This window comes from Homo sapiens, chromosome 15, assembly GCF_000001405.40.
Source record: "Homo sapiens chromosome 15, GRCh38.p14 Primary Assembly".
Classification (NCBI taxonomy): Eukaryota; Metazoa; Chordata; class Mammalia; order Primates; family Hominidae; genus Homo; species Homo sapiens.
In genome coordinates, this window is record NC_000015.10 from 57,570,398 (window position 1) to 57,858,755 (window position 288,358).

A 288,358-nucleotide genomic window follows, 5' to 3' on the forward strand; every position below is an offset into this window, starting at 1 on the left:
GAGTGCCAAGCACAATGCATGAAAAACACCCACAACAATGCATGTGCCCAGCCCCCACTTATCCCTGGGAAATGTGTCCCAAGACCCCCAGTGGTGGCCTGAAACCTCGGATAGTACCTGCTGTAGTTTGGAGGTTTGACCATGCCAAACCTCATGTTGAAATTTGATCCCCAATGCTGGAGGTGGAGCCTATGGGAGATGTTTGGGTCATGGGGACAGATTACCCATGTACAGATTAATGCCCTTTCTTGGGGGTGAGTGAGTTCTTACACTATTAGTTCCTAATTGAACTGGTTGTGAAAAACAGCCTGGCACCTCCCCTCCTCTCTCTTGATTCCTCTTTCGCTGTGTGATCTCTGCACATGCTGGCTCCCCTTCACCTTCTGTCATGAGTGGAAGCAGCCTGAGGCCCTCAGCAGAAGCAGATGCTGGTGCCATGCTTGTACAGCCTACAGAACCGTGAGCCAAACAGGCTTATTTTATTCATAAATTAACCAACCTGAGGTATTACATTATGGCAACACAAAATGAACCAAGAGAGTACCAAACCCTATATATACAACATTTTCTTTCCTATACATACAAACCTGTGATAAAGTTTAATTTATAAATCAGACACAGTAAGAGATCAACAACAATAATAAAATGGAACAATTATAACAATATGCCAGGATCACTACTCTTGTGCTTTGGGACCATTGCTAAGTAAAATAAGGGTTCCCTGAACACTAGCACTGAGATGTTGCAATAGTTAAATTGATAATGGAGATGGCTACTAGGTGACTAACGAGCAGGTAGCATATAGAGCTGGACAAAGGCATGATTCATATCCTGGGCTGGATGAAGTAGGACAGCTTGAGATTTCATCACGCTACTGAGAATGGCATGCAATTTAAAAATTATGAGTTGTTTATTTCTGGAATTTTTCACTTAATATTTTTGAGCCGTGGTTGACCACAGGTAACAGAAACTGTGGAAACTGTGGATAAGGGGGCACTACTGTAATTATGAAGCTTCAGACCATCAGAGACAAAGATAAGGCCCTAAAATCTGTAGGGGGAGGCAAGGCAAGATCAGGAATCAGGATGGCATCAGACTTCTCAAGAAAAGCAACATTAGATGCCAAAACCCGTGCAGCAATGCCTTCCAAATTCTAAGAGAGAATTACTTCTCTATCCCTAGAATCCTGTACATGTCCAAACTATCAATCAAGACAGTTTCAGAAATACAATGTCTTGAAATCCTTAATTCCTATTTACCCTTGGGTATATTCCTCCAAAATGAGGGAATTATCCAAAAAAAAGGACAGCATGAGATAAAGGAAGCAGGTAACGCATCCCAGGAGATAATGCCCAGAGGACACCCTGGATGATGGCAAGCGAAGCCCCAGGATGGCACCATGGGGCTGCCTGGAGCCCCACCAGTCCAGGCTGGAGCAGGAGTTTAGAGAGCTCTTCCGGGAAGTGGAGGTGGAGGCTGTCTCCAGAAAAAAAATGCTGTTGACATATGACCGGATGAGTTTGGTCATGTGACACACTGTCACTTTTGAAGGAAAGCTAGTGATGACTTAGTGATAAGTATTAATACATAAAAAGCTAAATAAGTGGAGAAAAGGTGATAGTTGTTAGCTTCAGGAAAAACAAAAAGTTGTATACGAAAGAAAATATTACTATAAAATGCACTTCATGGCCTGTGACTGATGATCACGCGGTCATAGAGCATAAGCCGTGATTATTGATTTAAACAAAATTACGATATAGCTGTATTTGAAGAATGAGGGGGCATGTGGGAGGAAGATTTAAGAGACCAAAACCTCAGTTTCCACATGGAGAGTCACTAGATGGGATCTAAAATTTAAACAAAATCCAGATATGGCCATATAAGTGTGTAATTGAAATATATGATGATAAATACCAGAAGAAATAGCTTAAAGAGTTAAAAGTGGCTGTGACTACGCAATGGGGATCAAGGGGCAAGAGGGTGCTAATTTTCATTATAAACTTGTAGAACCACTGGACTTTTAAAACCATGTGTGTGTATAATTTTGTCTTCTTTTCATTAAATGTTGCAAAATCAGCATTTGAACCCAATTCTGGTCTGAATCCAAACCTTATTCTATTATCTCAATTTTGCCTCTCAAAATAATTGCTTAACATTTATTTGCCTTTAGATTTTAATTTTTTTGAGTCAATTTCTGATGTGTGCTGTTGACTCAATAATCTACAAACTCCACATGTGTATGGTCCGTGCTTATTTTGCTGACCATTGGATTCCCAGTGTCCAGTGGAGCATCTGGAAACAGTTAGGCTCTCAAAAAACATTTGTTTGTCATTAGGTCCATTTTCTGAGTCTCTAAATTTCAATTCTTGAATATCCACATCCCTCTTAAAGACTGTTTCTGGGCCAGGTGTGGCGGCTCACACCTGTAACCCCAGCACTTTGGGAGGCCAAGGGAGGCAGATCGCTTGAGCTCAGGAGTTTGAGACCAGCCTGGGCAACATGGTGAAACCCCATCTCTTCAAAGCATACAAAAATTAGTCAGGTGTGGTGATGTGTGCCTGTAGTCCCAGCTACTTGGGAGTCTGAGGCAGAAGGATCATCTGAGCCTGAGGTGGTTGAGGCTGCAGTGAGCCGTGATTGAGCCACTGCACTCCTGCCTGGGCGACAGAGTGAGACCCCATCTCAAAACAAACAAACAAAAACACAACAAAAAAAGACTGTTTCTGTGCTGCACTCAGATGTGAACACCGTAATAGATGCATATGCAGAAGTGAATTGCAGTTGTATGATCCCCTTAGAGCATTCAGGATCTGAATGATGGGAGCTCGCTGCTTAAGACCTTTTGATTTCCCTGAAAAAGATGCCATTCCGGGGCTGTTTTGTCTGCACCATGCAGGCTGCAATTCCCTTGCTGGCTGGCTCCTCTTGGTGAGGTTCTCCTGCAGGCAGTCTGGTCTAGAATTGAATTACACTAGATGTTATCTTATACTTTAACTAAGTGGCTGAAGCGTCCTTTCTTTGCTTCCTCCTTCACTCCTTTTCTCCTTTCATCTTGTCCTTCCTTCAGTCAACACATTTGAGCACCTACTACTTCGTAGGCACAGGGAAGGAGATGTGTGGGGAGAAACCTGAGAAAATAAAAGGTGATTAATATTGTCCTTACCCACAACTAAGTGAGGAAGCTGGCTATCCAATCAGCTTTCCAATGAAAGCGAGGACAGAAGGAAGTAGGAGCTTAACGGTGAAGCCTGGGATGCAGTAACAGGGGTGGGAATGCAGAAGGAGCATGTGTTCCAACTGGGGATCAGAGAAGACTTGATGGGCAGCTTGGGACTCACAGGAAGAGAGCCAGGGCTCTGAATGTGGAGTAGACAGGACAGAGGCCCACAGAGGCCTTAGGTCCTCCATGGCAGGACCCCAGTAAACTTGTAATACGACTGAACAAAATCCTCAGAAATGCTGATGGGATGTGGGGACAAACTGGGGTGGCCCTACTGCCATCTAGAAGAGGAAGCAGAAATAAGGCCGCAGGCTTCTGCTCAACTGGAGCCCACTCCTGGGCCTCTGAGTGAGGCCCAGCTGTTAGGGTCAATTGGCTGCAATCATCCAAAACTCACTGAGATGACCTCAAGTGGCAGAAAGAACTTGTTCTATGGTTGGAGGGATGTCTCACAGAGCCCACGAACAGGGAATTTGAATCAGGGATGGGGACATTGCAGGAACCCTGCAAGTTCTTTCTCCCCATTGCTTCCTCTGCTTCCCCTGCCTGTGTCAGGTTCTTCCTCTGAATCCCAGTCTGCATGGTAGAAAATAGCCTCTGAGTTTGTACGTGGATAGAGCAGCTAGACAGGGACTTGGGGAAGGGATAAGATATACCTAGTTTGAGTGCCAAGTTCTGGAAGGTCGGAGGGGAGGCCCCAGTGGGAAACACATGCTTCTTATGGAGCCAGAATTCATCTAATTGAGTTGGAGTTTGCGAAACCCCTTCTCTGCAAAAAAATACAAAAGTTAGCTAGGTGTGATGCTATATGCCTGTAGTCCCAGCTACTTGGGAGGCTGAGGCAAGAGAATCCCCTGAGCCCAGGGAGGTTGAGGCTGCAGTGAGTCGTGATTGAGCCACTGAACTCCATCCTGGGCAACAGAGCGAGTAGCCCTGAAGTCTGTCATCTTGGCCCTGATGTCTTCTTTGAGCGAGTTTATCTTGTGCTATGATGTTCCCGTGAACTCCAGGCCACATCAATAGGCCCCTCCACCTTGGGTGGGGGGCTGGCCTGGGTAAGCTTTAAGGATATCTTCAGAGAAGTCATTTACTTGTGTTGGAACAAAAATAGTTCTTGCATAGCAGCAGGGACAGAACTGACTTGGAGGTCGGAACAGGGTCCCAGTTCCCCCTTGGGGGTCCCAATTCCAGTTCCTCTTCTTATTAGCTTTGTAACCACTACCACCCTGCAGCTATTGAGTGCTCACATTGTAGCCAGTACACATTGAAATGACCTGAGTGTAAAATACACGATGAATTTTGAAGATTTAGTACAAGAAAATGTAAAATATCTCATTACTATTTTACTAGTAACATAATATTAATGTTAAATGATAATATTTCAATATATTGGGTTAAATAAAATATATGAGTAAAATCAAGTTTACCTGTTTCCTTTTATTGTCAATAAATATGGCTATTAGAAAGATTAAAATTACAAAAATGGCTCACGTTCTTTTGGTTTTCCCCTCTAGACTCTAAACCTAACAGATTGCCTTTATTGAAAAGAACAAAATCACACAGTCTTGGCACAACTTTAGAAATTTGGGGAAAGATGCGTATGAAATCTCAATATCTTAGCCTCTGTTTAATGTTAATTACCACATTGTCCTTCAGGGATGCAAATCCTGGCCCAACCTATAGCTGCCCCTCCCTCTGCTCTGCCTGCTGGCAAGACGGCCCAGGCCATGGGGGACAAGATGAGGACAATGATTCCTGACACAAGGCTCTATGCACCCTTTGGGCCTGGTGATGTTCTCATGGGGACCTGCAGGCCATTCCGCTACTCTGAAAAGCTTGACGGAAAGAAAATGTACAGCTTCCCAAGCACTGCTGCCTTGGCTGATGGGATCATTGCTTCTTGGCTTGGGGCCAACAGCAATCCAGCCAGGCAAGGTTGGTGGTCTCAGCTCGTTAGAAGCTCTAATTGGCAATTGTTAATCTCCTTGATTAATAGAAATGTTGAAAACAAATTAATTACTCATTAAAATGTAATTGGATAGACAAAAACTTTCCAAATGTGCTATTCATAGCGAGTGTGACTGAAAGATGTCCTTGGCAATGGAGAGTTTGGGAACCACTGACAGAAGCAATTGTATTCGTCAGGGTCCTGGTTCTTGCATGTTCCGTCTCCACATTTGGTTGGTAGGTGATGGAGTTCCCCTTCACTTTCCTCCAGGGATGTGTCCTCGACATGTCCATCCCCTTGAAATTCATAGAATTTTGAGATTTGGAAGACTTCCATCATGTCGCCACTGGGGATGATGAGCAACCTGTCATGGCTGTCACAGCCCTGTGACCAAACCCCTCGCCCTTTGTTCAGCCCCACTTCCTCCTCAGCTTGGAAGGCACCATGCTTCAAACTATCCCATCTCTGAGAACTCACAGTCAGAGCGGCAACCACTAATTCCTCAGGTTATGTGCAGCTCTGCAAGCCATTGCTCCACTCTCAGAACCAGTTCTTTACCCTTCCTGAGACTACAGGTGCCTGGGCCCCTCCTGGTGCATTAACATATCACCCTCCACTCAAGCCGCTGGCTCCAGCTCCCACGCTCAGGGAGGCAACATTGACTTTATGAGAGCATCTACCTTATTGGAAGGATGTGATAGAATATATATGTATATATGTACATAGACATGTGTAACATAAAATGAGAGAATGTGGACAAAGCTTTCTATAGTGTCTGGTCTGTAGATGCTCTCAGCAACTGTTAACTCTTGTTGCTTATTACTGACTTGTTCTTTTCATGTGCTGTTTTCCCCTCAACCATTGAGACTGCTCAGAGAAAGTAAGAAAATCAGACTGATTGGCTCCGCTACAAAGTCATGATACTTACTCCCCTGCCGGACTCCCCATGGTCTGGCAATCACTGTGTGTGTGTGTGTGTGTGTGTGTGTGTAAAAGTTTTATCCACAAATATGTGTATCGCTATAATTCACGTACCATACAATTCACCCATTTAAAGTGTACAAACCAATGGTTTTTAGAATATTTACAGAATTGTGCAACCATTACCACAATCAATTTTAGAACATATTCATGATTCTAAAAAGAAATTCCATACTCTTTAGGAGTCCTTCCAGACCTGGGCAATCACTAATATACTTTTTTTTTCCTCTTTGGATGTGCCTATTACAGACATTTCATACAAACGAAACCATGCAAGATATAGTCTTTGTGACTGGCTTTTCTTCAGTTAGCATAATGTTTTCAAGGTTCACCCATCTTGTAGAATGTATCAGTACTCAATTCCCTTTCATGACTAAATAACATGCTGTTTGTGAACATACTACATACTGCTTCTTCATTTATAAGTTGATGGGCATTTGGGTTGTTTGCTCTTTTTGACCGTTGTGAATAATGCTGCTATGAGAATTTGTGTACAAATTTCTGAGTGGACTTATATATATATATCTTTGGTATGTATCTTTTGGATATATACTTGACAGTAAAATTGTTGGACCTATGTTAAGTCTATATGTAACCATCTGAGGAACTGCTAGACTGTTTTCCAAAGTGATCAGTCAGTTTTCCATTCCCACCAGCGCAAATGAGGGTTCTGATTTCTCCATATCTCACCAACACTTGTTATTATCTTTCTAATTATAGCCACTCATGTATGTGAAGTAGTGTCTTATTGTAATTTTGATTTGCATATCCCTGATGGCTAATAATGTTGATCGGCTTGGCAATCATTTTATTCATCATTTTCTTATTATCTCTTGGATTCCTATTGTGATTATTACAAACCTTTTCCAGACTCCAGAAGGTCCCAATCCCTCCTATCCTCTTATCTCCAGAAATTACATCTCCCCTGCTATTCTGAAACATCTTCATGAATTCATTGATTATTCAACAAATATTTATGGAGTCTTTATGGCACATTTTCATGCCTGGGTTATAAACTGGATAGGTCATGTTCTTTACCGTCACCCCTCATTCGTTCATAGTTGGTGGTGCCACTTACAGTCTTGTCTTATTGGACTTTTCTGCTTAAAATGTTTCAGTGGCTTCCTAGCGCTTTCAGGATAAAATGTAATGGCAAAATTCATGGCAACCATAAGAACTATGAGTGTGGGGCTAGCCCAACCCCGTCCATGCCATCCTGTCTGTCTCACATTCTCTACTACCCTCTTAGGTCCACAAACACATAATTCTTTCATGCAACCCTGCCTTTCTTCCCCACTGCCCCGCTCCCACCTGCAAGCTTCTCCAGGGCAATGGTGAGTCTTATGCATCCTTGTATTTCCTACAACCCTGGGACAATACTGGGCACATTGAAAGTACTCAATAACTGGATGTCCATTGAGTTAGTAAACGAAGAGATGGCCAAGTAAATAAATGAAGGAAGGAAGGAAGGAAGCTATGCAATTCTGCAAAGTAGTGCAATTTATTTCCCTGACTCCTTCTCCTGTTCCTCTTCCTGAAATAGAATAATCAGATCTTCCCTAATAGGCCAGCGAGAAAGGCTACAACTTTTTAGTTGGCTGAAGTTAGGGTCTATTCTGACCCTCATTTCAAACTGTCCAAACAGAATGATATGCCGAGCCAGCTGAACCGAGGAGGTTTCATCTTAGCCAGGTATTTATGACAAATGCTACTACTCTAAGTAAAGTTTTAACGCAAGACATGTGTGTATCTATTTGTACTCTGTAGGATCTTAAGCAAAATATCATAACATTTAATATAAAATGCCCACAATCTGAATATAATCATGTTAAACAGTAAGATTGTGGAGGCTTCATTGAAATTTGCGAGGAAGGCTGGAGAGTTAGAAGTGTCTAGTCACAGGGTGCCTTCCCCTTTCACCCTCATGTAGGCAGGACAAAGGTCTCTCTCCACTCCAGATGGGAAAATGTTTCTCTTCTGGATAGTTTTGTTGAGGAAGGGAATGGAGGAAGTGGAAGTGGGCTTGCAGTGGGGTATCCGGCCCCATAGGAGACAGGATACAGGCGGTCAGGCTCTCTAGCCCCCTCAAATGCAGGCTGCTTTCTGTTTTCAGAAGTATATGTGGTGGCCCATATGATAAAACAGTGATAAATGCATTGTCCTGAAATCTAAACGGGAGAGGGAGGAAACGCCTGGCATTTATGATATGTCTGTCTGCTTATTCACTGAGAACATTGTTTGGGGAGGATAATAAACACCATGGAGTGAGTGTTTTCAGAGATCTTTGTGAAGATAATGTCTGATGAAGGGCTAAGACACGATGCTCTGAAACAGGACACAAGCTCAAGGCTGGGGTTGAGCCTGCCCTCAGGTCTTCCCCTCAACTTCCCTCCCTCCCATGTCAGGACCTTCCCAGCTGTCCATAGTCAGGGGATCACACCCCCAGCCTACACTCCCTGGGGGATTGGCCTCATTTCTTCCCCCCTGCCCCTACACTGTTAAGGGCCCATGGCTCCCCCAGGATGCCCACTCATGGTCACAGCTGCCCACGGCTTCTTCCTCCCTGACTCCTCCTCCCCTTCCAGATCTTCCCTAATAAGCCAGTGAGAAAAGGCTACAGGAGACAGCCTCTCTGCTCCTCTTCTTAATTAAGTACTTACCATGTGCCAGATGTCTAACTTATATCATTCATTTAATTCTAACCACCTTAAAAGACAGTGAAAATGACAATTTCCCCTATCTTACAGATGGAGAAACTGAGGCTCAGGGAAGGAAATTGAGTACTCTCATAATGAGTAGCCGTGGGATTTGAACCCATAGTCTGATGCAGAGACCTCATCGATTCAGTATATTCTATTTCCTTCTTGCTACTTTTCAGATGTAGAAGTCTGGTGCAACAGAGATGCATAAGGCAGTCTTATCCTTGAGGACTTCTTGGTTACACAAAAAGTAGTGAAATGCTGGGAGAGGCACAACAGCAGTGATGGGAGGGGAAGGCGTCTGGGCATGGCGGAGGGAGGAGATGAGCAAAGACTCTGCAGTGGATGCTGCGACGTGCCACCCACATCCTCCTCACCCAGCTGCAGGGAGTGATGGAGGATGCCGATGGCCCACAGGAATTGCCCTCGACTGGAGTAAGCTGCCTCCCCAATCTTAGGTCCCTTCCTCAGGGCAAGCCTGAATCCAGGGACTGGTTAACAGGTAGGTACAAAGGCTCAGCTCCCTTCTCCACACTGAGGACAAATCTGAAGAGCCATCCTGCTCCAGAGCTCCCTATGGAACTGGCTGAGGCCTCTGGTGTGGCTGCATCACAGTTCAGCTCCTCCCTCTACCAGTCCTGCCATCCTCACTCCAGGACAGGGAGTCTCCTAAGAGTACTCCCCAAAAACCCTACTGCACACAAGTCCCCACCTCAGAGTCTGTGTTCCAGGGAACACAAGCAAAGACAGGCATGGAGACACATAGCACATTCTGGAAAGTCGAAATCGTCCCAGTTACTAGAGTGTAGGATGTAGGTTGGGTGCAGGTGGCTTCTCCTGTCTTTCGATCTAAACATCCAAGAGGGGAGCTGTATCTAGTTTTCTTGGGAACCTAACCTGCAACTCTGCCCAGTGGCAGAGGCTTGACCTATAATAAGAGTAAACTGCTTAAGATTTGGAGGAAATAACAGTCAATAACTTGAATAAAGAACAACAAAGAAATGTTTGGGAATCACATTGTTTAACAATGCTTTGGGAATGTCAAAGCTAAAAGGTAGCTTTGGAGAGCATCTGCTCCAAAGCTCTCAGTTATTATGGGGGAGTGTAAAGCCCCAGAGGGGTGATAACTTCAGGTCAACACAGATATGCCAGAGCCCAGGCTCCCTGGCCTGCATTTGATGCTCTTTCCACCACGCTGTATGTCATACAGGCCGAGAACTGTAAACCTAAGCCCTCGATGGTCTTATCCACCTTTGTTCTCCTGCAGTGGCTTGTCCCTAGGAACACAAATCTGCTCTTGAAGGAGGCTGCCACTCAGCTTCCCAGAAATGCTCCAACAACTCTTCTCAAGGCCAAGCACCCAGTGAGCTTGCGTTGCCAGCACCAGGCATGTCAAGGTTCAGTGTTGTTCCAGAACCCTCTGTGTGTCCTCTCTCTTCCCACCAGATCAGATCCAGCTGCTTCCCTCCAATCGAGATGAAGATAAATGCGGAAGCCACAGAAGTCACTCTCAGGGCAGCTCACCCTCTTTCTGCACCCGTTCAGAGTTAATGCGGCCATAGGCTGGGGAAAATTGCTTCTCCTAATCCCACTCCTGGGTTAGTTGGGCCCCTCCTTTCTCTGAATAGAGGGTCACCAGGTAAGCCGATGTCCATTTGAGACATTTGGTATGACAAATGACAGTCCTTAGCCTCAGTACTTTAATCTCTGATAAATGGCTGACTCCAGACCCATCCCTCCGATGGAGGCTGCACCGCCCCCCTTTGGCCATGAGGTCTAAAATGGAGACTTTGTCCTTCCATCTGGCTCTCTAGCCTGACAATGATTAACCCAGCTAATCAGTCTCCGTATGAACGAACTTTTCTTTCCAGATAAGGCATATTCCTGAAAGGCTGCTTTAAGCAGTATCTGTCCCCACCTGGGCTTGCATTTTGCTGGCCTCCTATGGGCTCTATTAGGGCAGATATTCCATGGGGTTGGGAGGGCCCTGTGGTCAGTTAAGTTGGAAAAACCCTGAATAGTTATTCTTCTTTTGAAGACGCTCCATGCACACTAGGGCAGTGTGTACTGTCTTAAACCTGCCTGCTTTTGTTTAACCTAGATTTTACCAATTTTATTTGACTACAGATTTAAAAAAAAATAAATGGAATGTCTTTTAACCTCCTTGAAGGGACTTAACCTCACCTCTTTTTAAGTCCAGTTTCTCTTCTCTGTCCTGGTCCTCATACCTGGGCTTTCTGTCTGGGCCACTCTTCTGGAGTCACTGTTCCGCATGTGTCCCCAGCATCCCTTCTTCATATCAGGGTCTGGTCTTGCTTTTGTATCTTTGCTGGCTGCTCTGATCTGGGGTGACCAACCATTCTGGTTTGCCTGGGACCAATGGGGCTTCCTTAGATAGAGGACTCAGTGCTAAAACCGAAAATCCAGGCAAACTGGACCGTGTTGGTCATCCTATCCTGAACCTTTTGCTCTGTGCCTGAAGTCCCGCAGCTCCCTGGTAGCCCACCCTGGTGTCTCTTCTGGCTCTGTTGCAGGTCTCAGCCCACCTATCAGAATTTGCAGCTGTTTAATCTTAAACTCCCTGTTCCTGATTGATGGTTGGGACTGTGACTGGGAGTTGCTTAAATAGCTCCCTCCCGTTTCTCAGCTAAACTCAATTTCACCATCAGCCCCCGCAGCTGGGGTAGATCTTGAAGTTCCCTTCCTGCCCCTCTGAGCAGACCCTGGTCCTGTCCCATCTGCTCTGATGGGAGTAATCATAACACCAGGGTATCTTCCCTGCCTGACAGGGACAATGGGAGCTGAGTGGCTATCAGAAGAGGTCACGGTGAAGTGATGCTGACTGAGAGGGTGCTGATGGGGTGTTTTTGTGGGAAGGCAGAGACAGAGCATGTATCCAGGAGACAGAAGCACTCAGCATCCCAGTCCCTCCTTCCACTCCTGCTCTGAGGTTGCAGTGAAGCAGGGTTTGGGGATTGGCACCCAGCATGATGACTGTGTGTCTCTGGATGTACATGTGTCTGCTCTGATTAATGAGTAGCCTCTGACATCAAGCACTCACTCCCATTAGAGGAGGGTGATGGGGACATGAGAATGAATGACTGCAATAAAGTGTTAAGGTGTGTCACTACACAAGTGATGGAGTGATTAAGTCGTCCCTTGTTTTTACTGCTGTAGGTATTTTTCCACATTCCTCCCTCTTTCTCCAAGTCTTTCTGTTCCCTTGCTCCAGGGCCTTTTATGCAGGTCCAAATAGGCAGTTCCTTTTGTTTTTAGGAACCCCAACTTACTGAGAGATTAGTGACATTTATTCTTGAAGAGGAAAGTCTGAGATGACCTGCTGTTGAGTGAGGGAGGCATAAATAGTCAGATTAGAGGGAAGTTTGGACCAGAAGTAGATGTATTTTTCAGGTCCAGTGAGTAATGGAGCCCATACCACCCCCTATGCAGAGGTGTTGGGATCTTGGATGGACTGATCTGAACATGCTGCAGTACTGGGGATGTGGCAAAAGAACACTCACTCATTCATCCAGGAATGAATTACTGCATGTCCCGTGCCAGGCACTGACTGTTGCAGATGTTGGTATTAGAGTAATCAACAAAATACACTAAACCCCTGCCTCATCAAACTTGGGTCTCACTTAGAGGATGGAAACACAAACAAATGCCCGGGATTTGGGCTTTTATCTGAAGAGCTGTGAAGCCACTGGAGGCTTTGGGCAGAGCAGTGTGGGTTAACCTCAGTGTTGTGAATGGACTTTGGGGGTCAAGAGCAGAAGCAGTTGAACCAGTTAGGACTGCAAGGATCTAGGGGAGAGGTGATGGTGGCTTAAGCCCCTTTAATTGAAAGGGCTTAGATTCTGGATATATTCTGAAGGTGAAACCAATCGATAGCATGTAGGGTATGAGAGTAAGAGGAGGAAGCAAGAGTGATTCCAGGGATTTGGGGCTGAGCTACTAGAAGAAAGGAGTCCCCATCAACTGAGCTGGGGAAGGCTAAGGGCAGGAACAGGTTTTTTTGTGTGTGTGGGGGTGGATTTTGCACAAAAATGACAGAGCCCCACATATCCAGGACAGGAAATCCACGAGCCCCTATGATTTTGTGTGAATTAGAAATGGCATCCCTTTCTCTAGTGAGCATAGCCCCAAGCTGGGGGTATTACAGGACCAGCAGGTTCATATACCTGCTGTGGAGTAACAGACAAATATGCTGAGACAGCAGGGTTTGCAACAGAGAAAAAGTTTAATCATCACAATGCTGAGTGAGGAGATAGGAAGAGACCCTCAAATCCACCTCTCTGAGGAGTTCTGGGCTGGGGCTTTTAAGGGGATCATGGAGGGCGAGTGGCTGGAAAATTGGGGTCATTGATTGGTTGGGGTAAAGGAGATGAAATCATCAGGACATGGAAACTACATTCTTTGGTGAGTCCACTTTCATGGGGTCCTTCAGAGCAGCTGATGTCCATAGTTTCACTGGTATGCAGGACCTGAAGAATATCTCAAATGGAAAACTTGAGGTTTGATAATACTCATGTTGTTATCTAGAGAGCAGTGAGGTGGAACTATAATCTTGGACCAGGATCTACATGACTTTGAGGCCATAGGCACCAAACAACCATGAGGAAGCAGGTCAGACAGCGAGCTGCTCTTATGATGGATGCTGAGTGTGCTGCAAGCTTGGCTCATTTACATTTCTTCCCCTCCCTTCTTCCCGGATTAGTTTTATGGAGTTTTTAGGGACGGTGTCAGTGGCACAGTTTGTCAGGTGGAACATTAGTTCTTTTAGCCAGAAGTCTTTGTGTTGTGAACAACCTTCACAGCCACAAGCAGAAACCCTGCCTGAAGCCACTACTGGCATATCAGAAAGACCCCTGTCAGCTGGAGTGGGGCCAGATAGCAACTTAGGACAGAGTAAATTGAACTTAGAGGAAAATGGTTCATATTCTATGTTTTATGGTAAAGTTTATACTTGTCACAGGAGCTATAATGGAAACCTGTTTACATGAGTTCATTGGAGGCCTAAAGGCAGAAAAATAATGTTAGGGAGTACTATCGTTCTTCTTAGGATTAAAAAATAAATACTGTTCTGTTTCAAAGTTTTATGATTCTCTTCTTACATGCTAAGAATAGATTGGTTGTCTATATTAATCTGTCTTAAAGCAAATCAAATAGAGGAAAAGAAGGGCTTTATTCTTTTCTAAATGTCTTATATTAACACTGGCATGGAACACTCAATATTTTTGCTTTGAAGAAATTGTTCCAGACTTAAAAAAGTATTCTGTCATCTTTCATACTCAGCATTACCAAAAAAATGAGCAGGCAATTCCTAGTTTTCTTTAGAAGGGTCTTCAGTTTTGTTGAGGGCTATGACTTACTAGAGTCATATAGTTTATATTTTATGATCTCCTTCAAGCCTCACAACAACCCTAGGAGGTGCTGCTGTTATCCCCCATTTCACAAGTGAGAAGATTCAGACTTGGAGAATGAAAATGACTTGCCCAAGACTCCTCAGCCTGAATGTAAATGCGTGTTAGTTTAGCTCCAAAGCCCATGCTGTCTATTAAACAGTGTTCTTCAGACGGACTCCTCTGATTTGACAGCTAGAATCCCACAATCCCAAGGCCCCAGACCTCTGGAATTTGAAGGGAATAAATATATCTACTCTATGCCCCTTTCCCCACATGAGCTTGAGTCCTTTCTAGTCATCCTTGATGAGTTGTCTTCACCAGCAGTCTCAGACCTGGGCCCAGTACAAATGCTGGATGATGGCATAATAAAAAAATTGGGGAGCTTATTAGAATATAGCTTCCTGGGTGTCATCCCAGATCCATGAAATCAGAATGACTGTGGGTTGGGACCCAGGGTGCAGTGTTAGCGAGTCCCCAGGCAGCTTTGGTGTGCAGTCTGGCTTGGTGACCACTGGCAGAGCCACATTCCAGGGATAGGGAATTCCCTGCCTATGTGTGAGGTATCCCTGCCCATCATTTCCACCCTTCCCAATTTCTTTCCTTTATCCCTTCCCTTGGCTAGCTCTGGCTATTAAAGTTGTTCCTCACATTGTGGTTGAACTCCATCTCTCTGCAGCTTTTGCTTACTGGCCCCTGTCCTACACTTTGGGTTACACAGAAGGTCTAATCTCTCTGCCACAGTGAGTGACATTCAAGAAGGGAAGTCATTTAACATGTCTGCCAGCCTTTTCTTCTCTAGGGACAATATTCCCAGTTCTATCACTTGCATCTCCCATCATTCTTATACTCTCTGGGTCATGTTCTTCTGAAATCATTTGGGTGTTCCCTTTTCCTTCAAACCACAGCACCCAGACCTGAAGGCCACATTCTGGCATGCTTCGGCCAGCACCACAGAGTAGCTGCCTTCCTCTGAATCCCATATGAAATCAGATGAGATTTTCTAGGGCACAGAAGGGTGGGCTTCTGTGGAGCTACTGGCCATGCTGAGTTCCATAGGCATCTGTAGCACATGCTGCTGCTGAGCCGGGTCTGCCAAGTCCTGTCTTGTGCTCTTCTTGACCTTGGACTCAAGGTTAGGATCACAAATTTATTCCCGCCAGATTTCATCTTGTCAGATTCTGCTCCTGGCTCCAGCCTATTTGTTTTTTGGATCCTATCTCTTCCATCAGTAGATGAGTGTTCTCTCCCCTGATTCTTTGTCTGTATCCACATTGTTTTGTACCAGACTCTGTGGGCCATTCAGTGGTTTATTGTTATCATTGTCCCAGAGATTTTACTCTAAGCGGTGACATATTACATACCCACTGGTATCTACATTTATTTATTTATTGAGACAGGGCCTAACTCTGTTGCCCAGGCTGGAGTGCCATGTCATAATAATGGCTCACTGCAGCCTCAACCTCCTGGGCTCAAGCAATCCTCCCACCTTAGCCTCCTGAGTAGCTGGGACCACGGGTGCCTGTCACCATGCAAGACTAATTTTTTTATTTTTTGTAGAAACAGAGGTCTCACTATGTTGCCCAGGCTGGTTTGAACTCCTGGGCTCAAGTAATTAACCAGCCTCAACCCCTCAAAGTGCTGGGATTACACGTGAACCACTGCACTTGGCCAGTATCTACCTTTATATCTTGATTTGTTTACAGAAATAATATATAGCTATAGTGGACACAGTTGATACCCATGCATATCTCCTCAGCCACATTTCACCTGCTCTGTGTGTCCATTCCCTAGCTTTTGCATCCTTGGATGCTAATGGTCTGTGCCTGTGACTTTCAGAGGATTTTCCAAGGATATTCAGGTTCCTTGCCCCTGTGGAGTGCTGCAAATGCCGGAGAGTTCATGTACATTCCCCACCCTCCATCCCCATACCCAGGTAACCTTTAGCCAGTGACTGACTAGTATAGAGTACAAATGCCCTAGTTCTTTTGTCTTGAGGCAGAAGTAGCTGTGAGGTGCAATTTATACTTCAGAGCTGCCCATGGATCAGGCTGAATTTGAAACTTTACCTAAGGTTGCATCCTTGCTTGTTTCTTCCCCTCCCTGGGTCTCCCACTCCCTTCCTGGTTTCTCCTGGGAGCACCTCCCTAATGATCACCTACATAGGAGTCCTTGGCTCAGAATCTACTTCCGGGAGAGGGTGACCTAAAATGACAGTCATTGCATAAATAGACATATCAGATGTTCTGCTTGAATACGCACACAAAGCATTTCAGGACTTTTTATTTTTAAAAAAAAGAGCAAAAAAGAATTTCCCTTTTATAGATTGTCTATTTTTTTTTTGGTATAGATTTAAATACAGTTACTACTCATATTTTAATTTGTCCAAATGACAATTACTGACCGGTCACTAACTTTTGGGGTAAATTACTCAAGGAAGTACATGGGCTACAAAAAGAGATGCTTCTTGCCCCGTGCTTCTCAGGAAGGCCCCTAATTCTTTTCACGTGTCTCATCTGACTGATTCCTTCCTTTTTGTTATTACTGTTTTTTTGACATTGGGTGGAGTCTACTTCCTCTTAAAGACAGTCATCAGAGTATCTTCCTGAGAAAAGAAATACGTAAGGTTTCTGCCTTTGTATCAACATGTTTTCTCCAAGCTCACAGTAGTAGCTACTTGGAAAAGTAAGAGTGCTGCCTTCTTCTAGGTTTTGAGGTTTGTCTCACTGTGTTTAATCTCAGACTTGGGTGAAGTCCCAAGGCTGAGAAAGAAATCACTCATCCTTTATTTCATTCATTTTCTTAGCTGATTCCCCATCCCTCAGGATCTGTAGAGGTATTTGTCGACTATTCACTGGGGTGGCCTACAAAAATCCTCCAGCTTTTGGTTGGTCATGAAGTTCTGTGGATTTTCTGCCTTTTGAATCCATCCCCTCCTTTCTATTCCACTGCCACCGACTGCCCTAGTGCAGAGCCTCTTTACGTCATGGCCACACTTCCAGTGCACTCCAAAGTACTTGCCTTCCAGGCTCTGTCTGCCATCCTTACTCCTTTCTTTGCTGCCTGCCATCTTTCTTCATACAAATCTGATCATATCACTGCACTAATTGCAAAACTTTAAGAGCTCATAATCTGCTATTAAGTCTCAATTTTATTCAAGTCCATTTGCAATCTAACCCCACCCTACTTGTCTCTGGCCATTCCCTCCTGCCCTGAAGTTCAAGCAGAACTGGCTAACATGCATTTCCCACATCCCCCGACCCACTATTTCTTCCAGCTCCTCTGTCTGGAATGCGCTTACCTTTTCCTCCTCATTCTTCGTGTCCAACAACTCCTATGCCACCTTCCCAGGGAAGCCTTCACTGTTCTCTGCCCAAGCAGCTTCCCTCCTGCCTACCATAAGTGCTCTGGACACACCTCAAATCTGGCCCCTATCCCAGTAGAGGAGGTGAATTGTCAAGTATGCAGATGTTGGAGCCATCTTGCCTGGGGTTGAAGCTTAGCTTAACCACTTACTAGTGCTGGAACCAAGGGCAAGTTACTTAACCTCCCTGCCGCTCCATTTTCTCATCTGCAAAGTAAGGGACATAATACTACTTTCCTCACTGAGTTGCTGCGACAGTTAAATGTGTTGATGCATTTTAAGCTTTGTGAACTCAGTAAGTGCCATATAAAAGTGTTAGCTGTCATTTTATTTGCTAAGTGCACATCTCTCTTCCTGGTTTGATTGTGAACTCCTAGAAGACAGGGGCTGTCTTACTCACCTCAGTCCCCAGTGCTCAGTACACAGTAGGTGCTTGGTACATATTTGTTCCATGAATTGGCTTATTATTACTCTGCCAGTTGCCTGTTGGTTCACTGGGTTAACTGGCGAGACAACAGAATGATTTCCAATGAGCTTGTATTCCCCAGGGTGGATCAGCAAGTGGTTCCAGCCCTTGTGTCTAGACAGGCCTATAACTGCTGTGTATCTGGATGACTTGGCTGGGGTTTTGGGTTCCTTTCAGCCTGCCTTTCTTATCTCTAGGCCCCATTCCCTGTTTCTCGGACAACCTGTGAATATGGGGTGTTTCTTGTTCTACTTTATCCAAAGGGGCTTTGTAATGTATTACCCTTGTCCTTGGTTGGAAATGTGTCCTTTTTCTATTGTGAAAGTTTGGTCTGTTTGGCATGCAGAATGGGAGAATATGCCAGGACTTCGGGATGCTGTCGCAGCTGAATGGGAGAGAAAGAAAGAGAAGCTTCAGAGATATAAGAGTGAAGAGGGCATGAAATATCAGGAGGGCCAGAATTGCTTGGGTTCATCTACTGTGTGCTCTTGTCCAGTGATTTAACTCTTGATCATTTGTGCAAGAAATAATGAGTCATTGCTGCTCAGGACTTTGCTGGAGAAAAGGGTCCTATCATAAGCCTCTCAACTAAAGATGCCAATGGAATTTGGAAAGAGTTTAGCAGAAAGCAACAAAGACAATTCAGAAGCAGAGACCTAGAGGATATGAAAGATAATTCTAGGAACTGGGATGGGAGAAGGAGGTAAAATTCAGTAACTGATTACAAGAAAATGAAGGGTGCTTATACAGACATCTGGAATTTTCTACACACCTGTGCTTTAGCAGAGAAATTCAGGACTGCTCTTAGGCCTATGTGGCTATTTCTGTGGATAGAAAAGGATGACAGCTAAGACAGTTTTGTCATAGCTCCCGTTCTCTCCAGCCCAAACACTAGCAACCCCTTCATCACCAATGCTCAGAGGGTCTGGAGTAGATGAGTCATGTTGCAAGGGAATGTGGAGAACTTCTACACCAGACCCTTATCCCTGTTCCCCTCCCATTGGCCCTCTTCCCCACTCTCAGTTCTGTAGACTCCAGAGGACTGCTGACTGGGCAGAAGTTCTCAGCTTTTGATTCCTCTTTTGAAAAGAGTCCATCTTTTTTTAAAAATCATCTTCTCTCAGAAATATTAATGGAAACCAGTGACTGTGACTTCATTTTTTACTTTTTCCTCTCCACTCTAGATCCACTTTTCCATTGATTTCAGTCCTACTTGTCTTCCCATTTTCCTTCTTTCCCACTTTCTGGGCTCCCCACTCTCCTCTCTCTTGCAGTTCCTTATGACCTCAGATTCCTAGTGCTGGCCTATTAGGGAGGAGCTGTGGCATAAGCCAGGGCCTGGCATCTGCCTGGACACACCACCCACAGCCCTTGGCGATTGTCAGCCAGCTTTGGGGAAATGGCCTGGCTGGGACAACCCTGGGGCTCTTGTTGCTTCAGCTGCCAAATTGCTTGGAGTCCCTGGCCCACCCTAGGAGCTGGGTTGGCAAGGATCTTAGTTTCTGTTTTTCATGACCATGAGTGAGTTGAAATCTTACTCTGTAATAACATTTCTTCATTCTTTCCACATTTACTTGCACTACCACACGTCAATTACCTGCTCTAGATATTGGACAGGCAGAGATGTAAACAAGATCCAGCTTCTACACAGAGCTCACAAGCTAGTGAGCTGTCTGCTGCTTTTGTAAAGAAATATAACACCGTGTGAATAGGATGTTAACAATATGAAAAAGACTTGGGTAGATTAGAGGGCTTCGTGGAAGTGGAATGGGAAGGAACCTGTCATGAACAATTTTCTTTTTGGAAGGGATAGGTGGATGGGAGGATGCAGAGAGGAGTGTAGCAGAAAAGCAGAAGGACTTGGGTTAGAAGACTAGATGTGTAGTCTCAGCTGTTCACCAATTAACCTAATGTCTCTGGCCTCAGTTTCCTCATTTGCAAAACAGGGGCGATAACTGTAGCCCACCTTGTGGGGCATTGTGAGAATTGGTTGAGAAAATGCATATAAAGCACTTAGGACACAAGCACAGCTACTGTGAGGATGACGATGAGGATGGTGAAGAACAGGCTGTGCAACTTTGGGAAAGTCACTTGTATACACCGGCCTCAGTTTCCTCATCTACAAAAGGAGTGAGTTCCACAGGATCATCTGTAATTCTGTTTAGCAACATTTTTTTTTCAGCATCTTCCCTGTTGGTGCCATTGGGCATTCAGAGAGGGTCAAGGCCTGGCCTCTGCCCTCCAGAAGGACAGGGTACAGGCACACACATAGATAACTCTAACAGAAGACAGGGTCCCGCGGAGCTGCTAAGTTCCTGAGCATGCGTGTTTGGGGAAGGGGTTTCTGGAGAGCTCCGTGGGGAGGCAGTGCTTGACCTGGGCTTTGAAGACAGAGATTGTGTCTTTCCCTGCTGAAAAACACTTTGTCCTCAAGATAAAGGCCAAATTTCCAGCTAAGCACACAGGTTCCTCATGATGTCCTCAGCTCCCTTCCGCTGCTTCTCCACTGTTTTCCCACTGCACTGTGATACTTCCAATTCTTGAAACATATTTTATACCTTCCCTTGCTTTCCTTCCATCTTTGTGCATGCTAGTTCTTTTGACCTGGGACTCCCTCCTCCCTCTGTTAGGGGACAGCAGAGGGGACAAGCAAGGCACTAGGGTCGGACTGGGGGATTCATATCCTACCTTTGCCACTGAGAGGCCAGTGGGTCGCCTGCTGTGTTGCTCAATCCCTAGGTGAGTCAGCGTCTTCATCTGCAAAATGGGGATACAAGGTAACAACAGTGACTCCCTCAAAGGGCAATGGTGAGGATTAAATGAGGTAACACACGCAAAGTGCTCGCCAGGCAGGCCCACAGTAATCATTGAATAAATATGGGCAGTGTGGCCCACTCCTACTTGCATTTCAGGTCTTAGCTTAGTCATCACCTCCTCTGAGGTTGGCTGTGTGCTCCCTTAGTACATGGTATCTCCTCTTCTACCACAGCCCGGCACCTGTCATCCCCACCACACTGCAAACTCTCCGAGGCCAACAGCCAGTCGACTGGGTTGGCTGCTGGTGGGGACGCATAATAGGCATTCAGGAAATACTGAATGAATGACATGGGGTGAGGGTCCCAGTGATACGAGGGCGTGCAGAGGCTGTAGGGGGCAGTCCGGGGTGGGGGTAGGTCGTGAGACTGAATGGGCAGGTGGATCTCAACTCTGCGGGGGACAGAGAGAGCATGGGCGTCCAGGCTGTCCAGGGCTCCTTCTTGCCCTGGGACTGACCCTGGGAGGGCGCAGCGCCCTGGGAGAGGATGGTGCTCAACTTTAACCGGGTCGGCGCCCTCGGGAGAAAATGCAGCCTGACGGGTCGGGTGAGCGCGCTCGGCCCCGCCCCGGCCCGGCCCGGCCCCGCCCCCGGCCCCACCCCCGGGCCTTCGCGGTGCAGCTGAGGCTGCAAGTAGCCGGCGCCGTCCCGCGTCGCCCCCGCGCAGGGCGGGCCCCGCACGCTTATTCTGCCCGGGAGGAACGCCGGCGTCCAGCCCGCTACCGACCGCCGCTGCGGGATGCTGCGCTCCACGTCCACGGTCACCCTGCTCTCGGGCGGCGCCGCCAGGACGCCCGGGGCGCCCAGCAGGAGGGTGAGTAGCGGGGGCGGGAGCCGCCGCCGTCCCGTTCCCCCATCCCGGCCGCCCCCTCTAGAGGGGACTAGGGATGGGAAAGCTCGGGAGCCAGCACCTGGCCCCGACGCCCCACCCTGGGCTCAACTCCCCGGTCCTGTGCCGGCTCTGGCAGTGACCCTCCCGCTTGAGGTTTCAGGGGGCCCACCAGCTGGTAGGAGAGGGCTTAGGGGACTTTATGGAATTCCCAGAGATTTCCTCTCCTTCCTGCCTTTCTGTCAAGCCGAGTTTATTGGCGGCACCAGTTTAAAAATGAAGGAAGACATTTGTGCAGTGTCCCTACCTTGAGACTCAAAAGTAATGAATGTATTTAAAACTCAAACTTTCCTTCTTCCATTAATTAAAAGAAAGATGGGGTCACTTGTGTCCACTAGTGATAGGGTATCCACTAGTGATAGGGTAATTCTGGAGTGGGGTTAGCCAAGGTGGGCAAACCAGAACAGCAGCCGGCCGCCCAGGAGCCCGACTGTGTGGGACTCCGGTTTATGTAAACCACTTTCTTCTGTCTGATTTAAATATTAGCACAGTGACAACAATGGCAGCACTGAAAGCTTGGGACAGCATCTCCAGGGAAGGTTTCCCTTTGGAAGTGCTGTTTCTTTTTGATCTTTGTGGCATCTTTTCCCATCTCTCCAGATGCTCTGTAAAAGAAATGCTCCATCTTTCTAACACGGTCAGCACCTTAGAGCCACAGCCAGGGGCTTGGCTTGTGGCTTTTTAGTTCTTCCATTTATCATGATGTTCAATACTTATCATTTGGTACCTCTTTGCTCTGATTGAGACTTCTGTAATCGTGTTTCCTCAAGATTTAAACAGGTGGTTAAGTCCAAAGCAAAACCCCCACTGGTTCTGTCTGCGTGCAGGCTTGGACCTGCTTATTTGCTTTTACATGCCTTAAGCGAGTGATGGTGGTCACCTTATAAGCTGTCTTTCTTAGCTCTAGAAGAAAGGTGTGTTACTCTTGGGCATGGGCCAACTGATGGATTCTGGGGTGTGTGTGTGCGTGCACTCACCAGACACTTAGGTTGTGTACACAGGCGCACACACACACACACACACACACACACCCCAGAATCCATCAGTTGGCTCATGCCCAAGGTTGACAGAACTCCAGTTGTCCAATCATTAGCATCATAGAGTAAGATCTACATTGGGTCCAAGGGGGTTTCCAACCACAGTCCTGGCCTTACTCTAAGTTGGGTGTTTGTATTTTTCTATGGAAATCTTTCTCAATTTGAACACAATTGCAACTGAGAAAGAATGAAGTCACTGAAAAGCTAACCCTGAGCCCTGAGAGGATCATATGTGTGACCAGACTGCATGAATTGCATGAAATTCTCTGTAACTTCCCTTCCAGAGGTGGGGATTAGTTGGGGTACCTAACCTAATACGGTGGGTTGATACAAATGTGACTAGTATACAAATAACATTTCTGAAGATTTTGGGTCAAACGTTTCCTTTGGAATATTTATTTAATTATAGGTGCTTTGCTGTCGGACACATTGTGACACTCTTGAAAAGACTTTGCCTTTTGAATAAGATGGCAGACGTATTTTGGACTGGAGAACTCAGGGCTCGGGATCAGGCCATTCAGGGCTGTCCTGGGTACACTGGTACTTGTTTCTGGAAGGAAGGTATCTAAAGGGTCTAGGGTTCTGCCCATCTTTATGGTTTCTAGCTCTGCTCATGATTTGCAGATGTTACAAGTACTATCTGTGTGTGTGCTGGGGATTGTGTGTGTGGTGGGAAGCTGTGAGATGTTGATTAATTGATTTATTGAACATTCATAAACCTTTCTCTGTGTGGTAAAGGGCTGGCATTGGGGTCCGCCCTACCTGTAGAGGCAGACATTTTCCCAAACTAACATCAAACAAAGTGGTGATGGTTATAGTGGGGTGAAGAGTTTACAAAGTTCTGTAGAAGCTAAAATAAAGGTTCTTCCTGAGGCATCAGGGGAAGGCCTCTCACTAAAGGTATGTTTTTTTGAGATGGAGTCTCACTTTGTCATCCAGGCTGGAGTGCCATGGCACGATCTCGGCTCACTGCAGCCTCCACCTCCCAGGTTCAAGCAGTCCTCCTGCCTCAGCCTTCCGAGTAGCTGGGACTACAGGCGCACACCACCATGCTTGGCTAATTTTTGTATTTTTAGTGGAGACAGGGTTTTGTCATCTTGGCCAGCCTGGTCTTGAACTCCTGACCTCAAGTGATACAACTGCCTCGGCCTCCCAAAGTGCTGGGATTATAGGCATGAGCCACCCAGCCCCGCCTACTGGTGATGTTTGAGTTTAATCTTGCAGGATGAGTAGAATTTGTAGGGGAATTGACATTATTGGGATACTGAAAGGAGGAAATAACCATCTCAATGGAATACTTGGCATATATAATCATGTACTGCATAACCACATTTTGGTCAACAGTAGCCAGGATATATGACGGTGGTTGGAATGGTAGGCTATCTCATATCGCCTAGGTGTGTGGTAGGCTATACCATCTAGGTTTGTGTAAGTGCACTCTATGATGATTACGCAACGACAAAAATCATCAAATGATGCATTTCTCAGAGTGCATCTCCACGGTTAAGTGACACATGACTACTTTATCATGATGGCAAATTGGACCTGCTTTGGGACAAAATACCTATTGTTTAGAAAAGCAGGAACGGGATGTCCTGAAAGTAAAATTGTAGACCAAATAATCATTGGAAGTGTACCTTTCATTGAAAGTTGTTCAGCAAATACTGTATTGTTCTGTTATTCCTCTCTGATGATGGACAAGTGATGGTCTTGAACATGTTATCCATTAAAATTGTATTTCTGGTTCATCCAAAGAGCTCATCAAATTGGGTACTGCAGGGGAAACCAGCCTATGTGGGTCCAGATATTCAAGCCAACCAGAAGTGGTGGTGACAGCTGACACTGAGCAGGGACTCCTGCGAGCCAGCTGCCAAGGGTTATGTGGCTGGCTGGACTGCCACCAGTTAGCCTTTGTTCAATGGCTGCCACCTGCAATTTGTATTTCCTTCTTATCTGAAATCACCTCTCAAGGAAAAAAAAACCAACAGGTGGAGAGAGTAATTTCTGTCAGCTGATAAACAAAGCTCTGAAAGGCATTTATGGATGCCAACCAGCAGAAGTTGTGAAATTAAAAAAACTTCCTTCAAACCAGTTGTGCACTAAAAATAGTTTTATCTATGGCAACAGCAGGAAGACAAATTGACTGGAGAATAACCACAGCCAGAAGATGACCTTGGGGAATGGGGGGAAACGATTTTAAAAATATTGACCTTGCTTCATGCTTTTGAAAGGAATTTTATAAATGCCAGTTAGTCTTGCTAAATGGGCCTTTGAAATGGAAGGTTGGTTGTGTGGCTGGGTCGTGTGCTTTGCGGGGAAGGCATGTGTTGCTTTATGGCTTCCCCACAAAGCACACAACCGGGTCACACAACTGACCTTTCGGCACAATACTTACTGCCGAGTATTTTTGGCTAAGCTGTTCTGATCCTGGGCTGTGGAATGATAGATCTGTCAAGGATCTTCTCCAGCACCTTGCTCTCTTGATAATAAAAGACTGTTGGCTGGTGTTGCTGCTATCGTGACCCGTCACTGGCACAGAGAAAAAACAAAACCCAACAAGGTCACAGGATAGGACTATCTCCTAGCCTGCCCTTGCTGATATTTCTTTCTATTTGGCAAAGGCTTCCTCTGTTAAACACTGGAATGGGCCTGCTAGTCATTGTTCCTTGGCTAATGTGTCCCTCTCCCATGTCCCATTGCTGCCTGACTGGGCTAAGTTGTGAGGGTTTGGAACCAAGGCGTCCTCTGGGCTAAGGGCAGGGCTTAAACCTGTGCCGGTCAAAAATGATGGTTGTAGGCTCAGAAAAAGAGGTGCCCAGCTCTATGCTTTTGATCTTTCACATTGCCTTGTTTGATAGAGGATGAACAGACCTGAATTCTGGAGACTCGTAAGGAAACTTGATTTCCCCTAGACATTTATGGAGATCCCATGGCTTTTCTACAAAGGATATGGAATGTGATTTTGACCCATTTGTCTCTGGGGGCACTGATGGAGTGCTGCGTATGAGGTCCCTGTTGTAGTTTACCTATGCTGTGCATCCATATCTGAACAAGAGACCTGGAGGCTGGTGTCACTAAGCCCTGGTCACTGGGGAAGGCTTTGAAGTCAATTAGCCTCAAATGTTCTTGTCTAATTGAGTTCAAGGAGCTGTGGGCCCAGGGCTGACTAACTAGAGACCATGTTAAATATTTCAACCCAAGATACTTCTCAGCACTCATCATGCCTTATGGTCTTACGGAATTCCAGTACTTCTCCAGCACACAGAAGAGCAATACAGTGGTGTTTACCTCTTTCCCTCTTTGGTGAGTGATAGTTCCTAAGTGTCAACCACACTCCTGGCTCTTTTTCACTCTTAAAGGCCGGGGTGATCTTTCTAAAATGCTAAATCTAGTCTCCTGACTCGTCTGCTTCAAGAGCCTCCTCAGTACTGCCAGGAAAAAGTTCACACTCCTTAGTGTAGCATCCAGGCCCTCTGGTTTGGCCCGTGCCTGTGCTGTTTCCCCTCCCTATATGTGGTCTTCTCAGATATTCCAAATCGTTTGCCATTTCCCCGAGCTTTCGATGCCGTTCCTTGCCTCTTTGCTTTTCTTCATGTTTCTCCTCTGATGAGTGTTGTCTCCTCTAGGAAGCCTGCCCTGAAACCTCAACCCTCCTTCTCGTGTTCCCCTAGAGGCCTGTGCATGCCACCATTACTTGCGTCACCTGTGATTACCTACTGGAAGACAGGGCTTAGGAACCACCCCTCCCCAGGCCTGGTGGAATAGGCAGTTAAAAACAGAAATCTCACCAGGTCCTACGTAGAGGAGCCACAGTTAACATTGAATTGGCAAATGGAAAAACAGGAAGAGAAGCCTTGGGTTAAATCCATCCCATCACTTCTGACCCACCTGGGCAGGAAACGGGTGACAAATACATGGGAATGCTGGCCCAGGTGAGGAGGTTGACAGTTCTGGGAAGTCCTCCAAATATTCGAGTTGCCTCATCCTGCTGCACAGTTGGAGCTTCATCCCTTTGGTTCAGTCAGTGGTTCTCAACCAGTTATACACAGAATCACTGGGAGGCTTAAAATAGCCATGTCGAGGCCTCATCCCAAACCAATTAAATGGGAACATCTTAAAGTACAGAAAAGCATGAGTATTTTTTAGGAAGCTTCCCAGGCGATTCTAATGTGCAGCAAGGCTAACAATATTTCTTTAAGCATTACTCCCTTCTATAGCTTTCTTGGAAATGCAGACACTCCTGGGACAGTGTTGCAGAAAGGTCCCTTGAGCCTTGTGGGATGAAGGGCAGGGTGGTGATGGGGCAGGGAGGGGGAGTCCTCGCACTCCAAGTCACACTGGCATCTTTGTGTGCCTTCATCCACCTGTGTTTTCTCTCTGGATCTTGGCGTTTGGGGCACATTGTGTGCCTAGTACAGAACACAGCCACAGAAAGCAGGAATGTTTTGTATGCCTCTGAGCTAAGAATGGTTTTCACAGGGGCCTGCAAAACCTAAATATTTACTGTCTGGCTCTCTACAGAAAAAGTTCGCCCCACCCTGATGTAGATAATTGGGCTGCAAGTTCAGGGCCACAGCAGAGCCAAGAGGTCTAATCTAGATGGGGCATACACTGTTCCGCATGCAGCCTGCTGCAGGCTCCTGGGATTTGATCCTTGTGCTGAGCAGAGAGTGTGGGGTCTGTTCCCCCTAGCCACACTTACAAGGGCCCCACCTTTTATCATTAAGGGGAGCTGGGCAGGGACCCACAGTCACAAAGTGGAACAGGCCTGAGAGAAATGTAAATGCACTTGGCTAATTTCCTTAGGGAAATCCATCTTTGTAAACTGGCAAACCCCTGTCACCTCCCTGAATCATCTTCTCCACTCCCTTTTTATTTGAGATAGATATTTTTCCCCTGGGTGAGCCAAGGTGCCTGAAGTTGAGAGCATGATGTTACTGGATCCGCAGAGTACCCCGTAGGTGAGACCCAGGCCCTCATCTCCACAAAAGGGTCAGAAACAAGGCCTGAGGGGACCCATGTAGCTCCCCAGGGGCCCTGAGTTGCCAAAAAGGGTTTTGTTGTGCTTTTTCTTGTGGAGGAAACCTGAATGCTACCTGTCCCTCCCTTGCTATCCTTCCCAGGGGGGTTGGTTTCAAGAAAGTGCAAGGCACTCCAGGGAGTTTCAGGTATATTCTTACTTTGTTTTAGTTCAACCTAGAAAAAACTACAAAACCCAACACTGAGCGAGCGCCCATCATGTGTTGATACTATGCTAAGCACCGTAGGGGCTATATTAAGTGGTGACGGTACAAAGCTTACTTGATCACTCCCCCTATGTTTTCCCTTCCGTCCATTGTGTGGTGCATGGAACACTGGAGGCACTGAAAAATGACCAGTTGGATTATTGAAATGAACTCAGATTTGAATGTTAGTCTCTTCCTCCAAAGATTTGAATGACTCCTCATTGTCTTCTGACTAGAGCCAGTGCTTCTCTATCATGCATTTGTAGATTGATAGTTCAGCCCCTATCTGTTTGTCCATTTGCCTGTCCTACCCAGGCTTAGGCTGCAGGTTCTTATTCTTGGAACTTGCCGACATCTGTGTGTTTGGCACAGACTAGAACGCCTTGCCTGATAGCTGTCTGCTGTTGTTATGATGGTGGGTTCTCCAAACCTCACTGACCTGTAAAGTCCTTTCTGTCCTTCTATACCCAGCTTAAATTGTATCCCGAGGGTCCTTCCTGAGGGACTTTCCCATATATTCCCACCTCCCATTAAGATTAGTGTTCTTCTTCCTATATTCCCATGATAATAAAGAATGTTTACAGAGTGCTTAATGCGTGCCAGAAATTGTCCTAAGCTCTTTACACACATTAGCTAATTTAATCCTCACAACATTCCTAAGAGGGTATAGTATTGTTAGTTCTTTTTACAACTAGGGTAATGGAAGCACTGAAGACTAAGTGGCTTTCCAAAGGTCTCAAAGCTAGTAGGTGTCAGAACCAATACTGGAAGCCAGGAAGTACATTTCCACTATGATTTAACCACAAAGCTATCCTGTCTCTCTACACCTTGTATTGGTTATTCCAAGTGTTCTTGATTGCCTTGTTTGGGTATATTTCTAGATTATGTACTCCTTGGAGGCCAGCATTTTTTTTTTTTTTTGCCATCGTCGTACCCTCATAGTCCCTAAAAATATTTCACAAGTAATAGGTGCTCAGTAACTGAGTAATAAAGTATGCTGAGTCCAGCTTCCTGCTTTGATCTCCTGGAAGGAACCCTTGCCCCCAGGGACAGCTGGTTCGGTAGCAGTGGTGTTCAGGGTAGGATGCAGTTCTTCGCATTGTGCATAACACAAGCCCTGAACCAGCTGCTTTGGGAACCCCTGGGAATAAAGTGCCCTACCTGCCTTTCAGGCACTGCCAAGCCTGGGGCATCTCTGGAGATTGTGTATCCGAGTTTCAGGAGACCATGGAGATCAGCCTCGTAAAATGCTCGGAGGTAAGGAATGCTGCCTTGATGTTACTCGGGGAGATTTTCCCATGGGGAGATTGCGGAAGGTGAATGAATGGAGGGAGGTAGACTGTACTCGGACAACTTTATGGGTGGTTCAGGGGTTACTGTCCTTAGTGCTTCTGTTAGGGATTCAGAGTACCTTTTAGACCTTTAGAATGTCCCCCTTGCTGCTCCTGAAGCAGTCCTGTGGAAGGATTAGTCTCTTTCTGGATCTGTCTCTTCCCGACATATTTTCTCCCAGTCTTTGTTATTACTATAACTACTATTATTATTTTAATCAAAACCTTACATATCTTAACATCGTTGCCACCAACACAGAAATCTGTTTCCTTAAGAATATCTTCCGCCTACATCTACACAAGTTATCAGGGTATATTTAAAAAATTAAAATGGGATTATTCTTAATGTTTTGTTCTGCAACTTTCTTTCTTCCCCATGGCCATACATTTGGCTATCTTGTAAGGAAGATGTGTGATTCTGTTCTAAGCTGGGTTTAAATTGCTCCTGAACAGCCAGTCCATCAGTGGGTCAGTGTTTATTAAAGAAAAACTAGCTTTGCTCCTTAATGTTTTGATCAAAGCACCTCTGTTGACAAGAGTAAACTTCAGACAGGGTGCTGCAGTAGCCTCAAGCGCCTGCTGCAACTGCCAAATGTCTTTGAGGTCATATGTTTTATTTTACAAGTTCATTTTATTTTATGCATTCTGTTTACCTTGTGGCTTTGTATACCTCAGGGTATTGCTCAGTGTGAGAGCTTCATATAAGGGTTGCCCAGCTCATCATAGGAAGTGTGTTGAGGAATATAGATGGGCAGATGAAGAATGGGCTCAAGCCAGGGGAGGGACCATCTAACTTTTGAGTGATTGGACCCATGGGACCCCCTTTCTGAAAATTATGACCATTAAGGATTACCCCTCTAAAATAATCAACCAACCGAAAGTCATCACTTACAGTGTTAATGTCTCTGATTCATTGACCAAATTGTTATTTTCATGGAAACAGGACTGTGAGGCTAAGCAGGTCTGTTTCATTTTGAAGCATATAGGATGATGATAATATCTAGATAATAGTAAAAATATCTGGCTGGGTGCAGTGGCTCATGCCTGAAATCCCAACACATTTGGAGGCTGAGACAGGATTGCTTGAGCCCAGGTGTCTAAGACCCATGTGGGCAACATAGTAAGACTCTGTGTCTACAAAAAATAAAAAATTAGCCAGGCATGGTGATGCATGCCTGTGGTCCCAGCTATTTAGGGGCCTGAGGTCGGAGAATCACTTGAGCCCAGGAGATTGAGGCTGCAGTGCTATGATTACACCACTGCACTCCAGCCTGGGCGACAGAGCAAGACCCAGTCTCAAAATAAATAAATAATCAAATAAAAATAAAAATATCTAATATTCATAGAGGCTTACTATGTGACACTCTCCCTTTATCCCATTTTACCCTTGAGATTCAGAGAGATTAAGTAACTTTCCCGTAGACACACAGCTAGTAGATGTTGGAGCCTGTGTATGTGTGTATGTGTGATAGGCATATATGTACGTGTGTGCACACTTGTGTGTGTGTGTGTGTGTGTGTGTGATGTGGTGCAGGAGAAAAGGACTTCCTTTTCCCTGCAGAATTATGCATGGACTAGACCCAGCCTAATAGGAGATTGTTGAGCACCACAGGTTTGGATTGTCTCTGTGGTCTGAGTTACACTTTGATGCTTGTGCAAATGTCAGACTGGTTTCAACCAGTCTGAGGGGCCTGGAGCCAGAGAGTTGCCTTTCTCTGGAGGGACTCAAGATTCCCTACTCAAGATCAGTGTTGTTGCCCACCAGGAAAGAGAGCTACCTGGTAGTATGGCTTGGTTTCTTTTTGGCCAACATGACTGACGGTGAGCTTTGAAGGTTGCTTGTAAAGTTGGCCCCACAAGAGGCAATGATAGCCCTGGGGGTCAGGCCACATCTGATTCCGGGGTCCCTGGGGGATGATGCTTGCCAAGAGGAGGATGAGGATGGAGAGGGATCTTGAAACCAAGTCATGTGATTTAAAGAACTGGGGTTGTTTCGTCCAGAAGAAAGGAAGTTCAAGGGACAGGAGGACTGCCTAGAAAAAGGGGAATTAGTTTGCAGTCCGAGGACAACCCTGGGTCCATTAGGTAGAAATTCTGGTGTAAGCTCAGATCAGCAAGTTAGAGGTGCCTGGTAGCAAAATGCAATGCCTTGGAGGGTGGCAATGGTGTACGTGGAAGTGCTAACATGGGTCCCAAACCTGGGCTCCCTAACCTGTTCATGGAAAATGAACAGGTTGGTGCCACCTGTCAGGTACATTTTTGGGTGTTGGGTTTCTTCAAAGGTGGGCAGGTTGAACTCAAGAGATTTTTGACATTCCCTCTAGCCCTGGGCTTCTAGGCTGCAGGGTGGTTTTGCTAAGAGGCCACCCTGTGGACCAGTGCAGATCTGTGAACCTGCCAACCAGACTGGGACGGGGGTGGAGAGGATTTGTTTGCTAGGGCTGCCATGAAAACTACCACAACGCCATTGGCTTAAACAACAGAAATTTCTTGTCTCACAGTTCTGGAGGTTAGTGGCCCAAAATTAAGGTGTTGGCAAGGTTGGTTTCTTCTGAGGTCTGTGAAGGAACTCTCTGTTCCAGGCCCTTCTCCTTGGCTGTTGATGGGTCGTCTTAATGTTTATATGATGATCGCCCTGTATGTGTGTCTCTCCCCAAATTTCCCACTCTTATAAGGACACCAGTCATTTTGATTTAGGGCCACACTTATGATCTCATTTTTACTTGATTACCTCTGTAAAGACCCTTTCTTCAAATAAGGTCACATTCTGAGATGCCAGGAAGGCGGTCAGGACTTCAATGGATGAATTTTAGAGGGATGCAATTCAACCCATATTAGGGAGCCAACAGCACTCCCGCGAACTGAGCCCACATGGCATTTCAGGCATGTGATGGGGACCATGAGTATAAGAGCTAAGAAAGTAAGCCCCGGAGACTGCCTGGGTTCAAATCTCAGCTCTGTCATTTCCCAGCCATGTAACCCTTCAGAGGCTTAGCTTCCTCATCTGAAAAATGGGGCAGGTAAGAGAATCTCTTACCATAGGTTTGTGGTGAGGCTTAAATGAATAAATACCTGTAAAACACTTAGAAGATGCCTATACATGGTTAGCTATTACTATTATTACTGTTATTGTCCCCTCGTACTACAGATTATAGTAGTCCATTTTTCCCTCTGTTGAGTAGGAAAATGACTTTGCCCCTAAGTCACCCTTCGTCAACAGAATATGATAAATCACACAAATTGTAGCTTCTCTCACTGAGTGGTATAATGCTTTTTTATTTTTAACAGAAATGGTGCAATTTAGACTTTAAAAAATCATTTAGGAACCTTTATCCGATATTTCAGTGAAATTTTTTGGCAGCCTTTAATAAACTGACGTGAGAATCTCAGTGACTAGTGACAAATATTCATGGTGACATAGCTAATTAAGGAGTCAGATGTCTTACCAAAACTCATAAGCATTATATTTTCTTCTCCTAAGCCTTTCCAGCTAACTGTCTTACTTTTAGTCTGTATCCAACAAGCAGGGACAGCTTTTTTTTTTAAATTGTAGCAATGTACTTGTGAGATTTACCATTTTGACCCTTTTTAAGTGTATAGTTCAGTGGCATTAAGTGCATCCACACTGTTGTGCAACTGGCACCACCATCTATCTCGAGGATTTTTTTCATCTTCCCAAGCTGGGATTCCATGCCCATTAAATACTAACTTTCCCTGTATCCTTACCCCCTGGTCACCACAGTTCCACTTTCTGTCTCTATGATTTTGATTACTCCTGGTACCTCATCTAAGTAGAATCATACAGTATTTGTCTTTTTGCCACTGGCTTATTTCACTTAGCATAGTGTCTTCAAGGTTTATCCATGTTGTAGCATGTGTCAGAATTTCCTTCCTTTTTAATATTGGGTAATATTCCATTGTATGTATAAATAATATTTTGTTTATCCATTCATCTGTCAATGGACATTTGGGTTGCTTCCACCTTTTGGCTATTGTGGATAATGCTGCTATGAACATGGGTATATGGACTTTTTTGAAAAAAAGTTGTGATTAAACATGTACATGTATATTGTAGAAAAATTAAATATATAGGCAAGTAGAAAGCACCCTCCCTTCCCAATAGAGATATCCACTGTGTATATTTTGGCTTCTTTCCCTGTAACTATATTTTTGCCTATACTTGTGAAATGAGATCATTCTATACATATTCTTATGGAAACTGAGCCATTGGTAAAGAAATGTTTGAAATAGATCAAGTGATTTGGTAGTTTCCTTCCTTGAGCCCCAGGGTGGTGGGTGCCTGTGCTGTACCAGGCTGGCCTGGTACTGTGAAGGTAAGGCTGGCCTTATCTCCTCTATGGCTCCTGTATGATCAGGACAGTGTTCCCCAATGGAAGTAGGGGAAATGGGCTGTGAGAAGCCCAAGGTCATCTGGCTCTTTCTGCCCCAAATGCTGACTCCTAACTGGCCTCTCCTTTCCCTCTCTTCTAGGCAAATGTTTGCAGACTACGGCTGACCGTACCTCCTGAGAGTCCAGTTCCTGAGCAATGTGAAAAGAAGATTGAGAGAAAAGAGCAGGTAAGGTATCTCCGAGGCAAAGCCCCAACAAGTTCCAGCCTCTATACCCTTAACCCACTCTCCCATCTCCTAACCAGGCCATTCCCAGAGGCTGGGTGTCTGCACCTCTGTTGAGGAGAAGGCCCTCTCAACCTTCCCACCTCATCTCCCGTCTTCCCAGAAGACAGAGAGCTCTCCCTAGCCGGCTCTGCCACCGACGTGCCCTGCTCTTGTTTCTTGGTGAACACTATGGCTTTGTGTTACCTTGAAGCTGCAGGGACACTGGTCTTAGTGACAGGTGCTGTGGCGGGGAACGTGGGTTTTCCTGAAACAGCCCAATCCAGTTGCTTCAAAGGGCCTATTGTGAGCAGCTGGCGGGGCTGGAACCTTTCTCAGCAGCTTGGAGCAGCAGCCGGGGGCTCTGCTCCCGCAGAAGAGAGGAAAGGCTGGCAGGCAGGCTGGTGCAGGGAAAGGGCACTTTCTTGGCTGGGGGTAGGAGGCATTCGGCAAACATTTTTGTGACAGCTCCTGTGCTAAGTGCTGAGGCCGTGAAGATAAGTATGTCCTTGCCTTGGGGGAATTTGCAGTTTTCTGGGTGAGACGATGATGTGATATTTCAGGTGTTAAGATCCAGCCCTATATGACGGAATCTGGGAACACAGAGAAGGGAATAACTGACTGCTTGGGAGGTGACAGTGAAGTTGGAGGCTTGAAGGATAAAGAGGAGGTCCTGCTGACCTCTAGGCCTGTGGTCCTGGCCGACCCATTTTACTCATTCATAATTATGGGGCACCTACTGTATTCCAGGCACTGTTGTATACAGTGGGAATATAGTAGGGAACAAAGCAGTAAACCAAATCTGTCATCCATGGAACTTATATTCTAGTGGGACAAGAATGGAAGTAAACAAAATAATTAAGTACATTTTATAGAGGTTAGGAGGTGGTAAGTGCTGATGGAGACAAAGTAAAAGAAGGGGTAGGGGTGCCAGGAAGTAGGCAGTACTTTTTCTTGAGCATGTATTTTATATGATTATAAAGTAAAACAAAATAAAATGATATAAATTTCATAAATGGAGTCATAACATAGTGACCTCTTGAAATACAAGCTTGCTTTAGAGTTAACCACTAATGTGGTCAACTATAAAAAAGAAAGCTTCTCATCGATGGCTAAGTGTTTGATAATGTCCCTAAGTTTACCATAGGTCTCTGTCTCTCCTTGCCCTCTCCTCCCCACTTTCTACCAAGGACAGAGAGCTGCCTGTGCTGATGCAAATGATGAATGCCAGGGAAAGGAAGTAGGGAGAAAAGCAAATGAAGTTCTGACTAGAGAAAGGTGAGGAGTAAAATTGCTGATCTGCCTAAAAAGAGTGGATGAGTTCCACTAAAAAGATCCAGAAAAACAGCTAGTTCTGGGTTGCAGAAGGGAAAAGATGAGGGGGATATGGGACCTCTGGAAAATAAGGTTTCACTCAGAGATGAATGGGGTCCTAGTAAAGGACCTAGCAGCCAGTTTGAATGGGCTTTCACTGGCCAAAATGGGAACAGCTGGAGCATCAAAAAGAATAATGACAGTCATGGCTTATAACACATCGAATATTAAAAAAAATCCATACGTTTGTAGTGATAATTGGAGAAGGGGAGTAGAGGCACGAGATCAGAGGATAAAATAGGGAAGGCTCCCTTTTTTTTATAGAACACTAGCTAATAAGTTTAGAAAATCTTTGTTTTGTAACCTCCAGGTATACTCATCAATAGATGCAAAAATAAGTTGGTGAAAGATTATTGTAGGATATTCTCAAAGTATCACCCCAGCGGATTACTGATTCTAAAGGGACAGTACCTTCACAGTGGAGTAGGCAGGCAGCCAGCATTTCAACCAAGTGATCCAACCTAACTTCACCAATAGTGGAACGAGCTGATGTTACATGACTTCTGAGGTGATTCACCTAAGAGGTGCACATCACATATGTAATATTCATGCCAAACTTGTTTAACTGAATCTAATAATAAGGAAACAGAAAACCAAAATGTGGGACATTCTGCAAAACAATTGGCCTGAATCCTTCAATAAATTCAATGTTATTTTTAAAAAAGATGAGAATTTGTTGCAGATAAGAGACTAAAGAGACATAACATTAAATGTAATGAGTGAACCTGGATTAGATGGTGGCAAAAAAAATTATATAAAAGATAGAGCACATGGACGCAGGAAGGGGAACGTCACACTCTGGGGGACTATTGTGGGATGGGGGGAGGGGGGAGGGATAGCATTAGGAGATATACCTAATGCTAAATGACGAATTAATGGGTGCAGCGCACCAGCATGGCACATGTATACATATGTAACTAACCTGCACATTGTGCACATGTACCCTAAAACTTAAAGTATAATAATAATAAAATAAAATAAAAGATATACTGGGATGACTATACAATTTTGTATATGAACTATATATTACATATTATTGAATAAATGTTAATTTTCTTGTGATGATGGTACTATGGTTATGTAGTTGAGTGGCTCTTTCAGCTTCTGTGTAGCTTTGAACATTCTCCACAGACAAAGTTTGGGAGTAAAAGTCCTAAGCAGAGAGTGGAAGTGGTCAGGCTTCAGCTGCTACACCCCTGCTGATGAGCAGGATTGAGTGGGGCCATCTGTCACTAGGGAGTGTCCCCTTCTGTCCTCACTGCTCCTCTCCCTGCCTGTCCCTTTTAGAGCTAATGGCTTGGTCCAAGACATGGGTCTGGGCTGTGTCCAGGTGCTCAGAGCTGCTTAGAACACTTTTTGAAGAAGTGGCCTAAGCTGGAGTGAGGGACAGGACAAGGGCCTGGTGGCAGTACCTGTTGGTACAGACGGTAGAGGAATTGGGGAATATAGTCTTTTGGAGTTAGACCCAAGCTTCATGCCTTGGGAGATGTTCGTGAAAGGTTTCTGAGTGCCAAAACTGGGGTGGTAGGGGCTGGAGGACCCTGGAGGGTCTGTAACCACTGAAGAAGAATCAAGTAATCCCAAGGAAGGAGCCTCGTGTGTTTAGCTGTGTCAACTGGAGTCAACAAATTGTGTGTCAGTTTGCCTATTTGGCTTGAATAGTGCTTTTCAAACTTGTCAATAGGACCCTCTTTTTTAAAAAAAAATCAGAATGTTTTACTGAGCCCTCATATGCAAACCAAGCAAAAGTGGTACTAACGGGGGCCCAAGTCCTCCCAGTCTCCCTTTACCCCTCAGCCCCCAGACACCCTCCTGTGGTTGCTTGAGAACTCCAAGGCCCTGAGGAGCACAGGACAGGCACTGCTGGGATAGCATATGCACCAGGATACTTCTTACACCAGGTGGACCAGGCGTGCAGTCTAAGTGCCTATGTGTGGCACATTGGTGACTCACTGCAGAAGAACTGGGGTAGAGGGGAGGAGGGTGGGGCTGTTGTTTCCCTAGGGATGAAGTCCTTGGGTGGTGGCAGCCCTTGAAGTTTCTAGGGGTAACTGGGAGGCTGCTCTGAGTGATTTCGTCACCATGTCCTGGCCAGGTTCCTGGCATGAGTCACTGAGGGCCAGGGCCATGCACTGTCGGGGAGACTCTGTAGGGGCCACTTCCTTGGATGTGGTTTCAACATGGCTTCCCCTCCTTGGAACCCATGGAATTGCAAGAGGCCAAAACTCTGGATGACCCTCCCTGGTCACGTAACTTTGGTTCCTTTGAAGGGGCTTCTTCTGTGTGCAAAGGCCAGGGGATTGGAGCTGGCTCAGATATGTGAGTAGAAAGTTGTAAATGGCCCGATTGACTTCTGTTGCAGTGAGACTTCTCAAGGATTTCCAGGGCCCTGTTAGAGCCGCACATGATGAGGGCAGCCTGGGCCTTCCTTAGTCTTTCACACTGTTCTGGGAGGTGTTTAATATTGCGGGGATGCCACGATGCCATGGGACAGCTGGCCATGCATAGAGGCTGCTGCCAGTTGGGCCATTCTTCCGTTTGCTGTTCTCCAGTTATTGGAGAAAGGAATTGCTCCCAATGTGGGTGTGTTGTGGATGGCGTATTTTGCCCATTTCCACAAAGGTGTGTTTGGAGGCTGCTGGATGCAATTACAACAGAGTCAGCACCTTCTTATGGAGTCAAGGGTTTGTGGGGTGTATTTGGAGGTTTCCTATCCCTAAGGCAGATGCCCTGGCTGCCTGTTCCTTTTAGTCCTTCAGGAGACATCAACTGCCCCGACACTGCTTTATGCTGACCACAGATGAGCTCCCAAATGCACAGCTTCCTCATCTTTAAAGTAGACACAACAATGCCTGGTTTCAAATTGTAAATAAGCTAATATATGCAAAATGCCCACCACAGTGTCCGGTTTATAATATGGATTAAAGAGGTAATGACTAAACACTGAATCTCTTCCCTTTGAATGCCAAAGCCAGTGGCCCTGGGTCTTTGTTTTTACCCCCTTAGACCTTCTGGAGTTATTCTCCTGCCTGAAGCTGCCTGTCTTTATTTTCCAAACACATAGCATCTCTTCCTTCCTCATAACCCTTGCTGAGGCCCTAGCCATGCTTGGAGTCCCTTCACTGCCATGTCTCAGTTTATCTAAGTCTTCCCTGTCCTTGAAGGCTCAGCTAAAGGCCCACTTCCTTTCTGATAACTTCCCAGACTTCTATGTGCTGGGGTGGTCACTCTTCCCTTAACCTACAGGACACCCAGGCTGCCCCTTTCACTTGGCACCTAGCCACGTGCTGCTAAGAACTCCACATAGGTATAGATATATATTTTTGCAAAATTTGTATATAACATGTATGTAGGCACATACACACACACAGAGAAATGAGGTTGAGTCTTTTTATTCTCTCTTCCCAAAGCCTAGGTGGCTGCCTTGCACATAGTAGGTGCTTAATGAATGCTTATTGATTATGATGATTGAGTTTTATATTAGCTTCCTAGGGCTGCCACAGCAAAGCATGAAAAACGAGATGGCTTCAATAACCGAAAGTATTCTGTCACGGTTCTGGAGTTCATATGTCTGGGATCAAGGTGCTGGTGGTGCCTCCTCTGAAGGCTCCAGGGGGAGAATTTTTCTTTGCCGCTTCCAGCTGCTGGTAGCTCTTGGTAATCCTTGCCTTGTGGCAGCATCGCTCTGATTTTCACATGGCATTTTCATGTGTCTGTGTCCAGATTTTCCCCTTTTTATAGGGACACCAATAGGGCCCAGTCTGATGGCTTTCTCTTAACTTGACCTGCTCTCCATATAATTCCTAGGTACTGGAGGTTAGGACTCCAGCATATCTTTTTGGGGGACACTCTTCAACCCATAACAGGTTCTTTGAGGAAATCACCTTGAATTATAGTAACAACTCAGATGAATTAGCTGTGGGCTTTTATTTGAATATTGAACATTAAAAATCATTAATAATATGGGAGGGAGGATGCTGATTAGTTTGTGGGCACAAATTACATGTTGAGAAATTGATAAATGTAGAATATAATGTTTATAAACAGGCTGAACATTCAAATTAAAATTGGTAATAGTTTTGAAATTAAGTACCTGTTGTTTTCAAAGAACTCTCTGAATTTATGTATCCATATTCTTATCCATAGTCATGTGCAACAGATTCCTATGTGTATATGCAGGGACACACACACACAGACAGAACCCACACCAGCTATTGCAGACTTAGCATATTGAATCAGGGCCTCACTGCACAGTTGAATTTTAGGGCATCTGATCTGAGTTGATTCTGCGTCTTTATGATGGTAAAGTCCTTTGCAAATAGATAAAATAGCTTGAGGCAGATACCGTTTTAAATAGCTATTAACATCCCAGCTTTGGAGGTGTCCTTCAGTGACCTGTTGTTTTTAAAGAAGCTGTTTTCTCTCTAGATCTTTGAGAATGCTGAGTGAGAGAGAGAGCAGATGCGTGGGTATGGATGTAGAGTTGGGAACTTTCATAACCCAATAAAATGTTGAAAAGGAGGAAGTCCTTGCCAGTAGGTTTTATAGTCCTCTTTCCTTTAAAAGCCTTGGATGAATAAGCCTGCTGAGTTCTCGTCCTTGGCGTGACTGTTTATACAACCTCGCGGGCTGTTGCCAAGTGAGCGAGTGTGCTGCCATGATTCAGAGCTTCAGGTGGGGGCCGGGCTGCCCTTTGTGACAGCACACCAGGGACTCTGCGTGCCCCTCAGAGATAACAGCCCCTGGAGGATGGGGAGAGACCTAGAGTTTGAGTCCCGGCTTCCTCATGAACCCCTGTGGTGGTTGGGCCAGTCAGGTCATCTCTAGGGGTCTTTGCTGCTTCTTCTAGCAAATAGAAATGTTAGTCTAGAGCCAGTGTTTTTCCAAACATTCCTTTATTCACGTTGATAAATGTGGAAGTTCTATTGGTAAAGCAGTCAAGGTGCAGCGGGTGGAGCTGAAATAAGATCAGGGCTATGTTGGCTGCCTCCATCAGGCCCCCAACTCTTCACCCTACAACCTTGTCAGACACGGAGGAGGAGCTGGGAATAGTGTCTGAAAACCCACTGGACTATACAACTCTTTTCCATTTTTCTAACCTTCTGAGACTTTGTGATTCACTACCCATGAAGAGAAACCAAGGCCACTTTGGGGGTGAATATTTCGCTGTCAGAGCCACTTTGACAACTGTAATGAGAACAGCAAAAAGACCAAGAAGAAGGTGGACGGACAGACAGACTCATTCAGATAGACATGTAGAGTTGAGTAGGAACCCATATACTCAAAAATGTAAAGAAACCACACCACCAATACTAGAAACTCCCAGTATCTACTAGTATGCTATTAGCACACTAGGTGTTTTGTGTGTTTTATTCTGTGTATTCTTTAGACTGCCCACTGAAATTGGTGGTATGATCCCCATTTTAGTGTTAAGGACCCTGAAGCTCTTTAAAGTACAGAAAATAACTTTCTTAGGGGCACACAGCTAGTAGATAGTGGATTTGCAATTCCAACTCAGGTCTGTGACGGGCCATGTTGCCATGGGAACATTGACTTGCGTGCCTTCTCCTATCAGAGAAACTCTGTTTAGGATATTTACATTTTATCAGTCAAGGTTACCGAAGGTGTGTACTATACCCCTGGGTTCCAGAAAAGCAGTTCCTGATTTTTTTTTCTCCCGTGTATTCTTCCCTTTTCCGCGGGGGTTATTAGGCCTAAGCAACTATTGTCTGCGTTGAAGCTGTGTACTAGCTGCACACTAGTCTGCATGGAAGCTGTGCACTAGCGGTACGCTAGCACTCCTATCAGGCTGCTATCATTACAAATGCCACTCTCTTTGGGACTTCTGCTTGGCTAGAAGCTTTCCTTTTCCTTCTCATCTTAAGCTTTGAAAATGATCTTTTCTCCTGAGTTTACTTAGGAAATGGGCACTATTCAGTCTGTGAGACTGTCAGAAATAACTAAATTAGTTTTATTTTTTAGAAACAGGGTCTCACTATGTCATCCAGGCTGGAAAGCAGTGGCTATTCCCAGGTGCAATCATAGCACACGATTGCCTTGAACACCTGGGCTCAAGTATTCCTCCTGTCTCAGCCTCTCAAGTAGCTGGGACTACAGGCATACACCACTGCGCCTGGCCAAGTATTTTGATAAGCCAGAGGTTTCAGTTTTTCTGAGAATATTTATTTCCCAGGCTGTGGAAAGGCCCTTTGGGCTCAGAGGTAATGTTCATTTTTGTCCAAGAAAGCAAAACAGTGTTAAGTATGAGTAATGACCTGGGCCAAATAATTTGCTGAGATAGATACACAGGTTGTACAAGCCAGAGCACATTCCCGAAGTGCCAGCCTCTGCCTGCAAGATGGGCAGGGAACCCAGTGGCTCTGTGCTCAGCAGTCCCAGGTTAGCTGCTGCCCTCTGGCTGGAGAAAAGAGGTCTGAAGTAAGAAGTTTTGGAAATAACTTGGCTTCCAGTCTGGAAGTCACACGAGTCACATTATGGCCCTTCTCAACCATATTGGCAGCCAGGATGTGTGACCAGCTGCCCCTCCTGGCTGGTGGGGCGGGGGACTGGCTGTGTTAGTCTGCTATTGTCAGTTTGATGCATGTTGAGCTGCATTTCTGCTCTTATTTCCCCTAAGAATGCTGATTGACCAAGGGATTTTCTTTTTTTGCACAGATTAATCCTCAGTGTCAAGGATGACTGTATACTCCAAATATTCCATCTTTCTTTTTCCCTTCAAAATGTATTTATGGAGCATCTATTTATGCTGGGTACCAGAGATAGAGCAGTGAATAAGGCAGATGTTGTCCCTGGCTTTTTGGAGCTTGTTGCATTGTAGGATCCTATCTTCTCATTTAAGATTTGGACAATATCATTGGCCTTGTTAACGCAGACTCTTCAATGGCCAGTAAATCCCTTAGGAGAGGAATTTAGGCTGAGTTAGTTTTCTGTAGCTGCTCTTTCTTTCTAAGGCACTGGCTGCCAGATGTATCTTTAGGGAGGTCAGCCATAGTATGGGGCCTGTAGGTAGAATTTATGCTGTGAGTACTCACAGGAAACAGCTTAATCCAGAGATTCTGCGTATGTGTTGGGAGTATGGAATGCCCTTTCAGTTAATTTTCCTTCTTTCCTACTTTCTTTTTATTCTACACTTTAATTAAGCCTTTTATTTTCTTTTTTTTTCCGAGACGGAGTCTCGCTCTGTCGCCCAGGCTGGAGTGCAATGGTGCGATCTCGGCTCACTGCAAGCTCCACCTCCCGGGTTCACACCATTCTCCTGCCTCAGCCTCCCAAGTAGCTGGGACTACAGGCGCCTGCCACCACGCCTGGCTAATTTTTTTGTATTTTTATTAGAGATGGGGTTTCACCGTGTTAGCCAGGATGGTCTCCATCTCCTGACCTTGTGATCCACCTGCCTCGGCCTCCCAAAGTGCTGGGATTACAGGCATGAGCCACCATTCCTGGCCAGGCCTTTTATTTTCAAGCAAATTCTGTCTAGTATTGTTTCATGCCCAGGAGGCTTTTAATAGAGTACATTTTTTAAAATTTGTTTTTTTAGTACCAAGTAGCATTATAAAGAGGCTTTTGATTTTTAATTTAAATTTAATTTAATTTAATTTTCTTGAGATAGGGTCTTTCTCTGTCGCCCAGGCTGGAGTATAGTAGTATGATCACAGCTTACTGTAGCCTCAACCTCCTGGGCTCAAGCAATCTTCCCACCTTAGCCTCCCAAGAAGCTGGGACTACAGGCACACACCACCACATCAAGCTAATTTTTGCATTTTTTGCAGAGATGGATTTTTACCATGTTGCCCAGGCTGGTCTCAAATGCTTGGACTCAAGCAATCTGCCTGCCTTGGCCTCCCAAAGTGCTGGGATTATAAGCATGAGACACCGTGCCTGGCCATAAGGAGGTTTTAAAAAACTTAATTTTGGAGAGTTTCAAACATACAAAATGAGACTGGATCATGTAATGAGTCATTGATCCTCTCTCCAGCACCAGCAACCTCAATACATGGCCAATCCTGCCTCATCTACATCCACGCTGTATAAGGAAATAAATATACATCATCTGTATCTCAGCATGTTTCTCTAAAAGAGACTGTTTCTTAATATCATCATAATGCTCTTCTGCCTAAAAATCAATACTTTTCTTATTGGGAGGTATTTTAAAGGATACAAGAGGAGAGAAATTTAGCCACAAACATCTTGCTCAACATATCAGCTTTTTTCTTTTTTTCCCCGTGTTCAGTTTTTGACCAAAAGCATACTGATATTTTATAAAAATGATAGCCATCTATGCTCCTAGCAGCTTTTCTGGGTATACATGTTGTGACCGGGGTAAACATTAACTGTCTGTTCCTCCATCTAAGAAGAATAACAGGTATTCACTTCATTTGGACCATATTTATGTACCCTGAGTAATTCCCAGACCTCTCCCAACTTCTAAAGTTCCCTATTCATTCAGCAAGTATTTATTGAGAGACTCATTGCACGTCAGTCACTGTTAGATCTGGGAATTACGGTGGAAAAGAAGACAAAGTAGGCCCTGGACTTGCTGCAATTTACAGTTGATAGGGAAGCAGGGCTTCCCCACACAAGGATACTGACATACACCAACAGTCGCTGGGCTGCAGCTGTGGTGAGTGTCGTGGGGAAGTGCTGTGAGAGTGAACCGAGAAGACCTCAGGGGTCTGAAGGGTCAGGAAAGGCGTTCTTGATTCTTGAGGAAGTGACATTTCAGCCCAGCAGTGCAGATCGAGGGAACAGCATGTGTGACTACCTTGAAACAAGAAGGAGGCTGGCTCCTAAAGGAACAGAAGGGAGGCAGTGAGGCAGGTGTGGGGTTGGGGATGGGCAGGGGAAGTGGAAAGAGCCCCCCATCCTGGGCCTGCCTCTTCCAAATGGCCCTGGGACCTGAGAGCAGGCTCTTGGGTTCCTACGGCTGGAGACCCTGGGATGCTACATGGAGACGTGAGTTCCAGTTGTTCTCCTGACTGTAGCATTGTAGTGAAAAAAGAACTCCAATTTGGAAAGACATAGGCAGGCACTTGCAGGCTGTTACCCTGGAAGAAGAGAAGTCATACTATTTACACAGTAGGGTCATTGTGAGGATTAAAGAAAATATATATTTTATTATATATTATATGTAATAAAATCACCTGACAACAAATTTCTTCCCCCTCCTCTTTCTTCAGTAACTTTCTTCTTCACTTTTCCTGTCAGGGACCATCAGCTCCTTGGGCTGCCTCAGGAGTCCTCTCCCCTGGTGTGGCTGGTGCTGATGGCCCTGCTCCCCAGCGGGTAGAGTCCTGGGGCCGTGCCCTTCCTGGGGGCGTTTTATTTAGACCCTGACATTTACACAAATGTTCAATTCAAACATAATGCTTTTTTCTTTTTGCCAAAAAACATTCAAAGTCTACAAAAGAACATAAAGGAAAAAGTGAAATCTCATTTTCCTGAGGAAACTGTCGTTAGAGAGCTGGATTGCATCCTTCTAGATGTTTTACATACACAAACACACAGTCTTCAAACAAAAAATGAAAATTTGAAATTTATGATTTTTCACTCAGTGTATCTTGATCTCTTTCTGTGTGTACAACTTTGAGACCTGGGCCACTCGGGAGTGTTCCACAGACTTCATTGTTCCTGGCATTGCTTGTGTTTTCCCTGCTCCGTGGCGGCTTCATCTCCCTGCTTGGGCCAGGGGCAGGATCCTCTGTGTCCGGCCACCTGAGTTTTCCTGCAAGCCAGTCCACCTCTGAAAGCCTTTGCTTTGCAGAAATGCATTTCACCAAAGCCTTGTGTTGTCATTGGCTTGTTTTTTAGGAACTGGGTGGAGTCTGTGACTGAAAGATCTTGCTTTTGTTTCCTGGTATTTGGGGAGTTTCATTAGAGCTTTTCCTCTTCCTGGTTATATGTCCAGTAAATTGGGGATAAGTTAATGCCAGCTCTTGACTCTGCTGCAAGCCATTTAACAGCTCAGTTACCCAAACTTAAGCACAAATGTAAGGATAGCATCAGTGCCTTTGGGGCCCAGCTGTAAGGGACTCAGGGGGAAGCATTTACCAGAAACAAGTACAAGGAATCACAGCTTCTTGCATCCCATCTCTTCCCAAGTGTGGGAAGAAGGGCAAGAAGCAATGGTTGTAGTATTTTCTTACTTTTTAAAAAGATTACATTGAAACGAAGCAAAACAAAACAAAAAACAAGCAATATAGAAAGGTATAAAGAACAAGGCAAAAGTCACCCTGATCTCTAGCGCCCCTACCCCATCCATGGTTCCTTCCTTAGAGACCTGTAAGTTTAATCATCATCACATAGTTTTCTAGACCTTTCTTTGATTTTGCAAACTTTGAATGAATGGGATCATAAAGTACTTAAAGTACATAAAGAACTTACTGTTCTGCCACAATGAATGATTTTCAAATGCAAATTAAAGTTTTGTGTGTTAAAAAATGCTTTGTGGGCCAGGCAAGGTGGCTCATGCTTGTAATCCCAGCACTTTGGGAGGCCAAAGCAGGCAGATCACTTGAGGTCAGGAATTTGAGACCAGATGGTGAAACCTTGTCTGTACTAAAAATACAAAAATTGGCTGGGCGCAGTGGCTCACGCCTGTGATCCCAGCACTTTGGGGGGCCGAGGTGGGCGGATCACAAGGTCAAGAGCTCGAGACCATCCTGGCCAACATGATGAAACCCCGTCTCTACTGAAAATACAAAAATTAGTTGGGCGTGGTGGCGCGCTTCTAGTCCCAGCTACTCAGGAGGCTGAGGTAGGAGAATTGGTTGAACCCAGGAGGCGGAGGTTGCAGTGAGCCAAGATTGCGCCGCTGCTCTCCAACCTGGCGAGAGAGTGAGACTCTGTCTCAAAAACAAACAAACAAAATACAAAAATGAGCCCATGTGGTGGTATACACTTGTAATTCCAGCTGACTTGGAAGACTGAGGCAGGAGAATCACTTGAACCAGGGAGGTGGAGGTTGCAGTGAGCCACGATCACGCCACTACACTGCAGCCTGGGTGACAGAGTGAGACTCCATCTAAAAAAAAAAGTGCTTTTTTTTTTTTTTTTTTTTTTTTTGTGAATACATGGCAAGAATCTCTGTGTAAAGGCAGTTGAAAAGTTAGCAGGACAGCAGAATTACCTTTATGGAATTTGGGTTTCTGTGCTGTGGGATTGTCGAGGTACCTGGGTCAGCCCTAGGGAAAACTGAGAGAAGGTCAGTTTGTCTGAAGTCTCAGTCCTTGATCTTGGATTTTTTCTTACTTCTGTCCCTTCCATGTTGTGGAGGCACCTACTCTGTCCCCCTGCATCTAAACATAGCCTGCAGTATGGGGAGGTGCTTAATGTCAGACAGAATCACAGAGCCAGGCTTGAATGTAGGTGTGTGTCCATAAGCAAGTTGCCTAACGTCTCTGAACTTCAGTTTTCTCAGCTATGAAGTGGAAAGGACAGAAAGGACAATTGCTGTGTCATAGAGTGGTTGTGAACATTAAATGTGATTAGGAATATTTCTAGCCTATAGTAGGTTTTCAACAAATCTTAATTTCCCCCTTTCCTGCTTGTTAAGCCTTCATTCTATAAAGGCGTGTTAAGGCTTGGACATGTTACTGTTTCTCAAGGGTATTTGCATTTCAACAATGACCAAAACTTTAACTGAAGGAATTAAGAACCAGCCAACAGGACTGGGAGGATCCTTTTGGGCTGAAGTCACACCACCTCTTCCTGGCTTTTCAGAAATATTTCATGAATGGTCACAACAGGTTATGTACTAACACTACCCCCTTTTCTTAGAACTTGGCCCCAGGACCAGCCCTACCCTCAGAGGACAGTTTGGCTGCTAGATGACTGCCAGCCTCAACCTTGTGCATTGTATTTAGTGATGAGGTTGAAGTCATATGGAGAAGCTGGGATAAGGGGAAAGACAGCATTATTAAGAGCATGAGGTTTCAAATGCTTGCTCTTCTTACTAGGACAACGCAAGTCCGTCTGGTATCTTTGTGGGAATTACTCTTAGGTGAGTGGACAGGCCCTTATATACATTAGCAAACGGTGCTCTTCCTCCGGGGTAAAAGCAGCCCAAGCCTATGCCAAATCACCTTGGTGAACAGAGACTAGATGGGATTTTTGCTCCCTCCATCTCCACTGCCAGGCAATGAGTGCTGGGCACAATTTGCATAATCATACACAGTGGGCCCGTTATTACAACTGTGCATGAGGCCTAAAGAGTCATTATTCTTTTTTTCTTTTCCTACTTTCTTTTAGCTTCTTGACCTGAGCAATGGAGAACCTACCAGGAAACTTCCTCAGGGTGTTGTTTATGGTGTGGTGCGAAGATCAGATCAAAATCAGCAGAAAGAAATGGTGGTGTATGGGTGGTCCACCAGTCAGCTGAAAGAAGAGATGAACTACATCAAAGATGTGAGCCATTTAAGAGTTTTTGCCCCCCACCTGTATTCTTTTTGTAGCATGCAAGAGAATGGAGTTGGAAGCATTGAAGTGAATGTAATAAGGCATTTTGAAAGAATTCTTAGTGTTATCATTTTGGCTGGAAATGTTTCTGTGTATCTTCATGGTAATGTTAAAGTACAGATGTAAATCTGCAAGGAAGGAAAGGTTGAGCTTCTGCTGGATGGATGTTACTAGGTAAGTATACTCAGGAGAGCAGATGGCTTCCTCCTTCCGTGTAGGGTTTGGAGGCTCTTGAGTGGTTTTTCTTTATTGCACTTACCAGTCCCACATTCATCCCTGGCAAGAGGAATAGGAAGACTGTGGGTGATTCAGATCAATCAGTTGGGTTGAAACAAATGCTAGGAAGTCAACCACAATAGACTTTGTCCAACCAAGCCAATCAATGCCATTTCCTTGTATTTAGTAGTTTATTTCCTATCTTTTAAGTTACATGTTCTTTTGAGAAAATTTGGGAAATATAAACATGTATGAAGAAGAAAATAAAATCACTCATAATCTCACTATTCATCCAGAGCAATTGTTAACATTTTGGAGTATTTTCTTCTTCTCTCTCTCTCCATTTCTTTTCATTCCATCCTGTGTTCCCCTAGATTGACTGATTCCCCTCTTGACCAAACCACCCAGCTTATATGGAAGAGGAGATGGCCTGCTCTGACACTGATGGGCTCACATTACAGACCAGTGGCTTAGAAAGTGCTTGTAAGAGGCAGTGTAGGGGCAGGGAGTCAACCTAGGCCTGTGAGCTCACAGACCTTGCTTCGAGCTCCAGCTCTGTGTCTGGCCCAGCAAGTCACTTTTGCTCTGTGCAGGCTTCAGTCCTCATGTTGAGATTGTGGGGGTTGGCTGGGCTTTGATACCTAAGGTTAAAAACACAGCTTTGTGAGCCCCATTTTATTTTGTGGGTTTTCAGATAAGATGCAAACTCATGATGTCTTCGCTTTTGTGTGAGTTTTTAAAAGGAACATTTCTTGTTGAATTTAAAAAATAATAAATGCTTAGCAGAAAATATGAGGAAAAGCCAGCAAAATTAGCACGCATATACATAATGTATATGACAGCCACCAACCTTAAACTCCTAGTTATCCCACCTTTCAAACATAATTTTAAAAATTTATTTTATTGTATATTTTCGAGACAGCGTCTCACTCTGTCATCCAGGCTGGAGTGCAGTGGCACAATCACAGCTCACTGTGGCGACACAATCACAGCTTATTGCAGCTTCTACTTCCCCACCCTCAAGTGATCCTCCTGCCTCAGCTTCCCAAGCAGCTGGGACTGCAGGTGCGCACCGCTACACCCAGATAATTTTTTGTAGAGACCCAGACTGGTCTCAAACTCCTGGACTTAAGTGAACCTCCCACCTCAGTTTCCCAAAGTTCTGGGATTACAGGTGTAAATCACTGTGCCCGGCCTCCAGACATAATTTTTAACCATTCAGAATATTCAATTCCTGAATTTCCTGTTAAGAATAGCTCAGACATTTTAATTTTCTTGTATTTTTTTCTCAAGGAAATACATAGACCTTCCTCACTTAAATGCTCCGGAGGTATGGCTCCTCCCTTAGTAACCTTCTAAACAGAGTCCAGAGTCCCACATTGCCCAAGACAAAGGCAGGAGGAGATGTTGGCTAATCCTGAGCTGTGGATGACATGTACCAAAGACATGTGCCAAAGACCTGGAATTACCACCCTCCACTGTGATCCGCAACTTAAAACTAACTTTCAGGTCCCTCCTGCCATAGGTGGCTTCAGTTCCATCCCTGGCCTGGTCATTGCAGTATTTGCCTTTGGGAGGGACATGCAGCTCAAGATTCCACCCACTCACCACTGGGAGCAGCACAAGAGCCAGCTCAGGGCCACACATGAAAGCCGTTCTGCCTGCCTAGAATGAAAAGTTGTACCTTTAACCTCATTTTCCCAAAATGTTTGTACTTCATGGCAAGAAAGTAGACTCTATTTTTAGAATTCATGTGGGGAAGTCTGGGGGTCTTGACTCTCCCTTCCCCCAAATCTCCACCAATATCCAGTAACCCCTAATAAACATGCTGTCTATTTTAAAACAATGTGCTTCAAAATTAAGCCTTCCAATACTATGTCCTAAACACTTACATTCTAACCAAACTGCTATCTTTAGGCCCTTCCTAAAACAGAAATTCTGGAGTGTGCTGGAGAAAACTCCCTTGAGACTTCCTGCCCTATTTGAGGGTTCCTGAGTACTTTCCCCATCCTAGGGATACCAGAAGAAGGGAGGAGACAGGGACTGTTTGTAAGGTCTTTTGTTGTGTTTTGAAAGTTTTTAAGGTCCTGCTAGCCCTCTGAAAGTAGTACTGTAGAGAAACTTGAACAGCGTTTGTGTAAACAAGTGTTTTTGGGATCACTTGAACTTTTGTTATATTTACTGCCTTGCGTGTTATTGGTGATTACTGAGGAACTGACTTTCAAATTTATGGGCTCCCCAGGGTTCATATTTTACTTCCTTCCATTCCAGATATTTGATTGCTCTTTGGCAGTCAGGGCCGATAGAGGGAAAATTAGAGGTTGCTTTTTGGTTTCTTTGGTCCTCTTAGCCATGAGTCTGTTAAAACACATTCTACTTGTAAAAACATGTGATGGGAAAAGGGCAAAACTTTGCCCAACTGTCATTTGAGGGTGATAGGTGAATTTCAACAAACCATTTTTTCTTCAGAGTTTATTTGGCTAATTAATATTTATTATGATAGTTACATGTAATTATATATAATTTTATGTAATTAATATATATTAGCATATATTTGATATATTCTATATTAATATATGCCTATATATTTTATTATGTATATAAAATATATACATAATAAAATTATATATATATAAATTATTTGGATAATTCCTAACTAGTTTCTAACTAGTTGTTGGGGGTGACCTTCTCCCTTAATTTCCTGTCTTGTTCTTAAGTTTATTTTTATGTGGGGTCCTTCTTTCTTTTTCTTTTTTTTTTTTTTTTGTTTTTTGAGATGGAGTCTTGCTCTGTCACCCAGGCTGGAGTGCAGTGGCATGATCTCGGCTCACTGCAAGCTCCGCCTGCCGGATTCACGTAATTCTTCTGCCTCAGCCTCCCGAGTAGCTGGGACTACAGGTGCCCACCACCACACCCCCCAACTAATTTTTGTATTTTTAGTAGAGACGGGGTTTCACCATGTCAGCCAGGGTGGTCTCGATCTCCTGACCTTGTGATCCGCCTGCCTCGGCCTCCCAAAGTGCTGGGATTACAGGCTTGAGCCACCGCACCTGGCCGGGGTCCTTCTTTCTTTAGAGTTTCTTAAAAGTTTTAGAAATCTTGTATGAAAATGTTATGGCTTGATCTCTAACTAGTATCTTTGTGGGCTACAGGTGAGAGCCACTTTGGAAAAGGTGAGAAAGCGAATGTATGGAGACTATGATGAGATGAGACAGAAGATTCGACAGCTCACCCAGGAACTATCAGTAAGTCATTATCTCAGTTGCTTGGAGATAGGGAGGCATGGCAGGCTCAGAGTGGTCCCTCAGTGGCTAGTGCCTAAAGATATTAGAGTATCTAGTGTTCTTTATCAATAGAATTACATTTTAAATAAACTGAGAAAATTTTATCACAGAATGAAATTTATTACCTAAAGGGAAATTTTTATGGTAAGAATAATCGTATTCATATTCAAAGCATTCTCACCAAAGTCAGGAGCAAAACAAGGAAGCCAGCTATCACTATTATTATTTAACATTGTTCTTCACATACTGGCCAAACAAGAGAAATAAACATATAGGTTTAAACATGGCATAGGTAGATGTAAAACTATCACTGTTTACAAACTATATGATTGTATACCTGGAAAGCTCAAGTGAACATGAAATGATGAAAGAAAAACTACTACAAACAAGTAAAGAATTTGTTATTTGTAGCAGGGTATAAAATTTTATACACACACACACAGAGGATATAAAATTAATATATAATATACAAAGAGGTTTCAATATACAAAAAATTCCCAAAATATCATCAACAGAAAAATACTACATACCTAGGAGTCAACTATAATAAGTGGAAAGAAACACCATGTGCTTAGAAAGGAAGATTCAGCATCATAAGATCCACATTACTGTACCATTTTAATATGACCCAATAAAAAGACCAACAGGTTTTGTTTTTTATAAGTGGAGTAGGTGATTCTAAGGTTTATATAGAAAATAAATAAAAAGATTGGGAAAATAATGGGAAAAAAGAGCAACGAGAGGGAGTAGCCTTATTAAATGTTAAAAGAAAGTGAAAAAGCCTCAGAGATTGAAACAGTATCATAGTGGCACATAAATAGACAAACATCAATAAAAAGTACTCCAGAAATGTACCCCTGTATATGATAAATGTAGCATCTCAAAAAAGGAAGGAAAATGGACTAGTCAATATGTGCTATTGGGAAAACTTATGTGCTGTTGGAAGTCTTATACCTGGCTAAATTCCTAAAGTATCAAAGATTTAAATGTGAAAAATAAAACCCAAAAGTGCCAGAAGAAAAATATGTGTGAATTCATTTATACCCTTGAGGTAAGGGAATGCCTTTTCTTATTATGATATAAAATCCCAAAACCATGAAAAGAAAGGCTGATAACTTTGACAACTTTGAAATGAGAAACTCCTGCTGGTAAAAATGTCAAAGTCAAATGACCGGGAAAAATTATTTGTCCTTCGTATCACACATAATAGGCTCATTTTCTGAATATTGAAAGATCCCCCACGAATCAAGAAGAAAAAAGCTACAACTCATAAAAATAGGTGAAAGATTTGTAACAGGTAATGTATACTAAAGGAAAGATGGAGAGAGCTCTTTTGTGTATGACAGGATGCTCTGCCTCACCTCATCGTAAGATAAATGCGGGTTAAAACCATCCCATGATATAATTTTTATCTATTAGACCCGCCAAAGTGCAAGAGTGGGTCAGGACATTGTTCACAGGCCTGTGGGCAAAGAAGAGGGTTGCTGATGAAAATGCAATTTGCTATTACTCTTACAGAGAACAATTCAGCATTATCGATCAAAATTACAGATGTTTAGATCCTTTGACCCAGCAATTCTATTCCTAGCATTTATTCTACAGGTAGACTCTCACATATGAGGAAAGACATAAGGATAGATTTATTTATTGTAGCATTGTTTGTAATAGTAAAACAATTGGAAACCTAAATGTCTATCAAGTAGAGGAAAGTGGACAGGCACGGTGGCTCACGCTTATGATCACAGCATTTTGGGAGGCCGAGGCAGGTGGATCATTTGAGGTCAGGAGTTCGAGACCAGCCTGGCCAATGTGGTGAAACCCTGTCTCTACTAAAAATACAAAAATTAGCCGGGCATGGTGGTGCAGGCCTGTAATCCTAGCTACTCCGTTGGCTGAGGCAGGAGAATCACTTGAGCCTGGGAGGTGGAGGTTGCAGTGAGCCAAGACTGTGCCACTGCACTCCAGTCTGGGTGACAGAGTGAGACCCTGTTTCAAAAAAAAAAAATAAGGGAAAGTAAGATAAACGATGTATCTCTACAATAGAATATATGCAGTTGTAAATTAAAAAAAAAAAAAAGAAAAAGCAAGTAATCCCTTGAAGGGGAGATACAGAAAGATGTAGACGGTGAAAAAAAGCAAGATGCAAGAAAATATGTAGGAAAAAATTGCTACCATTTGTATAGAACAGGAAGAGAAGATAAACATATCAGGATTGTTCTGTGTGTGCACAAAAAGTTACTAAAAGGTTAATCCAGAAAGTAACTAACAACTGTTTCTAATTGGGAGGCAGGGTGGTAACTGAGCAGGGTGGTAATTTTTTATAAAAATATAAAAGTAACTTTATACTTTTGAAATGTTTGCACCATGTGAGTGTATTACCTACTGAAAAATTTAAGAAAAATAACCTTCTTCTAGTTTAGCCAAGCTAATGCTTGTAGACATTTAAAAAAATTTATTATTAATATTCCCAAAGATAAAAGTCCCTGTCTATGTGACGTACCTTCCATAAGAGTTAATATCTGTGGGAAAGAAGGGCAGTTACAACAGTCATGCATCAGAGTTCAATTTATGGCTGGGCTGTGAGATTAAGTGCTTAAGTAACACCTAGTACCTTGATTATAGGAGTGGGGCTACGTAAATATATCTCCCTACCCCATTTCTTGATTATAGGAGTGGGGCTATGTAAATTTATCTACCTAGCCCCTTCCTTGATTATAGGAATGGGGCTGTATAAACATATCTACCCAGCCCATTCCCACTGGCATGTGGGAGGACATTTGTGAAATTCTCACCTGCTTATGGAAAGTCATTCTGCCATGACTGTCAGACACCAATGACTGTCATCAAAGCCAAAGAATTGGATTTGCAATAGATGCATAAACAAGACTCTGCTCCTCGCTTTCCATCACCATCTCCTACACACCCTCATTTTCTCATGCTAGAATTGTCCCAGAAACCCTGTCTCTCTGCCTACTGGTCTCCTCCTTCTCCAAGTCATCCTACCTACTGCAGCCAGATTAAGATTGCTAAATTATTGCTATTGAAACACACTGCTGAACACAAAGCTGCCACATGCTCCTGGGCCTGGCTTGCTGCTTCAATTCTGTCTCCACTCCCCAGAGTGCACCTCCTGCTCTGCTGTGCCGGGGCTGCTTTCTGCTGCTCCCAGAGGCCACATGGGGGGCCTTCCACCCTCAGTCCTAACTGTATCTAGCCTCTTACCAATATCTAGGTCAAGAATGGCTTCTGACTCAGACATGTTAAACACACACACCCAACAAAGACAGCAGCAACAACAGCAGCAACAAAACAACTCTTTTTTTTTTTTTTTAAATGAGACGGAGTTTCGCTGTTGTCACCCAGGCTGGAGTGCAATGGCGCCATCTCAGCTCACTGCAACCTTGGCTCACTGCAACCTCAGCCTCCGGGGTTCAAGCGATTCGCCTGCCTCAGCCTTCCACGAAGCTGGGATTACAAGCGTGCGTCACCATGCCTGGCTAATTTTTGTATTTTTAGTAGAGATGGAGTTTCACCACGTTGGCCAGGCTGGTCTCGAACTCTTGACCTCAGGTGATCCGACCGCCTCGGCCTCCCACAGTGCTGGGATTACAAAAACACTCTTGAGAATTGAGTGAGACCAAAGCATATTCTCTCCATGGTGACTACAAAGAACAAGGTGGCTGCAGAAGTTATTTCAACTGGGTTCTAGTTCTAGGAGCGCCACTTCTGAGCTGTTTGACAGTGAGCAAATCACATAACTTCTCTGATTGTTTTCTTCCTTACAAAGGACAACATTCTGACTCCTGCACAGTGTTGTTGAGAGGGCTAAATGAGGGTCTGTGAGTAAACACTATCCAAAGGAAGGTGATTCTTGCCCTTCTCTCTGGATCATGCAGATGTTGACTTTTAATTTAAAGCTTTACTTTAGATATTGTTGAAGTAGATGTGGCTTCTAACAGAAGAAAGTTCCAGCCTAACTGAAGATTGTCGTGAACGTGTAGGGATTGATTTTGTGTGACTGTCTCCTCGATCTGTCCAGGTTTCCCATGCTCAGCAGGAGTATCTGGAGAATCACATCCAAACCCAGTCGTCTGCCCTGGATCGTTTTAATGCCATGAACTCAGCCTTGGCATCAGATTCCATTGGCCTGCAGGTACTCATCTGCTTACTGCTATGACAGGGCAACCCAGCTTAATCAAGAGTGGGGACTGTGCCTTTGCAGAAAAATAAGTCACAGAACATCCTTAGCTCATGATTCAGAATTCTTTAAGCAGAACCACTGTGAAGACTGTGCCCAGAAGACAGTGTAGGAAACTGAAGGAAGCATTTCCAAGCTGAGACTCTAAGGCTTTGTTTTTGCTCTCTGAAAAGGAAATTTAGACCCCGAGTTTAGTGTGAGAGATGTTGCTTGCTTCACCAGATACCCGAGTGGTCCTCAGCATCAGTGCCTAACCCCACACGTCAGCCCTCTTCCTCCAGTCCCAGTGCCACAGGAAGTGCCACCTAATCACAGAATAACACAGACTTCACTAAGGACAATCTGTACTCCTTCATGGCAAGCAATATAAAAAAGGCCTGTAAACACTTTTTTATAATTAGAAATTATTTTGTATCAGAAAGAATCATGGATATTCCACGTCTTGTAGTAGCAGACAGGGAAACAGAAAGACCCGGTATCTTATATTTGTGAAAATGCATGTTGTTATCTCACTTTGAGGCATTGTTTTCTTGGTTGATTTGGTTTACAGGAGCTAACCCTTCAAGTGCTTCCCATTCTTACTCTTACAAGTCCCCTAACATGCAAATTAATTTGAAAATGTTCAAAGCAAAGCATTGTATGTATTTGAAATAGCTTCCCTTGGTCTTCATTTCCAAATGTATGAACAACAGTTTTTACCTCTCCTCCAAATTTATTTGGCTCTTATCTTTTTATCCTCCTCTCAAAAGTTCCAAAACCTATTTCAAATCCTTTCTGGTTCTATATAAGTAATTTTAGATAAATAAATTTTCATGTTGGGATTCTCCACTTCCCCTAATTCTCTGATAACAGTTGGTATGGCAGCAGTGACAACAGCAGGGCTCGGCCACTGTCCTGGAGTGGGTCTGGGTGGCCTCGTGTTTGGGGTCATCTGCGATGCCCATTTCTGGTGGGGCTTCTGAGTCCCACCCTTTTCCTGGCTCTCTTGAGTGTATGCCAGCTTTCCCCTGGCCTCAGGCCAAGCCCCACTGGGTCTGGTTTGCTCAGCAGCCTTTGTTTTCCCTTCCTCCTGTGGTCGGGGGGGCTTGCCAAGGCTCCCTTTCCTCCCCTTTCGGACGCTGTCTCATTCCCAGCCCACCAGCAAGGGCTTTATCTCACCTGAGTTCAGACTTAGTCGGTATTTGTACTACATCTCTGGTTTTTCTTCCCAGAAAGAAAAATATATTTGCCAGTATTTTCTGGCAATTCTTGTGCTTTGCCATCTGGCCAACACTCTGGCATTTACTGCAGAGGTCAGCTGTTTGAGCTGGGCCAGCTCTGACCCAGGCACCTTGACTGATTCCTAGTTATCATGCAGGCTCTTAGTCCTGGACAGCCAAAGGAGCCTTATAGCTAAAACCGCTGAGAGAAACAGAAAGAGAGAGACAAAGAGAGAGGGAGAGGGAGGGGGAGGGGGAGGGGGAGGGGAGGGGAAGGGGGAGGAGGAGGAGGAGGAGAAGGAGAAGGAGAAGCCATCTCACAGCAGGAAACTCAACCTGGTAGAGGAAGAGGGCTGATGCACGGTGTTAGGCACTGATGCTGAGGACCACTCGAGTACCTGGTGGACCGAGTCTGAAGAGAGCTGGCTTCTTCCTTATGCAAGACCCCAGCCTCTTCCACTGGCCCACTCTGTCCACTTTCATTATTATTGACAGGGAGACCAGACCCTTGGTTTGATTCCATAGAATGTCAGAGCTAGAAAGAACTGAGAGGATCTCAGTTTTATGAATAGACAAACTGAGGCCGACAGAGAGAAATGACATGAGCAAGATGCCTACCTAGTGACAGAGCCAGGATTAGAAAAATCCTGGTCTCTTGGACCAGAGTGTAGGTTTTTGTGTGGATACACGAGTAGAATCTGTGAAGCCAGTGGGGCTGGGGGAGTGGGTGGCTGGTCTAGGTGGTTTCTAAAGCCCCTTGAAGCTCAAATGTTCTGTGACTCCATGCTTCCAAATAGCTTCAGTATTTTCTTTAGTATCTAATCACCTCCTTCAGAAATTCTTTTTCTTGATTCAAGTAGGTTTAGGAGTGAAAGGCTTATATTGTCCAAAGTAGAGGCTGAGGAATTGAGGAAGCTTCAGAGACTGATCATCTAGACAAGAGCACAGAGGTGTTAGAAACAGTGCCCAACACCAGGGTTTTCACATCTTCTAATGTGAAATTGTAGATGACTGGGGACACAGTAGAAGATGACTTTCCAACGGCACAGATTCTGTGGAGGCCATTTATCTCTAAGGAGAGTTAACCAAGTAGAAACCAAAGCAGTAAATAGCACCACCATTTTTTTCTTTTTCTTTTTTATTATTTTTTTAGAGATGGGGTCTTGCTCTGTTGCGCAGGCTGGAGTGCAGCAGTGTGATATAGTTCACTGCAGCCTTGACCTCCTAGGCTCAAGTGATCCTCATGCCTCAGCCTCCTGGGTAGCTGGGGCTACAGGTACACACAACCATGTCTAGCTGGTTTTTAAATTTTTTTTGTAGTTGCCCAGGCTAGTCTTGAACTCCAGGCTCAGGTGCTCCTCCCACCTCAGCCTCCCAAAGTGCTGGGATTACAGTCATGAGCCATCACGCATGGCCAACACTATTGATTTAAACATCCTTGCTTCAGTGCGGCCTGGAGCAAAAATTACTTGTGCGGCTTGGAGCAAAAATCACTTGTCTGCATTACCAAATTCTGTTCCTTAGTACTTCTTTATTACTACCCTTCTCTGCCTAAGGGAGGAAGGTGAAATGTTTGCAGGTATGTGAGTATTCTCAGTCACATTGTCACTATCCTGGCAGGCAGTCTAGAAGCGCAGAAGGGATAGCTCTTTTAAGAAAAAAGGGAGGCCGGGCGTGGTGGCTCACGCCTGTAATCCCAGCACTTTGGGAGGCCGAGTCAGGTGGATCACGAGGTCAGGAGTTCGAGACCAGCCTGGCCAATACGGTGAAACCCCATCTCCACTAAAAATACAAAAATTAGCCAGGCGTGGTGGCAGGCGCCTGTAGTCCCAGCTACTCGGGAGGCTGAGGCAGGAGAATCGCTTGAACCTGGGAGGCAGAGGTTGCAGTGAGCCGAGATCGTGCCACTGCACTCCAGTCTGGGCGACAGAGTAAGGCTCTGTCTCAAAAACAAAAAAAAAAAAAAAAAAAGAAAAAGAATAAAAAGAGGAATATCTCTATTCTATAAAGCTCGTATTTTGTTTTCTGATTTCATTGTGGCAATTTGGGAAATACAGAAAAAATAAATAAGAAAATAGATACCCATAGCCCTATCACATAGTGAAAACTATCATTCAGATTTCCTCCTGGTCTTTTTCCCCCCAGTGCATAAACATATATTTGAACCAATGCTTATACATATTTTTCAAAATGGGATTATACTATACTTACTATTTTCAAAAGCTGTTTTTTTTCCCATGTGAAATGATGTATTATAATACTTTTCCTTGGAAGGACTCCATTTTAATCCATTTCCATCCATCCTAAGCAGTGGCAAGTGGTGTTGGCAGCAGCTATGGGATGGTATGGGAGAGGTTTTCAGTCCCTCCAAGCTACAGGGGCAGACCTCTTGGCCACCATGGGAGACCCACAGTCCCTCACAGCACAGGGTCCCAGACTGGCAGTTGCTGTAGCCTAGGACAGCTACCCCAGTGCTTAATGATAAGGGGATGCCCCAGCATGTGGTGCAGCCCATGTGTTTTCACGCCACCGGATCTGGTTTTGTTTTTATTTTCATCCTCACAGAAAACCCTCGTGGATGTGACTTTGGAAAACAGCAACATTAAGGATCAAATCAGAAATCTGCAGCAGACGTATGAAGCATCCATGGACAAGCTGAGGGAAAAGCAGAGGCAGTTGGAGGTAGCGCAAGTTGAAAACCAGCTGCTAAAAATGAAGGTGGAGTATAAAAGCCTAGATTTATTTTCTATGAACTTTTCTCCTCTTTACTTCTCCCTTTTCTCTTCCCATCTTCAACCTTTCCATTTCCTTTTCTCCATTCTCTTCTTCATTGGATTTTTTTTTTTTTTTGAGACAGAGTCTCACTCTGTCACCCAGGCTGGAGTGCAGTGGTACAATCATGGCTCACTGCAACCTCCGCCTCCTGGGTTCAAGCAATTCTCGTGCCTCAGCCTCCTGAGTAGCTGGAATTACAGGCACGTGCCACCTTGCCCAGTAATTTTTGTATTTTTAGTAGAGAAGGGGTTTCACCATGTTGGCCAGGCTGGTCTCGAACTCCTGACCTCAGGTGATCCGCCTGCCTTGGCCTCCCAAAGTGCTGGGATGACAGGCGTGAGCCACCGTGCTTGGCCCAGTTTGGGGCTTCTCCATAAATGCCCCCATTGGGCATGCCTTTCTTGGCCTCCAGTCCCTTCAAGGGCTCTTTAGACACTCACCATGGTGCTGTTGTTATGTAACTGAGAAGACGCTTGGGATGCCCACAGATCTGGGACGTCAGAAGCCTTGGAGATCTCTTCCTTCACTGTTTAGATTTTCTTTGAGGTCCCAAGGCCTTTCTGTTTGGCTTGACAATAAAGAGCTGAGGGGCACACAAATAGCTGGTACTTGGGCTGTACCCCAAGTACAATATTCTCAAGAAGAAAATTGGTGGGTGACTAGGGACACTGGGGAATGTCCCATTTGGCCCCCTAGGCTGGGAGCATTCCTTAGCTGAACTTCTAATGCCCTAGAGGCATTAGTGCCCCTCCCAAATTTAAACTGTGGATAGACTTCCTACCCGGTGACAGGAGCAGATCCATGAATGGCTCCTGGAGGGCACTTAATAAATTATATCTTGGATGAATTCCTTTTTATGTAAGTCTGTGGTTTGAAAATTTTGCTCAGCACAGACTTAGGCTATCTTATGAGTAGCGTATCCACATAGTTTATTGCTCAAAGCAGAATATGTGAGGGAGTGAAAGGTGGTACTATTGGTAATTTAGTTAGGGAGACAAACTGGGAAGTGTGGGCCCCTTCACAGGGGTAGGCTGGGTGGGGAAGAGGGGCTGCCGGTCCACCGCCCGGTCTCTGTATTGCCGCCCTGGGGATCTGCTGCCAGTTCACTTGGCCTGCCACAGCCATGGGACAGATCATCTCCTCTGTATGTTCACTTCTAATAGGGCAGCTCTTCTTTTCCGTGTAAGAGTTACTTTCTCAGTAAGAGTTACTTGGGGGGTGAAAAAAGTTTATGTTGCTAAAAAAGCCTGAAATTACTGATTTAAGTAATTTTTTTCAGCTTAGGGGATTTATTCAATCATTCAGTCCACAAATATTTATTGAGTGTCTACTCTATGTGTGTGTCCTGTTCAGTCCTGTTGGTTCCAGAGGTGGCCTGTCACCAGGCATCTGGGGACATCATTAGGCTGCTTGGCAATCTGGCTGCTTCCCTGGAGTCCAGGCCTTTAACTCCAGCCCACAGTTGCCTGTTTTAGAGACTGATGCTTGTTTTCATCCTGACAGTGGAGTTAAAAAGGTTTCTCCTACTCCTCCTATTTTACTCCCCAAATTGGGAAAAAAAAAAAAAGCTTCAGGAACTCAGGGTATGTTACATGACCTGGATGCAGAGTGAATGGGCCTCCAGGGACAGAGCCCTTCCAGCAAGCTGTGCGTGCACTGCAAATGGAGCACACAGCACACAGGGTCTCTCTCAGCTGGTCATAAGCTCTGCTCAGGACTTTCCACTTTGGAACTTCTTGGTGCCAACACTTACCCAGTGATGAGAAGGGAGAAGTCAAGGGCGTCAAGAGAGACTTGTCACATCTTGGAAATAACATCATGTAACCTATTGAGTTTGAAGAATGCTTCCCTTTTCCAGAGTTTAGGTATGCAGCAAACTCAGCTCTCTGCAATAGGCGATAACCTGGAAGGAGGGGATGAGAGCAAACCTTCTGCAGCATAAAATCAATGGCGGGAAGTCTGTGTGTGAGAACGTGGCCTGGCAAACAGGAGGCACCAGCCACCACCAACCTAAGCCCTGCCCACCTGCAACTCCACTGACTTTTTCTCACCTCCTAAGCCAGGCCTGCTTCAGTACTAGGGGTGCCAGCTTAGTGTTCCCCATGCTAGGTTGGAATGTTTCCAAAAGCAACATTTAGGAAAGCACAAGGGTATGGAAAGGGTGAGTCCAGATTTCTCCTTTGAGCTTAGCTGGTCTTACCTAGAAACTGGCTTGGCCAATGCAACTGATGAGATTGCGTAGAGAAATAAGTTTCTACCTTTTGAAAAAGTCACTCATGTGGAGCATACCTTTGTCCTGAGAATGCCCCCAAAATTCGTGTGAAATGCCACTTTTATTTTTCTGTGGCTCTGCTCACCCCTCTTCCTCCCTTTCCCTGTTAGGTCTTGCTGTGTCTCTCTGCTGCAGAACCCAGTGGATGGGCTCACTACCTCTGTGAGTCCCCACATGAAATGTGCAGTGGAAGCTGCCAATTCCTCTGGGCCCTGCAAAAGCTGTCGTTCTGAAATGAGTCTCGTTGTAGGTGGAATCGTCCCAAGAAGCCAATGCTGAGGTGATGCGAGAGATGACCAAGAAGCTGTACAGCCAGTATGAGGAGAAGCTGCAGGAAGAACAGAGGAAGCACAGTGCTGAGAAGGAGGCTCTTTTGGTGTGTGTGTTGTAGCTGCCGATGTAAACTTACCGGGAATTGTTGGTTCATTATTGTTGGTGATGTATACGTAGTAGTGTTTATTCTTAGAGGTGGGTCAGTAGACTCAGCCATGGGTAAGGGATCAAGGAATTATTCATCTGCTCATTCACTCCCCTCCCCTCTTCCCCTCTGCCTTTATTCATCCCCGTCTCTACTCAGAATAGCCCCTTGTCTCTGTCTCTAAATACACACCTTTTTCTAGCTCATCTGACAATTTGCCAGCATCTAAGCAAACCCTGGGCTTGCCCGCAGCTGTGCCCTCCCTCCCTCCATTTGGTTCTCTCTACCTGAAATTTCCTCCTTCCCTATCTTTGATCTTGCCTAAGCTCCCTAAAAGCCTTAAATGCCACTCTCTCCATGCCTGGAGTCTCTTCCAGTCATGGAGCCAGAACCATTATCTGTCCTTAGGAAGCTCACTCACTCTCTCTCTGCTTTTACTTTGGAATTCTTTTATACCTGCCATTAGAGTGGGGCTGTGCGTCTCACATCTTGGCTTTTCCAGGAGATTATAAGTTCCTGAAGGCGGGGACTCCATGTCTGGCTCATCTGTGTCCGTAGAGGCTTAATACATGTTCTGATGATTGACTGGGTTTTCTTGTTAGTAATGAGCTGATGTATTGCATTATGGGAGAAGGATCTGGGAATTCTGCATTCAATTCCAGATCTGGTTCTAATTCCCTTACACTTCTGGCAAATACAGTGACATTCTGAGCATCTACTCAATGTTATTAAACATTTGTAGGCCTCTTTTACACCTTTTGGATATAAAGACTTAAGGGAAAAAAGGGAAAAAAATGTAGTGAGGCCCATTAACCAGCCACATGATGTATCTTTATTCATAGGTGAGAACCAGAACCGTGAGGTTGAGTTCATGATCTGTGAGACACTTTCAGGTTCCAAGGTCATGTTTTAAAGAGAAATCGTGATCTAGCAAGGCCTGAGCTGATTGGATCCCGGTGAGTAGCCTCGGTACTCCATGCCTGTACTTAGGAGGGTATATTTCTTTTGCAGGAAGAAACCAATAGTTTTCTGAAAGCGATTGAAGAAGCCAATAAAAAGATGCAAGCAGCAGAGATCAGCCTAGAGGAGAAAGACCAGAGGATCGGGGAGCTGGACAGGCTGATTGAGCGCATGGAAAAGGTAGGACACAGCGTTGGGCCTATTGCCCACTTGCCCAAACTTTTCCCTGTAGGTCCATCTGAGATACGAGAGGCCCTGGATATGGATTCCTCTCACCTCCAAAATTTGCAATTAAAAAAAAAAAGACAAAGCTATAAAATAAAGTATAAGGAAGTCCAACAACGTTCTCATTTTTCCCATGATAACTATTTTGATGCTTTTAAAAAATATTACTTGTGAAATTCTTTAGAAAAATTAATATTTTAGCAGCCTTGCTTTGCTGGTGCCCCAGGTGTGAACTTAGTTTATCCATTGAATTATCAAGCCCTATTTAGGTGTTACATCAACACAGCAGCCCTGTTGTTTCTGGGGCATGTGTCTCAAGGGTTGGCTTTTCCTTGACACGCTGGGGACTTGAGAGAGTAGGGAGGCCCCATTTCTCTAGGTGTTGTAAGCAGGCTGGTGAGTGTGGTGGGGGAACCTGAGGAAGGCGGGAGCTCAGCTGGGATAATGAAGCCTGTCTAGTGAAAGGGAAGAGGCCAGGAATTAAGTAGGAAGTGGAGGAAGGGGAGGAAGTGGTGGGAGAAAGGAAAGAGGAAAAGAAGGAAGAGAAGGAAGAGAAAGGATGGGTGACCTTTAGCAGGTGACGGCTGACTTCTGGACCCAGGAGTTCAGGGCCAAGTCTGTGGCTGGTTTCTGGGAATGGCTCCCTGGCTGCATATGAGTTTGCAGAGAGCAGTGACCTGCCAAGACCCTGACATTATTAGCACCCTGTGACTCATTCGGGATGCCAAGAATCTCCAATCTGATGATGGAGGCAGAGGTGGGGCAGCAAGAGCAAGGTCACTGTCAGGCTTCATGTGATGCTGAGAAGAGGTCGCCTTAGCTAATGGTGTTTGCAGCATAAGCCCCTGTACTGTCCCCTCATAAGGCGAGGTGTCGCCACTATGGGAACTGCATGAAATTCAGTTCTGTGGAGCTTCAGAGCTCACTGGGTGCTTCGTTTTAGCTCTTTAGCTTTTTACTTGGGAGAGACTTGGGCAAACTAAAGAGTCAATTACAATCTCCCTTCTACCCCCTGGGAAAACAGAATCCCATCTTTTATTGAAGAGTAGGTGATTGGCTTAGTCAGGACTAACATTAGTATTGACCAGAGGGGGTGGTGGTGAAGATTGGGCAACAAGGGAGCTTTCTAGAGCTTGAGTGAGCTTCCTCCCACATTATTGTCCTCCTACAACAGCAGAAGATCCCAGTTAACTCAGATGCTCTCTCTCTGGGCAGCAGGTTTTTCTGCAGCGTAAAGAAGCAAGGTGAGCCGGCAGCATAGCAGGGTGGTCTGGGGGAGATGCCGTCATACAGAGAAACCACAGGTAGTGGTCATGAACATAGGCTTTAGAATCAGACAGTCTGGGGATTTGAATCTTGTGTCTCTTTGTAGTTGTTTGCACTTACTTGGTTTTTCCTAACTCAGTCTCCACTTCTGTAAAATGCTGATAATGGTACTTCTTATTCTTAGGGCTTTTGTGAGCAATAAATGAGAAAAATCCACGCCAAGTGCTAAGCATGGTTCCTCGTATATAGTAAGGGTTCGATCATTTGTGGCTATGATTTTTACTCTGTTACGAGGTTGCCTAAATGTCTACCCTCAGAGTCAGGTTGTCTTTAGCACGACCCATTTTATGCTTATCTTCATTGCTGTCTTGAGGTTCTGAAAGTTTCTTGTCTTTCCCCACTGATTTTCACATGGAGCCCTCATGTGGGATGAATGGGTAGAGCCAGGAAGCTGGTAAGGCCAGCCCTCCCTGCCAGCATTTAGGAAACACAAAACCTTCCCCAAGTGGTGTTGGCTTCTTCTTTAGTGATTGGAAATGTATTGTCCTTTCTCTAAATCTTCCTTTCCATTTAGGCTAGAGAAATGCTCTATTTATTGAACTAACATTAGGTAGGCCAATTTACACTGTTTCCTTTTCAGGGATAAATCTGTGAGAGCAGGAATCTGGCCAAATCGCTGTCTCACACTACGTGAACGGCATGTCCTAGGCAGGGCTGTGGCAGTGTACGTATCCTGCTCTCAGTTTTGGATTTTGCTCAAGGACAAACCATGTGCTTTTGAATGGCTTCTCTGCCATATGCCTTAGTTTACTGTTTCTCTTGCTGAGCACTGTATTTCAAACACCTTTTTTTCTGATCAGTAAAAATCTTTTAAGGAGTGTTCTCTACCAGGGACCCTTCTGGGGAACAGATAATAGTCTATGCCATAATCTGGGCAGTGGTTTCACAGGTGTTTACAAATGTAAGAAATAATTGTGCAGTGTACACTTAAGATTTATTGTACCTCAATTTAAAACAAATTTTAAAAGTGTGCTGTAAGTTAGACCTTGCTCTACTTTATGACAGCCTTTTTCTTTCTTGTTTTTTGTTTTTTTTTTCTTTTTGGAGGGAGGCATTCACTTGTGAAAGCTTTTATCACTGTTATTTCGGGGCTAATGTAAAACTTCCAACCACATAGGGGCAGGAGGAATGTTCTGCTCAGGCCAGGCCATAAGAATGTGCATTTGCTGTAGAGATTTAAAAACAGTAACAAAACCCCAGTCAAAGTTGATCTACCTTTGTTATTTTAAATATTTCAGAGATAATATATTCTTCCTGCTTAAGGTGGACTGCTTCCCCACCCCTTTGGCCTACCTCTTGGTATACCACTGCTTATAGCTTCAGAAGTTGTGGCAGTTAAATTTTCAAAGATTTGCTTTTAATAATTTGGTAGAAAAGAGGTTTGGAATCTATGTAGCTAGTAAGAGTTTGCTGGGTGGAATTTCCGAACATAAAGATGAGGAACATTAGTTCTTAGAGAAGGACCTAAAGTAAAATAATCTCCCAATTAGTGAGCGTTATTTGATAAACTTGCATTTTAAGGAAATTTGTTACACTAACATCTGTAATGTATTTTTAGCACAATTTCGGTTATGACAGGCACCATGTTTTTATGAACATTTTTCAGCTTTGTCCAAAGAAATGATTCCAGACTCTTTTTTGGGCAAACTTCTAAATATACATATATATAGCAAAGTGTACAAAGTGCACGGCTTAGTGCGCGTATGTTTCCTATTGCTACCATAGCAAATTTCCACAAGGTTAGTGGCTTAAAACAACACAAATGTATTATGTTCCATTCCTAGAGGTCAGAAGTGCTAAAATCCAGGTGTTGGCAGAGCTGGATTCCTTTTGGAAGCTCTAGAAGGGAATGCATTTCCCTGCCTTCTCTAACTTCTGGAGGCCACCTGTACTCCTCAACTTGTGGCCCCCTCCTGCAGCTTCAGAGGCAGTAGCAGAGCATCTTCCAGGCTCCTTCTCTCTGATTCTAACCCTGCTGCCTCCTCCTCCTTAGAAGGGCCCAACTGGATAACCCAGGATCTCCCCATTTTAAGATCTTTAACTTAATCACATCTGCAGAATTCCTTTCTCCATGTAAGATAACACATAGGATTCAGGAATCAGGACATGGACATCTTTGGAGGGCCATGAATCTGACCACAACATATTTTTACAAGTGAATACACCTGTGTAAACACCACAAGTTAGAATATAGGATATTGCCAGAATCCCAGAGCCTCTTTTCTTGATGATTCAGAAAATAATAAAGAATTTTGCAGTATCACAAGCCACCAGTTTAAAGTATTGATAATCAGTATTTGGGGCTATAAATTTTCACTGATCCTGGGCTGATGGAATACTTTGGAAAATGAATCTTGAATGGTTTTATTTAGGATGTTTTGTCTCTGACCCATAAATATATCTATAAATACACAACAACAGACTTGGCAGTTTTGAGCCTTGTTTGGGCTTTGCTGAGCAGGTGTGTAAAACCCAGGGGGTGTCATATAGACTTGGACTCCCTAGTGCTAGAATTGCTAAATAGACATTCTCTGTCAAACTTGGGATCCATTGATTAAAATATCAGTTTCTGTTTGTTTTAGGAACGTCATCAACTGCAACTTCAACTCCTAGAACATGAAACAGAAATGTCTGGGGAGTTAACTGATTCTGACAAGGAAAGGTAAGACGTAATGCCTTTCGTCTTGTAATGGATTTAGGTTGTGGACACGCTGTGTTTTTATGACCTCATTTGACCCTTACATTTTCATTTGTGTGGTTGTACCTTATTACAGACTTAAGCATACATAACATTGGGCTGAGAGTTTCCAATATGGAACAAGTTTCTTTGGAAGCCTCCAGCCACATCCTGCAGATCATGGCTGGTTGTTAGTGTAGTGGAACACATCAAATACTTTCACAAGTGCAAAAGTTTGGTCTATTAATGTTCTCCATGGCCTTGAACTCCACAGGATACACCTTGTTGATGAGAAAACTCATCAGCTGTGACTAATACCACTTGCTTTGGAAACCAATTTAAAACATCTTTCTTTGTTTCCAAACTTTGCTTAGTAAAACCTTGCATTATCCTCTGGCAGTGAGTATATAAAGCCCTACATGAAAAACACGGAATAGTACGCTGTCTGTTCTAGAAATCAAAATGCAGAGAGGCCATTCAGGGGTCTCTAGTGAAGGAAAACAAGGTTGAGATGATTTGAGTGTTTTGGGCAAGTGACTTAACCTCCCTGAGTCTTGCTTGTGCCACATGGAAATTCATCTTTAAACGGGGGAGACGGGTATGACGGTGATAACAGTGCCCATCTCACTAGGTTACTGTTGTTAAGAGAACTATTGGGCTTGCTGCCTGCCAAATAGTACGTGCTGAAAAAATACCCATTTTTCCTTCCTCATTTGCAATTTCAGAGTTTTCAAAGTTACAGGAGGCTTGCTAGTCATTAACATAGTGCTGAGGCAGAGATGGGGCACGGGAACTAGACCACCAGACCTTTCCTCCAGTGCCCAGCCCCAGCGGCCCCAGAGAACTGAAGAGTCCAAGCAATGTTGGAGAATAAATTGTGCTGTTGTAAAACAAAAGTATGAAATGTTTTGTGATGTGGCTTGCTCTGTTTGGATGTAGAGAAGGTCTTTCAACTTGTCCCACATTTGCCAAAAATAAAGGATATGTAGAGCAACTGTGATTCCAGACCTTTTGGTATTCTGCCGTTGATTTCAGATATTTTATTGTGTTGCTGGACCCCTTCTTCCCCGTCCTCCCCTCCAAGTAATTTACTGGATGTTCCAATATGTTAATAACCCCAAAACAGAGAGCTTCTCAGATCTGTAAATGGTGCAAAAAAATTATCTCTCAGCCCCTGGAAAATAATCATCCTTATATGGGATAAAACTTGCAAATGGGAACTTGAAAAATAGTCCTGTGCTCCTCTGTTGTGGTAGTTTGTTAGTAATCACACTACTTTGTGTGGTCATCACATAAAGTAAGAAGAATGGATCTTAGAGTTTGATTTCTTGTTCTTGGAAGCATTTTTAAATGTTTTTAAATTTACGTTTATTTTTTTACCAAACCTTCCCCAAAAGATACATGTTTTCTATTTTTATTTATTTATTTTTTTTTTTTGTGGAGATGAGGGTCTCAGCATATTGCCCAGGCTGGTCTCAAACTCCTGGCCTCAAGCAGTCCTCCTGCCTTGGCCTCTTGAAGTGTTGGGATTACAGGCATGAGCCGCCATGCTTGGCGCTCTTGGCAATATTCTTTAAAGCTGTGACTGTTGCTACTGCTGTTGCTGCTTTGGTTTAGGACTCATTTGCTTTTTTCTCCTATTTGTGTTAGGTATCAGCAGTTGGAGGAGGCATCAGCCAGCCTCCGTGAGCGGATCAGACACCTAGATGACATGGTGCATTGCCAGCAGAAGAAAGTCAAGCAGATGGTCGAGGAGGTAAGCATCTGCAAAAGGTCACAGGCCTGGGATTGCTTCCTGTGGTGGGGAAGCATCCCCAGAACAAGTCTGCCTTGCCCCTCCATTTCCTGTGGCTCACAAGCCGAGGTGCTCAGGCCACTGCCATCTAGGCCCAGAGTGGGATTTCCCCACATGTCCCCCATGGACTGATGACGATGATGCCCCTAAAAGAGGGGTTTCCTCAGGTCAAAGGGTTACAGTTAAGAAAGCTGGAAAGTGCAGTTCATAAGCTCACCCACTGTGAAAGGACAGTGATAGCCTGAGTGGGTACCCACAGCTCAGGGGACCCAAGGGGGTGATGGGCAGGGTGAATTTAGCCCAGGTCCCTGCACTGCCTCCACAGCCGTCTGTCTGTCTCTCTCTCTCTCTCTCAGCTACCATTCTTGTCCTTTATCGTTTTCTGGGTGTGTCTTTCATTCCCTTTCCTTGTCTGTTTCTCTCTTTTTTCTCCCTCCTTCCTCGTTCTCTTCTCCCACTCCTGCTTCTTCTTCCTTTTCCTTTGCCACCATCCTTTCTCTCCTAACTGTCTCTGTAACAGGAAACCAAGCTATACATTTACTGTTTGGGCATAGTTTACTATTCTCTTTTTTCTAAATGAGAAAACGGGTAAGTTGAACATTTCTATTTCTCTAAGAGGAACAAAATTTGTTTTAACTTGTGTCAATATAATCCGCCTCTCTTGTGGTGATGTTCCAAAGAAGAAAGTCCGTGCTCTGTAAAGCTAATCACATATTATTGTAGTTTTCTTCTTGCTCAATTAAAAAATCCGATTGAAAAATCTGATAGAAAAAGAGCAGTTAGTACTAACAGGGTTATAAGAATTCCCTTGAGTCTAATTCTCTAACCTGCAAAGAAAAAAAAAGGTTTCAATTTAATCAAACATTTGGTTGGCAGTGGAAAAATGAAAACACATTTTCCTTATATTAAGTACTACTTTAAAAAGTTATGTTTTATTAATGAATTATTAAAATTAAAAGCATATCTACTTCTAAGAAATAATTCATGTACATGACAGACAAATGGAAGATTAAAATATATCTATTTTATTAATCTCTAAGATATTGGGGATATTAATGTTGGGGAGTTAAGGTCAGAGAATTGTGAGTATGGGAAGGGACATCTTTTTTTATTGTGTGTAGGATAAACATACACATTAGATAAAAGTTTGTCCGCAAATGAGAAGTGCAGTTATACTGTGTTGAATCATGTACATCTTATATTGGTTCACACACAAGTTTCTGGGGAGCAGTGGAATAGCAGAGGAGGCCACGCACGCATCTTTGCAATCGTTTTGTGCATCCAGGCAGGAGCACTGCCCATAACAGTAATGCGGAGGGAGATCCTGCCCTATCGTCAACACTAGGTAGATGTCAGGAGTGTATTTTCCAAGGAAAAGCATCACTTTGCCACAGTTAGCATCTCAGTGAGCCTTGGCCGTCGGGGCATAGTTTTTCTGCTTTTGAATTTCACACGCACGAAGTCTGGGGCAAGGGCATCCCTTATTTTCCCCTATGCGAGTCTCTAACTGTGAGCACTACATTTCTCCCACCTCACCACAGGGGGGTGTCTGTGTCATTCTTGTATCTAATCGTTAGAGAACTATTGAACAAAACCTCATACTGGTTGGCTTCTGATTCACTTAAACCCTTACCTGTAAGAGGTTAAGGCTGTACCAGAATCAGAGACATTGTTTTTTTAAAAGACATTTTCAAAGAAGTTTAGAATTCTCTGTTTCCTAACTTACTTCCAGAATATAACAAACCTACCAATTTGAAGAGAGTGAAGGAGTACACATACGTACACACATATACATATGTGCATATGTATATGTGTATTTATACATGTGTATACATATGTATATGTGTGTGTGTAGGGATGCATATAAAGATCACTGTCCATGCTTTGCTTTTTTCTACCTGTGATTTCATATCTTCCAGATAAGCTTCTCTAAGCTTTGATGTGGTCTGTGGTCTGGAAGGCCCAGTCGTTGGAAAGAAATCACCAGCTAAAATTTAGGATGCCATCAGAGTTAGCACCCCCTAGGGGCTGGCTGGGTTTCCACAGTGAATGTAGACCACCACCACCACCAGCAACAAAAAGAGAGAGAGACACTTTTTATTCCTAATAATTTTTACTGCCTGATTTAGAAAGTTTGTGTTTGCCCAGCATACTACATTAACTTACATAAGAAAAAAAGGATAGCCTAGAATCTCATTTGCTATAGCCATTTATGTGAATATTTTTTTTAAAAGTTAGAAACATGGTCAAGGGGCATGGACAGGTGAGCACCTTCAGAAGAGCAAGACCAGGTTGGAAAGGAGTTGAGAACCTGAGTAATTCAGGGAACTGGGGAAGACATGCCCAAGGAGAGATGGGAGCTGAATTCACATCTTAGAAAACATGAGGGAATATGTCTTTGTTTTGTATTGTGAAGCAAGGCCAGGCCAGAACCACTGGGTGACACTTTCAAAGAGGCAAATTGCAGCTCTTCATTCACAACAAAGAAAACATTTCTAATACTGGCTGCACTGGTAAGGCATTTAGCTCTTCATCATGGTTACGTTCTTTACAAAGTAAGAAGTTGATTTAGAAGTTCTCTAGTGTTCCTCCACAAATTCTGTGTTCTGTAACCTTAAAGACTGTGTGGAGGAAGTCTGGTAACTTCAGTTAAGTGTTCATCATATAAAGAATTCTCTATTGTTTACTATGCTGTGCCTGTTTTTGTGAGCTCAGCCTTATCATTATGTTGCATAATGAGCAAAATCAGCAAAGTCGTAACTAAATCACTTCAGATCACTTGGAGCAAATTTTGAAAAATCCGGAGTACTGAATTGGTCACTTGTGAAATGAATCTTGAACTCTGACTCTAGAAGAGAAGTATGTTTTCATCTGTGAACTCCGGCTCCCCAGGCATATAGGCAGCCTTTAAGTGTAGCGGATGTTAAGGACCCTTTTTCTTCCCTCACATGGGTCTGGAAGCTCGTCTTCATCATAGCCTCACTTTCACCATGGATGGAAGTCTCGTCTCCATCCATTGTTGGTATCATTTTGGCCATAATGTCCATGAGGAAACTTAGTTTTTTTAAATGATGGGCTTCTTTTGTTTAGCTCAAAATGTCCAGGTGTCACTACTGCGATCCTTGGGAATCCTTAAATGTTAAGCAACATGTTTCTTCTCACCTTAGTGGAGTATCATTTTATCATAGTAATAATAAATAATAAAAAGTAACTGGCCCAGGTTTTGTCATCCTTAGCTCATTAATGACTTGATTTCCATGGTGGGAGACAGTAGGACTTGTACTATGTAGGAAGGGCTCATGGTGGGGGTGAGCCCTTTTGAAATGAAGGATTAGTATATATCTTACGGTGTCAAGGTCATTGAGAAAAGATAATGCAAAACGTTTTCTGTGAAATGTGGAACCAAGTCCCTCTCACTAGGCTAGGGCTTTCTACTGAATTAAGTCTCCTGTCATGGATGTCAGGGGGTTGGGTATCTCCCCCATCACTAGTTCTTCCAGCTGATTCTGGCTTTGATAAAAATGAGAGAACAAAGCCAAAAAAGCCCCACGTGTGCCTCTTATAGCCGGAAAATATAGAAAAATGCCGAGGGATTGGAAAGAAAAAGCCCTCAAGGGGAAATTAATTCATTCATCCATTCAGCAGATACCCACCAGCACCCGCTCCGTGCTGGGGCTGGGTACACAGTGGGGAGTCAAGCAGACATGGGCCGTGCTGGCACGGATCTTACCCACTGGTGTCACCCGAGTTCCAGGGTAGTCTTGCCTTTGGGTTTTATTATCCTGTTGAAAAGCTTTGTTGGGATTGGTCTTTGGTCCTGAATCAAGCTGCATTCTTTAGATTGCCAGGAAAGGCACTGGGAGAGCTGGGAGGAGTGTAAAAAGTAAGAGAGCATCCTGAGGCCCCCACAGTGCCCCTCTGCTCACACATCTTTGAGTGTGACTTCTTCAGTCCACAGAGTCATTCACACCCTCTTTACCTGCTCTCACCATGGCTCTCCTGCTGCCAACCAAAGCAGCTCTCCTGCCAAGGGGAAAGTGATCTTAAGGAAAAAATCAACTATTTGCCTTCCAAGAGGGTGGGTTTACATTTTTGCCAATGGGCAGGGATATTGTTTAGCTGAATAAACAGTAATTTCTTAAGAGGTTTTTTTTTTGTTTTTTTTTTTTTTAAGCTATATCCCAGTGCAGCCATTAGGCATCCTTTCATTTTGTCATGTCTTTCTTTTGATTTCCCTTTGCCATTTGTGATATAGGAAATGTTTCTTCCAACAGGGTCTGAAGGGAGTTTCTTTTCATTTGCAGAGGAGGCATTTTCTTTAGACTTCTTTTGCTGAAAGCAATTACACTCTACCCCACTTTGCTATAATTGAGATGTTTAATAAGTGCAAAGGTGCAAGGAATTGATTTTCTCATTAGTGCTTCTCCACCCAAGCTACACATTGGAATCACCTGGGGAGCTTTAAGACATGCCTGAACCTGGCAGATGGGATGGAGGCAGACTGAGCATTGGGTTTTGTTTCGTTTTAAAAACTCTGCAAGTGATTCTAATATACAGCCAGGATTGAGAATCGCTGTCCCGGATTCTCAGAGCGGTGGCCTGACTCTCCTTGCTGGGTTTCATGTTCATGCATTTGGCCAGCATCCCTCAGAAGCTCCTATGCCTGAGGTGGGAAGCTGCTGGTGAACTCAATAGGAAGGGCTCAACAGAAAGCAAGCCAGGGAGACAGTCACCAGGGACCAGGAGCACAGAAGTGAGAAAGCTGGTCCAAGTCTGTGACTCTCTGGGCACTGTCAGGGGACCTTCACTTCTTGCCAGCCCCTGGTCCTGGGAGGATTCTGTGACAGCTCACTCTTTTTTTATTTTTTATTTTGTTTTAGAGACAAAGTCTTGCCCTGTTGCTCAGGCTGGAGTGCAGTGGTGCAATCATACCTTCCTGCAGCCTCCAACTCCTGGGCTCAAGTGATCCTCCCCACTCAACCTCCCAAGTAGATCGACTATAGGCACGTGCACCCATGCCCAGCTAATTTTTGTATTACTGTTATTATTATTATTATTTTTTATAGAGACAGGGTTTCACTATGTTGTTCAGCTGGTCTTCCAACTCCTGGCCTCTAGCAATCTTCCCATCTTGGCCTCTCAGAGTGTTGGGATTACAGGCGTGAGCCACTACACCTGGCCTGACAGCCTAATCTTAATAGCTGTACTGGCCTGGTGGTATCCAGATAATACAAACTTCCCAAAGGCTATTTAGACCCATCTAGAGAGATGTTACTAAGGTGGGAAGAGGTACGCTTGTTAAATAGATAATAGAAACTTAAAGGGACAGAATCCAATCCACCTAAGTCCTTGAAAGCTGGACTACCACTAAGAGAGACTAAGGGTGATTCTCATGGATCCTCTTCCAACTGTGCATGTATGCACGTGTCTGCCTCGCCCTGCTTTAAATTATTCACTTCTGTCTGTACAGAAGACGTTACACTTGGCCACATGGTACCCCTTTAGAAAGAGAAGGCAAAAACATCTTGGTTAAATAATTATATTAGCAATGACCACTTCTCAAATTCAAGGCAAAGCAGAATATTATTTGTGATTCCTAAGGAATGATTTTGAAAGTATTTAACGGTCATCTCTTAGATTTTTTTTAAAGAGTGATGCTGTAGTCATAATGCAGCAGTTCCTTGGGGGAAACAAACTGGATCAGGGAGAATAACAGATGAGTAAGAACTCTTCAGAGAGTTGAGACTTTGAGTATCTGGCTCTCTAGCCAGTTGGCCAAACAAGGCTTTACATTACTAGTCCCTAAATCCACATGCATCTGCAGTTAGAGACCTTTATGTGTCTACAACAAAAGATGGCCTAGAAAAATAGCAACAAGTATGGACTTTAGCATCAGACAAACCTGCCTTTGAAAAGTTATTAGTTTCCTTGTCTATAAAATAGGGTTAATAATAGTATCTACCCAATTTTTTGTAAGAGTTAAATGAGATGACATGTATAAAATGCACAGCATGTTAATTGGATCATAAGAAATAATAAATATTAGTGGCTGTTATTATTACCACCTGTAAATGGGTTCGGCTGTGTATACCTAAAGTTAAGTGAACTAAAAGCAAAAGTAGCTATTGTTGATTTCCTGAGCAATGCACGGGGCTGCCCTTTATCTTTCCCTTTGGGAGTCTTGTTGGCCACATTCAATCTTTGGGTATACTTCTCTCTTCTCTTTTGTGCTCTGTGCTGTTTTCTAGCTTAGCCATCAATCTCTTCACAAGAATATTTATACAAAAAGCGATTTTTAAGATTTAAATTTGCTTCATCGCAAGTATCTGCCATTTTTACATGGTTCAGTCATTTGCTGGCACACAATTTAATTCAAAACTGTTGTGTGGTGTGCTGAAATGTGCAACACACGAAAGTACATTTTACTAAATGCCCTGTGTTTAGAGGATTTCAAGTACTTCTCATAATTGGTAATTAGCCAAATGGGGGTAGGGGAAAGGAGCCATAGCACCAAGCCCACAAACCTAATCCACTCAATTGAACTGTCTCCAGATCATGTCGCACGAGCTCTTCTCCAGATTTAGTCTCCGGCTCTTTGGAAGATGATAAGTTGGTAGCCTGCTCTGGGTTGGAAGCGATTCCTTTATTGTTCGTGATTAGAAGAACACTTGTACACTCTCTGCTGGGAAGAGGTGGTATTTATCTATGATGAGCCAATGAACAAAACAGGAAGGACATATTATTTAAAGGAAAATTTGACCATGTGGGGCTCTTGTTTGTGAAAACACCCACATACTGTCACCCTGACTTGTACAGCCTCAAACTGCAGAGTCAAGAGAACTCACAGATCCACAGAGTATTTTTAGGAACTTGAGTAGACATTGAAGAAGGAACTGCAATGAAAAAGGCTACTGAAAAACCATTCAGAAAGATCCAGGTGGAGGCTTGGAAGATGAATCCTTACTTATGGAAAAGCTGCCAAAGACATCTGCTAAGGAGATGGGAAGAGAGCTTGAAGAATGTTAGTGCTCTGGGAAGGAGGTGCTCCCACCAGATCACCCCCAAGAAAGTACAGGAGCAGCCAGGTATCCATGTGGTTTGGTTCTATTTGTATATGGGAGGTGGCCCTGAAGGTGTCCTTCCTGAATGGATATCAATACTCATCTTAGGACTCTTCTAAGAGGAGTTTAGCTTGCTTCTATCACCATCAGCATTTTGCCTGAATTGGTTCAACCAACTTCACGAAAAGGAGTGTATCTGATAAAGAGAAATCTATCTGGCTGAAATATGTTGAACTGAAACATCCTTCATGTATGTTTTATTTTTATAGAGGTCTTTCTTGAGATTGCTGCAGGCATTGGTGTTTTATCAGAACATGGCAGTTTTGCTGAGAACTAGCAGTAGTAGCTGCAGTCATAGCAATGGGTGGCATGAGTCTACATAAGCTGGGAGATGGGGCTCGTGGAGTGAGTGCGTTCAGAGGCCCAGTGTCCCTCAGACGTTGGCTAGTTCTCCACTCCTATCACTCCTTCATGGCAAAGCAGGCATGAAGCTGCTTTCTTGCTAATATTTGCCTTTGCTTTCATTTAGATGCTTCTACCCAGCTTAAGCAAGGAGGGAGGGGATGGGAAAGAAGCAGATGAATACTTTTCCGCATTAGTTATTAACCATTAATATTGTTCACCTGTGCACGGTGCTGTGTTTAGACACAGATCCCCAGATACGATGCTGGGTATTCAGACTTCCACTAGGGAGACAGAGGCAGATTTGAGAATCTCATCTGGATGTTAGCTTAGTGTTGTTACCTACACTGTTTTTTAGGGACGCCTTTATTGCTGTAATGTTTTTCTAAGTCTCTGGTGGAAAAGTCACTGGCATTTGTTCTAGCAGCATTGATTCATTGCCAAGTTTTAAAAAAGGAAATAATTAAGAGAATGCAATGACCTTTAGAGAAAACAGGTCACCCATGTAAGTCCTGCTTTCAGGGTGGTGTGCTTTCTTCTGCTTTTAGAGTTTCTTTTCTCTTTTGGGCTATGAACCGTACCTGGAGGCCAGGCAGGCCTTATTCTGGAGCAGATAGTGAGTGAGGTTCCTAGAGTACTGCATAGCCTGAGAGTGCCTCCTAAGTGGATGCCCTCCACACCTCCTGCACTTGGCCCTGGCCCTGGGTCCTAGGCTCATTGTTGATCTTCTTAGATCTGGGTTCCTTGCATTGCAGGACCTACCTCAGCCTGCTCTTGTCTGCCTTTGCTGATGCCCCTCAATTCACCTCTTTCCTGCCTGTACTGTGATATGGTGTGAACTTGACTTATACTGCTTGTGAAACCTGAGTCATGTGCTGAAATCCTGCCCCGCCACCGCTTTCCTCCCTTAACTGGATCCTTAGCCTTGGACTCCAAGGCTACAGCTCTGTCTCGTGGCCACTCAAGCCCCACCCAAAGGAGGTGCTACTCAAAAGTTTGAGGCAGGAGTGATTTATTGTGAATGACAATGTTATAGTTTCTAATTCTAGTGTTTAGCATGGTATTATTCCTTATTTATTTTAAAATCTTAGACAATTTATCTAAAATGTCAATTTTTAGAAGGTATCAGCACAATTGTGGCAGCCTTTTTTCTGTATGTGTTATATGTATTATTTAAAAAAGCAGGTTCATTCTATGACAGGTATTGGTTTCGGTATTCACAATATAAATTGTCTTTTCAAGGGAAAGGATATTTTCTTTGGAAATGTCATTGAATCTATGTTCTCTTTATTGAAATTGTTCTAATTGACTTTGAACTGTTTCTCAGACACCTGGTGCCCAGTTTCTGGCCATAGAAACTATGTGAGGCTGAGTAATTCATGTTTTGGGTCACTACCAGTCACGAATGCTTCTCTCATTCCAAGGCTATGCATATGGATGTCACATTCCCATGTCAATCATCTCTGGAAGGTATTATTCGCCCAGTTTTTTAAGCATGGGAAACTGAGGCTTAGAGTCTTAAAAAATAAGTAGCTGGCAGTCTCTCAGCAAATAATGATGGTGCTGCACTACAGACCCAGATCTGTGACTCCAAAGTCAGCCTTTGTTCTTTTCTTCTTGTTACTTTTAATTGGAAAAAAATTTAAATTGCAAAAAGTTGTAGAGTGATAAAAACAAAAATCCACGAATGCTCTTCTAGGATTAACAAATGTTGCCATTTTGGCACACTTGTTTCTGTTTTTTTTTTTTTTTTTAAAGAAAAGAACACATCACAGATAAAGAAGAGGTTCTCTTTTTACCTGTCCCTGATTCTGTTCCTTTTCCTTCTTTCACCCTCTCTTCTTCTCAGAGGCAGTTTGGTCTCTAGGCCATGCCTTGATGATTTTACTGTGTATATATATATATAAAATTAGTATGTGGCTTAGTTTGTGTTTTAAATTTTACGTAAATTTTAATTTATAATATTAAAAATAAATTGTATTGTACATATTTTGCAACTTATTTCTCAGTTTTGTTTCTGCTGTTATTCCACATAGATCTGGATTATTCATTTCAATGGCTAATATCCTTTTATTTGAATATATTGTAACTTATTTATCCTATTGATAGACATTTTTATTCTTTTACAAACAATACCAACATGTCTCCAGGCTTCTCTAACTAGGAAGTATACGTAAAGGAGGAATTGCTAGGGCATGGGATTGGCATAATTTCACCTTTTCTAGATATTGCCCAATCGCTGCCCACAGTGCACATACCTTTCCACCAGTCACATGTGAGAGGGCAGATTTTCCAAATGCTCATCACCACTTGGCACTGTGTGGACTATAATTTTGGCCAGTTAGGAAATGGCATCTCATTGTTTTCATCTTAATTTGCGTCAGCCTGATTACTCATTGAAACTTGTGAGGTTGAGAAACTTTTCTTAAGCTTATTGGCCATTCAAGTTTCCTCCTTTATGAAATGGTTGTTCATGTCATTTGCTCATTTTTATATTAGATTGTTTTTCTTTTTTCCAGCTGACTTGTAGGAACTCTACATCTTATCAATATTAATCATTTATCGAAAACTATTTGGGTGCCATTATCTTCTCCTAGTCAATGTTTTTTGTTTGTGATATCTTTTATAATATATAAGTTTTTAATGTTGGCAGAAGTAAAGTTAATCTTTTTGGCTGTGTTGTGTGTCTTGTTTGATGTAAAGATAGTTTCTGTAATAGTTTTGCAGTTTGATTGTTCATCTTTAGGTCTTCAATTACAACCTGCACATCCATCCCCTCTATCCTCTTTCTTACTCTGTTTTTCTCCATAGCACTTATCATCCAATAATATGTCATGCACTTTATTTATCTGTTTTGCATATATATTTTGTCTGTTACCTGTTTCCTTCCACTAGAATGTAAGTCCCATGAGGGCAGGGACTTGCATCTATTTTGTTTGTGGTTGTATCTCTAACACCTGGGATAGTCACTGGCAAATGATAGTTGCTCAATAAATATTTGTTGGACAAATAATGATCCATGTAGAATTTATTTTTGTGTATCATATGAATAGGACTCCTTTTATTTTTGGCTCACGGAAAGCTTGTTTCTCTAATAGCATTGCCGTACTGATTTTTTTCACGTCGCTTTCGTCAAGCTGGAGTTGTTTCCCCTGTGCCATTGTCTTTGAACAATCCTGTTTTCCTGCCCCTCTGCTGAAGACTGAAGGAAACTCATTCCTTGGGCTTAAGAGTGGGAATAAGGATGAGGAGGAGCCAGGTACAATTTATGGGGAGCTTATGGGACAGTTGGTACACGTTTAAGAAGAGCCTCTTATGAGCATGAGTGCAAAAATGGACATGAGTTCCTGCTCTCAGAGGACCTTCTGGCTGACATTTAAACTCATTTGAACTTGAGGCAGAATGTCATAGGTGCTGGAAACACAGAAGCTGGGAAACTTAGTGGTTAAGTTCATAGGCTTTGAGTAAATTCAGTCTGCTTTTGCATCCTGCCTCTGCTACTGACTAGGCTTTGTATCTTGAGCAAATTATCCAAGATTCAGTTTCCTTATCAATAATATGGGAATGGTCATAACATTACCTCCTCAAGTGGTAGTTATGAGGATTGACTGATGTGATGTGTGCTAAATGCTTAGCATAGTTCCTGCCAGGACAAACTAATTCTGATGTGGGTGGAGAGTCTTTAGGGAGGAGGTAGTGTTTGACCAGGCCTTGTAGGATGGGTTGGATTTTTCTAGGCAGGGATTGAATGGGTGGACATGTCAGACAAGATATAGAATAAATAAAAGCAAAAACATGCAGACCAGAAAGTATAGGGTGAGTTCACAGAGCATTCATCTAGTTTGGATGGTACGAGGGAGTGAGAAATGAAGAGGCTAGAAATATAGGTTGACACCAATTGTGATGGTTTATTAGCACCAAGCCAAGAAGGATGTCCTTCATCACTCTGCTCATAATTCCTCAATGGCTCCCCATTGCCTGATCAGATATGAGCTCCAGAGTGGTGGCTCTGGCCAGTGGGTGCTGGGTGAATAGGAGGGGAGAGGAGCACGGAGGACAGCAAGAAGGCTCCAAGGAGAGCCCTGGCTAGTGCTAGAGAGTGTTTACTTTCCATGCACTTGAACTTTAGGAAGCGCTTCCAAAATGCAATTTTTTAGCATCAGCTTTGTGCCAGATGTGGAGCTAGGGGCTTCCATATATATGTATTACATGAATTTGAAGCAGTTCACTCCCTTGGACACTCCTGTTCAGGATTTGGTGTTTTGTCTCTGAAACTGAATTCATCGAGAAAAGCACAGGGGTAAATAAGCTTCATCCCCATCTCCATTCCATCTGCCTCCTCTTGAATCATAGAGGGAAAAAAAGGACAGCCTAAAGAATTAGGGCCCCAGCAGATCCTTTGTGACAGAAGATATCACATGTCAACCTTCCTCCCAGCCCTGCCAACTCTCCAGGCCAGCTTTGCAGCCATAGGTTGTCATCACTGGGAGGATGGAAGCAAGCAAACCTCTGAACAGGGTGTGGTGTGAATAGGACAGCCTGGGCCTTGCCCTCACAGATGCTTACTTGGGTCGTAATATCAGCCCTATCAGCATCCAGATGATTGTGAAGGGAGTGAATGAATGATGAAAGTCTTGGCACCTCAGTTTCATGGTCTGGTGGGGATAACCACATAGGGTTGTTTCTGAGAATCGTGAGCTAAGCCAGCAAAGTTCCTGGTAGCTTGCATGCTCCTCCTTTCTTCCTTCTCAGAGAATGTGCTCAGATTGGGAAGCAGTTTAACCGTCCTTCCCTGACATTTGTACAGCCAAGTCATGTTTAGGTACCCGGGGGAGCCAGAGTGCTCCTCCTCTCCTTCTGGAGAAGTTGGGTTATCTTTAATATAAGATAGAAATCAAACCAAATTACATTATTTTACCTCAGAACCCCGTTGCAACCGATCCTTTTGAATGGTATAGTTCTATTATTATATATTACTTCAAACTTAATAGGAAAAAATTGATTAAAATATGTGCCATGTTCATATCTAGCCTGGCTGAATGCCACAAGACACATTAATTGAAAATGAATTTCCACAAACCCAATCAAGCATCATGAAGATGAAAAATGTACCTTTTTCCCTCCATTCCTTCATTGATTTTTCATTTTCCCCACTCAGTGCTTCATTTAGCAATTTTTCAGTTTCGTTTTGTTGTGGCCTTAATTCATTTCCTTTACTCCCCCCCAAATGAGATAATGTACCATTTTCTTCATGCTTATTAAACTCTTCTTTCATGCTGCATTAGTGCAGGGCAGATTCTGATCTTGTCATATTTCTCTATGCATTATTTTTTTTGTTAAAAATAGGCTGAGCTTTTTTCTTTTTATTCTTACATTTTGTGGTGGCTTTTATCAAAGAGAATGGACTTTAAAAAATACAGTAACTATGAAATTACGATGTTACAGGACTTCCAAAATAGAATTAAGGAATGCTATGCAAAAATAAAACACTTTTTCTGAGGAAGAGTGTAAAATATCAATTATTCTCATAGTCACAGTGGGTATGTGGGGACCAGACACAATTCCTCTTTTGTTAAGAGAATTGGAAACAATGGTTTACCAGATCATAGAGGGATCAAGAGGCTGGGTTAAAGACACAGCACTGTCAGGAAAAGAGCAGGCAGAGGGAGACGACGGCTGAAGCCCAAGTGAGCTCTAGAAGGTTCTGTCCCTGACCCAGTCAGTTCACCATTTCCCTGGATTTCTAGGGGTTTTGAAAACAATAATGGGGATCTTCAAAGTATTTCCTTGTAAAATTTTCAAATTTTCAAATAACGTGATGGCATAAATTTCCCCTGAAAAGGCTGTAAGAACTCACAATAAAGTATCATATTCCTCTCTTTTGACCTAGAATTCATAGCCCTAGTAATCTCGTTTTGATTAGATGCTTTGATTGGCAGTTATACATCTTTGATAACATTTTCAATGTGAAATGAATTATTCTTTCGTTAAAGCCATTTTAAGCAGAATGTCTATAAATGAGGGCCCACGAGAAGGAATAACAAAGCAGGGGTGTTGGGGATGGTGGCTGGGGAGCTTTGGTGTATTTATTAACCTGTGGTTGAGTTTTGCGATGTGTGCAAGTACACACAGCCCCGACACTCTGATTTTGAAAACAATGAAATGAAAATGAAATGAAAACATTATAAAGAAATTTCAAATAAAATAATTTAAAATGTTTATTGCAGGGGAAGTTTATGCCATTACATTATTTGAAAATTTGACAATTTCGCAAGGAAACAGCTTGAAGTTCCCCATAGAAATCCAGGGAAATGGTGAACTGACTAGGTCAGGGATGGAATTTTCTAGAGCTCACTCAGGCTTCATTCATTTAAAATGAAAACAAAATAAAACAAATTTTAAATAAAATAAACAATAATGTCAAATAAATGTTCAAATAAAATAAACTTAATGTGGATTTAAAATACTGAATTCCATTTTCCTTATAAGATTTAAACAGTTTGATTAAATGTGACCATCAGTTTTGTTTTTCGTTTTCTGTTTTTAAAGAGTTTATTTGAGCAGGCAGCACCAGGCCACATGCAATTGAGGGCTTCACCTAGGGGGCTTGAGGGGAAAACTTTTATAGGTGTTTATGGAAGCAAGACAAGGAAAATATTTGATTGGTTAAAGCAGAAAGTCCCTACTTAGGCCACACCTGTAATCCCAGCACTTCGGGAGGCTGAGGCAAGAGGATTGCTTGAGGCTGGGGGTTTGAAAACAGCCTAAGTAACATAGCGAGACCCTGTCTCTACAAAAAATTAAAAAATTAGCCAGGCATAGTTGATCACACCTGTAATCCTAGCTACTTGGGAGGCTGAGATGGGAGGACCCATTGAGCCCAGGAGTTTGAGGCTGCCGTGAGCTATGATTGTAGCACTATGCTACAGCCTGGGTTACAGAGGCAAACGCTGTCAAAAAAAAAAAAAAAAAAAAAAAAAAAAAAGTCCCTATTTAGAGGTTAGAGGTTAGTTGGTGTTTTCTGATTGGTTAAATTTAAATTTCATTTTCCTAAGCTGTGACCATTCATTCTGACATGGGTTTCAGTTTGCTTAGGTCAGAACCCAAGGCACTGGAGCCACCTCAGCCTAATGGCCTCCCAATTAATTATTTTAATGGTTCCCCTCTTTTGGCTAGCCTTTCATTTGTGAGAGATTGATCAAGTTTTAGTGTGACATCTTCTGTTACCATCATGGCTGGTTTTCCTTTGTTTCAGCGGGAAACTCCTAAGTGTGACGTCAGTTTTAACCTACCTCCTATTATCAGTAAGAGGGGGCAGGAGGGGGAGTTGATTCTACACATGACACTCCCAGTACATAATCAAAGTGATGTGCACCTTTTATATGCTCTGTATTGGTGTGTTTCCTGTTTTACATAAGGCATTTTTCGTGTTTGTTATCCTTTGCCAGCTGGTGAAAGAAAATACCCCAAAGCACAATTTCTTAACAGCCCATGTCAAGCGCTGTCTGGTATTTAATACTTATTTGCTGCTGTGTTTTCTTCATTAATTTCTCTCCAAGTTCAATACGGAGTTATGTTTCATGAGTCTTGCACAATTGAGTGCTACTCACATGACTACAATGCTACAGCCATCTCATTTTCTGTCCTCTGATGTGAAATGGACTGTGTCCTACATGTTACTAATGGGAAGAAATTCCAGGAAGTTGAGAAGCCTCACAACTTCCAGCTGTGGATTCCTCACTGAATCCATAACAGAACCATACTACATTTTTGTACAATTTCACTTTGGTCTGGTTGACGTATAAGCTCTTTTCAAAACATATTGGGGGGACTTTTTTTTTTTTTAGCTATAGCAATCTGTTTCTAACGCAGTTTTTATTTAAATGTGCAGATTGGCAAGGGTGATTTCAGCTCCTGAGAGAAGTTATCTTTTATATGAGATAATTGATGCACTAAACACTTGTTCCCTGTGGGTTTGGGGTCTAGTACAAGGGAAAAAAGTCAACTAAGGATGGCAGTAACTATGATGTGTCCTAACAGGGGTAGGTTCAAAGGCTGAGCTATCACAGAGAAGGGGGACACAAAGGCAGCCTGGAGGACTTGGAAAGCGCTGGCCTAGGTGACTGTGGGTAGATTGTGACAGCAGCAGTTTTTCTGGTGGAAAAGGGGATGGAGGGTGGGGAGGCATTCCTAATGGAGCCACCAGCCTGTGTGTTCAAAGTCCTGGAGGCGGGACCATAGTGTGTTCATGCAGTGCTGAGAGGATGGAGTGTCCTAAATATAGGGTTCATTGTAGGGACAGGATGGGCATGAAATGAAAGTGGGAAAATAGGGAGCACAGCGGAAGGGCCTCCCGTGCCATGCTAGTGAGTTCGAACATTAAAAGCGTAGGGGGTTTTTAATTGGGAGAGTGAGATAGTCTGCATTCCTGGTACCAGAGCACCTGTATTTTGTAAAAGCTCCCTCCATGGGTTTCCAGCGTGTGGCTATGGTTAAGGATGATTACTTAGCTCAAACCACCTATGCAGGTAACTCGATTGTAGCTAATGTGAAAAAAAAAAGCCATGATCAGTTTTAAGAAACTAAAAGAACTTTTATTTCCCCTCCCTCCTTAAATATCAAACTGGCCTGTATTCTAAGAGACTAACATCCTGCATGATTGATCGGGCTGCAAGGCCCATATTCACATATTCAGTCTGAGTTACAAAGAAACATACTCATCAAAAGAAAAATTAGAAAAAATTCTATTAACATCAGTTAAAAGGTCCCAGATTTTATGAAAGTGTATTTTTCCCCTTGTTCTATAAGGAGGCCTACTGTTTTGTATTTAAATTTAGCTGTTGCAAGATTCTGTTCTTGTATAAATCAAATAGGTGAGGTCCAGAAAATGAGTGCTTCTAATTTCTCAGTTCTTAATGCCCTGGTTTGAGTTTGGTAACTTGCGTCATTTACCACCACCTGGTGACAGCTAGAACTAAATGCAGCTTTGTGAAGGGTAAATTGAAGGTCAAACTTTAACATTTAATGCATCAAGAAGTGAGATCAAAGGTGCCTAATGGATTTCTTGCATACCAGCTATATGGTAACCTGGATTTTGGAGTAGCTCCTGATTTGGGGGTTGCTCTGGGGACATGTGTTTAGCAAGATCATCTTGGCCCAACTGGGCCTCCAAGCATCTGATCCAGACAGTTTTCCCCCTGAAGTCTATGGGATGGATTGTTTAGGAATGGCTGGATGGATTTGTTGATTCATTCATTTGTTATCTGAGAATATAAAGATGATCAAAGTCTTTACTCTTGGGAAACTCACAGCCTAGGGAAGGAGAAACATCAGTAATCATATAATAATAGCTACCTTTTGAGTGTTTATCATGTGCTAGGTGCTACAAGAGACAATATTTCAAGGTTCTTTGAAGTTAGTAGTCAGAAACAATACCAGCCACACAAGTGTGTGACTTAAAGTTTGTAAAAAATGAACCAAAGGCTTGAGAGTCAGATGTTCCTAGGAGGCTATCAAACCCAGGAGCATGTGAGTCTATTTATTTTAGAAGCTGAGTGCGTCACTTGGGAAAGGGATGGGAGGTTCTTCGGGGCAGACCACTGGGGAGACTAAGTTGGGATTCAAGGTTGGCACCCCTTGGGGCCGGCAGTGCACTGACTCTGCCAGCCTTAGCATCCTTAGTGCTCTTATCTGAACAAGTCAATTCAGATCACAGAATATACTAGAAAAGAAGTTTCTGTAAGAAATGTTCCAGGATAAAAGCAAATCTGCACAGATAGCATTAATTCAGCACAATAGCATACTTGTTTCTTGGAGCACCATTGCTGAAAACCATGAGCCTTGTTAGAAGCTGCCGCACCCTCAAATCCTACTCCTGTCCAGCTCCTTCTCCCCAGAACCAAGTGTCTCTCCAGACTAGCATCAGCCCTCTGCTCTCTCATGAGAAGTCTAGAGACCTTCTCTCTATAGCACTCTCTCTAGGTGATGTATTAACCATTCACTGATTTATTTTTTAAACTACCATCTAGGGGACAGTGACCAGTAGGATCCTCTCAATATCTTACTATGAGCTGCTCATTAAGGTGTTTTAAAACCACCTCTCTTGCTTTCCTTGCCTCACAAGCCACTCTGATTTCTTCAGAGACAGTGAAACGAGTGTATTTGAAATCACTTTTTACATCATTTGATTAAATATTACCCCTGACTTTCTTGGAAGCTTTTAGTTCCATTTTGCCTTTCATTTAAAGATTTTAAAAGTTAACTTTAACAATCTTAATACTATAAAAAGGAATGAAAAAGACATACCGTGAGAGTAATTTTTGGGAACTATTTCTACAAAAATGGAAGGAAGTTTACACAAAACAAACTTTAACCCTACCACAACCCCAGAAGTATTGCATTTATCCAACTTCTCTTCCAGCTTTTACTTTCATCATTGTAAACTTTTGCTTTTCTATCCCTTGAGGCTTTTTGTAAACTTTCCATTTTGCAGTATATTTGTTTTTAGTGTTTGTGTAGTATACTCCATGAAATTGATATTTCATAATTTATTACCCTTTCCTTTAGTGCTAGACATTAAGGTTATTTAGTGCTAGACATTAATAGTCCATATTAATGGAAATAACCTTATTTCTCTCTATTATAAATAATGGGAGCAAGAACATCTTTATATATAGAGCTTTTTCCTATGTTTGAATTATATCCTTAGGATAAATTCCCAGGAGTGGGATTAGTGGATCAAAGGGTATGAACAGCTTTATGGCTCTTAATATTTATTGCTAAATTGCCTGAAGGGTCATACTAATTCACAATGCCACCTGCAACACAGGAGAGGAGCTGCCCCTCCCAGTCCTGCCAACGCTCATTTCTTCAGTCAATAGTTTTGGGCAAATTTAATAGGTAGTCAAGGGTAACCATTGCTGTTTTTAATTGGTGATGTCTTTAACTATTATTAACATTGGACATTTTTTCTTACGGGTGTTTCTGTTCTATTTTGTATGGTTTACTTTTCATGTCAAAGGATTACATTTTTTGACACCATGTGAAATTTAAAATACTTGATAATGAAAATGCCAAATGCACACAGAACAGAGAGAGTAATTGATGGAGCCCTCTACGTTACCCAGGTTCAGCAAATAGCAAGATTTGGCCATACTTGCTTTATCTACTCCTTCCTCTTTTTTCCCCTCTTGTGCAGTATTTTAAAGCAAATCCCAGACATTCTGCATATGTTTCCTATACACTTCACCGTGCATCTCTGAACATATGGACTTTTTCTTACATAATTATAACACTATCATCACACCTAACAAAATTAATGATAATTCCTTGCTATTATTTAATACCAACCTGCAATAACATTTTCCAAAGTGTCTTTTCTTCTGATGCTTTGTTCCAATCAGCATACACTGTGTTTACATTTAGTTATGTTTCTAAAGTCTCCTAATCTAGAGCATTGCTGCCCCATCTCTCCCGACTACTTTTATTCGTACCTAAGAACTGAGTCAGTTGTCTTGTAAAAATGTTCACATTCTGGATTCGACTTTTTGTGTCCGTGTTAGCTCTAGAAGCTTGATTAGATCAAGTTTCACCTTTTCGGAAAGGCAAGAACACTTCATGGGTGATGCTGTGTGTTTCATCGTGTATCACTTCTGGGGTGTATAATGCCTGGTTATTCCACCTTGGGTGATGCCAAGGCTGATAATGGAGTCAAGTGGTGACAACCCAAAACATGATTGAATGTTTTTTCATTAGCTTTTACCATCATGGTTTAATCTACTGATGATGGATGCTTGAAGCCATTATTTCATAGAAATTGCAAAATTGTGATTTTCTAATTCTGTCATTCCTTGGCCATTGATTAACTGGAATTATTCTGTCAAGTAAAACTAGGGCTTTTTAGAGTCTCAAAATGCAGTTTGAACAGAGAAGGCAAGACAGATGCTTTATTTTTTCCTCCAAACTCCTTTCCAAGTAAGGAGTTGATGCCTTTTTTACATCCATTGGAGTCCAGTGAGCTGTTACTGTTTTATTCTAAAGACATATAATAGTCATGTTCTTTAATATCTTTATATTTCATGTGTTTTACTCAATTACACTCATTATTATTTTTGATGTTCAGAATGTTCCATCCTTGGCCCAAGGGGAGACACCTCATGTCCTTGTTTTCAGGCATAACAAGGTATCTCACGTTCATCTAGTTTATTTTTTTGTCCCCTGAAATGAGCCATTCCACCAAGATGTCCTGTGTTTTTTTAGTGGGGAATGCTATTTAGAGACCACAATCTGCACATGTTATGTTCTTATTGTTTCCAAGTTTTCTCAGTAGATAGTGTAGAGATACATATTTTACAAAAGAAAATAAAAATTATGAATTCATACTGATATTGTCATTTTAAATTGAACAAAATTTTGTTTACTTCTTTGATTTCACACTTGTATTGCTTTCTCTTACAGTAAAAATCTTGGTTCCAAACATGATGATACCACAATATACATCAAACGGTTTCAAAATAACTTCAGTGTTACTGCTAACAATCTTCTCAGTGAATGAGAGATTACTTTGCAGCTCTATTTATCTTTAATAATCCACTAAGAATATTGAGTCAAATTACTGTATTCTAATAACACTTGGATTAATACTTCTCACCAATTTGATATACATCGTTTCTTCAATTCAGTTTGTTCTCAGATTTTAGGGTTCACTTTTTTTCTTTTTGGCTTCATTTTATTTTTTGAATCTGTAAAATATGCTTTCAAAGTTAAACCTATGTAACAAGGCTTATGTTTATTACATAAACCTATGTAATAACTTATGTTATCCTGTCTCCTTCACCTAAGTTCTTCCCTTTCCCTATTGGTAGCTATTTATTAATAATTAGGGTTCATTTTGTCTTTGCAGTGTTTCTTTTGCAAATACATGTGCATTCATGTGTCCCCACCTGTTTTACATCAAAGCGAGTATACTGTCTACCTTGCCATACACTTCATCAGTGTTTTTGAGATCTGCATTTTTTGGAAGGTTACACAGACCTCCATCATACCATGCATGGTTTAACCAGTCGCTTATTGATGGAGTTCTGTTTTGTGTTTCCTAAAATAACACATATCCTTTGTTCATATCATTTCATATTTTGGCCAGTGTATCTTTGGTATCTATTCCTAAAAATGGAATTGCTGAGTCAAAGGGTTAATGCATATGTACTTTTTCTAGATACTGCTATATTCGCTTCCATAGGAATAGTGTCATTTTGCATGAGAAGGATTTTAAAATTTGTTTTGTTTTCAGACAGGGTCTCACTTTGTCACCCAGGCTAGGGTGCAGTGGCATCATCATAGCTGACTTCCACCTTGACCTCCTGGGCTCAAGCAATCCTCCCACCTCAGCCTCCCAAGTAGCTGGGACTACAGGGACACACCACCACACCCAGCTAATTTTTTGATTTTTTGTAGAGGCAGGGTCTCACTATGTTGCCCAGGCTGGTCTTGAACTCCTAGGCTCAAGCAATCCTCCTCCCTTGGCCTCCCAAAGTGCTGGGATCATAGGAGTGAACTACTGTGCTCGGCCTGAGAGTGATTTTTTGAAATAATTTTGTGAGCACACAAATTTAATATACAGGATTTTTGGAAAGTTAATGTGTTATTAATGATCCTGCATACTGTTCCCACTATTATGCATAACACGGCCTGGTACAGAGTACTCTGGTTCCTGCCTTCAGGGAAGCTATGGTTTGTCTAGGGAGACATGATGTATGATTGGAAAACAAAGAGTAGTCTAAGATAGAATATATTATAAAAAACAAAGATGGATCTTTTTAGGAAGCCTTTCTTGCTTACTCCAGGCCACATGAGTCTTCAGTCCTCTGAATTTCAACACTTTTAATGAGACTTCTAATGATCCTTTTTTCAAACCAACTTTTGACACTTGGTTGAACAAATATGAATGTATTGAATAACACAGCCAAATGTTTGAAATGCAGGCTGCCCTGCAAATTCAAGCCGAATAATCATTTTTTGGAGAGTTGTATCTACATTTCCCAAAGCATGTTCTCTGGAAGATCTTCTGGCTGTTTTAAAGGGTTACACAGCAAAATCAGTGTGGAAATGTTGGATTAATCAAAGCTGAGGAGCTGTGACTCCAGAATCATGTCTGCTGCCCCAAGCTCACCTGTTCACACAATCCGCCTGTCTTGGAGCGTCTCGCGTTAATACTGTTCCACGAAACACAGAGAATCAGTATGCAGGCTGTTTCAATGAAAACCATCCAGCCCCACTGGAAATGAGGAAAAATAGAAATAGAAATAAAAATAAATGAAAACCAAGGGCATCTATTCCAGTTGATAAACCTGTACTTACACAATTGTACATTTTTGATTAACAATTTTCCATCCCTTTCTTTCTAGATTGAATCATTAAAGAAAAAGTTGCAACAGAAACAGCTCTTAATACTGCAGCTTTTAGAAAAGATATCTTTCTTAGAAGGAGAGGTAAGGATCTCTGTTTCTTTAAGTTGGTGTCTTCCCTACCATTAAATTTTATGTTGCTAAGCCTACCACCGACACTTAATTAAAAATATGGCTATTTCCCGGCCTTATAAAATTGATTGAGGGTTAAGTGCCAGCCTTGAAAATGAGGTTCTGACAGCTGTTTTTCCTTTACCATCGGACTCCCCTCATTCCAGTTGCTGCTGACTTCTGCTTTTTGGCTCTAGTTTTTCTTATTAAAGAATCATCCTAGCAAGCCTGATAAGCTGTTGATTAGCACTGATAATTCCCCGCATTTGTCCAGTGCTTTATAATTTGTGAGATATGTTCATATACATTCCTTACATTATTCTCTCTGCAACTTTAAGAAAGGCAAGACTAAGATTATTATCTCTGTATTAATACATGAGAAAACAGAGGCACAGAGAAGACAGGTGGTTTTGCTCAAGGTTGCCCAGCTTAATAAATGTCAGAGCCAGGCTGAAAGACTCCTAAATCCAGTGCTCTCCTGTCACAGCGAGTGAAGATGTGTTAGAGGGGACTTAATTTTACCTGAAACTTTCAGATGCTTAGTATTCTTGACTTTCTGGCTTTTTGAAAGTCATTTGGGGATTTTGTATATGTTCCAGAGAAGAATATTATGGGGTTGGAAGAACTTTACAAGGAGAAGTCAAAATCTATTTGCTCTAAAGGTTCTTTATTAGAGCTTGGCATTGAGCCTTTGCCTTTTGAGACTTCCTGAAAAGCTGGTTTGCCAAGCACCTGTCCTTATCTGTGTTCCTCGTTATAGTCCTTCCACAGTGAGAGAGCCCAGCAGACAATGATAAAGTAAGAAGAAAGAGAAGAGAAAACTTTGATTAAGCCCTGCTGTGTGTTGGGCACTGTTAGTTACTTTGGATATGTTCTGTGTAACACAGAAGTTAAGAGTGGAATCCAACTTACCCAAGTGTGAACCCTGGATCTGCTTCTTATCAGCTGGGTGATGTGGGGGAAGTTTCTTATCATTATAAAGGAGGGATCATAACTGTGCTATGTGTGGGTGACAGTGAAATCAGAATGTATAGAAGGTGCCTGGCATGTACTAAGCACTCAATAATTTTAAACGTATTATTGTTGTTCCCTCTTTATTAAAAGGGACACCCTCTGAGTTAGATGATATTTTCCCCCTTTTTTAGATAGGGAAACTGAGGTTCGGGGGTATTAAGAAGTCTGCCCAAGGTTACAGTAGAGATGGGTAAGCCTGGATCCAGATCCTGAGCTCTGAACCACCATGTTTGAGTGGGTGGTGAGCTGAGCCTTCTTTTACTCTGTTTTTGAGGGGTTGCCTTACAGCAGTCATAACCAGAAGTCCCTCATGGCCCATAGGGGCCTGGCACCAGATTCAACGCCCAAGAGTCTCTGTCTTTTGAAGCTGAGTAAATGGGTATTTTCCCCATTTCCACTCCTGTCTTCCCTGCCACAGTCATTGGCTCAGTGCCAGCCTTGTGAATGAACATTTCTGTTTCTAAGATTCCTTTCTGAAATTGCAGCTCCCTGTGGGAGGAAGCACACCTTCCCCAGTAAGAGTCAGAAAATGAGTGCCCTAGTGGAAGCCCATGTGGCCAAAGAGAAGGCAGTCACAGGAGAGAGGAAAGACAGACTGACAGGAGAGGCAGAAGGTCCCCCAAGACAGTGCCCCCCACCCCCACCTCTGGCTGTGCTGCTAAAGCAAGCTCTCCTACTGGTAGATTCTTAAATGTCCAAGGGAATATTGCACATGGGGAGTAATCTTAGAAATAGCTATGTTGGTTTATGCTCAGTGTATTAAACTCATGTCTCACCTTAGTTTGGGTTGCTCCAGCCCTTGAAATGTGGAGTCCAGATAGTTTATCTGGGAGGCGATCTCAGGAAGCCCCACTAGGGGAATGGGGAAAATGAGACAGGGAAGGGAAGAGAGCCAATAGCGGTGCCATATCAAGGAGGTTGCCCTGAGGACAGCTGAGGCTCACTCCTGCTGGGGATCTCTGGGAGATGGTGTGGAAGTGGCCCTGAGCTTTCCTTACTGAAAGGCCAGAAAGCTGGGGCATTTATCCACTAACTCCCATCAGTCATTAGCTGAGGCCTGCTCTGGGGGGTTGTGGCAGTTCTAGCCTGCCCTCGGCAGAGCCAGTTAGACTCTGGTGGTCAAAGGAAGCCCCCAGATGAAGAATCACCAGTGGCCTGTTAGGAAACAGGAATGCCCAGAGGATGTAGCGGGGTGGGTGGCAGTGTCAGCTATGTCTATCTAATAAGCAAGACTTTGAAAACCAGTTTTTTTTTGAGCATATCAATAATGATTATCAATTTGATTGATTAAATTCCCTGAAACTATTTAAATTCCAATACAAATTTATTATGACTAATTGCTTTTGGCCACTTCACACATCCACCTTAAATAGCAGACAATATATACAAAAAAAGTTGCATAATAACAAGATTTAATAATACATTTAGACTTAAACCTATTCTAAAATACTAAATATCATGGGTTTTAATTTATTTTGTCATTGTTTCTGTTCTTGTTTTTTTTTTTTTTAAACCTTCCTGAGGCCATTGTTTTACTTCTTTCAATATTTTCTTAGGGCTAACATCATTTTGACACCTTTCAGACAGGTGCAGTCATCTTTGAGATCCAAAAGAGAAAGGATACCTTCTCTAAATTGCTAAGATTAGAGGATGTGGGTTACATAGGTTCTTGGTTGGGTCACAGGACCCTCAGTGGCTTCTTCCAAGGTGATTCAAACACAGGACTCCTTATCACTGTCTTTAGCACTATTAAAAACTTATGCATTCTTTATCAATATTTCATCATACATAGCTAGGCCATGTAGAGATCTCCTCTCCTAGGGAATCAGAGGTGACATTCAAATACTTGGTTTTCCTCTTTGGCTCTCAGACTAGCTGATCATTTACACACACTCTGCCGACGCTGTTCCTTGCTAATTGTGGATGATAGCTAATGCTGACACGTTGCTGCCCAACTCTCCACTTGATTGCTCTACGGCACGGATGCTAAGCAGTCCTTCTCCAGGTCCTGAAGTCCTGGGGTGACCTAACTTACATGTTCTTTAGTTATTCTTTCTAACATAACAGAAAACTTTTAAATAGATATCTAATTAATACCTCCTAAAAGAAACCACAAAAGTTTTGGTAGATAAATCTGGTAGCTCCCCATCTTACTAATAAGTAGCTACATTTGTGAAGAGTGCAATTGCAGACTCCAGACTCAGACTACCTGAGTACAAATCTCAGCTCTGCCACTTAGTAGTGATGTGATATTGAGCAAGTTAATTAACTGTCCTATGCCTTAGTTGGCTTATTGGTAAATAGGAACTCTCTCTGTGAAGTGGCATCCTCTCCATAGAGTTGTTATGATGATTAAATATGTTAATACTTAAGTGATTAGAAAAGTACCTGGCTCATGGTAAATGCCATATGTGTTACTGTTTCTTTAATTGCCTGCGTCCCAGGGACTCTTTTATTGTCATTGATAAATATTTTAGATTTATAGCTATGTCCCATAATGAATCACTCTTTCTCTTTTGCTCATCCTCAAAGTTGGAGACTATCATCAAACTCAGCTGTGTGATAATTTAACAAAGAGAATTTCACCTTTAGGTGAACATGAGCAGGGATTGTACAAGCCAGGTCCTACTAGCAGGCCATAGGGCCCAGCAGTCCTTTGCCTGCAGCAACCTGAAAGGTTCATCCTGGGAGGGTGAGGCTGGACGTGAGTCTTATAGGCTGGCAATATTTCAGCTTCTTTTAGCAGTTGGCCCCGATATTTGCAGAATTCATAGGAGTTTGGGATTCATATCAAGTCTTAGAGTTTAAGTGTCATAAGCTGATGGTCTTGTATGATGTCATTACTCCTATTATGTATTCTGGCTCCATGCCCAGGCAGTATTTGGGGATTTATTGATCATGCCTGTGCTCCTCTTAGCCACAGTGCTGTTGGTTTTAAAGAAGCAACCCTTAGTTTCAGATTGAAGAGCCTTGGCTCTTACACATGTCCTCAGTTAGTCCAGTTCCTAGCTGTTCCCCAAGAACACTTTAGCTGTTCTGCTTCTTGAGCTACGGGTTCAGGACTGCATGACATATCCAGCACTGTGCTGGAGCTGCTTCATACTGGTTAATGAAAGCGGAAGACATGCATCACTTCTCAGGTCTCCATTTGGGGATGTCATGTTGGTCGCTTGCAATTAGCTATGGAGGAGGTCTTGACACCACAGAAATTGACATATGTCACAATCAGAGCTTTTTAACCTAGGGATTTTATTGTCAAAAATTTACTAGTGCACCATTAGTGTTATGTAACTCTGCAGTTATACCTAAGGGCTTTGTGTTTTTACCCTGACACCTCTGCTTACAAGCAGAGTAACTCTGGGCAGGTAATTCTACCCCTCTGAGCATCAGTTTCAGCATTTGTGAAATAGGGATAATCCCTCCCACTTGAAAGAAACTTTTTATGATTAAATAATAGATACAAAAGACTTAGAATTGTGCTTGGCACAGTGCGAAAGATGGACAAATGTTAATTCTTTCTTAATTACTCAACCTTTTGGAGACTTCGGTTCTGACTCACATTCTGCCATTATCTGTGCATGACCTTGGGCAAATCATGCCACCAACAACCTGGACTCGGTTAGTTCATCTTTAAAAAAGGGAGAAGGCTTAGATCAACTCTGAGATTATTACCATTTTTAATGTTTGAAAACTTTGTTGAAATGTTGAAATCGTATTAGGATCCTAGACAGTTAAGGGAACACCCTCTACCTGATCCTGGGCTCGGAGAAAAGGACAGGCCCTTTCCTAGGTCATGGCTGACACTCTAGAACCCTTCTTCTTTTCTTTTAAAACAGAGAATATGGATTATTTTAGTCCCTGGATTCATCATTTGTGCTTACCTGGGTTTAAACTCATTAGATTTTGAACTCCCTCCTCCCTCTGCCCCAAATCCAAATGACACAGCAGACTCCTAAAAGCTTGCTCTAGCCTGGCCCTGTCAGACTACATTTTCATCAACCAATTTAAAATCTTCCTGATCCCGCTGATGAGTGAGAACATGCGGTGTTCAGGGGACATAAACATGGGAACGATAAACACTGGGGATTACTAGATGCGGGAAAGAGGGAGGGGGAAAAGGTCTGAAAAACCACCTACTAGGTACTATGCTTATTACCTGGGTGATGGCCTCAGTCATACCCCACACCTCAGCATCCCACAATATACCTTTGTCACCAACCTGCACATGTGCCCTCTGATTCTAAAATAAATGTGAAAAAGAAAATCTTCCTGATAACAAAAATATGCCCATTCTTTTTTCTTTTTCTTTTTTTCAAACAATTTTTTTTATTAGCTCAACTTCTGGAGAAGAAGAAATATTCTCCATTTCCAATATAGAAAATGTTCTTAAAATAACATTGCAAGCATTTATCTTCATAAGCTTTCTGAAACTCTGAACAGATTTCGTTACACTTTTCTCTGTCGGATATACTACACTTACAGCTCAATTCAAAAGTCAGAGGAAAGGAGTCAAATGTCTTGGTTTTGTCCATCCTGCATTTAATGTGTGTTGTGTAGCACCTGAGCCTCTCAGTGTGTCTGTTATGCATTCTTGCGACTATTATTAATTTTTCTGTGTAATGTTGGAGCGGCAGCACCAGGCACTCGGCTCCCCACATGCATTTTATGGAACACACATTCAGTGTATGTGCTACAGCCCCCGAGCTGCCCACACCCCTGGGCCTGAGGGGAATGGTGGGGGAGGTGACCGCCAAACATTCGTGACATAATTTCCAAAAAATGTCCAGAAGTGCTGCACATTTTCTCCCTTCGTGAAAGGCACATGTGCCTCCCAAGCCATTGGGTTGGTATTCGTTACACATATAAACACAAGGGGGTGGTGTTTGAAAGCAGGAAAACCATGGAATTTGCTTCTCAATCCCAGAAGCAATCTTTTTTGTAGCACAGTCCAGGCAGCAGTCTGAGGCTATTCTTTGTCGTTCCACTGTAGTCATATTCTGCAAGACTAAGAAGGAGATAGTCTTGATTTATTGTATCAAATCGGTTAATTTAATTTTTAAAGACTTTTCTTAAATCTGTCCCACGCTCTCTAACTCTCCTCTTACTGCCCATGTTCAGGCTCTCATCATCTTTTATTTTTTACCTTATCAACTTAGTTATTTATTAACTTACATAAATAAGTTTCTGTTATTTATTAACTTACATAAGTAAGTGTTTCTGTTTAAGCATATAATCCACTGAGTTTTGACAGTGTTTATACCCATGAAATAACCACTACAATCAAGATAGAGAGAATTTCTATCACCCCACCAAAGATTCTGTTTCAGTTTGCAACCCAGCTTTCCATTCATCCCTAGGCAATTCTTGATCTTTTTTTTCTGTAGATGGTGAGTCACTTTTTATCACTTTTGGTCACTATGGATTTCCATTTAGTGGGAATCCACTGTATGATTTGCATTTCTAGAAATGGAATCATATAGCATGCCCTCTTCTCTGTCCAGCTTCTTTCACTCAGCATAATGATTTGAGGCGCATCTAAGTTGTATGCATTCCCTTTTGTTGCAGAGTGGTATTCCATTGTATGAATATATCGCAGTTTATTCATTCAGCTGACAAAATACATTTGAGTTGTTTCCAGCTCTGGGCTATTGTGAATAAAGCTGCAGTGAGCATTAGAGTACAACTCATTATGTGAAGATAGTTTTAGTTCCTCTTGGGTAAATTCCTGGTAGTGGAATAGCTGGGTCGTAAAAGGAGGTATAAGTTTAACTTTTTAAGAGACCGTCAGTTTTTCAAAGGGGTTGTAGTATTTTAATTTTCCAGCAGTTTGAGTGTACCAGTGTCTCCATATCCTAACCCAGACCTAGTATTGCCAACCTTTTAAATTTAGCCATTCAGTGTTATAGCTTTTAGAATTTGTCTAGTAGGTTTTCTGGCTTTGAAAGCTCCAAAATAAAAATAAAAACAAAAGAAAATAAATTGAGCCATGCTAGGGGATATAGAGTGCTGTCTCATGTGGTTTTAATGTGCATTTCCTTGTCAACTGGTGATGCTGAGCATCTTTTCTTCTTTTCGAGAATCTTTTCATATGCTTTTTGCCATTTATAAGTTTCATCTTTTGAAGTGTCTGTTCCAATCTTTAGTCCGTTGTTTTATTGAGCTTTTAGTTTTCTTACTATTGAGTTGGAAGAGTTCTTTATATATTCTGGATTCGAGTCCTTTGTCAGATGTATGTGCTATGAACATTTTCTCCCATCCTGTGACTTACTTTTTTGTTTTCTTAATGATGTCTGTTGAAGATATATATATATATATATATATTTTTTTTTTTTTGCAATGGGGTCTTGCACAGATACCCAAGCTGGAGTACAGTGGTGCAATCTTGGCTCAATGCAGCCTTGACATCCTGGGCTTAAGTTATCTCCTACCTCTCAGCCTCCTGAGTAGCTGGCACTGCAGGTGCATGCCACCACGCTCGGCTAATTTTTGTATTTTTAGTAGAGATGGTTTCACCACGTTGCCCGGGCTGGTCTCGAACTCCTGAGCTCAAGTGATCAGCCCATGTCGGGTTCCCAAAGTACTGGGATTATAGGCATGAGCCACCATGCCAGGCCCTGTTGAAGAGATTTTTTATTTTTGGTTTTCAATTAACCATTTATTTCTTTTATGATTTTTGTCTTTTGTGTCCTGAGAAATATTTGCCTACTACAAGGTCACAAATATGTTCTCCTGTGATTTCCCCTAAGAATTTTATGGTTTTTACTTGTTTATTTAGTTGATCCATTTTAAGTTGATTTTTGGGTTTTGTGTGAAGCAAAGGTATCAATACTCTTTTTTTCTACACAGATGCCCAGTTGTTTACTTTTAATGTCTCTTTAATTTCTGATATTATTTGTACCCTCTTTCTCTCCCTATCTTATCCACTCTGTGTCTCTGTCTCTCTTTCTCTTTCTCTTCTTTAACCAGATAGTGGGTTATCAATTTTTGTTGATTTTAAAAAATAATTAAAATAGCTTTTGGCTTTGGTGATTTTCTCCATTGCTTGTCTGCTTTCTATTTTATTGACTTTTGCCCTGATGTTCATTACTTCCTTCCTTCTAATTATTTCGGGATTACTTTGCTCTTCTTTTTCTAGCTTCTTGAGGTAGAACTTAGGTCATTGATTTTAGACCTTTCTTCTTTTTTAATATAAACCTTTAAAGCTATAAATGTCCTTCTAATCTCTGCTTCACCTGCATCTCACAAGCTTTGATATACTTTACTTTTATTATCTTCCAGTTCAAAATATTTCCTAATTTCCCTTGAGATTTTTCTTTGATTTATGGATTATTTAGAGGCAGGTTATTTAATTTCCAAATAGTTGAAATTTTTGTTGATATTTTTATTTCTAATTTAATACTTTTATAGTCAGAGAACACAGCTTGTATGGTTTTAACTTTTAATTTATTGGGACTTATTTTATGGCTCAGCATATAGTTTCAATTAAATTTTTGTGAAAAAATATATATTTTGCTGTTGTGTATATCCTACAAATACCAGTTGGGTTTAGGTGGTTGATAATATTGTTTAGATAACTGACATTTTTCTTGGATTTTGTGTAATTGTCCTATCAATTGCCGAGAGAAAGGTGTTATAATCCCTTACCATGGTTTTAGACTGTCTCTTTCTTTGTTTTTACTTTGTGTATTTTGAAACTCTGTTACTAGGTATATACACATTTTTGTTATGTCTTGATGATGAATTGATCTTTACAATATGAAATGTTGGTCCCTACCTTTGTCAATACTCTTTGTCTTGATATCTATTTTAACTGATATGAATGTAGCCATTTTTACCCTGTTATATTTACTGTTTACGTGCTATATATTATTCCAGCCACTTACTTTCAACTGATTTATATCTCTGTATTTAAAGTACATCTCTTATAGAAAATAGTTGGGACTTGCTTTTTTATACATAGTTATAGTCTCTGCCATTTAATTGGAGTATGTAGTTTACTAATATTTAATTATATTTATATGATTGGATTTAGAGCTACCATTTCATTATTTGTTTTCTGTTTGTTCCTTCTGGTTTGTTTTGCTTATTTTGCTTGCTTGTTTGTTTTGTTCTCCTTTTTGCCTTTTGGATTATTTCAATTTTTTAAAAATACCATTTTAAGTTATCCATTGGCATTTTTGCTGTGTCTCTTTTCTCTAATATGTTGGTGGTTACTCTAGGTATTGTAGTATACATCATTAGCTGTTCACTGTGCACCTAGAGATAATATTGTACCATTTCTTTTAAAATGTAGAAGTCTTGCCATGATATACGTTCATTTACCGCTGTGCCTGTGGTTATAATTTTATATGTATTGTATCTATATACATTATAAAACCATGATACATGATTATCATTTTTGCTTTAACAATCATATGTACTTTAAAGAAATTAAGAGAAACTAGATTCTTTCATATATACTCTATTTCTGAAGGTCTGAGTTTCTCTCTGATGTCATCTCGCCTCAGCCTGAAGAAATTTTATTTAGAATTTTGTGTAGTGCAGGCCAGGTGGTAAAACATTCTCTTAGTTTTTCTTATCTGAAAGTAAGGTTTTTATTTCGCCTTCATTATTGAAAGATATAGAGCTCTAAGTTGCCGGTTTATTTCTCTTGGTACTCATTGTTTCTGGGTTCCATGGTTTTTAATGAAATATCTGTAGTGATTCAAATGATTATGCTCCTGTATATAACAGGTTGCTTTCAAGATTTTTCTTCATTTGTGGTTTTCAGAAGTTTGACTGTAATGTGTTTCTCTTTGAATTTATCCTGTTTGGGGTTTACTGAGCTTCTTGAATTTGTAAATTTATGTCTTTAACTAAATTTGGGGAGTTTTCAGCTATTATGTTTTACAGTAATTTTCTGCTTTAGTTTTCCTCTCCTCTCTTCCTTTGACTAAAAAACCCGTATGTTAGGCTTTTCAAATTGCTTCACAGTTCCACAGTGCTCCATTTATTGTTTTCAGTCTTTTGTTTATCTACTTTCAATTGGATAATTTATATTAATGTATTGTAAAATTTACTGACTTTTTCCTTTACCATCTTCAGTCTTAAGTCCATCTAGTGACTTTTAAAAAAAAATTCAGGTATTGTACTTTCCTGTTCTAAAATTTTCATTTAGTTCTTTTTTGTATTTTCTATTTTTTTTACTACTTCATTAATTGTAAGCATATTTTTCTTTGTCTGACTGATCATTGTTATGATGGCTGCATTAAAGTCTTTGTCTGAAAATTCCAACATCATAGTTACATCAGGATTGGTGTCTGTTGATTCTCTTTTCCCTTAGGAGTGGGTACTATTTTCCCGACTCTTTATATGTCACATAATTTTGGATTATAAGCTGGACATTGTGAGTGCTTTGTTGGGTTCTTGTTTTAAAAGGCAATGAATTTAGCCAGACCCAACTACATCCTGCCTGTCTGTGATGCTGATGGCAGATCTCAGTTCAGTTCTTTAAACATTAGCTGCAAACTTCTTTCAGTTTTCTCCAGACATGCATGGTTCAGTGGTCTACCAGAGACTTGAACTGAGTCTGTATACAAGAATTTAGTGTTTTCCCCCAACTCTGACTCTCCTCTTTTGCCTTCTCCCCTACTGTTAGTAGCCCTGGCATCCTTCTCCGGGTTTCTTCCCCCAGAAAGATGATCTTTCTGTTAATATTTTACTTTATCTCTACTGCCACCACCATGACTGTGCTGCTCTCAGGGCAAATCTGCCAGCAAAAAGAAAAATAATAAAACACGGAGAATATAGAGAACTGCTTGCCACATGCTTCAAGTTTCACCTCATCTCCAAAACTTGCCTGTCTTTGTTCACTTCTCTAGAGATCTCATTAGTTGTTTCTAATCTGTTATTCAGAATGTACAGCTGTGAGTTGCAGCAGGATCAGTGTGTTGAGTGCATACTCCTCTCACTGCAAGTGCAGCCCCCACTCTTTAGCTGAATAATTGCAGTGGTCTTCCTGCTGTCTTTAGTCTTATTTTCCTCCAATCCAGCTTTCACTTGGGAGCCAGGTGATTAAAATAAATTCTGGTGCTGACCTTGCTATTGTAAGATTGATTTCTAACTTCTTGTAGTGGCATACATAGCCTTTCATTAATAACTTCTACACACCTGTGTAATGCAATAAGGTGCCTTTTCTCAACCCAGTGTGTTTCCACAGTTCTGGAATACTCATCACCTTTGATTTTTCTTACTCTCTTTCCCTTGCCTAACTCCAGAAACTCCACCGCTGTCCCCATTTTGAGTCAGATGTCCCCTCTGAGTTCCCTCTTAATATTCTGTGGATCCCCCTATAATGTTACTTAGCACATCGTTCTATTATTTGCTGCTCAGTTATCTGTATTCCCCCAAGACCGAGCTCCTCAAGGGTTGCAAATCATGCCATATTTCTTTAACTTCTAACTCTTCCCTCACCTAATTTCACTGCCTGATATATAGTAGATATACAATAATTTTTCTACTGATTGCATTATATTCTCATGAGTATACATTTTTTATTTCTGTTTCTATGGGTGTCTGTTGTGCACACACAGAGTTCCCATGAAATAGAACAAAGGATTTGGGGTCATTTGTCCTCCATTCACTGTGTATCAGTTGCGGCATATTTGCTAACCTTGTCTTTTAGGCCCCCTACCTATAGGTATTAGACCCAGCATGCTGTGAAATCCTTATGATTAAAGTCTTTACACTAAGAAGGGATAAGGCGATGGTATTACTGGAGTATCCAGCAAAGGCAGGCGTCTTCTGCCTTTCTCTTTTTTTATAAATTGGAGAGTTCAGACATTGCTGGGGAAGCTCACTGTCTCTTTCTCTCTCTCTCTCTGTCTGCACGTGTGCGCATGCGTGCATGCGTGTGTGTGTGTGTGTGTGTGTGTGTGTGTGTGTGTGTGTGTGTGTGTGTGTGTGAATGCTGATGACTCTCCGGGAATAAGCCAGCACTGGGGATGAGGTGATAGATTCAGAACCCATCGATCTGTCATAGCATGTCATCTACTAAGGAATCTGGAAAGCATTCTCTTCCTTTACACCATTTCTTATTTATCAGAAAGGATTCATTGACTTTTACATTGTACGGAACATGGATTTTCACAAGAACTGATACGTTGCTCCTTGGTATCAACCTTTCAGAGCGGGAGCTACTGAATGTTTAACCCACATCCTTTCTTTCAAAACAAATGAGCTTCTGTCTCCATAGAACTTTTAAACTTTCTTGTGTTACCTAGTGTCTTAGAATAGTGCCTCAGCTTCAGCTCCAACTTAAAGAAGAAAAGAACAAATGGTTTCATTTCTAGTTATGCAAATAAACTGCTCATTGTAAAATCATTTATAAATTTATTTATTTAGCAAATATTTATCTTGTATCTGCTGCATGCCATGCTTTGAGCATACAACCAGGAAGATAGATATGATCACTGCTTCATGAACATTTAGTCTAGCGTTACTGAAAAATATATAGAAGCACTTTTTAAAAAGCATCCCAGAATCTCAATACGCAGACATAACCACTGTTCACTTCTTTCTGAATATTTTTTTTTTGGCATTTTTGCCCTTCGGATTTCAGGCACCAGCACTTCGTCTATTTTCATTTCAGTATCTTCAACTTCTTTGTCTATTTTCATTTTGGTATCTCTTGCTTCTTTGTCCTTCATTTCCCCCATGAGGCAAATCTCCAATTGCTGAGCATCTAATCTTTAACTTATGTAATGTTTGGCTCTGGCCCGAAAGAAAAAAAACTTTTCAGAATGTGAATTTTAATCCCAAGGAGCTTGTTCTACTTTATATGTGTGAGATTCTGAATTTTCCACACCTACGAAAGACTAATTAAGTTATAGAGGTATTTCCCACTGTTAAATTAAATTAACAGACTTGCTCATTTTATAGTTTAATGAGGAGGTGTTAAAAGTTGGGCTGTACCTTATTTATAATGGCAAAAACGTGATAAATATCTAAATGCCCATCAATAAGAGACTAGTTAAATAAATAATGTATCCATAGAATGGAATACTATTAATGAGTTAAAATAGTTTGTTGACATAAAAAGAAAACTAATATAGATGGAAAGATAGCTACAACAAATTAGTGGCTGAAAAAGCAGATTATAACATAGATTACAATATTTTGTTTTCATTTATGTAAAATTGGATGCACATGTCTGTACATGCATAGCAAGCCATTTGTATGCATTCAGTCAATCTATTTCTTCAACAACTATTGTGTAAGTGATGCTCTGTAAATACATTGTGATAGTTGCCCATGTCATGGGGCAAAATCAGATAATACATATAAATTGTATCATGCATATTTGAGGGGGAACATATTTGACTTACTGAAAGTACCTTTTTTTCTCATCTCCAGAATAATGAACTACAAAGCAGGTTGGACTATTTAACAGAAACCCAGGCCAAGACCGAAGTGGAAACCAGAGAGATAGGAGTGGGCTGTGATCTTCTACCCAGGTATTTAGGAATTTCCTGATTTTTTTTTTTATTCAAATTCCTCTTTGGCTGAAGAAAATACTTTACTAGGCTGTTCTTAGCAGAATTGCATTCTTCCTATCACAAATATTTCTGCAAAGCCGAGTGGTGGCTGCTGAGAGGCTTGACTGGTTTCTGTAGGAACAGGGGCATTGTGCAGGGTGGAGGGGTCAGCAAAGGAGAGACCTGGGGAAGCCATTTAGAGAGAGATGGGCCCTGTCAGTGAGTGAATGCATTTGTTCCTTCCTTCCTTCCTTCATTCATTCAACTAATGCTCTTAGTACCTTCCCTGTGCCAGACAGTTATGACACAGAGAGGAGTGAGATTTGGTTCCTGCCCCAGAGTACAGTCTGGAGGGAGAGACAGGTATGTAGGTAGACATATATAACGGTGTGAGAGGGGCATCCGAGGTGCTTTAGTGATATACAAGAGGGAGGATCTAAACCTTGAACAAAAGTCATCTGTTCCTCAGTACTGTAACAGGGTATTGTCAAGCACTGGATCCAGTTCATAAATACCTGATCTGCTTGAGTCATCGGCAGATATGTGATAACTATAACCTGGTTTGTTCAGTTACATTCCTGAGCTAGAGGACTGACCTGTTCATTGTTAAGCTGCTTCCATGCTTGCGTCTCTTCCTGGTGACATTAGAGCCTGTAACACAGTAACCTGCCTCTGATAACTAACTCACCATTCCCGGGTGCTCACAACTGTGCCTGGCCTCAAGAGGACATAAAACAAGTTTACAGCAAAGATGCTAATGACATGTGACTTGTGATTTAGGTAATCAAAGTCACAAAATGCCTGGTATCGTGTGTGCAGGAGGGTGGATTCTTGTGTGAACAGGGGCACTTGTGTGTGCTTTGCTGGACATAGTAGTCTAGAAAAATGTCGAATCCTGGAATCTTGAGTGGTTACAGCTGGTGGGAAGTAGTGACGAGCCGATCACCAAGCTGGGGTGTGGAATACCTGGTTCTTGTCCTACCAGCCAGCAGCAGGATGCCTTCAGACAGGTTCTTCACTGGGGCCTCGGTTTCTCAACTTCTAAAGTCAGTGATTTGACTAGGTAACTGCTCAGGCCTCTACCAGCTCTAACATTGTACAGTAAGGCCTCCTTTCCTTACTTTATTAATTTTTATTTATTACTGGTATTGTCATTTTTGTTAATTAAAATGAATCACTTGCCATTCTCAAAGAATTTACCAAAAGCGGCATTAGGTTCTTTCTTTGACAGTGTCCTCAATTACATTGCTTGCCTTCTAGTAAAAAGGCATTTTTTATCAGTCCAATATAATTAATAGAAAATGTTGAATATATATATATGTATATATATGTGTATATATATATATGTATATATATATATATATATATACATATATATACATATATATAGACTCCGGATCTCATCATATTCAGATATATTTTCATATATGAAAATATAACCAAAAAGAACGATCAATTGTGTACAGAGACCTTTTTGAAATTTAAATAATTTGGCCGTTTCCCCCCTTTTTGTATTTTTCAAAAGCCAAGTGGCCTAGTCCACTCTAATTGCCCACATAATAAATCTTGTTTGGCTAAGACGGGTACAAAACTATGTCTGAAACCAATAAATTGTTTGTTTTCTAATTCCCGCATTTTGGCTTAAAACAAGCTTTTCAATTTGTATGCCCAAGTATAGCCTGAAGCAAACTTTTATGGCTAAGTTATGAAACCACAAAGCGGTTTTCATAATGGAAGTGCTGACAGACCCTTAACTTATGGCCATGGTGAACTTGGAAGCCACTTCAGTATCTAAAAGCAGCTTTTCCATAAATGTAACATTTGGTTTCCCCCCGGATCCATCTTAGCAGTTTAACTACCTAGGTCAATCAGCAGAGGAAATGAAAACTACATATCCGTGTTTCCGAAAAGGCAGAATAATATTTCATTCGTTTCCTCGCAAATATTTATTAAGTGCCTACTATGTGAAAGGCGCCAGGGAAGTCTGGGTGGGGAGGAGCCCAGAATCTTTCGGTAACTCAGGGCAGTGGCCTTCCACCTGCGCTTCTTGGAACTGCCTTACTCTGAGCTGGGGCTCCTGGAGAGGCTTCGGGATGCCCGGGGGGATGAGGAGGGTTAGTGAGCGGCTGGACCGTGGGACCCTTCTTCCTCCCCAAAACAACTGAGAAAGTCAGCTTTTAGTTTGTTTTGTCTGTTGGATTCCAAGTAAGATTCTGTTTGAATAAATAGCTCTATGGGCAAAAACAAATTGGAACTCCCGGTCTAGTTAATCCCCATGTTTTATGGATGCCAGAACTGGGGCTCAGAGAGATCAAGTGATTCACTGGAAGCCACATAGCCAGAATTAGAACCAGGCCTTCTTGAGTCTTGGTGCAGTACATGTGTAGTTTGAAAATATGTAATAAATAGAGAGCTACTAAATGGTGGTGTGTATGTTCTAACAAAATTCCTGGTTCATACTTGGACTTCAAATTTGCATCTAACTAATAAAAGATTCCATGGTATTGTCCAGAATGTTTTTTAGATTTTTGTTTCTAGAATGTTTTAGACCAATACAAGCATTGAATTAAGCCTGAGTTATGCAGAAGCGTTTTGTTCTTTGTCCCTATTCTTCTCCTACAAGGAATTCACCAGTGTGGAACAGTCAGGGAGGCTCAGGCTGTCCAGTTCCCTGCCCAGCCAGCTGCTAGCTGAGCTCAGCCTTGGGCAAGTTACTTCATCTCTCTAAAGCTTCAACTCTTTCATCTTTAAACTAAGAATGAAGAGGATAATATCAAACCTCATTGGGTTGCTTTGAAGATTAAATAAAAATGTGTACATAAAGCATTTAGAGACTGGGCATGGTGGGTCACACCTGTATTGCCAGCACTTTGGGAGGCCAAGGCGGGAGGATCCCTTGAAGCTAGGAGTTCAAGACCAGCCTAAGCCACATAGCAGGACCTTATCTCTACCAAAAAAAAAAAAAAAAAAAAAGAAAAGAAATAAAAAATAGGCCAGGCATGGTGGCTCATACCTGTAATCCTAGCACTTTGGGAGGCCAAGGCAGTGGATTGCCTGAGCTCCAGAGTTCAAGATCAGCCTGGGCAACTTGATGAAACCCTGTCTCTACTAAAATACAAAAAATTAGCCGGGTGTGGTGGTGTGCACCTGTAATCCCAGCTACTCAGGAGGCTGAGACAGGAGAATAGCTTGAACCCGGGAGGCAGAGGTTGCAGTGAGCCAAGATCATGCCCCTGCACTCCAGCCTGGGCCTGGGCAACAGAATGAGACCCCGTCTCAAATAAATAAAAATAAAAATGAAAGCATTTTAGCATGGTAACTGGACCAGAGTTAAGCACTTAATAACTAATAGCTATTACTATTAATATTAACTAAACCCAAACTCTGATTTTCTATGTAGAACACTATATAAAATACAAAAAAATCTGAGTATGCTAAGATGATTTCATTAACTTTTTATTGGTGGTAATCATTGATTTTATGAAATGGATTGATAGCCTGATCAAGTATATAGTACTTCAGTATGCATTGGGCTCTTCAGTTAAACTCTCTAGACACCCCGTCTAGACACTGTGTAAAACTCTGGGAGGCCCAGTGATTGATAAGGTCTCTGTCAGCTAAGACCTGAGAGTGGCCCCTGCGTGCTGTAGGCATGGGGCACTTGTCTTATTGTAGAATAGCATGGCCTCTCCTACTCACTCATCTGTACAACTGCAAGTGTTACATGCTGTGCTACTGCTAATAGCATTTTTAGAGCTGCTCTACTTTTTTTTTTGTCTTGTGTGAAAAAAAAATTGCATTTAGTTGCCGGGTGTGGTGTCTCACACCTGTAATCCCAGTACTTTGGGAGGCCGAGGCGGGCGGATCACCTGAGGTTGGGAGTTTGAGACCAGCCTGACCAACATGGAGAAACCCCGTCTCTACTAAAAATAAGAAATTAGCCAGGTGTGGTGACACATGCCTGTAATCCCAGCTACTCAGGAAGCTGAGGCAGGAGAATCACTTGAACCCAAGAGGTGGAGGTTGTGTTGAGCTGAGATCGCACCATTGTACTCCATCCTGGGCAACAAGAGTGAAACTCCGTCTCAAAAAAAAATGCATTTAGTTGATGCTCAATAAACATTTGTTGGGTGAATAAGTGAAAGATACATACCAAATGAAGAACATAGGCAGGTGATCAGTATTATCACATGATTTATTTATTTAATAAAGGCCTTGGATGAAGTCATTCCTGCTTATGTTTCACCTCTTTGTGTGTGTGTGTGTGTGTGTGTGTGTGTGTGTGTTTCTCTCTCTCTCTCTCTCTGTCTCCTCACTAGAATATGAGCTCCATGAGGGCAGGGATTTTCATCTCTTTCACTAATTGCATTCTCCCTGGGACCTCCTTAGAGCAATGCTTGGCACATACTAGGCACTCAATATTTGTTGAATGGAGCCATCTCCCTGTAGCATTTGACAATCCTTCCTAAGAAGAAAGGAAGGATTCCTCAGCCTATTTCCTACCCTTGCAGGACTTTTCTCTCCTGGTTCTCCACCTATCTCCCTGGTCTGTCCTTCTCCAGCTTCTCTGATGGCTTCTTTTCCTCCTCCAAGACCCTCCCATGGTAGTCCACATGGCTCTATCTTGGTTCCGGTACTTTCTGCAAAGATTACATCAAGTCTCACAGCTTCACCTCTCCCCTCTGTGGCTGAGCCACAGAAGTGTGAACCTTTCTCTTGAATACAAGTCCTTGTTCCCCACAGCCTTCTGGGCACACTCCCAGCTGGTGTCTGCTTGGTCTTCATACTTGCCGTTTCATGGCCGAGTGCGCCATCTCTTTCTTCAAAGTCTCTCCTCTTAGGAGTGAGTAAGAATACTGGCTTGGAAGTTAGACCTGGGTTTGGGTCCTGAGTCCGCCTCCTGCTTTATCTGCAGCTTTGGCAAATTCCTACCCTCCTTGATTCTCATCTTGAAAAGGATGATTTTGGTGGCAATCCCTTTGGAAGCTTGTTGAGAGGATTAAGGGAAGTAACAGGCATAGAATGTCCAGTGGAAGTGCCCCGCCTTTTCATATTTCTGTGGCTGCAGCCACTGCTTTCCCAGCTACCTAAACTCAGTATATTGCAGTCACTTCTGAGTCAGAGAATTATTTTGCTCCTTGACTCACTCACTCATACTGTGCTGTTCTTTTCCTTCATGACTTGACTCCTTCTTTCCCATTCCTCTTGCTGCCAGCCTGCCTCAGACTGTCTAATCTACTCAGTACCATCTCTCTGCCTCACTTTCTCCTCCTCAAATTCTTCCCCTCCTTCATCTAATCTTTGTTTTCCATAAATTTCTAGTGACCAAGGATCTCTTCATAAAGAGAGAGGGAAAGGGAAGGGGTGAGAGGGGACTCACTGTGGGTTCAGGAGTTCACACACACACACACACACACACACACACACAAATGTATGTGTGTATTTAAAGACTCAGGAGTTTAGTTTGAAAACTTTGATATATGTTAATTAAAGCCATTGAGAACAAGTGCAGGTCATCTAGCCTTCATTTACAAAGAAAAATGAAAAAACAAAAACGAAAGGAAAAGTGACTTTTCTTTCTTCTGCCCTGTAGTGAAACTTGGTTTCCAGCAAACCAGCAAACTTGGTTTTCATCAATTATGTCTTAATAGGTGCAATATGATGAAAAATATTCCCCATGGTCATAAGTGCTCAGCACGTAGTAAGTGCTTTAAAATGCTTATATTTTCGTATTTCTTTTGCAAAGACCAGAACACAAAGTAGCTTTTTGTCAAAGCTTTATTTGCTGATTCTGCTATTGTTTTCCCCAGGGGAACTGCCCCTTTATTGATTAATAAAAGGTTAACAATAGCCTAAATGTGTTAAGGCAAATGGTTGGGTTTCAGTTTTGTGGTTGAGGTTATTTGTGTTCTTGAAATCCTGTTGTTTCCTAGTGATCAACAAAATAAAATACCCCACTTCTTTTTTAAAAGATCGGGATATGAGAGCCTGTTTTTGAACCTAGAAGGTTCACCTTTATAAATATTTCTGCATTTTATGGGCTTTCAGGATATTGTCATTGGAGACTGTTTCTGTTATGCAGAATTTTCACAGGAGTTGGCACAAATAGCCATCTGGCTTCTGCCCCTGGCATTCCACTAAACTGCCTGGTCAGGTCAGTGGGGCCTCCTGGATCACCAGGTCCCATGGATTGCTCTCTGTGGCAGGTGACACTGGGACCACTTACTTCTTGAAACTCCTCCAACCTTTGGTTTCCTTTGTAATTCATATGTGGGGTAATAGCTCTGTGGCTGGCTTCTGTGAGCTGCTGGATTCATGGAGATGACGGAGATGTGGCTTTCACCCTTAAAGAAATTATACCTAGCAGTGGACACAAATGTGTAGACCAACAAGTGCAATAAGATGCTATAGAGGCTTGGCGTGGTGGCTCACGCCTGTAATCCCAGCACTTTGGGAGGCCGAGTTGGGCGGATCATTTGAGGCCAGGGGTTCAAGACCAGACTGGCCCACCCAGTGAAACTCCGTCTCTACTAAAAATACAAAAATTAACCAGGTGGTCATGGCACGCGCCTGTAATCCCAGCTACTTGGGAGGCTGAGGCAGGAGAATTGCTTGAGCCTGGGAGGCAGAGGTTGCATTGAGCTGAGATCGTGCCACTGCACTCCAGCCTGGGCAAGAGAGAGAGATTTGGTCTCAAAAAAAAAAAGCTATGGAGGTGTCAGAAGCCTGTATAATAGTGATGTTCAAGGTGTATATGGGGATTGGGTGGAGAATATGGAGAATCTCCTGGGGGAGACATGCAAAGTTTAAAATACACCCCCTGCCATGCTTTTTAATACATCCTCTATCACCTGGTGAATGACTGGATGTGGGAAGTTAGGGGAAAGGGATTCGACTCTTAGGCTTCATATACACATTTTGTCATCGTGTTGGTTGGGATAAGGAATGTAGCTATTTGAAAGAACCCACAGATCTTGGTGGCTTAGCATGGTAAAGATTAATTTCCCATGTCAGTTTAAGGCCGTTTGGTATAGGTTTCACTCCACACAGTCTTTCAGGAACCCAGGAATTCCTCCATCTAGCAACCCTGCCTGAGCTTTGGAGTCCTCCTGGATTCTCCACTTGTATGCTCTACATAAAAGGGAAGAGAGAGAGAGAGCGTGGGGGATTATGTAGATTTTTATGGGTTAAACCTGGAAGTAGTAGAAGTCATTTCTGCCTGTTTAGTCACATGGCCCACCTAATGGCAAGAGAAGCTGGGAAATGTAGTTGAGTTGTGTGTCCAGGAGAAAAAAGAAATGGGATGTCTTAGTCACCTAATCCTGTTAACTATAACTCTCAAATGTCTCCCTAAAATCTCCCCGCCACTTCCCATCAAGTGCTTCCGTCAGAATTCAAGTTGTCATGATCTCTCTTTCACCTCCTGAAGAGCAAGAATTTTCTAACTGACCTGCCTTCAGAATAATCCTTCCCTAGTCAACCCTCGATAGTACCAGAGGAATCTTGCTAGAATAAAAATATGAGCAGATCATGGCCCTCCTTAAAAACCTGCTGTAGTTCCCTGTCCCCTTCTGAACTCCTTAGCCAGGGACATGGGACCCTTCTCCACCAGGCCTCATCTTCTGCCACTCTCCATTGTGAACTCTTTGTTCCAGTCGTTCCAAAGGAGCACATGGTTTGCAGTTCCACATCCACAAACTGTGTGCTCACCCATCTCTGCCTTACACATACTGCCCCTTCTTCCTGGAGTTCCCATCCCCGCTTTGCCCGCTTGATGAGTGCTAGGCATCCTTCAAGATTCACCTTCTCTGTGTGAATTTCTAGATGTGAATTTCCTGGTGGTGCTAAATTGTTCTGCCCTCAATTTTCCCATCATGTGTTCATGCTCATTTTGTTCAGGTCATGGCGGGAAGGGAGGCTTGAGAGTTAAATGAAGGGACTGTTGTGGATGTTTGGGCAACTTTAAGGGAAATAAACAAGGGACAGTGGCAGGCTGTGGAACTAGCAACAGTGGAAGCTGTTACCACCCTTGCCTGAGGAGGCAGGGGAGAAAGCTGGGGAAGATAACAAGTTGGGGAGCTGTAGCTATGGGCCCTGGTAGAGGGATGCCGCCAACTACCAAGCTGCAGCCTGGCTGGGAAAGGAAAAATGTCCCGACCTCTTTGTCCTCTCATTCCCTGATCCCCTGCTACCACCTTGCAGTAGGCCAAAAGGAACTGAATTTGAAGGGCAAATGGATGCTGACTTTTCCGGGCCACAGAGTAGGGTGGAGAAGGGGCAGAGTAGGGCTGAATGGCAAAAGAAGAATGCCCAGCACAGCTGTTATGTCTCTGTTATAGTTCCTAACACAGTACATGAAAATTTTTTATGTACATATCTTTCCCACCAGGTGACAAGTCCCTTGAATGCATGTTTCATATTTTTCTGAACCATGGATGCCTAGTACAACCTTTACAGGTTGTTAAAAATAACTTTTTTATTTTTAACCTGTCGTAGTCTGTTCTGGCTGCCATAACAAAGTACCATAAACTAGTTAGCTTATAAACAACAGAAATTTTTTTCTCACAGTTCTGAAGGCTGGGATGTCTAAGACCAAGGTGCCAGCAGATCCAGTGTTTGGCAAGGACTTGCTTTCTGGTTCATGTATAGTGTCTTCTTGCTATGTCCTCACATAGCAGAAGGGATGATGATGAATATTTCTGGGGCCTCTCTTTTTTTTTTTGAGATGGAATTTAGCTCTTGTTGCCCAGGCTGGAGTGCAGTGGCATGAACTTGGCTTACTGCAACCTCTGCCTCCCGGGTTCAAGCAGTTCTTCTGCCTCAGCCTCCTGAGTAGCTGGGATTACAGGCATGTGCCATCATGCCCAGCTAATTTTGTATTTTTAGTAGAGACAGAGTTTCTCCATGTTGGTCAGGCTGGTCACGAACTCCCGACTTCAGGTGATCCCCCTGCCTCGGCCTTCCAAAGTGCTGGGATTACAGGCGTGAGCCACCACGCTGGGCCTGGGGCCTCTCTCATAAGGCCACTAATCCCATTCATGAGGGCTCCACCCTCATGACCTAATCACCTCCCAAAGTCCCCACCTCCTAATACATCACCTTAGGGGTTAGGATTTCAAAATATGAATTTGGGAAAACGTAAAGTCCATTGCAGGGCCTGTTTGTAATATTTAAGTGAAATATTAAGCTGCATTATTGTCTTTTTATTTTTAAACACTTAAACACCATTTTCTAGAGTTGTCTTACCATGTGAAGCATATGGGGGGTTTTGTTTTGTTTCATTTTCCTGACCTGCATTTTCTCATTTCTCAGCCAAACAGGCAGGACTCGTGAAATTGTGATGCCTTCTAGGAACTACACCCCATACACAAGAGTCCTGGAGTTAACCATGAAGAAAACTCTGACTTAGGCACTCAGAGGCATACACTTTTTACAGATGGACAAAAGCTCTGGAACCCTGTGGCTTCAAATCCTTTGGGAAGGGTGACTGTTGTTTCCCCTACACACAGTGTAAGCCGGAATGGGAATCGCTGAGGCTCTGATCCACTTCTAAGACAGGAAGGAAAGTGAAGGCAGAGTGAGCAGGTAAGAGAGGGATATACAAGGTCACATTTCAGACACCCACTCGGCATACCCTGCCGTACTGCATCATCATTTGTTTTCTTTGTAGACACTGAAATCCTATCAGGAGGATTCCTTCACAATGTATTTTATTTGCTAGACTTTGGTTGGGAGGGAAAAGGACATTAATTTGAAGTTTCATGTTATTCATGCCAGGATTGTTTGATAGAGCATGAAGGTTTTGTTTACCCATAAAAGTATTAGAGGCAGCGTTTCTCTGATACAGAGAGGCCTGTCCACAAGAAGCATGGGCACCCAGCCAAACTTGAACCTGGAAGGGAGGGTTCCCGGCCTGCAGGTGCTCTTTCCTCTTGGTCCCAAGCATCTGTGCAGGGTCGTGGGAGCCACACTGAGAGACTTGTGTGGGCCAGACAAGCTTCATTCTGATGCGCTAGTCCCTTGGTTTAATTTGTGCCTTATGCTTTCATTGGACCAGCTGAAATCACTGTATTTATTCAACTAGTGATTTTTTTTTCTTTCTCACTTTAACTTAAAGAGAATTTTATATGTCTTGGAAATTTAATAATTTAGTGTTCTCAGTATCAATTGGTGTTTTTGTTAAACGAATGAATCATCTGTTCATGCATGCTCTACTTTGATATTATAACCTATGTCACATGTGTTTAATAAATACCATATATTTTGTTCTACTAATGTTGTCTCTCTGTTTCATCCATGACCATGTAGAAGGGGCAGAGAGCAGATCAGGCTCTGGAATGAGTGTCAAAGTCAAATCACATGATCTTCCAGCCAGTACAATTCATACAAGCATCTGTAAACCATAAGATTGACTGTGTGTGTCGGGGGAGGGTGGGGGGCCTATCTGTCTTTTTAATTGCTGAACTTTAGTTAATACACCATGTGGAAAAAGCAAGATACCTTAATGATCACAAAGTACAAAAATAGATTTTACTTTTAAACCTTTCCTCAAACCTCCCACCCCTTACTGTCTCCACTTCCAAAAAACCAAAGAAATAAAAAAGTAAGAAAGCAAAGCAACTCAGTTAGATAAATCACTGTGAGTCAGAATCATGCTAAGAGGAAAATGTGCATTTGGGAGCCACATTTGTATTTAAACACTGTCCGTGGGACCTTGGGCGAGTCGTCAAGGCTCTCTGAATATTAGTTTCATCCTTTAAAAACCTCGGATTATCACACCTACTTGATAGGCTGACGTGAGTGCCACATGAGGTCATTCCCACATAGGGAGTGGGCACTGCTAGGCACACAGGCAGTGATTGCTGTCATTCTGGAGGTTTTAGAGCACTGCTGATTGCTGGTTGAGTCTCACCACTGGAGGTATTCTAGCAGCAAAAAACCGTGTTCTGTGGCAGCCACCAAGAAGGAGCACTTAGAGAAAAAGCTGTCCTTAGGACCAGGAGATAGGGAAGCTGGACTCAGAGAGAGGCAGAGGGTTCTGGGAGCCCATCCCCCTGAAGAAACTGGTCTGGAAGCAGTTTCTAAGTGAAATGCAATGACTTAAAAAATGTCAATTTTAATGAGACCAAGGTAGAAATGAAAACTACTCTGCCAATACTTCCACATTCACTTCTTTCTCTCTCTCTTAAAACAAGCAAGGAAAAGAAAAACTTAGTAATTTTAAATTTAAAGGATACCAGGGACCATTCTGCAGCTCGGGCCTTTGTATTTTAAAATATATCTTCAACATATGGAAAATTCTAAACATGATTTGAACTACTCAAGAAGACTATTAAAGAGAGTTCCTAAATTGTACAGACTGAAACCGAAAGAAGCTGAGAGATAATCCTTCCAGATCCTTTGTCAACATTGACTCTAGTGCCCCCCAACCCTCCATCTAAAGGACTGACATTCATCAACCTCTTCATGAGCAGGGGTATTACATAAAATTGGGAGAATGAACTCTAACATTTCATAGTAAATTTATCTCACTGAAATGGAAAGCAGCAGTGTATGTAAAGGGTTTTTAAAAAATAAAACAACATCCTATAATCTTCCAATTAATATCTTCATTCCAGACCTTCCAGAATTTTAAAACACACCCGCTCCATTTTGTTTTTAAAATAAATATAACCCTATACTGAGAAGTGGAATCATGTGATTTTTAAGAACGTGGGAACACTCGAGTCAGCTATCTGAGCTTAGTCACTAGTGCGCATGTGGGTAAGTCACAACCCTGTCTGAGGGCCTGTAAAATTGGAACTGTGAGAGTTCTTTCCTAATGGGGTTGGTGTGAAGAGTAAATGAGTTAATGCCTGCATGGTTCTTAGAATAGTGCTTGGCACATGATAAGCACTTAATATATGCTACCTATTAACATTACATACTTTTGTAGCCACTTTTTGCTTACTTTATATATATATAAATATATATATACACACACTTTATATAGTTTGCTTTATATATATACTTTATATATAGTAAGTTTGCTTACTTTATATATATACATATAATATATATTTTTGCTTATTTTATATGTATATATACTTTATATATGCATATAATATATATGTATACAATATACATAATATATATTATACACATATATGTATACAATATACACATATATTATACACATATATGTATACAATATACACATATATATTATATAATATATGTGTACAATATACACATATATATTATATATAATATATGTGTACAATATACACATATATATTATATATAATATATGTGTACAATATACACATATATATTATATATAATATGTGTGTACAATATACACATATATATAATATGTGTGTACAATATACACATATATATAATATGTGTGTACAATATACACATATATATGTGTGTACAATATACACATATATATGTGTGTACAATATACACATATATATGTGTGTACAATATACACATATATATGTGTGTACAATATACACATATATATAATATGTGTGTACAATATACACATATATATAATATGTGTGTACAATATACACATATATAATATGTGTGTACAATATACACATATATATAATATGTGTGTACAATATACACATATATATAATATGTGTGTACAATATACACATATATATAATATGTGTGTACAATATACACATATATAATATGTGTGTACAATATACACATATATAATATGTGTGTACAATATACACATATATATAATATGTGTGTACAATATACACATATATAATATGTGTGTACAATATACACATATATAATATGTGTGTACAATATACACATATATAATATGTGTGTACAATATACACATATATAATATGTGTGTACAATATACACATATATAATGTGTGTACAATATACACATATATAAATGTGTGTACAATATACACATATATAAATGTGTGTACAATATACACATATATAATATGTGTGTACAATATACACATATATATGTGTGTACAATATACACATATATATGTGTGTACAATATACACATATATATGTGTGTACAATATACACATATATATGTGTGTACAATATACACATATATATGTGTGTACAATATACACATATATATGTGTGTACAATATACACATATATATGTGTGTACAATATACACATATATTATGTGTGTACAATATACACATATATTATGTGTGTACAATATACACATATATAATATGTGTGTACAATATACACATATATATAATATGTGTGTACAATATACACATATATATAATATGTGTGTACAATATACACATATAATATAAAATATATGTGTGTACAATATACACATATATATTATATAAAATATATATGTGTACAATGTACACCTATATACTCTATATGTGTACAATGTACACCTATATACTCTATATGTGTACAATGTACACCTATATACTCTATATGTGTACAATGTACACCTATATATACTCTATATGTGTACAATGTGCACATATATACTCTATATGTGTACAATGTGCACATATATACTCTATATGTGTACAATGTGCACATATATACTCTATATGTGTACAATGTGCACATATATACTCTATAGAGTATATATATATACTCTATGTATATTCTATAGAATATATATGTGTACAATGTACATATATATTCTATAGAATATATGTGTAGAATATACACATACATTCTATAGAATATATGTGTTCAATGTACACCTACAGAATATATGTGTTCAATGTACACCTACAGAATATATGTGTTCAATGTACACATACAGAATATATGTGTTCAATGTACACATACAGAATATATGTGTACAATGTACACATACAGAATATATGTGTACAATGTACACATACAGAATATATGTGTACAATGTACACATATATAATATATATGTGCACAATATACACATATATAATATATGTGTACAATATACACATATATATGTATAATATACACATATATTATATATAATATGTGTATATTATACATATATGTGTATAGTATACACATATATATTATATAATATGTGTATAGTATACACATATATGTATAATATACACATATATATGTATAATATACACATATATATGTATAATATACACATATGTATTATATATAATATGTGTATATTATATACATGTATGTTATATATAATATGTGTATATAATTGTATATAATGGATATAATATATACTATATGTATATAATATACCAATAGTGTATATAATATATACGTATATATATTATATATAGTATATAATATATACGTATATATATTATATGCGTATATATTATATACACCTGTGTAATATATGCATATGTTATATACGCATATGTAATATATGCATATATTATATACGCGTATGTAATATATACATATATATACGTGTATATAATATATCATATTATATATTGTATACGTACATAATATATCATATATAATATACGTATATATCATATATAATATACATATATATATCATACATTATATAATATACGTATATAATATATCATATATTATATAATATAAGTATATCGTATATCATATATCATATATTATATATGTATATAATATATCATACATGTATATATTATATACGTATATTATATATCATACATGTATATATTATATACGTATATATCATATATAATATATGATATATACGTATATAATATATACATGTATGATATATGATATACGTATATCATATATTATATATTATATACGTATATCATATATAATATATACTATATCATATATATGATATAGTATATATTATATAATATATTATATATAATATATTCACATGCATATATATGTGTATATATATAAAGTATATATACATATAAAGTAAGCAAAAAGTATACATATGTATTATATATAGAAATATATACATATACATAAAGTAAGCAAAAAGTGTATATATACTATATATATAATCTACACCATTGCTTCTTATAGGTAATTGGATTCCATTTTTTGATGTCCCATAATTTATTTGACCCATCCCTTAGTGTTGGAATCTTGGATGTTGTCTTCACTTTTCTTCAGCAGTCCTCTGATGAACCATCTTGTCCACACGTTTTTGCACACTTGACTGATTATTTTCTCAGGATCAGTTCCTAGAGGAATTGTCTGGTCAAAAGGTGTGCACACTTTTGGTGCCTATGGTCCAATACGGCCTATGGAAATTTGAATTCATTGAAATTCTCACTAACAGGCTGAGAATGTGACTTCCTGACTCTTTTGCCAACATGAGGAATGAGAAACAGAGTGTACAACATGGCTTTCTTTAGGCAGACCTGCCCCCCAAACAGGTGGTGAACAAAGTTCCTTCAGCATATTGCCTGTGGATATCAGAACTCAGGGACATGCAGGTGTGAGCTGCGGGCCTGGAGGTGTCCCTAGGGCCCAGAGAGTGCCTGGGCAGCCGACGGGAAACTGGATGGACTCAGAAGGAGCAAGTGTCCCTCAGGATCCAGGAATCAAAGAAGGCCTGCCGCTTAGTGAGCCAGCATCAAGAGCCTGTCACTCAGGCCACATGCCTAAGATGCGGTTTGACTCTGAGTGGGGCATGCCCCCTATTTCAGGGATAGCCTGGGAGAGAGGATCAACATTTGGGAAGTGCTTGGAGGGTGCACCAACCAAGGCTGACCCCTGAGCTGGTCCATGTGTCCACTGTGAGCACCCACTTTCTTCCCAGTGAATGCCATCTGCCTACTCCAGGAACTCTAGGGTGGTCACCAGGGCAAGGAGTGGGGGTGATAGGAATGGGTCCTGGCTCAAGTCCCACTGGGCCATGGTGCTCTTCTTGACGGCCAGACTGAGAGGGCCAGTTCAGTTCACCCAGCACATGCCAGGTGCTTGGAAGACAAAGAAATGCACCTCGAGACCCTTGCTGTCTCCAAAATCTTTTCCAGCAAGTCCAGGCCCTCCTGATCTTTCCCATCTCTGAATCCCAGGGGAACTTATTTTCAGCCCCTTCTTTATTCTTACATCTCATGACCAATCTTTGTGTACATTTATTATCTCTCCAGTGACATAAACTCCTCAGGGGCAGTGTCCCATAAGGGGCACACTAGTCATTTGGAGGGAAGCCATTGTAAACCTTGATAAGCATGAAGAAATCTACAAATGAGGAGTATTCCAGAAAAAGCCTCGGCTTTGGGGAAGTAAATAATACCAGGAGTTACTGAGCTGGACACAGCACACATACACTGAGTCTTTACAACAGTCCTGCCTGGAAGATGTTATCACCACCATTTCATGGATAAGGAAATTGAAACTCAAAAAGATGTGAAAATTGTCTGAAACCACTCAGACCTGTCTGATTTCAGAACACAGGTGGGAGGCCTGGAGTCAGTCCCAGGTCTGCCATTAAATCACAATACCTCCTTGGTCAGGTCACTACAGCACTCTGCAGCTCCGTGCCCCAGGATGCAGCTTTTTCGATGAAGTAAATGGAATTGCATCCCCCACCCAGGCTTGCTGCACAGATCATGGCATAGCATTGACAAATTTCCTAGCAGTTCATCAGAGATATGCCAATAATTGATACCTGCTACTATTACTAGTAATTACCGGGAAGCCAGTATTGCACCAAGAATATTTGCAAACCCAAGGATTTCTTCTTATTGGACACAGAGATTGAATGAATGCTAGCGAATGGAATTGTGCAGAAGACAAACAGGAGTGAGGGAAATGCTACTGGATAAGCAGGAGGTTAAATAAACTGTATCTCCTTTTGTTTAGATGTGAATTTAAGAATAATCTATTTTACTTTGTCAGGGAAGGAAAGGCCTAAAAGGGAGACTAAAGATGAGTTGCTAAAAAAGAGAGAACAGAAGCAAAGAGACCAGAAGGTGAGTGCTGCTAAAGCTTGGGGTAATTCGTTAGGCAGGATTAGATAACTAATACATGGTGTGAAAAATATCGTTGCATTTTGTTTTTGCATGCAAATATCTAATTGTTTTAGCACTATTTGTTGAAAAGACTACCCATTTTCCACTGAATTGCCCTTGTACCATTGTTGAAAATAAATTGGCCATATATGCATAAATCTATTTCTATACTCTCTATACTGTTATATTGGGATCTAGTTGCTTATCTTGACACTAATACTATGCTGTCTTGTTTGCTGTAGCTTTATCATCGGCCATGAAGTCAGGTAGCACAGGCTCTCTAATTATATTTTTCTAAGTTGATTGGGCTATTCTAGGTCCTTTGCATTTCTATATGAATTTTACAGTCTGTCAATTTCCACAAAAGCGCTATTGGGATTTTCCTTGGGACTGCATTGAATAGACAGGTCACCAAGGATAACATCAAGACCTTGCTGTGTCAGGCCAGCTCCTAGCAACACTGCAGCCCAAGTTGGGAGCACTAGGTTGGCTCCTGGATGTCAGTGACTGCTCTTCTCTTCCTTAGCTGGAAAGGTACTGGGAAAAACCTCCATAGTGTATTTTGGTAAAGGTATAGTATAATCTTTGTGGGATTCCGAACAAAATATTATAAGAAACATTCATTTGTGCCCAAGGGCCATAAACTTGGTGTAATCTGAATGCAATAAATTATAAATAAATGGCAAACAGTTCTTGATGGTTTTCTCTTAATTTTTCAAGTTTTAACATAGAGCGTTTACAGGATTCACCTTCCTGATTTAGGGATGGGAGGGGGGTTGAGAAATAATTAGTAGGCAATTTTTTGGCCCTGGGACTTTTCTTGTAAATGTTTTCTTTGGCAGCCATACTCTTGAGAACAGGAAGTTACTCTCTTGTTACAGATTTAAGACTTTTCTGAGCCAAATAACAGAAAGCTGGATTAGTTCTGAAATGAAGTGGGGGGAAAAAAAACAACTCTAGGCTCTTGCTGGAGATTAATGACATCTTACAAATATTTTAATTCTCCCCTTTCCTCTTAACTTGCTACCTCCTAAACAAAACACACTCAGACTGAAAAAAAAAAAAAAACAAAAAACTTAACTGATCACTTTGTAGCCCAACCTTAAAATAAAATATCTTTATGGTGCCCACAAATTTATGTAAACATTTTTGGGGTGTTAAAGGGAAGGAAAATAGGGCTGTCTTAAGTCGATCCTTTTTTTGTTACAAAATCCCCAATATGAAATTTAGAGCATAAAATGTAGTTGTAAAGATGCTAATTTTTCTATGATAATCACACAGATTCATAATTTTCTTTGATCTTTTTAAAATGGCTTTTAAAAATAGATAAAAGTGTTTAATCAAGCTTTGAAAACTATGCCTATATGTTGTTTGAGATGGTTGCAAACAATTCTTTAGAAATTGTTCCAAATGACAGGATTATATCCTTTGACTAGAGCATCTCTGACTATAAAACAAAGGAATTATTTCCTCCAAAAAGACTGAGTCCTCACAGAAGGGCATGCTGAGGTAGAAATAAAAAAAAATTAAATTTTTACACTTGATTCTAAAAAAAAGTTGTAATCTTAATGAAGTTCATAATCTGGAGGAACATTAATTCCGTGAATTATCTGAGAACTATTTGTGAGGATTGTTTTTAAAATTGCTTTAAATGTAAAAGTTTTTATTTTTTGCAAGGATTCTTAAAACACAGAAGGCCTTATAAAAACTTTGAGATTGAGAAGTAAAGAACGCTTTCCTGTAACAAGTATATATCTTCTACTAGTAATCTAGGAAGTTTCTATGGTATTAATTGCAGCCTCAGAAAATAAAAGAGTTGGTCTAAGTGTTTTATTTGCACTTGCCTCCTGCACCCAAATTCAAATGCCCTGGTACCCAAGAAGTTTGCCTATAGTTGAGAAGGGTAGGATAATAGGGCCAGTAGCTGATGGGAGCAGGGGAGGATGCTTCCCTGGGCTATAAGAACATGCCTATCCTAAAGTCACTCAAATTCCTAAGTCTGAAAAACACTGTGCTGCCAAACACACCCATCTGTAATTTGAATGTGGCCAAAGACCCACAATTTGCCACCCTTGACTTGCATTATCTAATGTTTTTCTTTCTGTATATTATGAAGAGGATATTTATTCCTTCATACTAACTTTCTTCAGTCTGCTTGAGGTGATGCCCTTCCACATCATTCATAATAGTTTCTTGTCTTCTACTATTATTGACAACTTCACTTTTTTAACCTTATAAACAATTTTAAATTACTCGGAGCTGTCATCCATTAGATATAAAAATTAAATGGAGCCCAGGAATTCTAGGTGATGGGAAACATTATCCAGGGCTGTAAGACATGCACAACTATGGGAGTCCAGCAAAGGCTGATAAGCCTGGAGCTCCAGCAATGTTGGGTGAGCATTTATTTAAAGGGAGCTACTTGCTTCCTGGTTTGACTGCATACCAAATATATCTTCTCAACATTTATGAGCTTAAATAGATGCAGATGTTGCCAGAGAGTGTATTGTAACATTCATCATCCTAGAATCATATAATTTAAGTGTTGAGAGGCATCTTGGACTTCGGTTCAATACTCTCATTTTAAGCAGGAGGAAGCTGAGGTTCAGAAGAGTTAACTGACTTGCCACAAAGTTAGTGGTCCACAAACCCTGCCCCATAAAAACATTGTTGAGGGTTGACAAATTTTACTACCACCACCTCCGTTCTCTCATCTGGATTGCTTTAATTGTCCTATACACTATGCTTGACTATTATCTCCTCCCAATTTTCAAGAAGAAAATTAATGAGAATTTTTTTTTCCTGAATAATTCTTCTTTATATTTCGTGGGCATCCCTTACTTCTCTCCATCTCCCCACTGTTGATGATTTTCAGAGCTGTGTTCTTTCTCATGTAAGATGGAAATTAAAGGTGACCAGACACTGATTTTGGCCAGGTCTAGTGAGAGGAGAGGGGTTAGTTTGTTTTCTCTAACTCTAGCCTGCTGCTGATCACTAGTTTATTTATTTCATGGCCTCTGATGGACATCAGACTCCAAATAGTGAGAGCCATGGTGTGCTGACACTGTAGCAGAAATCAGTTCTTTCCATCCACTAAAAAGACAACTACCTCCTTGGTGAAACCTGAAATGATCTTATGAAATCTCATCCTGTAGTGACTTTGCAAATTACCTCACTCCTCCTTTTCTGTTTTCTCATAAATATATGTGCAGACTGTCTTTCCTCAACCACAAAGGAAGTGTAAACATAGTTTATCTGATGTTTTATGAATTAAATAATTTCTATAGCCAGACTTATATGATGTACTTGATGTTTTATGAAAAATCTTCAGTGAGGCCCATTTAAGTGTAGGACAGTCTGCCCTCCAGCATAGAATTTGAACCAATTCTAAGCAAAGTTTGGCTGTTATATCCTCCTACTTTCCTGCCCTACATACTCTCCAAATCCTAGAGATGAGTACTCTGGGGTCTTCCTATTATCCTAAACTCACTGATGTAATAGTCTGTCTGGTGTGTTCTTCTTCTCAGATTACTCAAAATTCTCTCCATTTTCTCCCTTTCCCTCCTGAACAAATTTCACTCTTTGGGTTTAGGTCATCATCTCAGCTAGGCTGTTATGAAGAAGCATTTTGGAACTAAATAATACTCACGTGTAAATGACTAATAGATCATTTATGTTCTCAAAGGAAGATCTTTGTTCACCATATAATCTTCTTATTGGTGGAATTTCACTCAATGTGTCAAAGGGAAGGAAAATAAGTCAAGGAGAGGGGAAGGTATTTTTAATCTTGTTTAAGATTTTATGTCTTAAACTGAGAGGAGGGGCCTTAGCTACAATGTCTATATAGTCTGTGTCAAAGACCGTGTGCTCTTTCAAGGATTTTTTTCCCAGTTTGTGAGTTTTTTCATATTTAAAAATCTTACAAAGTTTTATTATTCAATCACAATTCAGTTGGTCACATATCTAACCAGCAATCTTCATTAAATTTATTAAAAAGTAAACTTACATGAAATTTCAGAGTACCAAACATTTAATAATTTAAAAAACTATGTCTTCCCACACTATCAAGATCATAAAACACAGTGGTGGCCTGAAATGGGACATTCGTCACTAAAAAACACTTCAGCCATGTGACGGTATTAACAGAAAAGGGTTCTTTTCCACCAACTTGAACCTCACTTGGCTGAGATTTTCTCACCACAGTCTTTGTATTTTTTTTTCCCATGGGCAACTGCCCCCTTGATTAATCCCATTTCCCTTAGTCCTAGTTTTTCCAGGCAGCTGAGCAAACAAAGATGCAGGCAGCCATTTTAACGTGCTTCCTCCCTCAAGCCCTCTGGGATGGGCCGTCTGTTCATCCTGTTCATAAACCAACGGCCTGAATGGGCTTGGAGAAAGCAGCAAGGATCTTCTGTCAGGATTAATTTTAATAGGCCATAGTCTGTCACCCGGGAACCATAGCCCAGGCAAATGGCTTTAAATTACTATTTGCTGATAAAAAGGGAGATATGAGCTGAAAATTTGGTTCCTCATTTAAAACAACTTGGATAACTAATGCAAGAATTTACTTTTAGTGTGGAGTGCAGGTACTTTACAGCCTAAACCCTTGGGTAGCTGAGGAAAATCTTTTGTTGCCATGGGATCACAGTGAAATATAAAGAGGGGAAATGTGGCAGTTTGTAGAAGTATAGAATTTTAGAGCTGGAAGGGAAATAAAAAATGTATCTGTGACTTCCTAAGGACTTACGTTTAGAGCTTTATATTTCTGATTTCTGTGCAGAGAAACGCGATTCCTCTTATTGCCCCTTCTACTTTTTTGTCTCCCTCTTTACCAATTCCTTTCTCTTTCCTTTTTTTCACTGTTTTTCTCATACCCAATTCCAGTTCCTTGTTCCTTCCCTTGGTTCCTCATCCCTCACCAGCCAGGCTCCTGTCATTTCTCTGTGAAGCTCTGCACTGGGGGGCACATGAGGTAGCGTGGTGAATGTAGCCCCTAGGCAAACAAGTCAGGAGGCCCTAGCTCTTGTCTCTTCCCTTGTAAAGTGTGAGAAGGCAGTTTGGGGGACTGACTGGAAGGGATGGTTTTGTAAAATGACACACTGATGTCAGCCATTATTGTTCAATAAAGTCCTCTGTGTACCATTCATAAGTAATTTTTTTATTAGCTATGGCCATTGTTTTGGTTTGTTTAAAAATTCAGAATGTGGCTGGGCATGGAGGCTTACATCTGTCATCTCAGCACTTTGGGAGGCCAAGATGGGAGGATCATATGAGCCCAGGAGTTCCAGACCAGCCCTGGGCAATATAGCCAGACCCCATCTCTCCACACACACACACACACACACACACACACACACAAATCAGCTGGGCATGGTGGTGCACACCAGTAGTCCCAGCTACTTGGGAGGTTGAAGCAGGAGTAACCTTTGAGCCCAGGAGTTTGAGACTGCAGTGAGCTATGATTGTGCCACTGCACTTCAGCCTGGGTGACAGAGGGAGACTCTTTCTCAAAAAAGAGAAAAAAATCAGTGTGTTCCATACTCAAATGGATGCTTCCAAGAAAAATCATGGAAGAAAATAGAATTTGCTTCATACTTCTTTATGACCCTTGGTTCCCATCTCTTCCTTTCCAGCCAGCTCCCCTCAACTCTCATAGATCATATCACTTGTTCATGGAGAAAATGTTCTCCACATTCCTTTACAAACATGACTGATACCATAAAAAATGTTTGGTGCAAGTTCTGTAATCTTTCTTAAATAGCCCAGCCTGGGCACTTGAGCAAGAAGGCTGGTGGCTAAAATTAAACAAAACATAACAAAACCAAAAACAGGCTGGGCGCGATGGCTCACGCCTGTAATCCCAGCACTCTGGGAGGATGAGGCGGGCAGATCCCTTGAGGCCAGGAGTTTAAGACCAGCCTGGCCAACATGGCAAAAACCTGTCTCTACTAAAAATACAAAAGATTAGCCAGGGGTGGTGGTGCGCGCCTATAGTCCTAGCTACTCGGGAGGCTGAGGCAGGAGAATCGCTTAAACCCGGGAAGTGGAGGTTGCAGTGAGCCAAGATCATGCCACTGCACTCCAGACTGGGTGACAGAGCAAGACTACATCTCGAAAGAAAAAAAAATGCAAAGAACAAAAACAAAACCCAAGTGTCAATGAAGATGTTGAGCAACTTCATTGCTGATAGAGTGCAAAATGGTATAGATACTTTGTAAACAATTTGGTAGATTCTTAGAAACATTCATTTACCCTATGACCTAGTTATCCCACTCCCAAGTGAAATGGAAGCTTATGTTCATGCAAAAACCTATACACAAGGTTTATAGTGACTTGATTCATAATCAGCAATAACTTAAAGCAAATAAATACCTTTCAACTGTTTAATGTATAAGTAAACTCCTACAATGGACTACTATACCCATAGAATACAACACTACTTAGCAATAAAAAGGATCAGGTTACTGATACCTGCAGTGGCATAAATGAATCTCAAAACCATTATGCTAAGAGAAAGAAGGCAGATTCAAAAGGCTACTGTATGATTCTACTTATATGACATTCTGGAAAAGGCAAAACTCTAGGACAGAAGACAAACCAGTAGTTGCCAGGGATAGGGGTTCAGTGGAGAGGCTGACTACATTTTGGGGGGCATGATAGAACTGTTCTATATCATGATTATGGTGGTCATCACAAAACTGTATGCATTTGTCAAAACTCAGACCTGTACACTAAAAAGGGGGAATTTTACTACATGTAAACTATATCAATAAATCTGACAAAGAAAAGAAATATACAGTATTAATTTGCATGTTATTCATTTTAAAATAAATGGTATTGTTCTGCAACTTGCTTTTTTCACTTAACCTTAAGTTTTGGAGATTAAACCTTGTTGAAATCTGTAGATTTAGTTCCTTCATTTTAATTGACGTAGTTTTCAATTTTTGCTACCACTATAAACAATGTGGCAATGAATGTTCTGACACACGTCTTCTTTAGTACATACACCGAGTTTCCTTAGGAAGGCTAGTACATAAATGCTGTGTGTTGGATTGCAGAGTAGGCACGTCTTCCAGTTTACTAGATGTGACTGCATATCTTTCCTAAGTGTTTCTGCCAGTTCAGTCTCTGTAACACATGAGCTCCTGTTTCTCCAATCAGAAAGAGTTTGGAATTTTTAAGATTTTTTTACTTTGCATTTCCCTGAAGTTGAGGATCCTTTTTTAAAGCATGTTTTCTGGTTTTTCCAGTTTCCTCTTCTGTGAACTGTTCGTATTTTTCCTTTTTTTTTTTCTGACTTGTTTTGCTTATTGATGTATAAGAATTCTTTTTGTAAAGTGTGAGTTTTTGTATTCTGGATGCCAGCTTGCTGTTTATATGTATAATAGCCTTTACCCTTCTACACTACAGAAGTTTTTGCCTTAATGTAGTTAATTTACAAATTATTTCCTGTAAAGTTTGTAAAATGTGTCTTAAGAAATCCTTCCTAAACTTGTGATCATTGAAATGTTTTTCTGTAAATATTATTTTTCAATTTTAAATAGTAGTTTGTTAATTCCTCTGGAATTAATCCTCATGTCTATTGGAAGTAGGAAACTATTTATATTAATACTTTTTCCCATATACACAACCAATCTCTCTAGCACTATTTATGAAAATTCACTCTTTCCTCACTAATCTTAAATCTCAAATCAAGTTCCCATATATGCATGGGTCTATTTCGGTGTTCTCTATTTTGTTCCATTGGTCTATTTGCTGCAACAATTATATAAAATTAATAAAATGTAATTAAAAGGCCAGGCACACAGTAGGGCCAAAGCAAAAGCTAGCTTCCCCCACTCCTCAGTCAGCTCTCTAACCCTAAAGTCTGGTCATCAGTGAAGTCTTGGTTTTTCTAAAAGAATGATGCTGTTTGGCTCCCTTGTTGGTGATCTTTATTCCCACTGACTTCATCTGGTCCAAATCTCTGGCCAGCCTCTCCTTTAAATTCCCTTTTGGTACTAGCTCCCCACTAATCATCAATCTGCTGCCTGCATACCCCCAACTTGGCCCAGTGTCACTATGGCCAAGTCTAGGCATAGAGGCTGGACATGCTTCTGCATTGCCCCATAACACCCCCACCCCCTCATTCTCCAGCAATCCCCATGTGGCGGTCGGGCCATTTCTCATGCTGAGAGGCCCAACAAGTGTGAAGTTGAACACTTTCAGTCTTTGTACATTGACACTAATGTATCCCACATTAGTAATCCAAGTGAAGGAAGCAAAATTAAATTTCTTAAAGAAAAAAAGGCTGGGTGTGGTGGCTCATGCCTGTAATCTCAGCAGTTTGGGAGGCTGAGGCGGGCAGATCGCTTGAACCTAGGAGTTCAAGTCTAGCATCGGCAACATGGCAAAACCCTGTCCCTACAAAAAAATTAAAAAAAAATTTAGCGGGGCGTGGGACACACACCTGTAGTCCCAGCTACGTGGGAGGGAGGCTGAGGTGGGAGGATTGTTTGAGCCAAGAAGGCTGAGGTTACAGTGTGCCGACATTATACCACTGCACTCCAGCCTGTGCAACAGAGCAAGACCCGTCTCAAAAAAGAAAAAAAAGGTCAGAATTTAAGAGAGGAAGAGAGGGTCGAAGGAGGGAAATACAAATTCAGTTTTGGACAGGTTGAGACTGAGAAACCTTTGAGACATTCAGGTGGTAAGGCCTTTACCCTGACTCTAATTCTAGTCCCAGAGCAAAACCCCAAAAGACTCCTGTGCTTAAAAGCCTGGAGAGATTGGTACCTTGGAATTTATGGTAAGAGAGAGTTTTAAGAGGGAGAAACTGCTCAACAGGGTCAGATGCTGTGAGAAGGGGAAGGACTAAGACATATTCCTTGAATCTGACAGCCATGAAGGGATCCATGGTGCTTGCAAGATGGTGAAGAAATGGAGTCAGAGAATGTGGACAATTCTTTTAGGACGCGTATCTCTGAAAAAAGAAGGCAGGTGGAAGCTGGGGGCAGCTTTTAACTGCTTTATTGGGGTATAACTGACGTGCTATACACTGGACATATTTAAAGTATACAGCGCAATAAGTTTTTTTTAATTTTCTCTTTTTATCTCTAGAAGTAAGTTTTGACTTATCAAATGATTACACCCATATAACCATCACCGCAATTAAGGTATTGAGCATCCCCGTCACTCCCAAATGTTTCCTCCTGCCCCTTTGTCATCCTTCCTCCCAGCCTCTCCCTGACACCCCACAACATCCGATAATCACTGATCTGCTTTCTATCACTATAGATGCGTTCGTATTTTTTACAATTTTATATAAATGGAGTCATACGGTGTGTAATTTTTTCCTGGCCTCTTTCTCAGTATACTCGAGATTCATCAGAGTTGTTGCATGTACCAGAGTATTCGATCATATGCACAGACTACAACGTGTTTATCCACTTACCTACTAATGGATTGTGTCAAGTTTTGGGCTATTACAAATAAAGCTGCAATGACACTTATGTGCAAGCCTTTCTATTAATATATGCTTTCATTTACCTGTTTCTCTTAGGTAAATACCTAGCAGAAGAATGGCTGGGTCAAACGGTATATTTTAAGAAACTGCCAAACTGGTTTCCAAAGAGGTTGTACTATTTTGCATTCCCATTAGCAGTGTATCAAAGTTCCAGTTGCTCTACATCCTTTACAACACTTGGAATGGTCAGTCTTTCTGGTAGGCATGTACTAATATCTCATTGTGATTTTATTATTTATTTTTTCTTGGATATAGAGTCTTGCTATGGTGCCCAGGCTGGTCTTGAACTTCTGGGCTGAAGCAATCCTTCCACCTCAGCCTCCTGAGTAGATGAGATTACAGGCATGAGCCACCATGCCCAGCTTCTCCATGTATTTTTAATTTGCATTTTCCTAATGGCTAATAACACTGGTCTTCTTTCATGTGCTTATTTTTCACTTATATATCTTCTTTGGTAAACTGTCTTTTCAAATCTTTTATTCCCTAATCTGGAAAGTGGTGCCCATCACTTCTACCATATTTATTAGAAGTGAGTCAGTTAAGTCCAGTCAACATTCCATGGGAGAGGATTACATTGGAGTGGGACACTGGGGGCCATCCTAGAGGCTGTCTACCACGTGTGGCTTCCCATTTCTTTTAGGGTAAAATCCAAACTCCATATCCTGGTCTACAAAGCCCTGCTAGATCTAGCCCCAGCCTTCCACATTGCTTTTTTTTGTTATTTGAACATGCTAAGCTCCTTCTCCTTTTACGGCCTTAGTATCTTCTCTTGCCTCTACTTGGGATGTTTTTCCATCAGATTTTCCCACAGTTGATCATTTGTCATTTGAAGTCCCAGCTTAAAAGTTACCTCCTCAGAAAACCCAACCTCAGTCACCCAATCAAAGTAGTCTACCAGTCACTCCTTATCAAATCACTCTGTACTAATTCTCTATGTGACTCTTAGTACTGATAGAATAAAAGTTTCAATGTAACAGGAAATTTCTTTACCTCATTCATCGTTATATCACCAAATCCTAGAATAGCGTTTCACTTGTGATAGACGCTCAATAAATATTTACTTACTGAACAAATGAATGAGATCTCCAAAGAAGCAAGAACAGATGGGATCCATAGTATAGCTGAAGGGATTAACCTTGGATAAAGTTCCTGTGACTACTGCTGTTTAATAAACGACCCCAAATTTAGAAAAGGCATAGTGAAGATGTCTCTGCTCCACAATGTCTGAGGCTTCAATTTGGATGTCGTGAAGGCTGGAAGTGACTGGACAGTTGGGGCTGAAATTATCCAAAGTTTTGCTCACTCACATGTCTGGTGGTTGATGCTACCTGTTGGCTGAAACTTCAGCTTGGGATGATAGCCAAAACATCTACGCAAATGCAGACTTCTTCATGGCTTGCTTGCTGAGTTCCAAGAGTAAGCACTTCAAGAAAGCTAGGTAGAAGTTGCATCACCTTTTGTCATCTAGACTAGAAAAATCACTTTTGCTCTAGTTATAAGCACGCCCAGATTCAAGGATAGAGAAGAATAACCCCATTTCTTGACAGGAGGAGTGTTAAACTCACATAGCAAGAAGAACACATTTAGGATGGGAAATATTGTTGCTGCCATTCTGGTCAACTCCAACTATATCATGGCCAGTTTTGTGGCCATTCATGCCCCAACAATGACAATCAAAGCAAGAAAACAGAGGAGAACAGCCTGGAAATTCTAAACATTTATGTTTATCAGTTTTACAATTGATTGTCAGTTTTTATCTTCAACTAGGTAAGGACAAGTGGAAATCATTCCCAGGTCTTGTTTTTGTTCAGTGTCCTTGTGTAGCTTCGTGGCAGTGGGATGTCTATAGGTCATCTTGGCAGCACCTCACGTGACTAATGAAATTTTCCTTTCCCTTAATTCTGTTTTGAATTTTCCTTCCTTTCAAACGCAGCCAAATTTATTAGTTTACTCTGAGAGCAACATTCAGGAGATTAATCCAAGTACCACTGGAAAAGTGATTCATCTTTTTAATGAGCACTGAAAAACACAAACAAAAAAACCCCAAAACACTTGCCCAGATTCATTTTTATAACGGATGGGCTCTTTGACAGGCAACTGGAATTCTTTAGCAGAGATTAGCTGTCTGTGGTTTGTGGGCTCCATTTCCTTTCAAGTGTTTGGTTCAGCTGCAAACAGGTATAACCTGTAGCACTCATTGTTTCTCTCTTTAGTCTTCATTTCTCCATTGTTAAATTTCTCCATTTTATATCTTCTTCTCTAGACACTGCTGTGAAAATTTGTGTCCTAGATATTTATTTTTTGTTTCATAAATTATAAAAGAATACTTTGCCTATTTTCCTTTTGAAGTGTAAATAGGCTGCAAGTAGTCTGCTTCTGTTGTAGAGTGATGTTTTCCACTTGCCATGCTTCCTGGTTACTGACAAAATTAGACAGTTTGTGCTTGGATGCTGGTGGGAATTTAGATCTGTATTATGATATCTTGAAGCCCTAAGCCATACTGTATAAAAGATTCTATCCCAAACCACTGAAAAATCTACACAGTAATGATGATTAATTATATAAAAAGCTTAAGATTTGCATATAAGAAACATTTCATTAAGAGAAAGAGGAATATGGGGGAAAGGTAGAGAAAAAAATATGAGAGAAGGAGATTGTGTCAATTACTACATGCTATGTTCCTGAGAGGAGACAGAAAAAGTACAATTATAGCTCCCTCACAGAAAGGACTTTACAATTTTGTTAGGAAAGGAAAAAGAAATCTCGATGCATAACACAATTAGAGAAGTATAATATGCTTCATGCAGTGAGGTTCCAACTTTAACTAAGCCCTATAATTGTGCTGAAAAGAAAGAGAAGTTTGGTTTGGAATAACATGGGAAGGTTCAGGGAGGAGGTGAGACTTCAGCCAAGACTTACAATTGGCAAGGGGAGAAGAGATAGCCTTCCACAAAAGGGTAACAGAAGGGGGCAAAATTCTGAGGCCTAAAAGAAAGGCATCCTTGCCTTGGGGACACCTGTGGCCTACAATCAGCACATGGGGAGTTCACTACTGTGGGAGAAATAAAGGCCTCCAGCTGGGGTCCAGGGGTGGGGTGAGGGAGGCTTGCGGGGTGCTTATCACTGTAAACCAAAAATAAAATTTGAAGGTCCGCCCTCAACCGTCTGAATGGACTTCCTCCTGTAGTCCAGGGTCCTCCAAATTTAACCTAAAAGACTGGCTTAGGCCATGATGGGAAGCTGAGGTCAGACATGCCTCATTATGCCCTTCTTTCTTTTAGAATCCAGGAAAAGCTACACAGCATTTAATATCAACACATATACCTTGAGTCTGATAAGAAACACAACTTACTTTCTCTGAAGCCTGCTAACTGGAGGCTTCATCTGCATGATAAAATTTCGGTCTCCACAAGTTCTTATGCTAACCTAGACATTCCTTTAAATCAATTACCAATCAGAAAAAAACTTAAATTTACCTATAACTTGGGAGCCCATCTTGCCCCACACCCGCTCTGCTTTGAGTTGTCCCACCTTTGTGGATTAAGCCAATGTTTATCTTAAATGTATTTGATTGATGTCTCATGTCTCCCTAAAATGTATAAAACCAAGCTGTGCACCAACCACCTTAGGCACGTGTTCTCAGGATCTCCTGAGGGCTGTGTCACGGGCCATGGTCACTCATATTTGGCACAGAATACATCTCTTCAACATTTTACGGAGTCTTTTTTTTTTTTTTTTGTCAGTACCACAGACAACCACCTGACTCGAGGACCTTACCTATTTCTCATTCAGCCAATGCTGCAGCACGTTATTAACGTCCTTGAAAGCAAGTCTTATACAGAGAAAACTTATTTTGATATATTAATGAATCTGATCAGAATGGACCAGATTGGGGGGATAGATAAATGGTTGCAATTGTGCTCCCTGGAATAGCTTTGGAGTTTACCTAGATCTTCTGTCTCTTTAGGACAGAGCTGCTTGTGTTTATATAGCATCTTACACAGGATTGAGACAACTTCAATTTCCTATATCAAAAAATCGGGGGAGGGCGGTGGGTTATGGGGGTGTTCAAACCTCCCAAGTGACATCTGCTGTGACTGCATGTCTTCCTACTCTTTCCACTGGGATGCACCTCTGGTAGCTGAACTATAACGAGAAGGTAAAAGCTGTGTCCAATACCTATTAAGCTGCCTTCTTCTCAACAGCTGGGGAGGTGGCGGGGGTGGGGGGGGGCGGAGGGAAGTCTTTTCAACAGTTTTACACATTTGGAAATAGGCCTAAAGTGAAGAAGGGGATTTTCAAATTGGTGTGTTGGAAAAGGGGCTGGGCTTTTGAGTTTGAAATCTGGTGCTGTCACTTACTGGTTTTGTGCCCTGGGAATATTTATTTCAGTTTTCATGCCTCTGTTTTTCTATAGGCAAAGTAGAAAATTCGAAAAGGTCCTCAACGAGTTTGTACAGCTGCTCCCACTCCCTCATCACCTCTTGTGGGCCTTTGGAAATGTATGTTGGAGGAGACATTTTGGATTGTTGCAATGACTTGGGAGTGCCATAGCACCTAGCAGGCAGAAGCCAGAAACACCAAATGTCTTAACAATGCTTGAGGCGGTGCTACAAATGAAGTCCTTCTCCAAATGCATTGAGCCCCAAGAAAAATCGCTGATTCTGAGGAACCTTCCAACTTTAACAATTTCAGGACGTCCCTAAGCTGAGCTAGGAGGCACCACGCACAGGCCGGAGGCACCACGCACAGGCCAGAGTCTCCCAAATCCTGTCCCGCACTCTCTCCCACCTTATTAATGGCCAGCTCATCTTTCAAGTTTCGACTTGAACCACTTCTCAGAGATATCTTCCCAGGTGCCCATCCCAACGTTACTATTATATCATAATTTGATTCTCCCTCCCCCCATCCCCCCGCCAACTCTGTAAACCCCAAGTATAACACAGGACGTTGCTATTTGTTGACTGACACATAGTGCTTGGTGAGGTCACGCTGGCGCTGAATACTTTTTGTATAAACCGACGAACAGCTGATGACCGCATGAATGCTCACACAAGGGGAAAGGGCGCCAAGCCAAGGAGCCGGCGTCATCCGACGTAACTTCCGCCCTTTAACGCTCCTGCGGACGCCCCCTTCTCCCAGTCCGTGTTTGTTTCCGGAATTTCAATAAAGCTCGATTCGGCTCGAAGAAGACCCCGTTCTTCCGGGAAAATGGCGACTCCCGCTCGTGCCCCGGAGTCACCGCCGTCCGCGGATCCGGCGCTAGTAGCGGGGCCTGCCGAGGAAGCCGAGTGCCCGCCGCCGCGCCAGCCTCAGCCCGCGCAGAATGTGCTCGCTGCCCCGCGGCTTCGAGCCCCAAGCTCCCGAGGACTTGGCGCAGCGGAGTTTGGTGGAGCTGCGGGAAATGTTGAAGCGCCAGGAGAGACTTTTGCGCAACGAGTAAGCTGGGGTCCCGCGGAGTCTCCGCCAGGCTCCTTCAGCTCGAGCTCCCTGGGCGCTCCCCTCCCCTCCCGCACTCTGTTCCCTTCCCTGGAAGGTGACTTTGACTCAGTCACATTCGCTTCAGTCCTACGGGCGAGTGGACGGAGGGCTTGCTGCGGCAGAGCCGTGCCTCTTCCTGGCCAGGCACGTATGCCTGCGAGGATAGCTCGGATTGAACGGCTACCTGGCGTTGCAGGGAGTTAGTAGCCCCTGGTCGGTTTTATTTACCCGGGGACTGTGGTGGTTCCATGAGTCTGCTTTCTAAACCCTTTTGTCGCCCGCACCCCTAACCCATAACAGATTGTCAGCTTCATCTCTGGATTCTAAGCTTACAGGAACCGTAGGAAATGGGAAGAGTGGGATATGAAGAGGGGTTTATTAGGCCGGGAAAGTTCGACCCTCATTCAGCTGGCTGGTTGAACGGATTTTAGCAAGGGAGCCACGTAATAAAAGTGATTTTGTTTTTTAGGCAGCTTTGTTCAGCAGCTTGTTGCAAAAGATGGTTTGAAGGAATAAAAAGCAGAAGACAGTAGAAGGATATTTTCAGAGAGACTTCCCACGAGACACTTGTAAGAAAGTGAGCTAGGAAGGGATTGGGAGAACTTTTAAGCATGGACTAATTTAAATGCAGTTGACAGAGATGGCTGAAGTTTCCAATCTATATGGAAGACCACTAGCAAAAATAGGAAAATTCAGGGAGAGGAATAGATCCAAGGTTGATTTTACTTAGGGTGTGCAGAGTTGAGAGGAGAGCAGGACAGACATTTGGTTAATCGAAAACCAAACACTTAAAAGCTGGAGAAGTAGTCATGAGGCTCAAGAAAGAGAGAACCCTGGAAAAATACAGAAAACAGGAATTTCAGCTGTAGAGTGTTGTTAATAGTTGAAATTGTGGGGATGAATGTAGTGTCAAAAAGAACAGAGGACTTAAGGTGTAATTTTTTCTTTCCATTTATTGTATAGTTAAAGAAAAGGGAATCAGAAAAGGAACTCTGTCATCCAGCAAAAGGGACAAATAAATAATTGGTTGGGATCAAGACATGTGTTTTGACCTTGTGAGAATAGGTTTTGAATGTATAGCAGTGAATTAACTTTTTGGTCTCAGGACTCCGTTATACTTTAAGAATTATTGACATCCCAAAGAGCTATTTTATGTGTTGTATCTAGCGAAATGTATTTACTTATCAGAAATACGTCTGAAGTCTTTAAAACATAAGCATACACAAGCACACATTCTATTCTAGAACAATGATGTCATCACATGCCATGTAGCCTCTGGAAAACTCCACTGTACCCATGCGAGAAAATGAGAGGGAAATAATATCTTAGTATTATTATGAAAGTAGTTTTGACCTAATAGGCCCATCCCCACACTCCACCCCATCCCCAAATTTTGGAGATTGCACTTTAATGACTGCTGGTTCTTGGAATGTCTTATGTGATTATTATATGCTTAAAATACTTTTGCTGAAATTCTAATTTGCTGAGACAAATGAGGCATATATTCCCTATTCTTCCTGCATTCCCTTGTTTTTTGGGCTATTTGGATAATGACCATTTTAATTGTTTTATTCTTGTTTTGGGGCAGTTAGAAATCAGATATTTGACTTAAAAATCAGCTTTTCTTTCTTTGAAGATAATGCCTTGCCTTTTTAATGTTATATCTCAAGTTAAAAAAATGGCTGTAATGTAATAGTATTCTTTTCCATTTGACAGAAAATTCATTTGCAAATTGCCCGACAAAGGTAAAAAGATCTTTGACTCTTTTGCCAAACTGAAAGCTGCCATTGCAGAATGTGAAGAAGTTAGAAGAAAAAGTGAACTGTTTAACCCTGTTAGTTTAGACTGTAAGCTAAGGCAAAAAGCAATTGCAGAAGTTGATGTGGGTACAGATAAGGCCCAGAATTCTGACCCGATACTTGATACTTCATCACTAGTTCCTGGATGTTCCTCTGTAGATAACATCAAGTCATCTCAAACCTCACAAAACCAGGGACTTGGACGTCCTACTCTTGAAGGTGATGAAGAGACTTCAGAGGTTGAGTACACAGTGAATAAGGGCCCAGCTTCCAGCAATAGAGACAGGGTACCACCTTCATCTGAAGCTAGTGAGCATCACCCGCGGCATCGTGTTTCAAGTCAAGCGGAAGATACTTCCAGCAGCTTTGACAACCTGTTTATTGACAGGTTACAGAGGATCACCATTGCGGACCAAGGTGAACAACAGTCAGAAGAAAACGCAAGTACTAAGAACTTGACAGGCCTTTCCAGTGGGACTGAGAAGAAACCTCATTACATGGAAGTGCTAGAAATGCGAGCCAAAAACCCAGTGCCCCAGCTGCGTAAATTTAAAACCAATGTGTAAGTACCCTCGGAAACAGGCCTGTAACAGGAACGTGATATTTGTTAAACTCAAAAATTTACGAGAAACTGGGTGTGGTGGTGCTTGCCTGTAGTCCCAGGCTACTCAGGAGGCTGAGGTGGGAAGACAGCTTTGAGTCCAGGAGTTGTAGACCAGCTTGGGCAATATAATAAGACCTTTTCTCTTAAATAAGTCAGGAGAATGCTCTAAGTTCCGTGGGCTTTGTATGAGAACTACTTGTAGTTAGGAAATAACATGTTGTGGCAACACTGAGACCAGCCTGGCCGGAGTAGAAGATTCATGTTGAAAAATATTTAGTTTTGAAACCAAATAATCGACAAGGTCTTTTAAAGCACATGGGGGAGTGTTAAATTTTAGGATGCTTAGCCAGTATTTCATAATAAACACAGAGTTGGAGAGAATTTATTATGACTTCTTTTTTTCAGAACCATTTTTTAGTGTACAGCTTTGATTAGTGTACTATCAAAGTGTACTCTCTTTGATTAGTCTGTGAACTAAGGGTAAAGCAATTGCAGGAGCTGATGGGCTTTCCAGCAGAAATTATTTGCATGCTCACTGTATGTAAGCAAGCAGCAGGTGTTGTGGGGACACAATTAAGTCAAGATTCTTAAAACTCCTTTGCCTTTTTTGATGTTAAATCTCAAGTTTAAAAACATGGCTGTAATGTATACATGTGTAATGTAATACAATACCATGTTCTTCAAGGAGTTTAAGAGCTACATGAGGACCCAAGGTTTACACACTTGGAAAAGAGTTAAGCTACATAATAATAACAGTTTCAGGGGGAAGGAAGCTGAGAAGAGGTTTGAAAAACTGTGAAAATAGATTCAGGCAGGATAGGCAAAAACTCTGCTTATCAGTTCCTTGCCATAAATTTGTTTCTGAAATTTCAGGAAAAGTAAAATCTTTTTGAAAATAATTGCTATTTACTTGCAGCAAATGTAACATTCAACTCAGGTAACTGGTACCTTCTTCCTATATTGTATTTACAAGTATGTAACATCAAAGTTAAATCACTACTACCTTTCTTTGAAAAACAGAAAACCTCTAGTGAAAAGTATCTAAAACATGCTTCTTTTTTGTTAGACTTTAATTCTACCCCAGCATTCATTTTAACCTCAAAACATTTTATTTCTGCTGTATAGAAAATCAGGATTATACTACATTAACGTGATCAAGTACTCTCTTGTGTACAGTGGGGTATCTTTCTTCACTTCCAGGATGACATTTTAGAAAACTAGAACCATCATCTAGTCAATAAATAAAACAAAGAATACATTAATCCCAGTTCTGTATTATGGTCATTTAGCTGGGAGTGGGAGAGAGGTAAGGGAATAGTGAAGAGGGCTACCAAGAATTCAGGAAGTTTAAGAGACAGGGAGCCTCCTGTATAAGTTAGAGGAGAACAGGAAAGGCAGGGCTTTGAGGAGTCCTTAGGCCATAGACAGGTAGGGATTGAGAGGGTTCCGTGTGAGAGGTGGCTTGGAGGTTGGAAGGTGGGGTCAGGTAGTGTCCTTTGGGTCCTTTCTGCTCTTCCTTCTGCATACTCTTCTGGCTTCATGTATCACCTGGATGCTGGAGGCTGACCCCTGTGCACCTCTATCCCAGATCTTCCCAGAACTTTAGGTTTGCATAGCCAATTAACCATGAAACTTGATCACTTGGGTGTTCCCAGGTACCTCAGCTTAATGATGTACAAAGTGGAACTGCAGTTTCTTTCCAAGGTGATTTCCATATTCCCTAATAGTGCCACCACCTTCTCGGTTTTCTTCCCCTAAGGTATCTTCGATTTTTCTCATCTCCATATCTGCTAGCCATGAAGACCTACTTATTTCTTTGATCTTCATCTCTATAATTGTTCTTCATCTTCTGTCGAAGTGAAGACTCTCATCTCTCTCGGGCTGTAATTGTGGCCCCTTCTACCTCTAGTCTTAACTACCAGTCTATCTCCACTGCTGCCAGAGTGAAATTTGTAAGATGGAAATCCGAACTTGTTACGGAGAACTCTTCATTGCAGTCTGGGCCTAGGCTACTTCCCAGCCCTCTTTCTCGCTGTCTTTTCTGTGTAGCCAGAAAAGCTGAGTCTGTCTACCTTCTGTACTTTCTCTCACTCCCCTTGCTGGGATGCACTTCTCTCCTTATTTACATGGGTAAGCAGTTATTATTCCAAGACTGTTCAAAGCTTTTTTGAAACTTTTCTTAGCCTCCCTGTCTCCCACTAGAACTGGCCATTTCCTTATGTTCCAATGTATCTTGTTGAGATATCTATCACAGTATCTCTGGTATTGTATTGCACTGAAACTTTACATGTGTATTTCTTTCTACTGGGCAATAAGCCCTTTTGCAAATGTTCTTTGAATAAATGAAAAAAAAAAAAAAAACTCCAGATGAAATACAAGGTTTGAATAAGGAAGGAAAAGGCAAAGAGCCTGTATGCACACAAACACACCCCTATTTGTTAGAGCAATGAATACTGGTAAATTACTTACTGTTACCTTTGGAGGAGAATTAATTGCTAAGGTAAAGGCCATTTGTGTGAATGTTTTAAATGTGTCTACAAATAAAATAATCTGATTGTATAACACAAGTTTTCCTTTCATCAGGTTACCTTTTCGACAAAATGATTCATCTAGTCATTGCCAGAAGAGTGGGTCTCCTATTTCCTCAGAAGAGCGGCGGCGCAGGGATAAGCAGCATCTTGATGACATCACAGCAGCTCGGCTTCTACCACTTCACCATATGCCCACGCAGCTGCTCTCCATAGAAGAATCCTTGGCACTTCAGAAACAGCAGAAACAGAATTATGAGGTATTTAGAGTATTTTTTTTCTTGTCTGTTTGTTGGGTGCTGCTTACATAAGCTAGAATTTACTCCAGGTTCAAGGAGGAAGGAATGGAATAGAGGGGATTAGGTGCTTCCATGAGCTCAGATCTATGCCACTAGTTTTCAGAGAGTCACAAAGTTGCTAGAACTGCAGGAAGTAGCTAGAGATGATCACAGCTACCTTCAACATTAAAGTGGTGATTTGCCTGGAGATGTGGGGAGACTTGTAGAATTTCATGTCTTAAAGCTCATTTACCTGCCTGTTCCTGTTAGGATAGTAGTAGCATCGCATCTCTCCCTTTCACCTTGTAAAACTCATGTGACAGCTTCTCAGTGGCGGACTCAAACCCAGACCCCTTGTTAGAGAATGAGGAGAATGTAGTTCCCAGGCTTCCATCTTCTGCAGTACAGGGGAGGGCATAGAAGGAGTGGGAGGATAATGTTGTGTAGCCAGCAGACAGTGAGACACTGCTTTAGAGCATAATCTGCAGGCCCATGTGAAGAGAGAAATATCTCCTGCTTTTGGCAGCTTAATCAATTTTGCATAGCACTTTGTTTCCATGTGTTTTGCATTGAACTTCAAACATGTATGTTGAGAGTTTGTATACAGAATAATGGGATGGGAGAAAATAAGTGTGAAGGACCATAGGGGAACAGAAAAGTTTAGAAGTATTTAGTAATAATTTTAGCCTCCAGGAGAACAGTATCCTGTCTCACTTCCTAGGTATTGATTAGCTAGATTTTAGTCAGGTACTAGTGCACCAACTAGTATAACACCAGACTGTTCAGGAGTTCGAGACCAGCGTGGGCAACATAGCTAGACTCCATCTTTACCAAAAAATTAGCCGGGCATTGGGGCATGCAACTGTGGTTCCAGCTACCTGTGGGGCTGAGGTAGGAGGATTGCTTGAGCTCAGGAGGTCGAGGCTGCAGTGAGCCGCAGTCACACCACTGCACTCTGTATAGCCTGGGTGACAGAGTGAGACCCTGTCTCAAAAAAAAAAACAACAAAACAGGCTGTTAATCTGCTTTGGCTTTTCATAAAAGCCTTGGCATGGATTGGCATTATCAAGGTGCTCTTTTTGAAAAAAACCATTTTTCTTTCAGTGCATTAAAATGACTGTCTAGTTATGGCTGTAGCATTGAGGAAGTGTTTACTGTCTCTGAGCTCTTAAATGCCTGTCCTAAGATATTTTTAGGTTGAATTAAACCCTTCATCTTTAAATTGTTTTTTTTTAGCAGAGAAGTTGTAGTGGTAATAGCTCCCACTTTTACTGACCCATATTCATGGCTTGAAGAGGAGGACATCAAGAAGTTCAAGAAAGCATGAGAAAAGGGAAGAACTGAATTAGGAATGACATTGCCACCTACCATCAGTTGGTGGTAAAGTCCTTGGGAGTTTTTAAGTACATTGCCAGTGTCTGAAATTTACTTGGACTTTTTATTGGATACTAGTTGCTGTAGGACTTTATTTGGAGAGGAATAGTCAGCTTTTTAGTATTAATTTCTTGATTTTCATTTTGCCATTGAAATGTAATTCCCAAGTCTGGAAGTCATGATTGTAATTAGGGAAGAAGGTCCTGTCAGTTGTAGAAATCTAGACAGCATTAGTCCTTCTTTTTTTTTTTTTTTTTTTTTTTTTTTTTTTTTTTTTTTGAGACGGAGTCTTGTTCTGTCACCCAGGCTGGAGTTCAGTGGCGCAGTCTCAGCTCACTGCAAGCTCCGCCTCCCGGGTTCACGCCATTCTTGTTCATTCTTGTGAACCCGGGAACACGCCGGGTTCACAGGCACCCGCCACCACGCCCGGCTAATTTTTTGTATATTTAGTAGAGACGGGGATTCATCGTGTTAGCCAGGATGGTCTCGATCTCCTGACCTCGTGATCCGCCTGCCTCAGCTTCCCAAAGTGCTGGGATTACAGGCGTGAGCCACTGCACCGGGCCCCAGCATTAGTCATTTTTGACATTTGATAGGTCAAATTGTTATGTGAGTGTGTATACATGTGCATGTGCCCCCATATTTAACGCATCTGTATTTATAAGTATTGTAGTGCTAAGCTCATTACTCAGTTTCTTATATAGAGGAGTGTATTTCAGTGCAATGTTGTATATTAATGGAGGTCAGTAACTTCAACTGTAGCAGGCTGGTGGCTGTCAGAAGCATTACCCAGTTGTGTCTGATAGGGCACAGCCATCAGGCTTGTATTGCCCAAGGGAGCACTCAGTGAGGTGTCAGTGTCCCTCTTATTGCTGATTCTAGGTAACTTCCCATTGAAAAATTGTAAGGAAGAGATGTGAACGTGTAACTTTGTGCTTTGCTCTTTGTTTTAAAGGAGATGCAAGCAAAGCTCGCAGCGCAAAAATTAGCTGAAAGACTGAATATTAAAATGCGGAGTTATAATCCAGAAGGGGAGTCTTCAGGGAGATACCGAGAAGTAAGGGATGAAGATGACGATTGGTCCTCTGATGAATTCTGAAGATAATCTCCTAAATCACTGACGTTGAGATGTCATCATCTTACATCAGACTTTCTAACTAGTATCAAGATCAGTGTCAGATATTGTTGAGGGAAGTAATTTTATAAAGTTACACAAAGGTAGTTATAAAAAAAGCCCAGTTTGTCTTTCAGAAGGTGACTTTCATGTGCTTGAAAAGTTTAATATTTGAATATTGTGTTTAACCACATGGTATTAAAATTTTGCAATATATTGTGTATTGGTCTGATATTTTAGTATATAGTAGAACATACTTTTTTTTTCTTTAAGCCAAATGAAAAGAGGTAACTTTGCTTTTTTCCTTTTTCTTACCTATCAAATAGCATTTATTACATGTCTTTCAGTGAAATACTTAGTTGTTCCAGGCACCTAAAATCAATTAGGAAGACATAGTTCCCTTCTTTTTTGGGTAATGAAGGGAGCAGTCTAAAGAATTGTATGCATGTTTGCATGGGGTTATTGAGACATTGGATGTGAAATACCTAGGAAGACATGTATGGAGAATGCTTAACAAATGCTCTTCTCCTTTTTCTGTCTTCCCTTAGGAAGAACGTTATCTCTCTTCTGATTAGGAAGGACTTCCCTTTTGAGTAGATGCTGGAAAGTGGAGGTTTTTTTTGTTGGTTTGTTTGTTTGGTTTTGTGTTTTTTTTTGAGATGGGGTCTTGCTCTGTCGCCCAGGCTGGAGTGCAGTGGCAGGATCTCGGCTCACTGCAATCTAGGTGGAGGTCTTTTTAAATAACCTCATGTTACTTCAGGCAAATCTGGTACAGGAGAAGCCCAAGCTAACTGAGCTGGGTGAAGGCTTGTGCATCACCTGGCTTGAGTTCCTTGCTGTCACAGATGATAGGTTCATGTACACAACATTAATGTTTGATAAGGAAAGCATTTTTTTTTTGTTAAAATTGAATTGTCAGTACTTTACTTTTTTCCCCCCAAATAGGTATATATAGACTGCAGAAGCTTCAGTCCCATATATAAACGTTCATGTCATTTTAGAGGATTATATGGTTGTCTCCAGAGAAATTAACTTACATTATCAAAAAATTCTTTGTCTAATATATTGGAGTCTTTAAAAGTGTTGAAGAATAAAATATTAATTAGAACAACTTCAAATGCTAAGGTGATGTTTTACCGGGACTTAATTAAATACAACTTTTTCCTTTCGAAAAAGACTGTTCACATTTGCTTCCAGGTGTAATTATTGCTTTCATTCCTTACCCCCCTCAAGCAAATGTGAAAAGTATACTGACCTAAGATTCTCATTAGTTTTAGTTCTTAAAACGAATAGTAAATGATTTCACAGCGTAAAATTTGATGTTATTTCTGGAAGCTGGATGATATGGAAGAGTTCATGTGCCTGGACACACAGTTCCCTGTAATCCTGCCATCTAGGGAGATAAACTCTGTTAACATTTTGATGTTGTGTTTTTGCTTATTTTTCTATGCATAGTTATGCATTTATATTCTCAAAAATGAAATCATAATGTACATTGCTTTGTAGTCTGCTCTATATATTGTCAATATGTTCCCATATTAAATATTTTGCTTTTTAGACAGCTGTAGGATATTTTATTTCATGGGTATACCATAACTTTAAGATTTATTTCCTATTCAGCAATTTGATTATGTATTATAATGTAATCTGTAAATAGTGATATGATTAACATCTTAATCACATCCATAGAAAATGACTTATTTCCAGAAGATACCGCTCTAAAAATGAAATTGTTAGGTGAAAGTGTTTTTGAGAATTTTTATATATATTACTCACTGCAGAGATCATGTTCATTTACATTCCCATTAGCAATATATCCAATGCTCAGAATTGAAAATTACTACTTAAAATCTTTGCAAATTGAATAATTACAGAAAAGGGCTACATTTAAAATTTGTATTTGTTTTTCTTACTTAGTGAAGGTTGTGTTTTTTTTCATATTCATTGGCCATGCTATATTCATTCTTTTGAGAATTGCTCATTCATATTTTTTCTGTTGCTTGCTTGGAGAATTTGCTCTTTTTTTGGCATATAAGTTCTTAAGAATGTCCGTCCTTTGTCATATATTGTAACTTTTTTTAGCCTTATTTGTCATTTAACATAGTTTGTGGTATTTCAGTATAGAAGTTGTTTTCTTTAGGAGTCTACCTTTGTGTATGTGCTTGAAAGTATTTTTGTAATCCAAGAATGGATAAATGTCCTTATTTTCTTCTAGTATTTTCTTATTTCACTTTTACACCTATCTTTAAAAGGAATTTAAATTTTGTTTATATACATTAACTAAATCAGTACAAGTTTGGGGTGAAAAGGAAATTTTTAATCCATCTCAAATGTATTTGGTTATATTATATAAGGTAGGGATTTGATTTTATTTCGAAGAATTTACCAATTGGTTCAGTATGTGAAACCACCATTTCCCCTCTGATTAGTAATGCTATTTTTATAGAATATTAAATTCTTATGTGTCTTTTGTGTCTTAGGCCAATTTCTGGGCCTTCTGGGTTTTTTCTACACTGTCAATAATTATCGCTTTAATTGGTGTTAATATTTGGTAGTACACAGGTTCTCCCTTGTTCTTTTAAATTTTGTGAAATATAACTTACAAATAAGTACTTAAAACAGAGCTTAATGGGTAAAGCAACAGCTGTGTAATCACAAACTAGATGCAGAGGAGGTCTTGCCAGCACTCCAAAATCTCTGTGTGTCCCCTCTTGACACTCACTGTTTCCCCCAGAGCTAACTATCCTGACGTATGGTAATTCTCCCTCTGTCCTTTTAAGAATTATTTTACCAGTTATGTGTATAACAATATGGTTTACATTTTGCTCACTTTTGACTTATATAAAAATAGAATAATACTATATGTCGTGTTTGGTGTCTTTCAACATCGCATATAAGATTCGTGTCACATGGTGTGTTTCATTCATATTCATTGCTGTATAATGTGCTATTTCATTAATACCGCTATTATTCCACTTTGATGAGTGCTTTGAGATTTTCAGTTTTTGGCTATTATAAGTAATGCTTCAGTAAGCATCTTTGTGTACATAAACATGTTTCCATAGGATGTGTACCTAGGAGTGGAATTGCTCAGTTATAAGGTACGCACACCTTTAAAATTTTATATTCCCACCTCTGCTTCCATGATGTATGAGAGTGCTTGTTTATCAACACTTGGTGTGGCCAGATTTTAATTTTAGCCAATATGATGTTTATATAGTAGACGTTTGTTTGTGTGTGTGTGTGTGCGTTTTCTCTCTCTCTTCTGAGATGGAGTCATGCTCTGTCACCCAGGCTGGAGTTCAGTGGTGCGATCTTGGCTCATTGCAACCTCCGCCTCCTCTGTTCAAACGATTCTCCTGCCTCAGCCTCCCGAGTAGCTGGGACTACAGGCGCATGCCACAACGCCAAGCTAATTTTTTGTATTTTTAGTAGAGACGGGGTTTCACCGTGTCAGCCAGGATGGTCTTGATCTCTGACCTCATGATCCACCTGCCTCGGCCTCCCAAAGTGCTGGGATTACAGGTGTGAGCCACCACACCCGGCCTCATTGTGGTTTTATTTTACCTTTTCCTGATTGGAAATGGCATATGAGCATTTTCTTAGGTTTATTGGGCACTGGATTTCTTCTTTTGAAAAGTCCCCATTCAAGTCTTTTTTTTTTTTTTTAAAGAGACAGAGTTGTTCTGTTGCCCAGGCTGGGCTGGAGTACAGTGGCATGATCACAGCTGACTGCAACCTCTAACTCCTAGGCTCAAGGGATACTTCTGCCTCAGCCTCCTGAGTAGCTGACATTACAGGCAGGAACTACTGCACTGGACTCCATCCGAGTTTTTTCTTTTTCCATTGTGTTGTGTCAGCTGGTTTTTTTCTCATTGATTTGTAGGATATATTCTGGAGACTAATCCTCGGTATTCAATCAAATAATTTGGTATTTGGTTGGCTATATTTGTTGGAAATATCCTCTCCATTTGGGGGATTATTTTTCATTCTCTTTTTTTTTTTTTTTTTTTTTCCAGAGATGGGGTCTCACTATATTGCACAGGCTGGTCTTAAACTCCTGAGCTCAAGTGATCTACCTCAGCCTCCTCAAGTGCTGGGATTACAGGCATGATCCACCACATCCAGCCCTCATTCTCTTCCTGATGATTGATAAATTCTTAATTTTAATGGCAAATCTATCTTACATTTAGTGCCTTTTGTGGCTTGTTTTAAGGACTTCTCCTATCCTGAAGTCATGAAGATAATCTTTTATCTTTAAAAATCTTTATAATTAAAAAATGGTTTATAATGTTGACTTTCACGTTAGGTCTTTGATTCCACCTGGAAGATATTCATGACTGTGTGAGGGAGGGGTCCTTCTGGACAGCCCTGGTGCTAGCATTACGGAGTGCAAACGCAGTCATTCCCAGCTGCTCCTCCGTGCACTCCTGCCATAGATCAAGCATCTGTATATGTCTGTGTTACCTTCTGGATTCTTTCTTCAGTTCCATTAACCCATTTGTGCTAATACTCCATTGCCTTGTTTATGATAGCTTAATGATAAGGCTGGATCAAGGCCCGCCATCTTATTCTTCAAAGTGCCTTGGGAATTTTTGGCCCTTTGCATTTTCATACAGATTTTAGAATCAGCTTGTCATGTTCCATACACACAAAATCCTTGGTGTAGTGCAAATTCTTATTCATTTTCAAAAATACGTTTGATAGTCTGTCATTGATTAACTTTTCTAACAATCTATATATTGAAATTTAGGAGATAGGGGATTTGGAACTTTGCCCTTGACTAAAGTACATTAGACTTATTCTTTCTATACCGATGACTATTTTTAGTTTCTTTGAGTTAAATAGAAAATTCAGAATGCTGTTTAGTGTGACTACCTGAAGTATTGTGTAGTTTTGACTGAGGAAAAACGGAAGAGAAAGGATTTTTTAAAAAGTCACATTTAGGTTTAAACTGGGAAAATGGAATGAATGCAGTAGTTGTGAACTCTTGCCTTCAGTTTTCAAATGACTATGTCTAGGGAAGGAAGGAAGCGCTAAAGCTTGGGGCTTAACCTAAATCGTGGAAGATGTTACGAGGATTAATCTCATTATATAATAGTCGTCTACAGGAATGATAATTCTTCATTTTCTTTTTTTTTTTTTTTTTTTTTTATTATACTCTAAGTTTTAGGGTACATGTGCACATTGTGCAGGTTAGTTACATATGTATACATGTGCCATGCTGGTGCGCTGCACCCACTAATGTGTCATCTAGCATTAGGTATATCTCCCAATGCTATCCCTCCCCCCTCCCCCGACCCCACCACAGTCCCCAGAGTGTGATATTTCCCTTCCTGTGTCCATGTGATCTCATTGTTCAATTCCCACCTATGAGTGAGAATATGCGGTGTTTGGTTTTTTGTTCTTGCGATAGTTTACTGAGAATGATGGTTTCCAATTTCATCCATGTCCCTACAAAGGATATGAACTCATCATTTTTTATGGCTGCATAGTATTCCATGGTGTATATGTGCCACATTTTCTTAATCCAGTCTATCATTGTTGGACATTTGGGTTGGTTCCAAGTCTTTGCTATTGTGAATTCTTCATTTTCACAGGACCTGTCTCTAATCGACATCGCATTCTCTGGGGAGCCAGGCTGTGAGCTAATGTGGAAGGTAGTTTGTGGGATTATCTCCCTTTCCTATAACTGGGAGGTTGAGGTGATTTGTTCAAGGTCGCTCAGAGGCAGCCAAGAAAAGAACCCAGCACTCAAGATTCTAGGCCCTTGACTGCATGGCCTTGCAGGTGAATACCACAAATCAAGGCTGCGTTCAGGTGTTAACACGTGCTAACGCCAGACAAGAGCTCAGATGACTCTGGGGGTGTTTGTCAGGTCTCCATGACATTCTACAAGAGAGCTTTTTTCTTCTGATGATTTTTTTTATTTGCAGTGTTTCGTTTTTAATCATCTTACGGCTGTGTGATCATTTCAGTCACTGCTGGAATCTTCACTCCTCCCTCCTTACTTGATGGTCAGCTGCATAAAACTTTTCAGGAGAAGAGATATAAGGAAAAGTAAAGTGTCATGGGCTTTACTCAGAGGACCAGGTCAATCTGGCAGTTTAGCCTTCCCAGGCTTAATGACATAGTTCGTAACACTAAAAGTAAAGTTGTTAGGACAAAAATAATTCTGTCGTTGCACAAAAAAAGTTGGGAATGCCTGTGCCAAATAAAAGGATTATATATCCAGCTTTTATGGGGAGCATATAGTCATTTAAAAAATATGGCAAATCACATTATTGGCTAGCTGCTTGCTAAAGGGGGGTGGAGTGGAGGAGTTTCTTAAAGCTATTATTTTAATTTCTGGCTAAAGTGAGGAAGCTTTGATACTGGGCTGATGAAATAAACCTAGTGTGGGATAATACTGAACCAGAGCCAGACCACAAATCAGACGCGATTCTGAAAGTACAGCATAAAAGCCTGAACAATTAAATATGATCTATTACTTCCCAGATGGTTTTAGAAAACTTGGAATTTAAAAAAAGGCAAAAAAAAATTAAAAAAGAGGGTAAGCCACTGGAATAGCATTAGATTATTAGATTTAGGATTTAAATACCACTATTTCCTTTGAATCCAGTGGGAAGTTATGTACTCTCATGACTATTAAGTCTGTAAGATGAGGTCAGTGACCCCTTATCTAATGTATGAGGTATGTTTTAAGAGAACAAAATTTCAAAGTGTGGTCTTTATAGAGCATTTTGAGATCTAAAAGAGATTCTATATGAAAACCTTATTGTAACGATGGTAACAATTATGATTGAAGTAGTTTAGAAGGTACCTTTGGCCATATGAAGTAAAATGTTTCAAAATCACCACCATATGAAACTTTTAATTTAGTGTTAAAATTAACTGAGAACAATAGGGACTCCCTAAAAAAGCTATTTTGACAAGGGGAAATTAGGACATTGAGCTAAGGAGAGATCCAACTTCATATGGAAAAATTGCACATTATTAAGGCAAAAGAATGAGAGTTGTAAATCAAGTCCTTATTTTAGAGCATACAGAAATACTCCTTAAAAGAGGGAGACTCGGCTCAGTGCTTATAAATTTTGTCTGAAAATATTGCTAGTAAATATATCCTTTCTCCTAATCAGTACCACCTATATTTGTATTGAATTAAATAGCTTTTCTAGTGATTGTGTTGTAAAAGTGAAAGCCTATCTTCTGTCGATATTTAGATTTTTAATAAAAAAGATTTTTTTCTCCCCTTTAGTTACTCTTAGTGGGGGTAAAAACGAAGCACCATTAGAAACACCGTAACTGGCAACAGAAAACAAATCTTACATTGAATTAACATCTTCAGATTTTAGGGAGGGAAGGAAGCTTAGTTATTTGTTCCAAACCCTGTAAGTGAAGAAACCGAGGCACAGAGAAGCACGGAGACTTGCTGTGGTTGGGCAGCTGGTTCCGACACAGCCAATTTTTTTCTTTCCTAGTTCAGTGCTCTTTGATTAATATGGAGTCATCTGATAATTAATTAACACATGTTTACAAAATGACTGAAAAAGCGCAGTGCCAGAAATCTAGTTTCTAATTTTAAAACTTTAGATGTTTTTAAAGATAGTCATAACCATTGCAGCTGGGTCCGATACTACAATTTTCTTGAACATGGGTAATGTGCTGCCGATTATTTATAAGCATGACCCCATTTTCCTTTTCACTGCCTGACTTGGTCTGTTTTGAATGTGCCCATTTTCACACCTCTTCTTTTCCATCTTCAGCAGTTCCACTTCCATCAGCCTACAGAAACTTCTCACCTGTCCTTCTGAAACCTCTTAGTCTTTTATCAGCATCCAAGGGTAACAAGACTCTTGGGGTCTGAACAGTATAGCTGGCTAATTAGCATCAATCAACTCTTATCAATATCTCAGTGCATATCAGATTATTAGATGATTTTTTCCTGAAGGAAGGTAGGGCTTAAAGCAATGGTAAATGGAACGGGCAAGTTTTTTGCGGGGTGGAGGGTGGTAGGAGAGAAGAGAGAAAATGGAACATGAAAGAGGAGGAAAAGGATAGGAAGCAGCCTGGAGGGGCCCTGAACAGCCAAAGGGTAGCAAGAAAGCATAATTTGGAAGAGTTGTCTATCACACTGTCAGCTCCTCCCTTCCCATTTTCTCTCACATCCACTTAAATTTTAAGTATTTGCTCCAAACATTTTCCTGAAAAAGCTTTTGTCAAGGTCACCAGTGACCTTCATGCTGCTAAGTTCAATAATCAATTTCCAGTCGTTTTTCTTGAACCCTTAGCAGTTTTTGATATAGGTGATCTCCCCCTCTTTCATGAAACATTTTTTTTTTTTCCTGGTTTCTGGAATACCACTTCTGGGAGGTACAGGCATACTTCATTTTATTGTACTTCCCTTGATTGTGCTTCTCAGATAAGGCTTTTTTTTTTTAAAACCAATTGAAGGTTTGTGGCAACCCTGGGTTGAGCAAGTACATTGGCACCAGTTCTTCCAACAACATGCTCACTTCATGTATCTGTGTCACATTGTCACATTTTGGTAATTCTTGCAATATTTCAAATGTTTTCATTATTATTATGTCTGTCCATGATCTTTGATGTTACCTTTGTAATTGTTTTGAGGTGCCATGAACCATTCCCCTATCAGATGGGGAATTTAATTGAGAAATAAATACATGTGTATGTTCTGACTGCCCCACCCACTGGCCATTCCCCCAACTCTCTCCCTCTCCATGGGTCGTCCTATTCCCTGAGACACAGCAATACTGAATTTAGGCCAATTAATAACCCTACAATGGCCTCTAAGTGTTCAAGTGAGAGGAAGAGTTGCACGTCTCTCACTTTAATTCAAAAGCTAGAAATGATTAAGCTGGCCGGGTGTGGTGGCTCACGCCTGTAATCCCAGCACTTTGGGAGGCTGAGGCGGGCAGATCACCTGAGGTCAGGAGTTCGAGACCAGCCTGGCCAACAAGGTGAAACCCTGTCTCTACTAAAAATTCAAAAATTAGCCGGGCGTGGTGGCGGGTGCCTGTAATCCCAGCTACTCAGGAGGCTAAGGCAGGGGAATCGCTTGAACCTGGGAGACAAAGGTTGCAGTGAGCCGAGATCCCGCCATTGCATTCCAGCCTGGGTGACAGAGTGAGACTCCATCTCAAAAAAAAAAAAAAAAAAAGAAATGATTAAGTTTAGTGAGGAAGACATGTTGAAAGCTAGATAGGCCCAAACTAGGCCTCTTGCAAAAAACTATTAGCCAAAGTGTGAATGCAAAGGAAAAGTTCTTGATGGGAAATTAAAAGTGCTACTTTAGTGTACACATAAATGATAAGAAAGTGAAACAGTCTTATTGCTAATATGGAGAAAGTTTTAGTGGTCTGGATAGAAGATCAACCTAGCCACCATATTTCCTTAAACCAAAGCCTAATCCAGAGCAAGGCCCTAATTCTTTTCAACTCTGAAGGCTAAGAAAAGTGAGGAAGCTGCAGAAGAAAAGTTTAAAGCTAGGAGAGGTTGCTTCATGAGGTTTAAGGAAAGAAGCCATCTCCATTAACATAAAAGTGCAAGGTGAAGCAGCAAGTGCTAGTGTAGAAGATGTAGCTAGTTATCCACAAGATCTAGCTAAGGTCTTTGATGAAGGTGGCTGCGCTAAACAGATTTTCAATGTAGACAAAATAGCCTTCTATTGGAAGAAGATGCCATCTAGGACTTTCACAGCAAGAGAGGTGAAGTCAGCTGGGCGCAGTGGCTTACGCCTGTAATCCCAGCACTTTGGGAGGCCAAGGCGGGTGGATCACGAGGTCAGGAGATCGAGACCATCCTGGTTAACAAGGTGAAACCCCGTCTCCACTAAAAATACAAAAAATTCTCCGGGCGTGGTGGTGGGCGCCTGTAGTCCCAGCTACTCCGGAGGCTGAGGCAGGAGAATTGCGTGAGCCCGGGAGGTGGAGCTTGTAGCGAGCCAAGATCGCGCCACTGAACTCCAGCCTGGGTGACAGAGCGAGACTCCGTCTCAAAAAAAAAAAAAAAAGTAAAAAAAAGAGAGGTGAAGTCAATGCCTGGCTTCCAAGCTTTAAAGGACGAGCTGACTTTGTTCCCCCCTAGGGGTTAATGCAGGGGTGACTTTAATTTGAAGCCAGTGCTCATTTACCATTCTGAAAATCCTAGGGTTCTGAAAGATTATGCTAGTTGTACTTTGCCTGTGTTCTGTAAATGGAAAAACAAAGCCTAGATGATAGCACGTCTGTTTACAACATAATTTACTGAATATTTTAAGCATACTGTTGAGACCTGCTACTCAGAATGAAAGATTGTTCTCAAAATATTACTGCTCCATGACAATGCACCTAGTCACTCAAGAGCTCTGATGGAGATGTATAAAGAGATTAATGTTGTTTTCATGCCTGCTAACACAACATTCATTCAGCAGCCCATGGATCAAGGTGTAATTTCTGCTTTCAAGTCTTACAATTTAAGAAATACATGTCATAAGGCTATGGATAGTGCCATACATAGTGATTCCTCTGATGAATTTGGGCAAAGTAAATAGAAAATCTTTTGGAAAGGACTCACCATTCTAGATGCCATTAAGAATATTCGTGATTCATGGGAAGAGGTCAAAAATCAACATTAATGGGAGTTTGGAAGAAGTTGATTCCAACTCTCATGCATGACTTTGAGGGGTTCAAGACTTTAGTGGAGGAATAAACTGCAGATGTGATGGAAATGACAAGAACTAATTCTATTAATTCTGTTAGAAGAAATTCTAGTTCTAGAATTAGAAGTGGAGCCTGAAGATGGTACTGAACTGCTGCCATCTCATGAAGCAATCGTTTTCATTTGCCATCATTTCAGAACTTGAAATGATGAAGAGTCGCTTCCTGTGGCAGAACAAAGAAAGTGATTTCTTGAGATAGAATCTACTCCTGGTGAATATGCTGTGAATATTGTTGAAATGACAACAAAGGATTTAGAATTTTTTTGGGGTGGGGGATCTCGCTCTATCACACAGGCTGGAGTGCAGTGGCAGGATCATAGCTCACTGAAGCCTTGACCTCCCAGGCTCAAGCAATCCTCCCACCTTAGCACCCTGCGAGTAGCTTGGATTACAGGTGGTGTGCATCACCATGCCTGGTTAGTTTTCTTGTATTTAGTAGAGATGGGGTTTCGCCATGTTGCCCAGTCCGGTCTTGAACTCCTGGACTTAAGGGATCCACCCGCCTTGGCCTCTTACAGTGTTGGGTTTACAGGTGTGAGCCACCATGCCCAGCAGGATTTAGAATATTTCATAAACTTAGTTGATTAAGACGTGGCAGGGTTTTAGAGGATTGATCCCAATTTGGAAAGAAGTTCTGTGGGTAAAATACTGTCAAACAATATCACATGCTACAGGGAAATCTTTGGTGAAAGGAAGAGTCAATTGATGTAGCAATCTTCATTGTAGTCTTGTTTTAAGAAATTGCCAAAGTCACCTCACCCTTCAGCGATCACAACCCTGATGAGTCAGCAGCCATCAACATTGGTGGAGGCAAGACCCTTCACCAGCAAAAAGATTATAATTCGCTGAAGGCTAAATTATAATTGTTAGCACTTTTTAGCAATAAAGTATTTAAAAATTAAGGTATATACATTTTTGGACATAATGTTATTACAGAGTTGATAGACTACAGCATAGTGTAAAGATAACTTTTATATGCACGGGGAAACAAAAAAAATTGTGTGACTTGCCTTATTGTGATATTTGCTTTATTGCACTGGTCTGGAATTGAATCCATGTTATCTCCAAGATATGCCTGTATTCAACAGCCACTTCCTCTTAGTTTCCTTTGCAGATTCCTTCTCATCTTCACAATCACTAAACATTGAAATCCTCAGGATTCTCGCCTCTTCTCTACCATGCTTGCTCCTTCGGTGACCTCATCCAGCCTCGTGGTTTTAAATACCATTTATATTTGATGACTCCCAAACTTTTATCTCTAGCTCAGACCTCATCTGTGAACTCAACTGCAACAAAAGTGCTCTGAGGAGAGTTGGAAGCTCTTGGGTTAGGAATCAGGGGATAGAATGGGGTGGTGGTGGCAGTGGTGGTGGTGGTGAAGATGGTGGCAGAGTTCTTGCTTTGGTATTAGCCAAGTCACTTCACTTCTTGGGATTTGAGTGTTTTACTTTCTAAAACAAAGGATTGCACCTAGTCAGTATCTCCCAAAATATGTGTCTTAAAACAAAAATCCTGAGAAAAATGGAATCTGATGCTCAAATAAACTACCATGCTCTGTTGCCTGGACCAATCGCAGGGGCTTCTGATCTGGTCTCCCTGTTCCAGCCCTTGCCCACATGACAGTGAGGTCTCATCATGGCAGCCAGCATGCGTCGTAAAGTCAGAAGTCAGATCAGGTCACTTCTCTGCCCTGAGCCCTCCAGTGGCTCCCATCTGACTAAGAATCAAAGCTAAAATCTTTATGGTGACTTACAAGACTCCACATGCCCCCGCTTCCAGCACCTCTGACAGTATCACTCGGCCCCAGCCACATGGGCCTCCTTGCTGCTGCCAGAACATGGCAAGAGTGTTCCTGCCTAAGGGCTTGTGAACAGCTGGCACAACTTCTTCCAAATTCCTGTTAATGTTGATATTTTGACCTCTTCCCATGAATCATGAATATTCTTAAAGGCATCTAGAGTGGTGAGTCCTTTCCAGGTTTTCAATTTACTTTGCTCACGTTCATCAGAAGAATCGCTATGTATGGCATGATCTATGGTTTTATGACATGTATTTCTTAAATGCAGCTGCCTTGAACATTCACTCCCCAAATATCAGGGGGGCTGGTTTCCTCCTCTCCTACAAGGATCGGTTCAAATGTCACCTTATCAGGGATAACAATGAATATAACATAGCCCCCTACTGCTATATGTGTCTTCATAGAATTGTGTGTTTTTCTGTTTGTTTATTGTCTAAGATCCCCCACTAGAATATGAGTGCAGGGATGTTTATGTGTTTATTGCTACATGTCCAGGCTAGAATAGTGCTAGACACATAGTGGGCCATTCAATAACATTTGATAACTGAATGAATGAATGAATGAATGAAATGAGAGGAGACAATGAGCGGATGGAGCGGAAGAAGGGCAAGCTTGGAGGGCCACATCTGCACGTCCCTGAGGGCCTGTTCGCTTCCGTGGCGAGTAACCCTCTCCCATGTACCTGGCAATTCGTTGTGGAGGGGATGATTTTGCATCTGTGGTTTCTCTTGGTTCTTATGCCTGCCCTGACGTAGGTATTTTATCCCAGCATTCTCCAGAGAAGGAAACTCAGGGCTAGCGAGGCAGGGGCTTTCCTGAAGTCACACCTTCTTAAGGCCTGGGCCTGTTTTTCTCTAAGTCAAGCACCCATTTTCATTTCCTGAGCAGCCTTTGCTGTTGTGCTGTTTGTTTGAATTCCAGGCAGTTAGTGCCTGGCTTTCACAGAGGGCTGGAGAGGATGGGGTGGGGAAGAAACCAGAGCATGTCACCAAGGCCCTCACACTGGGCCCTGGGCGGACCCTTCCTTTGGTCCCGACAGCAGCGCTGTGACCAGCTGCAGCTTTCACAGGTATTCTCCTTCATGATCAGGGAGAACAGGGGAAACAGAAGGCAAGAAGCACAGAAACAGCCCAGGGTAGAGCCCCTCTCTAGCTCACGCTCCCTGATCTTAGACTGTGCCTTCTGCCACCACTGCCTCACTGGTAGCACCAGCCCTGCACTTAGGCACCCGCCTGTGCCAGCAGCTCAAACCCACCCCTTACTCACAGGGCTATGCAGAGTGAGTTCCTTAACTGCTGTAAACCTCCTCTGTCTGAAAGGTGGGAATCATCATCATAGTATCGCCTTCGTAGGCTTGTTGCAAGGATGAGACAGTCTTGACATAAACAACTGTTACTCCTCCGGCTTCCAGCCTGTGAGGCGGGTTCCATCTTAACATCTTCCCGCCCACCTCCTGACTCTGATTCACTGCTTTATGGAAGAGAACAGAAGAGTCAGATTACCCACCTAGAATCCCTCCATGAGGCATGGCTTTGCCCTTTGGTTCTCAAGACTGATCCCAATTTATATGTCACAGAAGCCACAGCATTCGCAGAGGAAGACCTGGACATTTCCTTCGGTAATGAGTGTTGTCCTGTCACACTGTGGTTCCTAAGTTTGGAAGCTAGAGTGGAAGGAATGGAGTTCACAGGATGAGAATATGCCCGAGGTGATGACATGGGCACTCAGCTTTGGAGTACCTGTGGTGGTCCTGCAGGAGATCTTGCAGGCAGGTCTAGGGGGCCACTGGCAAGGCAAGCCTGACTTGCGGGAGAAAGGTGGTGGCTGGTGACTAAGGATGAAGCTCTTTCATAAAAGAAGGTGGTGAAACCCATCGATGAGATGCCCAGGGAGGCCGGGCACAGTGGCTCATACCTATAATCCCAGCACTTTGGGAGGCTGAGGTGGGCGGATCACCTGAGGTCAGGAGTTTGAGACCAGCCTGGCCAACATGGTGAAACCCCGTCTCTACTAAAAATACACAAAGTTTGCTGGGCATGGTGGCACACACCTATAGTCCTAGCTACTTGGGAGGCTGAGGCAGGAGAATCGCTTGAACACAGGAGACAGAGGTTGCAGTGAGCCAAGACTGCGTCACTGCACTTCAGCCTAGGGGACAGAGCGAGACTCCTTCTCAGAAAAAAAAAAAAAAAAAAAAGCTGCCCAGGGAGAGCACAGAGCAGGAAGAGAAAAGGACCAGCGACAGAGCCCTGGGAGGCACCATGGCAGGTAAGCAGTTTGGGCTTCACATGCAGCAGCAGACCACGCTGGACTCAAATCCTGTCCTCGCAGACCTTCTAGAGCTGCCACAAGCACACAGCATCCTTATCCACAGTAGACAGGACCACAGGAAAAAGAAAGCACCAATGGCATCAGTCACAAGCATGGGGCCAGTAAGACGCCATGAAAGAGAGGGTCAGAACCAGTTCTTGAACCAGGGTTTAGGATATGGATGGATGATAGAGAGATGGGTAGACACAGCATTTGCAAAGGAAGGAAGCAGGAAAATTAAGGACATCTGGGAAATGGAGAAATTGGTAATATCTGGCCAGAGGTACCTATAGAATAATGCAGACTTGAATTAGAATGCAGAAGAATTTAAAAAGTATATGGGTCACAGATTGAAGTTTAGGGGGATTTTGAAATGTATGCGAAGATGGCAGACACCGAGATGGAGATTAGTGTGCAAGACAATTATCAGGCAGAGCTCCTGAAAGAAACACCTGTGAAAGGGAAGAAAAAGAAGCAGAACTGGGCAAGGGAGAAGCTGGGGTGCCTCGCTGGGCTGTGATGAGATCTCAACAAAGGACTCAGGCAACCTCACAGGGAGGTCTGGAGCTTGGGCAGCCCTTCAGTTCAGTTTCCCTGTCAGGGGTGTAGTGGGTTGAACAGAGGCCCCAAAAAGATATATCCTAGTCCCAACCCTCAGTACCTGTGGATGTGAGCTTATTTGGTCTTTACAAATGTAATTAAATGAAGGAGGTTAAGGTCAGATTATCCTGTACTTAGAGTGAGCCCTAAATCCAATGACTGGTGTCCTCATAAGAGAAAGGCGAGGGAGATTGGACCGTCAGACATACAGGGGAGAAGGCCAGGGGGAGACAGGAGCAGAGATGGGAGCGATGCATGTAATACACGCCAAAGAACGCAAAGAATTGCCTGCAGCCGCCAAATGCTAGGGGAGAATCATAGAACTGACTTCCCCTCAGAGCCTCCAGAAGGAGCCAACCAGGTTCCTGCTGACACCTTGATTTCAGCCTTCCAGTCACCACAACTGCAAGGGAACACATTTCTGTTGTTTTATGTATGTATGTATGTATGTATGTATGTATGTATGTATGTATGTATGTATTTATTTTTGAGACGGAGTCTAGCTCAGTCAGCCCAGGCTGGAGTACAGTGCCGCGATCTCGGCTCACTGCAAGCTCTGTCTCCTGGGTTCACGACATTCTCCTGCCTCAGCCTTCCGAGTAGCTGGGACTACAGGCACCCGCCACCGTGCCCAGCTAATTTTTTTTTTTTTTGTATTTTTAGTAGAGAGGGGGTTTCACCGTGTTAGCCAGGATGGTCTTGATCTCCTGACTTCGTGATCCACCCACCTCGGCCTCCCAAAGTGCTGGGATTACAGGTGTGAGCCACCGCGCCCAGCCTGTTGTTTTAAACCAACCAGTTTGTGGTAATTTGTTATGGCAGCTCAACAAAATGAATACAGGAAGCCAGGCCTTTCTACCATGCATGATCCGTCACTGGCTGTGGACTGCCTCTGGAAGGATGGGTGTCCTCGGGGGAGCCAGCTGTCTTCAGCTGAAGCAATCCTCAAAGAGGGCTGACAGCTGAGGGCCATTCTCTGGCAGCACTCCCAGCAGCTGGGGGATTAGATTCTTTATTCCTGAAGGGGATCTGGGTGGCACGTTAGAGCAGCCACTTCCCTGACCCTCAGTTTTCCCATCTACATAGTGGGAATAACAATAAGACCTATCTCATAAGGTTATTAGGAGATTAAATTAGATGATCATACTAATAGCGAACATTAGTGAGCACTCACTGTATACATGCCAGACACATCAAGTACCTGAGTTCATATTCAGGTGCCCAGCATATTGTAAGCCCCTGGCAAACAGTACTTATTATTAGTGGATGTGTCCAAGGTCACCCAGCTGTCACAACCAGGACAGAACCCAGATCTCCTGACTCTTGGGCCAATGCTTCTTCTGTAATAGGTCCCTCCTGCATGTACCTAAATATGTCTTCTTTTCATGATGGCCATAGTAATTTCATGCAATGAAACAAAATTTGTGCTGCACAAAAGAAATGCTATTTTGCCTCATCATCTGAAAGGAAGAGCTGTGAGTTGTCTGAAATTCATTCACACTCTCTCAGGCAGACCCTGTGTGACCAAAGTCATTAATTTGTGGGACAGGCTGGGGCAGGAGAGGCTGGGCACAGCTCCCTGCTGCATACAGCTAATTGGCCTCTGCGGCCCCACGTTCCAGTCCCAGCATCTGCTGACATGGCATTCCTAAGAAGAGGGGAGAGGCCAGATACTATCATTTTAAAGAGGACAAAGTGAAGGACAGAGAGATTAGCTGATCTGCCCCCTTAATTATGCGGTGAGCTCGCAATGGAGCCAAGGATTGAATCCAGATTTCTCAAGTCCCAGATGGGTTTTTTCATCAGGAGGTCCTGCCACATTCCTTCTCTTGGAACCGCCCCCTCTCTGGATCCCAGAAACACATACCTGGGTTGAGTTCGTGAGTTTGTGTGTGTCTCTGTTCCCTTCATGTTATCTTGATTCTTAAAAAGAAAGGAAAAAAATGCACTTACCCTTAGAAAATGATCACTTAATTGAGATTAGTAGGAGGATGCACACATTTCTTAAATGCTTTTTTTTTTTTTTTTTTTTGATACAGGGTCTTCTGCTTTGCAGCCCAGACTGGAGTGCAATGGTGTGATCATAGCTCACTGCATCCTGAAACTCCTGGGCTCAAGCAATCTTTCTGCCTCAGCCTCCTGAGTAGCTGGGACTGCAGGAACAAGCTACCACACCAGGGTAATTAATTTTTTTTTTTTTTTTGATAGAGACAGGGTTTTGCTCTGTTGCGCAGGCTGGTGCTGAACTCCTGGGCTCAAGTGATCTTTCCACCACAGCCTCCCAAAGTGCTGGGATGATGGTCCTGAGCCACTGCATCTGGCCTAACTGCTTTTAACCACCTTTATTTTTCAAGAATTTTTGGCTTGACACATCCAGAGCCCAAACAGAAGAGGTCTTCAGATTTGACCCACGCATTTCTTGCCAGAAGAATTTATATATGAAGGCGTTGTGCAAGTTATTAATGTTAAAAGGAATTTCCTCCTCCAGTAAAAAATCTGAAATAAAATTAATATTGGCACAATCTGAGACTAAGAAGAGACACTGGCCATCCAGGAGTTTCCATAGGCCACGCTCCAATGTGAGCTTTCACCACTAGAGGGCGTGATCTGAATTGTGCACTCAGCGTTTCTTCCAAGAGTAATCGTTCCCAACAAGGTAATTTACCAAAGAATTACTTACTGTCGACTTTAGATACATATCCCAATTATGTCTCCCCTCCCAACTAAATTCTAGATTTAAAAAGTATGGACAATATAAGAAACAAAGCAATTTGCAAACGTTTATCTAACTGACCACATTGTTTCTATTTTGGTTACTCTTTTTGGGAAACCGCCAAAGTAAATACCCTCCTGTGAGTTGGCTTGGGGTCATCCGGCCTGGTCTCCTCTGCCCAGCCCCTTTATCTCAGCCTGGATCTTCTTTGGAAACAGAAATCATTTTCTCTTCCATCTTCTGGTGTTGAGGTTTAGTCATTCTTTCCTTCAAAGAGCTGAGAAGTCCTTTAAAAGCAAGACACAGCTTGTTGGTTGGTTCATTTGGTCATTCATTCATTCCATGGATGTTCACGAACATGAACATACCATGTGATAGACTGTAGAGCTAATTCCTTGACCTCTTAAAATGAACAGTGTAGGGGGAAACCGTAATAGTTAAAAATAGGGAAATGTACTGAAGGGTGCTATGGAAGCATGAATTCTACTTGCCCCTGCTCACCTTCACAAAGGTAACTGATCATCCATACTCAAAAGAGACCACACAGTGCTAGAATTCTCATGGCACATCACCAGGTAATGCTGCATTACCTCCACTGTTGGCTTTAAAAGTGTATTTCCTTTAGGCTAAACTTGTAGTAAAAATAAATCTATTAGCAGGAGAGCAACAAAAGTGCTCTGAGGAGAAAAGTCCTGGGCTATTGGGCTAGGAATCAAGATATATTGGGTGGTGGGGAAGGGGGTGGGAGGGGAGGTTACAGCTTGAGGGGGTGGGGCAGAATTCTTGCTTTGCTGTTAGCAAATTGAGTGCTTGGCCAAGTCAGTTGACTTCTTGGGATTTGCATTGTCCAGTTTCTAAAATGAAGGAGTTGAACCTGGTCAACGTGTTCCAAAATGTGTCTCTTAAAACAGAAATCTTGAGAAAAATGGAATTTGGGGATCAGATGGGTTTCGGAAATATAGCGTAATATCTGCCCCTTTTCACCCACTCTCCCATGGTAATTCCAAATCACCTGAGCTTATTAAAGGTTTGAGAGGTCCTAGAGTAAAAAGCCTGCTTAACTTTATTTAATTCAGTGTTTCCCAAATGTATTTGCCTGGAGATTCAGTTTTATGTGATAGCTATTAATGTAGAAATGCTGGACTAGATATTCATTGAAAAGCCGATAAACATTTATTGAATGACTACTTTGCGCTAGGAAGCCACCTCTCTGGCTGTATTACATGAGTCTGTGAATTTTATGATTTAATCAAGTAAACAGGAGATTTTCCTGTAGGTTACATCTTCTAATTAATCTGTTCACAGTTTCCAGAAGATACTGTGTTGTATCATTAGTGGTTTTTCACATTTGTAGCAAACTTTTTCTTCACTTTATATTGGAGTTCAAAACAGATTTAATTCTTTTTAATTAACATGGTGAACAGCAGAGGATAAATAGTGTTGACCCCTTGCTGGTCTTAACTCCCCATCTGATCGTAGCTTGGACCAACCTTCAGATGCACTGGGCTCTTTTGAATGTTTATGCAAATTTCATTTATTCATGTCCCCCCTTTTTTTGGGTTCTAGGTACTTTAACAATTTGGATAAAATTCATTTGGTTTTGGAAAGGAGAAACTTTTAGTACATGCTTTCTTTTGTGCAGCTGATGAAAAAAATCCCCATCTGGTTCGCTAAAAAATACAATCGTGTTGTCTTTTGCCACTTTCACACGAAGGAAAAGGACATCATATAATCTATCTTTAGAATGTTCTCCCAGGTGTCTTACTCTGCAGAAACTTTAGGAAGTGAGTTTTGACAGAGGGCCTGGTTTCCTTTACTTTAAAGTCATTTTACTTTAGGTTTGCAAAAGAAGACAGGGTACATGACAGAGAGGGAGGGGAGAGAATGCACATGGGCCATGGTGAAAAATCCCATTGCTGATTCTAACTTTGCCTTACATAACATTAGGAGAAAAGAATAGGCAGGAAGTTGGAATCTGCAAGTAAGACACTCTAAAATCTGGATTCTGTATTCTTTTTTATTCTCTTAAATTGACTCAATGCTGCTGGTTGTAATGTCTAAGTGATAGCTGCTGATAAATATTATCTTTGTGAACACACAGGGCATCATCAAATGTCAAGTCTGCAGACTCATTTTTTATGCAAGCCTAGCAGATTTTTGTGGATATGGGCCAGGAATTTTAATGAAAGAAAACATCAAAGATGCAAAAGAAATGAGAATATTAGTCAAGGAAGATACACAGCGATGCTCTCTGATAACCCCTAGTATTGACATTAGAACTCTGTGGGAGCAACTTAAATAAACATCTGGACACTGAGTTTAGACATTTTCAGTGACAAATCCCAGACAGATCTTTTCGACTTGCAATAATAAATATTTCAGAGGCTATATGAATCAACTGAAAATCCTGTTTTCAATTATTCTAGTTTTATAAATAGAGCATAATTATTCAAGTATAGAATTTCTTTTGAAGATTAGGCGAATTTTATATTTCCTTTGTCCATATTATACTTCAGTTTTATTATTCATATCAAATTTATGTCTGTGTGTTCAAAAATAATATAGTTAGCTTGCCAGATACTATTAAATCAGAATCCAGCTGAGCTTGATTTTTTGTTACTTTATTTTCAGGAAAGACCGTTTTACAGCCCTCAGTACCGCAGTTCCATGAACTTGCTCAGCTTGGCAGCCGCAGCTAAGGACACCCGTGGTAGTAAAAGCGGGAAGATGGGCTCCCTGGCTCTTCTTACCAAACTCTGATTGTTTGGAGCAGTTTGACCATCATTTAGCCAGGAAGACACCAGAAGGATGGCGTGCTGGTAATGCTTCAAGACAGCCAAACTTTATAAAAAACCTGGTGGAAGTAAATATAGCTAGGCAGTCAGTGACCAAAGCTACTCGGATGGGCCTGTTGATTGCTATTGTAAATTTTCTAATATGAATACAGGCTTTTCTCTAGAGATTGAAAATAAGAAAGGAAAGTGAACCGTGATGAATTGCGTATATTACCTCCCGAGAGCCTAAACGCTCACATGTTAAAAGTTAGCATCTGCGGCAGGTAGTCCTTAATATTTATGATCCGCTCTGGCATTGAGAATGGGACATGAGAGGGACATAATGGTTAGAGACTGGCTAGATAACTCTCGTTACTTGGTGCTTGCCAGGGTATCCTTTGTGAAATAGTTATGTACACTCGTGCTTTTCCTCCCAGTCCCTGAATAGAATGACACTTATGGACCGGGACTGCCTCATGCTTGGGTCTGACAAAGATGCCCTTTTAAAATGCTTTGAATAAAGAAGCCCTAGTTCTGCTTCTGACAGTTTCAGGGGAAGGAAGCTTTAGGCAAGCCACAATGTTTCTATTCATCCACTATCAAATCTATAATTTGATAATAGTAGCTAGTGTTCACTGAGCCCCTACTAAATGCAAAACACTTATTAGGACCTACATTAAGGAAATACATGTATATAATATAAAAAGTCACATAGAACTAGAAGTCTTATGAGGAAAAACAGAAATCCTCTTCTCAGTCTCATTCCATCCCTAAAGCAACTACTTTAGTTATTTCTCAGTGATTTATCTCCAGATTTATAAATAATGTGCTTATAGTACTATTGTTTCATTTCTAAGATAGACATTATCTACTGGATGAAGAGTGTGGTTTAGGTCTTATACTTCATCCATTCCCATTCTCTTACACTTCCACTCCCTTCATCCTTTCTATTTTAAATTAAATATTCAGTGTTTATATTATAATGACTATAAATAATATTTTTATTAATATTTTCAAAGTGTAGTGAGTTTCCTTCTTTACATGACTTGAGTTTGCTTTGGAATCTATAATCACTTTGTTTGTTTAATTTTCTATGTGTCTAAAAATGAAGTCTCAAATTTTCCAACAGAAGCATAGAGCTCCTTTCTGTATTGTCAAATGAGTCAAACAAACTATTATTCCATTCTCTTTGACTTGGAGGCTTCCCTGCTGGAGTTCTCCGTCCTTCTGCATTCTGGCCCGATGGGTCTAGTGATCTACCACACTCTGTCATTCTGAGATTTCCCTTCACTCTGACCCAAGGAATTCTCTTTACCACACTCCTGTATATGATCTGCTTTCTGGATCTCATGTCTTCATCTTTCTCATTTTTCTCTCCAATGTTGAGAAAACACATTTTTCAGCAAATATGAAAGTTGCAAAAAGGCAGCATGGGAGACGAATTTTTCCATACCTTGTATGTTTGATGATTTGATTTGTAGTTTGGCTGGGTATAGAATTCTAAGTAGGAAATCATCCCCCACTTAGGATCTGGAATGCATTAATGACTCTACTGTCTTTTAGCTTCGAGTTATGGAGGAATTCAATGGCATTCTGATTCCATATCCTTTACATGTGACTCCCCGCACCCCTTTCTCACTCTTCCTCTCTCTTCTGCACTCAACATTTAGGTCTTTTTTCTTTTTAATCTCTAGGATATTAAAATTCCATGAAGAACTCACTCAATCACTTTGGTGTGAGCACCCTCCACCCCTTCTTTTTTGTGGAGATGTGGGGAGAGCTGGTGATTGTTGGGCTCCTTTAATCTAGGAAAGTCTGTCTTAATTTCTGAAAAATTTTTCTTATATTAGTTAGTTGATAATTTACTCCTTGCCAGTTTCTGTCTTCTCATGTTGGAACTTCTGTTAGTCAGGTATTGGATCTCCTGGATAATTACTGTAATATTTTAATTCATTATAGTTTTCAAAAATTCTCTCTTTGAATTATCTGTTTCTTTCAAGTGCTTCCTTCCTGCCCCGCCCCCTGCACCCCATTTGCTTTTGGTCTCTATCATGTTAGAGGCTCTCTTCTAATCTCTTCTATCCTTGCTGTCAGGTGAATTACTAAAAGGTTGCGGGGAGGTTCTGTGGGTGGGCCTGGAGTGAGGGGGCACCCAGCCTTTATTTAGGAGATCCTCAGGTGTCAGCATCTGTCCCTCTATCAGGTTCTTTGGAAAGTCCCCTGCCTTTAGGGTGTGTCCCTGGCTGCCAGCATTTGGGGGATGGTGCTAGGACTCTCCCATTCAGCTTGCAGTCATTCATTCTATCCCCCTATTTCTGATAAATTGCCCCACCCTTCCTTCAGCATGCACCCTTGTGTATGCTTGAGTGTCTACTGAGTGTCCTCGAGTTCACCCCTCTCTGGTCTCTCTCACCAGCTGCAGGGGTTGGACAAACGGGTGTGGGGGTCTCTCCACACTTCATGCACATCATGAGCAAGTCCTATGGATTTTTGGCCCGCCTCTCAGTCTGACTTACAGAGGATCTCACTGCCTCCCTCTCTGAACCTTTCTAGGATTCAGTGGTGTAAATTGGCTTGCTTTGTATTGGTTTCTCCCCTCTGCAGACAGTTTCATGTTAGCTTTCTTTACACTAATGAAGGGGTAGATGAGTTGGTATTTTTTTATTTTTATTTTATTATTATTATTATTATTATTATTATTATTTTGAGATGGAATCTTGCTCTGTTGCCCAGGCTGGAGTGCAGTGGCGAGATCTCGGCTCACTGCATGCTCCGCTTCCTGGGTTCGCACCGTTCTCCTGCCTCAGCCTCCTGAGTAGCTGGGACTACAGGTGCCCGCCACCACGCCCAGTTAATTTTTTGTATTTTTAGTAGAGACGGGGTTTCACCATGTTAGCCAGGATGGTCTCGATCTCCTGACCTCGTGATCTGCCCGCCTCGGCCTCCCAAAGTGCTGGGATTACAGACGTGAGCCACCACGCCCGGCCATGAGTTGGTATTTTTAATACTATTTTTTTCAATCTATGTTCATTTCAGCAGGGCTGCAGGGTAGAATGAATTTAAATGCATGCTTCAATCTGCATTGTCTAAGTGGAAGTCTTAAACCATCAATGCAACAACCTCATAATGTGAATATTATCCCCATTTTACAGATGGTGAAACAAGCATAGTGTAGGCCAAACAGCTAGGAATTGAGAGAGTTGGATCTTAAGGCCAGATGTGTCTGACCTTGTGCCTTGGAGGACTGAACTTAGTCATCTCCAAAGCAGTGGTTCTCAACTCTATTTGACATTAGAGCCACCCAGGGAGCTGTAAGAAATGCTAATACCTAGGCTACACTGAAACCAATTAAATCAGAATATCTAAGGATGAACTCCAAGCACTGATATTTTTTTACAGCTCCCCTGGGAAATTCTAATGTGCTTCCTGGATTGAGAACTGATGCTCTGAATGTTCTTCCAGCTCTAGGGTTCTATCACTTTCCTTTTAGAGCAGAGGATTAGTGTGCAGTGTGACAGTCTGAATCTGTCTGGGAGGCTCCTCAGGCCATTTCCTCAATCGCCTTCCATCCTTTCCTCCTTGGGCACTTTTTTACTGGCTTTATTCAGAGAGAGATGTCAATTTAGCAAATAAAAATACAGGACACCCAGTTAAATTTGAATTTCACAATGAGAACACATGGACACAGGGAGGGGAACATCACACACCGGGGCCTGTTGGGGGGAGGGGGGCAGGGGGAAGGGAGAGCATTAGGACAAATACCTAATGCATGTGGGGCTTAAAACCTAGATGACGGGTTGATAGGTGCAGCAAACCACCACGGCACATGTATACCTGTGTAACAAACCTGCACATTCTGCACATGTATCTCAGAACTTAAAGTTAAAAAAAAAGCAAATTTGAATTTCAGATAACAATGAATACTTTTTAAAGTATAACATTGCATGTAATATTTGTGACATACTGTACTTTTACTGAAAAATTATTTGTTGATTCTTTGAAATGCAAATTGAACGGAGTGTTCCTTATTTCATCCGGCCACCCTATATTCAGAGCCCCAGTGTGCAGAGCAATGGAGGTTGGTGGGAGCTTTCCTCTGGAAGTAGTCCAACTTCGGGTCTTCTGTGCCCCCACAGGCTCCCCTGGGCATGGCCGCCCCTCCCGGAGGAGAATCCAGTGCCTGGGCAGAAATGATGCTCCCATTTTGCTTCCTTTCCCTCTTATAAATAGTATAAGTATTCTCAATGCCAGCTTAAATGCTACCTTTTCCAATATATCTTCCCCACGTTTTCTGGTGTCCCCATAACACTTTGTTTGGTAGTCATTAACAGTTGCAGTTATGGAGCTTCATGCCCCATGTTGTGAGATGGTACCTGCCTGCCTCCACCATGTGACTGAAAGCATCTCCAGGGAAGATGTCTTGTAGTTCACCTTCCCGTGCCCTCACCACTTGTGTCTCCAGGTTTCCAGGGTTTGGTAGTGGGACATGGGGGCCCCTAGGAATGTGGTTGAGAAGTTATGTCTTCATTGCCCTTAGGCTTCTCCCCTAACCCCTAACAGCTTTCCCTTACTTTGGCAAATCTCCTTTTCCTGTCAAGCAAGACGTTAGGGCATACACCTTAAGGGGGCAGTCACTCTCAGGGAAGTGCAGGTTCAGGGTGAGTACTCGTATGGCCCTGAGACTGAGGGTCACCTTAAATTTTACACCCCTCGCCTGGCTTGCCCCACCCCAGGCTGGCCCTGCCTCTTTGGGAAGGCAGCACCCACCCCTTGGCCCAAAATAAAACAGGCCTTGGATCACTCAAGTAGCGAGGTGTGTTTCAGAAGCTCCATGTGCTTGGTTTTTGTCCCCCTTGCCCATCCACTGCATGTGGATGCTGAGATCTGTTTCTTTGGTCCATAGGCCACCATTGCATTGCCAGCACATGAGAGTAGGTGTGTGAAATGTACACCCTGGGTACACAGAATTGCCTGCAGACAAATATTTATTGACAGTTAAGAAAATGCATTAAGAATGAGCATGAGTTCCTGTCCTTAAGGTATGTAAGAGTCTTATACTTTATGGTATGAAAGAGTCTTAATTATATACCTTTTATATTCTATGCCTCTCTGTTAACAAAAATATATTCCCTCCAAAAAGAAAAAAATCACAGAGCTTTCTATTCTGCATTATCTTGAATAGAAATAGGGTCACTGATGCCCTTTACAGACTGTGCTGCTGTAGAAAGCCCATAACCTTACAGACTTTGGTTTCTTCATTTGTACAACCAAGGGGGGTCAGGTGAAACAATCTCTGGAACCCCTCTGTATTTTAAAAGTTCCACAATTTCCCTATCTTTGTATTTCATTGTCTACTAAACTGGTACTTAAGTCTTATGAAGCAACAAAAATATTTCAATTTTGGATATCTTTCTTGGTTCATCACTTAATCTAGTTCCATATCCTGGCATACTGCTTTGTCTAAAACCTATATTTTAATTTTTTTAAATGCAATTTATCCTTTATAACTCTTTTTCATGTCCCATAAAAATGATGGATAAGGGAAGGTAGATAAAGCTGCAGATCAAACTGAAATTCTGATAATCTAATAAATGCTTTGAGCACCAATCTTGCAGTTTACGACCTCTTGCCAATTGATTTATGGCCCCGTAGTAAATTTTCTCTCCCACTTATCAAATATTTATTGGAACATCTTGTTCTTAACAGACAAAGTACTGTATAAAACATCTGTCAAAACAAAAGCCAATTCAATTAAATATCTTTTACTTCCAAATCTACTTCTCTGGTTCTCTCCAGCATCCAGATTGCAAAACAACAAGTCGTGTTATGCACAATCTTTGAGCAAGTTTTCAGAAGCAAAAAATGTGTACTAAAGTTAATTTGAAAGGAGTGAAAAATCCCCATTTACTTCATAGTGGAGGGCTGGCCCACCCAGTGACTCCTGATCTTTTCATCAGTTATGGCTCTGTTACTCATTTTCCCCTCACAGACCCTATAATTTGCAAGATTTTCTTGAGAAACAAACTTCATTTACTTGGTAGTCACTCGTTTATTATTAATCCAAAGATGTATTCACCACTAGCTCCCCTTGTTAGTCAATGATAATCCATGTCCAGTCACAGAGTTGATATAATTCCAGCTAAAACAAAGGAAAATAAATGTAAGTACAATTTCTTTTGGCATTTTGAAATACTAAAATAATCTAAGGGTCTCTCTGTTACTGTCTTTGAAGAAACAACTAAGCAAGTGTAAACTCAGAAATTTTTCACTCAGATTCTCTTTTTTTCTACTGTCAGCTCCCACCAGAAAAAAAGAAAACAGCATTTAATTTTCCAAGAGTGGTAGTGGTAAGAGAGGACTTTGGGCTTTTTGTAGCAGAGGTTCGCATCTGTACTTCCTTGAACATTTTCTTTGTGTATGAGTGAGAAATGCTCAAATTTGTGTCCTCCACCCCTCTTTTTGACCTGCAAACCTCTGAGCTACGTTCTGAAGGTCAGTCTATGGAAGATTTGAATGTGTGGCTTAGTGAGCCTGACTCGTAAGATTTCCATAGTTTAAATTTCTCCAGAATTCAAGGTTCCAATATTATTGTTGTTGCTAAATGCTCCCCAAATGTAGCATGGATCAATGACATATTGAAAGCATATGTATGTTTACCTCCATATTGATGTCATTTCCTATAACATCGGGAATTATGTGTGAAGTGCAGGAGGCGGGGTGCAAGTGAGGAGATGTGACAAGCAGAAGCAAATGCAAAATGTATTCCAAGAGATGGCTCAATAGGATTTTCAAGGCTAAAGTTGAAATCTGAAATATACACTCGACTTAAAGAAAAGACGAGGCATTCTGTGGATGGGCTTTAGTAGTACCGGAGCCATTTTCTCTTCCATGTATGAAAATTTCTTTTCCATGGGAAATTTTGGAAACAGTCTTAGCTGGAAAGTCATATTAATTGCCACAATCGTAGCTACTTTCCCCCTGGACTGAACCTTTCAATTGTGATATTCCCATCGCCACAGGGAGTAGAGATAGAATAGGATAACTTTAGTCCACAGATTTTCAAACTTGTTCCCTTCTACCTCTTTTACACAAGTCCCCTTGCTGACAACTGTAGGGAAAAGAAGGAAAAAATGCAGGTTAGAATAACATAGAAGTGGGGTTTTGCAAATGGTGGATTTTTGTCATCTCTGGCCTGGGTGCTCCGAATTCCTCTGTGGACAGCATGTATTTTAATTTCCATCTTTAAAACTCAGCTACTGAAGGCCAAAAGTAGTTTTTTAAGCCTTGCAAATTGTCCTTGGGCATTTAGCATTTTAAATGTTAGCCCTGAGTTTCTCTAACACTGAAAAAGACTCCACTGAAAGCAGATGGACTTGCAAGTCCCTCCATTTGACTCCCACGGTCCTGGGGCCCCTCCAAGCAGTGCAACCTCCAGAGCAAGTCTAGAGCAAAACTGGGAGGAAGCAGTTTGTGCAGAAAGGTCGTGAAGTCATGACTTGCCATGCCCGTTTCCCCTGCCTTCTTCCTGGGTGAAGCACAGCTGCATCAAAGCTGCCCACTCAGAGACCCCTCAGGGCCCTGTCTGCCTGTCCCAGCTGCGGCCCTCACTGACCTGCTTTCCATGGGAGAGAATAGGCTCCCAGATCAATTAGCCCCCATTTGGTATTTACTGGCTAAACGATATTGGGCAAGTTGCTCAGCTTCCTGTACCTCAATTCCTTACCTGTAAAATGGATTTTGTGCAGATCAAATAATATGATGCATGTAAAGCACTTAGTAGAGTGCTCAGTACTTATTAGGGGTACGGGAAATGTTAGTTCTTATTATTAATGTGATTAACAACTGTTGCAGGGGAAGTGTCCGTGTGTGATAAGGCCTCAATATTTTCCTTTGTATTTCCACATCCAGATGCGTTAGGCAGGAGTGTGGAACCCCCTGGACCTTGACTTAATGGCATTGTGGGAGGCTGCCTGAGTCTGGAGTGTGTGACAGGGAAGGAGGCCTTGGCTGCCTTTAGCAGCCAGAGCTTGAAAGGCCACAAGATGGCGGTGAAATACACCAGAGAAGGCTCATGAAGGCACCTGGAGCTCTTTCTTGCTGGGTGCAGAGTCTTGGGGATACAACTCTAGCAAGACAGAGCCCGTTCCTGTCCTCATGAAGCTTCTGGTTTGGCAGGGGAGAGAGTAGCAAACAAACCATTGCCCTGGAATTCTCCAGCAGGGGTTTTCTTGTTTGTTTGTTTTTTCTATTTTACTGGCTACATGCACCCAACACAAAGTTTGGGCCCCTTCTCCCTGCTCTTCCCTGAGCCCTCTCTGTCATAAGTCCCCACTACACTCTTAGGCTCTGGTCCTTGAGCTCACCTACCCCCTTAACCAAGTCTGGTCCCTGTAACTCTGCACAACCAGCAGAGAGTGAATTTGTTTTGTCCTGCAGATTCTTCATGTTTCTCAGTCGAGTTTTCAGGTTAGGGTCTGACTCAGTGGGGTCAGTTCCTAGGGAAGCTCCATCTCCCTAATATTCCTACTGAAAAGTAGTTTCAGGAATTCAGATAACATTGATTGAACTTGCAGTATGTGAGAAGCACCGTGCTAAGCACTCAGTATACACGATCTCATTTAGTTCTCTTAATCGACCTTTGAAATTGGTACTATATTTACCCTAATCTTATAGATGAGGAAATTGAGGCTAAACAACATACCCAGATGTCACAGTTTGTCAGCTGCAGAGCTGGGATCTGAATTCTGTTTATGTTCTCTCTGGTTCCATGCAGCTTCCATGGGGGCACAGGCACTTCTTTCTGCCTTGAGGCTTGCCATTTCTGATGTTCAACTTTTAGCCCATCCAAAGCTCTGTCTCTTTGACATTCTAGGCCTTTCTCAGCCAGGAAGCAGCCAGCCCTCTGTCCCCAGGATCTGTGTCCTGCCTGCTTCCTCTCAGTCATCCCAGTCTGCTCTCCATGCTGCCCCACTGGCTGGTAGCTCTGGTCCCACCTCTGCCAAACATCTCTACACCCTCCCAGGGGCGGCTCAAATGGCACGGATGGCTCCTCTATTCCACCTGGCTCTCCAGGACTGCCTCCCTCACATCTCCTGTAACACTGTACACTGGCCTGTGCAGGTTTTGTCTTTGCATCTGAAGGGTCAGCTGTGCAAGCTCTTGTCTAGCTGTCTGTTGTCCTATGACTCCTAGCACTGAGCACCACACACTGAAGGCACAGTTTTGCCTTGGGCCCAACGTCTGCCAGCCCCATTCTGCAGATGTGGTGAAAAAGCAGAACTCCAGGTATCCTGTTTATCCAGCCTCAGCGGATGATTACTGCTGGTTTGTTTGAGTTTTGCTGTGGCCATATTGGACAGTCAGTCAATAAATAAACCCCAGGAAACCGCTGACAACCCACGACATGATGCCTCCTTTGGCATCATCAATTACAAAATGTGCCATATTTGTCACTTGTCCTACCTCTTCCCTTGGGAACCCAGTGATCTGTTGCTTGTCCTTGAACACTGTCCCAAACCTGCTTGCAGAGCCGTCATTCACACTCAGTTGTGACCAAGTGATAGTGCTCCTTTTGCTCCTCTTGGTGGGGGCATGCAGCCTGTTTTAACCGGAACCAAAGCTGAAGCTAAAGGAAAGAAGGGTCGATGGAAGGATGGCAGACAACCTCAGGCAAGGGACCATGCCTACCTCCAGGAATTACACCTAGGCCACCTGATTTCATCTTTATCTTGACTTTTGATATTCTCTAAGGGATAATTTTCTGCGGAAGGATCTCAGGGTGGGGAGGCTGGGGCCCTGTTGACTGTGAGAGTTCCTTCGCCAGCTGATAAGTGTGTCTGTCAGCTCCCAAAGAAAGGGGCGCCCCATAACCTGACCTTGCTCTTCTCTTCTTACCTTCTGGGCGGCTCCTTCATGGGCTCCTCGCCTTCCTCTCACTCTCCAACAATGGGCTTCTTTCAGCCCCGGCCCCTTCCCTTTGCCATTTCCCTCTCTCTGAGCTCGTCTATTCTCATGGTTTCATTAGCACCTCTTTGCAGATGACGGGCAAGTCGACCTCTTCAGCCATGACCCTTTCCTGTGCCCCACACCGCATTTCCAACCGCTGACAGGACATCTCCACTCTCAGGTCCGAAGGCCCCTCAGTGTGCCCAAGGCAGCGTCCTCCATCCTCTCACTCCCTTCAAGATGGCTTCCTCAGTGCACATCCATTCAAGCAGGCCTCCCGCCAGGCTTCCTAGAGTCCCTAGCTAGCAACTTTGGAGTCATTTATCAAGTCTATTGAATGCTGGTCTTGCATCAGGCATCAGGCATCAGGCATCAGGCATCAGGCTTGGGCTAAGGGTAGAGAAATGAATAAAAGTCACTGAGAGACCTTAAGGGACTCAGCGTAAAGAAGAGAAATGCACGAAGAATTTAAGACAATCACAAGATTGAGAGAGGTGTGGAGGGTGCCATGCAGGGCAGCATTCCATAAATGCTTCTTGGTGAGGAGGTCTTAGCCTTGGCTGGTCTTGCCTTTCCTTCCTGTTCCCACTGCCGCCATGTTGGTTCAGTCTCCTGTCACTCACAACAAGATGAACAGCAATGTTCTCTTCTCTGTCTCCTTGATGGTAAATTTCTCTTCAGTGCCAACTAATTTTCCCAAAATACTGCTCTTACCACCTCTCAAGAAAAAAACCCACTTTGTGCTCCATCCTTTCTCTGCGGCCTTATTTTATCACAGTGGTTAGCAGGTGAGCTCTAGTGTGAGGCTCACCATGCTAGAATCTCAGCCCTGCTACTTAGTTGCTCGGTGACCTTTGACAATATACTTAACCTCTCTGTGCTCCGCTTTCCTCATCAGTAAAATGGGGATAATAATAATACCTACCTTATTGAGTTGTAAGGACAGAATGAATTAATACAGGCAAAAATTATAAGCCCTGAATAAGTGGTAGCTATTATTATTGTTCTTTTCTATTGCTTTTAAGTAGAAGGGGCTCTCTGTTCCTTTGAGGCCTCCTTGAAAGCCTTGAGGAGTTTTCTCTCTGTTCTCCATGATGCTACCCTTACCCAAAACACTGGCTTCTCTGGTTATGTTGCTCCTGCCCATTTCTCAGAGCCAGATCAGTCCCCTTAACTTACATGGAATGTTCCCCAGTACCTGAAATAAATAAAACTTTCTTTACAAAAACACATGGTAGGCCAGATTTGGCCTGCGGATTGTAGTTTGATGAGCCCAGCTCCAGATGAGAGTCAGTTTGCTGGACAAATTCACTGCTCAGCAAGACTCTCCGAATTTTCCTCCTAGGAACAGATGCCTTCCTCGTTGTTTGGACTTGAGTCAGTCCCGGCAAATGTTTAAGTGGCCTGGCCTGGAGAGCTAAGGTGAGCAAGCGCTCCTTGTCTGACAGCTTTGTTCCTGAGATCAGCCAGAGCAAGGGAGGATGGGACCCAGGGGGCTGAAGACATTTAAGCAAAAGAAAACCAGAAGTTCTTCTCATCCCTTTCTTCCTCCCTAACCCACGGTCCATTCCCGCTGCCCTCAGCCCTGGTCCCAGAGGTAAATAAATAGACGTTTTATAACCACCTCGGACAGATTTTTGTTATTAAGAAAGGAAATTAAAAGTCTCTTAAGTGTAGATAATATGGAGCTTGCTAGACAAATTGACAATAGCCAGGAAATTTGAAACGCACGGCTCCAAGCTCCTCCACCAGAGTGACTTTCGTTTGTGAGCTCTCTGGGCTTGCCTGGCTTCCGGGTGTGACGGTGCAGCCTCGAATGTTCTGTCAGTGGACGCCGTGGTTTTCTGTGAGAAACACATTCTGTGGGCTGTGCTGCTTTGCCCAGTATTGATGAGGCATTTGTGAGGACCCCTCCTCCTCCTCAGGCCCCACTTCCCCTTTTTCCTCCTTGAAGCTTGGGGGAAGGCAATGAACTCCCCAAAAAGAGCCCAAATCCCTAAGCTCTGAGGCACCCTCTTTTAATGGAATCGTCTTTTAAGGGATACAGAAACATTTCTCTCAGGAACTAACTGTCCTGCTTGCATTCTCCATAACCCCTTTTGTTGTCACCAGGGGAGTAATTATAATTTAAATCGATGGGTACTTGAGAGAAGGCGAACGATTTGCCCTCCCTTAGCACTTGACATTTTGAACATTGGACAATGAGAGGTGACTTTGTTTATTTATTGAGCTATTATGGCTTAGTGCTTAGAGGAGTTCCTGCCAAGAATGGAAAGAAACCTCCTTTTTGGATCATGTCTTTAAGCACAAACCGCTTTGTTACTGGTCAATATTTGGGGGCAAAATCCAGTGAAAGCTATGTTCATTTGATATACCATACATTTCCCTCTATCTCACTGAGTATGCCGAAAATAAATGCTGTCTTTAGTATTTCCGACATCTGGTCTTAATATTTGAAAGTCTGTGTTTCATGTACTTTTTTGATAGACAGCATTTTTTTGTGGAGCATTTTGTTGTTAGAGTATGTGAAATGTTGATATTAATCTGAGCTGCCCTGGTCTTCATGGAACACAAGGCCAGTCTGAAACAATCCTTGGGAGCATCTTTGGGAGAGTATTTTTGGGATCAAGCAACATATTTTGACATCCTTCCAAGGGCATTTGACTGTGTTTTGTGGAAACACTGTGTACATTTAACCTGGAGGACTGCTAGGCAGGTTTGCTGCTCACATCCAATCTCTCCAATCAGTATATCTGGTGCTACTATGGTAGGAACGTTGACAGGTTCAAAGAACAGATGTCAGGATTGACCTCCTCCACTCCGTGTTCCTGGACCCAAAGGAACCGGAGGGCTCTGTGAGTAGAGGGCTGAGCTGTGTTTTGAAGGGGGCTTCAACCCTTTCTGGATTTGAATGGACATAAAAGCTGACACCCATTCTCAAATAGCCTGGCTCATGCAGATCTTTTTTTTTTTTTTTTTTTTTTTTTTTTGAGATAGGGTCTCACTCTGTTACCCAGGCTGGTGTGCAAGACACAGCCTTGACTCATTATAACCTCTGTTTCTTGGGCTCAAATGATCCTCCCACCTCAGCCTCCTGAGTTGCTGGGACTATAGGGGCACACCACCATGCCTGGCTAATTATTGTATTTTTGTATTTTGCACTTTCATCATGTTGCCCAGGCTGGTCTCCAACTCCTGGACTCAAGTGATCTGCCTGCCTTGGCCTCCCAAAGTCCTGAGATTACAGGCATGAGCCACTGTGCCCGGCCCCATGCAAGCAGCTCCACAGACTGGGCCAGATCTGATGGGTACCAGCGCTCTGGTCATATGCAGAGTGATGTCCACTATCCCTGTTAGCTGCTCTAGGAAAAGAACCTGCTGATGAAAGTAAAATGTATAAAGTTCATGAGAATTAGGGTGGTGTGGAAGAATTTGGGATGAGAAGGTATGGTGAAGTTGAGGCAAGGGGATGTGACAGTCACCAGCATTTTAGACTTGGAAATTCTTAGACCTGGCTAAGGTCACAGAACTAGTTATTGTTAACTAGACTAGATCATGGGACCAGAGCTGTGTGTCCCCACTTACAAATCAGCTGGGACCAGAATAGAGAATCTGTTCGTCCCTGGTCAGAAATGCTGATTGCATTTACACGTATTTTTTTCTTTTTCATATAAATTAATAAAGTGTCAGTAAAACTTTCTAATGCAGATTCCCTAGATGAGTGAAAAAGAGCTAAGACCAGGACATTGAGAACCCTAGGGACATAGTCAAGTATTGACTCCTGCAGAACAGCCCCCTGAAGCCACCTCTTCTCAATCTTCTTTCCATTGCATCTGCTTCATTGCAAGAGAATACTATGGTCTTGCGTGTGGTTTCTTTCTTTTTTTTTTTTTTAAACATACAAGTCTACTTTGAATTAAACTTCATTATTGAATTCGTGATTCCCAGATGCTCTCTTCTTAAGTTCACTGAAGAAGAAAATTAAATAGAAATGCACCCAGTATAAGAGAAATTTGTCATCCAATTGAATATATTAAGGTAGAAACCCTGGATGAAAAAAATCCCAGAGCATTCTTGGTCATAGTTTGGTGGTGCCTCGAAAGAGAAAAGATCTTGTAATCCCCAGGATGACATTCATTTTGGCAACCACTCATAAAGACTTCTTATAAAGTTACAGGGTGCTCTTGGAACCATGGTGGCCTTGTCCAACTTGTTTAAACTCTACTTGTTGATGAAGAATCTCCAAGATATGTGGTTAAGAGAAACGACCATGGTGTAGACCAGGGTGCATAGTATATGGCTATGTGGTTAAAGCTAAAAAGAACATCTGTAAATGTGCATATATGGTATATATAGGGAAAGATATACAAAAGCTGGCAAGCTTGCGTCAGGGAAGATGAGCCCAATGGCCACGGTCCAGGGTAGGAGAGGGACTTGCTTTTTACTGTATAGTCTTTTGTATCTTTTGAAATTTATACCATGTACCTGCATTATCAGTTCCAAAAAATTAGTTGAAACCAGTAACTGAAAAAATAACTACTTAATGAGCCCTCTGTCTACCCTTTTGGAACCCAGCTTTCTAAAAGAAGACAAAACTTACCAAACCAACTTATAGAGAAAAGTACTCTCACCCCTAGCTCATTTTCATTCCCTGGCTGACCTACCAGCAGAACCTCCGCCCCCCTGCGGCCCGATACCATCATTTTTAATGAAGTTAATTTTTATTTTTATTTTTATTTTTACTATTTTGATAACCACTTTCTGTGAAATAATAGTTTTTTTTTTTCAAAACTTGGCTCATATCTCCTTTTATGTTAGCAGTCATGGCATAGAAAAGCTGCCCACAGAATGACATACATCAAAAACAGTTTTCTGTTTAGACGGATAGCTTTAAGTGTGTGCAAACAGGTGCCTCTATGTGTGGAAGGAAGACATGCTAGATTATTTGGGGTCCACCTGCAGAGGAATGAGCTAATTTACAGAAGAGTGAAGCAGGCTCTGCACTGAAGGCCAGGGTTAAGGCATATAGCTAATGATAAAATAAATGAATGTGACTTTCTAAAAATGTCATGGGGGAGAAGAAAATGAGGAGGAAGGGAAAACTGGCCTCTATAATCTTGTAATGTTACAAATAGAATTGCCATGTGACTCAGATCTTCTCAGAGGTTAGAGGGCATAGGTCACTTTTTTAGTGGTGCATCTTTGTCATTAGACGAAGAATAATTGGGAGGAAATGATTTCACCCCAGAGTTTAAATTCCTCGGTCACTGCCTCATTTTCTTCCATAGATCCATAGGAATCTCCTGGGAGTGAAGTGGAGCCTGTGCATTTCCTAGAGTTGGGCTTTTTGGGGTTTTGGTTTGGATCTATGGTGTTGCTCTCTTGGGGACAGAAAGTATGGACAGGGCACAGGCGCAGAGACAGGTCACTCTCTGTGTTTCATTCCCGTCCTGACACTTTCTAGCTGTGTAGCTTTAGATAAGCCACGGGACATTTGTGGATTTGAGTTTTTGCATCTGTACAATGAGTTACTAATACTAAGCTGGAAGGGTGCTAAGGGGACTGAGTGTGAAAATTGGTATCAAGCTCTAAGAAGCGTTTCCTTTCCTTTTGCAGAGAGTGCTAGAAGGGAGACTGCTGTCCCCACAATGGCTGCAGCCCCATTCCTTTTTCCAAGCTGCCTGGGTGAACATTCCAGGATCCTGACATTCTGTGGAAATTGATGAGTGCTTGCTCAAAGGTCGATGATGTGCTACAGATGGCATCACCTGTTAGAGACAGAGCTTTCTCAAGAGGAGCTTTGATTTCCTTTACTTCCCGAACTGCTATTTCACAGTCTCTCAGTAGATGTCAGCAGCACAGCAAACATCTCACTGCCCATCATGGAAGCAGGTTGGTTCAAAAACTTTTCCAATTAAAGAAAAAAAAAAAAAAGGAATTAGTTCTTTCCTTTGCAATTTTCTTCAGAAGCCCCAGAACCAAAATGGTAAGATCTAGTGGCTTCAAAGTAGATTCCTGAGAGGATTACTCAGGGTGTGTTTGCATTTTAAAGACAACCTTTTATTCCCTGTAATGAAAACATCACCCCTGAGATGGCTAGGGATTATAGCAACCTTTTTGGAATTTTCGGCAAGTTTATCTCACATTTACTCTCTAGGCAAGAGTGAAATAATAGAAGATGTCCAATATTTTGCTTCTTCCTGTGAAGTAAATCAAAACCCTGGGAATGTTTTCTCCTAAGTTAATTAACTGATGTGTCCTCCTCTATATCTTCATTATATTCAATTAACCCTCTGATTGCTACTACAGACAACTGCCACAAGCTCAAAGAATAAGGCAGAGTTTTCTCATCAGAATGAAAGAGAAGATTTGAGCTGCTCTGGAGGCTGAGGTTTGAGAATCACTTGGGCCTGGGAGGCGGAGGTTGCAGTGAGCCCAGATTGCACCACTGCAGTCCAGCCTGGGTGACACAGCAAGACTCTGTCTCAAAAACAAAAACAAACAAACAAAAAAAGAATGAAAGGGATTATTTGAATTTGTGCCCTAGCAATATTTTGAGGTGATGTCCACCCAGGCTTTGCTTATGACATTTCCTACCTAAGCTGACTCCCCTTCCTGCTCCCTCCATTCTTGCCTGCCCAGCCCCAGGTATGATAGGAGCAAGGTCAGCACTGCTAAAGGTGGGAATGTCTCCATTGATGTACCTACCCTTTTGTCCCCAGTAATATAAAATTTTGCTCTGAAACTTTACTTGAGATTAAATTGGCTCTTGGGTATTATATTTACCTTGCTTCTGTTCCTTATGGCTTTTTACTGTGAGGAAGTTTGCTCCTTGATTCGTCATGTTATTTTTTGGCATTAATGTTCATTTCTTGCTGTTGCATTTAAATGGTATGTCTCTTGATCACTGCATTTTTCGGTGCCCCCTTCAATTTTACACCAAGGAGCGTGCCTCACTTGCTCCCCCTAGTCCTGGCCCTGGGAAGAATGCACCACCAGGTTCATCCACAGCAGAGGGGCCCCATGGGCTTCCCAGAGGCCCCGTGGGTTCCCAGATGGGCAGTGTTGTCTCACCCACTGTCTTCAGGAGGAGCTAGCCTTCCTCCGGAGAAGGCTTCTGCGCTGCAGGACTGAGTGCAGGGCTCGCAGAGCCTGTTGGGGGAGCTGGAGCCAGTGTCTCTGCACACAGTGGGCGGCCGCTCTGATTGCCCATCTAAGGAAATGCTGGGGTCCTGTAGGAGTCAGCTGCTGTAAACTCCTACGGCCTTTTGGTGAGAAACCAAAAGCAAAAGCAAAGTGTGTTTCTCCATTTCCAGGATTAAAATTAAGCAAAACCAGACTTTCTTTTTCTTTTTCCCTTTATTTTTTATTTTTTATTTTTATTTTTTGGTACATGGAGGTAGTGCGAATGCGTGTCTTAGGCAGCCGGGGAAGGGGGCAAAGGATGGGTCCTGCCCAGTGCTGGGCAGTTGCCAGCTGGCGGCTGCAGCAGTGTTGCTCCTCAGACCCAGGGCCAGAGCTGGCAACATCAATGGTAGGGAATAAAGCTCAGTGGGTACGTGGTGCCGGGAGCCTGGCTGAGCGGAGACCTCCCAGTGAAGGCTGCCTCCTCCCTGTGCCCCAGGCTCGTTTGGATCTGGAACTGCAGGTGCATACACGCTCCTTGTAGGTTTCTTATTGAAAAAGCAAGAGTGGACCAGAGTGTTGTTATCAACATGGTGTCATGAAACAAGGTCAGACTTGGATGTAGAAGGCCTGATTGCAGGCCCAGCCCTACCCGTGGCTGGTTGTGGTGCCTTAAGTAAGTCACTGGGCCTCCCAGAGACTCACCACCAACCTGCAAACTGGGGAGAATAGAATTTATGCTGCCCACCCTAGAGATATTCGTGAGACTTGACTGGTTAATATTTGCGAAGGTAAAGGTGTGTATAAGGTATAAAGACTCCACAAACAGAGGCATGATTGCTGTTGTGGTGGTTATTGTTATTATCATTTGCTCCAACTCACAGTCCATGGTCTTACAATGTTGCTTACTTCCTAATTAAGTAGGGAATTTACTATATATCTTTGAGCCTGCCATGGTGCAAGGTTCTGTGCTGTAAAGCAGATAATGTGTCTTCCCACGAAGGGCCTAGGAATAGGACAAATATATAGAAAACGGGAAGGTATGCTAGAAAGGGACACTATTTCAGGAGAGACAAGCAAGGGAGGAGCTGTTGCTTCCAGTTGGAGGAAGCCGGGAAGACTTCATGTAGAAGTAGTACTGGAGCTGAGGCGGTAAGAAAGAGGTGGGACATTTGCAGAGTGAGCTGGGGGGGATGGGAAGGCATTGCACAGGCAAACAGAAGCTGGGCCCTGCTGGGGAATGTATAGGGAAGCTGAGCCTTTCTTTGGTTGGACTGTGGGCAAACGAAGCGAATAGTGGGGCAAAATGTTGGAAAGTATGTAGGGGCCGGTCTGGTGGGGGGTGGGGATCTGATAGAGGTTGCTGTTGGCTTGACTAGGTTGCCTCTCAAATTCAGGTGTTGCTAATGTGATGTTATGAGGGGCCTTTAGGAGATGATTAGGCCATGAGGGCTCCTCCCTCATGAATAAAAGAGGCTTTGCGAGCTTTGGGCTTGCTTGCTCTTCCACTGCGTGAGGATGTAGCCCTCATCAGACCCCACATGCTGGTGCCTGGATCTTGGACTTCCAGCCTTCAGAACTGTGAGCAATAACTTTCTGTTCTTTACAAGTGACCCAGTCTGGTGTTTGCGATAGTAGCGTAAGTGGACTAAGACATGGTGGAAGGAGCATAGGCTTGGTTATTTGGGCAGCTTTGTCCCTGAGAGTGAGCAGGAAGTAGCAGAATGTGATGTCCATATTAAATCTGTGTGAGTAGGACGCAGGTCCTCTGCTGGTTTTTCCAGGCTCTGGGTACCACTGTTTTGCATCCTTTTCCTTACGGGCCTCACTGATGTATGCTGAGGGCTCTCAGGGTGTCCAACCTGCCTTGGATTAGAAGATCCTTTATCTGCTTCCTCAGGGCCTTTGGGGCTCAGAATGTGAGCAGTCCAGCAAGTCTATGTCGTGCACCTTCTGTGATTCAGACCCTAGGCCAGGGCCAGGGGTTCCAACTGTGAATGAGATTCAGTTCCTACCCTGAATCTAGTGGGAGAAAGAGTCAGGGATCGGGGGCTGTCATGCAGGGTGGTAACTGCTAACCAGAGTGTTGGGGAGCACAGGGCTGGTGCCTAAAGGGGGCTTGGGAGCAGGTGGAGAGTGAAGGGTCAGGAGGGACTTAGAAGGGAAGGAAACTGGGCTGCAACCTAGAGTCTAGGTAGAGTTATCCGGCTAACGTAGTGAGGATGGGCCGGGCAGGCTAAGCATGCTCCAGGGGTTGAGAGGGCAGGATGTGGGGGAACTTGCAAGAATCTGAGTGGAACTGGAGCCTAGCATTCAGGGACTGATGCCGTAGGCAGGTCAAAGTGCTCAATTTGCTTCTGAGGTCTGATTGTTGGAGAGACTTGGTCAGATTTACCCTATAGAAAGGGGACTTTGGGCAGAGTGAGGATGACTTGAGAATTGGCACAGGAATGCAGGACCTATCATAGATTCCAAGTAGGATCAGTAGGACTTGCTTTGAGGTTGGGAGTAAGGCAGAGGGAAAGTCAGAGACTGACACCTACTAAATTTCATCTTAGACCTCTATGCTAAAATGTTGTCTGTGAGGATTTTAGATCAATTTAAATTTAATCCTCTATTCATTCCAAATCTAATGGGTCCTAAATGCACCCAAGTGTTTGAACTTCACAATTGTGATCCTGATTGTTTGCGAGCGCTAGTGTTGGACGTTCCCATACTTTGCGACGTTAGCACTACAGAAGGGACCCTAGAGAGCAATACCCAACCTCCTCCTTGTACAGGTGAGGAAGCTGAGGCCCCTCAAGTAGAAGAGGCTCATTTAAAGTCTCTGACCTTAAAGCAGGTGAAATGAGTGGTTGGGGCTGGGAGGTGTTTGCTCACCAGAGTGTCGGGGAGGGTCTCACCTTTCTCTTGGCCTTCTGTGTTGGCTGTCAGTATAAGGCCCAATGTCATCTCTGCCTCCACTCTATGTATATCCCAAGTTGTGTCTGCTGGAAACAGAAGCTGATTTCAGGGCAACCCCATGGCAGTTCAGCAGGGCTGACAGTGTCTCCCACATGCAATGCTATGGAGCAGCCATCACCCACCTCGGCATTGCTCTGCCATGAAAAGCCTTCCGGTGTCATGTGTGCCTGGGAAGTGCTGCGCCCTAGCCATCTCCCTCTTGGCAACTCACAATACGTGCAGCACACTAAGGCATCTAAAGAGATGCTTACTTAGCTTAATTTATCCCAGTGTCTCCCAATCTTCTTTATCCGTAGAATCCTTATTTTTTTTCTATTAGCATCCCAGGGAAGCAGAGTCTGAAGAACGCCTGGGAAAATGGTCTCCAGGTGGTTCTAATATAAGACAGGTTGAGGCTTTGCTGCATCTTACGAATTCCCCCAGGTGATTCATATGCACACTTAAGTTTGAGAGGCCCTGTTCGAAGTCACCTGTTCTCAAACGTGGCAGGCCATGCATTGGAATCAAGTGCGGAGCTTTCATAAATACAGATACCTGGGTGCCATTGCCAGGGGTTCTGGGGATAAGGCTGTGGGGGTAGTGAATTTTTAACACTGGTATGGCAAAGTAAGCATAATATAAACTTTATCACTTTAATCATTTTTAAGTGTACAACTCGGTGGCACTAAGAACAATCACAATGTTGTGCGACCATTATCGTGTCCATAACTTTTTCATAATCCTAAACAAAATTCTGTGCTCAAACAATACGGGCAACGGAATTTTAAAAAGCTGTCCAGCTGACTGTAAATGCACGAGAGTCTGAGAACCAACCATCCAGACAAACCGATCACTACATTTAGAATGTTCACCAAAGGCTGTGAGCCCTTTTAGAGCGAAGCCTGGGCTTTGCACCCCAAAAGACTTTCATTCAAACATAGACTTTCTGATGTTGCCAGGTCAACCTCTCAGAAGGTCTGTTCCATTTACATAAATGTGCAACAATACCTTGGAGTGTTGTGGCAACAATTATCTGAGAGCCTAAGGAAAGCATCTGGTCTGGCGTCTGGCCTCAAAATGTCAATGAAGAATCACAACTATTATGCTATGTTATTTGGAAAGGCAGTTTAGCATTGCAAAAAGAACACAGGTTTTGGAGTTTATCTGAGATACCTGAAAAATCCTGGCTTCACTTATTTAACAAGAATAGGTTATTGTATCACTCTGAACATGATCTCTTTTCTGTAAAATGGGGATAACACTACCCACCTCACCTCATAGTATTGTGAGAATTAAATCAGACAAACATGTATGGTGCCTGGCACATAGTAGGTGCTCAATAAATGGTGGTAGTTATTTACCTACGGGAGATGTGTCATTACTTATAATGAATGGAGTGCTTTAATTTTTCTCTATCATTTGTTATCCAAAGTTAAAAGAATCATAGACTTTTAACACTGAAATAGTTTTGAGATGAAGAATTAGTCTTGAGGCTTTGAAATGTCCCCCTTTTATGCAGTACCATATGGGAAGCAACTGTTATATAGTTATTAGAGTTCAAATATCTGGGCTCTTATTAGTGGTTTGTTCTTGAGAAAGTTAAACTCTCAGGGAATTGGCTTCTTCATCTGAAAAAATGGAACACCTAAAAATGATATATGTATATCAACACATGTGTGAATTTGAATATGAGAAGTTTTTCCAGTCTCATGCCTTTCAGGGACCTATCAAAATTTCGTTCTTTCCATTCCCCATGATTTTGCTAAGTTTCCAGGGTCCGGGATAGACCTCCTCCTCTTCCCTGCCGTCCCCAAATCAGGGCCCCTTCCATTGCCTGAAGGGTCTGACATACGCATAACACTTTTAGTCATGATCACCTTGTTCTCACAGATGTCCATTAAATCAAAAATTCTTCTCGGCATCCTCTCCATTTACTCTGAACCCTCAACCACATAAAGATCTCTCCTAAAACAGGATCAATTTTGTTTGGGCTAAGATGATTCTGGTAATATATACACAGTCTGAACCTCCAGGAGGAAATGTCAACATGTTATTAATACTATTCAAAATATATACTGTCACATATGTTTTCCAATTTCTAATCGTATGTGTCAGTTTATTCGATCATTGTGTGGCATGTGGGGTTATATTTGTACTTCTCATGCATGCTTTTTACAGTATTGTAGTCAGGATGAATTATGCTTGAAGGTTTGTAGACTTTTTGTTCTTGATGGCGTAGCTTTGATTTATCATCAAAATGACCTTGGTTACATGATTAAACCAAATGTTATCTTCTTTTCATGGATGTTTTGGAATGTATCATGCTGATAAATACTAGTGATTTAAGATTGAGCCCCATGCTAAAAAATGTCTCTTTCGTTACTAGATGTTGTGTTTAAAAGACATCAGTGAAAATTAAGACACGGAGTCATATTACCAAAAATAGTTCAAAATTGCTGAAGAGTGTGTGCGTGTGTTGAGAGGTAGTGGGAAGTAAATCTGAGGGGTCCACGGGGATGAGGTCACGAAGGGCCTGAAATCCTAGGCCAAAGATTGGCACTTTATTCTGTGGACTAGGTGTCACAAATATGAATGTGACCAGGCAGCAAAGAATGAAGCAACAGTGAATGAAGAGGTCTAGTAGAAAAAATGGTATCTTTGACTATACTTTTTCTAATCTGACACCATTTTCTAATACAATGTGTAGGAAAAAATTGCATGTCTACAAAGAACGGTGCATTCTCGTATTTCCATAAGAGTGGCCCTTGTGAACTATTTTCCACTCCTGACAGAGGCAAAGAGAAATTTGTCTACTGTAAGAAAAATCACAGTGTGCATGGCACACAGTGTGATGGCAACACATTCTCACTTCAATGTTGGGGGGGCAGAGTCCAGGGGACTGTGACTGATTATACCCTTCAGGCTCTGCCGCCGGAACTGTCCGGGGAGGGGTCGGCTTTTGTTCAGTTCTAGCTAAGGTGGTGTTTCTGAGGGAATACAAGCCCCATGTGGATAGGTCTGAGTTTCTGAGAAATGTCAGAAATGTACTTTGTGTGAAATCTCTCATTTTAAATGTTTGCCCAACAACATGTGCATGTAAACCACAGGCACATAACCCACGTCTGTAAACTGGATTCCATCCAGGGATGGCCAGCTTTAAACTAGTGCAATCAAAGGGCTTTAAGGATCTCAGTAATGTGATCTATTTACATTTCAAGAAAATTTACATCTAGTAGCTGTTAATTCAAAGGGTGCTCTTTGGTTCAAGTAATATCATTGGCATATTTTAAAAAAATGTATTTGACAAATACTCATATGATAACTATGCCCAGGAACTGTTCCAAATGTTTTGCCAAGCTGGGTACAGTGACTTGGAACTGTAATCTCAGCCACTTGAGAGACTGAGGAGAGAGGATCTCTCCATCCCAGGAATTCGAGGCTGCAGTGAGCTATTTGATTTTGCCACTGCACTCCAGTCTGGGAAACAGAGTGAGACTGTTTCTATAATTAAGTAAATAAATGTTTTGCCAACATTTACTACTGTCAACAGACATGTATGATCAGTCCTATTCTCCCCATTTTATAGACGAGAACTGAGGTACAAGGTCAGCTAGTAAGAGACAGAGCTGGGATTTGAATTCACGCAGTCTGGCTCCAGAATATGGTATTTAACCACTATGCCATGTTGCCTATTAACAGTAACTAAAATGGTTTATAATGTATCCAGAAGATTGTGTATGTGTGTTATGGAAAGTAAAGGTTTGACATATGATTATATTCTGATTGTGGTTGAAGAAAAAGTCTGTTGGTTAAACAACATTGCTAAAGGAAGAGAATATTGGTTCCTTTAGAACAGTAAGAATTAAGGTATCTGTTGAAAGAGTAGAAAACTACATCAGAGTCGCATGGTAGCCCTTCTCCACCTGCAGCTGCATGTGCAACTCCTTTTCGCCTCTTTGAGAGACTCCTGATAATGTGAATTTCCAGCTTGCCTGGAACATTAACTACCTATGTATTCATTTTATATGGTTGCTATCACAAATTACCATAGTCTTAGTAGCTTAAAACAACACAAATTTATTATCTTTCAGTTCTAGAGCTCAGAAGTCCAAAACAGGTGTTGTAAGGCTAATATCAAAGTGTTGGCTAAAATCAAGGGCCGCATGCCTACTGAAGGCTCTCAGGGGGAATCTGTTCCATGCCTTTTGTAGTGTATAGAAGCCACCAGCATTCCTTATCTTGTGACCCTTTTCTTCATCTTGAAAGCCAGGTGGCATCTACAGATGTCTCTGCTACTCTGACCCTCATGGCTTTCTCTTATACAGACCCTTGGGATTCCACTGGGCCCATTTGAATAATTCGGGATAATCTCCTGTTTTAGTCTGCTAGGGCTGGCATAATGAAATATCATGGACTAGATGGTTGAAACAACAGAAATTTCTTCTCTCACACTTCTGGAGGCTGAAAGTTGAAGGCCAAGGTACTGGCAGAGTTGGTTTATCCTGAGGCCTCTCTCCTAGGCTTGCACATGGCTGCCGTCTCACTATGTCCTCACTTGCATACACCCCTGGAGTCTCCTCCTTATAAGGACACCAGTTATATTGGATTAGGGCCCCACCCTGAAGACCTCATTTAACCTTAATTATCTCCTGAAGGGTTCTGTCTCCAAACATAGTCACCTTAGGGGTTTGGGCTTCAACATTTAAATTTTGTATGACATGGATCCATCTCAAGATCCTTAGTTTTATCACATGTGTGAAGTTCCTTTTGCTGTGTAAGAGAACATACTTGCCAGGGACTGGTGATTAGGACATGGACGTTTTCGGGAGTGCCATTACTTTGTCACATCTTCTGAGCCTCAAATTCCTAATCTGAAGAGTGAGTTATCCTCTAAAATATCAAACTCAAAAATTCTACAACTCTAATTGCAAGTTCAGAGAACATATCTAGGTGGAGAACCCCCAAGCCTTTTTTTCTCTGTGAAAAATCCAATTTTTTTTTGACATAAAGAATTAGTCATGTAGCCTGTGAGAACTCTGAACAGCAGGAGGATGAGTACCCTAATGTTTCTCCTCAGTTCTGGTACACTCTAGGGCCCCTTGATGTGTGTCTTACTGCCCATGTGGTAAGGGCTGGGGAGTGGGGAGGTAGAAACCAACCTTCTTGTTTCTGTAGGAAAGAGTGTCCTAAATACCAATTGCCTACTCGGGTCTCTTCTCCTGCCCAGCACTGAGAATGGGCCTCCTCTGGCTGCTGATTCCCCTGAGGGATGAAACGTTCACTTTTCTTGAGGCCACAGAGCAAGTAACTGAGGAGGCAAATATAGGCTCTAATGGACTTAAGGAAATACGACAACTAAATGCAAAATTGGACCTGGGATTGGATACTGGGCCAGAAAGAGATGATTAGTAGGACAATGGATGACGTTTGAGTAAGGTCTATAGCTCAGATAAGTATTGCAGACATGTTAATTTTGAAATCTTGATGATTGTACTGTGGTTATATAAGATGTTTGCATGTGGGGAATCAGAGATGAAGTGTGTTTGGGAATTTTTTGTACTATCTTTGCAACCTTTTTGGAAGTCTACTTCAAATTAAAAAGTTAAAAAACAAAAAAAAAAAGTAAAGTAACAGACTCTTGAGGGGTGCTGGTAATCATGTACGCTTCCCAAGCAGGGGAGTGAGCCCAGGCACGTGCACAGAGATAGGCCTCTGGGAGGGTCTGCAGCAGCTGGGCTGAGAACCCCATGTGCTGTGGCTGTTGTCCTGATTTTCCTGACGGGTGCTGGCTTACATCAAAATAACCCACGAGAGTGCTTTTGCTCTGATATAATTTCCATATGAGGAATGCTGTTGGGAGGACCTACCCTTGGATCTTGTGGTAGGGGTAGGCACAGGAGAACTTTGGAGCTCAACATGAAAGCTCAGATAGTCTGGGTCAAAATCAAAGTGTGTGTGGCTCAGTGGGCTAAAGGAGTGGACATTCCACTAATAACCAAATCCCCACAGGCAGATCACAAATTTACAAAGAATTCAAATACCAGGGAATACACTTAGTGCTAAACAAGTAGGCTAGGCACATTCTCAGCTTGCTTTGGTGATTCAGAGGCCCTTTAAGATTTTATAGGAAGAACATAATAGGCACCAGTGAGTACTGATGATACACAGAAGTGTTGGCTTTCACCCTTCTCTAGAAAGAACAGAATGTCTCAATTTCTTCTGATCTTGGTATTCTCTTTCATGCAGAACTAACTCATGAAGTAAAAATTTCATTTGGGACTTCTGGTATACTTAAAGACTACAATAATGATCATGAAGGCGATGATGACTAAAAAGAGTAGTAGCCATCAAACTTTATTGCTTTTCATAATTCAGAAGAATTTGAATACACTAATCTTTGTAAGTTATTAGGAGTATAGAGTGGAGGTCAAAAGGGTAAGAATGCTTCAAGCAGAATAGAGAAAGATCAAACAGACCTCTCCACACTCTGGGAAGAGGCGTTGGTTAACTTTATCTGGGAGCAATAGAAGATGAGCTGTGTCAAGTACAAACCCTTGGGACCCAGGGATGAGGTCCTGGGAAACAGGGTCGAATCGGGGTCCTGGAGTCTGGTTCGAGCAGATATGTCTCTCTTTGTCTTGGACAGGAGTGAGGAGAATATGGGGAGAGGAACAGTTTTTTCTTTCACAATGTTGGGACTCACAATATGTATCTCCCCTGCCAAATGGCTTGTTCTTTATTTGTGCTATTTGTGATATGGTTGCTCTTGAAAATTTTTCAAGCTGGGCCACAGCTCATGAGTTTGGCTCATGGGTCAGCTACCCTAGTGCTAGATGGGATGAACATCTTTGGCCCTAGTGGCTATGGTCAGGAGTGCAGGGTCGCATGCAACTACTTTAGAAAATGTAGAGTTCCCAGCTGGGCGCGTTGTCTCATGCCTGTAATCCCAGCACTCTGGGAGGCTGAGGCGGGCAGATCAGCTGAGGTTAGGAGTTTGAGACCAGCCTGGCCAACATGGTGAAATCCTATCTCTATTAAAAATAAAAAAATTAGCTGGGCATGGTGGCCCATGCCTGTAGTCTCAGCTACCTGGGAGGCTGAGGTGGGAGTATTTTTTAACCCAGGAGGCGGAGATTGTGGTGAGCTGAGGTCACGCCATTGAACTCCAGCCTGGGAGACACAGTGAGATCCTGTCTCCAAAAAAAAAAAAAAATAAAAAAAAAAAAAATAAAAATAAATAAATAAATAAAAGGATATTTCCCCACTGTGTCTGCCAATGGTTCTCTTCCGAGGAAACACACTCCTAGCTTCGTGCTTTGGAGCCATTTCTCAGGAGAATCTCTCTGGAGAATGATTTCCTCCTTGTTATTCATCACGGTCCTTTCAAACTGAATTAAATCGTCCTGCCTTTGGATTTTTGTTTGCTCAAGGAACTTAATTTTACTAAACTATTCTCTCGCATTTATGGGATACTTTTCCCTCAAGAGCAAAACTGGGGCAACTTCAGAGCACACATGTGATAAAATACCTCTCCTGGGCACTACCAGTCAGAAGACAAAGTAAGTGACATGAATGTCAATAATGAAGTTCCTATTCTCATTCCCTCACATACTTGAGTCTTCTAGTCCCCTACAAAGTCTCTCCAAATATTTCTGACTTTACCAAGAGAAACCTCTCATGTGGCCACGAACCAGCCTGTTGTATGTAGTCCCCAGGTGGCTCCTGCCATGTTCTTCCCTCCCCTGCGCCCGTCTTGGTCTGTGCAGGTGGCAACACCAGCCTCTGTGCCCAGAGTAGATTCTGCTCCCACAGACACCCCTCTCAGGGGCTTGGGTGCCTAAGTGGAGCGACAAGAGACCTCTCCTGCTGTGTGCTGTTTGTCACCTGGATCCCAAAGCAGCCCTACTGTTACTGTTTCATCCAGTTCCTCTTGACAACACCCTCTTTCCTTTTGCCCTAACTTTCTCTCTCTGGAGTCCTGAGAGATTTGGTAGGGATGGGTCCATGTGACAACTTCATTGTTCTCATCTCTCTCCTTTATCTTACTAGACCCTGCAAATAGCTGCACAGTTCTTCCTTAGCCCCAAATTGGAGGTCTCTACTCATGTCAGCTCATATACAGTCAGACCCAGGAACCCAGGCAGACCTCGGATTCCCTTTGATATGCCCTAGCACACTGTGCTGTATAACCAGTGAGCAGTTCCCTTTAATGTAGAGAAATTCTTGAGTTGAAGCTTGAGAAGCAATGAAGTAATATTTTTGACTTGGAAACCACAAATCTAGTAAAGTGAAGATTTTCTTCATTCTTGTAACTCAGTAAAAGTCTTTCTAGTTAATTGTATTTTTTATTTTATTATAAAATGTACATAAAATTTACCATCTTAACCAATTCTAAGTGTACAATTTGGCATTAAGTACATGTACACTGTTGTGCAACCATCACCACCATCCAACTCTAGAACTTTGTTTTTCCAAACTGAAACTATGTACCCATTAAACAAAAACTCTTCACTCCCTTCAGCCTCTGGCAACCACCAGCCTATTTTCTGTCTCCATGAATTTGACTGCTCTAGGTACCTCATTTAAGTGAAATCATACAGTATTTGTCCTTTTGTGACAGGCTTATTTCACTTGGCATGATGTCTTTAAGGTTCATCCACATTGTCATGTGTCAGAATTTCCTTTTAAAGGTTTACTGATGTTGTATTGTGTTTATATATCAGTTTATCCATTCATCTGTCAATGGATATTTGGTTTGCTTCTATCTTTTGGCTGTTGTGAATCACATTTTTAATTTTAAATTTTCTAGTAGCCTCATTAAAAAGTAAAACAGGTGAAATTACTTTTAAAAACGTCATTTAACCTATATCCACAGCTTTATAATTTCAACATATAATCAACATAAAGCATTTATTAGTAAGGTATTTTATTTTTCATGCAAAGTCTTTGTTATCTGGTATGTATCTTAAATTTACAGCACATCTCCATTTGGGCTAGCCACATTTCCAGTGCCCAGTAGCCACATGTGGTCATTGGCTATCTTATTAGATGGTGCAGATCGAACTCATCATAGGGGTAGAGTTTGGGGATCCTAACAAGACCCCCTTTCCATGTCCTTGGATTGTCTCTGAGAGAGCCAGTGTCTCAAATGAATCCTTGGCATGTTATAGATTGTTATCACTTCTTAGCTAATTTCTCAGACACGTGCCTGGAGTTCTGAATTTCTGTGGCTCCAGATGTTTTAACTCCATGTTCAAGCAGCCATTCCAGCTGACATTTTGAAAATGAAGGAGAATGATTTACATCCTTGCTGGGCAGAGGGACACATGCCATTACTTGCATAATCCAAGTTTGTTATGCACTCAACATACTCAGGGCACCAGATATATTTTATTTATATGTGGCCCAACATACTGATTATATTTCATATGGACCTGCATATGCATCTGAAAATAATACTGCACCACAACCTTCTGTTTATTCTTAAATCCAGTGATGACCCATTGAGCACCTCTCATGGGCCAGGCACATGCTAGGCACTGGGGGGTCTGCCCACAATGAACAACACAGTTCCTGTCCTCAAGAGGCTTGAGCTGCAGCTGGTGGTCTCTCCCTGGCTGCAACCTTGACACTGGTTGCCATGAAACGGGCATGCTCCATCCTTCTCTGCCTGGGCAAACCTCTGCAGTTCTTTTCTCCCCTCTAACCTGAAACTTGCATTCTTTTGATTGTCCACGCCAGTGGTAAAAGAAACATTTCTCTTTGGAACTTTATAGGTTATTGTGTCATGTAAATGACATGGGAATTTGGGGGCTTTTATAAATATCAAGGTGAAGACTGTCAGAAAATTACCAACAACTGAAGCCCACTAAATGATAGCCAGGGTAGCTAGGGTGAATTTTCTCCACATCCCCAACTCCCAAAATGGGGGTATGGGTTTTACTGCACAAGAGTTTTGTTGTGTTTTGTTTTTGTTTTTGTTTTTTTTGGATAATGAGGGCCCAGGTGGCTTAGTCCATGTCATGATCAGCGTGCTTCCTACAGAGAGGCTTCATAATCTATGGTGTGAAGGCGTCAGGTGAATCTGAGCCTAATTTTTTTCTGCCTATTCAAAAAACATGCAGGTGATGCCTGAAAATGCCCTTAGTCCTCTTTCCTCCTCCCTGTTCACATTCATGAGAAAATCAGATTGTCAGGAGTTAGAACACGTGGGCCCTGCCCGAGAATTAACTGATTGGTGCGTCCTTTGAATTGAGGTCTTTGAGCTATATCCACATTTCCTTAGGGAAAATTCCTTCAGATTGGTACGTTCTAATTAGTTACCTCATTGTGAATAAATGCTTCCATTCAACTGATGTCTGGAATTTTAGGTTAAAACTGTGTGGATTTGAATGGAGGCTATTCTTCACTTCAAGTTTCTGGGGACCTCAGGTAAGAGTTTAGTAGAGGCTTCAACTTCTGTGAGTCCCTGTTATATCCTCTCAGACATGGTCCTGGAGGTGTCCAGGGGAAAGTCAAGTTTATCTGTGTTGTTGTGCCCACCATCATCAGCCAACTCAGGAACCTGGCCCCTTTCTCTCTGCCCAACCATGTATCATCCCCTTGTTGCCCACACAAAATCTGTCAACTCTGGGCCCTTCTTCTACACTTTTCTTTGTTGAGCGTGTCTTCCCATCTTTCCAACACCAGCTCAAGCATCACTGTCTTCTTGAAGCCTTCCCTGAGAGACATTCTAAATAGTCCATGCTCTGTTCTTAGCGTCATCTGGTTCCTCCCATTTGACTCCTGCCTCAGCTCTTAGCAAAGTGTTGATGGTACATAACCTCAATAACCCTAAGTCTTTCTGGGCTGTGAATGTGGATAAGATTCCATGAGCATGAATGCTCACTTCCTGTTGACTCCAACCCCTACTTGTTGTGGGGGGATAAATCCACTTTCTTGCAACGTCTTGCAAATCCTCTAATCTTGCAGCTTCCTTCTCAGTGGAACACTTCATCTTACCTGCCCTCCTGAATCAGTCAAGGCTGCCACTCACTGCTGGCTTCTGTCACTCTGGGTTCTACTCTGCAGCCTGGTTTCTGCTGCCTAAGACAGGCTGGCATGGCTGCCCTCCCACCCTGCATGGGCCTCTGGGGCACCAAGCCTTGCCTGCTGAGCCGCAGAGCAGTGCTGACTTGGCCTGTCCCAAAATTTTCAGTTCTCTTGGTGCTGCTTTATGGGGCCAGCCTTCCCTGTTAGCACCAGGACATGTGTGTGCTGCCAGGGGAGCTGGCAGGGCTGGGTTCAACGTCCGCCCATACCTCATCACTGCACCATCTCTAGACCCTCAGGCTCACTTATGGAATCTGGATTGTCAGACTTGTGCCTCAGTTCTTCTGCCACAGCCTTAAAAAATTAAGGCAGAAATATGGGGAAGAGAGGTTGTTTGATTCTGTGTTGAAAAATGTAACTTTTATATCCTGAGACAAGTTATGTTCTATGAAAGTTCTCCTGTCCCCAGCCCTTTCTCTTTTAGACATGGATCTAGGACATTTCTAACATGCAGTTCTGAATCTCTACCTGAGAGGTGGTTGCTGCAAAAATAGAACACTGCCCTTGGGCACTGAGGCCCTTTTGAAGCATCTCCTCATGGTAATAAAAATACTAATGCCTGCATGGGAACTGTATATCTGTTAACTTCTTCAGTTCTCCGAAGGCATTATCTACCCCACTTCCTAGGGAAGGAGCTCAACTACACAGCTGGGGAGAGTTCTGCAGTTAGGCCAAGGCTTGGTGAATGGAGCACAGGCCCCCATTTGCTCCTGCAGCTGGGCACAAACTGTACAATCACTTGGGGGCGGGCATAGTCTGTTCTAATCAGGGGGGTCCTTGAGGCACTACAGCAATGTCTTTCTATTTCATGAGTTAAATTACAGGAGGCAGATGTTCTGCCAAATCCCTGTCAACTCCAGTGGGGAAGGCACCAGTTTCAAGAGGCCAAAGAAGAGACCCTGAGCCAAATGAGACATGGGATTTTACTGGGGGCTAAACACAGGGGGCAGTGTTCGGTGGCTGTGGGCTGGGCAGGAAAACCACAACTTCTTGTAAAAGGCATGCAGTTTGTGTAGGAAAACCACAACTTCTTGTAAAAGGCATGCAGTTTGTGTAGCATTTTCACTTAACACCCTTCACCCTAACAACCTCCACCTGGCAACCTTCATTTAACCTAAAACAAAGGGCCTTGATCCCCTGTGTGGCCTTTGCGCCATGGGATGGGACAGGCAGGGGGCTCAGGTGTTCTCATAGATAAGAAATGGATATCTGAGTTGGCCACTCCTGGATTCCTTAGCTCAGAACTCTGAACACACATTCAGGTGTATCTGCTGTACAGGGTCATTCTCAGGGTATATTCCAGTCAAGTTATCTTTGTCAGGTGCAGCTACCATACAGGAGGGACATGGGGTGGAGCCATTGTTCTGCCTGTTGAGGGCTGGCCTTCCACGGAGGCGGTACAAGCTGCTGGTTCTTTCATGTGCTTTCGAGGGATACAGGTAACTTTACCTGCGGCTTGAAATCTCCCCATGAAGCCTGGGATTTTATTAGGGACACATTGGACTTTGGGCTTCGCTCCTCTCAGGTGTGCACATCTTAAGTAGTTCTCTTCATCTTTCTCATCTTTCTGAGACCTGTTTTCTCAGCTGAAAAGGGGAAGGATTGGATAAGGTCACTGATTTTTTTTTTAATTGAGATGAATTCACGTACTATGAAATTCACCCATTTAAAGTATACAATTTATAGTTCTTTAGTATGTTTTCAAGGTTCTGCAGCTATCATTACTATCCAATTCTAATACATTTCTATCAACTCTAAAAGAAACCCTGTATCCATTACTAGTGACTCTGAATTCCCCATTCCCCCTGACCCGTGCCAACCACCAATCTACTTTCTGTGTCTATGCATTTGCCTCTTCTAGACATTTCATATAAATGGAATAATGACGTGTGGTCTATCGGGTGTGGCTTCTTCCAGATTGATTCATATTATAGCATTGATCACTGGTTTTTAATCTTTTATTTGAAAAGTAAAATGCCCTGAAAAGAAATTGTGGTTGGAACCTTGATAGGTAACTCCCTGACCACCTGAGGGCCCTCCCAGCCTGGCGGCAGCCTCAGAAACACATCTGCAGGACTCGTGGGCTTCACAGAACAGAGTTTGACTGGCTCTGAGCTCAATCATTTCTCAAGTGCCTTTAGGTTCAAAGACCTTGTTTCTCTGAGGTTTTCTTCAAAAATACAAATCACCCTGCCACACTTACTTAAACTTGAAATAGTTTCCAACACCCCTCTCTAAAACAATTTTCAGAGGGCAGAAAATTGAGCCAATGGGAGTCAGATGGGAGAAAAGCAAAAGACATTTAGTAGCTTTGACACTGCCTTGGAGAGGCCGTGGCAGAAGACAAACTCCGGATATCCTGGGCAGTGGCAGGCATCTGCAAAGAGAGGCCAGATAGAGAAAAGGTATGAAAGGCAGTGGAAGAGGCTGCTTTGTAATATTGCTGTGGCCAGGCCCCCAGTGATATTTCTGAGAAATGTTCTGTTCTTTGAGGCCAATAAGGATTGTATGGTCTGCAGCTGACTGGAGCTCTTCTTTCCCTGGGACCTGATTGCCTTTCTGGGCAAGGAAAAAAAAAAATCCACATAAATCTCTGTCCAAAGTCAATTATCTGAGATTTGGAGTAGTGCAGCCTGCTAACGGAAACTGCAGGCCATGTGTATGCGGCCTGGTATGTGGGACGGCTCGGAAGCTTTTCTGGCGCAGCCCTCCATCCTCACGGGAGCCCTCAGGCAGCTGCAGCAGCCTCGTCGGCTGTTATCCACCCGGCTTGGCCCCGAAGGGAGTGAGTGAGTTTCTTCTGAGTCACCATCCGCCATCTTGGTCCTGCTGTGAAGCCATGGCAGGGACACATCTTTTCTCCCTGCATAGTGCCTGAATCCACCACGGTGCCTGAGGAGAGCTCTCTATGGGATTTGGGAGAGCAGAGCTGACCAAGGAGATGAAGAGGTTTTAATAAGGGCTCTGCCTTCTTTTAGGGAAGTGCTAATATGCAAGTAGTGTTGTCTCTAGGAACCTCAGTTTTCTCATCTGTAAAATGATTGACTTCCCATCTTGTTCCAAAGACAGGTCTTTTGTAAATTCAAGGCGTTAGACCAGATGATCTCTATGTTCTTTTTGTTCTGCAGGTTCTAAAACTCTTCTGCAAGGTGGATGCTGACTTAGGATTTAGAGCCTTTCAAATATCCCAGCAGGTTCTCCAACATAACTGAATAGCCACCTTGTCACTTCCTTTCTCTTAACCTTATTCACCCAATAGGCCCAGACTTCTACCAGTTAAACTTAAGTCCTCTTAAAAATGCCTGCCAGATAAGGAGGCTGATCTAGATTAATGGAGAGTTAAGAGATGTGAGAACCTAATACAATGTGTGCATCTTAATTGGATCTTGGATCAAAAAAACCCCAACTACCTACAGTGGACATTTTTGGAACAATTGAAGTTTTGAAACAAAGCTCCCCCAGCCTTCCCCAGAATGCCTTCTTTACTCAGCTCATCCCTTCCAACTCCCACTGGTCCTCTGGGGCCCAGCTCATACCTTTACCCCAACAATACCCCCCAACCCCAGATGCTCTGGCTTGCACCGACTTCTCCCTCCCCTTGCCAGTGCACCTCACTTCTCCTGAACTCGCTTCATATTTGCCATTGCCTACAGCCTTCCTGTCGATGGGAATTGCTTCATCTGTACATGAATGTGAAAGTAGAAGTTAGAGGCCAAGGGACCCAGCTTCTCTGCTGTTCCCAGGCAACACGATAGTTTTGCTATTGAATTTGGGAAAGGTCTTCAAATTGAAATTTACTGTGTTTTTCTGCTAAAGGCAAAGTTTCATATTCTAGGCCTTCTGCTAATTTTTCAGAGCTGAGGGCAACATGGGTAAGATCAGTCTGGGTCCTGACAAAGCCCAGCCACCCCCAAGTTCAGAGCCCTGTGTTTATTTTACAACAATCAGAAGCACACAGGCTCCTTTGCAGACAGGTTAATATATCAGGCTAACTTGTGCAACGCCCCTGCTCAAACATGCCTCGTGCAGGGATCTTGAACACACTTTAAAAACTACCTTGGTAACAGGATATTAAGATGTACTTTCCTTGTTTCTTTAGAAATAGTCACCAAGGCCCCAGACTAGAGGCAAAGAGGCATTACTACCTCCCATCCAAAAGAAAGCCCCCGAAAACTGGCCAAACCACCCCCTAGGTCTTACAGAGAAGGGCCTGGGCCAGCCTATAACAATCAACCAGTCCCTTCTCACTAGCTTCGGGGGACACTAATTGTGGCTCACTAGCTTAGGGAGATACTGTGGTTTTTATCCCCTCCCCCTGTTCTCCTGGCCTCCAAAGTGTGAGGGGCTGCAAGAAAAAAATCACATCTAAAGATGAGCTCAGCCTGCAAGGGGAGATGGCACCATTATCCAATTGCATGCCTGCTTGGGCAACAGATCTGTTAGTGTCTAGAGACATTTTGGGTTGTCACGGCTGGGAAGGTACAATAGGTGTCCAGTGGGTGAGGGCCCAGGGATACTTCTAAACATCCGACCATGCATAGGATAGTCCCCCACAACCAAAAATTATTTGGCCCAGAATGTCAATAGTGCCACTGCTGAGAAATCCTCTTGTTAAATAGCTATTGATCAAAAGGGAAGGGATGTTGTTACTCCTGGGGACACCTTAATAACCGCATCATGTCCTCATGTCCTGGGCTGGCATACCTACTGATACTCTGTTCTGTGTTTTTTTTGTTTGCTTACGCGATCTGTTCAGGTTGTATCCCACACTTTTAGGGACTCACCTCAGGCATTATGACCCGCTAACTGTGTAATCCTACATAGGTGCTTTTGAAAGGTGCTGTCTTAAAAATAATAAAAAAAATTGCTGCACATTAGAATCATCTGAGGGAGCTTTTAAAGGTCCCAATATAAAAGCTGCATCCCATGTCAATTAAATTTGAATCTCTGGGGTGGAACCTAGGAGGCTGAAATTTTAAAAACTCCCCCAAATGATTCCAATGGTCTGCCAAGTTTGAGAATCTCTGCTCTCACTACACATGCCTTACTCTCCTGCTGTGTGTCATTACGTGAATCTTTCACCCTGTATCTAATTATTCCCAAATGTAGGGCCATGATTTTGAGCATCACACTGGCTTTTGCTCTATTGGTGGCCGTTTTCCCCTGGCCTTGTGTGGATCGCCTGGGCTCTCAGCCCTTTGACAGTAGTTCTGTGTCTCTAACAATGTGTCTCTGCCTTCACTGTTATTACCACTAGTTTACTCTTTGTTTCATCTGTTGCTCTTCCCCTTTGCATTAGACTCAAACTGCTTAATGCCCAGATCAATAATTTTGGCTGCTGTGAATGCTGGAACATTGGGAGGTTTTTTAAAATGATTTTTAAATTAGGTAATATATAATGAGAATAGAAATAATATATACATTGACAAGCATAATAATCAAACACCTGTTAGCTTGCCTATGCCACCCAAGAGCTCGATGACTGCCCACAGCCAGTGCACATAGTACCTCTTCATCCCTCCACTTTGCCACCAGAGTCAGCAATGTCTGGTGTTTTGTTTATAACTGTCTTCCCATTTGAGAAAAAAACTTTTTGGAAGTACAGATGGATTCTTGAACAACATATTTTGTTTTGCTTGTGCTTGCACTATACTACAATGGAAGCATGCTGCATGTGATCCTTCGTGGCTTTTTACTTTCTGTGGTGTTTTGTTGCTATGATTCATCCTTATGTCACCCAGGAGGCATTGATTCATTTTCAGGGCTGGATGATATTCCATTGTGTAACTATACACAATTTATTTACCCATTTACTGTCAATGGGCATTTGTGCTATTCTTGCTTTTTAATCATTGTGAACAGGGCCGCGGACATGCTCTTACACTTCTCCTGCTATATGTGAGCAAGCATTTCTCTAGACCGTGGCTTCTCAAACTTCAGTGTCTATACGGATCAGCTGGGGATCTCATTAATATGCAAATTCTGGTTCAGTTTGGGAGGAGTCCTGGAAGGGACAGCAATGCTGTGAATCCACAAGCCTCACTTTCAGTGACAAGGCTCTGGCACAGGATTGGCCAACTTTACCTGCTGATACCACATCCTTCTAAAGGGGTGGTGTCGATTTACTCCCTCACCAGCTATGTATTTTGATACACATCTTCTCAGTGACTTGCTATTGTTATCTCCCGGTCTTAGTTTGCACTTTCCTGACATTCATTAGGTTAAGCAATCTTTTATGTTTATTGGCCCTTCACATATATCCCTCTTTCTGTGAAATGTCTATTTGTATCTTCTGCATGTTTTTCTTTTGGGTTGTTGGCCTTCTTATTAATTTGTAGGGGCTCTTACCCTTCTTTTGTTCTCATTCAAATCCTTCATTTCTTATATGTGTCACAAATATTCACATCCAATTTGTTTTTTCTCTTTTACCTTAAATTTTTTTGAGACAGGATCTCATTCTGTTGCTCAGGCTGGAGTACAGTGGTGCGATCACAGTTCACTGCAGCCTCAAACTCCTGGGATCATGTGATCCTGGTGCCTTAGCCTCCAGAGTAGATAGGACTACAGGAACAAGACACCATGCCTGGCTAATTTTTTTTTTTTTTAAATAACTTTTAGTAGAGACAAAGTCCTGCTGTGTTGCCTAGGCTGGTCTTAAACTCCAGGGCTCAAGTGGTCTTCCTGCCTTTCTTTTACCTTTCTTTATGGTATCCTTTGCGTGGAAATTCTTAGTTTTAATATGGTTGAATTTATCCATCTTTTTTTATGTTTAGAGGATTTTTTGTATGTCTTCAACTTCTTAATCTAATAAAGTCTATAGATAATAGTATTGTACCAATGTTCTTAGTTTTGATAATTATACCATGGCACCACATAAGATGTTACGTTAAAAGGAAGCCAGGTGAAGAATACAAAGGAACTCTTTGTACCATTTTTGCAACCCCTCTATAAGTCTAAAATTAATATTTAAAATGTTAAAGTTAATCCCTGTCCTAAGGTTATAAAGATACCTATATTTGATCCTAAAAGTCTTGCTTTTCACATTCAAGTCCTTGGTCCATCTGAAATTGGTTATGTGTTTGGTGTAAGGTGTGGATTTAATTCTGCGTTTTACCCCATGGGTAGTCAGTTGTCCTGCCGTCGTTTACCAAGTAGTGTCTTGTTTGCCCAGTTCTCTGCATCACCGTCTTAGGCTACATCAGATCTACAGAGGAGGGTGGTTCCTTACAAACCTTCAAGCTATAAGCAACGCAAAGATGAAATTCTATGAAGCGTGCTCCTAGGAAGACATAGCACAGTGTCCCGAAACCCAGGTGTCCTTTACTCTGCGGTATTGCCTCTGGGTGCAGCAAGATCAATGGGACCTTTTGCCCATGAGTTTGCAGCTCATTTCAGGGCTTTCAGTCATGCCCTGCTTAACTTTGTGCTTTTGACTCTTAGACTTTGTCAGACCTGTCTTGCTCATGTTGTCTTTTGACCCACAGGCTGTTGAAGTTAGAAAGGAACATAGGGATGAAGTTTCCTAGCCTCTTCAATTGAGAGTTAGGAAAACTTGAGTTAACCGACGTATCCAAGGCTGGGTACTTGGTTGATGGAAGAGTTTAGATCAGACCCAATTTCTTGACTCCTAATTCTACACCCAGAATTGTTTTCTCTCCTGTGTTACTCTTTCCAAATACCAGCATCACTACCCACTCAGCCACTCAAGCTAGAAATTCAGAGACTCTCCTCGCTGTTCCCTACTTGCCACTCTGCACTTTCTATTATGGCCACATTCCGGTGATTCTGCCTCTGAAATCTTTTTCAAATGTATTCTTTCACATTCGTTCCCATGTCCACAGCCCTATTTCGTGCCCTTCTCGATGCTTGATTGGATTACAACAAGAGTCTCTTTATTGGCCATCTTGTTTCTAGTCATTTCTTTCTGTAATCCATTCACTTTCTTAACTACTCTTAAAATGTAAATTCTAAAACACAAACCTGGTCGTGGCTTCTTGCCAAGAGATGACTTAACTTTTTTTAAGTTTTGGTGTAAATGTGCAGGATGTTCAGGTCTGTTACATAGGTAAACGTGTGCCATGGTGGTTTGCTGTGCCTATCAACCCATCACCAAGGTATTAAGCCTAGCATGCATTAGCTACTTTTCCTGATGCTCTGAATCATCTGCTCCCAATCTACCTTCTGTTGTTGAACTCTTATCACCTTTCTCCTCTCCTCCAGGTACCAGGGCTATATCCACATTGAAATGTTGGATGCTCCGAAGAAATGCCACATGTGTCTGGGCCTCTGATACTTAGCACACGCTCTGTACACTTGGAACATCTTACACCATTTTCTACCTATTGGAATTGTATTTACCCTTTAAAACTCAGTAAATGCTGTCTCCTACATGAAGCCCTCCAGAATGCCCTAGGTGCAGCTAATCACTCATTGCATTTTATATCGTCTTATGAACATACGCTGTAACAATGGGACTAATGTTTCTGTATTTCTTACCAATCTGTGAGCCCCTTGAGTCTATAACCATATTTTTTTATCTTTGTACCTCAATTATCTGGCCCACAGAAGACATACTGTTATTGATTGAATCATTAAAACAAAATATCTAGAACATCTTTTTAATATTTAAAATGTTTTACTCTGACACATCCTTATTTTGGCATTGCTTATGTATTAGAATACTTGTAGCAATTTCAGAAATTCTATCTGCATAAACTTAAGTCAAATAAGAGACAAGTATTGGTTCACATGACTTGCTGTGAAAAGGGTAGTGTAAAGCTGACTTTCTGGGCAGCTGAAAACAAGGATTCAAATATGCTCAGAACTCTCTACTCCAGATTCTACCCTGCACGAGGGCTTTATTCCTTCCATGGATTTTCTTCCAGGGAAGTTTTGAATCAATATTAACAGCAACATAACAGAGATGAAAGAGCTTTACTCCTAAATCCAGTGTGAAACATTTTGGAGAACTCTTATTGGCTGCATTTGGGTCAAATGCTTGCCTCTAAACCATCTGGGAAAGTAGAGTCAGCTAAGGGAATGAACAAATATGGCTAAAATAGGGAAGAAAGCAGACACCCCTCAAAATGACAGGGATAACACTGACAGATTATGAAGTAGACAGTCCCTTCCCCCTAAGTTTATGTCCATTTAGAGGATAAGAGAGAGAAAATGACTTTCTTGTTCAGTCATAGAGTTTGGACAAGAAAAACATAGTATTTGCACACTCCGCTGGAATACTTGATGAAGTGAATGTGTCTCCCTCTAATGAAGTTATTCCATCTTTTGGGCAATGTCTTTGAGCTTGACAAGTACCAGGGACTTTAATTGAAAATTACTTTGGGAATCTTGCCAGACATTACAAATTAAAAATATGAAAACCTTTCTCCTGGGTCAGGAGTGTAACAAGCCCCATGTCAAATGTCATTACCCCACGTGCATTCTAGGACTGTGCAGGTGGGAAGCTAAGTGTTGATTGCATATTTTAGCCCAAGAATAATTTCCTGAATGGCAATTTGTTCCTTTATTTGATGAAACTGAGGTTTTCAACAGCAGTAAAAGGCAATCTTTCCAGAGTGTATTTCCGTGGGTTATGAAGATTGATTATGCTGTTTAACGAGAGATTCATTATTTGGTTATTTGGACCATGATTTATTAAAAAAAAAAAAAGGTAAAAAGCTAATGATTTCCAGTTAGGCTTGTCCCCTGAACAGTTGTATTTAGCTCAGCATTGCTTCTAATTGATAGTGCTGGGAGGGTGGGGAGGAGGGGGAAAGGGGGAGCCTGGAGACCAAGGCCTTCTTTAAGCTGAGCCATTGGCACTTTCTTGGACAGCAAAGGGGCCCCCTAATTGCTTTGGATCTCAGGACTGAACCCCCCTCCTCACTGCCCCAAGCTTGAGGGGGTTGGAATTTTGATTGTGTAGGAGAACAAGGGGTTGGGGGCAGGGAAAAGGCTTGGCCAGGGCAAAACTGACGACCAGAGAGGACACAGAGCCTAGAAAAGACCCAGGGAAAAGCAGAAGGCAGAGAGCTGTGAGGAGGAAAAGGAGAGGAAGAATCAAGGAGGAGAGTGTGCATGCCAGTGTGAAGGAGAGAGAGGGAGAGGGGGTCCTACAGCAGTGTTCAGACCTGGGCAGCAGACTGTGAGACGGTGGCAAAGACTGAGGTGAAAGAGTTATAAGTGAGCCTCAGCTCATGTGTGGGTGCGGGTGTGTGTGCAGGACCCTCAGCGGGGCTCAGGCTGCCTGTGTAGACCATGCCCAACTGCAGAGAGGGGCAGCCTCTCTCAGGCCACACACTCCTTAACAGGCCATTTCAGCCACTGCAACCTTAAGGACTCTCACTTTAGAAAAACAGACAAACCAATCAACCTGTTTGCAGCTTTGAGGATAAAAACAAAAAACAAGAAAAAAGGGCGGGGTTGGGGGGGGATGTGGGAGGAATATCCTTCAGATCAAGGAGGAAACTTGCTCTGCTTGTGTCTGTTGTCCTCCAGACACCTGCCTCTGCGGTGGCACCTGCACTGTCTGACCCCGTGGAGGGACAAAGAAGCGCCAAGAAAGGGCCTTGTTCCTGAGGTCTTCTCTGTGGGGGAAGCTCAGTGGTGAGAACCAAGGGGCAGACAGGAAATACTTTGTTTCTTGATACAAACCAGCCCTAGATACTAGAAAATTGCCAGAAAAATCCCAGAGCAAGAGCTGAGACGATGATAACCATAGTTACTAATTGTTGAGCTGGGAAGTGGCTGGGCCCTGACAGTCATGATATTAAACCTTCTAAGGACCATGCAGGGCAGGCTTTGTTATTGTTGCTTTTTTTTCTTTTCTTTTTTTTTTTTTTTTTTTTTAAATGGTGCTGTCTGCTGTCTTCTACCTTGGAGGAAACCGAGGCTCCAGAGAGCTGGGTATCTTTCCAAGGCCTTGACACTGGGAGGTGATGAGTCACGGTTGGCTCTAAAGCCCAAGCTCTTTTCTTCACACCTTGATGCCGTCTAGCCTGTCCATGGACCAATTAGAGCCAGTGACCAACAGGTGAGTGCGCATTTGGACACATCTGTACTGGACTTGAGAACCATTCACATCCATCAGTTGGTTTCACTTTAAGGCCACACGTGAGGCAGAACAGGCCTCCCAGAGCAAATGAAGCGGAGGCGCTTCAGGTAGCAGGAACATGGAAATGCCTTCTAAATGGGGTCTCTGGAGTTTGGAAATCCAGCTTTGCTGGCCACCCTGTCTCAGGAGAGGGTGCCTCTGACCCTGCCTCAGATCAAAGCACCAGGGTGCCACTGAAGGAGGGATGGCTTTCTTGCCAGGCTGTAGGGGAGCAAATAACTCCATCCTTGTGATCAGGGATGGGGGAGCAATGGCACATGCAATGGAGCCCTGCCAAGGACAACCCCCGATTTGAACTACAAAGCAATCCAAACTAGGAGAAGCACAGTCACTGGGGACAGAACATCCTTTATTGTTGCTTTGAGATGGTCCCAACCCAGTTTCTACAAAGTCATGCCTTCAATTCTTTCAGCATTCTTAGATTTTCTTATCATGTCTCAGGGAAAATCCTAGCCTCTCAGCACCCAGGGATCTCATTTTTAAAGATATAATTAGGAAGTCCAGTCAAATCGTTCATTAAAAAATTCCATTTTCTGAAAGTATTGCTCTGTAGTAACAAATTTTATAAGTTGCTGTTTTGCCACGTCTCTCTTAAGATTTGTATGAAATAAGTTCTTTTTAAGTCCATACGGGATGGGGAGATGGTTTTTTCACACTTTCTACATGTTATAGTTTACTGTGGAGGAAAGGAAGATTTGATGAGCGTTGCTTTGGAACTGAGAAACTGAGAGCTGCCTTTTATGGTGCATTTTCAAGTAGCAAAGGCAATACTTGGCCTGGAGGACCAAGAAGAGCTGGGCAGTGGTAGTGAGACTTTGCTGCACATTCAGAGTCTGCTTGGGTTTCATACATGGAACTATAAATGAGAAACTCAAATTTCAAAATATAATCAGGGGATGGTATCAGCAAGATGGTAGAATACCATCACTCTCCCACCCCCAACAAAAGTACAACTAGAAACTATTCAAAAACCAGAATACCACCCTAAATTCACCAGAACTTGGGAGGAAGCAGAGAAACCCCCTCAGCCCACAGAATCGAGAGAAGCCTAGACTGATAGCTAGAAGAGAGGGTCTTAAAAGTTACCACCATAAAGAGATGATCAAGGTTTGAGGTGATGGATACACTACCCTGATTTGAATCATTATACGATGTCCACATGTATTGAAATTTCATACTGTAACCCCAAAACAAACAAAATTATTGTGTCAATTATAAAACAAAAGTTAAAAATTCAAAAATAAAGGAGATAATTAGGGCAAGAGACAGAGGAAAGATGATGTGAAGACACTAGAAGACAGCTATCTATAAACCAAGGAGAGAGGCCCTCAGAAGAACACAACCAGCCATCACCGTGGTCTTGGACTTCCAGCCTCCAGAACAGTAAGAAAATAAATTTCAGTTGTATAAGCCACAAACAACACACACAAACAATATCTCCCCCAACCCCGCCCAAGCACACATAATCAGAAAAAGAGACACAGGAGAGAATGCATTGGCCATGGACACACCCAGGATGGGTGTGTCTCTGTTCTTTGTGATTTTTTTTTTTTTTTTTTTTTTTTTTTTTTTTTTTTTTTTTTTTTTTTAGTGGGGTGATTATTAACTGCTAAGGTCTAAGACTGTGCCCTTTTTGGTCTATTGCTGTATTCCCGAGCTGCAGCACTGGGCTTTTCTTATGCGGTTGGACAACCTATGCCCTGCACAGAACTGCCTGGATATTGGGGGTGAGAGTGCTGAAATGCAGCCTGTTCCCAGTTTGCCAAGCCAAGAGGCCTGGGCCTGCCTTCTCCTTCCTAACTCACACAGTCTGGCTTACTGGAAGCTCTGCCTAACACAGCACAATGTCTGGCATATCAATTATTTTTTTAAAAAATTAACTGGCTGGACCGGGCATAGTGGCTCATGCCTGTAATCCCAGCACTTTGGGAGGCCAAGGTGGGTGGATCATCTGAGGTCAGGAGTTCAAGACCAGCCTGGCCAACATGACGAAACCCCATCTCTACTAAAAATACAAAAATTAGCCAGGTGTGGTGGCACATGCCTGCAGTCCCAGCTACTTGGGAGGCTGACGCACGAGAATCACTTAAACCCGAGAGGCGGAGGTTGCAGTGAGCCGAGACCACGCCATTGCACTCTAGCCTGGGCAACAAGAACAAAACTGTCTCAAAAAACAAACAAACAAACAAACAAACAAAATGGTAACCGGCTGATCTTGTGCAAGCCATAAAAATTTCTTTATCCATGAATTTATAGTATTATAAATGCTTAATTTATAGGACAACTGGGAAGTTGGGATTAAAAACAGAATATACTTTGCAAAGTCATGTATGACTATAAGATATTCTTTTAGTGTTGCAAAAGCCATAGAGCTTCTATCTTATCAGTAACTCCCAAGTCAATTATCCATACAATAGTCAAATTTGTAGCTCCATTTTTATATGCCCCAATTTTTAGTTCACAAGGAAAAAAAGTACCAATCCCAATGTACCTTTCATTCTCATTAACCTAACCCATAGAACATTGGTTATTATTTTCTTTCTGAAGTGGAAATCTTAACAATACCCTCTCTGAAATAATTGCTGTTTTGCAATATTAGAAATATTTCAACAGTGACAGCTTGGAAATGTTTTAACTTTTAAATACTTAAACCAAATAATAAATAAACCCTTGTGATTAATGTTTCCAGAAGGGACGAGTAACATTATCCTTACAGCTGTTCATGATATAATATCAAAATGAAAAACATGCACGAGAAAAACAGCAAGCCCATGCTGACTTCATGTCACTTTTTTTGCAAATAGCTCTAATGCGAAGACATCCTTAGTAAGACTCAACCAATGATATTTCATCTGATCATCATTTAGCCAAACCACAACAATACTCCTGAGGCCTCTTCAGTTTCACTGACAGCATCTGTCATTTCAGTTACTGCAAATGTGATCTCTTGCAATGATGCTAGCTGGGTCACTCTGTGGCCCGAAAGGAAAATGAATCTCTTTTTAATAAAAATTTTAATGTTTTATTTTTGAGGGAGGACATAATAGTAGCTTAGAAAGAGAGGTTTTTGATGGGTTTGTTTAGAAGGCTTAGAAAATAAAACCAAAACATGAATGTGCAAAAATGCATATGTTACTGATTTAACTATGTACCTGAGCTTCTAAATTGTTAGAATTCCTGTTTACATCAAAGGTAGTTTTAAAGAACAGAAGGCAGAACTATAACTTAAAAAATCCCTAATCTTAGTAGTCAATAATTTATTAGCAGAATTCTCCAGCAACTTATAATTTTATGAGCATAATAATAACTACCATATGTGGCAGGCTTGCTCTGTGCCAGAGGGTCTGTGCCACAGGGTGTGTTAGGTGGCCTTAAATGCCTTATCTGCATTAACTTTGTGACAGTCCCCTGAGGTACGTACTATTTCTCTCATTTGGAACCTGGCACAGATTGGTTGCTGAGCAGGACTCCAGCACAGGGTTGCCTGACCCAAAATGTTGCGCTTGCCCACCCTGGAAGTTTAGATGCCAAGTTATGACTGTCAAACGAATTGGTGAGGAGACAGTATTGGCAGAATTGGTGAGGTTCTGCAACTGTCAAGAGTTTCAGGTTGTGAATATGAATTCCACTTCTTAGCTCCCTCTGCCCCGTGGCTTTTTTTTTTTTTTTGAAATGGGTCCTTGTGATGGGGTGGGGTGGGGATGGGAGTGCCCTCCTGAAGACCTGGCAGTTGTGTCTCATCTTTCCAGGTATATCAAAATGACATCCCTCCTGGATGGCACATCCTCCCCAGACAGCCTGCCCATTCCCTGGCTCTGACAGGCTAGCAAATCCCTGATAACCTCGGAATGCCTCAAGTTGTGTCAATGAAGGGCATTGAGACTTTGATGTTGGACAGATGCCCCATGATGGATGGGCACTGGCTGATACAGTTTCCCACGGTGACTCAGAAGTGCGAAGGAGAAAGGAGGGCTGAGGTGCCAGCTCCAGGCAGGCCAGGCACCCCAGATGTCAGCACCTGCCCGACTGCCTCTGACATACCCTCAGACATACCTTTTGGCATGTGGAGCCCCAGGTGCCTTTCTTCATGTCCAGATAGGAAGACTCATCTTAAGGGGTGTGGCAGCAACTGAGCATGTGTACCACCACCTGAGCTGTAGTTCTTGTTTCTGTAAGAGAAAATGCTCCCACATTATCCTACTACACTCTAGACCTCAAAGGTGAGGCAGAGCGTGAGTCAAGGGATCTGAAATGAAAGCAGTTGTAGTGAAAAGCCCATGAAATATAGCGCTCAAGGGTAGCTGAGTCTTGCAGGCTGTAATTTATGCTGTTTCCTGCTTTGAGAATGTATCCCAACCTTTTGGTTACTAGAAAGCCTCAATTTGAATAGTAAAAGACCTGAATTCTGGGTCCTCTAACTTCTCTTCATGTGTGGCTCAGTCTAACCTGTAGTTTAAGACTCAGACACCATGCCTTCCAGGAAGCCTTCCTTGATGTCTCCAATTCTACATTAATTCCTCCAGTATGAGCTTCCACAGTAACTTAATCTTACCCTGAGGTGTCTATATCAAACTGCTTCCTCACTTGAGGGAAGGCACCAGGTCTTGTTTACATTTTTGCTCTATATCACTACAACACAAGAGAGAATGTGATAAAGGTTGTAACAGACCCAGAAAAACCACTCTAGGAGCTCTGAGAAGGGTAGTTCATGTAAATACACACACATATACATATAGTTCATGTAAATATATGTATGTATACACACACACACACACACACACACAGCCTTCATCAAGGAAGAGATTGCTCTTAGGATGTTTTCAGATTCAAGATGCTGTAAAATTTGTATTGATGATTGCTTTTCTTTCTATCCCTTGTAATTTCTACACTTACAGCTCATTGTTCTTCTCATAGCATTAAAGTCTTCAGCATCTGGCATGAGTGGCTTGTTTTTTTTGTTGTTGTCGTTGTTAAAAAAAAAAAAAAGTACGTTAGACTATATTGAGCAGATCCATTGAATAACCACATTCAGCATACCTAACAGTCATAGGATGTGACTTCATTTGAGGCACAGCGATATCATTTGCTTGGATCCTTTCCATGGTCTTGTTGGGTCGAATGGCTTTGGTTAATTGCTGTTACGAACAAGCTGGGGTTCAGGCAGGTTTAGGTCACCAGGCAGGGCTCAGCCCATAAACCAGAACATGGATCTCCTAAGCCCCAGTCAGGGTTCCTTTCCTTTTGGTAACAGCAGGTCCCCTTTGGCCCACAGTCGACTCACATTTGTTTCCCCAGGGTGTGGATGGCTACAGGAAAGAGGCCAAGTAGAAGCTGGGGGTGCAGGAGGTTGGGCCAAAGTCAGAGTCCTTGAAAGATAAAGGTTGAAGGACCAGGACAGGAGACTGTCGAGAGTGAGAAGAAGAGTCCTGGGCTGGCTGTGTGACCCCAGCAAGCCATGCATCTGCTCCAGCCATCAGAAAACCTGTGCACTGTTGGTCTCTGCAGGACCTTCTAGCATGTATATTCCATAAGTCTAATTCTAGAAACTCACAATTTTTGAACATAATGAAAAGAATGAATCAAAACTTGGAGTTTCATCATCTAGCTCTTTTGCTGTCACCCTCTTTGTATGATAAAGCGTATCCCCTGGAGGGCAGAGTCTATTTTCTCCGTATTTACATAAATATATTGAAGGAGACCACCTTGTCTTTTTTTTTTTCCCCTCAAATGGGAAGTAGCATTATACATTTTCCCTATTATAAAGGAAATTTTGAAATACAACTCTTACATAAGAAAATTCACAAATACATAAAAGAAGCAATCCATCTATAACATTAGGAAACTACTATTTTTACGTCGTTACATTTTTTCCTGTGCCCATATACACAGGTGAGTAAATATTTGTATTTTATAAAAATAAACTTATTCACATGATTTTGAAGGCTGCTGTTTTTATTTAAATATATGGCAAATATCTTCATTTCAATGAATGGGGTCTAACACACATCTCAATATCTGTGTAGGGGCATGATTGTTTTATCCAGTACCTAGTGTCTTAATGTCCAGCAGTATTTTGCTATAATAAACAACACTGCGGTAAATACTCTCATGAACTCACTGAAGGCCTCAGCATCTGGACTTACAGAAATGGCTGATGAAGGTGGGATCAGGAAATAGAAGCTGGGAGCTGTGGCATTCTGGTGTTCTCAGATGCTGTCTGTGAGCCTCGGGAAAGCAGTCAGTTCTGAGACCAAACTAGGAGTTTGAGTCAGCACTGGAGAAGAACTGCTTAGTGTTGGAACTGGCCTCATCCCCAGGGATCCTTAGGAGTGGCAATGACCTAAAGCTTCAGGACATACTTCCTGGAGCTGGGCATCTCCAGTGGGCTAAGCCTAACGGCATCTTCCAAAGAATAGACATTTCGCCCAAAGGAAAAAATGACTAGTTGTATTTTGAAAATTCCTTACACATTAGACAATTGTCTGTTCATGTTTGGAGGCTACTGGAGCCTGCTGTTTGTGCTACAGCCAATGAGTGTGAGGGGAGAAGAGAAGGAAACACCAGGATGTGCGGCTTTGGAGGCTTGGTCCCCGGAGGGGAAGTTGCTGTTTGTGGGTGGTGTCAGATAGACTAAGGAAAGGAAAGTAGCATTTGTGGAAGGTCCCAGAAGTTTCATGTCCCTTCTCATACTGAATTCTCACAGCAGCTTTTAGAGTTGTTCTCCTGTTTATGGATGAGGAAATCGAAGTGAGCGGATTCGGGTCACTATTCTAAGGCCAGCTCACAGTGGCAGAGCTGAGAGTTATTTGGACCTTTGTCTTTCTGGCACTTTCTATTAAATCACGCTGAGAAGTTTGGGAATTGTTCACAACCCCATTGAAGTGAAAACTGATTAATATCAATTTTGAGAGTGATGAGTTATTAATTACACATGTAAGAAAGCTGAAGATAACGACGATGTCAGGCAGCAACTCACCTTCCATCTCATGTGGTTAGACCCTTACTTCTAAGTTGCTATTTTGCCTTTAGACTGTGAACCTCATCATGTGTGTTGACAATGTGGCCAATGAATGTGGTGCAGGCTGGGATCTGGCTTCCACGGGGCTCTTACCCTCTTCTCTGTGCTCAGAGACTTTACAACAAGAGCTTAGAAATAAGTTCGCCTCTGGGCTGAGAATAGGGAAGGAGTCTGAGAGCACAGAATAGCTAGCACATTCCTTTAGTTGGCACTAGTGCATTTCCCGCTGTGGTAAAAAATCACACTCCAGCCAGCCCCAATGGTCACAAAGTCTCTGATGTGCCCATTCAACTTTTTCTTGTTACCCTAGTCCAGGGGTTGGCAAACCAGTTTTTGTAGGTCAGACAGTAATTCGTTTAGGCTTTGTGGGCCATACATCTGTCACAATTACTCTGCTCTGCCACTGAAGTGAAAAAGCCATAAACAATACATAAACAAACATGACTCTGTTCCAATAAAACTATTTGGCCGGGTGCAGTGGCTCACGTCTGTAATCCTAGCACTTGGGGAGGCCGAGGCGGGTGGATTGCCTGAGCTCAGGAGTTCGAGACCAGCCTGGGCAACATGGCGAAACCCCGTCTGTACTAAAAATACAAAAAATTAGCCAGGTGTGGTGGTGTGTGCCTGTAATCTCACCTACTCGGGAGGCTGAGGCACGAGAATCGCTTGAACCCAGGAGGCAGAGGTTGCAGTGAGCCAAGATTGCACCACTGCACTCCAACCGGGGTGACAGAATGAGACTCTGTTTCAAAGAAGGGGGGAAAAGGTTTAGCCGGTGGGCTGTGATTTGCCAGTCCCTGCCTTAGCCCAATAGGTTTATCAAAGCCCCAAACCTTCCTTTTTTAACTCAAGATAATGCTTCAGAATACACATTGTCTCAGGTTTACTGGCCTCTGGGCACAAAGAATGTAGACATGGAAGGCCACTAACATTTCCCTGCTACTATTAGTGAACAAAAGCTGCATTCTACCAAATGGCCATGCGACTGAACACAGAGCCAGCGTTTTTGCAGAAAAAGTTGAATGGGCACATCAGAGACTTTGTGATTATTGGGGATATTGGGGATTTTCTGTGGTTGCTGTTCACACCTGGTGGTCACAGGTGTCCTGAAGAATGCTCTTACCTAAGAAACGCCCGTCACCTGCTCCTTCTCCTGGCACAGTGGTCTGAACTTGGGACTGGCCAACCTCACTGGAGGGAAACCCATCAGCTCCAATATCCCATTTTGTTTCCCCAGTTGTTTCTGATGAGACAGAACAGTAATGCCCAGGGTCACATTCTCCTAGAGTGTCTACTTCCTAGAAGAGTAGAGAATACTTATGACTAAGACACAGGAACCTTGGGTTTTCCCCCTGCTGCGTCTCTATTCAGCTCCTTTACTTTGAGCAGACTGCTTCCCTGTTCTGGGCTCAGTTTTCTCTCAAAAGTCATCTTTATCATATGCAAAAGAGTGAAGTTGTACCCTCACCTTATACCATATTCAAAAATTAACTCAAAATGGATCAAAGACCTAAACACAAGAGCTAAAACTATAAAACTCTTCGAAGAAAACATAGCAGAAAATCTTCATGACATTGGATGTGACTCCAAAAGCATACATAACAAAAGAAAAAAATAGATACATTGAACTATAGAAAAATAAAAAATTTCTGCGCATCTAATGACACAATAGAATGAAAACGCAACCTGTGGAATACGAAAAACTATTTGCAAGCCATATGTTTAGTAAAAAGTTAATATCTAGAATATATAAAGAACTACAATGCCACAAGAAAAAACATACCAAAAAACTAAAAATAGGCAATGGACTTGAATATACATTTCTCCAAAGAAGACATAAATGTCCGGCAAGCACATGAAAAGATGTGTAATACAGCATTAATTATTAGGGAAATGCAAATCAAAATCACAGTAGGTATCACCTTATACCCATTAGGATGGCTACTATCAAAACCAGAAAATAGCAAGTATTGGCAAGGATGTGGAGAAATTGGAACTCTTGTATTGGTGGGAATGTAAAGTCCGGTCGCTTTGTAAACCAGGACGGTGGTTCCTCCAAAAATTAAAAATAGGATTACTATATGATCCAGCAATTATATTTCTGGGCATATACCCAAGGAATTGAAAGCAGGGTCTCAAAGAGATATCTCTACATCCATGTTCATAGCATTATTCACAATCAACAAACGGTAGATGCAACTTGTGTGTTCCTAGTCACGTGAATGGATAAAGAAAATGTGGCATATATACATATAATGGAATATTCAGCCTTAAATTCTGATATGTATTACAATATAAATGGACCCAAGGATATTATACTAAGTGAAATAAGCCAGTCATAAAAAGACAAATACTGTTATGATTCCACTTACATGAGGTACCTAGAGTAGTAAAATTCATAGAGACAGAAAGAATGGTGACTGCCAGGGAATGGAGAGAAGGAGAATGGGGAGTTGTTATTTAATGGGTCTAGAATTTCAGTTTTGTAAACTGAAGAGTTCTGGAGATGGATGGTGGTGATGGTTGCACAACCGATGTGAATGTATTTAATGCCATTGAAGTGTACACTTAAAAATCTAACATAGTAAATTGTATGTTATGTTTATTTTACCACAATTAAAAATGGAGAAAAGCTAAAAAAAAAAAACCTCATCTTTAGATGACTGCCAAAGTCCCTTCTGCTCTAAAGTTTTATGTTTCTACTGTGCATATGGGAAGGGGGTTTGGAGGATACAGGTGCTCATATGAAACAGAGGATTGGCGCTTCCATTCCTGATCACAGTGTCGTCCATCTTATAGCTCTTCACAGGGAGGACAGTTCATCTGCAAATGCTTGTTCTCTTGGGAGCCTTATGTTATTGTGCCCGTCTCACAGATGAAGAAACTGAGGCTAAGGGGGTTTCAATGCCTTTTCTGGGGCATTGAGTTAATACATGGACACACAGAGCTCAGTCAAGCCTCCCCCATTACACTTCTTGGAAGGCTTAAGGATGGCTTTGTAAGATGTCACTGACACCACGCTCAGCAGATCACCTGAGAGGGCTACTAGAGAAGCAATAATACTTCCTTTTTGAGAGAGGAAGAAAATGTGGGTCCTAGGGCAGGCAGGGTCACACTGCCAGGAGTGAGGTTGGGCTGGAGTGCAGGACCATGAGTTAGTCTCTGTCTGTCACCTCCTCCAGAAACAGGGACACCCAGGGTTAAAATGCTTCATGCACTGGTGCTAAAAAGCTGAGCAGGAGAGCCAAATGAGTGGAATTTCTCTCTGGATGGACAAGATGACCAACTTGACCCAACAAGCTGTCTTGATCAGGAAACATCCACTGAGCCGCTAAAAAGTGCCAGGCACAGAGATGAAGCAGGAAATAGATGGGGCAGGTGGCTCTGTCGTGGTGCTCACATCCCACTGAGGAGACACAAAGACAAATGCACGCACATGACATCTTCAGGTAAAGTCCAGCGAGGGAACCAAATAGGGTGATCTGATGGGGAGTAACAGAGGAGAAGGAATCGGTCTTTGAAGAAAGGATGTTTTAGTTGTGGCCTGAAGGGAGAAGAAGAAACCACAGATGACGAGCAAGGGGCAAAACACGCCAGGCACAGGGGACAGCAAGCACAGGTGTCCTCCCACTGGGCAGAGCTTGGGGATGGGGAGGAGGCCAGTGTGGGTAGGCAAAGTGAGGGACAGGTATGCAGAGGGGGTAGCTTGGAAGGTCATGGTCCAGAGTCTCGGTTTTATTCTGGGATCCCCGAGAATTTGTTAAGAGTTTTAAGCCTACGTATGGGAAAGGGGGTTCTGCCACTGAAACTCCCACAACTTAAACCTGACAGAGGAAAACGGGGAAGTTCCCCATAGCTGTTCAGCCCATTGACGCAGCCTGGCCTAGCGCCTCCACAAAATATTCCTATTATCCATATGGAAAACATCTAGTCAACATACTTCAGGAGTTACAGGATGCATGCATTTTTCAATGTTTCTTGTAGGTACCATAAACCTTCAATTTTATGAGGAATGAATATTGACGCTGAACCATAAACAGAGCTGGGCCAATTTGATTAGAAAAGTAGCAATTTCATGCCAAACACGTAATTGCCTCTTTTCTTTATTTCCCTCTTTCTCTTTCTTCCCCTTTTCCTCTTTTCTCTTTCTTCTTTCTCTCCCCCACCAACTCGTGCTCTCGCTCTGAAATCTAATGCCTGGGACAAAGAAGCTGGCTCTCCCTTGGATGACAGCAGCTTTCACATGTACTTTGGAGCACATGTCCTGAAATCTGGGGACAAACTTTGCTTTGTCAGTGGCCTTGACTTCTGAGAAGGTACCTCATAATGAAAGGAACACTGCCCATTGTGAATGCCTTGCAGAGTGCCTTGGATGGGAAAAGAGTGCAAAAATCACCAAAAAGTTAAATAATCACCACCCCTTCCCCCACCTCCCCAGCAAGGCCAACAACAGGAAGGCAAGAAGGCTTATGGTGCCAGAACCTGGGGAGAGAAAGGATCTTGAAAAATAACTTCCGGAAGAAATGAAAGCCAAAAATCTCAAACATCCCATCCAACAGGAAATTATAATCAGCTTTAAGAAATTCCAGGGAAATTACCCTGGGACAGTTGAAAATTTGGCACAGGGATATCAGTTGGGTTGAGGAGGAGCTGAGGATGGATTTACAAGTTCCCCAAACATTCGGGGGTGTGCTCAGTGTCCTGACAGTCTCCCAGTATCCTAGGAGGGCAGATACATCAGTGGTATGCAAGAGGGATCCAGTGAAGGTAGTATGGACAGCTGTCATTTTTGCTACATGACTTCCTGCCAGCAGTAGATATTTACTGGGCATGTTCTAGATGTCCAGCACCCTTCTAGGCACTGGGGATACTTAGTGAACAAGACAGCCTGAGTCCCTGCCGTCTCTTTACTTTGAGAATGCTTTGCTTCCCAGTTGGAGAATTTCATGAGTCTGCTTATCAGAGTGACCTGCCCTCCCCTAGGAAAGGACCAAGAAAGTGACCCAAACTAGATCATCAGATGCACTCACCCTGAAATTGCAATCAAGAGTCTGCCTCTTCAGCCTTCCCCTAAATTCTGTCAGCTGCTATGTAGCCATGTGATAAATGCCAGTTCTGCTTGAGATAAGTCAGTGTTGCTGTCTGCTGCTTACAACCAACGATCCTTCGCTATTACAAGGTGGCCAGGAGGAAGGAGTTGGACACAAATGATTGTCTTTGCAGTTTAGATCAAAACTCAGAGTTGCCAAGTCTAAAATCTTGTTTTTCTACCTCATATTCTTTTGGCTACATTATTAACATAGCCCTTTTCTGGTCTCTTTGCTTTCATTTTCTTCCAGCGCCTCTGGTAACTGGAAGCTGGCAAGGGGAGCTTGGGCTTTAGGGAGTCATAGGTGAAGTCCGTAGAGAGGTGTTTTCACCATAAATGCCATGATTCCTGCAGCCATAAAAGCCGGACAAAGTGATTATTGGAAAACGTTTCCCTGTTCCTCCAGAACTATCAGACTCTTGAGGCTGGTAGACAAGGCCTGCCAAAATTGGGTCCCAGCCTCCCTCTGTAGCTTGTCCCGACATCCTTACATGTCCATTGTTGAGGTTGGGTGGGGTCACTTGTCATTCCCTCGCACTCAACAAAGTGGCTTGTCTCAGTGCCTTTGCACAGACCTTCCCTCAACAAGAATGTCTTTCCATGCTCCCGTGTTCTTTGAAAATTCGACTTTATCCTGAAAAACTCAGCTGCAGTGTTATCTCCGGTATAAAGCCACTCCTGAAAGCCTAGAGGGAAGAACCATGTCTCCCTCTGTGTTCTCACAACTCCTAGCTTGCACTGCTGCCATTCCCCTGCTCTTGACCCTGCGTTCATTGTATCCATATTCATATGTGTCTAGAATTGACACCGTCAAGGTAGGGTTTGTTGTCTTTGGTCTCCCAAAGCTTACCATAGTGCCAGGCTAAATAGACAGTATGGGATTGTTGAATTAATTTACTTTAATTGCTAATTATAGGCCTCTAAGAATTACTAGTTGAATTTGATCTGATCATGAGAGTGCAGACTGCGCACTGCAACATCAGTGCCTCCCTCCTGCAGTCTCGTCCCTGGCACTGACTGGCCGCTATCCTGTCCCATCCCTCTGGCTTTTCTCATTCAATGGCCACTGCCTCCCATCCTGGACAGACTGTAATCACCTAGTTCACCATGGGGTACCTAGTCCCTCGCACGATGCTTAGCACATGCCAGGGGTTAAGTTCTAATTGAATAGATGAATGCACAAAATGAGCTTGATCCTTGTTTACTCTGGGATGAATCCTGCCTCAGGCCCACCCCTAACATTTGTGAGACCAGGGAACAAGAGGAGGAAAAAAATTCCACATACCACGTGACTGAATATTGGAAAGTTACAAACCAAGCTACAAAACTGTTCTAAGTTCATGCCTGTAATCTCAGCACTTTGAGAGGCTGATGTGGGTGGATCACCTGAGGTCAGGAGTTGGAGATCAGCCTGGCCAAGATGGTGAAACCCACCTCTAGTAAAAATGCAAAAATTAGACAGGTGTGGTGGCGCATGCCTGTAATCCCAGCTACTCTGGAGGCTGAGAAGGAGAATCACTTGAACCTGGGAGGTGGAGGCCACAGTGAGCAGAGATCGCGCCACTGCACTCCAGCCTGGGCGACAGAGTGAGACTCTGTCTCAAAAACAAAAAACAAAAAAACCAAAACTGTTTGAACTCTTTTTAATCCTCCTACCCTGACAAGGATGCCTTCATAACTTGGATTTCTCCACTCTGCACTGGTACCAGGTGGCCTAGGAAAGGCTGACTCCAGACTCGGGGGCCCTGGTCAGCTCACTCCTCTTCCTTCCCTGGCTGGGCCTCACACACCCAAGCTGTGGCCATGCTACCTCACAAAATTGCTGCTTACAGCCATCCTTTGGCTACCCCTTGGACCTAGGGCTGCCATGTCGGTACTGTCTGGCCTGGAGAGGATAAACCCAGGGATGAGGACCACGCAGGCTGGGAAGCAGGCTCAGGAGCATTTGGGCAGGGATTTCTGGGATCCTGTGTGCCAGAGCATAGTCCAGAAAGGGAGATGTGGGCTCCAAGTGTGTAAGTCCCCCCAGCTTGCACCCTCCTCACTTCATGGGAGGAAGAATGGCTGGAGAAGGGCCAGGGTGGATCCAGGGCAGGGACCCTTAATGCCCAGGTCTAAGGAAGGTCCTGCTCTGCCTTTATTCATTTTTAAAAAATGTTTGAATATCTTTAGGAATATAAGTGGTTTTTGGTTACACGGATGAATTATATAGTGGTGAAGTCTAGGCTTTTAGTGTGCCTATCACCCATACAATATACATTGTACCCAACAGGCGATTTTTTCATTCATCACCCATGACTGTATTCTTTAACCTGGGAAATTTACCCATCAAGGAATCAAACAGAAAGGCCTTCCCTTCCGCCTTTACAGAGAGGCTGCTTCTACTCTGGTTTATCCTCAGGGACGGCAAATGCATCAGTAGCCCAGAAAGAACCAGAGCAATGGGGCACCAGGACACGCATGGGTGAGAGTGAAGCCTGAGCTTCTGCCATGACCACCAGTGAAAGGATGAGCTGCGATAGGTGAAGCCCTCTCAAGGCTGGAGTAGGAATCCCTCTCAGACCAAATGTGCTTGGGCAGGAAGGTGTAGAAACCCCTATTCCTTCATGGGATTTCTACCATTAAGCAGTGGGTCCTGCAACGTCACCTTGGACAGACCCAGGTGGGCAGGAGACCCGAAGGCTGACAGTGATGCTGCAATCTTCTGAGCAGAGCAAAACCAGTGGCTGGCACTTTAAAGAAAGAAGGAGATTTTCTGCACAAAGGCTTTCAAATGGGCTCCTGCAGACAGCTGTGGCCAAGCTTTTGAAATATTTCTAGCCTCTGTTTTCCTGCTGTGAAGTCTTTCGAGAAACAGCTTAGCAGCAATGAGCTGTTTGCTATTCTGGGGCAGTGGGTGTGCAGATGAAAGGGCAGATGGGATGGGGAGGAATAATTCCCCAAGCGCCCATAAAATTTTTGATCTTTGGCCCCTGCTGTAAAGTGATTCTGGGAATGCGGGTCAGACAGGAGAGCCGGGCTGCGAGGTGCTGGGGTTTCCTGTGACCTCCGTCTTCATCACCCAGGGCACCAAGATGGGACTCCTGTGGCTTCTGGAGGCTTCAAGACCTGTTGGAACTCGGGAGAATCTCAGGCCAAATGACACTGAGAACTGGGGAGGTCTTAGGAGTCGGACCCTGTCTACATAGTTGATTCAAAGAAGTAAATATTCCACCAAGAAAGCAATATTTTGCCTGTGATGATTCAATTCTCTCAGGCTCAGGTGAGTCAAGGCTGTTTGACTTGCTGAGCAGAGAACTTAACCAAGAGAGTCATGAGACCTGGAATTAACCCTGGACTTTGTCATCATCTGACTGGGTGACTGACCACATTACTTGCTCTCCCTGTCTTCATTTCCTAACCTGGAAAATGAGACCATTGGGCCATTTGTTCTAGAAGTTACCTTCCAGCTCAAAGATTTGCAGTTAGCTTTGCAGAAGTAGTGGAATCCAAGGGGCGGTCTTGGAAATGCCTTCATATACTCCTTACATTCCACTCATTCCCTGATTTTCATTTTTCTTCAGATAATAGTATAATTTACTTAAGGTTGGGAATCTGACTTTGGCATCAGAGTAGATTTCATTTCAGTGTCAGCTTGGTCATGGATAACTGTGGGACCTTGGATGTGTGTTGGTTCTCTCTTGGAACCTCAATTTCCTCATCTATAAAATGAGATATCGCATACTTCCCCAGTGGTTGGGAGAATTCTATGAGATCATGGCTGTGGGTTCTGGCTCAGGCGTGTTCTCTACCTCTGTGGAGCAGCGTTGCTCCTGGGGTTAGCAAGTCTGCCTGGGCTCCCTGAGGACCCTATGGAGGACGTTGACTATATTCTGATTGGGGCTTACTGGGATCATTGCTGGGGTGGGCACAACCTCTCTCTAGACAAAGTGTTAGATTTTTTTTGACAGGAACCCCATGTTCGGCAATAGGTGAAGCTGAGTAAATAGCCTAAAGGTAAGATTTTTCTGAAGCAGCTCCATTGTGGCCCAGGTAAAGGCCGAGGTTCCAGGAGGTGTGGTCAGGGGTAGAGTGACAGCAGTTAAAAGGTTTATTTAGAATGGGAGGCAGTGGTGGTACGGTAGAAAGGGTGCTGCATTTGGAGTCAGATTGGGCTAGGACTCTGTGTAATTGGATGTTGTGTCCCTAGTACTTAGTGTCATTCAGCTGGGGCTAAATAATTACATGCTTAATGAAAGGAAGGAGACAAGGATGCAAAGGAGGAGGAGCTAAGCCTTACTGCTTGCTCTGCCGCTTGAAACTTGGAACCTCAGTTTCTTCATTTGTAAAATGTGGTTGATGTTTACTGCAGAAGTTTGTTATGATTCACTGTGACACAGCATTTTAATCTGAAAAGTATTACCTATCTATGATAATAATAACTAGAGCAGACAGTTGGAGGAAATAATAGAAAGTGAACATAGAAACTGAGGCAGATGTCAGTCAGGCTGAAAATCTGATAAGCAATGCCATTTTCGTGATGATTAACCAACCAGGAAAAAGACTCCCAACTGTATCTTAATTTAGCATGGATATTGATTCTTTGGATTTATTTTCTTCCTTCAATTTACTTCATTTATTTTTTGCAGAAAAGAGGCAAATAAGTAAACTTACTTAGGATATTTTTTTTTGTTATCTGGGTTTTATCTAGAATGTTGAAAGTCTGCCCAGTGACTCTCATTCTGTATTATAAAGATGTTGAGATTCATGCTCATTAGCAGCATTCTCGATCGTGAAGGAGATATTCAAGTTTATTTGACATCACTTGTGTCCTAAGGCATTTTGCAGCTTTTGCTTTCCTGAGACCTGTGAAAATGTTTTGTTCTTGAGAGCACTGCCTTACATTTCTTTTTGTTGCCGCCTCCGTGGTTAGCACAGCAGTAATTCTAGACCTGCTATGTGCCAGGCATTATACTAGGGAATGAGATGGTATCATGAACAAGACACAGACTTTTCTCTCAAGAAGAATATAGCCTAGCGAGGGAGACAAACGAAAAGGCAATTGCAATAGTAATAATTGCTCACATCCAAATTGTTTGGTTGATTATCAATAATTGTGGAAAGAAAATTCTTTTGGGCTAGCTATGAAATAACCTGGATGTGAAATCAGTCAGCCTACAATCAGAATAGGAGAAAAAATTAGTAGTTCAGATTTTGTGCCTGCGTGAGTGTTTTGCACATATTATTTTAAGTCCCTGCTTTCTCAGTGCTTGAGAAACAGCATCTTCCCATTTTGCAGCAGAGATGACTGAGACTCAGAGAAATTAGGTGTATTTGTTAAGTTACAATGGTTAGATGCAGGTAAATCTTGATCTTTCTACTGCACCATATTATAATTAAATAATGTGCCTAAGTAAATAAAAACAATTTTTTTACCCACCCCCACGCCCCGACTTAAATGCATCAGGGAATTCCTGAGGTCTAGAGTCAGGGTGTCTTGGGTGAGGCACTTGAGTCTGGGGCAGGAGCCTAGCAGCCCTCTTCGGCTTTATTTGCAGTAAGGCAAGAGTGCTACCTTCCTAGCATCAGCCTGTGTGATGACGACGCAAATGTTCTCAGTGGGTCTTGGCAGCAGGGAGAAGTGGTTAAGGCCCCATTTGGCTTCAGCAGTGCTGAATCTGAGTTCCAAAGCAGCTTTTGTATCTATGTGACTCTGAGCAAATTCCTCATCTGTAAATCGGGAATAATAATAATACATACCTCATAGGATTGCTGTATTTAATCAGATAATATCTATAAGGTGCTCATCAAGCACGAGACACAGTAATAGCTATTAGCTATTTTCCTTTATCCATCAGAGGTTTCTAAAGATGGAGTCAGATGGCAGAGGAACACTTGGAAAGACTAAGTGCAGAGTGAACTTAAGCATTAGATTGGTAAGCTGAGCAATTCAATACACCAATAGGCCAATGTGTGTGTCTTCTGGAAGTTCTAGGACCCTCATAGACCATCTTTAGGTTTTCTTAGTTTGCATTTCATAGTGCCCAGCAGAGTAGTAAGATGCTCTTAGTAAATGACTTCTTTAGTGTGTAGTACTAATGAGAGGTAACTGACCGGTGGAGAAAGCCATATCCCCTTCCAATATCAGTTTCTTAGTCCTATTTCTTTAGCACCTGATGACACTACCAAGACACATGTCAGGAAGGTGGTCTGCACAGCTATCCCAGGAGCTGCTCTGATGTGAAGGGAGTTCTCCACTGTTTCTAGGGTACACGATACTCTCACCTAGCAGAACCAAGATCCTGACTCTAAAGGGATTGTGCAGATGTTAACTTTCCTAATTCTTCTGGTAAGTTCTGGTCTCTGTGGCTCTTCCTGTCCAAGCTGTGCTTGAGCTATGCATGAACTGAGCAGGGGCCTCTATCCACCTCATCAGCCCCCAGACATCTGGGATGCCTTGAGGGAGCCAATTAATGAAAAGCATATCTCAAATGCAAATATGTCCATTCAGTAGTTCTGCTTTATAAGAAGCAGAGTAGGTTTTTTTTTTTTTTTTTGGTAAAATTCTTTTTTTGTCCTCTCTTCACTGACATACTTTATTGTTTTTAGAGGGTAGCATGTTTAAAGGAAGTTACATCACTTAAAGTATTTTATTGCAAGTAACAGAAAAGTTTAATGTAATACTGGCTGAAACAATTTAGAAATTTACCATGTCATATAACAAGAAGGTCAGAAGTAGAATGGTCTCCAGGGCTAATTCAGCTGCTCAGTGACATCATTGAGGATCCCAGTTCTCTGGGCCTCTTAGCTCCACCATGCTCTGTGTATCAGCTTTTGCCCTCACCCTGGTACCCTCATCCAGACGAGACAATGTTCAGAGGAAGAAAAAGATAATATATTTCATGTGTCTATATTTTTGGACCTAAGAACCTGGCAGTCTTCCCCTCACATTTTATTGGTCAGGATTCTGTCCCTTGCCCATCCCTAGCAAGGGGAATGGGATGACCATCATTGGCCGAAACACTTGGGGTAGAATGGGTGTTGGGTTGAGAGGCCATGACCCCTGTGGTAATCACAGACACTATTTGAAGCTTGCAGTTTAAGGTTGGTGCCTACTCCAGCACCACGAATGCAATAGGCTTTTAGCAGATAGTTGACCATGATGGCATAAAAGATGTAGGTTTTACCATTCAAACCTGTTTAATTCTACTGCTGTGTTGAGGCGCCCTAATGCCTTAGGCTAGTCTAGACAAACTGTAAGGCCTCCACATGGTCTCTAAACTTGTGATGCCTATCTGTGCTGTAGCACAAAAGCAGGAACTTGAGAGTGGCCAAAAGCCCCACTCTGTGGTTTGGCAGGCCCACTGAGGGCTCCTGTCCACATCCCTCCCTGAAGGCAGGAGAGACTATTAGTGCAGAGCTGGCTTCCTCGATCCAGCACATGTAGAGAGGGAGGAATTCCCAAGGTACGTTGCTCTGAGCTGGCCTTTCTGGTTTCTGTGGCTTCACTTGCCCACTGATTAACTGTGAGTATCACATGAGGCCTAGACAATATCACCATGGTCATTTGAATAATAAAATCAAGTTATTTCATCATTTCACTTTTCCTTTGAGGGGGGAAAACATTTGGAACACAAGGCCCATCAAGACCTTTCCTGTTTCTGATGTCTCTATCACAGACTTGGCTGCAAAGGTTAAATGTTTTGGATTACAAAATGTACATTATATGGGGGTCTTCCTATAAATCAACAAGGCAGGTATGTTAAACACAGAAAAATATCTACAGCTGTTCTCTTACTCATCCTGCTTGTTATTTAACTCAGTCTGGGCCCTAAGGAACATTTTTAGTTGTACTGTCAACAGTTTCAAAACAAAGAAGAAACTGCGACTGGCAAATGAGGAACCCAGCTGGCCCTCTGTTTAGGCTCCCACTGCATATACTTTAATCCTGACACCTGCAAGCTATTTAATCAGGATTTACAATTGAACATGAAGGATGAGGGGTCCGCAGGGCTGTGTTCTTAGTGTTTGGATTGCAAATGATGGAGAAAAACTTTGTTATCGGATGTTGTAGTTATTTGAAGTTGGGTGCCCTCTAACCCACAGGGAACCCAGCATCATTTATCACTCCCCAGAAAAAAACTCAGCTCAGGCGGACGCTGCCCCTCACAGCATAACATTCTATTTTTGCTTTTCCTGTATTCTAGAGTAAACAAACTTGAAACTTATGAACAATGAGAAAAATAACTTCCAGAGAGCATATGGCAGGAGAGAAGAGTTCGAAGTGAAATAATGAAAGCACAATATTCACTTAGACACAGAGCAAAATGTAGACGAGGGCATTTGCCTACAATCTGGCCAAGGTGTGCCATGTTCAGAAGGTTCTCTACTTAAAAACATACCAACTTTCACGGAAAAGAACAAAGTCTTGAGCCAGGGCAAAAGTATGGGAATTTTGCCTAACACAACAGATGGAATTTATAGTTGCTTGTAAATGAACAAATTACCCAAATGTATTTTAGAAAATGCACTAATTTTGGACTTGTGAAAATTGCCTTAGGAAAAGCTCTGAAAGTTTAGAATGGAAACTTTCTGTAAGTCGAGGAGCTTCTGTAATGATGTGACTGAAAGGAGTCTACAGAAATGGCAACTGATCACTACTTAGTGAGTCCCAACTGGGCCATTACGGGAGAGATGAAGAAGCAGAAAAGATGAACCAGGGCAGAGTCCCTGCCCTCATAGAGCTTCTAGACTGTTTGAGGGGAGGAGAATATCCTGGTTTAGACAATAAGAAAAAAAGTTAAAACATGTACAATAAAAAGAATCTCAGAAGAGATGATCACTGCCAACTGGAGTAGTAAAATAAAACTTACAGAAGAACTAGGAGTATGAGTTGAAAATACAAGTGACTGAAGCATTGATTCCAACATATTCTAGTATGAAGAGACACAAATGATATTCAATGGATATTTACATTTAGAATCCATTAATTGAGGAATACTTCATAAAAACCTAGCTTGAATTCATGTACATTAAAATATGTTTGCATTTTTCACCATAGCAATAATTACAAGGATTTGGAAAACAGTACAAAGAGGTCCAAGATAGAGTACTCATCCAATGTTTAAGATACGATATGCACATGGCTTCATATCCCTTCCTTGTAAAAGCTCTGATCCTTAGTCCTAGGGCTACGAAGTCCACTGCTTAGTAAACACTGGCTTAGATTAGTATGTTTGAGTGTTCATGAAACTGCCCTAATGGGTATTAGAGCCTAATAAATTGGGCATATTGTCCTGTGGATACCTTCAGACACACTTTAGGGACAGCGGCCAAAGAGGACAGGGGCCTGGCTGTAGCTTTAGTGGCAACTTTTCCTTCAATGTATCTACCAGCAATTTCGTACTTACAGCAGTCCCTTTCTCTCCATCCACCTGTTTCAATATGCCCAGGTTGATGAGTGACATAAGTTCAAAGGAATCTAGAGAGGCAGGGCTAAGAATGATGGCACAATTATCTTACCTTCTACTGGGTCTGGACTCACTTAAACTGAGAATTCCTTGACTGTATACCTATGCCCCTTTAAAAAATATGTATTGATTTATTTAAATCCACAGCATGTTCCTGCAAATCTATGTGACTTTTACAGACCACCAGAGAATTAGGTTTACTGGTTTCTCTTGAAAACTTTTTATCCAAATGAATAAAGGAAATGTGCTCATTTTTTTGAATGTGAAAGTAACAAATGCTTCCTTATTTTCATAAACATTCAAAATACAGCAGCAAGACTCAGAAGCAAACTTAGCCGGTATTCTGCTGTGATCATTTTGGCGCATATCTCATTTTATAATCTAATGTAAATCAGATAATTTTAAATACTGATTTTTAGTCACTGAATAATATTTGATCACATGACTGTTCCATACATATTTAACCAATCCCCTCTGTGTTACACATTTAGGTTGTTTCCATCTTTTTAAACCTTAATAAACAATGTAGTGATAAATATTTTTAAACATAAATCTTTATGCCTAGCTCTAAGAAAATGCAGCTTTATTTGCTCAAATGCCTTAAACTCTGGAGTTTTATTTGGGATTTTCCCATCTCATTTTGGCTTCCTATCAGTTTCAGATTCCATTTTTTTCCAGCTTTATTGAGATATAATTGACAAATTATGGATATTCAAGGTGTGTCACTGTGATGACTTGAAATCCGTATACACTGTGTAATGATTACCCAGTCAAATTAATGAACACATCTATCGCCATCCATGGTTACCATCTGTGTGTGTATGTATGTGTGGTGAAGATGCTTAAAATCTGTTATCAAATTTCAAGTAAACAATGTGTATAATTAACAGTAGTCACCATGCTATACATTTGATCCTCAGATGTATTCATCTTGCAAATGAAAGTTTGTACTCTTTGACCAATACCTCCCCATTTTCTCCATCCTCACAACCCCTACTCCTTGACAACCATTGTTTTACTCTCTGCTTCTATGAGTTTGGCTTTTTAAGATTTCAAATATAAGTGAGATCATATAATATTTGTCTTTCTGTGTCTGGCTTATTTCACTTAGCATAATGTCCTCCAGATTCATCAGTTTTGTCACAAATGACAGGATTTCCTTATATTTTATGGCTGAATAATGTTCCCTTTTGTATATCACATTTTGTTCATTTATTCGTTGATGGATACTTAGGTTGTTTCCATATCTTGGCTATTGTAAATAATGCTGCAATGAACATGGGGGTGCAGATGTCTCTTTGAGATACTAATTTTATTTCCTTTGGATATATACCAAGAGGTGAGATTGCTGGATCATATGGTAGTTTCATTTTCAATTTCTTGATGACCCTCCATACTGTTTTCCATAATGGTTGTACCAATTTAAACTCCCATCAACAGTACGCAAGGGTTCCCATTTCTCCAAACCCTTGTCGACACTTGTTATCTCTTGTCTTTTTGATACTAGGCATTCTAACAGGTGTGAGATGATAGCTGATTGTGGTTTCGATTTATATTTCTCTAATGAATATTGATACTGAGCACCTTTTCTTACACCTATTGGCCATTTATTGTCTTTAAAAAAGTCCCTTCAGGTTCTTTCCTCATTTTTTGGTTGGACTTTTTTTCTCTCTTTTTTTTTTTTTGCTCTTGAGTTGTGAGATCCCTATATATTTTGGATATTAGCCCTTTATCAGGTATATGGTTTGCAAATATTTTCTCCTGTTCTGTAGGTTGCCTTTTCATTTTGCTAATTGCCTCTTTTGCTGTGAGGAAGCTTTGTACTTTGATGTAGACCCACTTGTTTATTTTCGCTTTTGTTGCCTCTGCTTTTGGTAGCAAATCCAAAAAAATCATTGCCAAGACCAGTGTCAAAGTATTTTCTCTGTGTTTCCTCCTACTAGGAGCTTTATGGTTTCAGGTCTTACATTTAAGTATTTAATCCATTTCAAGTTAATTTTTGTATATGGTGTAAGATAAGAGCCCAAGTTCATTCTTTTGCATATGGATATTCAGTTTCCCCAACACCACTTATTGAGGAGACTCTTCTTTGCCCATTATGTATTACTGGCACTCTTGTCAAAGATTAGTATATTTGCATGGGTTTATTTCTAGACCCTCTATTCTTTTCCACTGGTCTCTGTGTGTATATGTGTGCTTGTGTGTTTAACCAGTACTATACTATTTTGATTACTATAGCTGTATAATATAATTTGAATATGTGATGTGTGGATGTGTGATGCCTCCAGCTTTGTTGTTCTTTCTCCAGATTGCTTTGGCTATTCAGGATCTTTGTGGTTCCCTGTATATTTTAGAATGTTTTTTTTTTCTATTTCTGTGGAAAATGCCATATGACATTTGATAGGGATTGCATTAAATCTGTAGGTCTCTTTGGTAGTATGGACATTTTAACAATATACTTCTAATCCATGGACATGGAATATTTTTTCATTGTGTTTTTTCAATTTCTTTTATCAATATCTTGTAGTTTTTGGTGTATAGATCTTTCCCTTTCCTGGTTAAATTTATTCCTAAGTATTTTCTTCTTTTTGATACCAAGGGCATACAAAGGTTAAGATAATAGAATTAACTATTATATGTTAACAAACCAGATAGCCTAGAAGAAATGGATAAATTGCTAGAAGCATACAACCTACTAAGACTGAATCATGAAGAAAGAGAAAATCTGAACAGACCAATAATGAGCAAGAAATTCAGTCAGTAATCAAAAACCTCCCAACGAAGAAAAGCCCAGAACCAGATGGGTTAATGAGTAAATTCTACCAAGAATTTAAAGAAGAATTAATGACAATCCTTCTTAAACCTTTAAAAAAAATTTGAAGAGGAGGGAACACTTCCAAACTTAACTTTAGAAGGCCAGGATTATCACTGTACCAAAGCCAGATAAGGATACAAGAATAAAAGAAAATTATAAGCCAATATCCCTGATGAACATAAATGCAAAAATCCTCAAGAAAATATTAGGAAACCAAATTCAACAGTACATTAAAAGGATTAGATGCCATTCTCAAGTGGGATTTATCCCTGGGATACAAGAATGGTTCAACATATGCAAATCACTAAATGTGATATACCACATTAACAGAATGAAGGATAAAACTCACTTGCATCATTCAATAGATGTAGAAAAAGCATTTGAGAAAGTTTACCATCCTTGTATGATAAAAACTCCCCACAAATCAGGTATAGAAAGAATGCTCCTCGACATAATATAGGTCATACATGACAAACCCACAGGTAACATACTCAATGGTGAAAAACTGAAAGCTTTTCTTCTAGGATCAGAAACAAAACAAGGATGCATATTGTTGCCACTTCTGTTCAGTATAGTTCTGGAAGTCCTAGCCAGAACAATTAGCAAGAAAAAGAAATAAAAGACATCCAAATTAGAGGGAAAGAAGTTATAATATGTGACATGATCATGTGAAGTTATGTGTGACATTATATGTGTAGAAAACTCAAAAGACTCCACCAAAACACTGTTAGAATAAACAAAATCAGAAAAGTCACAGGATACAATACCAATATACAAAAATAGGTTGCATTTCTATACACTAACAACGAATTATCCAAAGAAGAAATTAAGAAAACCCATTTACAAAAGCATCAAAGAATAAAATACTTAGGAATAAATTTAACCAAGGAGATGAAAGATTAGACTGCATTTGGGATCTACATTTAGGCCTTGGCAAAAGTCCACCAATAGAAGGCAGAGGGGTTGCCTCTTGCTGGATAAGTTGGAAGAGTCAGAAGAGTAGAAAGTTCTCCATTGTCTTCCTCTTCTGGGGCAGCTTAACTTACAGTTTAATTTTTCAGTTTAATTGCTTAGTTTATAGGTTACACACGAGGCCTGTTAACTTCCAATTTGGAAGAGTTTCATTATTCTCACTACATTTGACTATATAAGTTATTGTCTAAAATAGAGTACTTTGACAATAAAAGGGGGTACTACTATTAATTATTCTAGGACAACAGCATACATTAGGATTGTCCACAGTAGGCCTGAGTATGTGGTTACATTGTCTTCATTTAACCCTTACGTGTATTCCTCATATCTCTGAGTTTTCTGAGCAGATCCACAAATACAGTCAAGAATGGATTACGTTGCTAAGATTTGAAGGACATAATTTTAGAATTTTGATAAGTTAGTCAGAAGTTGGGTTAAATCAGGCTAGCATGATGCTGTCAATGAAGAAAAGTTTGATCAAGCAAATAGCGTAACATGGAGACTTGTATGAGAAAAATCCAGGTACCATTTTAATATAATGATTTAAGCAGCTGGTCAAAGAACTTTGAGTCATCAGCACTTTATTACTTTAAGTAATTGGTTTTATTTTTATTTGTTAATTTCTTATTTCCCATACTAGACTTTTCTTTTTCTTTGGTCTTTTTGCCCTTAAAATGATGTGGTTTTATAACAATCCATCTTAAGAGCTATGGCTATTAAGGTCTATTTATGAAAATGGGCTCTTTTACAGCTAAGAATTACTTAGGGCCATTCTAAACAAATGGAACTGTGGTAGCCTTGATTTGAGACAAACAAAATTAAGGAAACAGAACTATTTGCAACAAGATACTAGTTTCTTACATCTTGTATTCATGAAAAGCTTTCCATACTATGTTATTTCACTCTGTCTACTTTCAGCTTGATATTTGCATGCTGATAACCCTCTTTCAAAATAATCACTGAGCTCTTAAGGAACCTAAATACGTCAAAGGCAGGGGAAGAAATGGAAAAGTATTGTCTAATAATTACCTCCTCAGAGTGTGCCAGACCCAGATAACTTCTCAAATTTCCAAGGACTAGAACAATCTATATGTTACCACATTCTTTCAGAAAAGGGAAATGTAAAAAATTTTGATAATCACTTTTAAAATCAACATAATCCTAATACCAACATTTGACAAATAACATTAAAAAACCTATAGCTCAATCTCACGTTAATAAACATGAAAAAATCCTACCTAGTAGTATTAAAAGAATAATATACTAGAATACTTACTGTGCTATACAGGAATTCATGGATGGTTTGGGGGATACAAGAATGTATACGTTAAAAGGTCAAAGGACAAAGTCATGTTATTATCTCAATATATGATCAAAAGGCTTAAAATTCAACATCCTTCCTGTTTAAAACTTTCAATTAATTTGATATAGAATGACACACAATGCAGCCTTAAAATTACACAGAAACATACATCGCTCTTCCAAACCAATAGCCACACAATGTAATTCTTAATCATGAAACACTAGAGGCAGTCTAATTAAAGGAAGAACGAAGATACAATACTATCACCACTATTTTTTATATTATGAAAGTTCTACACAACACTCTAAGTCTTAAAACAGAAAAGAGTAGGTATTTCTATTTGCAAATAATATGATTATTTATCTAGGCCAGGGGTTGATAAACTCTGGCCCAAGTTCAGCCTATGGGCTGCTTTTGTAAATGGTTTTTTTTGAAACACAGCCATACCTTTTTGTTTATGTATAATCTGTGGCTGTTTTCACACTACAACAGCAGAGTTGAATAGTTGTGGCAGAGACCATGTGGCTCACGTAATCCAAAATATTTACTTTCTTGCTCTCTACAGAAAAAGAATTGTTGGTCTCTGATCTAGAGTACAAAGATAGTTTTATAATATACAAACAAAAATAAATTGTGTGTATGTATATATGTGTATATATGTGTATATGTATGTATATATGTCTATATATGTATGTGTGTGTGTGTACATACACATATATATATATATATATTTTTTTTTTTTTTTTTGAGACACAGCTTCGTTTTTGTTGCCCCAGCTAGAGTGTAATGGCGCGATCTCAGCTCACTGCAACCTCCGCCTCCCGGGTTCAAGAGATTATCCTGCCTCAGCCTTCGAGTAGCTGGGATTACAGGTGCCTGCCACCACGCCCGGCTAATTTTTGTATTTATTTTATTTTTTTTTTAGTAGAGACAGGGTTTCACTATGTTGGCCAGACTGGTCTCGAATTCCTGACCTCAGGTGATCAGCCTGCCTTGGCCTCCCAAAGAGCTGGGATTACAGGTGTGACCCACTGTGTCTGGCCCTGTATATTTTTTAAAACATGAAAATAACACATGTAAACATATAAGAAAGAGGCAGGCCTATATGAAGAAAATTACCCAATTTTAATCAAGGATATAAATGAATATGTAAGTGAATCTACAATATAATGTATTTTGCAGTAGGAAGACTGAGTGTCATATAAATGACAATTCTCTCCACATTATTTTGTAAGTTTAAAGAAATTTTAATTAAGAATTGCAGTTTTGAGGGGAATCAAAATGATTCTTAATGTTCAAGGATTGTAAAAAAAAGAATTAACTAACAGATAAATGGACCCTCAAATGTATAATGCCAGACATATAGAAGTTTATTTCTTATTCACATAAGTCCAAGATGGGTATTTCAGATAGGCAAGCAACTCACTCCCAAAGAGAAGTATTCATGGACCCAGACGCCTTCTACTTTATAAATCCTCAGTCTCAACCTTGGCTTCCAAGGCCATCTTTGGGATCCAAATTCCAGACAGCTGAGAAAGGAAAGGGGTGCGGAGAGCTGCTTATGTGAGGTTTTGCTTTTCGAAGCTGTTCTGGAGGAGGCACACATCACTCCTCCTTACTCCTTCAGTCATATAACTATTATGCAGCCAGCTGCAACGAAGTCTGGGAAATGTGGTCTACTTGCATGCCCAGGAGCAATTAAAAGTAAAAAGGGTTTAGTGAACAGCCTGCAAAGTCTGCCATAGCACCAGATAAACAGGTCCGGAAGCAGACCACAGCATATGTCAGAATTGATAATGCGATAAATACGGCATTTCAAATCAGTAAGGAAATTATAGTCAATTAACAGATCTAGGATAAATATCCATTATGTTTTTACCCTTTTGCTACACAATAAAACAAATTCAAGATGTACTACGTTTAAGTGTATATTAAAAAGTAAACCCTAGAAATATTTATATTAACTAGAATATATTTACTGTATTATAGTAATTATACTGATGAGTAGTTTATTTGGTACTTTGGTGGGAAAAGTTTTTCTAAGTATAAAAAAAGGAAGGAACCATGAAAGGAAATTGGTAATTTGAGTATCTAAACATTAAGAATTTCTGTATGTGAAAATTAGCAAAACATCAAAAATATAAGTGTCAAAAGGACAAAAACGTTTTCTAATTACAGCCAAAAGGTTAATACCCTTAAAATACAAAAGTTCTTAATAATAAGAAAAAGATGATTTCTTCAATTGCAAAATAAGAAATAAGATGGAAGTGGCTATCAAACATGTAAAAATTAAATTCCTGTAACAATCAAGGATAGTTTAGACATGGTATGACCTGTAAGCCCTTTATGAGTCTGTTTCTCCTTCTATGAAACTAGAATAATCATAGAACCTACCTGTTGGGGTTCTGTTAGGATTAAATGAGAAAATCCATGTAAAGATTCCAATAAACATGCCACAAATATTAGCCATTGCCATTTTTATTATTCAAAGTATTCATGGTGTATTTTTAAGTTAAAAAAGATTCAAAATGTACATTTAGTACGATGTCATTTTATTAAAACACCACTCAGGTGTGCACACACAGATACACAAGGAAACACACTAAGATTTTAGAAGTTGTCTTTTGATTGTGGCCTTAGGAATAATTGTTATTTTCTACATTTCTACATTTTCTAAAATTTTCACAGTAATATGTATTGATATAGCAATTTAAAAATTTTAAAGATATCAGTGCTCATCTTTGATTAATTATTGAATGACCCCAAATAGTTTCTTAAATTTGCCTGGGGCTGATTTGTTTCTGAAGCCAGAATCCATCTTCAAAACTGCCGCCCAGAGCATGGAAAAAATCTCTAAATTCTTTGCTTCACTTCTAGCCCAATGGCAGAATCTCTTTTTCACTTTTCCAAATTGTGTGAAATTCTTACCCAGAAAGGATTTAGAATGCTAATTGAAGTACTTTGCTAAAACTGGATTGTGACGGACTAATTCCAAATAGGGCAAAATGATGCAACAGGGGTACCTCTGTGGAGCAGGGACCGCTGGTGTAGGGGCACCTTGCTCATTGCAGTCCTGGTGCTCCTTCCAGGTACTGTGTCCTAGTTCTGCTCCTCAACCGATTCTCTTTCTTATCTCCCATGTTCCCTGTAGTCTTGCCCCTTGCCCACTGCTCCTCTTTTGTAGGAAAGTTACTAAACCTGAGTTTCAGTCTCCTCATCTGCAAAATGGGGTGAATGATGCCTTTGCCATGGGATTGCTTTGCAGACACTTAGCACAATGCCTGACATATAGTAGATGTTTATTAAATGGATGTTTTCATTCCTGTATTCACTCGTCAAATGTCAACATATAGAATGATGTATTCACTTTTTCCTGTTTCTGGTATAGGAAGTGGAGAACAAGCTCTGGGATTGAGATGAAGTTCACCTTTGCCCACATCTGGATACGTTACTTCTAAATAACTTCAATTAAACAAGTGTTCACCAAAACCTGTATTACAGCTTGTCCCTGAAATGAACAAATCAAGGGCGTATCTCCAGGTCACCTGGGGTAGTATGCCTGTTGCAGTGCCTCCCTACTCACTGTCCCTCCCCCACAGCCCCTGCCATAGGCATAGATGGTCATATATTGTGTCAGGAGAGCCACTGCCTTCCCTGAGCACACCTGATCAGACCAGGATGGGCTCCTAACTCAAGGGCCACCAAATGAGCTATGGCTATGTCATGTCTGTGGCCCATGATGATGTCAGGGGGAAACTCTTTTTACTCTACTTCTGTTATTCTGGAAATACTCTCCTGGCTTTCCTCTGCCCTAGAAAGTGACTTACCTGATCATCTGGGGAGGGGGCTGTCTCCAGGGGCCATGCATTTTGCTGAGTCTTCAGTGGTTGGCCCCTGAGTGGTTTGCAGGACAGGGTAAAGGTTCCCATTTCAGATCCTACTGCCTGTGACAAGTGGTAGTGTGCCCACACACAGGATCTTCTTAGTAGGCCCATTGGCTCTCCACTGATTCATTCTCCAACTGGATTCCATCCACAAAAAGGGTGATCTGTTTCCATTGCTTCCATTGGCTCCTTGTTTTATTTTTCAGTTTATTCAAAACTTGAGTAGAGAAGACAAGTTTTCCTTATTGGAGGTGGCCTCTATGATCTCAACATATCTAACATGAAAAAAGCAGATGAGCCCATCAAATCATCTCTCAGACATATAGAGACTGAACTAGGCAGCACTTTTCGTTAAATCCCCAACAGAAAACTCTCCCACATGTGCAGATGGGACGTGGACAGGCATATTCACAGCAGCACTGAGGAATTGGAAACTAGCTACATATTTATGAATAGGGGATTGGTAAATGTTATTTCTTTTTATTCTTATTTATTTGATGGAATATATATAGTGGTTAATAGAGATCAGCTAGATTGATATGTGTCAATATGGATGTAAATCCAAATCATTATGTTGAGTGAAAAAAGAAAGCCATACCATGTGATAATATTTATGAAAGTGAAAACATACACTTAAAGGAGAATAGAATGCATTGTCTGTGTGAGAGAGAACTAAAAAGTATCTACATCAACACAATGACAGTGATGGTAACAGGGACAGTGATTTGTTCAGAAGAGAGAGAGAGGTGGGAAATAGGATTTGGTTGGTCCAAGAGAGTTTTGTCTGTAATCTTTTGCTTTATTTTTTAAAATTACACTTTACGTTCTGGGGTACATGTGCAGAACGTGCAGGTTTGTTACATAGGTATACAAGTGCCATGGTGGTTTGCTGCACCCGTCAACCTGTCATCTACATTAGGTATTTCTCCTAATGTTATCCCTTCCCTACACCCCAACCCCCGGCAGGCCCTGGTGTGTGATGCTCCCCTCCCTGTGTCCGTGTATTCTCATTGTTCGACTCCCACTTATGAGCGAGAACATATGGTGTTTCGTTTTCTGTTCCTGTGTTAGTTTGCTGAGAATGATGGTTTCCAGCTTCATCCATGTCCTTGCAAAGGACTTGAACTCATCCTTTTTTATGGCCGCATAGTATTCCACATACCACATTTTCTTTATCCAGTCTATCACTGACGGGCATTTGGGTTGGTTCCAAGTCTTTGCTATTGTGAATAGTGCCACAATAAACATGTGTGTGTGTGTGTCTTTATAGTAGAATGATTTATAATCCTTTGGGTATATACCCAGCAATGGCATCTCTGGGTCAAATGGCATTTCTGGTTCTAGATCCTTCAGGAATCACCACACTGTCTTCCATAATGGTTGAACTAATTTATACTCCCACCAGCAGTGTAAAAGCGTTCCTATTTCTCCACATCCTTTCCAGCATCTGTTGTTTCCTTTTTAATGATCGCCATTCTAACTGGCGTGAGATGGCATCTCATTGTGGTTTTGATTTGCATTTCTCTGATGACCAGTGATGATGAGCTTTTTTTCATACGTTTGTTGGCCACATAAATGTCTTCTTTCGAGAAATGTCTGTTCATATCCTTTGCCCACTTTTTGTTGGGGCTGTTTGTTTTTTTCTTGTAAATTTGTTAAAGTCCTTTGTAGATTCTGGATATTAGTTACTTGTCAGATGGATAGACGGCAAAAATTTTCTCCCATTCTGTAGGTTGCCTGTTCACTCTGATGATAGTTTCTTTTTCTGTGCAGAAGCTCTTCAGTTTAATTAGATTCCATTTGTCTATTTTGGCTTTTGTTGCCATTGCTTTTGGTGTTTTAGTCATGAAGTCCTTGCCCATGCCTATGTCCTGAATGGTATTGCCTAGGTTTTTTTCTAGGATTTTTATGGTTTTAGGTCTTATGTTTAAGTCTTTAATCCATCTTGAGTTGATTTTTGTATAAGGTGTAAGGGGTCCAGTTTCAGTTTTCTGCATATGGCTAGCCAGTTTTCCCAAAACCATTTATTAAATAGGGAATCTTTTCTCCATTTCTTGTTTTTGTCAGGCTTGTCAAAGATCAGATGGTTGTAGATGTGTGGCATTATTTCTGAGGCCTCTGTTCTGTTCCTTTGGTGTATATATCTGTTTTGGTACCAGTACTATGCTGTTTTTGTTACTGTAGCCTTGTTGTATGGTTTGAAGTCAGGTAGCGTGATGCCTCCAGCTTTGTTATTTTTACTTAGGATTGTCTTGGCTATGCGGGTTCTTTTTTTGGTTCCGTATGAAATTTAAAGTAGTTTTTTTCCAATTCTGTGAAGAAGGTCATTGGTAGCTTGATGGGGATGGCACTGAATCCATAAATTACTTTGGGCAGTATGGTCATTTTCACAATATTCTTCTATCCATGAGCATGGAATGCTTTTCCATGTATTTGTGTCCTCTCTTAATTCCTTGAACAGTGGTTTGTAGTTCTCCTTGAAAAGGTCCTTCATATCCCTTGTAAGTTAGATTCCTAGGTATTTTATTTTCTTCGTAGTAATTGTGAATGGGAGTTCACTCATGATTTGGCTCTCTGTTTGTTTGTTACTGGTGTATAGGAATGCTTGTGACTTTTGCACATTTATTTTGTATCCTGAGACTTTGCTGAAGTTGCTTATCAGCTTAAGGAGATTTTGGGCTGAGATGATGGGGTTTTCTAAATATGGAATCATGTCATCTGCAAACAGGGACAATTTGACTTCCTCTTTTCCTATTTGAATACCCTTTATTTCTTTCTCTTGCCTGATTGCCCTGGACAGAATTTCCAATGCTATGTTGAATAGGAGTGGTGAGAGAGGGCATTCTTGTCTTGTGCCAGTTTTCAAAGGGAATGCTTCCAGTTTTTGCCCATTCAGTATAATACTGGCTGTGGGTTTGTCATAAATAGCTCTTATTATTTTGGGATACTTTCCATAAGTACCTAGTTTATTGAGGGTTTTTAGCATGAAGGGGTGTTGAATTTTGTGGAAGGCCTTTTCTACATCTATTGAGATAATCATGTGGTTTTTGTCATTGGTTCTGTTTATGTGATGGATTACATTTATTGATTTGCATATGTTGAACCAGCCTTGCATCCCAGTGACGAAGCCAACTTGATCGTGGTGGATAAGCTTTTTGATGTGCTGCTGTATTCGGTTTGCCAGTATTTCATTGAGGAATTTTGCATTGATATTCATCAGGGATATTGGCCTGAAATTCTTTTTTTCTCGTGTCTCTGCCAGGTTTTGGTATCAGGATGATGCTGGCTTCATAAAATGAGTTAGCAGGAATTCCCTCTTTTTCTGTTGTTTGGTATAGTTTCAGAAGGAATGGTACCAGCTCCTCTTTGTACTGCTGGTAGAATTCAGGTGTAAATCCATCTGGTCCTGGACTTTTTTTGATTGGTCGGCTATTAGTTACTGGCTCAATTTCAGAACTTGTTATTGGTCTATTCAGGGATTCAACTTCTTCCTGGTTTAGACTTGGGAGGGTGTATGTGTCCAGGAATTTTTCCATTTCTTCTAGATTTTCTAGTTTATTTGTGTAGAGGTGTTTATAATATTCTCTGATGGTAGTTTGGATTTCTGTGGGATCAGTGGTGATATACCCTTTATCATTTTTTATTGTCTATTTGATTCTTCTCTCTTCGTTATTAGTCTGGCTAGCGGTCTATTTTGTTGATCTTTTCAAAAAACCAGCTCCTGGATTCATTGATTTTTTTTTTTTGAAGGGTTTTTCATGTCTCTATCTCTTTCAGTTCTGCTCTGATCTTAGTTATTTCTTGTCTTCTGCTAGCTTTTGAATTTGTTTGCTTTTGCTTCTCAGTTTTTTAATTGTGATGTTAGGGTGTCGATTTTAGACCTTTCCTGCTTTCTCTTGTGGGCATTTAGTGCTGTAAATTTCCCTCTAAACACTGCTTTAAATGTGTCCCAGAGATTCTGGTATGTTGTGTCTTTGTTCTCATTGGTTTCAAAGAACATCTTTATTTCTGCCTTAATTTCATTATTTACCCAACAGTCATTCAGTTCAGTTTCCATGTAGTTATGTGGTTTTGAGTGAGCTTCTTATCTTGAGTTCTAATTTGATTGCACTGTTGTCTGAGAGACTGTTTGTTATGATTTCCATTGTTTTGAATTTGCTGAGGAGTGTTTTACTTCCAATTACTTCCAGTTATGTGGTCAATTTTAGAATAAGTGCAATGTAGTGCTGAGAAGAATGTATATTCTGTTGATTTGGGGTGGAGAGTTCTGTAGATGTCTATTAGGTCTGCTTGGTCCAGAGCTGAGTTCATGTCCTGAATATCCTTGTTAATTTCCTGTATGGTTGATCTAATATTGACAGTGGGGTGTTAAAGTCTCCCACTGTTATTATATTGGAGTCTTTTTGGAGGTCTCTAACAACTTGCTTTATGAATCTAGGTGCTCCTGTATTGGGTGCATATATATTTAGGGTAGTTAGGCCCTCCTGTTGCATTGATCTCTTTACCATTATGTAATGGCCTTCTTTTTCTCTTTTGATCTTTGTTGGTTTAAAGTCTGTTTTATCAAGAGACCAGAATTTCAACCCCAGCCTTTTTTTTTTTTTTTTGCTTTCCGTTTGCTTGGTAGATCTTCCTCCATCCCTTTATTTTGAGCCTATGTGCGTTTTTGCACATGAGATGGGTCTCCTGAATACAGCACACCAATGGGTCTTGACTCTTTATCCAATTTGCCGGTCTGTGTCTTTTAATTGGGGCACTTTGCCCATTTATGTTTAAGGTTAATATTGTTATATGTGAATTTGATCCTGTCATTATGATGCTAGGGTGGCTATTTTGCCCATTAGTTGATGCAGTTTATTCATAGTGTCGATGGGCTTTACAATTTGGTATGTTTTTGCAGTGGCTGGTACCAGTTGTTCCTTTCCATGTTTAGTGCTTCCTTCAGGAGCTCTTGTAAGGCAGGCCTGGTGGTGACAAAATCTGTCAGCATTTGCTTGTTTGTAAAGGGTTTTACTTCTCCTTTGCTTATGAAGCTTAGTTTGGCTGGATATGAGATCCTGGGTTGAAAATTCTTTCCTTTAAGAATGTTGAGTATTGGCCCCCACTCTCTTCTGGCTTGTAGGGTTTCTGCTGAGAGATCCACTGTTAATCTGATGGGCTTCCCTTTGTGGGTAACCTTACCTTTCTCTCTGGCTGCCCTTAACATTTTTTCCTTCATTTCAACCTTGGTGAATCTGACGATTATGTGTGTCTTGGGGTTGCTCTTCTCGAGGAGTATCATTGTGGTGTTCTCTGTATTTCCTGAATTTGAATGTTGGCCTGTCTTGCTAGGTTGGGGAAGTTCTGGATAATATCCTGAAGAGTGTTTTCCAACTCGCTTCCATTCTCCCTGTCACTTTCAGGTACACCAATCAAACGTACATTTGGTCTTTTCATGTAGTCCCATATTTCTTGGAGGCTTTGTTAATTTATTTTTACTCTTTTTTCTTTAGTCTTGTCTTCTTGCTTTATTTCATTAAGTTGATCCTCAATCTGATACCCTTTCTGCTGCTTGATTGATTCAGCTATGGATACTTGGTATACTTTACGAAGTTCTCATGCTGTGTTTTTCAGCTTCATCAGGTCATTTATGTTCTTTTCTAAACTGGTTAGTGATTTGTCTAACCTTTTTTCAAGGTTCTTAGCTTCCTTGCATTGGGTTAGAAAACGCTCCTTTAGCTCGGAGGAGCTTGTTATTACCCACCTTCTGAAGCCTACTTCTGTCAACTTGTCAAACTCATTCTCTGTCCAGTTTCGTTCCCTTGCTGGCGAGGAGTTGTCATCCTTTGGAGGAGAAGAGGCATTCTGGTTTTTGGAATTTTCAGCCTTTTTGCACTGGTTTCTCTCCATCTTTGTGGGTTTATCTACCTTTGGTCTTTGATGTTGGTGACCTTTGAATGGGGCCTCTGAGTGGACGTTCTTTTTGTTGATGTTGCTACTATTCCTTTCTGTTGGTTAGTTTTCCTTTAACAATCAGGCCCCTCTGCTGCAGGTCTGCTGGAGTTTGCCTGGCTATCACCAGCAGAGGCTGCAGAACAGCAAAGATTGCTGCCTCTTCCTTCCTCTGGAAGCTTTGTCCCGGGGGGCACCCACCAGATGCCAGTCAGAGCTCTCCTGTGAGAGGTGTCTGTCAGCCCCTACTGGGGGGTGTCTCCCAGTCAGGATACCTGGGGGTCAGGGACTTGAGGAGGCAGTATGACTCTTAGCCGACCTCAAATGCTGTGCTGGGAGATCCGCTGCTCTCTTCAGAGCTGTCAGGGACGTTTGAGTCTGCTAAAGTTGTGTTCACAACTGCCCCTTCACCCAGGTGTTCTGTCTCAGGGAGATGGGGATTTTACCTCTAAGCCCCTGACTGGGACTGCTGCCTTTTTTTTTCAGCAATGCCTTGCCCAGAGAGGAGGAATCTAGACAGGCAGTTGGCCACAGTGGCCTTGCTGAGCTCCCGTGGGCTCTGCCCAGTTAGAACTTCCTGGTGGCTTTGTTTATGCTGTTGACACTGTGAGGGTAAAACTGCCTACTCAAGTCTCAGCAATGGCGGATGCCTCTCCCCTCACCAAGCTTGAGAGTCCCAGATCGACCTCAGACTGCTGTGCTGGCTGCAAGAATTTCAAGCTAGTGGATCTTAGCTTGCTGGGCTCCATGGGGCTAGGACCCACTGAGCCAGACCACTTGGCTCCCTGGCTTCAGCCCCCTTTCCAGGGGAGTCAACGGTTCTGTCTCGCTGGTATTCCAGGTGCCACTGGGGTATGGAAAAAAAAATCCTGCAGCTAGCTTGGTGTCTGGCCAAATGGTTGCCCAGTTTTGTGCTTGAAACCCAGGGCCCTGGTGGCACAGGCACCAGAGGGAATCTCCTGGTCTGTGGGTCGTGAACACCACGGGAAAATCACAGTATCTGGGCCGGAGTGCACCATTCTTCATGGCACAGTCCCTCACGGCTTCCCTTGGCTAGGGCAGGGAATTCCCTGACCCCTTGCACTTGCTGGGTGAGGCAATGCCCCACCTTCCTTCAGCTCGCCTTCCTTGGGCTGCATCCACTCTCCAACCAGTCCCAATGAGATGAAATGGGTCCCTCAGTTGGAAATGCAGAAATCACCTACCTTCTGCATTGATCTCGCTGAGAGCTGCAGACTGGAGCTGTTACTATTCGGCCATCTTGCCAGCAAACCCAATATTTTGCTTCTTAAAAGAGAATGCAAGCACGTATTGTGTAATTTTGAAAAAGCATACGTTATAGGGAAAAAGGAAGCAAATATGACATAATGCTAATAGCTGTTAATCCTGTATGGAGACAGAATAGGAGTGTTACACTATTCATTGTTTGTACAAATAAACCTTAGAGAAAACAAAAAGAAATGAGGGGCATCTCTTGAGGGAATATTCCAGAGCCAGGAAACAAAGAAACACTGCCAGGTGTGGCAGTGAGAAGACTGTCCTGTGGTGGAGGAGAGGTCAGAATGGTGGAGGCCATCTTCAGTACTTTTGAAGGAGACCCAGGGCAGAGTGAGTGGCGGAAGCCAGGACGATGTGGACAGAGGAAGCTGCAGAGGGCAGGGCCTGGCCCAGAGGCCCCTGAGGCTGAAAAGAAGAGAAGACGAGGCCCATAAGAAAGAGGATGGTGTGGTTAGGCCTGGCATGTTCTCCATTTTGACCTAGTTCTCGTTTCAGTCCTTATTCCTAAAGTAACCCCATTTTGTTCTGGTGATAGCTTAAGTGTAACCAAATGAACTGTACTGAGGTGCTGTGTGTGTGCTTCAAGTTCTTTTACAAGAATCCTCAAGATTCCACGTTTACCCACATCTTCAGATATTTCTGAGCCCTAATACTGGATATTTCAGATATTTCCAACCCTGAGAACGCTGAGCTGATGTGATGGCAAATACTAAAGCCTCGATGGGTGCTCCCTTCTCTGGACAAAAAAAATAAACTTTTTATTTTACAACAGTTTTCAACCGACAGAAAAACTACAAAGATAGTTCATAGAGTTTCCATATCCTCCACACCCAATTTCCCCTGTTATGAACATTTTATATATGTGGCACACCTGTTATGATTAGTAAACCAATATTTATATAATCTTATCAATTGAAGTCCACAGTATCCAGATTTCCTTAGTTTTTAATGTCCTTTTACTGTTTCCGGATCCCATCTAGCACACCACATTACACCTTTCTCCTGTAAGGGTCCTCTCAGTTCTGACAGTTTCTCAGACTTGCCTTGTTTTTGTTGACTTGGTGGTTTTTCATGAGGACTGGTCAGGTTTTTGCAGATGCCCCTCTGTTGGGATTAGTGTGATGTTTTTCTCGTGATTGGACAAGGGTTACAAATTCTTGGGAGGCAAGTCACCGAGCAGAGTGCCCTTTATCTTATTGTATGAAGGGACCCCACATCAAAGGACGTACCACTGTCAAAGTGCACCTGGCAAGTTACACTTGAAAAGTTTTCTAGGCATTCTGTGATTCTCACAGAGATTCCCAAGAAGTGATTGTCAGCGAGGGTAGGAGTCGTCCCCAGTGTGGTGAGCCCTGATCCCCGGAGCACCCTGTGAGATCTTCCATTTTCAGAAAGGTCTGGCTCAGTCTGTGGCTTCATTTTTGCAGGTCTCCATCAGAGCAGGAACTAGGACTCGGTGGCATCCCGAGTGTCTGATTCTGGTTTCCTTGGGCTTCCAGTAGGAAATAGGAAACTCCTAGGGACTAGGGACGGTTCCTGGGGCTCAAAGGAAACACGCTAGTTAAAACCAGCTTCTCCTTTCCCAAGCAGTAGGGAGGGAGATCTTGCAAGCACTAACATTTACATAAGCATTTGAAGAAAAGAAAAATGTTGTTTCTCATAGCTGATAAAGGCCAAGGAAATATTTGAGCCCTTGCTATTTGCAGCAGTCCTTTGGTGTTCTAATTGATTGTCTGTCACAGACGCTCCAGCTACTATTTCAAAACTTTGTCAGCCTTCATCCGCCCTCAGCCACACCCCAACGGACAGCCATACCCCACCTGATGCTCTTAGCCCCAGGTAACTGCCTCCTGTCTTATTGGGAGGATGAAAGCCAGGTGTCCTCAGCTTCCCCGCTACACTTCAGCATCTCCCCGTGTGTCCTCGCTTCTCCCTTCTCTCCATTGCCAAGGATGAAGGCCAATCCGTGCAATTCCCACGAACCTCACAGATACATTCATCTCCCTTAATCCGCCCCTTTCCACTGCCTCCTCCTGCTCAGCTCATCATGCCCTAGCTGAAGACTTTTCTCCCCAAACTTGTGCCTTCTCCAACTGTGTGAAAGAATGACTGCCAAGACTGTTGATGATCTGACCCTTACAACCCGAACCCCACATTGCTGCATTTCTTACCGCTAAGCCCCAGCCCAACCAAACCATTGTTAGTTCCCAGATAGTGTCAGGCTCCCTCTTCCTTCTGGGCCTCTGAACCAGCTGTCTCCACCACCTGAAATACAGTGTCTCCCTGCTACCTTGCACCCTGCCTCATTGGTTGGCTAACTCCAGGGCTTCCTGACTCCCATCCTGGCAGGCCTGGCTTTCAGAGCACTTCCTCCAAGAAACCTTCCTTGACTCCCAGAAACCAAAGCAGGGCCCCTCTGTGTTCTCTCAGCACACCTGTGGACCCCGTCTTAGCACTTATCTCATGGCATCAAAACTGCATGTTTCCATTCTGGGTTCTATCTCCCACTGGATTACAAGCCACTTGAGGGAGCAGAGAACATCTTGCCTGTTACTACATTCCCCAGAAGCTGGACTTGACAAATAGCTGGAGCCCAATAGACAACTGTTGAGTTAAAAGAACAGTTATCTTGAACAGAAACTCTTGAGTTCCTACTGCTTACGCTTGATCACCCATACCCCAAACTCTTATTTTCTGAGACCGGGCCTCACTCTGTCACTGGAGTGCAGTGGCACAATCTGGGCTCACTGCAGCCTCTATCTCCCAGGCTCAGGTGATCCTCCCATGGTAGCCTCCTGAGTTTCTGGGACTGCAGGTGCTTGCCACCACATTTTTGTACTTTTTGCAGAGATGGGGTTTTGCCATGTTGCCCAGGCTGGTCTCAAACTCCTGGGCTCAAGTGATCCACCCACCTCGGCCTCCCAAAGTGCTGGGATTATAGGTGTGAGCCACTGTGCCTGGCCCAACCTCTTTTATCTGCCTTCTGCATCTGCTACATTGTGAAATGTTCTTCCAGATCACTTCCCCAGTGTAATGTCCATTGGTCCCTTCTCAGTCTTGGCTTACTCAGTCTCTCTGAAGCCTCTGATACTCTTGTCCAATTTCTCTTCCATATAATTGTCTCCTCCTTTGATTCTTGGAATATTGTTCTCTCCTCCCAGCCCCTCACCTCTGTGACTTCTCTTTCTCAGGCTCCATCAATCCCTTCTGTCCCCTATTTTAACAGGTCTCAAATCACCCCTGTCATTTCTCCTGTACTTCTCTTCCTTGGTTCCCTGTTTCTGTGAAGAGCATCAGCATCCTCTATGGCATAAAGGCTGGAAATCACAGCATCCTCTTCCACTTCACTCTCCACTAATGAAAGTGTCTAACTAGGAATAGCCAAGTCTAGCACGTTCTGCTACCTAACTATCACTACACACCTCCAACCTTTGGTGTAGTTCAGGCCTTCATCCCTTCTTGCTTGGGTTTGTTTGTGTGTGTGTGTGTGGGTGGGGGCAGGGGTGTTGATTTTGTTTTTTAGAGACAGAGTCTTGCTCTATTGCCCAGATTGGGTGCAGTGGCACCATCATGGCTCACTGGAGCTTCAAACTCCTGGGCTGAAGTGATGCTTCTGCCTCAGCCTTCTGAGTAGTTAGGACTATAGGCATGTGCCAGCATGTCTAGCTAATTAATTTTTTTTTTTTTTTTTAGAAATGGAGTCTTGCACCAGGCATGGTGGTTCACTCACGCCTATATTCCCAGCACTTTGGGAGGCCAAGGTGGGTGTATCATTTGAGGTCAGGAGTTTGAGACCAGCCTGGCCAACATGGTGAAACCCTGTCTCTACTAAAAATTCAAAAATTAGCCATGTGCCCTGTAGTCCCAGCTACTCGGGAAGCTGAGGTGGGAGGATCACTTGAACCCGGGAGGCAGAGGTTGCAGTGAGCTGAGACTGCCCCACTGCACTGCACTGCACTCCAGCCTGGAAGACAGAGCGAGACCCTGCCTTAAAAAAAAAAAAAAGATGGGGTCTTGCTATGTTGCCCATGCTGATCTCAAACTCCTGGTCTCAAGTGATGCCCTTGCCTCAGTCTTCCAAAGTGTCGTGTTGGGTTTACAGGTGTGAGCCACTGTGCCTGGCCTTTGCTTGGGTTATTGATGACTGTCATCACCTCTAAATTGGTCCTACGCCTGGACCCCCTCCAGTGTTTCCCATGTAGCCTTTCCTTTACACTGTTCTGGCTGTGATACACCATTGCTCAAAATGTCCAATTGCTGTCTGTTGTCCTTGGAATAAAGCCCAAACTCCTAAGGAAGAGTTCAGAGGAGTTAAGAAGGAAGATCCTCCTCAATCTGGCATGACCAATATTTCCAGCCTTGTCTTCTAACGCATGACTTCTTGTACCTCAACTATTTCCTGTCCTTTCTTGCCTACCTGCCTCTGCTTCCGCCTAAACTGTTCTTCCTCATCACTTCATTTCTTCATGTGGAATTCTTACCAAGCCTCATGTAGTATAAAGTCGCTTCTCATGAAGTTTTCCCTCATCTTTGGGCTCTGGGTTCTCTTTTACTTAGGCACTGTTATACTTTGCTGCCTTAAAAAATAAATCCTGAAATCTCAGGGGCTCAACCTAGTACTTATCACTAACATCAGAGTCTGGTGTGAGCCAAGAAGCTCTCCTTGGTAGGTCTTTTCCAGTGGTGACTCAGGGAACTCAGCTGCTTCCCTCAATGAACTCATCCATTCCAGGATTATCCAATTCCATGGGTGAGGAGGAGAGAGGGAAGTCCTGGAAGAATGCATGCCTGCTTTTAATGGCCTCAAGCCAGGAGCTATCTATCACTTATACTCACAATCCCATTGGTGAGAGCACAATCATAGGGTCCCAAACGAACTATGGGGGAGGCTGAAAAATGTAGGAAAGCACATGGACGTTTGGTTCACACTGCTTTGCCAGTGGCTCTTCCAGCAAGGTCACCAGCTGTCGCAGTTTGCCTGGGACTGTCTGGGTTTCAGTACTGAAGAGTCCCATGTCCTAGAAAAACCGTCAGTTCTGGGCAGACAGAGAATGTTGGTCACCTCCAGTCCTTTGTTTGTAATTCTGTACAACAATTTCACAGTTATGTATGTTTCTACTTCATCTAGATCTAGATTACTAACTTCTAGGAAGCAGGGGCTGGATCACAGGGATCTTTTTCATCCCCTACCAGGTCAAGAATATTGTGTGTACAAAGTAGATAACCATAAATGTAGGGATAGGTTTTAAATGTCATTTTGTTTTTTGACTACATGAGTAATACACATTTAGTGTAAAAACAGGTGAACAGACAGAGAAAAAACAGTTTTTAAAATTACCTTAATTACTAGCCCTTTTTAGAAATTACCATTTAGCTTTTGGAGTACACACATACTCACATGCACACATGCCTGAGAAGAGAATATATGGGAATTATAAAGAAAAATTAGATGATATTTCACAGGTTGTTCTGTAAGTTCTTTTTCTCATTGAATAATATATTATAAATGTCTATAGCATTAAATTGAAAATGATATAATTAAATGACTTGCATTTGTTGAGCCCAAATTGTAATATATGCAGGAATGCTGGTATGATTAGCAGCTGTATCATGTTCTATAACTTGGCATGCTAACCATTTTGTATAATTGAAAGGTTGTGTTTCCCTTTTTGAAGTAAATGCAAGGGACGTGAATTGTTCCAGAACACAGCAAAAGATAGACTGCTACCCAGTTTATTACATAAAGCAAGCACAACCTTGGTACGCATAACCGATCAAGATACCATTAGTGTATTAGTCTGTTCTCGTGGTGCTAATAAAGACATACCAAAGACTGGGTAATTTATAAAGGAAGGAGGTTTAATTGACTCACAGTTCCACATGACTGGGGAGGCCTCACAATCATGGTGGAAGATAAAAAAGGAGCGAAGTCATGTCTTAATGGCAGCAGGCAAGAGAGCGTGAGCAGGGAAACTCCCCTTTATAAAACCATCAGATCTCATGAGACTTATTCATTATCACGAGAATAGCATGGGAAGGACTGCCCCCATGATTCAATTACATCCCACTGGGTCCCTCCCACGACACATGGGAATTATGGGAGCTACAATTCAAGATGGGATTTGGGTAGGGACACAGTCAAACCATATCAATGAGCAAAATAAAACTACAGAGCAAGATCACTTTAGGAATGTTGATCTTAAATGAAATACAAGAAAATAATGTAAGATGATATTGAATAAATTAATAATGATGATAATAATGCAAGCTAACATTTGTAGAGGTCTTTCTATGTGCCAGCCAGGGGTCTGAGTTCTTTATATACACTGTGAAGTACCATTGTAGAGATGAAGAAACTGAGGTACAGAGAGGGTAACTTGTGCAAGTTTATGTTACTAGTAACTGCACACAAAGATCACATCGGGCTTTGGCTCCAGCAGTGCATGAATAGACCATTTCAAGGAAATGTGATACAATGTAGTACAACAATAGGTTCAACAAGGAAAACAAAGATCATATTGATAGATTTCGATGCTTGGAGACAATGCCTCTTTTAATGAAAACATTACAGAAAAACAGGAGCAGAATATTTGTTTATACCAAGGAGTACATTTTTCAAACTAATGCATTATTCTGTTAAAAATCAAAGCATGGATTCCTCATTTCTACCTACCAGGAACCAAAATATCAATCACCTAGGAATATTTTATAGGATGTACTAAGTTTTCTCTATTCCGGGAAATTAATACTTGTTCTTTATATGAAAATTTGGATGGAAAGGCTAGAAAATCACAATGAAAAGAATCAAAATCTCCCATATACCCATTCTGAGATAAAAAAATCTCCCGTATAACTGTTCTGAGATAATTCCTTAACATTTCTATGCATATAATTTCTTTTCCATACTGAATTAGGATTATACAATTATACTATTTTGAAATTCAGTCTCTTTTCAGTTAAACATATACTTTGAAAAATATCTTCTCATTAAATACTCTGTCACATGTGAATTTTAATGGCTGTGCAGTATTCCCTCAAGAGGATGGATCAGATTTTAACCTCTAATGTTGAACACTTGGGTGGATTCCGTTCTTCAGCTGTTATAAACAACAATGCAATTAATATTCCTGTCCCTAAACTCACTTCCACAGCTCTGACATTTAATTTAGGTTAAGTTCTTAGAAAAGAGTTCCAAAATTTTTGGTGTACATTGCCAAAATACCTTCCTAGAATATTTGCACTAATTTATACTCTTACCAGTAGTATAGAGTGTCATGTTCCTCACTCTTTCACTTTCATCTACCAATATTATCTACCTCCTTATCTGCAGGTTCTGCAACAACTATTTACATAGCATTTGCCTTGTATTAGATCGTATAAGTAAGCTAGAGATGATTTAAAGTATAGGGGAGTTTACATGTGTGCATAGGTTATATGTTAATACCACGCCATTTTATATCAGGGACTTGAGCATCCATGGATTTTGGTATCCATAGGAGTCCTGGAACCAATACCCCAGGGATACTGAGAGATGACTGTAATTCAAATGAGATATGGGTGACATATATGAGATAGATGTGTGACACATATGTGTCGTATGTGTGACAGAATGTTACTGTGAGTTGTGATTACTTTGAATAAAAGAAGAGATGCATCTTGCACTTGAATAGGATGAATATATAATATGAAGCTGTCCGCTCCTCCCAAAATGTAATACAATGCCAACAGGAATTTTCTTAGAATTTTCCTAAATGATTCTAAAAGTTACCTGGAAGAATGAGTAAGGGAGAATTCCAACAAATGTTCTAAAAAAGAAAAGTAAAGAGAGGAGGCATCCCCATTAAAGTTTTAGAAAGCAGTGTAATAGTTAAAGCAATAGCCGAGCAAACTGGAGCACATCCCCTTCTGATGAGTGCCAGGCAACTCTTCTGTATGTGTTAGCTGATGGGGAAAGGGGTCTTTCCACCAGCTGATAAAAACTCTTGGAGCTCAAGGTTGTCAAAACCACTTCATTCCCCAACTGTCATTAAGAGCAGAAAGAGATCCAAATAGAACTTGGTTGTTTTCCACAAGGCCTTGCTTTCCATGGGAAGGGGACGTCAATGGTAACTAGAAGTGCTATCATTGGGCCAAGCTGCCTCTCTTATCTCATAGTTTATTTAATGTGATAAAAATAGCTATGTCGGTATCACACTTTTAACTTTTTAAAGAACGTTCTGTTACACAAATTGAGTGCGCAGAGAGAACTGGGAGGCACAACGCTATCTCCAAATAATAGCCATGGTGCTCTGAGAATTCTTGTGATTGTGTTGAGGGGTGGGTATGGGGCGGTATGAGGGGTGGGTATGGCCTCCAGCTTGGCCAGCATTGGCTGTGTTAGAGTTTGCTGACTTAAAGACAGAAAAATAGAGCTGTCTGTGACCCCAACTCAGACTTTGAAAATACCAGAGATTAAACTCTTTCCCTGGCTGCCCTTGTTTAAAACATGTTCCTCTGACGACTCATGGTCAGTCTGTATAAAAACACAAATTCATTTGCTAAAATCCATCTGTAGGAGACTTTCCCATATGATGTTGTTCCACAGCTCATTTGATGTAAAGAATAATTTGAAAGGAGGACACCACCAACACGTAATGCATTTAGAAAGGGAGAGAGATACACACTTACCAACCCACCTCACACAGGCTTTACAAACAGCAATGTCAAACTAGTTGGCATTGACACCCAAGCCCTCTGAGTTCAAAGCAAGAGCCACCTCAGAGTTTCCACCATCTGAAGAGGACCTTGGCTTTTTGCTTTGAAGTATTTCCTTTGAAGGTCAAGGTAGAGGGGCCTTGCTGACTAAAGAAATTGCTAATCTATAGAAGGATGTGGCCTCTGCTCCATCACACATTTGTAATGTTCACATGAGGTTAACAAAACAAATGGTTTTGACTGTAATGCGTGAGCTGGGGCCGGCCTTTCTTTTCAACTTGTCCCTGTCACTGGAACACTTCTGAAGGATAAGGTGGGACCCAGCAGGGTCTAAACCAGTTACTGAGTTAATTTCAAGTTTCTTGAATCCCCACGATCATCCAGTCAGAGTTGGTGTCTGCAAACAACTGCTGATTGTCAAGATTATGCAGACTGGACTTAGAAGACCTGGCTCAAAATCCCAGCTGCCCTTCTGAAGCAGGGTCATCCCTGGCAAGTCTCTTCATGGTTATACTTATCCACCTACCTGTACTAATTCCTGCTGAAGAATTTCTTAAGTAGAACCATTTAAAAACCCAACATTTTCTGAGATTTTTTGAGCCTAGAAGCCAAAAGTAGGTAAGACTTACAAACTGAATCCAAAGAGATAGATGTCTTGGCACGTAAGACAAACTCCATCCCTGAGACAGGCTGAGCCTCGGCAGAGTTTTGCTGATGAGAGTGACTGGGTAGCTAATAAGTGTTCAGTAGTCAGCTCCCTTATACTCAAACCACCTCTCTTCAATGCAACAAGCATCACTAGAATATTTGTACTGAATGAATCATTTATTTTGGTATCTCCAGTCCCCAGCACAGTTCTAGGCATATAGTATTAGTTGAATTCAGTTAATTAGGAAATGTAGCATGTTCTCTGTACACTCACTCCTACCCCCATCCACACAAATATTTGGCTTACATTGTGAGTATACTAAAAATAATGTGTATTACAAATTGAATCTTAAAGACTTTCTCCATCTGGAGGAAATGGGTTGTCTAGAAGCATCAGAAAAACTGGACATGTCAGATAACTACAAGAAACTTTGATCAAATATTTTGTTTTGAGATTGATGCACGTAACACATACCCCCAACCTCATCTTCTCTGATAAAGTCACTCATGGGATTTGAAATGGATGTTGCATATGCCAGCTACCAAATGGCCTGTCACAGAGCCCCAAAGAATCATATGTTTGGATAAAGTCCCTCCAGCCCCTCTGTTGTTGTTTATCTCGAGTCCTAATTGAAGGGGCTTCTTCCATCTCAGTTTTTTTTTTCCCAAGTAAATACCACCCAGAAAGCTAGGAGATCAAGAAAGTGTGCAAGATGGGTGGGGATAGGCTATATGATTTTAAAAAGGTAAAAGAACAGGCTTGCTTGGGGCTAAAAGAATAATTTTGGCTATTCCAAATTAGGATTCCATATGTAAATACGAACATAGATAAATACATATTTTATATATACATTCATATATACATTTATATTTCTCTCTCCCCCTCCTATCTAACTATCCATTCATCCATGTCATTTGCTCCTATATCTGAGAGCATAGGGTGTGTAAATTTTAAAATTTTAAACAGTTACCTTAGTGCTCGGGCAAATGGAGTCAGTTTTCTCTATATTCACAGCAATTTGTATCTTTCTAAGGCACAAAGGTCACTGAATCTTCATTAAGACCCTATAAGGTAGGGAGAGTGGAAATCATTTTCCTGATGTGAAGGTAACTAATATGCCCAGGTCACCTTGGGAGGCTGACCCTCCCCTCACCCAGGAATCGGACTAGGCTGAACAAGATTGGATGCTCTTCCCAGCCCCTTGGTGGTCTGGATCATAGAGGAGGGTCACGAATACCCTTTGTCCCATTCCTGCAGATGCTCTCCTAAGTGGGCGGTGGGCTTGTCACCCTGAAGCCTTTCAGGCTCTCCTGTGAGTGAAGACCCCTGTGTGGATACTCTGAAGAAATCTGTCAGGAGAAGGTTGCTGAAATCCCAGTGTGGATACTGGGTGTGCCAGTGATGTGTCCACCATTTGGTCGCTTCAAGAGATGTTGGTTCAGCTGCTTGGGAGGGATGGGAATGATATCTGGGGATGCAGGGCCAGAGGCCCAGATTGTTTCTGAGACATGGCTTGATGGTTGTGATTAACTGGGGAGACTGAGGTGGAACAGCTTCATAAGAGATAAAGGGGTTGATGTGTTAGAGACGCGGGAAGGCCCAACCATGAATTCTGTTGAAAACAAGCAGTATTCAAACTTTAATTATTTAAAAAAGAAGTGTTTGCAACAATTGCTTTATGTTCAATTCCCCTTCAGCCTATTTTCCTCATTGCTACCAGAAGTAAACCAGACACTGTGGGTGTGACTTTGATTAGAACCCTTCAGTTGTGTGGAATGTTAGCTGGAGTTTTCTTCAGCAGTAGAGCCCTGGGTAATTTGTTCCTCTTCTTCCCTCTACTTTTCTGTTTCCCCCCACCCCCTCCCCCCCAACTTTTTGGGTATATTTTTCATATGTAGAAAACAAATATTATTGTAAAACACGTTAAATGTATTTTAAAAGAAATCCTTTGACATATTTCTTTGCCCTTAGAAGAATAAAGTGTATATTTATCCCTGAGGAGAAGACCCTCCCTCCCTGGTTCCTGTCTTCACTAGTGTATATCCACCTGCGAGCCGCATATGCACCTCCAGGTTGTGGCTGCTCCCCACCTCTCTCTCCCCCCGGCCCTCGATTTTGTGCCCTTGCCCGTGTTCTTCTGCACAGAGGCCTCTCGCTCCTGTGTCCCCCCGCCTAATACTTTTCTCATCCTTCAAGACTCGGCCTAGGCATCATCTCCCAAATGACACCTGCTCTGACCCTACCCCCCACATTGGCAGGCATGGCCATAGTAAACAAACACACAGTCCTGAACAGTTGTTAGAAGTTGGTTCTGATATGACTCATACCTAGAGCAAAAAGGGAAATGTGAGCATATCAAAGACTCAGAGTGTCTTTGTGGAATACACAATGATCATCTAAGTTTGATTTCCTGCTTAACTTCAGGATTGACTCACAATATAACTTCCTGGTGGGAACGACAGAAAAAGTAAATTTAGAGTTATTATAACAATTATAATCCATTATATTTATATAGGGTTTAGAGTTGACAAAATGCTTTCATAACGATGTTGTATTTGACTCACAACCAATGCTCTGAGCTGTGCATGGTACAAACTCAGTTTGGATGCCAAACAGTTTTGGAGATAAGGATGTCAGGGTTTAGAGAGGTAAGTTACCTGGTTCACAGTCCCACATGTAATTAGCACAAGAGCCAGGGTGAAATCAACTCCAAATCCTCTGTTCTTTTGTTATATAAAGGGCCTTTATGACAAGCCACAGTGTTGGATATACATTAACATATACTGAGTCGAGAATCCATCTAGGGTTTGAATTGCCTCTGCTCTTCTCCCACACTGCCCCCTTTTCAATGTACACATCTTGTCACCCAGCTCCTGATCACCATGCCCAGAGACAGGTAGCTTACTACATCCTCTTCCACCTTTTAGCAACTTGGATAAATCAAAACTTCGATTATAGAATTCCTCATGCCAAATACTATGCTCAGTGTTTTACAAATTAAAAAATAATCCCATGTGATAGATTTGCAGAGGAAGAACCTGAGATAGACAAAAGGTTAAGTATCTCATTTATGGTCATACAGCAAGTTAGTCACAATATTGGGATTCAAACCCAGTTTGTTTGACTCCCACCGTATTATGTTTGGCCAAAACCAGACTTCCTGTGGTTTTTAATAGTTGGCTTTATTTCTTGGTGCCCCTCAAAAATAGTATAAAGTCTCTTTTAAGTGAGAGTACTACAAGTGTTGACAGGCGGCAGGCAGCTGCTTTGTTTTCTGAGAACCTCCTCATCTCAGGCCAGAAATTACCACAGCCCCTAAACAATTTCAAATTCCCTCTCCAACACTCCAGTCACTCTCCTTTGCATCTTTCTTTCTTTTCTTTTTTTGAGACAGAGTCTTGCTATGCTGTCTAGGCTGAAGTGCAGTGGCTATTCACAGGCACAATCATTGTACACTACAGACTTGAATTCCTGGGCTCAAGCAATCCTCCCATCAGCCTCACAAGTAGTTGGGACTACAGGCATGGGCCATTATGGCTGGCTTTCTCCTTTGCATTTTTGCCATTCTATGTCTTTGTGAAAATATGGCACACAAAATGAAACGTAATACTGTAGGTATGGCTTGACAGAACTATGTATAACACAATTAAATTTGAGTTATCCTCTGTTAATAAAACCCCTGTCTATTTCACATGTGCCAATACTAAGCAATGGTTCCTGCATCCTGACCTTGGGCAACAGTTTTTTTGTTTGTTTGTTTGTTTTAACTCAAATATAGAACTTCACACTTAACCCTGGAAAACTTCATTTTAAATTTGCCCCTCTTTAGGGCCTGTCAAGATCTGTTTGTTAAGAACCTGTTTCTACTATCTCTCATATTTATTTGCTGCTCCACTTTTGTATAATCTACAGGTTCATTTCTTGTGTATTTTCATGCTAGATATTGGTTTAAAACAATAACAAGAAAACATCCCCCAGTTTGACTTCTATCCATTTACTATAGACATTCAACCCTTTATGAATTATCCTAATCACCCTTGAATCCTGTTTATCTTTTCTCCAGTTTGTCCACATAGTTATCAAGGAATCTTTTACCAATCTTGTTGAAATTTAGCTATATTGATGTGGTCATCTTGCAGTTCTATCCCCAATAAAATTTATTTATCCATTCGTTGGTTGCCGTTTACTTACCATTTCACAATACCGACCACAGTAGAAAATACAATTATAAACGTGACACAGTTTAAACTGACAAGATGCTTATATGGTAGATCAAGTGAAAACACACACACAAGATGAACATATGAGAGAAGAGTGTGGTCAGCCAGTGAGAGGGGTACCTACCATCCAAGGTTCTGTGGGTCTGACCAACGTAGAGACAGAATGGGATCAGGAGAGCAAGGGGAGCTCCTGTAGTCACATGACATTTGAGCTGCAAGAGACATTAGGAATCATCTAAGTCTGATCTTCCTTCTAAGGAGGAAACAAATCCATAACTTGGAGGGAAGCTGCCTGAGATTACAGCTAGGCAGTGGCAGAACTGGATTCTTTGGATCTAAGTTCCCACCTCTTTTTACTACACTGTCTTCTCTGGGTTCCCATTTCCATCTTACCCCTCTATATATGTGTATCTTAGGATTAAAATTAAAATTATACAAATAAGCTTCAGATTTTGATTCGTAAAACATTTTCTATGAGTATAGAATATAATAGACTCATGCTTGGTTTATTGCATTTGGGTTCCAAAGTCTTCGTTAAAAGATGTGTCAACTGAGGAAGCAAATCAATTAACTGTGAATACCACTGCCGCTGATGCCCGCCACTCCCTCTGCGTAGCTCTGAACTGCTTGCAGCCACTCTCTGAGCATGCATCAGCCTCTTTTCCATCCCTTTCCCTTCTCTGGCATGTTCCCCAAAGCATACTTGAAATGAAATTGAAGTCCCCTACTTTTCAGTTTTAATTCAAGCCTTGGACTCGAACCTGGTTAGCCACAGGTGAAACTACTATGTCATTTTATTCCTTTGAGGGAAATAGAAAAATGAAACTGATATTTAAGACGTAAGAGGATGCGTTCAACTTAGAAAAGAAATGAGCTAAATGTGAAAATGAACTACATAAACAGAAAAACAGTAGTTAATAAGCAAACAGCAGATTTGCTTATTTGCAGACTCTAGCAAAAAGAAACTTTAGGGAACCTAAAAAAACACAGAATTAGAAAAGGAACAATTCACCTAAAGAATATAAAACAATCATATAAGTGAATTGTATATTTGTAAATACTTCACAGAAATGATTTTTCTAAAAAAAGTATTAACCAAAAGTAGAAATCCTGTGAAAAAATTAATAACTGTGGAAGTAATGGAGGCTGTCAAACGGCCATCCTTAAAAGGATCCCAGACCAGGGATTCACTGCCTAATACTTCCAGACTTTCCTTCCAGACATTTAAGTGATAGATAATTCCTGTGTTATATAAAACCTTCCAGAGAAAGGAAATAGGAGGAGCTTCCTAATTTCTATGGCCTCATTCCGAACCTGATAAAGCCGGTGAAGTAAATAGGCAGTTGAAAACCATTAAGAACAAAGAAAGTTAAAGACCAACCTCTCTTGATTTAACGAAATAGCAGATAGAATTAACTAATACATTAAGAGATGGATATATCACAAGCTAGTTGAGTTATCCCAGGAATATAAGAAGGTTCCACATGAAAAATGCACAATATAGCACGTTAATTTTAAAATATGCCCCTTAATTGATTAAACACCATTCAAAGTTCAAAACAGTTTAAGACTAGAAACCTGTTTCCCTAAGAAGGTGAAGAGTAGCTATGCCAAATACTTAGTTAACATTCTATTATATATAGAGCAAATATTTTTGGAAATATTAAATTAACAAATCTTATTTCCCTTTTGAGTCTTATTCCCCTGGTAGCCCTCCATTTCCCAAACTAGAAGGTGCTACTTGAGTTCTACACCTAATGTAGATTTCAAATTCTGTCTTTTCTTTGACATAATGGAAACCCAGTCTGAATGACTGTTACCAGAGATGTCCCACAGATTGACATCTTGGCCATGGAGTGGATGTTCTTCAGTGGGGGAAGGATATGACAGAGAAAAAGGTTGCTGTTACCAGCACAAGGGTGTGGAAGGAAGCGGGGGGAGAGGAGAGGAGATACAGCTTCAAAGCATGTAAGATGAGAGAATGTGCTCCTATCTCTCTCCTGGATTTTTAAAGCCTGGGACAAGAGAGGCATTGGGTAGCATGAGGGACGCTGATGATTCTTATTTAGGCCTCTGGGGGCTGCAATTTTGCAGATGGTACCTTCACCAACATGAGGAGGGTACCCTGGCCCAGCATTGCGTCAGAGATGGGAGGGGTCTTGAGCAATGTCAGAAGCTCTTCTGCCCCCTCAGAGAAGGAGCTGGAAGGAAGGGAGTGGAATTGGGAGTAGCGATCCTGACAAGGACCTCATGGGGAGAAGCCTGGTGACCTGCAGCTGAGCTAGATGAAGCACATGGTGGGAACTCAGAGGGTCTGTCTACAGGTCTAGAACAAGCTTGTCCAACTTGTGGTCTGCAGGCCACATGCAGCCCAGGAGAGCTTTGAATGCAGCCCGACACAAATCTGTCAACTTTCTTAAAACATTATGAGACTTTTTGAGGTTTTGTTTTTTTGTGTTTTTGGTTTTGTTTTTCTTTTTCTTTTTTTTCATCAGCTATCATTAGTGTTAGTGTATTTTATGTGTGGCCCAAGACAATTCTTCTTTCAATGTGGCCCAGGGAAGCGAAAGATTTGATGCCACTGGTCTAGAAGCTGAGGATTATTGGGTCACCAGACACTAACCAAGCCACCAGAGAGACCAGCCATAGCCCTTACCATGCCCACAATATCAGCAGTGCTCAGGCAGTCAGGGTTGTGGGGAGCACCATAGAGAGATTAGTGAGGATCTGAGCGTGCCACACACATTTGAGGATTTCTTTTCTACCTGCATGTGACACAGGCAATTGTCTACAAGATCAATGATCGTGGGATCCTGTAGGCTAACAGCATAACTAATCAGTACAGCCATGTAAGTCACACAGTCAGAACTGATTTATAATCTAAATATTCATCTTATAATTTGATTAAAGAGTCATATATAAAATTTAAAAGTTGGAAACAAAAGAATATTTGATGGTTGGAAGAATAGCAGCTTTCTAAGTTTTGATGAAATAAAATTAATTTGAAAGGAAACATTTGCAAACTCCCCATAGGTAATCTAACAGCTTCTACCTAATAACATAAAAATGGAGCTTAAAAAATAGTTTTAATGTACTACATAGAGGATTCTTCCTTGACAAAATAAAGAAAATTTACCTTTAACATATGCAACATTTACCACTAGTGCCTAGTGGTAAGATATTAGTTATTCCCATTAGGAATAAAGCAAAAATGTGGACATTTGCCTTCATTGTTATTTGACATTGTTTGAAAAATGCTGAGTAATAATTTAAATTAAGAATAGTAAAAAAGTACAAAGAAGGGCATTACTTAATGATAAAGAGTTCAACGACAAGACTATCTTAAATATATATGCACCCAACACTGGAGCACCCAGATCCATAAAACAAGTACTTCCAGACCTACAACAAGACTTACACAGTCACACAATAATACTGGGGACTCAACATTCCACTGTCAGAATTAGATCATCATGGCAAAAAACTAACAAATTCTGAACCCAAACATGACACTTGACCAATTAGACCTAATAGACATCTACAGAATACATCACCCATCAGCCACAAGATATACATTCTTGACATCTGTACATGGGACATACTCCAAGACTGACCACGTGCTTAGCCATAAAGCAAATATCAACAAATTAAAAAAAAAAAAAAACATGAACTCATACCAGTCACACTCTTGGATCTCTTGGATCACAAGGGGATACAAATGGAAATCAATACCAAGAAAATCTCTCAAAAACCATACAATTACCTGGAAATTAAACAACCTGCTCCTGAACGGCTTTTGGGTAAACAATAAAATTAAGGCAGAAATAAAAAACTTATTTGAAATAAATAAAAACAGAGATACAACTACCAAAATTTCTGGGATGCAGCAAAAGCAGTGTTAAGAGGAAAGTGTATACCATTAAATGCCTACCTCAAAAAGTTAGAAAGATCTCAAATTAATGATCTAACATCACACCCAGAGGAACTAGAAAAACAAGAACAAACTAACCTGAAAGCTAGCAGAAGAAAATAAATAACTAAAATCAGAGTAGAATGGAATGAAATTGAGACCCTGAAATCCATACAAAGAATCCACAAAATTAAAAGTTGGTTTTTGAAAGGGTAAACAAGGTAGACCATTAGCAGATTAAAAGAAAAAAAGATGCAAAGAAGCACAATCAGAAATGACAAAGGTGACATTAGAACTCATCACATAGAAATATGAAAGATCCCCAGAGACTATTATGAACACCTCTATGCACACAAACTGGAAGATCTGGAGGAAATGGATAAATTCCTGGAAATACTCAATTTCCCAAGATTGAATCAGGAAGAAATTGAAACCTTGAACAGACCAATATTGAGTTCCAAAACTGAACCAGTAATAAAAAAAACCTACCAACCAAAAAAAGTGCCAGACCAGGTGGATTTTCAGGCTAATTCTGCCAAATGTACAAAGATGATCTGTCACCAAATCTATTGAAACTACCACACAAAATCAAGGAGGTAGGACTCCTCCGTCACTCATTCTATTAAGCCAACATCACTTTGATACCCAAACCAGGCAAAGATGCCACAAAAAAAGAAAATAAAACTACAAGTCAATATCCCTGAAGAACACAGATGAAAAATCCTCAACGAAATACTAGCATATTAGAAAGTTAATTCATCACAATCACATAGGCTTGATTCCTAGGATGCAAGGTTGATTTAACATATGCAAATCAATAAATGTGATTTACCACATAAACAGAACTAAAAAGCATATGATAATCTCAATAGACGTGGAAAAATCTTTCAATAAAATCCAATATCCCTACATGATAAAAAACTTCGATGAGAAACTAGGCATCGAAGGAATGTACCTCAAAATAACAAGAGCCGTCTATGTCAAACCGCAGCCAACATCATACTGAATGGCAAAAATTGGAAGCATTCCCCTTCAGAACTGGAACAACACAACGATGGCCACTCTAACCACTCCTATTGAACATAGTACTGGCAATGCTGGCTAGAACAATCAGACAAGAGAAAAAAATAAAATGCATTCAAACAGGAAAAAAAGAAGCCAACTATCTCTCTTTGTGGATGATAGGATTCCATACCTAGAAAATCTCAAAACTGCCAAAAGTCTCCTGGAACTGATAAACAACTCCAGTAAAGTTTCAGCATACAAAATCATTGTACAAAAATCAGTAGCATTTCTATACACCAATAATGTTCAAACTGAGAGCCAAATCAAGAAATCAGTCTCATTTGCAATAGCAACAAAAAGAGAAAATAACTAGGAATACATCTAACCAAGGAGGTGAAAGATCTCTACAAGGAGAACTATAAAATGCTGCTAAACGAAATCATAGGTGACACAAACAAATGAAAAACATTCCATGCTCATTGACTGAAAGAATCAGTATCATTAAAACGGTCATACTACACAAAGCAGTCTACAGTGCTATTCCTATCAAACTACCAATATAATTTTTCACAAAGGAAAAAACTTTTCTAAAATTTATATGGAACCAAAAAAGAGCCTGAATAGTTAAAGAGATCCTAAAGGGCGGGAGTGGGGGCGGGGGGAAGCTGGAGGCATCACATTACCCGACTTCAAACTCTACTATAAGGCTATAGTAAGCAAAGCAGCATGGTACTACTTCAAAAACAGACACATAAACCAATGGAACAGAACAGAGAATCCATAAGTAAAACTGCACACCTATAGTCATCTGATGTTCAACAAAGCTGACAAAAATGAGCAATGGGGAAAGGACTCCAGATTCAATAAATGGTGCTGGGATAGCTGGATAGTGATATGAAGAAGAATGAAACTGGATTCCTACTTTTCACCATATACAAAAATTAAGGAAGATGGATTAAATATTTAAATGTAAGTTTTCAAACTATAAGAAGCCTAGAAAAAAACCTAGGAAACACCAATCTGGACATGGGCCTTGAGAAAGAATTTATGACTAAGTCCTCAAAAGCCATTGCAACAACAAAGATTTGCAAGTGGAACCTAATTAAACTAAAGTAACTATCAACTGAGGAAACAGACGACTTACAGAATGGTAGAATATATTTGCAAACTACGCATCTGACAAAAGTCTAATATCAGAATCTATAATGAATTTAAACAATTGAACAAGCAAAAAAACTCCATCCAAAAATGGGCAAAATACATGAACAGACACTTCTCAAAAGAAGGCATACAAGCGGCCAAGAAGCACATGAAAAACAGCTTCACATCACTAATCATCAGAGAAATTCAAATCAAAACTTCAATGAGATACTATCTCACACACATGGGGTGAGATGACATCTCATAGTGGTTTTGATTTGCATTTGCAATAGAATGGCTATTATTAAAAAGTCAAAAAATAGCAGATGCTGGTGAGGTTGTAGAGAAAGGGAATGCTTAAAAACCAGTGGTCCCCAACCTTCATGGCACCAGAGACCAGTTTCGTGGAAGATAATTTTTCCACAATTTTTCCTGTGGGGTGGGGGGGTGTTGGGGACGGGGGGATGTTTGGGAATGACTGTTCCGCCACAGATCATCAGACATTAGATTCTCATAAGGAGCACACAACATGGCAACCTAGATCCCTTGCATGTGTGGTTTGCATGATAGGGTTTGTACTCCCATGACAATCTAATGTTGCCACTGATCTGATAGGAGGTGGAGCTCAGGTGGTAATGCTTGCTCACCTGCTGTTTGCCTCTTCCTGTGTAGCCTGGTTCCTAGCAGGCCACAGATGGGTACCTGGGGTTGGGGACCCTTGTTATAAGCTGTTGGTGTTCAGCCACTGTGGAAAGTAGTTTGGAGATCTCTCAAAAAACCTAAAACAGAGCTACCATTCGACCCAACAATCCCATTACTGGGTATATATCCAAAAGAAAACAAATTATTCTACCAAAAAGACACATACACACATATGTTCATGGCAGCACTATTCACAATAGCAAAGATATGGAATCAACCTTGGTGCTCATCAACAGTGGATTGGATAAAGAAAATGTGGTAAATTAACACCATGAAATATTATGCAACCATAAAAAAGAATGAAATCATGTCTGTGGCAGCACCATGGATGCAGCTAGAGGCCATTATCCCAAGTGAATTAACACAGAAAACCAAATAGCACTTGTTCTAACTTATAAGTGGGAGTTAAACATTGGATACCCATGGACACAAGGCAACAATAAAAACTGGGGACTAGTAGAGCAGGCAGGTAGGAAGGGGAGAAGGGTTGAAAAACTAGCTGTTGGATACTATGTTCAGTACCCGGGTGATGAGATCATTCGTACCCCAAATCTCAGCATCACACAATATACCCAGATAATAAATCTGTACACATACCCCCTGAATCTAAAATAAAAGTTAAAAATGCTGGGTAACACAACAAAACACAAAATAAAAATAAAAGATACAATGATTGTAAACGAAAAGATAAAACTATCGTTATTTGAAAATAAGATATGATGCTCCTGAAAAATCCAAGAGAATTGGCTGAAAATGCTTTAGAATAATGGTTCCCCAATTTATCTACACATTGGAATCCACATGGGGAATGTCAAAAGACTCCAGATGCTGGAACCTCTTCCAGAGGCTGTGATTTAGTTTGTCTCAGGTGTGTCCTGAGTTTTGGAATTTTTAAAGATCCCTAAGTGAGTCTAATGTATAGACATGTTTGGTAACAATTGCTTTATAATTGATAAGCTCAATAAATTGGCTATATCCAAGGCAAATATTAAAAAAGGCTTTCCTATCAAAACAAGCAGTTAGAAAATAGAACAGGAAAAAAAATCTCATTGGTGCTGGTGACAAACATACACCCAAGAATGGTTTCAGCAAGAAAAGTGTGATTCTTGTGCAAAGTAAATTAAAACATTATATTAGGGGACTTTTTAAAAATGTATACGTATGTAACTAACCTGCACAATGTGCACATGTACCCTAAAACTTAAAGTATAATAATAAAAAAAAAAACAAAAATAAAGAAAGAAAGAAAGAAAAAAAAAGTCTTAATTAAATGGAGAGATATAGTATGTTTATAGAGACAATGAAGATTTGCACAATATCCCAGGAGGATTGGAGAGACAGGGATAAGAAGTGAAATCCTAAGAAAGTAACTTCAAATTTGCATAAATGAGTTAAAAAAAAAACCAATACAAATGTTTTGTAAAAATAAGAATGAAAGGCATTTGCCTTACTAGGTGTTAAAGTAGATTTATAAATAGTATAATTCTGGTCCAAAAATAAGATTAATGGAAAAGAATAGTTTAGAAACAGGTCTTAAAATATTTAGGAGTTTACTGATGCTGAAGAAAATATGACAAATCAATGGGGAAAATATTCAGTAAGTGGTGTTATAAAAACTGAACTACTGAAAAATTTTAAATATTTGAATTTTTCACTTTAACAATAAATGCTTACTAAATTATAGAGTTAAATATTTGAAAATAAAGTCAGAAAACAAAAGAAAAAATAGATCAATATTTGTTGATACGTGGTTGGGAGAAGATTTTTAAGCCCAAAGTAACAGAAAAAACTCATCTAAAAATTAGAAATAATTTATTGCACAAAAATTCAAAACTCTGTAGAAAAAATAAGCAAGGCAAACTGGAAGAAAAAATTTGCAGCAAATGTCAAAGGATTAATATCCTTAATTCATAAAAAGCTCTCAAAAGAAAAAGTCACAAAAGAAAACTGATGAAAAAAATGAAAAACAACTCGTAAAAATATATACAGATCATGAAAATATTTCAGCCTTCCTAGTAATCCAAGAAATACAATGAGGTACCATTGTTTACCAAATTAACAGGAATAAAAATATATATACTCACCGAAGGGGAAAGTTTTGTGATAGCCAGACAAACACTCATGGCGCCTTAGGTTGATCCTTATTTTTCTGGCAAGCAAAGTGGCAACATACACCAACAATCTTAAAATGTTTTTCCCTGACACATAATCCTCATTCTAAGACTATCCTACGCAAATAGGAAAAGAAGAATTTACATCCCAGAACAGCCTGAATGATACTATTTGTAATAGTAAAAAAAATAGGATCAATCCAAAATCTGGAGACAGAAGAACAAAATGAACAGACAAGGTACAGTCATATGGTGGAAGAGCGTGCAACATATATATTACTTTTGCAATCAGATAAAAATACAGTGAAAACGTATCAACGTTAGAAAACAAAGAAGGCAAAAAGATGCTAAAACTTAAGTAGTGAAGGGTAGTGGACTTTTTTTCTATTTTAAATTATTTATTTATTTTTGAGACGGAGTTGTGCTCTTGTTGCCCAGGCTGGAGTGCATTGACGCAATCTCGGCTCACTGCAACCTCAGCCTCCTGGATTCCAGCGATTCTTCTGCTTCAGCCTCCTGAGTGGCTGGGATTACAGGCACCTGCCACTATGCCCAGCTAGTTTTTTGTACTCTTAGTAGAGATTCGGTTTCATCATGTTGGCCAGGCTGGTCTCAAACTCCAGACCTCTAGCGGTTCACCTGCCTGGGCCTTCCAAAGTGCTGGGATTACAGGCATGAACTACCACGCCTGTGGTCTTAAATTATTTTTAATATAAATATTTGTTTTTAAAACCAACAAACGTTTTATAATTAGGAATAAACAGAAGAAAAGGAAAATAAATAAGACTAATGACTAATATCTGTAAAAGCCCATATTTATAAAAGCATCAGAATCAACAGATAAATGGGAAAAGGACAAAATAAATTTAATAATGGAAAGTTAACGTTGTACATATGAAAAGCCATTCATATTCAACTTTGCTAGTAATAATAAGAAATGCAAGTTAGGCCGGGCATGGTGGCTCACGCCTGTAATCCCAACACTTTGGGAGGCTAACGTGGGAGGATAGTTTGAGGCCAGGAGTTCAAGACCAGCCTGGCCAACATGGCAAAACCCCCTCTCTACAGAAAAATAGAAAAACTAGCCAGTTGTGGTCGTGAACACCTGTAATCTCAGCTACTTGGGAGGCCGAAGCAGGAGAATGGCTTGAACCTGGGAGGTGGAGGTTGCAGTGAGCTGACATGGTGCCACTGCACTCCAGGCTGGACAACAGAGCGAGACTCTGTCTTGAAAGAAAAAAAAAGAAATGCAAGTTAAACTAAGTCAAGGCACCAGTTCGTGACTAAAGTTAAATTAAAAACTTAAAATAATTTCCAATGTTGAACAGGTTAGAGTGAAATTAATTACACTCATAGAAAGCTGGGGCAGTGTAAATTAATCCAACTGCTCTGTGAAAGCAATTTGGTTCCACACATCAAGAGCAGTAATCATGTTTATGTCCTTTGAAAACTCTAATTTCATATTGGGATATGAGTCTCAGGAAATTATTCAAGAGAAAAGAAAAAGATGTCTACTGTACTTTTAATTAAAATATATTGAAATACATCGTAAAAACAGGATACATCATGTTACATCAACACTACAGACTCTTGTGAGTGCTATGAAAATAAAGAAAAATCTACGATTTCTATCTTGAGTGGGGAATAAATGCAGAAGGGAAAATTACAGCAGACTGATTATGACATTAAAAATAGAAACTAGGAAGAAGGGCAAGAATGTGTTAGGATGGCAACATCATCTTTACGTAATTTAATTGTATATATAATTATGTAACAATTACATGTAACTAAATTACACAATGTATAAATTATATATTATAAATTATAATTAAATTATGTAATATATAAATTATATGTTAGATATAATTATGTGTAATTGGTTTAACAATGCACAGAAATCAGAGGGAAAAAGAGAGGGAAGGGAATAAAGGGGAAAACAATATTTATACATTAATTACGCATACATTTGAACATCAATTGAAGATAGAGAACTTTTATATATATATATCTGCAAAGCAGGTATTATCCTCATTTTCGTAAATGAGTCAACAGTAGCTTGAAGGGGCAAGTCACTTGCTTGAGGTTACATGCTTTTTAGTTCTAGAGTGAAGATTTAATCCCTCTTCTGACTCCGCTGTGCCACCCGACTCTAAATGTATATACACTAGTGGCTACCAGCCTTTATGTGTCATAGACCTCTCTGTGTATGATAAAAATACCGTTCCCAGAAAAACTCATATGAACACACAGAAATTTGTGCATTCAGCACCTTCCGAGGGTAAGGTCATCATAAACCTTGGTTTATGGTGGTTGTCTTGGGAAATTAATAGAGCCACTTTTCACTCTCAAAGTTGTTCTGGTTTGGATGATAAATTACATGATTATCTTTAATTATAGGTCATGCATATTCCTTTCTTTTTCCTCTTTCCCCCAACCCTGCTGGTCTGTTCTTGAATGTTACCACTGGTGTGTCTTAAGCAACCAAACTGGGGGCATTTTCTCCACCAATTTAGTGTGAGGAGGGAAATTACCCAGTGCCTGACCATCTATCATCAACTCACACCTCATCTTATATCATGTAATCAGGTTTCACTTTGGAAAGTTAAAAGCAGACCCCTGAGAAAACTGAACAGCGGGTTGTGTGTAAGTTTCGGTTGGATAAAGGGGAAGTCTTGGGCATGCATGCAGCCTCTGGTCCGGACTCACAAGCTCCCTGCAGGTGGGACTCTGGATGCTTGGGTGGGGGTTAGGAGAAAATGAGTCCTAGAGTCATACAGCAATACAGTTCTGTGAGAAGGTCAACCAGCAGAAGATAATGCCTTCACAGATACCCCAGCCATACTCCATGGCCATATGTGGTCTGCCCTCAAAGTTGTCTCTTTAAGATAAAGGTATTTAAGCAAACAAGAAAACCAGGGCCACAGTCCATTATAGTGGGAGGGGGTCTGGAGCATCAGAGGAGAGAGCTGGTTCCTGGAGAGCCAATATTGAGCATCCTCATGCTTGCTACATTGGAGACAGATGGTCCAACCTCTCCTCTTGGCATGGAGTCCCCCAGACATGTGGCTGCTGAGATTCCCACAGAAGAACAAGGCAGATAAGCATCTTGTTCCTCAAAGCTCTCTTCTCCAATGCAGAAAATATGCTAAATATCAGCAGTAGCCACAGAGAGCAAAGATTTCAAGGAGATGTGGTGGACCAGACACCATTTGTCCACATTAGGCAAAGCAGTAGAAAGAGATTAGATACTGACTCCAGAGGAAGGAATGGTGGCCGTTGCCAAGGCTTCCACTTCCTTAGGACTGCTGTGGGAAAGATGTGCTTCCTTAGGACTGCTGTGGGAAAGATGTTGCTTTTTTGGTTGACCTGAAAGTCCAGAGAAAATTCTGAGAAATCATGAAGGATATTAATGAGAAGGAGAAGACTGAGGCTGGAAAAGATTGCAATGGAGAAGCATATGGCAAAGAAATGTTCCTCCTTCCCTCTGGCCTAATTTACCCAAAGCAAGGCTTCTTGACATGGGGATCCATGGACTCAAATGACCCTCCTGCAAAAAAAAAAAAAATTTTTTTAATCAACCTCTTCTAAAAGTTATCACTTTCTTTCGTTATCAATATGGGTAACCAGCCACAGCATTAGGAACACTACCTGTGGCTTTGTTACCAATCACAATAATAGATATTTTCATAGAATATTCCAGTTGTTGCAGGTATTTGTTTTTTTAAAAAAACTATTTTAGGTTCAAAGGTACATGTGCAAATTTGTACATAAACTACGTGTCACAGGGGTTTGGTGTACAGATTATTTTGTCACCCAGGCAATAAGCATGCTACTGGACAGGTAGTTTTTGGATCCTCTCCTTCCTCTCATCCTCCACCCTCAAGAAGGCCCTGGTGTCTATTGTTCCCCTCTTTATGTCCATGTCTTCTCATCATTTAGCTCCCACTTATAAGTGAGAACATGTGGTATTTGATTTTCTGTGCCAGTGTTAGTTTGCTTAGGATAATGGTCTCCAGCTCCATCCATGTTTCTGCAAAGGACGTGATCTTGCTTTTTTTTTTTAAATGGCTGTGTAGTATTACATGGTGTATATGTAGTAGTATGTATATGTAGTATTACATGGTGTGTACACATTTTCTTTAGTCCACAGTTGATGGGCATTTAGGTCAATTCTCTGTCTTTGCTATTGGGAATAGTGCTGCAATAAACAAGGGTGCATATGTCTTCATAATAGAACAATTTATATTCTTTTGGTTATATACTCAATAATAGGATTGCTGGATTGAATGGTAGTTCTGTTTTTAGCTCTTTGAGGAATCATCACACTGCTTTCCACAATGGTAGAACTAATTTACATCCCCACTAGCAATGTGTAAGTGCTCCCTTTTTTCTATAACCTTGCCAGCATCTGTTATTTTTTGACCTTTTAATAATAGCAATTCTGACTGGTATGAGATGGTATCTCGTTGTGATTTTGATTTGCATTTCTCTATTAGTGATATTGAACTTTTTTTCCTATGCTTGTTGGCCTCATGTATGTCTTCTTTTGAATAGTGAATAGTGTCTGTTCATGTCCTTTACCCACTTCTTAATGGGGCTGCCCGTTTTTTGCTTGTAAATTTATTTAAGTTCCTTATAGATTCTTGATATTAGACCTGTGTTGGATGCATAGTTTGCAAATATTTTCTACCACTCTGTAGGTTTGTTTCCTCTGTTGATAGTTCCTTTTTCTGTGCAGAAGCTCTTTAGTTTAATTATGTCCCGTATGCCAATCTTTGTGTTTGTCGTGATTGTTTTTGGCATCTTTGTCATGAAATTTTTGCCAGGTCCTAGATCCAGACTGGTATTTCCTAGGTTATCTTCCAGAGTTTTTATAGTTTCAGGTTTTACATTTAAGTCTTTAATCCATCTTGAGTTGATATTTGTACATAGCATAAGAAAGGGGTCCAGTTGCAGGTATTTCTAAATATCATTTATGCTCATTAATTATTGGAGTAGTTCTTGGGGATTAGATGCGCCACTAGATTTTGTTTTTGCTTAACACATGAAGGATGCATATATAATACTATATCACAAATTCAGTTCTTTTGGGTTAAAAAAATTTAATAATTGTACTTGAAGGTAATTGATTTTATCATACGACATCTTTTATTTTATATATTTAATAATGTTATTTTAAGACGTAGTTCCATGGGCTTCATCACACCACCAGGGAGTTCATGGAATAAAAATTCGGAAACCCTGGAAAGTAAAAATATAAGAATATTTCATTTTCATCTTCAATTGCTCTTGTAGCATTTGTGCAATATTTCTATAGTGAATTGATAAATAATTGTGCATAAAAATGACTGAGCCATTTCTCATTAGGCAGTGCTCAATAGATTCCTCCAGAGAATCTCTCTGACAATATGACAATATTGTCTTCATTTAAATACTCGTTCTTATTTTGAGAACTCTTTTCCTTGTTTCAATTTGAATTCATTTACTTCTCTCCATAGGCTTTGTGTTTTCACATCTGCGCAATGACTATGTATATATGGCCCCAACAAATGGGATCTTCTCACTACTAGTCCATGAACCTGATCAACAGCTTAGGTTTTGGGGTATTCACTTTTCCCAGTCTCCACCCTCTACAATGCATGAGCATTATCTGTATTTTGGAAATTGTTACACAAGATGCTGAGGCAAGTACAGGAAAATCAGACTTTCAGAGGTGTATGGAATCTGAAAGGGGTGTGGAGACACAGATGACAATGCTAATGGAGTGAATGGAGCGAGCGGATAGCATGCTGAAGCCTGCTGTGCCAGCTTCTGTGTTTTGTATAAGTTTTGATTTAATTCTTTACATAGTTCATATATTTTCTGATTTAATTTACGAAATGACGCTTTGAGGCAGATATTAATAGATGCATTTTACCAATGAGAGAACTGTGCACAAAAAGGATAAGTAGGAACATACAGCTAATAATGTCTAAGTCAGAGTTTGAATCTAAGCTGTGTTCACACCTCATGCTTTGCCATCATTGCCTCTCTCAGACTTATAAATCTCCCCAAATCTCTGATATGTACAGTAGTCCTCCCTTATCTGCAGGGGATACATTCTAAGACCCCCCAGTGGATGCCCAAAGCCATGGATAGATCAAGTTTAATTTATAAGTTATGCACAGTAAGAGATTAAAAACAACAATAATAGAATGATCATAACAGTATAGTGAAAGTTATATGAATGCAGCCTCTCTCTTTCTCAAAATATCTCATTGTACTGTACTCACCCTTCTTCTTGTGATGTCACCTATGTGACAAGATGAAGTAAGGAGGATGACATAGACATGGTGACACAGTGTTAGGCTACTGTTGGCCATCTCGGTATCTCAGGAGGAGGATTATCTGCTTCAGGTGATTTTGGGTCATCGAGTTATGCTGATGTTGAAGGTTGGACGTCAGGAGCAGAGAATAGCAATAGTTGGGGATCCTTAATAGTTGAAGATTTTTGTTTTTCCTGAAAACTTTTGGAAGAACATTATAATTGGAGGTTGTGGTTTCTTTCTTTTTAACTCACCATAGTGTTGTTGCAGAGGTTGTAATCCTGATCATACGGGTGACTTTGATACTATATTCCCTCCAAGGATCGCATTCCACCATTTTGTCCTTTAATGCCTGTGCAATTGGAAACACTTTGGAAAAGTTAATGTCCACATTGCTGACTGTGATCCAGTTTCTTCCTCATCTTTCTTTTCCTCCGAAGGTGATTCAACAGGTTCTTGCAATTTCTTCTTTGTAAATACATCTTGATGACCCTCAGTATGTTCTTCCCTGTCCACATCAAGCATATTGGCAAATTTTTCTCCACCAACTCGTCTTGCTGTATGAATGATTTTCCTAACTTCTCCATCGATCCCTGGGAAGCATTTAAAATCATTCACAACTTCACTCTATAAGTTCCTCCAGCAGGCATTTACTGTTTCTGTTTTTAATTAATCCATTGCAGCTTTGATGAATGTTATTGCATCACCAATAGTAAATGACTTCCATCACTGCATTATGTCCAGATTAGGGTCTGCATCAGTTGCTGGTCAACTGTGACCAAATAGAAGGGGAGTGTATGTGGCCTTGACAAACAGAATGATGCCCAGGTCAAGGGGCTGAAGCAATGAGGTCATATTTGGAGTTAAAAATATAGCCTCTATATTTTCATTATCATAGCAGATTCAGGATGGCCACAGTGTCTATTACTAATAGAACTTTAAGTTCTAACCCTTTGTTTTCTAAGTACTTTTTTTTTTTTTTACTTCTTAGATGAAACATTGGTGAAGATATTCTATAAATAAGATGTCTGTCACCCATACTTTCTGATTATGTTGCCAGAATACAGGCAGATAATTTTTGTTCTTGTGCTTGAGAGCACGTGTTCTTTGCTTTGTATACCATGCCTGGCTTTATCATATGCCCTGCAACATTGTCACATAGCACCACTTAATCTGTCCTTCCATGTTTTATGCCTGGGGCTTCCTTTGCACTTTATGAATGTAGGTTTTATTGGGCATTGTATTCCTGAAGCAGCTGGTTTCATCACAATTGGAGATTTGCTTTGGATGGCATCCTTTCCCCTTAATTTCTTCACTTCCACCAGAAATGCAGCAGCAACTTCCTCCTTGATACAAACAACCTCTCCAGTAATTTTCATATTTTTCAGTCCAAAACTATTCCTGAATCTGTGTAACCACCCTTTACTTGCAGTAAGCGGCTTGGTATCACTCACTTCAGGGGATCCCTATTCCTTGCTGAAATGTTCACATAGGCTCAACGCTTTTTGGTGCAACACATTGCCATCAATTGGAGCACATTTTTGGCTCATGTTTTCCACCTGCAAATGTCATGCATTTTCCATTTTTATGCATTTGCCTTGCACTGTGGCTGTAACTTTTGCAGTCTGACATGCAATGGTAAAACCAGCATGAGTTTTCTCTTTTTCACAGTTTCATGGATAGAAGCTCCATTCTTACTGTGGATCTCAGCAAACTCAGCCTATAATTTTTTTTGTTGTTCTTTCCATTAGTTGAGAACTTTTACCTTTTCACTTAAAGGAAGCATTTCTTTTTGGCATATTTGCATTTCCAGCATCACTATACTTGGAGCCATTGTTAACTAAATTACTTGAACACAAGCACCTCAGTACTGCAAGTCGCCCCCGATCTTTCCTCCAAAATCTAGTAATGTCCAAATTTGAGAAATCGAAATGACGGGCCAGTTGTTAAGTGCAGTTTAGGAGCTGCTTCCTTGGGAGTCTGTAATTTGGTTGGTTTTCCTCTGAGCTCTGGGATAGGCTGCTGAGATGAGAAACTGGCTGCCTGCCTGCCTGGCTGCCTGCCTCTCTTACTCCAGGTCCTTACCTTGTATTTAGTTATAATAATGCTCAACACATGTGTGTTTTAATTAACAATGGCAGTTGGATGTGTATGGTCCATGCTGCAGGGTCATTGCAGCTGTACAGATGTTCCTTGACTAGTGATAGGGTTTCATCCTGATAAATGCACTGTGAGTTGAAAATACCACGAGTTGAAAATGCACTTAGTACACCTAAACTACTAAACAACATAGCTTAACCTAGTCTATCTTAAACATGCTTAGGACATGTAACATTAGCCTACAGTTGGACAAAATCATCTAACACAAAGACTGTTTATAATAAAGTATTGAATATGTCATATTATTTATTGAAGACTGTACTGATAGTGAAAAACAGAACGGTTGTATGGGCACTCAAAGGTATGGTTTCTACCAAATGTATATCGCTTTAGCAGTATCAAAGTAAAAAACAATGCATCAGACTACCATTAAGCTGAGGATTGTCTGTCTGTCCCACAGTGGGCATTGGGTGGGAATATCCATCTCCGTGGGTGTTGCACTTCCATTCTATTCCCTTTCTCCATGATCCAGGGCAAAGACTACATCTAACTTGCCTGTGTGTTCCCAGTGCCTAGCATGGTGCCTGGCCTAGGGTAAAAGCCACCCTGCGATATACAATAAAAGGAATATGTCCATGAGGCAAGATGTATTTGGTCTATTCATCCTGAGGTCCAGGGTCAAGATCACAGTGGAAAGCTAGGGCCACCCAGTGCACGGCAATTTTTTTTGAATACCCCAAATGAGTATTTTATGTCTGGTCTTCATAAGCTTAAAAAAAGAAGACACATGTAATCCCAGCACTTTGGGAGGCCGAGGTGGGCGGATCACGAGGTCAGGAGATCAACACTATCCTGGCTAACATGGTGAAACCCCATCTCTACTAAAAATACAAAAAATTAGCCGGGCGTGGTGGCGGGTGCCTGTAGTCCCAGCTACTCGGGAGGCTGAGGCAAGAGAATGGTGTTAACCCGGGAGGCGGAGCTTGCAGTGAGCCGAGATTGTGCCACTGCACCGCAGCCTGGGCGACAGCTCAAGACTCTGTCTCAAAAAAAAAAAAAAAAAAAAGACACAAACTAAGAGTGTATAGTCTTACTCTGCTTGTATTATGTAAAATCGACTCATTAGTCACTTAGCGTCTATATACAGCAACATACACAGCCCTGATGATAGTATGATTCTGGTGTCATCTTGACCCCTCCCATTAGATTATTAGTGAATCCCTTATCAAAGCGTGGCTGGGAGGGTGGTTCTCTCTGCTCTGTCTCCATTGCTCTTTTTTTTTTGCTGATATCTTTATGATTTGCTATTCTACACTCCTTTTGTCTGCATGTCAACTGCCTCCGGTATTATGGTTTCTTAATTTTAAGGTAGTCATGACCTCAGCATTTCCATCCAGTGTCTTCACTGTCTGTATTTCCGTCTAAGGCTCTGACTTGGTGCTTTTCACATATTAAGGTGATGGTTCAAAGTGCATATTTGGGGGCCCTGAAACCAGAAACTCTAATTTAGTATGTTTGTGTAGGTGACCTGTGAATTTCACTTTGAGAAGCACCGCTCTAGCTATGGCTATTCTTAACAACTATAATTATCTATGCAATGACAAAATGTCAAGTGTCCTCTCCTTCTGTGTATCCTCTGAGGAAATTTCCTGCCATAGATAGCTACCTTTACCTGGGAAAATGCTTTTTCCATGTCAGTTAGTTTCTACTATAAACAGTGGAAGATTGATAGGTGTATTCATCTGCTCGGGCTGCCATAACAAAACACCACAGACTAGGTGGCTTAAATAACAGAAAGTATTTCTCACAGTTCTGGAGGCTGGGAAGTCCAAGATCAAGGTGCAGATCTGGTTTCTGGTGAGGACCTACCTCCTGGCTTGCAGATGGCTGCCTTCTCATTATGTCCTTGTGTGGTGGAGGGACAGAGGGTGAACTCTCCTGCATCTTTTCTTATAAGGCCACTAATCATATCACAGCAAGGCCCCATTCCTTATGAAATTGTTTAACTTGAATTACCTCCTGAAGAGTCTATCTCCAAATAGAGTCACATTTGGGGTTCTGGCTTCAATATTAGGATTTTGGGAGGATGCAATTCAGTCTGTAGAAGTAGATCACCTTGAATTTTTGTGGGAGTAAAACCTCTGTATCTTGGAGTTATCTGACAGAGGTTTCCCCTAGCACTGAAAAACAAAGCCACAATTTGTTATTGTTGAAGCAACCTGGGAGTAATGGGAGGGACTCCGGCTGATTGTGGGAACTACAATTAATTGAGACAAACTTCCTGGCCCACCTTGTCTCTATGCCCATGTTGCTGCCTTCTCAATTCAAATGCTCATAGAGGACCAATGGAAGACAAGATATGCAAAGAGCTGCAGGGCAGGCAGGAAGAACCTTACTATCCCTGCCCCCAAGAAGCTTGATTGACACCTATTAAGGGAAATGGGAATTTATACCAAATTACCTTGCTAAGTAACCTCATAGCTACCCAATTCTATGGAAGCAATCATTTCTGGAAGGACCAGGGAAAGCTCTAGGAGATGAGATGTTTAAACAAAGATTTGAAGAATAAGAGTTGAATTTTGACAGGCAGAGATTCGGAAGTGGCAGAGAAAAGGGAAAGGAGGAGAGGCTTTCTGGAGAAGAAAAATTTTAGCAAAGGCCCAGGCTGGCTACATAATTGGGGGTCCCAGCAGAAAATGAAAATTAGGCTGTCTCTTGTTGAAAAGGCAGAAAAGAAGTGCCGCTGCTTGTATTAAAATAGAAAGCTTCTTCCTTTCTTCAGTTCCTCTCTTGACTTGTCATGGTGCCTTTATGTATTCTTTCTCCATTATCAGGGTGCTTATTACATTTGCTATTTAATGTCATTCTAAAAGAAAAACTAAAAACTTAAGTTATTAGCATGAATTTTACCATTCATCTTTATATCGTGCAATGCCGACTTTAAATGGAAATATAAGAGCACTTAAGTCATATGCGGTGTCAAAATTATGCAATTTTTATTTTATGCCTGACACGTGTATGCTTCACATTCTTACCAGAACAATGGAAACACTGTACAAAACCTACTCAGCTGTTTGGATTTCACCTCTTGATGACTGCACATTCTAGCAATACTTTTTTACTGTGGCTTACTGATGAGTAAAAGACTGAAAGGAAAAGGAACTCTGGGTTTTACCCCATCTCTTTTCCTTCTCTGACATCATTTTCAGCATAAGTAGTTGGCTTAAAGGAGAAGTACCACGAGCAAGAAAGAATATGACATAGTGTTCCTTGGTCATTGTGTTTCTGAGAATACCATTGTCTTCTGTATTTGAAGCAAGTTCTGGCTCAAATGAAAAACATGAGTGTTGGGGCTGACAATTTACTCAGTTACAGAAGTAACATTTGCACTGGCTTTGGGTTTTGCTGAACACCCACTCATTGGGGGGCCACCAGGATCCAGTGCCCGTGGGTATCACAAACACGCTAGGCAAGGGTAAAATTATTAAGAATTTAAAGGTAGCAAGAGAGGAGCATTAAAGCAAGCTCAAGGTACTCTGAGTATGGGGCCTGTGTGATTGCACAGGTTGAATGCCCTTGAAGACAACCCTAGCAAAGGCATAGAATAGAAAAGTATATTTTTGGTTTCGAAACAGTTGATTAGTCTTGTTTATCTTGAACATAAGCATTAAGACAGAAAAACCTAAGAAATAGAACTTGGACCAGAGAGAGTGCCTTAAATACTATAGCCAGGAGTTTGGGCTTTCTTTTGTAAGAAAAATTAAAAAATGTACACTGTGATACAGTTGTGAGAGTAGAGATTTTGAGTAGAATGGTGATACTATCTGGAGTGGGTTTAAGGGAGAGGACACCAGTAGCAGCTTATAAAGTAGGTCACAGAAGACAGCACTGATGAATGGGGAGAGACGGCCACAGGTCATGACAGCACACCAAACTACTTAGGGCTGTGGCTGGGAGTAAGGAGAGTCGGCCCCGACACAAAGACACACTTTGAAATTCAATTTAGAGCAGTTCTTTCTGCAGTGCTTGTCTGGTTTTGTTTTCAAACTTAAAAGTTTATTTTAAAAATAAAGCTTTCTTTTCCCATTGGAATTCTGAAGTTTCACATGTCTGCAAAAAAATTACTTGGGCTTTAGAAATTTACTTTGGAAGCTTAAGGCTGTCAATCAACTTATAAGCTATACCCAAAGTCCTTGCGACTCTCAATGCTGCTGTCCCTGAAAGCAATGCTAATGTCCCAATGCCTGGTAATTATATTAGAAAGCTATGTTTGACGCAAGTGAGGTTGAAAAGTTTTCTACCCTAAGTAAATTCCTCTTGTCTATTTCAGGACACACGGAAATGATGTAGGGGTGAGGGTAAAACAAAAATCTAACTGAAAACCTCCTTTCGGGGGATTAAAGGATTAAGTTCTGTCTTCAACTAGTGTTATCAAACTTTTGGAGGTGATCCTGTGAACAGACACACATGGCAGCTCACAGAGTCAGGGTTTTGTCCCAGTGAGCTGGGTGTTAGCTAGGCAGGTAAAATTTAGTCTGCGCCTGATCTAACTCCTGGTTCTAGATAAGGAAAAGCCATATATGTATTTATTTATTGTATCTAAAAAGACATATCCAAGGGAGGAGATAGGCAGGGTTGTCTAGTTCACACCTTGTTAGGAATGTTCCTTGACAATGAGAAGGGTCTAAAGGGGGTGCACAGTCATCAAATGCTTTGTTTGGGTCTGCCTTAGAGTCTCCAAACATTTGCCAAGGCCCAAGGGCCAGATACGTGCCAACATAAAAATTTGTTATTTTGACAGAAGCAAATATTTTACCTTGGCTTTGAGGAGAAGAAGTTTCAAAATATTTCATCCGTAAGTTTCAACAAGGGCAATATGCCTGATACAGGTTTTAAAAACACTTCTTACAACAAATTCTGACTCCAACGATACTGTACATGTCTCAGTACCTTGGTCTCTCTCAAGCCTGTTATTATTTTCCATTATATGCTTTCTCTTGTGTTCAAGGACAATCAGGTGGCGCTGATCTCTTCATCCACAAGGGCATGGCTGCAAGCTCTTGCTGGGCCACCAGCCCTTTCCACAGAGGTGGACTTTTGGTGGTAGGATTGCTAAGTGCTCTAGCAGACAGACACTCTAGGCTTGAAAAGGGCCTGCCAATGCCAAGGAATGAAGAACATCTGTCACCGAGCAATTGGCTCCCTCCTGATGTGTACAGAAGCCAATACCATGGCACCATCTTTTGAGAAAAGCAGCAGCTTTATTGCAAGGTCTACCAGCAAGGAGATATGGGGCAACACTCAAATCTGTCTCATCAAGCTGGTGTCTAGAGGCAGGTTTTAAAGACAAAGAGTAGCAATGAGGAAGACAGGAAAATGCAAGGAGACACAGTCTGATTGGGCTACACAGAGAGACAGTGCCAGGTCCTTGACCCTTAAGTTCATAGTGCAACAGAACAGGGCACCCCTCACTTCTTAATTTGGTCCACACTCCTTGGTCTGGGTACTTAGGTTCCATATGCAGTTGACTTTTTTGTTCCAGTCAGCTCTGGGGGCACTAATCAGGTACACTTTGTTCATCTGTACATGCTCAGGTTACAAGACTCGCAATCACTTACTATGACTGCAGTCAGAGATCAACTGAGGTTATAAATCTAGAAAGATATGACATTGCAAGTTCAAGGTAGTCACGGCAGATCTGGTGGGACTTTGAAGTCCTCAGGGCTGGCAATGTTGGATGAAACATCTTATCTTGGTATAAAACAATGAATCCCAGCAAAGGGCAACTTGTCCCTAGAGGACGCTGGACGTTGTCCAGAGATATTTTTGATTGTCAATACTGGGCTATGGATGGGGATGCTACTAGCATACAGTGGGTAGGTAGTGGCTAAGGATGCTGTTAAACATCCTACAAATCACAGTATAGCCCCCCACAACAAAAAATATCTAGCTCAAATATCGATAATGCCAAGACTGAGAAATCCTAGTGTAAAATAACTGTTGATCAAAAGAAAAAGGAGGGATATCATTATATGTGCGGATACCCCAACCATGGCATTAAGTTCTAAAAGATGTCCTATATGAAGGAGCTGATATTCAGACAGTAAGAAGGAAACTGGCATCTGGAGGGGTAATGAGTCTTTCAGGAATTTCTTCTTCCCCTCGGTGAGAATGCATCTTGAACTGTCAACATGTGCTCCTGTAACAGATGTCTGTTATTTTTGCCTGTCCAACATCCATCCCTTTTCCACCTGCGGATAGCACCTTGATTTCTTTCGAGGGGTTATTCTACTCTTAGCCATAGAGTGAACATGAAGACTAAGCTGGGCTCCTCCAAGTCTTTTCCAGAAGAAATGACATAAAGATGGCAATTGGCTAAGCCAATTTATTCCTGAAGAAACAGTCCTTGTGTTGCAGTACCTAAATACCCAGAAACGGTACTGCAAATATCTCTTCAAAGCCTGGTAGCTCAGTTTTATTTTTTTCTGTTATCTTTCCAATAAATTTCTGCTATGGACCAAATGCTTGGGTCCCCCCAAATTCATATTGAAGTCCTATTTTCTAATGTGATGTATTAGGGGGTGGTGCCTTTGGGAGGTGATTAGGTCATGAGGATGGAGCCCTCATGAATGGGATTAACGCCCTTCTAAGAAGAGACACAAGAGAGATGATTTCCTTCTCCACCATGTGAGGACACAGCAAGAAGGTGGCTATCTACAAATGAGGAAGAGAGCTCTTACCAGACACCAGGTCTGCTAGCACCTTGATCTTGAACTTCCCAGCCTCCAGAACTATGAGAAATAAATGTTTGTTGTTTAAGTCACCTAATAATTTGTTACAGCAGTTGGAGATGACTAGGATAATTTTTTGTTATTTGTTTCAACTAGTGAGAATTGTCTTCAAACAAAGAGCCAAAATGCTTCTAGCTCATTGTTCTGGGTGCTGGGTGATATTGTGGATATGAACATCAGACTTGTCAGCCACTTCATAAGTGTTTATGTTCTAGAGATTGATAAAGGAAATAACTAAACTCCCAGCCCAGCCTGCACCTCTGATGCTGAGTTGTTTAGTGTACAGGAAGAATGGTAATAACTTTATGTAAGTTCCCAGTAGCCTTGAAGCATCTGGTCCCATGAACAGGTAGATTTGCTAAAAATGCTAAATAAAGAGGTCATTGGCTCAGAAAAACATTCTGAGCCAAAAGCAGTGACAAAGCACTGAAGGAACTGAGAAAGTACAACCTAGAACATCCCAGATCTCTTCCTACTTGCATTCCGGGAAACCATTTTAATTACTCATGTGGAACAATATGACTGTTGATTGAGGAAGATAATACCGTGTGATGTTTAGAGACACTTCATAGAGGATCCCCCCAAAATTGAATAAAAATATGAAATTTATTTTTTTACTCCATTGTGTTTTTATTTTTTAACTTCTAAAAGAATACTTATTTGTGTTAAAAAAAAAAAAAAAAAAAGATTCCTTCTTTCCTTCATGTCCCTTCTTATTCTCTAGAAGAATAACCACAGTGGAATTTGGTCTATAATATACCATATAGAATTCCAGACATCTCCTCCTTCCTAACCGAACCTAGACAGTTTTTTGTTTCTCTTGTGAATCATAAAATTAGGATTACATTAAACATATTTTTTGGCACTTTTCTCATAATCTATTTTTGACATCCTTTTATGTCAGTACATATACATCTTATTTCATTACTTTTTGATTTCTACCTATATAACAATGTTTTATCGGCACATTGTTGCTTAATTTCTGAATCATTCATTTAAAGAAACTGATTAAAACATAATGGTGATTCCACCTCTGGCTAGTTTGTGTTTTTATTCCAGGTGAAGATCCCCTGACCTGCTGCACATGATATATGATTGCTGTTGTTACAAAAGGGCAGAAATATGCCTTGAGTATTTCCTCTGACCATCAAACCTTCAGGGCAAGAGGAAGACCCTGAATGAACTGCTCAGCAGAGAAAGATACAAAGTCCTAGAAATGCATTCCTAGACCAAAGGAAACAGAGCAGCTAATGTCTCCCAAGCATCCCTTCCCCCAAACCTGCAATCAGCAATAATTTTGGAGAAATAAAGCAAATGGATTGCCACATTCCTACATGTCTATTACACTTGACTATTCTTTGCAGGAGCTACTCAGGACCAAATGTTTGGAAAGGAAGTTGGCTGGCCACAGTATCTTTTTTTTTTTTTTTTTTTTTTTTTAAGTTATTTTGCTGCAGCTGCAAAATAGAAAAAGAAGAAAAAATCCAACCTTCTCCCAACCAGAGATCATTTTGGGAAAATTCTCCAACTATTTATTTAAGTAAAAGAACTTTCACATTACACATTTGTGCTTACACATGCTGAAACCTCTTGATAATCTGTTGAGGGCTTTACAAATTTTTTTTTAACTTAAAAATGTAGAGATCTATTTTTTTTTTTTTTTTTGCAAATGATTGGCTCCTTTGATTCAGGATTAAGTGTTGCATTCCTTGGCTTCTGAGGCTATGTATCCCTGACTGAGCCCCCAAAGATGGCTTGTTTTCTTAGGGGTTATTCCCATGTGGGCCAACAGGCAACATTAATATTTATTATGACAAAGCACTTTCCAAAGTCTGCCTCAATGTCTGTGTTTAGCATGTGCAACCTTGGCCTTCCCTTCAGTTTGTATAATTGCTGGCCTCTATTCTAGCAAATAGTAAGCAAACACTCTAGTTTGGGGTAATATTTTAATCGCTGTCTTCTTAGCATGGCACTGCAGGTCTTTGGGTCCTTCTGAATCTGCCTGTCTGCCCTCCAGCCTCATCCATCACACTGGGAGAACACTGAGCCAACATGCAGTCCAGGGTCACAGCATTGAGCCTCCTCTGCCTTCAATGCTGTTACCTTCTCCACCTGGCCAAGCTCTCCTCCTCCTTCCAAACCCAAATCAAGGCCCACTTTGTTTCTAAATTTTTTTGGGCCACTTCTTGCTCTTGCCCTGTCTAGGGAGAATTAAGCCTCCACAATTAGGTGGCATTTTGTTTATACTCTTACCACATATACAGTGTGCTATGGTCTGAATCTTTGCACTCCCAAATTCAGACATTGAAACCTAACCCCCAAGATGATGGTGTTAAGAGATGAGGCCTAGGGGAGGTGACATAATCACCCTTGTAGATTTTTTAAGGACGCTCTTAGTGCCCTTATAAAAGTAGCTTGAGGATTTTGTTTGCCTCTTCCACCCCGTGAGGATACAGCAACAAGTTGGGGCAGAAGGTGAGCTCTCACCAGACACTGAATCTGTTGGCACCTGGATCTTGGATTTCCCAGCCTCCAGAACTGTTAGCAATACATTTCTATTGTTGATAAATTACCGAGTCTAAGGTATTTGGTGGTAGCAGCCTGAACTGAGATACTGTGTAATTTTAGTTATCAGTAATAGTATTATCATTATAATAACAGCTATCTTCGGTTATTAGGTTAGTGCAAAAGTAGTCATGGTTTTGGTCATTACTTTTAGTAGCAAAGACCATAATAACTTTGCACCAACTGAATACTAGCTTCCAGAAATGGAGCTAAGGACTTGTATTAGGTCATTTAAATATAATTTGATTTTGCCCCATTTTTCAGAGGAGGAAATGAATGTACAGAGGTGTTATCAAGTGGTCCAAATGCTCACACCAAGCAAGTGGCAGAGCCAAGCATCATACCAGCCAGTCTGAGTCTGAAGCCTGTGGTCTTTACCCCTGGCCTACACAGCACATTCATGCATGTCCTCGTCTTTTTGTTGGGTTGGGAATTTTGATGGAAAGTTTTCTCCTTCATCCACATTTGTGTTCACTGTCCTACATATATGGGGCCCTCAACATTGCAGCACTTTATTTTTCAGGTGAGTTTTCATCCAGACATTGATGGCAGAAGCTTTTTGGAGAGAGGTGATGAAGAAATGCCATCAGGCTGCTTATTAATGGGATGAGATGAGACCTCTAACATTGCCAATGGGACAAAATACCACCAGTCCCACAAAGGCATGTCTGTGGGGTGTGGTGGGGTGGAGGAGGGTCTACTGCATTGCATGACAGCGAGATAGGGAGAGAGATCAGGTATGAGGACAAACATCCGAGGTGGGGTGATGGTGCACAAAGGGCAGTCTAAACTGAGCATCTTCAATGAGGCAGTCTCTTGATTTTTGCTTTACACTCCTGCCCTTTTAATCTCCTATTTCCCATTTTCATATAGAAAACAGAGACTCACAGGGGACTAAGTAACTTGTCCAAAGTTACGTGGCTAGTAAGTGGCTGACCTCCCCATCCAGGCATGGGGCCAAAGTTGAAACCCTTGGATAGAGTATGCTGATTTTAGTTTCAAGTTTAAGGCCACTGCATTGCCCTGCCCTGCCCGGGGCCATGGCTGTAAGTATAATCTTGTGCCTTGAGGAAAAGGGGCCTGTTGGCTTCATATACAAATGTTTAATGTAGTGGTTAGTAATAGGTGGGGGAGGGAATGCCTTGGTCTGGCATTGAAGGATGCTGCTGAACTCTGACGTGGCGTATTAACCAGCCTGCAAAGAAAATGAACTCAAAAATGTAGTCAGCTACCTTAACCTGACACGCGGAATCTGTGGTTGAAGGCTGCAGCTCTACTATGCAAATAGTTCTTATCCCCTGTGTCAGCTAAGGTTCAATACCCATCCCTCCTTCCCACCCTTGGTATTATCAAAATACTAAAGTATTTTTTAGTATTTTCAAATACTAAAGACAAATGATTTTATATTTTAAATACCTGTATTTTATGAAAGAGCAATATTAAAAATACTGAAAAAGCTTGCTTTCTTTAGGCAAGTTAATAGCTTTATATCACCTTTAAGCAGAGAAACTCTAAATTTGAGCACTAATGCTCCCTGTGTTCAATCTTTCCTCACCTGGAAGGGGGATGAAGGAATCACGCCTGGGTTTCTTCAAGTCTAAACAACTATCATCCCCCCATTGTTTCCGTTTCCTTTTAGTGTTAGATCTTTCATTTCATTTGGGGTCATTATTTTTGTGCCTTGATCTCTGGGATTATAGTTGCCCAGTTCTGCTCGCGTACAAATGAAGTGGAGCCTTCATTAGTTCTACCCCATTTATGACAGCATTCTTCCTTGTGCAATGTAGGGAGCCTAATGTGGTCTTACTGAAGTCTCTATGACCCACTCTGTGTCATAGAATTGCATTCTCTTGGATCTTGGATAGCGAATTACAAGTTTGATTGGGTTTCAGCAATGCACTTGGCTGAAAATACACGTAAGACTTTATTTTGGGGGATGCCATTCCAATGAAGTTAGTTGTCCACATTTTCTATTCCACTTTCATTTTGAACATCGTTAGTGTTTTCCATTTCCTAGCCTTTCTTTGCAAGGTTCATTTAAGATAATTAAGATTTTGGTGAATGACAGAATGGTAATTCCAACCGCAAGCCCTATGAGATGGGGAAGGATGAGTCAAATAAGGTTAAACGATGGGTGACAGGGAATCCCTTCTCTTGACACCATTTCTAAATTTGCAAGAAACTTGAACCCTGGAGTGCTTAACTCTTCTTCCACTCCATGTCCAAAGGGTATTATTGTCATGAAGGAGGTCTTTGAAGTGTTAGTAGGATGCTTGTGGTTTCAAAACATTTTCTCCTTCTCTGGTGCAGTCTCCCCACAGCTGTTTTCATTGCCCCTCCTTCCTCCTACCCAAGATGTTCTGCCAAACATGCACCTCCTCCAAGTGACAACAGCCCTCTGACCAAATAGAAATTGCTACCCCACTAACAAATTAGAGATGTCCTCAGGCCCAAAGTTTCCCCAAGATTTTAGACTCCTCTGCCCAAGAACTTTGGGACAGTTTTCCATACCTTAGACAACTGTTGGTGTCAGTGGCAACTATTAACTCCTTCTTTAGAGGCAACTAATTAAGATCCAAGATCAGGAATATGTTTCCTTTGTTTTCTACCTGACCAAAGGCTCCTCTCTTCTGGGGCAACCCCCAGGATTGGAGTAGCCTTTGTATTTTTTACTGTGTAGGGGAAAAATTTACAAATGTCTATCAATCAATCCTAGTTTTCTAGTTATTTAGGCAGCTACTCAATGTTCATAATCATTTCTACCCAGGTATCTGTGGCAGCCTCTCATTTTGCGGCAGATGTGACAGTCATATGTGATCTAGGGTTTGGGATGATTTTACCTTGAGAAATGCCCTAGGAGTCTATGATAGTCTTCAACAAGGAGGAAATATTGTGTATTATTCACGGTTTTACTGTTATTTAATCACAGAGGAACTATATGTTTGGCTATAAGCTATGTCTTAGAACTGGGTTAATGATCCCAAGCAGAATGTCTGTC

General features: G+C 41.7%; 3 protein-coding genes, 1 long non-coding RNA gene and 1 pseudogene across 14 annotated transcripts, besides 8 other annotated features; all 5 read left to right on the forward strand.

The window, feature by feature from the left end:
* Window positions 21,396-21,505: a silencer, noted in NCBI's record as "silent region_6473". NCBI's record gives its function as "represses an Ori minimal core promoter by ATAC-STARR-seq in GM12878 lymphoblastoid cells {active_cell/tissue: GM12878}" and the evidence as "EXISTENCE:reporter gene assay evidence [ECO:0000049][PMID:35858748]".
* MYZAP (myocardial zonula adherens protein) lies at window positions 21,507-114,967 on the forward strand. Of its 2 annotated transcripts, NM_001018100.5 has the most exons (13): window positions 21,507-21,712; window positions 33,872-33,958; window positions 47,636-47,791; window positions 51,211-51,303; window positions 55,382-55,495; window positions 59,305-59,457; window positions 62,037-62,162; window positions 63,216-63,344; window positions 67,298-67,377; window positions 69,043-69,148; window positions 91,053-91,136; window positions 104,571-104,671; window positions 114,005-114,967. In NM_001018100.5, the coding sequence occupies exons 1-13, from the start codon at window positions 21,638-21,640 to the stop codon at window positions 114,099-114,101; spliced, it is 1,401 nt and encodes a 466-aa protein (NP_001018110.1). In that variant the 5' UTR covers window positions 21,507-21,637; the 3' UTR covers window positions 114,102-114,967. The 2 variants fall into 2 exon arrangements, with proteins under 2 accessions (NP_001018110.1, NP_689664.3); NM_152451.8 differs by lacking the exon at window positions 91,053-91,136.
* GCOM1 (GCOM1, MYZAP-POLR2M combined locus) lies at window positions 21,507-147,160 on the forward strand. Of its 8 annotated transcripts, NR_104371.3 has the most exons (17): window positions 21,507-21,712; window positions 33,872-33,958; window positions 47,636-47,791; window positions 51,211-51,303; window positions 55,382-55,495; window positions 59,305-59,457; window positions 62,037-62,162; window positions 63,216-63,344; window positions 67,298-67,377; window positions 69,043-69,148; window positions 104,571-104,671; window positions 114,005-114,277; window positions 131,156-131,317; window positions 135,537-135,975; window positions 138,317-138,961; window positions 141,587-141,791; window positions 144,139-147,160. NR_104371.3 is itself a non-coding variant. In NM_001285900.3 (15 exons), the coding sequence occupies exons 1-15, from the start codon at window positions 21,638-21,640 to the stop codon at window positions 144,280-144,282; spliced, it is 2,298 nt and encodes a 765-aa protein (NP_001272829.1). In that variant the 5' UTR covers window positions 21,507-21,637; the 3' UTR covers window positions 144,283-147,160. The 8 variants fall into 8 exon arrangements, 3 of the variants coding, with proteins under 3 accessions (NP_001272829.1, NP_001018100.1, NP_001018101.1); NR_104367.2 differs by lacking the exons at window positions 104,571-104,671; window positions 131,156-131,317; window positions 135,537-135,975; window positions 138,317-138,961 and adding exons at window positions 75,740-76,272; window positions 91,053-91,136; window positions 121,502-121,575; NM_001285900.3 differs by lacking the exons at window positions 114,005-114,277; window positions 131,156-131,317; window positions 135,537-135,975 and adding an exon at window positions 91,053-91,136.
* Window positions 33,699-34,273: an enhancer, noted in NCBI's record as "H3K27ac-H3K4me1 hESC enhancer chr15:57896294-57896868 (GRCh37/hg19 assembly coordinates)". NCBI's record gives its function as "activates a minimal SCP1, AML or CMV promoter by ChIP-STARR-seq in primed H9 embryonic stem cells {active_cell/tissue: H9 hESC(primed)}" and the evidence as "EXISTENCE:reporter gene assay evidence [ECO:0000049][PMID:30033119]".
* Window positions 77,215-77,274: a silencer, noted in NCBI's record as "silent region_6474". NCBI's record gives its function as "represses an Ori minimal core promoter by ATAC-STARR-seq in GM12878 lymphoblastoid cells {active_cell/tissue: GM12878}" and the evidence as "EXISTENCE:reporter gene assay evidence [ECO:0000049][PMID:35858748]".
* LOC124903589 (uncharacterized) lies at window positions 98,073-98,127 on the forward strand (annotated as a pseudogene).
* Window positions 136,212-136,431: an enhancer, noted in NCBI's record as "active region_9464". NCBI's record gives its function as "activates an Ori minimal core promoter by ATAC-STARR-seq in GM12878 lymphoblastoid cells {active_cell/tissue: GM12878}" and the evidence as "EXISTENCE:reporter gene assay evidence [ECO:0000049][PMID:35858748]".
* POLR2M (RNA polymerase II subunit M) lies at window positions 136,317-147,160 on the forward strand. 2 transcript variants are annotated; one of them, NM_015532.5, is made up of 4 exons: window positions 136,317-136,558; window positions 138,317-138,961; window positions 141,587-141,791; window positions 144,139-147,160. In NM_015532.5, the coding sequence occupies exons 1-4, from the start codon at window positions 136,446-136,448 to the stop codon at window positions 144,280-144,282; spliced, it is 1,107 nt and encodes a 368-aa protein (NP_056347.1). In that variant the 5' UTR covers window positions 136,317-136,445; the 3' UTR covers window positions 144,283-147,160. The 2 variants fall into 2 exon arrangements, with proteins under 2 accessions (NP_056347.1, NP_001018112.1); NM_001018102.3 differs by having other exon boundaries at window positions 138,788-138,961.
* Window positions 136,752-136,801: a silencer, noted in NCBI's record as "silent region_6475". NCBI's record gives its function as "represses an Ori minimal core promoter by ATAC-STARR-seq in GM12878 lymphoblastoid cells {active_cell/tissue: GM12878}" and the evidence as "EXISTENCE:reporter gene assay evidence [ECO:0000049][PMID:35858748]".
* On the forward strand, window positions 162,014-212,365 carry LOC105370834 (uncharacterized). Of its 2 annotated transcripts, XR_001751554.3 has the most exons (6): window positions 162,014-162,381; window positions 165,070-165,257; window positions 170,116-170,251; window positions 180,774-181,049; window positions 207,198-207,348; window positions 211,179-212,365. It is a non-coding gene; the product is annotated as an uncharacterized LOC105370834 (long non-coding RNA). The 2 variants fall into 2 exon arrangements; XR_001751555.1 differs by lacking the exons at window positions 180,774-181,049; window positions 207,198-207,348; window positions 211,179-212,365 and adding an exon at window positions 176,503-176,864.
* Window positions 180,812-181,564: an enhancer, noted in NCBI's record as "OCT4-NANOG hESC enhancer chr15:58043407-58044159 (GRCh37/hg19 assembly coordinates)". NCBI's record gives its function as "activates a minimal SCP1, AML or CMV promoter by ChIP-STARR-seq in primed H9 embryonic stem cells {active_cell/tissue: H9 hESC(primed)}" and the evidence as "EXISTENCE:reporter gene assay evidence [ECO:0000049][PMID:30033119]".
* Window positions 181,987-182,583: an enhancer, noted in NCBI's record as "H3K4me1 hESC enhancer chr15:58044582-58045178 (GRCh37/hg19 assembly coordinates)". NCBI's record gives its function as "activates a minimal SCP1, AML or CMV promoter by ChIP-STARR-seq in naive H9 embryonic stem cells {active_cell/tissue: H9 hESC(naive)}" and the evidence as "EXISTENCE:reporter gene assay evidence [ECO:0000049][PMID:30033119]".
* Window positions 256,782-256,841: a silencer, noted in NCBI's record as "silent region_6476". NCBI's record gives its function as "represses an Ori minimal core promoter by ATAC-STARR-seq in GM12878 lymphoblastoid cells {active_cell/tissue: GM12878}" and the evidence as "EXISTENCE:reporter gene assay evidence [ECO:0000049][PMID:35858748]".

What these genes read in the sequence shown, in the direction of transcription:
- GCOM1 (NM_001285900.3), top strand. Translation starts at nt 21,638, where the DNA reads ATGCTGCGCTCCACGTCCACGGTCACCCTGCTCTCGGGCGGCGCCGCC. An exon ending in ACTGATTCTGACAAGGAAAG is followed by an intron (nt 67,378 to 69,042) that starts GTAAGACGTAAT and finishes TATTTGTGTTAG; the next exon opens with GTATCAGCAGTTGGAGGAGG. An exon ending in CGTAAATTTAAAACCAATGT is followed by an intron (nt 138,962 to 141,586) that starts GTAAGTACCCTC and finishes TCCTTTCATCAG; the next exon opens with GTTACCTTTTCGACAAAATG.
- MYZAP (NM_001018100.5), top strand. Translation starts at nt 21,638, where the DNA reads ATGCTGCGCTCCACGTCCACGGTCACCCTGCTCTCGGGCGGCGCCGCC. An exon ending in AGCTCACCCAGGAACTATCA is followed by an intron (nt 51,304 to 55,381) that starts GTAAGTCATTAT and finishes CGATCTGTCCAG; the next exon opens with GTTTCCCATGCTCAGCAGGA. An exon ending in TCAAGCAGATGGTCGAGGAG is followed by an intron (nt 69,149 to 91,052) that starts GTAAGCATCTGC and finishes CTTTCTTTCTAG; the next exon opens with ATTGAATCATTAAAGAAAAA.
- POLR2M (NM_015532.5), top strand. Translation starts at nt 136,446, where the DNA reads ATGTGCTCGCTGCCCCGCGGCTTCGAGCCCCAAGCTCCCGAGGACTTG. An exon ending in GAGAGACTTTTGCGCAACGA is followed by an intron (nt 136,559 to 138,316) that starts GTAAGCTGGGGT and finishes TCCATTTGACAG; the next exon opens with AAAATTCATTTGCAAATTGC. An exon ending in AGCAGAAACAGAATTATGAG is followed by an intron (nt 141,792 to 144,138) that starts GTATTTAGAGTA and finishes TTTGTTTTAAAG; the next exon opens with GAGATGCAAGCAAAGCTCGC.